Source organism: Amblyomma mixtum, chromosome 6 (genome assembly GCF_055824585.1).
Source record: "Amblyomma mixtum isolate Tamu chromosome 6, ASM5582458v1, whole genome shotgun sequence".
Lineage (NCBI taxonomy): Eukaryota > Metazoa > Arthropoda > Arachnida > Ixodida > Ixodidae > Amblyomma > Amblyomma mixtum.
Window position 1 is genome coordinate 94,853,148 of NC_143017.1, and position 269,581 is coordinate 95,122,728.

The 269,581-nt window shown below is 50.5% G+C and overlaps 4 protein-coding genes and 1 pseudogene across 5 annotated transcripts; all 5 read left to right on the plus strand.

The window, feature by feature from the left end:
• The first annotated feature begins 31,576 nt into the window (after window positions 1-31,576).
• Window positions 31,577-154,241, plus strand: Vang (Strabismus domain-containing protein Vang). The gene is made up of 6 exons (XM_089548417.1): window positions 31,577-32,124; window positions 122,732-122,806; window positions 146,447-147,510; window positions 148,053-148,133; window positions 149,239-149,437; window positions 153,459-154,241. The coding sequence occupies exons 3-6, from the start codon at window positions 146,506-146,508 to the stop codon at window positions 153,884-153,886; spliced, it is 1,713 nt and encodes a 570-aa protein (XP_089404543.1). The 5' UTR covers window positions 31,577-32,124; window positions 122,732-122,806; window positions 146,447-146,505; the 3' UTR covers window positions 153,887-154,241.
• An 8,190-nt stretch (window positions 154,242-162,431) lies between these two features.
• Window positions 162,432-164,256, plus strand: LOC149339749 (charged multivesicular body protein 7). The gene has a single exon (XM_089548418.1). It carries the CDS (start codon window positions 162,625-162,627, stop codon window positions 163,903-163,905), a length of 1,281 nt encoding a protein of 426 aa, XP_089404544.1. The 5' UTR covers window positions 162,432-162,624; the 3' UTR covers window positions 163,906-164,256.
• A 7,860-nt stretch (window positions 164,257-172,116) lies between these two features.
• Window positions 172,117-173,760, plus strand: LOC149339750 (uncharacterized; annotated as a pseudogene).
• A 51,009-nt stretch (window positions 173,761-224,769) lies between these two features.
• Window positions 224,770-243,343, plus strand: LOC149339751 (uncharacterized). Its single transcript, XM_089550989.1, has 8 exons — window positions 224,770-225,070; window positions 234,656-235,010; window positions 235,527-235,738; window positions 236,368-236,491; window positions 237,640-237,809; window positions 239,153-239,318; window positions 240,227-240,313; window positions 242,624-243,343. Exons 1-8 carry the CDS (start codon window positions 224,831-224,833, stop codon window positions 242,794-242,796), a joined length of 1,527 nt encoding a protein of 508 aa, XP_089407115.1. The 5' UTR covers window positions 224,770-224,830; the 3' UTR covers window positions 242,797-243,343.
• An 11,404-nt stretch (window positions 243,344-254,747) lies between these two features.
• On the plus strand, window positions 254,748-261,808 carry LOC149339752 (uncharacterized). Of its 2 annotated transcripts, XM_089548420.1 has the most exons (5): window positions 254,748-254,858; window positions 255,420-255,507; window positions 256,539-256,784; window positions 257,110-257,254; window positions 259,371-261,808. In XM_089548420.1, exons 2-5 carry the CDS (start codon window positions 255,496-255,498, stop codon window positions 259,400-259,402), a joined length of 435 nt encoding a protein of 144 aa, XP_089404546.1. In that variant the 5' UTR covers window positions 254,748-254,858; window positions 255,420-255,495; the 3' UTR covers window positions 259,403-261,808. The 2 variants fall into 2 exon arrangements, with proteins under 2 accessions (XP_089404546.1, XP_089404545.1); XM_089548419.1 differs by having other exon boundaries at window positions 257,110-261,808.
• The last annotated feature ends 7,773 nt before the right edge of the window (window positions 261,809-269,581 follow it).

A 269,581-nucleotide genomic window follows, 5' to 3' on the forward strand; every position in this document is an offset into this window, starting at 1 on the left:
GTCCTTAGGTCACAAAACAACATCCCGTTAAATACCATCCGTATTCCCCAGATCCTTGACTGGGGAATAAAGTTCGGAAGACGTTGTCCAATAAGGTGGGCAAATGTGGACACTGGTGGCACCACCCACTGCAGGGGGTGGTGCTGGGCTCTCTCGCACTCTCGCAGCTCGGTCGATGGAGAGGGAAAAAGCCAGCTGTCCTCGAACACTGTCGTGTCGAATTCACTATAGTGGCAGGTTCAGCGCCTCCGTGGGAAAGGAATGCCACGCCGTTCCCAGCCGATGGACAGGGGGAAAGACACGTCATCGAAGGGTGTCGTGTCGACTTCGGCACTGTGTTGAGACAGGTGCCTCCGTGGGAAAGGAGTTTCGCTGCGTTTTCCAGCAGGTAAATGAAGGGCCTTGTACTCCCCCGCCTGATGTCCGAAACGCGGGACCTCTGTCAATGTCGCAGTTGCCTTTCAAGTAAATTCAACAGCTTGACCTTTCACCACATCACTCCGTCTGGCGACCCGAGGGCAGACTCGGCCACCTGACGCCGCCGCTGTCGCCGCTGTTTCCGCCGCTGTTTCCGCCGCTGCTGCCGCCGTCGCCAGTCCCCGCCGCACCTTTGTTGCATGACTCGTGTCTTCTTAGAATTCCGTCCAGGCCCGTGTTCGCCGATCTTAACAATGTATAGAGAGTGTTTCACCTAAGACTTTGCACATTTTTTTAAAAAATAGGCCTTTTGGGTTATATTGATTGATTGGAAAACGTTTATTGTCAGCACTGAGCCCTAGTGGGCATTATACTAGGTGGCTTCGAGCCCATGGCTCTTGGCGACCTTGTGAGCCCACTCAGTGGCCCGGACTTGCGTCAACGGGTCTGAGCTGGCCAGTATAGCCTCCCACCGCTCTAGAGAAGGGATTGGTAGTAGGTCCGCCGGTGGCGGCGCCTTTTTGCAGCTCCATAAAATGTGGTCATATCCGGCTATCTCGCCGCATTGTTTGCAAGTAGCGTTGTATTGTGTTGGATACATGTGTGCTAGTCTCGACAGGCTAAAGAAGGCTCGCGTCTGGAGCCGACGCCACGTTACCTCCTGGCTTTTGTCGAGCTTTTTGTCTGGTGGCGGATAGATCCTCCTTTCCAGTTTAAACTGATTGGTGTATTCGTGAAATGATATGAATGCATCTCTCGTGAAATTTGGGGACTCAACCCGGCTCACTGCTTGGCTGACATAGCCTCGAGCTATACTGTGAGCCAACTCGTTTCCCCTGTTCCCCGAGTGTGCCGGCACCCATATTAGTTCCACCTCTCTTTGGTCCCAGTCTTTATCTCTTAGGATTCGTTCTGCCTCCTGGGAGATCATACCCCGCGCAAAATTGTTGATAGCCACCTTGGAGTCGCTAATTATGGTGACTGCTTTGGTGCTGGCCATTGCCATGGCGATAGCCGCCTCCTCCGCTGTCCCTGAGTTTTTTGTTTTGACCGAACCGGCCGTTAATGTTTCACCCGAGTCGTTCACGGCCACGACCACAAAGGAGTCGCCTCCTTCGTATTCCGCCGCGTCTACATAGGTTGTGTATTCCGAGCCTTCGAGCTTGGCTTCAAGGGCCTTTGCTCTGGCTCTCCTCCTGCCTTCGTGAAAAGCAGGGTGCATGTTTTTTGGAAGTGGTTTAATAGTGAGTAATTTTCTAACTTTGGTCTGTAATTTTGCCTGCGCGTTTCTTTCCGGAATTCTATCATGTAATCCTAGGTTGCTCAGGATCTTTCTCCCCGGGGGTGAGGTCGCAAGCCTCCTTAATTGCGCAAATATATGTGCCTCGCATAGTTCCGTGGTGGTGTTGTAGATCCCCAGTTTAAGAAGTCTTTCCGTAGGAGTGCAGTGGGGCAGCCCCAATGCTGCTTTATATGCCTGCCTTATGATCCCATCTATTTTGTTCTGTTCCGCCAGCCCTAGCTTGAGGTAGGGAACGGCGTAAACTATTCTGCTTATCACGAAAGCCTGAACCATTCGGCAGAGATCTTTCTCTTTGACTCCCCGTCTTTTGTTAGCTATTCGCCTTATGAGCCTGGTTGTCATGTTAATTGTGGACTTAAGCCTGTTTATTGTCTCTGTGTTCTTTCTATTGTCCTGTATTATAAGTCCTAGGACCCTGATTTTGTCAACTCTGGCTACCGGAGTCTCATTTACCAGTACGTGAATGTCTCCTGCGTTGGTATCGCGTTTCCTAGCCCCCCGGATCACCAGAAGTTCGGATTTGCTTGGCGAGCATTTTAGTCCTGCCCATTCCGCGTAATCCTGGACAATATCGATCGCGTGTTGGAGATTTTGTTCTATTTCCCCATCGTTTCCTGTATGCGTCTATATTGTTATGTCATCCGTATATAGCGTATGGTTTATACCTTCGACAGTCTTCAATAGCGGCGGTAGGTTCTTCAAGGCCAGGTTGAATAAGAAAGGAGAGAGTACTGAGCCCTGCGGAGTTCCCTTGTCTCCCAGCTTAATAGTTTCTGACTGGATGTCTCCTAGATTTATTTCTGCGGTTCTGCCGGTTAGAAAGTCCCTTACGTAATCGTAGGTCCGCTTTCCAGGGGAAATCTCCGCCAGATTAGTTAGTATGACCTCGTGTTTGACGTTATCGAAGGCTTTATGTAGGTCTAGGCCCAGTATAGTTTTGGCGCCCCCTTTGTTCGGCGGGTCTATGATGTCTGCTTTGAGCCGGAGCATGACGTCCTGCGTGGACAACTTGCTCCTGAAGCCTAGCATCGTTTCAGGTTATAAGAGTGCTTTTTTGGGCATCGCATTGTCAGCGGTATAGTACATACATCCGAATACAGCTAAAACATGCTAACTAGCAGGCTGGTTAACTAATATTGAATAGCTAACTTTTTAACTATTTGTCGTGTCCGGTCGCTGTGTTGAATGCAGCGAAAGACGCACACGGTACTTTTAGACTTCGTTTATTTAAAGCTGATGAGGGTGCGACCAGCGTCGACCGAGGCAGGAGCCGAACTGGCCGCCCGAAGAAAGGAGGGAGGGGAGAAGCGTCCACGGGAGGGAGTGGCTTCCCAGAACAGGAGGAGGGTGCGGGGGCGCACCGTGGGGGGGCATCGGGTGACAGCGTGCGACGAGGGGCAAGTGTCGTTAGGAGGAGGATTGAGTGGTCGTTAGGAGGAGGATTGAGTGGTCGTTAGGAGGAGGATGCGAACTGTCGTTAGGAGGGGAATGCGAGTGGTCGTTAGGAGGGGGCGCACACACACAAAAGCAATAAGGGGACACAACACTTCCTTCCCCCTTAGAAAGTTGCCTGGTATCGTGCAGGGGGTCGGCGCTCACGCGTGGAGGCGCGCTGGCTTTGTGCGCTCGGGGGAGAAACACTTGTAGGCTGGCTGTTGTTCGCTGTGTCTCCTAGGTCTGTCCTGGGCGAAGTCTCTTCTTCCGGGAATAGGTGCCAGGCTATGTGGGAGGATGGTGCACGTGTTCTCTCCGCTGGCGGACAGCTCTCAGACGGCGTCGTAAATCTACGCAGCTGGTTGAGATGTCGGCGTGCTACTGTGCCATGTATGTTGACGAGCCAAGAGCGCAGGCCTATGCGTCTGACAATTGTAGCTTCCTCCCAGCGTGGCTTTTTCAGAAACTGTCGGGCGAGGACGCGCTGCCCCTCATTAAGCGTGCCGCAGCGCGGAATTGCTTTTTCTTCCCGGAACGTCTCTGCCTTTGGCTCGGGGAGGATGGCTGTGAGCTGGGTTCGCATTTCACGCTCGAACATCATTTTCGAGGGGGTCTCGCCTGTTGTGCTCTGAACCGTCGTGTGCTGCTTGAAGAGAAAGCGCGCAAGGCGGCGCTGCAGTGAGCCTGTCTGATCTCTTTCAAGGGCGCGTTTTAGCTCGGCCACGTAGCGCTCAGCTTGTCCGTTTGTCGCTGGGTGGTAGGGGGCCGATGTAACTGATGAGATCCCGTTGTCGCGATAAAACTTGAGGATCTCCGCAGACACAAACGGTGTTCCGTTGTCCGACACTACCTTGCGCGGCAGGCCGAACGTTGCAAATAGTGATCGGAGGTTGTCAATGACTGCTGCCGAAGTCGTCTGTCCCATTTGCCTTATCTCAAGCCACTTTGTGTAGGCATCTACGACCACAAGGAAAGTGCAGCCCTCAATTGGTCCTGCAAAATCAATGTGCAGTGTGTGCCATGGTGTGTCTGGCTTTTCCCATTCTGGGACAGGAGCTTTCGGCGGGGCGCTCCGGCTGCTCTGGCAAGGCTTGCATTCTCGCACCACTGTTTCGATGTCATTGTCAATGCCAGGCCACCACATGTAGCTTCTGGCACACTTTTTCATTGCAACGATGCCCCGATGTCCGGCGTGGATGAGAGACATAGCTTGTGCGCGTAGTTCTCTCGGCATCACAACTCGGGACCCAAATATGATGCAGCCGCGATGGGTGCTCAACTCTGTAGCTCGCCTGCGGTAAGCGTCGAAGTTGTCCCCTTTGAGTTTATGCACGTTGCCTTGTTGAACAGCTGTGTAAACTAGCCGGAGAGCTGCGCACTTCTGCGTAGATGCTGCAACTGTGCCTGCTGTAAGCGGAGGTTCTGGCAGTGCTTCGAACATCAGAACGTCTCCTGGTGGAAATGGTTCGTCAACAGTTGCGTCTAGTGGCAGACGGCTTAGCGCATCGGCGTTTTGATGTTTACCGCATATCATCACGCCTAGTGGAGAAAACCAGTTTCTCCCTAGAAGGCTTGATCCTGTGCCCTTCACAACAAGCAGAGGTAGCGTATGGGTCTGGCCGTTGCAGTTAACCTGCACGTTGGCAGAGCCCAATAGTGGCAGATTCTGTCCTGACCACGTTCGCAGGTGCGTGTCGTCTTGTTGCAGGGCGGGTGCGTCAGATGGCCATGAAGTTCGGAACGTGTCCTCACTGATCAGAGTACAGGCTGCGCCGGAGTCCACCTCGAACTTAATCAGCTGGTGATGTACGCTTACTTCTGTAAAAATCTTCGGTCGCGTGCCGAGATTCATGGTGTTCAGGTCGTACAACACAGATGGTGTTGCTGATGTTGTTCCATGGAGATCAGATAGCGGCGTATTCTCTGAGGCGTTGACGCTGTGATTAGGCTGGGAAGGTGACTTTATCTTGGCAAGTCTCCGTTTCGTAATGCATGCTCTTTCGATATGCCCTCGCTTGTGGCAAAAATTACACGTGGCTGACTGGAATCGACATCCCTGGGGGTTGTGTTGGTCGTCACACCGCCAGCAGCGTTGTGCCTTTTTGACCGATTTTACAACAACAGAAGGCTTGCGCACCTGGTTGCTTGTCTGGTGTACCGGCTCGGTGTTCCGGCGAATCCCTCTCTGCTGGTGACCGGCGCTCTCCGCTCGAACGGCGATGTCGTAAGCTTTGCTGAATGTGAGGTCCTTCTCAGCGAACAGGCGCTGCTGCAGTGACTCGTCACTCAGTCCGCACACAAATCTGTCGCGTAACATCACGTCCAAGGGAAGCATGGTGGTGTTAGCAGAAGAAGCTGCGTCTCCCTCCTGCCCGGTAGCTGTTGTCGACAGCGTTCCAAAATTGCAGTCGGCAGCGAGCTTCTTGAGCGCGGCTACGTAGGCGCTCACAGTTTCTCCTCCCAGTTGATCTCGTCGTTGGAAGCGAGCCCGGCTGTAGACCTCGGATGGCCTTGGGTCGTAGTGCTTTTGCAGCGCTTTTACGATGTCGTCGTAAGACACTGCCGCTGGTGTGCTTGGCTGAATAAGGGCGCAGACAGTATCGTAGGTCTGCTCCCCGCACAGCGTCAGCAGGTTGGCCCTCTTCAAGGCTGGGTCTGTGATGTTGTTAGCTTCAAAGTAGAACTGAAGGCGTCCAACCCACGATGACCACGATGAGCCGTTGAATTCTGGTATCTGATTGGGAAACCCTCGCGTAGCCATGGCTTGTCAATAGCGTTGCGTAGCGCGGGTCGAATCCACTTTCTCGTCGCCACTGTCGTGTCCGGTCGCTGTGTTGAATGCAGCGAAAGACGCACACGGTACTTTTAGACTTCGTTTATTTAAAGCTGATGAGGGTGCGACCAGCGTCGACCGAGGCAGGAGCCGAACTGGCCGCCCGAAGAAAGGAGGGAGGGGAGAAGCGTCCACGGGAGGGAGTGGCTTCCCAGAACAGGAGGAGGGTGCGGGGGCGCACCGTGGGGGGGCATCGGGTGACAGCGTGCGACGAGGGGCAAGTGTCGTTAGGAGGAGGATTGAGTGGTCGTTAGGAGGAGGATTGAGTGGTCGTTAGGAGGAGGATGCGAACTGTCGTTAGGAGGGGAATGCGAGTGGTCGTTAGGAGGGGGCGCACACACACAAAAGCAATAAGGGGACACAACACTATTACAGTTAGGCTCCTTAATGAGAGGTGTGTAGCTTTCGAGAGCGCTGTTATACTTCGGCGCTCTGGCCAAATAAAGTTTGGCTCCTATGCCAAAATATATGCGCTTTCGAGAAGCTTGGTTTGGTTTATGGGGACTTAACGTCCCAAAGCGACTCAGTATATGAGGGATGCTGTAGAGCAGGGATCTGGAAAATTTCGACCAACTGGGGTACTTTACCGTGCACTGACATCTCAGAGCGCACGGGCCTCTAGAATTTCGCCTCAATCGAAATTCGGCGAGCTTGCAGGAAAACCAACCTCCCCTGTGCACATAACTTGCCGAAATAGCCAAAATTTGTTGGGCCACTTATGGCGGGCTACCCGACTCTAAACAATTAGTGCGCCTAACAGTAATAGTTAAAAGTTAACTATTAAATATTAGTTAATCAGCCTGCTAGTTAGCACGTTTTAGCTGTATCCTGATGTACTACATCGCTGACAATGCTATGCCCAAAAAAGCGCTGTTCGAACTCAAAAAGCCCATCTTTAATAACTGTGTAAAGTCTTAGGTGGGAACTCAAATAATGATTGGTCGCAAGAGGTTGCTCGGTAAGAGCGACCTGGGTCTCACAAGCCTCATAGATGGCAGCACCTGCCATTGCAGGGCAGTGGCGCATTGTTTAACCTCTGCACCACTGCACCAGGAGTGGTACGAGGACTGCCAGGCATCTATGATATAAAGTAGGGAATGGCCAATTCTACATATACGGACATTAACCGATTATCGCTATCCCAGCACTGTAACCGAAGTGAAAACCAAAAAACTGAAGTGCTAGCGCACCTGTTCTGACCGCCATTTGTTTTATTCCCCTTCACAATGGTGGCCAAATCGGTTTATGTGGCATAAATTAGGTGCTGCGCTGGAGACATCTATTGTTAAATTACTGCGGCACCCCTTTCTTGCATGCTTTTGCCCTCAGTTGTTGTCAAGAAAAAGGGATTAAGCTCCCAAGTAACTTCTCAGGTACAATTCTTTTCCCCCGCTGCAGACACAAAGGAAGGGGGAAAGGCAATTGTGTCAAGGTACTGCTCTCAGCGCATGCGCAGCGTAATGCGTGGAATAGGAGTATCTAGCACTGCACCCAACTTCTCCCCCTTGTTCTCCCTTCTGCGTCGCCGTGGTAAAGGGAATTTTGCTGTGCAGGAAAGCTGACTTACGGAGTTTTGCCAAGAATTATATTGACTGGCGCCTGGGATAGACAGACCGCAGTGGGTGAGCCTCTGCATGCAGGTCGCCGAAATTAGTATAGCTTATTTCAAGCAGTTCAGCACAAAAGTTGACAGCAAACTTGCGTTCAATATGACGTGGAGGCAAGTGCCGTGCCAATACAGAAGCATCTGATAGCTCCTACCCCCGTAACGGCCCCGTCCGGGCTTCCTTCTGCTACATGACGCAAAACTTAAACTTTACTGATGGAAGAGTTCTGAAGCCTTCCCATAGGCTGATGATAAACAGGTGAAGAGGTAGTCACATAACGGCTGCTGCGAAATTGGTGTGGTGCAGGTCTCCTTACAAGTTGGTTCGGTTTGGTTTACGGGGTTTAACGTCCCAAAGCGACTAAGGCTATGAGAGACGCCGCAGTGGAGGACTCCGAAAATTTTGACCACCTGGGGTTCTTTAACGTGCACTGACATCGCACAGCCTCTAGAATTTCTCCTCCAAAGAAATTCAACCGCCGTGGCCGGGATCGAACCCGTGTCTTTCGGGCCAGCAGCCGAGCACCATAACCACTGAGCCACCGCGGCGGCCCTTACAAGTTGTGTATGAGGGCTTACATCACCAATCAAGTATACCTGCGGTGTAGTATGAGCGTCGCTATACGAAGGCGTGGCTTCAAAACCGCCGTCAAGCAGCCATGGAGCATGTCCCTGGCCTGGATGCATGGCCATTCTCGAGGCCGCCCGCCGCGGTGGCTCAGTGGTTACGGCGCTCGACTGCTGACCCGAAAGACGCGGGTTCGATCCCGGCCGCGGCGGCTGAATTTCTTGAAGGCGAAATTATAGAGGCCCGTGTGCTGTGCGATGTCAGTGCACGTTGAAGAACCCCAGGTGGTCGAAATTTCCGGAGACCTTCACTACGGCGTCTCTCATAGCCTCAGTCGCTTTGGGACGTTAAACCCCAATAAACTAAAACTAAACCAAACCATTCTCGAGGCAGCCACAAGTTACAGACTACCGACGTCAGCCCAATGAAGTGTACCAACGCATTGCTCTGAAGGCAAAACTTGGGCTTTGTGTTTATGCAACGTTAAGGTTATCTGTGTGCAGCCGCTCCGTGTTTTCAAAGCACCCGGTGCAAGAAAGGAGGCGTGTGCCACGGTGCCATGGATCACCTCGGGTCAAAAAAAAAAAGAAGTCCGAAAAGTCTCGACGAACATCGGAGAACGCTGAGAGCGTATTTTGGATTGCTTGTTAGGGATCGCCTAGATATAAACAGTAGTGGTAATATCGGGAGTCAATGGCGCTGCGGTCAATCAGTAACTCGTCATGCATAGGGTGATTATTTCCTGCGATTGGTTATCGCCAGGTTTTGAGAGCTGAACTTCAGGCATATAAACGTTAGTTCAAGAGATGTTTTCGTAAGTTAGAAGGCTGAAGCATAAATGTATTTAAAAAATTGCGAGGTCACTTTGGCAACTAAAGCGTTGAGAGGCGAAAGCCGAGGACACTATGCCGTGACGACTTCCGGTGGATGTGACGTCACACCGTTCCCGTGGCTATGTCGACGTCTGCGTTATTTCGATGCAATTTTGACATTTTTTACTATACTTAATTAACTAATTATTCTACAGTCATCAAACGTGGCTTCTAGGTTCTTTTTTTCCTTTTCTATCTGAATCAACCATTCGTTTCCTCCTATCTCTTTTAGTTCCCGAGTTAGCACGAGTTAAACGCTGCTAAAAGTGTGACACCCTCTGCTAACGGACGACAGTATGGGCACGGCCGCTCAATGGAGGCGCACTTGGTGCGGCCCGCCGCGTCGCGCCTCAATGGCTGGGGAAGCGCGTATTGGGAGAAGTTGAAGTTTTCGCCGCTATTCCCCGCGGGGGCGCCACCACTCCGTGACAAGCCGCCGACGCGCAAGGAGTGCGCTGGCTGTGCTGGCGCGTGTTTTCGCTGTAACTACTCTGCATGACCGCGTGGTTCTGCTAGTTCTGCGTGCTTTTCATCGGTGCCTGTGTCAACAGCGTCCTAAGCGCATGCGAAACCATGCCACGCAACTGCTGCGTGCCGCTGTGCATCTCAAACTCAAGAAAAGATCCGAAGATCGGTTACCATGAGTTCCCGCAGTCTGCAGAAGCAATGTCCGGAGTTGATTTGCGAGAGAGAAGACCGCAGTCACACCGTGGACCTCTGCAAAGCCTTTCTAGCAAAACTAATGCGACCACTGCTGACCGATTTGGTAGAAAACATCAGTCTTACGGTGGAAAAAATCATACTTGGTCATAAACCGCTTTCGAGGAAAGTTCTTCGCTTGTAAAATAGGCTTGAATTCATTCGGTGCATCACGTGGCTTCAAAATAAAACGAAAAACATTGGCTGAGCCTGCTGGCGTCTGGTTGAACTGGCTGTCTTTTGTTGTTTCTTTTGCAACTGTTTGTGACAGCAGTATATTTACGAGGGTAATCTTAAAAGTGAGGTCTCCGAAGGGCTGCGGCCGCCGGGAAACTATATGCGTGGCTGCTCGCTATACTGCTGTGTTCATTGTTCCTCGTCTTCCAAACAAGCCATGACTCAGCGCGAAAGGGACTGTCAGTTTTGGCCCGGCAACCATTTGAAATGGAGCTCCCGTTTGTCACTACAGCCAGGAGCGAAGTTCACGCAAATGGCGTTCAACCAATCGAAAATTATCGCCAGTTGACGGAAGTGTACGGAGAGTCTTGCATGGATGTTAAAAACTTCCCCAAGTGGTGTAGGAAGTTCGCAGCTGGTCGCACTTAAATTTACGACGAAGAAAGAAGCGGGAGGCCGTCAATCTTTGATGAAACAGTCGCGAAGGTCGAAGAAATGATGCAGTAATAACGGAGGATCACACTCGACGAACTCTGCATTATGGTTCTTGGCGTTTCTAGAAGCACTATTCATAGGAGTTTAACAGCAAAGTTGAAATATCGGAAGGTGTGCGCAAGACAGGTTGCGCGAATGCTCACAGACGACCATCAACAACAATGCGTTGACTCCTCCTGCGAATTTCTTCCGCGTTCTGGAGATTAAACGGAGATATTTGCATTCTGTTGTTACGGGTGATGAAACCTAGACATTCCACTTCACGCCTGAGACCAAACAAGAATCACGTGAGTGGCGGCACTCATCTTCGCCCAAGCCGCGAAAATTCAAGCGAACACAGTCTGCCGGCAAAGTCATGGCAACTGTGTTTTGGGATCGAAAATGGGTATTGTTGGTAGACTTGTTGGCTCCTTGCACCACAGTAAACGCGGATAGATATTGTGAGACCCTTAAAAAACTCAGAGGGGCGGTTCAAAATCGCAGAAGAGGAACAACGCTCGTCCCCACGTTGCCTGTCAAACCATCGCTCTCCTAGAACAGTTTGTATAGGACGTCATCAGCCACTCACCCTACAGTCCGGACTTGGCACTAATTGACTACCACTTCTTTCCAAAGCTAAAAGAACACCACGCTGGAAGGCGCTTCACTGATGATGACGAAGTGAAAGATGCGGTCAAACGCTTCCTTAACGGCATAGCGGCGAGCTGGTATGACATGGGCATACAAAAACTGCCGCAGCGTCTGTAAAAATGCATAGACTCCAACGGCGATTATGTGGAAAAGTAGAATAATGGTGTCCCTTTTAAGGTTTGGTTTATGGATATTTAACGTCCCAAAGCGACTGAGGCTATGAGGGACGCCGTAGTGAAGGGCTCCGGAAATTTCACCTGGGGTTCTTTAACGTGCACTGACAACGCACAGCACACGGGCCTCTAGAATTTCGCCTTCATCGAAATTCAGCCGCCGCGGCCGGGATCGAACCCGCGTCTTTCGGGTCAGCAGCCGAGCGCCGTAACTGCTGAGCCACCGCGTCGGTGTGTGTCCCTTTTAAGTGATTTGTAATTTGCTTAAAATAAAAATGTCTTTCGATTTATAAAAAAACTGCAGTCCTTAATTTTGGGATGACACTCGTACGGGGTGGTACCCACTTGAAACTATTTCCAGCGAAAACGGAGCAACAGGCTGAACTATAATGCTGAATGTTACGACCTCAAACGTAAGTTTACAAAAAGTGCATGTTCAATAAGTGGCCCGAAACCTTGTCCCGAGTTCAAGATTATAATATGTAATAAGTTATTACAGTGGTTGAAACGCCTGTCACCGAATGGGTGACCGCTCGGCGAAGCGCACTTCTGCCTCGATTCTCGCTGTAAACGCACGGGCGATTCGGAAAAGCGCAGTGATGGTGACATGCCGCTATCACGCTATCAATAGCAAACTTGCACGTGGCACCACCATAATCTGTGAAACGCAGCTTGTAAATGCTAAAATTATAAAGCGCCTACCGCGCGGACGCCTAAACGAAAGCACTGCCTCGGCCGCTGCGCGCAGCTCTCCGCCCGGACTCGTCCCGGAGCGGTGGCGCCGCAGCGGTGGCGATGAGAACTAGGCGCGATACGGCTCTTTCGGGCGACGCGACGGGCCGCATCCAGTGCGCTCTCCATTGAGCGGCCGTGGTATGGGCAATTAAAAGCTTTGGCCTTAAAGGGGCTGCGAAACACTGCTTGGGGGGATACCGGCTATACTTCAGGTGGGTTCTTTGTGTCACACAGATGCTGACCTAAAAAGAATTACAGGAATCGATGAACAGGAACGGGAGTTATTCAGTGAAGAAATTTCAAAATACAAGCAAACAAAACATGCCCTCAACTCGATTTTGGCGGGGCTTCCCACTCCTATTTCACTCTCCCAATGACGGCACCTGGCGCAACCAATCAAAACAGCGAGCCAGAGCACGTCGCGGAAGTTTGTACTCCATGGTTGCCTGCTCTCTGTAACTCGTTCTTGCTGAGACTGGCAGCGTCGTTTCCATGCCAGAGCGCCCCTGGTGGTGTATTTTTATTTTACTTGCTTTGCAGGGCTTTTATCTAAGACAAACAAGTTGTTTTTGTTGATCTAATATAAAACGCAGACAGGTGCGAAATGTGTCTATTTATTCACACAATTTGCAGTATATTTACTGTTTGTCCGATCATCAAGCTCGCGCCAGGTGATGTCATATCCGCTGCTAAAAACCCACCACTGTGTGGCGACACCATCAGAGCCATGAAGTTGTTTTTGGGAGGACATTAAAATATTAAAAAACGGAATATACGCGGTATTACCGACGCTAATAGCACCATTATAACTCACTGTATGCAATCAACAGGCAAAACAGTTAACTAAGATTGTGTTTCTGGGCCCCTTTAAAATATGGCAACAGCGCTAGGTTAAGCTTTCCAGTTTTCTTGCATGCGGATGAGGAGTCCCACCCCTAACATCCGTATACGGCCTTTCCAGGAACTCCGTTTACACAGTGGCGAAGCATAATCGAACAGGAATAAATAAATTCGGAGTATATCAGTATTATACACGTAACAAAGTTCTGTATGGATTGTCGAAGAATTCTGTGCACAAGCAACCGCCTCGCGCCACCAGGAATGCAATTCTACCGCGCACTCTTGGCGAGTCAGTTCAACAAACTGCCCTCACAGCTGACCACAGAAGTTCTGAGCGCACTGAGGTTCAACAGACTATACGAGTTTCTATGGCGATGTCACGGAGCGATCCCTCCGTACCCTTAAGACTTTTTAAAGAAAAAAAAAAAGAGGCGCAGAAAACAAGATTTTCATTGCGGTCAACGTGTGCTTACATTCCAGCGCTGGCAACGAGGAGCGCTCGCCGGCAAGCCACGGAGCTTGCCGCCAAGTGGGGACACTCGGCTCAGAGACGAGCACCGGGGAGGCGGGGCGCGTGTATAATGCACAGCGTCCAGTGAGCGGCGTATAGAGTCCGTGCAATGGCACCGCCGATGCCATTAGCGTCGTTCGTGCGCATGCACACGACCGGGCACGCAAAGGCGGTCCAGTGCCATAACAGGGCACGACGCGAGCGCTTAGCAGATTAGGGCCGCCGAGAGAGGCACCGCCGCCTGCCGCGGTGCCCCTGGCCGCCGCAGTTACGTGCAGCAGAGCCACGCTGTCGCCACCACGGAGTTCTGCGCTATGCATCTTGGAGTGATATTCTAGCCCCGTTCTTTCAGTTAGGTACAGTATGGTCCTCACTAACGGGGAACACGGAGTTGGTACTCAAGTCATAGCGAGTACAGCAGGTATTTTAAACTTACGGATTCGAAGCGAAAAGCGGTCGATACTACGTGTTAGACGGAAATGTTTTAAAGTAAAAAGAATAGTCTAAAAAAATATAATGTAAAATAGGAGGTGTGATCCCGGCTGGAATTATAATAAGGCGTGTACGTATGGTACGCTGAATCGCATTCGGGGTTATCCCTCGGGGATCAAGAGAGTGACGAAATGAGTCTATGTGAAGATAGAGGTGATTAGATCGCAAAATGGGCTATAGGATCGCACTTCTGTGACAGTTGCATTCATAGGTGCTGAGCAGCAGCAATCTGCAGTGCTCTGTGATGTCTCGTTGAAACCAGGTTTAGCTGTACCACCTTCCTCTTTAACAAATTAATATGCCACGCTGCAACCAGGTTTTCATCCCGCCTGCATGCGAAAAGTTCCATTATTCCGTTTCAAGAGCTTCGCACCTGCTCGTCAACTAATGTTAGTGCCAAAACTTCCAGTCTTCTCTTATCAGAGGGTGTGTACTGCGTACGGCATGGCTACATCGGTGCCCTGAGAGTTCATGGTGGGTAAGCGTGCTGACTGCTGCACAACCTGGCATTCTTGTGTGCACACGAAACCCAACGAAGCGTGCAAGAAGTTTGCGCTTGCCTTTCATGCCGTTTTATCTTCAACTACAGAACGCTTACCGGCACTTAATCTCACTTGCCCGCCTTTTCCAAAACGTCTATCAACTTCCTCGACAGTAGATCGCACCTTACGCCTGCTGCCTCATACTGGTCGTAACTGGTCATACTTGGTCATACCTGCTATTGTGAACTCTATGAGCACGCTATTTAAAAGCTGCTACTCAACAGGAAGACCGCGATTGACTGGGAAGGCGGCTGAGGGAGCTTTGTCCCAAAATCTCTATCCCAACGAATATATTTTTGTTCATTTGTTCCTATCTCCGGATTCAGCCTAGAATCAAACCCGCAGTCTCCAATAAAAGCTGGATGAGTCGGAGTGCATTGACTCCGACGTGTTGCACTGAATTCGTGGGACGCGGTACAACCCGCGGGCTGCCTAACGATGTGGCGACCACGCTGGCGGCTATGGACCGAGCGGCTCAGGAACAATTTACCTGTGGCAGCTACGCGCAGGACGGCCGTCGCGGCGGCGGTCAAAGAAAGAACGTCGCGTTCGCTTATGCACGACCGTGGCGTGCCTTTAGCCGCGACCGCTCTGTGCTTGCCGGAAGGGTTCGACGAACGCTCTAGTGTACGCCACGCCGCAGCCAGCGCTATACGCGTGCGAGCAGCATGGGCGCAGCCATGTTTGTCCGCGCTGTCAGTGCCGATCGGGCCTGCTGATGCGAACGAAAACTGGGTGGGGTTTGTGTGTGTGCGCGTGCGGGTACGGGTGTGTTCGCGTGCGCCTGGTGTTTGCGAGTGCCGCTGGGGAGCGCATGGCACCAGGAGCACGCTATTGATGGATGTTTAATATGGACAGGACGTGCGCCGCTTTTCACAAGCGGATGTCCTGCGGTAAGATTTCTTTATAGTCCTCTCTATTTGAAACTGGGGGTATGGTCCCGGAGAGTTGCTTAGTTTAGAAGTCGAGTGAACGTTATTGTCTTCAGCGAAGCTTGGAAGAATCCCTCTAACTGAAAACGGTGGTATGGTTGGTATGGTTGGTATGGTAGAAGGGTTGGTATGGTAGAAGTTGAGTAAACGTTATTGTCCCGTTTTCGAGCGAAGCTTGGAGGGAGGAATTCGTTTTCTGTGAAGTGTCAAAGCAGTAAACACGGAGTGTTTCTGTGTTGATTAGGGAGCCCGGACATGTTTTAACTGCTGTCCTCCGCCTATTTTCTTCTGTTCGGGAGACGCGAAGTTTCACACTGCTATTCCGCGCGAATGCCTGCGCTCGCATCGGCGTAGAAATCGACAGATTAAATGTTTTAATCTGAAAAAAATACGACAGTCGATCATGAAAATAGCAGCCGCGCCTAAAACCTTGATGCACTAAGATATGAGCAAGGTTTCCAGAGAATTTCGATGGGTGCGCTCTCTCGCCGTAGGAAAGTTTATCTGCACATATTGCGCTCTGGCCACCCTGATGGCCTCATCGGCACTGATGCAAAAACTACGTTCTTTGTTTGTCTCATGAGGTGTTCTATACCAGTCAAGCTCATTTCGACCCAACCAACCTGTTGGCTGGAAGCGCGAAGTGAGATTGCTGCTTTCTCCAATCAGCACAAATCAGGGTTAGCATGCGCCTTACAGCGGAGGAAACACAATCACGACGCTTCTACTCCGTGCTGAGGTTAGCATGAATGTTTCTTCCTCAATGCACACGGCTCCAGAGCCGCGATCTGTCAGACCGCGGTGCACCCAGGGGACAGCCGGGCCGAACCGCGGATATGGGAACGATAGAAATCTCAGCGGCCGCTCCGCGTGTGTTTGCAGATAAGATCAGCTGCGCGCTAAGTGAGTTCAAATGCGCGCGCCGAGTGCCGGCCTGTCAGACAGCGGCGGCGGCGCATTCTGTATCCCTCCATTCGGCACACACTGCGTAGGCACACACAGCGCGCTCGTTCAGGAAAACCGCAGACTTATGGCTGTATGCCGACCATTGAAGAACGAGGGCTTTCTGTTTAAGGGCTGGAGCGGCGGCAGCAGCAGCAGCGCCAACAGCGGCTTCGTGATGCGTCAATCGCCGAAATAGGCGTCGCCGCCTGTTCCTGTTCGTCCTTGCATTTTTACATCTATTGTAGCGACTTTTTAACAGGCCATATATTTCCAGTCGGGAACGCATTAGTTCTTCTTCAGTTTTTCCGTGACCTGAATTCTGCGTGAAGGAACATTTATTTCTTGTGCCTTTCTGTCGATGCGTCTCTTTCAGGAATGACTTCGTCTTCGGTTCTTGTTCAGATGTGATTTCAAGTATTGTCCTGCACTGCGCGGTAGATGACACACTGGGCGAAGTGCTGATGCCGCCTCGCATTTGCGCGTAAAAAGGATGACCGAGTACGCACTGTACTGCGACGGGTGCTGAGACGGCCAGCGACGCATACAACTTTTTCTTTCCTCTCTGTCCGTCCCTCTCTACTTCTGGAGAGCGACAGACAGAGAGTTTATTTATGTTAGCGTAGCGAAACGAATGTGACTTTTATCGCCGAAGTAATAATTGTCAATCAATTAGTTTTGGCATATACAGCTTTGAAATCAAGCACATGCAAGCGTTATTCTTGGAGTGCAATATCGACGAAAGATGGGGAATAGCGTTTACACGCAATCCTTCGCATAGCTCAGCGCATTTTAAGAACTCGTGAGGACGCCTTAATGCGGTCACACACTATGAGTTCATCTGTGTACAAGGAAAGAGCTCGGGGATACATCTACGTGCGCACTTCATTGCTCGCAAAAGATCAGGGAGGCCGTGGAAAATAAGGTCTACTTAACTATTATGGGGCCGGTCCCCACGTGGTACATCATTGTTTATGCCGTGATATTGTCGGGCACAACATAATTGTCCTGTGGGTGGTCAATGACAGAGTTGCGCTTGGTGGCTACTTTGCGCCAAACTGGCTTACTTTACGACCCCGTCTGGCGATGGAAATTTTAGGTTGGCTCCCTGGCTAGTTTCTGGTACCTTTGAATTTTTCATTTGGCGCATTTACTAGCCATTTTTTGTAGTAATTACATTCACAGTAGAAAGCAACGATAAGGTCGACCCATTATTTCCGAGCATTGTTGCCGTGGCGGCCGATGCGCGCGTCCGTCCTCCCAGCCGGCAGGGATGGCGCGCATCGAGGCGCTGGAAGCCATGGTGCAGACATGTCAGTGGCCAAACGCTACGTAACTAGAGCACAATAAGCACAATACCGTCGAGAAAATACTTGAGCAGTGCTGCTCACCTTGAGCAGCCCAAGCTGAGAGTTGTCAATTCAATTCAATTTATTTTCCAGAAAGATTCTGACGGATTTATAGGCAAAAAGCTTTTCCTGACAGCTTTACAAAGGCCTACAAAACCACCAACGAGGCAGTAGGTGATGACCTGATGATGCAGAGTATTGAAGAAAAGTAAAATATGTTTTAAACACAATATATGACTAAAAACATGGATAAAGCTAAGTAGCAAAATATGCATTAACAAGAATTGCATTTTAGAAGTTGACACCAGTTCTACAGAAAACAATATTGACGAAGTATCGATTTTAACTTCAAAGGGAGTTTACACATATTGTTTTAGAATACAATTATGCGCCATACAAAAATAAAAGACATTAAGGCTAAGCAAATAATAGCATGAACAAACTATCTGTCAAATAGTTAACTGGTAATATTTCTAGGAAAAAAGGCAACACACAATACACACAATCTCGAAACCTACATTATATAATTATAGATAAAATGAGTACACTTGTGCACATCTGATATCATTTGTAAAGAAAGGTGCAGCTATGTGGACAAGAATTCTTATTTATGCCTTCAGCGTGCCGACACCGCCGTCTCAGGTGTAAAATAATTAAGCGTACGTTCCGAGAAGAATGGCGAGAGGCGAAGAAATTTCGGTGGACGCTATTCAGTAATTACTCCTTTATTACAAATCTACTCCACCTATTCCCTTAAGCGTTGGATCAATTAGCTCTGTCCATACTATCTGCCAGCCGTCTAAGTTAGCGTTGTTGGCACCCCGTACAGGTGGTGTCCCGGGTTCGAATCCCGGACCACAACGAATTTTCTTCAGCTATGAAGTTTATGTCGATGCTCTACGCCTTTTCAACCGCATGGCCACGCTTGGGAAGATTCTAATGGGTAATTACTCCCTTATTACAAATCTACTCCACCTTGGGGGATTCCCCTAAGCATTGGGCCAAGAATACTATCATTGTAGAAAAGCTGCGCACACGATCGCTGAACTTTTATTTATTTATTTACAACGTGCCTGTAGACCAAGCAAAAGGGCAAATTGTTGTGCTTTTTATTATATTTCTTGTGTAGATTCAAAATGCTGTTGTTTATTGTTAATTAATATAAATTGAATTCATAATGTCGCTTCTGTTCTATTGGCTTCAGCTTCTTCTATTGGCTTCTGTTCTATTGACTTTTAGCTTCAGTTCTGTATCCATTTAAAATCTGCCCAACGGCAACCCTGGTGGTCATCACTGAAAAGAATAATCTGAGTACGTTCTTATTTATTTGATTTCTGTTATTTGCTAAAGCATACAATTTATGGGGGATTTAAGGAGACGGCTAATCACAGCAACTTTACTGGCATTAAACCCAATCCAAGGGCACCAGCCGCGGGTACAGGACCGACAGCACGGGAAATGCAAAAAAAAAAAAAAACCGTGACTTAGTAGAGGCATACGTGCAAAGGAAGGAACAATGCATATATGCCAGCAAGAGCAAACAAGCCCGAAGTTCACACATCAGCGTCGAAAAACGTATTAGAACAACTTACCGAAAAAATACTTCGTGGAATAACAAACCGCGACCATGCAGTTTATACAGCCTAATATGTAAAGCAAAGAAAGTGAAATTAGATGCTTGCCTCGAGAGCAGGCTCTTTCAAAAAAGAGTAGCATATGAGACGACAAATTTCAGAGCCTGTTTGAACATCACTGAAATACTCATACATACACGAAACAGAAACACTGAGTCACATCGATGCTACTGCGCATGATCGAAACCAAGGAGCATGGGGGAAGTTTCAAGGTAGTTTTTTTAACGTTATAATTCGTGGTTCTGATCAATGGTAAATAATACTGTAATTTTTGTATTGCTGAAAAATAATTAGTTAGACAGCAGAAGAAAAAAATTTGGAGGGGACACCTAAGCTCCGCCTTAAGAGTACGCCTGATAGCGTAATGGGTTAGTTCCCATATGTGCAGAAGTGGTCATTCTATACTTTACACTCATAGATCCCTGGGAGCCCTGATACTACTCCTGGCAGGGGTATGGTGGCCTGGTGTTTTGTGACGTAAGCATGCTTAGATTTTTCTTTTCAGCACTATTTCCATGCAATAAAGAGCAAAAAAGGCGCAGTGGTGCAGCAGTTAAGCGCTGCGCCACTGCCCCTCTGCGATGGCAGGTGCTGCCACCCAGTGGGGCTTGTACGACCCAGGTTGCTCTTCCCGAGCGAGCAATCATTCATTTAACTGCCACCTGCCACAGTGGGCAGTTCGCTCACTATCAGGTGGGCAGGTTCTGATTATGCCGCAAGGTCACGTGACCTAGGTGGCCTCCTAGGTTGCTTCTCTGGGGATTTTTTGCCGATTTTTCGCTCACGTCAACGGCGCCTGATTTTCTGCAACGCGAGCTCCTCAGCGCTATCGCGTTAAAGTTAGTTACCGACGGTTTAGCATGGCTAAACGCGGAATATCGTGCAGTAGCACTAGTTATGGTGGACACTTAACATCCTTACGAGTTAAAGGCATTTGACCAAAAGGCCTTTACAAGAGGCCTTTGATGTAACGGTCTTTACCCGGAAGGCATTACCATGAATGCTTTTGTCCTAAATGTGTTTGCCATAAGGCCTTAACTCTAAAAGCCTTTAGTCTAACTGCCTTTACCCGGAAGGCATTTACCACGAAGGCCTTTGTCCTAAACGTGTTTTCCATAGGGTTTTTACTCTAAAGGCTTTTGCCGTGAAGGCCTTCACCCTGGTGTACCCTTCTCTCAGGTCTTCACCCAGGCGAAGACCTGCCAGGTTGCCCACAACCCTGTGGGCAGATGGGACACATCTTTCTTTCGCTGCTCTTCCACGCTGTTTATACAATGTCCCTTCCCTTATCTGCTCTACTGCGCATGAACTATTTAACGAGCGTGATAAACGGTAATGTAACATTTGAATGCATAGTTAGTAAGCGGATTTGGCACATACCAATATTCAGGAGACTGTGTAATCAAACTGCACTTCAAAAAATCTCCGCGCATGAACTTACGTATGACTGGTTTCGCTTCTGTTCTTTGCATTAGAGTAGCAGTAGCCGAGAAGGTAACAGACAGTGGAGTGTGGGTACTTTGAGTACTTTATAGTGGAGTACGATACGAGAATCTGAGAGTGCATCACAGATAGTACAAATTACCTTTTTTTCAGTCAAGAATAATGTATTAATGATAGGGGCAGAGGTCATGCTCCGCAGGGGCTAGGTTCTCAGGAAGAGGGCATACTATATGGCGTGATTTTTATTTAACGTTCACAAACATTTATTTTTACAACTGTGAGATTTACCTCGGTGCGATCTACGCAGGTGAATTGTACAGCAAGGCAGACATTACGTATTTGATAGAGCTCCATAATTCGGCCGCTAATTAAATTAATTAACTAATAGTTTTTATTAGATGGTGCAATATAATAGTGTTAAATTTACGAGCTTCAGCATTGAAAGATAACCCAGCTTTTAAATTTTGTTTATTGTCAATGCGGCTCCAATTACTGAACGTCAAAAAATATGCATTTGAAAGCTCGTTGAGTCGGCTTTACCGCGTTGCGCATTTATAAAATGGCGCCGCTGCGTGTAGTATCGTCGCTGACGTCATGTTAACTGCTTCTACGTCATAAAATACATAAATAGCGTCTGTATATGCTGTATTAGAAACGTGAGCGACATCATTTTATGAATGGCAACGCGGGAAAGCCAACTCAACGATCTTTCAAATGCGTAGTTTTTGATGTTCGATATTTCGAACCACATTGACGATAATAAACATCTAAAAACTGGGCTCACCTTATATGCTGATGGCCTTGAATTCTGCAATATAATCTTGCTTCCTAAAAGCAAAAATAAAAGCTTAAGTAGTTCATTTTAGTCAAAAAAGTATTTTAGTTGGCCTCTACCGCGTAGATAATGTCCGCCTCGGCGTACAATCCACCTACCTGCACAGATCGCACGAACTTATCTCTCGCAGTTTTTCGAATAACAATCTGCTAAGATTAAAAAGATCACCAGGTGTAAGATTGACCTTACATGACAGCGCTTTTAAACTAAATAGCATTCCAGCGACTTGCGCAATTTTCTAGAAATAAGTTTTCTGTGATCGGCCCATGATATACGGCTATCAAGAAAACAGATTTTATTCTTCACCGAACGGGGAAGCTGAATTTTTGAAGAGCCTATTATAATATCGATCCCCAATTTCATGCATTTGCGTTTTGCTTGAAATAAAATTTGTTCTCTCAGTGTTAATTTTTACACCATCATGTAGTGAACATCGGCACATTTTAGCGAGAACAGAACTAAAAGCTGAAATTAGGCTTGCAACACTTTTTAACGAGAAAAGCACGGTAGTATACTCGGCGTATATTATGCATTCTGGTTTTGCTACCCACAAAAACAAGATCATTAATTTATGTAGACACTCGAAATCATACGACTTCGTTGTGTGCTCATAAGGCAAGCAGGGCTGGCCTTTCTGTTCGAAAGCCGGGCTGACAGTTATTTAGCAGGCTGTTTTTTTTTTTCTGATCAATCTAACATTCATCTAAATATTATTTTTTCAGTTCATTTGCAGAATGTCGGGAATGTGGAAATATGTCGGTAATTAAATATTTGTCGTTTATTACCGTCTTTAAACCATAGAAATACGTTAGCGATGTGCATCGTGGCGGGAAATTCCCCTAGCGCCAGGCAAACACTACAAACGCAAACTAAAACAGGCGTTATATTGTTCATCAATGTTATAATTGTCGTAAATATTCTGCAATGTAATATTAACGAACTCAGTAAAGCGAATTAGCTAAGATTCAATAGTAGTTATACTAGTGACGATAATAAAGTAACTATAAAAGCAGTCGAGCAGTAATTCACTCGGAACAATAATGCCATTTTCAATAATCTCCACTTTTGTGCGTGTGGGCGGCTCTCGAATTAACACATTAGCTTTTTTTTTCCAAGCCTTATTATTACCGTTATGGCAAAGCATCGAGTGTTCATATTCACAGAAAGTTTTAGTTTCCCAGAGCGCAGTAGGTAACTCATTTATTTAATGTTTAATCATATGTAGATCGTTTATATTACTCAACTTAAGAAATTGACTATAGTAAATGTTCGTAATCTTTATTTTTCGAAAGCGTTCATCCCTGATCTATGCTTTGCGAATATTCGAAGGTCGGCCTCAGGGCAGGAGTGTGCGTGTTTCCCGGTAACCTGTTGCGAAAATCCGCATAAACGCTTCATACGCCGATTCGGAGCACCGCGTTGCATATGCATCACTCCAACCAACTGAGCGAGTTATTTCGCAACGACTCCTATCATTATTCGTTACCTAACTTACAGTGCGATAGCATTCGAGTCGCCACACAAATACCGGGGCTATGTCGGAGACGAAATTCTCTCATTGGCCAAGAGGGGTCACATTACCTTGTGACGTCATCACAATCTGCCCTTGTGGCGATCCCGATTGGTAGCGAGAGGTCACGTGATCTTGTGGCATCATCAAAACTTGCCCATCAGGTTGTGAGCAACCTAGTTTCTACACAGCAACCAAGATAAATTCGGAATAAAAAATGTCATCTATTCAAATGTCGGCACTGTCACATCATAGCAGATACCTGCCATTGCTGCTAGAAGTCCAAATATGGCGCTTGATGGATTGCGAAGAAGTTAGCGCATACCACACAGAGTTTGTAACGAAAGCGGCGACAGGTGTGAAATGTGATGCTATCGCTGTCAACTGGTAAAGTGGCTTAAGCATCCCCACAGTTTTTATGCCACTGATCAGCGTCTCATTCGGCACCGATGCCGGCGACTAACGCTGCTTGCTAGCCAGCTCTGACGTCATAGATGACAGTTATATTAAATTAAGCGGAGGAAGAACCGTCGCAGGGCACGGCTGCAGGCAGTAATGTGTTGCATCGCTATTTCGCTTGTGTCATCATCATTAGCCATTGCTCGCGGCTCTGCAGAAGCTGTCACGACGGAAGTTTTCACAGACGAATCGTTCGCAGAGGAAAAGGGCATCATGTACACTCACGAAGCACTTGCATCGCGTGACTGGCATGAGATCGCCCACAATGCCAAAAACACAGGGCGGTAGACGGAAAGTTCAGCTCTCTTGGAACAAACAAACAAAACAGAAATGTGTAATTGGCGTTCAGTTGGCCGTGATGGCTTCATATATTGTCGGAGCAGCACATCTTGAGGTGTATTCTACACGCGACTGGAAGGCCCGTTTCTCCTTGTGATCATGATTGAGTTCTTTTATTGCCCCTGTCAATCGCTCAGCGCTATTACGTAAGCGATGTCTGCTTGCGAATCTGGGGCAGTACTTTTTTTCTTACTTAGCTGCATGATTGGCTTTTAACTCAGTGTTTTTTTTTAATTTTGAGGTTCATTTCCATATTGGACCGGTACTTGCACCTCCTCGTCGAATATTCAAATTAGCTTTCACAGCTCTCTGCGTAATGAGCTATTAAAGTGTAATTTATCATTTCTGTAGCTCTCCTTGCAGAGTTGCTTTCGGCACCCTGTTGGTTTTTGCGCGCAAGTCGTTCAAATGCTGCAAGCAGAAGAAAAGTACTACTGGAGCGAAAGCTCTACTCTTCGCACTACAACTCCCAAGGTCAAGTTAGGTGCTCGTTTAACCTTAAGCCAGTGGAGCGGAGGTGTTGAAAGTGACGTCATACACGTGAAGATGCTTCGCTAGCGCTCAAGCTCATCCTCGACATGAGGCGCGCGCCGGACCAACTCCGGCGCCAAACCATGCGTAACCATGCTTAACAGAGCTTTCGCTCTTATCACTTGGTGTAACAAGCGCTAAACGTCTGCTTGTTTTTTTGTTTGCAGCATTCTCCAACTTTCTTAAGTATGCTTCACGCGAAGAAAAGTGGTGCTATGAGCCGTATTTGTTCACTCTTCAAAGTAAGCGATGTATATAGTCAAACTTCGATATAATAAAACGGTTTATAACGAAATAGTAGGTACGCATAACGAAGCGATGGATATTCCATTTGGAATATCCCTTAGTTTTATTAGTATCTGGAGCCTCGTTTGCTAGAAGTAAAATCTTCCGACTAATGGATACAAGTTGTAACAAACCTTACGAACTTCGCTGGCTATTTCACACTGAGCATGTCAGTTTGTAACGATACTTAGCAGTTTCACATTTATTCCATGTGAAAGATTTTAGTTAACGCTCATAATCGGCTCTGTCAGGCTGGTTATGCGGAAGTCGTTACCCTCCTCAAGCGGGGCCCGAATGGAATGCTGCTTTGGACTATTCGCCGCCGTTGGCTCAGGCGTAACGAAGTTGAGATTATTAAGCGGTTCCCTGGTAGCCTTCTGCCTGACGTGCACATTCTCCCCTGGAAACTGCTGTTATGCGGTGGAGCGTTGCGGGGAGGCAAACCAAAATGGCCACTCGCGAGTCGCGACGGGGCCTCGATGCGTGCGCCCTCTCTCTAGGTGGAATCGTTGTCTCGCGCCCTCTCTCACCGCGGCCCGTGTCGGGCTTAACTTCGCGCCGAGAAAACGTGGCTAAATATTAATGCGAAAGTATTTCTTGCCTCACGAGTGACGTTGAATAGGATGTGTCACCACGGGCTGTGGACAGAGCGTGTCCTCATGTAGTGTCGATCATCCAGCAAGAGCGTAGTTATGATTTGTAATGATTAATGGTGACTGAATGGAAAGTTTAAATGACCAAATTACTGAATGAAGTAAAAATAACGAAGCATAATTAAAATAATGATAAAATAATAAAATAATACGAAAATAAGCACAAAACAAAAATACCAGAAATAAAAGGAAAAATAGATACAATAAACATTAGAAATGATTAATTATATTGCTAACAGGGGAGGCAAGGGAACTCGAAATGCTTTCGCATTTCCGCAGGTGAGGAGATTTAAGTGCACCATTAATTTTTTTCTCGGTAAGTCTCACTGTCTCCTCTGCGATACATACCCTCCAACCTTCCGATATATACCCTCCAAGCTGGCGCATTCTTTTAGTGCGCCTACTATGAGCGACACGTCGGTGCGGTCTGTGCAGGGGGATTTTACAGCAAGGCGGACATTAATCAACTAAAATTAACTAATGGTCCTTCATTTTATGCGAAGCATATTACTAGAGGTACACTACAGCCCTTCGCCGTGGTTACACGCCGTGCACACCACGTGGTACAGTGACGTCACACCACGTGACAAATGACGTCACGACAGAGGAAGACGGGGGTTTACCTCGCGCCGTCGCTGTGGTTGCACGCCGTGCAGACCACGTGGTACAGTGACGTCACACCACGTGACATACCACGTGACACATGACGTCACGACAGAGGAAGACGGGGGTCCACCTCGCGCCGTCGCTGTGGTTGCACGCCGTGCAGACCACGTGGTACAGTGACGTCATACCACGTGACACATGACGTCACGACAGATCGCCGTCACGCGCTGGGAGAGGGAGAACGATGACACATGACGTCACGACAGAGGAAGACGGGGGTCCACCTCGCGCCGTTGCTGTGGTTGCACGCCGTGCAGACCACGTAGTACAGTGACGTCACACAACGTGACATACCACGTGACACATGACGTCATGACAGATCGCCGTCACGCGTTGGGAGAGGGAGAACGGTGCCATCGCACAGACGCCGGAATGTCCTCGAGCGGCATTCCCGCGCATTTCGAACGCGCGTTCACACTCGGTGTAGGAGAAACGCTCGCTCCACCGGGCAGGCAGACGCGGCTTCCGTGGCAATCCAGGCGCTCACCCAACGCGCGTCTCGGGGTTAGTCGGCGTTCCGCTGTAGCCATGCCATTGTCTTCCCCCACGACGAAGGCTTCTAGTGGTTGTATTAAAATGACCAAGTATTCAACCAAGGAAAGCCATGTATTACCAAGCCTAGCCATCAGTATGCTTCGCATCTGACTAGGCTTAACCTTAGCTAAGCCTCAGCCATTTTTTTCTTTTAGGGGAAGCTTATATCGCGATATTGAAGGCCGCCAACACCGAATGTGAGCCCATTTTTTCAAATTTCTTAGTAGGCAATGTGGTTCGAAATTTATCGAACGACCAAAACGCGCATTTGAAAGCCCGTTGAGTTGGCTTTCCCGCGTGTTACTCTTGCCAAAATGGTGCGGGGAATTACCACTCTAAATGCGAGCGCACTAAAACTAAAGGTCATGAATCGTAACTTAAAGCGAGGAAGGTACGGTCGGCCATCGGTTGATGCGTCAAGTGCCGTAAGTTGTGCTGTAAGGGCGCGACAATCGCATCTCGCGAACGCTTTCAGCCAAATGGTTGCTTCTCCGCAATGCCTCCGGATCAGAAATGGTGCTCCTTTGCGTTGCCGCGTACTTGCGCAACCGTAATTTCGCGTGTTCTTCCCTTTCCTTTCTCTGCGAGGAGAAGAAGTGGGCGGGAGGTCGTCGGATGGATAGGATCATCATCAGCTCCGCGCAAGTCGAGGGAAAACGACCGAGCCGGTCTGCGCGCCGGGCTTGCATGTGACGCCTGTCTGACCGCATTCGTCGGCTGGGATTTATTTTATCCCGAATGGCGCTTCGCGAATGCCTTTACTTTTTTTCTCTCTCTTAAGCTTCGCATGTCTTTGTTTCATTGCCTCGATTTAGACGTGATCCTTCCTGGCGGCATCCTCGAGACTAATCCGTCTATTCTGTCCGCTTCTCGCCGTTGCTTCATCCGCGCAGCTCACGTCCCAGGCTTATGGGATGGAGATTATGAATCGGGCGTGATCACATTACGCGCAAGAGTGCGCAGCCCGGCGACAGGGAGCAAGATTGGGTACAAAGACAGGCCGGGAGGAGCTTCGAATTGCGCAAGAATGCTGTCATTGATATGGGGTCGGCCGTAGCTCGCTCAGGCTTACTGAACGAGGAAAACTGAAGACGGTTAGGTCACATGAGATTGTAAGATACAAAAAAAGCCCCTAAGTGCGAGCCCCACTGACTGAGCAGCAACTGTCGCTGCTTTGCCGCAGACGATGTAGAAAAGTCTCGGTGTTTTCTTTTTCTTGTATCTTATTACCCCATCTCTTTCATGTATGAACACTCAAAGAACTGTGTTCCCGATTTTTTTTTCTGTGTTCATCCAAGGTGAGAATAACTCATTCATTCATTGTCCTTCAAACAGTTGAGGTATGCGTTTCGCTTTTCCCGTTGTGCGCATGCGCGTTGTTGGGAACAGGAAGTAGCTGTAGTGTGCTATTCGGCCTCATCCTCTTTACTAATAGAGCCGTTGTTCTCTCTGTTTACCGCTCGACCTTTCACACCTTGGACGTGACTCTACAGGGCATCGATAAAGACGCTTATGTGACAGACTTACTGCCAGCTGTGTGGCTCATGTGTAATCGTTTGGAGGGCCGATGAAATCAGCCGGAGATTATTCCCTATACGTTGGGCGGCCCTAAGCGTTGGGCGCTCCTGCTTCGAAGAAGTTACATGACTTCTTGTCGGCGAGCTCTTTTGTGTCTCTGACAGTGAGAAGTGAGTCGATGCGCCTGTGTGGTTCGTGTGGATGTCTTATTTTAATTGTGGCGAAAGATATCTATAGCACTAAGACAAAAAAAAAAGAGCTCAGATACTTTTCCGCATTATCAGGAATACTTAGTGCGAAGGACCGACTTGCAACTAAGCTTCCGACTAAGCATTTGTGGAATAACACTAAGGGTGGATGTAAAAATCGGTGCTTGGTGTTCTCGGTGTTTACCAATAAGTGTCGGAAAATATGTGCTAATCTTGAAAGAGTGCTGCCTTTTCGAGGGCCACGTTTGTATAAGGTTCCCTTTCTGATTAATTCTCTGTGTCACTTAGTTGGCGAGCCTCGACACCCGAGTCGGAGACACAGATTGCTAGCTAGCAATCAAATGTGACGTTAATGTCGACAGCGACCGATCGCAATGGGACAGGGTAACGATCGAAGCGAGGAAACAGGTGTGACAGAACATGATCCCTTTTTGGAACTTCTCTGATCGCAAAGAATTTGCTGAGCCTCGATCCCGCAGTGCCGTCATCATTCGCAATCGCTTGTAGGAAATAAATTTTTTCAACGGGTATCTCTACTGCCATACGGCGCTCCAAATACGTGGAATCGGCAAATGATGCCTAACATATTGTTCGGGGCCTTCGTTTTGGAAATTAGTTATCTTTCTTAGGAATGTTTACGTATAAAAATGGGGCGATATTTTTTGAGCTCGAAAATGGCAGGAATTACATTCAGCGTAGATGACTATAGCTTCAGAGTGCACGAGCGAGGGCGGATGCCTGCAATGCGAATGTTGTGCTTTGGATACTGCAATGCAGCTCATTACAGGCACGTATTCAAGGGGCGGCCTGAGGGTGTCCGCCTCCCTTCTCGCGTGAAATCAAGCTCATCCTCCCCTTCTCCCAATCCTCCTAGAAGTGTCTCGTTTAGCACGCACCGCAAATACCCCCCCCCCCCCCCACCCCCCTCTCAACCTTCGCGATCCAAAAAACTGCCTTGGGCCCCTTACGAAAAAAATATCTGGTTATGTGCCTGGCTGATCATATTATGGCATCACAACATCTTCTACCCCATCTCCCTCACTATCTGTCCTTCCTTTTGTCCATACCCCAGAGTGAAGTAGCAGGCCAGAGAGACATTGCCAGCCGAGGTCTACGCCCCTCACTGTAGTAAAGTTTTCTCTTTTTTGTCTCTCAATGCCAGTGAGTAGGTGCTTTAAGGTGACCGAGAACACGCGCTGACGACTACGGCAGACCTCTTCCTCTCTTTCTTCTTTCACCTTCCTCCCGTCTCTTACCGCAGACTAATACCGCAGCTACTGCGTCTTTCCCTGTCGGCCACAAAACAAAAGTGATGGAACTTGACTGTGCTCTTGTTTGATTCTTCCAATAATTTGCGGTTCATCACGTACGGCGACAGATTGTTGTTAATCTTTATTAACGTAGTTTTCAGCTGTCCTCTGTTCTTTAAAAATTATTTATACAATTGTAACAAAATAATCGAAATATTGTTTTGCAAGCAAGCTTTCCCGCAAGAGGAGCCGGTGACGAGTTCTACAGAGAAGCCTCCATGCGGATAATCATGTGATAGGCGCCGGCCCCAATTTCTCGTCCTGCGAGCATCGCTTCTGCCTTTTGGAGTCGCTCATTTCCGGGGCCGCAGTGTGGCTTAATACTCTTAGCCTATATACTGCTTTAGGAAACAACGGCCTATACGGCTTAAAATCCTCTCTATGGGAGGTACACCATTATTAGTTTGGAAATGGTGCACGTGAAATGGATGTACGCAAGCAGAAGCGTCTTGAGAAGATCGACCTGGTATATGCTTTAGTGCTTTGGATCTGGCTTCAATATAAGCCTAGAGCCTGCTAATAGCCTAGAGCCTATAATCCTGCTTCTCAAAACGCTCATTTTATGAGTATAAACTGTTATCACAAGCTCTCACGGTGCTCGAGGCGAAGTGTGAGTCGTGCGCCACTGAGGAGATGAAAGGCGGATCGGGGCTTTATTAATATGAGGCCCGACAGTCACTGGTCCCCGCCACAAAAACTACACTGGAGACATCGGGCTTCGCTGTGAAGCCTCGCTGGTGTCACGCAGTGCGAACTGCGTCTGGGCACTGTAGATAACGTATAAGTTTCGGAAGACACTGCATGCATATGTGCATAGAACCACCGTGTTTCGAACAGATGCCCTCCTTTACTACTCGTAGGCTTATCTCTATACTTCCTACTCAGATGGGTTTGCACGTTCGCGTTATTAGAGGCTAACCGGTACCTCACCATTACACACAAGACCTCTGTTGCAAAAACTGGAGGCGGAAGTATGTGTGTATGAACATCGCGAAAATAACCTCACTTGAAACAGCTCAAAGCGCTGTGCCTTTTTGTGCCTCCTCAATAAATTCCTTGTGGGGTGCGGAAGAGGCAATAAAGTGGGTGACAGTTTCATGCTCGCGGCGTAGAATGTATTATCGGTGCAATGCAACCCTGTAGAATTCATACAAAGAGCGCACTGTCTATTTTCGTCACTTCCTGTGAAGCTGGGTTCGTGCCGAATGAAATATTGTGGCACCCCTTCTATTCTGTGATTTCTTCAGGAAAACCGGCGGTATCAAGCCGGATCTTTCATGCCTGCGAAGATTTTCAAGCGCAGCGCAACGCAGTAGCAAGTGCAATAGTGTATTTACCCGTGTGCACAAACAACGCTAGCTGTTGTACGTTTTAGAAATCCTAGTTCCTTACGGAGAATAATCTGCGCGGATTGTATACCCCGGTACGTGATACGCAGTGCAGGGATTCGCCAGAGATTTGGGTTGTTTACGACTGCAACCAAACCTCGCGACACGCCCATTTCCAAAAGGCTTGGCGAGCACCAGCCAGCTGCGAGAACCCGCATTTGTCACGCAAACCGGGCGAAAGTTATACGGTCTCGTATCCCGGAGCGGCCACGTAAACCGGCTTTAATAATATCATTACAATAATTTTCTCCTCAAGCATAGCCCCTAATTTATCACCCTGTCAGCACCCAAGTCCTGAGAAATTGTCGGACAGGGCGGCGGACGGGCATAAATCAACCACTGACCGAACGTGCACGAGTGCCACTATATGTGTGAAGAGCGCGTCGTTTACGAAGAAATCGGAGAAAAAATAAGGGGAGCAGGGACGTCGGGTTAGAGCAAATCCTGTCATAAATCAGGCTCCCTCCATATGGCCTTTTCGCTGCTGAAAATCGCGGTTCCGATGCCGAAACAACCTCCTTTCCGGCATAGCACGTCTGACGGCTCCTGTAGGCTTTATTCTCCTCAACGCACCAAGCGCAAAAGCGAGGAGGCGTTCCTCTCTCAAAAAGAGAGCAACGCGGCGTCCAATGAGAGCAGCGGCATCGCTTGCGATGTGCGCGCCGCCTGTGGAAAAGAACGCGAAGCTCAGCGTCGCCGACTGCGAGAAAGACGTGCGAGCGGCAAGCGGAGTGCGGCGACCGGCGCGCTCGCGTTGGAGCAGTTGTGCTGCACGTTGTCGCATTTGTGGATTGTGTGCGTGTCGGTGCGATGTCCCTGGTATCTTGCCAGCGTTAGGACCGACAGTCGGGCTCAAACTCGGAGGATGCAAACAAGTGGCTGAGAAAACGGCGTAGGCTTTGCAGCGCGCCCGTCGACCGCCGGAGACGCGGCGTCAGTCCGCGAGCTTCAAAATGGTCGCTGGCGGCCGGACGGCGCTGTTGTTTGGAGCGGCGGAGCGTGCTCTGGATTTCGTCTGATCTTCGCGCCCGTCGCCTCTACTTGGAGAATTTTGTGAGAGCCTACCTTTGTACGGCTCCCTGCGCCTCTCTCCGGAGGGCGAGTGTGTGCGTGGCGCGGGCTCTTGACGCGCATCCCCTCGGATTACGGGTGCGCGAAGAATACCTCTTCGCTTGACGTTTCCACTCGTCGGCAGCTTTAACGCATCGATTCTAACCAGCGTGCCACTTACCTCCACCTCCGACGCCCGGCGTCTCGCTGGTAAGCGTGATATACCTTTTGGCACACCTGTATTGTATCCTCAGATTGTTATTTTTGTGAATTCAAAGCTCGCACGGAGCGCTCAGCTCTTAATTACTGTAATTGGTTACCATATTCTCGGTGTCTATTTTCCAGTTTGCGATGTAGATCTGCCTGCGACACTAGCATTTACTGGCGATCGTAGCCTTCCTGTTCCGCAGCTTGGCTGCGTTTAGTAATGTGGTGAACCCTCCATTGTGCATTGCGCAGAGATTTCGTTCTCTGCACGGGTTACGGAGGCGCGTCTCCACTGGGTGGGCGGCTGCTCCAGACGTTAGCAACCGTGGCACGAAACGTAATTGGCGGGTAATTTCATCGTAATAGCGCCCGTGCTGGCGCAAGCGCTGCTGGTTCGCGCGCTTCGCATCTGTCATGTGAACAGAGGCGAGGCAGGTGCAGAGGCGCTCATGCACGTGAATCGAGTCCGCGCCTTCTGACCTCTTTGACATTACCGCTTTCTTTTTCTTTTTGTGCGAAACGGAACCAGTGTCTTAAGTAGCGGCTACGAAGTGTGAGCCCCGCACAATGCTCACAGCACGGCGCTTGATCTCGCGTTTATACCGCTATTTCTCAATTTCATATGCTACGGTTCAAAAGCGATATCAAGTCAGCGCTTCGCGCTCATGTGTTCTTCACTTGTGCTGCGTAGCAGTTTGCATTTCCACTGTTTGTCCAGTTCTCGCGCGAGATTTGTTTGCTTGCCTGTATGCTTGGTTCCGCGAGGTCTTTCTGCACGACACGAAAGTACTGGACGGATACTAAAAAATTTCATTCTAGAGTTTAACGTCCCGATACATGAGCTTTGAGGGACGCCGCCGTGGAGGGCTCAGATTAATTTCGCACACCTGGGGTTATTTAACGTGGCTGATTGACTGATTGGTTATTTGGAAATGAAAGGCGCTGTGTCTCACTTCTAGGCGGACACCGGAAGGTGGGATTGAAGGAGTGAAAACAAAGGGGTGCCGTAGTGGAGAACTGCGGAATAAATTCGACCACCTGGGATTATTAAACGTGCAGTGGCATCGCGTTGCACACGGTCGCATTTTGCGCTGCGCCTCCACCAAAACGTGGCCGCTGCGACCGGGATTGAAACCTTGTCCTCCGGCACTGTATAGCGGAGAGCTCTGACCACTAAGCTACCACGGTTGGTAGGACAGAGACTAAAAGGATTACTAATTACGCGGAGCTTAATGAAATCATTATATGGGTACCAGTGTTGCCTTGCAATTGCAGGCGAATTTCGGCACAAATTGCGCGCCGAACCGGTTTCAGCGTTGTTTGAGAATGAACATAGTACTTCGGAAGCAGTTGCTAGCCGATTTTACAATGTCGTCGTCGTGTCTTTCCTTCGGAGGTTATGGATTTTGAGTGACGCCGTATGTGGAACGTTCTTCCGTCTGAGGAACGCCTTACGGGTTGAGGCGTTTTACCAACCTCGCAGTTCCCGAAACGTGATGCTATCGAGGCCCAACACCGTGCTGTAGTTAATAAGTGTGTCGTTCCTTGTGCTATGTGGCAGTTGGTGTCGCGGATGTTTGCTGTTCATGTGCGCCGTTCTTTAGGCGCCTCATTATTGCCACAACCATGTAGTATGTGGTCTGGAGGAGACGCTGCCCCGCTGAGTGGCGCGGCCATCGGCTTCGCGCAATTGACGCATTAATGTGGTACTTCAGTAGTGGTTTTAGACTTTCCTTCACGACAAACTGTCACTTGGCGAGTAGGCGTTGTTCCTCCGCCGATCGACTACAAGGTTCATCGCGGTGAACCGGGGGAGGGTGGTGCTCCCAACTCTCTCCTAAGTTATGAACTTTGCGTACCTGAGCGCAGCGGCAGATTCAGGGCCGTGTACGTTGTTTTAACGCGACAGCATTGAAGGCCCCGTTACCCAGATAACTGGGCGTTGTCGTCGTCGGTATTGTCGGCGTTGTGAGCGAAAAATGACGAGCATGAGTCTGGCAGGCGGTGCCAAGAGAGAAACTTAGGAGGCAGATGGGCCGCCTATGTCACGTGACATTGTGGCTTTGTCACAGCCTGCCCACCGTGTAGTGAGCAAACTGCCCATCGTGGCAGATGGCAGTTAAATTAATGATTGGTCGCACGGCAAGAGCAACCTGGGCCGCACAAGGCCCACCGCTGGGAGCACCTGCCATCGCAGGGCAGTGGCGCATCGCTTAACCACTGCACCACTGCGCCAGGAGGGGTATGACGATTCCCAGGGATTTATGAATGGAAAGTAAAGAATGACCTTCTGCATATGAGGAATTAACCCATTCGGCTATCGCATAATAGCCTTAAGGCCGAGCTTATGTGTCCCCTGCATTTTTTTTCTTGTGTGTGTGTGTGTGTGTGTGTGTGTGTGTGTGTGTGTGTGTGTGTGTGTGTGTGTGTGTGTGTGTGTGTGTTGGTTGGTTGGTTGGTTGGTTGGTTGGTTTATGGGGTTTAACGTCCCAAAGCGACTGAGGCTATGAGAGACGCCGTAGTGAAGGGCTCCGGAAATTTCGACCACCTGGGGTTCTTTAACGTGCACTGACATCGCGCAGTACACGGGCCTCGAATTTCTCCTCCAAAGAAATTCAACCGCCGCAGCCGGGATCGAACCCGCGTCTTTCGGGTCAGCAGCCGAGCACCATAGCCACTGAGCCACCACGGCGACGTGTGTGTGTTTCGTCTATTGTACGACCTTTCGTGTGTTCCCTGTTGAGATTTTGTGCGCGAATTGGTCTCGATGCCGGCAGTGCCTGTGTGCTTTGTCCAGGCCTTTTAAATGTTTGTATAACACAGTCAGATCTGTGAATCAGTCAGTCCCTGCATGTTTTGCACGTGGTAGGGTTGACGCAGTGTTACATGACGCCGTCCGCTTCGTAATGTGGAACTGACACAGCCGGGATGTGTAAGGACTTTGCGGAAAGAAGTTTGTGTTAACAAATCCAGAATGCCTAGTAAGGACTCAACAGCGCGAAGACACGCCTAACCGGGAGGGTCCTATAAGCAAGCTTATACTTTGTGTACAATGTCGACGGATGCCAGCAACCTTGGTCTAGGAACGCTGACAGGCTGGCTGAAGTACGGGCCGTCGACTGCGCCTTGTCAGACGCTTACGATCCCCATTTGCGGTGCAGCCAGTTCAACGCTAGTGAAATTCTCTGTCTTGGCTTCAGGTCCACTCGTGGGCGGTGCTTATCGCTTTTCAGTACGCCCCGTCTCCCGATTCCCATTGTTCCGGAGTCATTGTCTTTCTCCAGCCCCTTCAAAGGGGGCATCCGTTCGATGGCGATGCGTGTTCGCTTTTCTTCAGGAGGTAGTTTGTCGCGATTGTGTCGGTTATGAAATCGTGCCGGTTCGCGGTAGGAAGCACCGTTTCCGTGGTACTCTTCCGGTGCGAGAAATTCTGTAGCGTGAAGCAGGGAGGCGATGGTATGCTGATGGCTACTCTCAGTTCCTGTACTGGAGAACACGACGCGTTTAAATACGAAGAAACGGTGCGCAGAACATTAAGCGAAAGTGCCAGAAGTGTTTTCTGCGCTATTCGAACTCACTTGCCCGCTCTACACGTGGAAGAATTTAGCCCGTAGCTCTGGATCGCGAAGGACGGGTCCTGTGTGAAGTGGGGCTCAGTACGTTGACCGGACAGCCTGAAAGTATTTAAAAGACCGCAGTCGTGAGCATCAACTCCATATCGCGCTGTTTACATTTACATAGACATTTACCGCGTCTTTCAAAGCTTCCACACTTCAAATTCTGGGACAAAGGTGCGATTTCGGCTGACGTGGAGGTGCTAAGCGCTTTCTGAATCAGCAGAGGGGGCCTTGAAAATTGCTTGAACAATCCCTCTGAGCCGATTCATTAGAATGAGTGCAAGTTGTTAGCTTTGGTTGGTGCTCTTTGAGCCCCTTTTTAGTGCATGTTTGCGTTCGCTCGTGTTCAGTGCACGTTAAAGAACCCCGTCGTCGAAATTTCCGGAGCCCTTCACTGCGCCGTCCCGCGTAGCCATGAGTCGCTTTGGGACGTTAAACCCCCATAAACTAACTGTTTTGCGCACGTTTGCCTCGTATTTAAACGCGCGGTGTGTCTTCATATCAGACAGGGATAGGGGTATCTGTTACAGCCAGCATCGTCGCTTCGGCGGACGGGGTTGTTGCGACGTGCGTCTGTTCTTTCATCTCCCCTGTCACATCTTTGAGCTCTGCTTTGTCTGCACGTGGCAGCTCGAGCTAGTGTGCAGGCCCGTGCAATTTCCTTATGATCCATCCTACAGTCGCAACAACAATAACAACTTAATTTCAGTTTAGTTTATGGAGGTTTAACGTCCCATAGCTATTCAGGCTATGAGGGACGCAACAACAATAACTTCATTTCAGTTTAGCTTATGGGGGTTTAACGTCCCGTAGCTATCCTGGCTATGAGGGACGCCGTAGTGAAGGGCGCCGGAAATTTCGACCACCTGGGGTTCTTTAAAGTGCACTGACATCGCACAGTACCCGGGCCTCTAGAATTTTGCCTTCATCGAAATTCGACCGCCGCGGCCGGGATCGAACCCGCCTCTTTCGGGGTCTGCCACGTTAAGGATTGTACCAACTTGTTGGAGCGGGGCTTCTCGCTGATTGTTGTGAGTTGTGCTGTAGTAAACTCCAGCTGTGCTCTCTTTGGACAGCATTATAAGCCGCTCCACATGTTACACGATGAAGTATTTATTTCACCAGACTGCCTTTTTCCGCGTTTTTACCGCTTCAAAGTTTGTTTTTTTTTCTCTGAATGTTTTGGAGGAAAAAAAGGCCTCCCTTATGCGAGTAAATATAGTAATATGCTGTGCTGCTTGTCGATGGCTACTAAAGACCGCGCAAACCTGCGAACATGCGAAGGAAGGTTATATACTTACTCGATCTGCGGCGGAAATGAAAAGGGGGGGGGGGGGGGGGGGGACGGAGAGTAGAAGGTAAGGCGGTTGAATGAATCCGGAAGAGATTCCGCCATGGCCTGGTACCTTTTGTAGCGCCCTTCCCCGTCCGCACGCGCTGGTGAAAGTTCCGCCCTCATCACCTAAAGTCGAAGAGAAAGGCTGCTCCATCAATGCGACCGCTGAATGATGTGAGAAACACTGGATTAGAAAGCGTCTTAATCTACGTTGACAGGATTGTGCAGTTTTCGGTTCCCAGCTGCCTCTGTTCCCCTCCGACTGCTAACCTTATCCTTAGTCTGTGACTAGATTGTAACGCTGTCGTTCCGCCGCTATGGCGACTCCTGTCGCGCGGAAACAGGGCCGCACCTGCATGCTGTCCCGCAGCACGGTGCGGAAACAAGCCTTCTGCTTCTACGCGCCACCAAAGAATCCCAGGTGGTCGAAATGTTCCGGAGCCCTCAACGAGGGCACCTCTTTTTCTCTTCTTTCACTCCCACCTCCCCCCCTTCCCTTACGGCCCGGTTGAGGGGTCCACCATGAAGTGAGACAGTTACTGCGCTATTTCCTCTCCTCAGAACAAATTTTTATTCGACCGCGCGGTTGAGGTGTCCGCTCAAGAAAGGCAGTTAAACCAATTTGTTACTATTTTCTCGAGTATGAATTGAACCTGAAGAATTGAATTTGGCTGCTTCTTTTTTTTTATTTGGGGAACAAACTAATGTGAGCAGCAAAACACATTTATATTGATAGCGTCTCAGACAGTGTTTCCGTTTTCTTTTGTTGTACTTTTTGGCTTTTCCTAGCACATAGAACGACGAAGAGCACTCAGCACCAGCCGTTAAAGAGCCAGCTCTTCATTCGTGAAACTGGCTTGTTCGAAATCTTTCGCGTGCCTCTTGTCGGCAGCGCTCCTAGCTGTCCGCGAAATTTCTGTCATCATCGTCGTCGTGGCCGTCGTTGTCAAGTGAGTTGAGCCGAGGATGAAGGCTTTTTCCGGTTGTAACCAGGCGCAAGATTTAACGTGCTCTCCGCTATCCGTCAAAACGAGTCTTCCTCTCTCAAGGAACAAACGCCAGTTCTGAGACTTCGTTGTTGTCAGGTTCGAATGTGCGCGTTTTCCAGTACACGCACCACTGCACGTTCGTCGAAATCCGTCGTCGCCAGTCTGTGGCCGTCAACGAAATTCCAAACCCCTCCACCGACGACGATCACAACGCTCGCTACCTGATTGTCAGCGCGCGTAGTCGACGCGTCGGTCTTCTCTATAGTTTCGCCCCGGGCACGACGTCGAGCGAGGGCGAAGTGGTTTTACCTGTCCGCGCGCATGGCTTAGAAGGCGGCGTCAACATGCGGTGGTTACGTATACCGGCCTGCGCAGCAGCCGGTCGAAAACTGGCGCAGACGCGGCCACCAGAGAACTGGGTTAGCCGACGCGTTTGACTATATGCCGTTGTGCGCGCGGCCGAAAGTTCGGCTGGCCTCGGCAGTTATAGTTGCAAAGGGCAGAGCCGCCACACAAGACCGATGGGCTGCATGAGCGCTGTGGTCGGCTTCGCTGGCTGGCTGGCAGTGGTAGTGGCAACCGTTCCTAATCGGCCTACGGCTCTCTTTTTCTCTCTGCGTATCCCGGCTGGCCCACCGACGACCGCTCCTACAGCGCGTTTTCTCTCGGTTCGTTGGTTGATGTGCGCTCGGAAGGTGCCACTGCCCTCCCTCCTACGTTTCTCTCTCGCTGTGCGGCGTCGTTACGTGGCTCGCGGCTTGATCGATGGCGCCTCGGGCTCCCAGTCCACCGCCGCCTCGATCGGAGCAACGCGGGCATGTGTGTTGGCGGGGGATCGACGTCTGTGTCCCCCATTGTTCTCCTCGGTCGGCGCTTATGGGTGCGCTCCTCGTGTGAGCGGCGGTCATGTGGCCGCACCTTCTTCGTCCTGACCTCGCTCGCTGCGGCTGCCCAGTGTTTTGTGCTTGGCATTCAAAATTAAACAAAGAGTTGCCCGCCAGTTGCGTTGAGGCCCAAGCCGCGCCTGTACGCTGCATCGAAATGGGGCGAGGTTTTGCTCTACAGTTTCTCTTTACTCCGGCTTTGTTCGATAATCCGGCTCCCGAGGGCTGCTGTTTTACCCCTGCGGAAAGAAGACGCACTCGATTTTTCAGGTTGAGGTTGCTGCTAGCCCCTTCCGCTTTGTCGTTTGTGCGCGTGGCTGCAGCTGCCGTGCACCTCTGCGCAGTTGCAGTTTATTCGCTGTCAATGTTCCGCGGCGACTCCTTCCCCTTTGTCTGAAATGTTTCGTCGAAACGTTCCGGTGTTGCAGCATCGTATTTGTTTAGTTTCGTTATCTTTGGACTACAGTTCGCCGCCCAGTTTCGGGCCCAAAAGTGCTGGAGCGTGTTTTCTTTTTCTTTTTTTTTTCTATTCAGATACGGTCGAAGGAGCCGCTGGCATCCGCGTAATTGTAAGCGGCTGCTACTTCCCACGTAATATGGCTATGTAAATCGGTGTAGAAGGAACTTTACCACGTATGTGGCGTGCTTTATCGAGTTCCCCACGCAAGAACCAAGTCTCTGCGCCTAATCTCGCACAGGATGCGCGCACTCTTCACGTTACATACTGACGTATGCATCTCATACACAGTTCACGCGTGCCCAGGGTCAGTGGATTATCCGCAGCGACTTGCTCATCCTCTCGGTGGGGCGTTGTCGGCGGGGCAGAAGAAGACGTCCGCCGCTACGCATCTCAATCTGCACGTTTGGGTGTGTGCATAACGGCGGGACAGAGCGCGAAGCCGCCTTCTCCCCGTGCGCACACAATGGACCATTTTCGTGCCGCATCCTAGTCAGCGGGCATCTGGGTCACACGCCGACGGTGCTGTCGGCAGGCGACCGCGTGTAGTGGATGAGTGCCGCGCAGGCTTACTTCGTCTCTCAGTGTTCGAGCATCGTTCACGTAGAAGCGTCAGGTGCTTCTTGGATACCGGGGTCACGGACGGCGTGTATACGCCGTTGCGTTGCCTGGTGCTCCGAGCACGGCTTGCACTCCTCGGTCATGCGCGATGAAGTGCTAATCAAGTAATTTCGTAGGTCAAGGCTACCCCCCCCCCCCCTTTCCCTTCGGCATTCTGAGGAACGCTGTGGTGCAGGGCCCTGGGTTCATTTCGGCCGCCCGGAGTTCCCCGAAATTTTATTGCTTGAATGCTTTTGCTGAAGGCCTCCGCCGGGGGACCGTGACAGTATCCAGTCTGCGTTATAGTCTTGAGTGATGGCGGAAGGAAATCCTGCTTTTTACCCAGTGCGTAAAGGAAGGAAGCACTCATGCTTAATCGAACATATATGTACCAGCGAACAAGGGATCACCGGAACTCTTTCTGATGATCTGCGTCTGTTCGCTGGTACCAATATGTTCGATTCACACCATTTGGCTGGCATGGTCACCTTGTTAAAGTTCACGTGGGCTTACTTTTAAATAGGTTGTGGCAGGTTTGCATTTCTTTTCCCTCCTCTAACTTGTTGCAAGTTCCTTAATTGGGCTGGGAAGAATAAAGCTCGATACGTGGGCGCTAATTACTCTGTGCTACGGAAGAAGAGTTCACGAAACGGAGAGTTCAATATGCGCCAGGGAAGGGTACGTCACTGTGTTTGGCATCTGCACTCAATAATTTCGGTTCCTGCTCCAACGCAGCGGCCAGCCTGCCGTCGGGCGTCGTATATATCGAGCTGCTAAGCACGCAAGACCGCACCTAATTGAGTGAGACAGGTTTATCACGAGTCCAGTATAACATAACCTTAATTCGGTAGTATGTGAAGCTCAGAGGTCATACATGAATCCCGGTAGACACGTGAAATCTTCTGAAACAGAAATTGATTGTGCTCCAACGAGCGTTTGCTATGTTCGGTAACGGATCGAGGAACTTCGTGCTTTTTTTTTGTTTATTGAAGCGAATAACGGAAAGAGCGTGACGTCCCTGCAGGAAGGCTTCGCTTTGGATAAAATTCATTGATCACGAACGCTCGCATTCGTTCTCATACCGTCTTCACGTAGTTACGCAACAAGGCAACTGAAGTATAAGCCGCATTACTGTTTCGTACTATCGAGAGGTTCGTGAAATCGAGCGACGTGTCCGCGAGTGGTAGATTCGGTGGTCGAAGCGGGAATTCTAAAAACTTGTTTTACAACGTGTTAAATGAAATATTGCTGAGATTGCAACTGGCATAGCAACGTACATTGCTCTAATGAAAAACCAAAAATTGACGGGTGATTATGATAGTTCGTAGTGCGAAATTTGATGATGATGAATTTTTATGGCGCAAGGGCTTCTGCGGCCAAAGAGCGCCATGGCAGGTTTTTTTTCCTTCTATTCAAGGTGGACTCAGAGACCCATTTCCCAAGCATTTCACCCTGAATAAGCCGAGCACCAGGCCAGGGGAAGCTTGTACCCGTTGTATCACGTACCCGGCGGCACTGGGGATCGAACCCCGCACCTCCCGGATGCGACGCGGATTCTCAAACGACTAGGCCACCACTGCGGTTAGTGATGTGAAATTTGAGCGCAGCTCTTCGCATATTTTGGTTCCATTTTTTCTTTCTGGGCCTTTCTGCTATACATACGCAGACACACAGATTACGCTAGGAAGGGTATTGTGCTTTCCTAATTGCACCCCTCCGGGCTGGGAGGTGGTGTGTTACGCTGCTAGCCACCCTCTGGGATCTTCCCCGTGGCAGCCACCTTCCCGGGCGTCCATTCCTCCAATATCGCCGTGGCAGTTGGCGTTCAGCTCCGGTAATAATTGCGACGCGCGGCCATTCTGATCTGCGCGCTGATCCTCCTTAAAGGTGTGACACGATAGCTAACAGGTTAATGCTCATGTGTGCAGAATTGGTCTTTCTGTGCTTAACATTCATAGGTCCGTGGGAGTCCACATACCCTTCCTGGCGTAGTGGTACAGCGGTTAAATGGTGGGCCGCTGCCCTGGAATGACAGGCGCTGCCACCGGTGGGACTTGTGTGAGATCCAGGTTGCTCTTCCGAGCAACCCCTGGCGAGCAGTCATTAATTTCACCAACACCTGTCAGGTTGCATTGCGCGCCATCTTTTATGGGCACCATCGAGTGTCAACACACGCGCGCGCGCGCGCACGCACGCACGCACGCACACACACCACACACACACACACACACACAAACACACATACACACACACGCGCGCGCGCGCACGCACACACACACACACACACACACACACACACACACACACACACACACACACACACACACACACACACACACACACACACACACACACACACACACACAGTTCACTGCACTCTAACTATACTACGAGGTCCCGTTAGCGGACGATACCGCACGCATCCGCGTTTTGTGCAGCGCACTCGCGAGGGGCTACGTACAGCACTGCAAGCGAGGCACGGCGGATCACGTAAATCATCCGCAGCCGTGGCGCATCGAGATCGGAGAAGGCATAGCCGCCATGCAGGCCGGTGCCGATCGGGCTGTGGCTGCAGCAGCGCGTCTCTCTTTCCCCCTCGCGGACTCGTGCGTGCCCGGAGAGCGTTCCTGCGGCAGCACACACAAAGGGGTGGCCCGGACCCGGCTCGGAGAAATAAAGCAGCGCGCGCTATAAGAGGAAAAAAGGGCCCCCGCGCATAACGGTCCGGCCACCGAGGTGCGGTCTCCTCCTTCGTGGTCCAGGAAGAGGAGGATGCGTGCGTGCGCGGTGCGGGCTTCGCCGTGCAAGGTGCACAAAGGGGAAGAGGAGAGATGCATCCGAGGCGGAAAACAGGCGCGGAACCGCGCGTGCAGCTGCCCCCTCTTCCCCCCTCCACATGCTTGTCTCTCGGAAGAAGAGCCCTGCGTGGCGGCAGACCAGACGTCGTCGTGCGCGCGCTCTGTGTGCCGTTGTTGTACGGGATCCCTCCGGGGTCGAACCACGCAGTGGCCTGCTTACGGTGTGTTTATAGACGAGGCGCCCCCCCCCCCCCTCCCCCCTCCCTCCTCCCGGGCGAATGCGTCCCCCTTCCGAACGTTCCACCTTCCTTTCCACGTTGGCTGGTGCCTCTTTGTTTTCTTGGCAAGACCGCAGCGTTCCCGGTGTATCGGGAGCCTATGCACAGTCCCGTGTCTCTCTTCTGGGCATGAATTGGTGGAGGTGGGATCGAGACCTCCCGCTTGTCCGTAGCTTTCGCTCCTTTCGCGGTTCTGATTCACGTCCGTAAGCTTCCATTGTCGCCTTTCCTTCTGCCTTTTCACTTTGCTTTTGTTTAGGTTTACGGCGGCGTGGAATTCGGAGATTGGACACTTGCGGGCGAAACTTGTGTCATGGCATGATGGTGCCAGCATACCCGTACACTTGTTGGACCCGTACCTTGAAGCATGCAACACCGGTTCATCTCGGAAGAGCTAGATCCTTGAATCGAGGCAGCGAGGCCTGAACAAATTAATGGGAGGTTAGACAGCGAACGTATCTCCAGATGCATATCGAGGCTTAGCTGTACGGAGAGCCTGTGGCCTTGGCGGTCGAAACGTGCTGCTCGCAAAAATAAAAGTTACAGAAGCGCCAGGGAAGGAGGCAAAGAAAATAGGAGCAAGAAGATGGGAACGCATAGTTTTGCTTGAAAGATGCTGTTCAGAACAACACTGCGACATGCGTGTTCCTTAATACGCCACGGACACTCCCATTCCCTTTGTGCCCTTGTCGAGCTGCGCAACTCAGACAGTGCCTCCTCGACCTTCTTAATAAAGTAGACTCAAGCGGCGAAGGGCCGCGGCCCCTCGCACTGCGTGTCGTCCAAGCCTCATTGTGCGGCCGGTCGCAGACTCGGCCGTCTTGTCACGCGCCGCCAGGGGTCCGCGCGGATCACTCAGAAAGAGAGGACAGCCGCTCTTTTCACGAGCCCAGCGTGGAACCCTGCGGTATGCGCCTGCTGCCCCGTGTCTGTCTATACGCCGGCGAGGAGGAGGTGTACACAGAGCGTCACACCGGCGGCGCGGAGTCGACGACCCGTTGTGCCCAGTTGTGCGCGGCTCAGCGCGGCCGCCGTCGCGTTGACCTTTCCTCCCGTTTCCGCGAGGAGATGCGCGCTGTGTTGTTTGTCTTTTCGTTTCTTGCGAGCGCGGTCTGCGGTCGCGACTCGCGTCACGACTGGTCCTCCTTCCGTCACGCAGCGCCGCGCGCTCCCCTTTTTCTGGAGCTCGCCAAATGCGTCTGTGTCTCCGCCGCCGCAAAAGGAGTTTCGTGCCTCCGCGAGAAGCCATGTGGGCCGTCCCATTCTGAAACGGACGAAAGAAAGGAAAAAAAAGTAAACGATGGAGGAAACGAAGGTAAAGGTAGCGGCTTGCTGGCGGCCAAAGTAAGCAACCTCGTGCTCCTCGTTCCTTTTTTTTCTTTTTGCTTCCTTTCTTCCTCGTGCCTTGTGTAGTTCAGCTCGCGCGCTGGGCTCGCGTCCACTCCTTTCCTCCTCTTCCATTCTTGCGGTCCAGCTGAGCTTGTGTGTTTTTCCTACTCCGCCTGGCTCTCTCGCCGCCGACGTGAGGTGCCTCCCCCTTCGCTCAACTGTTTTGTTTGCTCGCTTTTGGACCACCTCTACCTGGTTTTGTTCTTCTTGGAAGTTTTCCTCTCTTTCTCTCTCTCGCTCCGTGCACCTCCTCCTCTCACCGGAGAAGCTGTGCATATGATGTGCGCAGGGCATGCGTTCGCACCCCGTCGGTGTACGGGGAAAGGAAGCGGCCTCTCCGACTTTTGATTGATGACCAGCCGGCGTAGCGGCGCTACCCAGGCATTTTTTTTTTCATTCCTCCTCGGCTATCGTTTTCTTTCCCTCTCGGACTACCCCGAGCGCTGTGCGGCGACTTTCCAGCGTGGCCTCCGTGGAACGTGAGGGTCGCGACCTTCGGGGCGGAGCTGCGCGAATCCGCGGGGAAACGGAGGAGAATGGGAGAACAGCTATGTATAGTGTCTAAGCAGTTGGAGAGTGTGTAGTGCGCGATTGTGCACTGACGACCACCCGTCGTCTTTCCGAGTGTAGCAGGGCCGCCGGTGCGGAAGCTGGTCGCTGTGCGATACAGCGCGATTGAGCTCGTTTTCACGGCAACTTATTCGCGCTGTCCGTTTGCGATTGGCTTCTCCTCCTTTCTCCCCCCCCCCCCCCCCCCCGGTCTGTCTATCTGTCTGATTGGTGCGTTCGGACCTCCTCGTCCCTTTGCTGGAGCGCAGTCTCTGGTGCACTGGACGTAAACGCGGTCCCGTTGCACGCTTTTCCCAGGATACCTCAGCCGGTATACATTTGGTATTTGCTGTCCGGCCGTTTCTTTTTCTTTCTTGCTTTTTTTTTCTTTTGAATTTCTGAAGGAAGTTCAGGTGCCGTTGTAGGGCTGAGCGATGCGAGCGACAGTTTTTCCGCTTTTTCCCCTGATGCTTTTTGTTGCCCCTTTTTGTGACGACTCTTCTGTGACGGAAACAGAACAAGAAACCGCAAAGCAGCGACAATTTTATGGCACAGATCTGGGTATAGTGGAGGGGATTCTACGAGCTCGGGGACGTGTTTAAGCGCTAAGTTCCCGCCCTTAATTTTATTTTTGGCGTGTCCTGCAGTTCCGGTTAGGTTATTCTGTCGGGTGCTAGACAACCGCATTAGGGAATTTTAGCGCTGCGTAGACATCCTACCGTACACGTAAACGGGACCAGTCGTGCGCTGCTGCGCATACGCACTAGCAAGCGAGCCCCCCCCCCCCCCCCCCCCCCCCCCCCCCCCCCCCCCTGCGCGTGCTCAGCCGGTTGCCGGCTGGTCTTGTACTCTGGTACCTCTCTTATCGTTAAAATTAGATATTATAGATTTATGGCAGTCGCGAACGCTTTATTTACCGGCATCGTCTGCTAAAAAGGATTTTTTTTTTTAAATTTAGTTGCGAAAGCAACACTACGCGAGTCGCCGAGCCATTTCGCGGAGCTGACGAAAGGCCATACTGCGCATGCGCGAGGAGCAGTGACGTCACAGGGCGCACAGCTGGCGCGCCACCGCCGTCGCTGCGCGGGTGACTCAGAGGTGCCGCCGCGCTCGCCAGTTGCGCATGCGCAGTAGCGGCGCACAGCTAGCGTGCCGGGGCCGCCGCCGGTGCCGCGCGCTCTCCATCGCCTCTCTATCTCTCTCCTCGTTGCTTTCGCAATCCTCCAGGTTTAACTAGAGCTAAACCACTGCCAGTTTTTTTTCAAATAGTTGAAAACCGCGGTGAAAATGCAAGAAGTGGCGAAAAATCGCCAGGCTATAGCGGTTTGCGGAAAGTCAGAAGGCCGCCACTGGTTCAGGCAGCGGTTGTCGCGCGGCGAGTTGTGTGTAGCGGCCGTGCGGCTCTACTCTGGGCTTGCTGGCAAAGAGCACGCGCGAGTAATAAACGAGGCGGCTCGATGGCTCGCATCCTTCCCTTCGTGCAGCTGCCGAGCGGGCGAAGAGAAATCCCTTCCGTGGCATCATTATCCGGCCTCTTCCTCGATCGTCGGCGCCTCTCTGCGCGCCGGCTTTCCACTCCTTGCTCTCGATTGATGGCCGCGGAGTAGAGCCGGACGTTTAGGCTTTCGCCGATGGTCCGTTTGCGTACGTTTGCAGGTTCGTCCGATTATTTTTCGCGCCGAGGCTGCGTTGCTCTCGTGGAGCCTGAGAGTACTCAACGAGTTTACATGTGCATGTTTACAGCTATTTCCCGGCAAGCAGACGCCTGCCAACCGCCGCTTAGCGACGGACATTCTCCTTTTTTTTTCCTCCTCTTCACTGCCCGTCCCCTTTCTCATCCCTTACGTGCCTTCGCCACGGTTCAGGTCCCATTTTTATTTATTTATTTATGTACATACTGCAGACCATGGTTAGGTCCAAGCAGGACGGGCACTGTACATACTGAGTAAATCAGAAAAATCACATGGCAACAAAAAAGTCACATGGCGAAAAAAAAAAGAAAAGAAAAAGAAACATGCATACAATTACAAAGCATGGCTGATGTCAAATATGTCAGTGTTGGTCCGTGTGGGGCAGAGAGTTCCAGTCCGCTATTGTGCGCGGAAAAAAAAGAAAATTTGAACAGATTTGTGCGTGCGAAATATGGTGCTAACAGGCTGGTGTGATAGTGGCGTGTGCTTCTTGCGGGCTGAAGGAAAAGATATAATGGCGGGTCAAGTCCCAACTTACGGTTGAGCAGGTACCGGGCTTTTCCTTGAGTGAGAGAGGTACCGGGCCTTTCCTTTCTTCGTAACCTCCTCTTTCTCCTATTCGCGCTTGTAGAAAGAAGAAACGAAACAGAAGCGGTCGAAACGCGAAAACTTGCAGAGCATTGGAGAAGTGCAAGAGCATTTGCGTTTGAATGTCAGAAACTTTTTTTTTCTGCAAGTCATCGCTGTCTAACATCACTACACATCACCAATACACTTTGCGGTCACTCACACAACGCGTTTACTTCGTGCCCCTTGAACCAGCCCTTTCAGGAGTTCCTTGACACCAGTGTTTTAAAACGTGGGAAGGGAATGCGCATTTTCTGCTGCAGAAACGTTCTTCTTTAAGCTGCAGACATCGACGCTGCCTGTCAAGGCATGGCTGCGTGCTAAGGAGATGTTTGTGCCGTGGACGGTGAATTGCCGCCTGTGCAATGTCCAGAGACGAGTGACCATTGTTGTATCCTGTGCAATGAGGCTATCTTCTTCCATCATATTGCAGCGAACACTTAAGAAGGACATTGGAATCGCACCCTAGTATTCGTTTTTTGCCTGTTGGGAAAAAACTGTGTTTTGCCATGTGATCTATTTATGTTGGCGGGTCCATTTAGTCTCTGGAAGAACCGTATGATGGACCGCCACACCGAATCACCGCGGTCATCGAAATCTTTGCTCCGTGAGCAGTGCGGTTTGGTGCGGGGACTATATGCTGCCCTGGAAGAGCCGCCCAGCTAGCTGGCTCCTTTATCTGGATGCATGTTGTGCCTCCCAGACATTTGAAATTTCGGAAGTTTGGGTCGGGCTGGGGTATGGTGCACTCTTATTACACAGCGTTCGTGGCGTAAGCATACTGATGTTGAATTCCAATGGCAGATCGGGATCAAGTTTTTCTGCTCGGTTTGGATCAGTCGTATTCCAATGGTAAAATGGGAGCGCGAGTTGTATGTTCCAATGGCAGATCGGGATCAGGCGTAAATCCCGGATCGCTCCGTGGAGCAGCAATACTTGATCCGCCGAAATCGGCAGATTTGACCGGAACCTCGCGTGACGTTTTCTTTTCCGCCACGTCTGCTTCCGGTCGCGACCGGCAGCAGCCGCTTCGTTCCTGTCGTCGCTACGTGGTGAGCCGGGCGAGCCGGGCACTTTCCAGTCAACAGTGGACGGCAATGATCTTGCTTCGAGCCGTGCGGCACTAATTTTGCTTCATGGAAGTGACAGTTCCGACTCGGGCACTGAAAGCTCAGAGTCCAGCAGTGAAGATTCGTCTGAAGCGGACAGCGAGTGTGAAGCTGCCGGCCTGTATATGCCTGCCGCCGGCGTCAGAAAAATGCGCTAATATTCTTTGTTCGCGTTCATAACAAGCCCTGTAGTAGAGGAATGTAACAAATGAATCATTTTGAGGATTGTTGGCCTATACCGAGTTGCTGGTAGAAGTGATAACTGCGATAAAAGCAAATTTCTTCCTGATGCCCAGTGCGGCTGGCCTGCTGTCTGCTAGCTCCGCTGCTGGAGGCGTCGCAGAAATCGATCATGTCTTTATTTTGTTATGAGACGAGGAACACAGTAAAACGGCGACGCGAGTAGCACCTTTACTACAGCGCTGGCCAGTTCCGAAGGGCCCTCAGCTGCGGCATCGATGAAAAACATTTAGGCTTAGCGACGACTACGGCAGCCAGGGAGAAACGTTGTCCGGGGGGCAGCGCAGTTCGTCGCTCGGCGTGTCCGCGGGCGGCGTCGTTGCCGAAAGCTCTACTGTCTCGCTGATAGGTTCAGCGGCTTGCGTCTCGCAGTCGCAAGGCTGGAAAATCGAGCAGCGAGCGACTTGCCTGCGCGTCGTCCGCCACTTCTTTCGTGAACGGTAGGGACAGGCTCACTGGCTCTCCGAAGACCGCGGCCGCATACTCGCGTGTTCACGGAGAGTGGACCATCCTGTACATACGCTTTGGTTTTGGCTTTACATTCCGGCCTTCGTACTACCTCCTTTTTGTTTCGCCGAGACGGCGTCTGTCAACGCAGAGATCGCGCCTCGCGCAACTCCTGTCGGACTCGAACACGAAGCTAGCAGGGCGTCCGCCCTGGCGGCGCGCCTAGTTTCCGCGGCTCGCCGCTGCGGCGCTGGCGTCGCGCTCCCGAGGGAGCACTGGCATTCCAATCGCAAAATGGGAGGTGGCGAAGCTACGCGCTCCGACACGCTCCGTACGCGATCCTACGGAGCGGTCTCGATCTGCCATTGGAATTCAGCATGCGATTTTTCGTGTCAGCACTATTTCAGTACAATAAGCAAAAATAGAAGACCTTTTGTGGCATATGCGTTGCGTACGTACCCACCTGACACGCAGAGGTCCTGGGTTCGAACCTCAGTGGCGGCGGATTTTTTTTTTTTTTTTGAATGAGGTCACGCGAGAGGGACCACTTCCTGGGTACACATTTCGCGGACAACTTCCGGTGACGGGTTTTCTTTCGCATTAGGCATATGCCCCTCATGTAAAACCCTCTCCCGAAGGCCCTTGAGGTATCTGTAATAAATAAATAAATAATGCTTTCGCATTAATAAGGATTCATAAGGAGCCGTACTTTCACGTTCTGGCTAGCGATTGCAGCAATTTAAATGCGTTATGTTTAGCCCATAGTTATTCTTCTTTTAATTAATTTATTTATTTGGGAACAACAGCTAAGAAATATCCAGCGCTGTTGACTAATGTTTTGCCTCTACCGTTACCATGACAGCGCGTGACAGCGTTACCATGACAGCATTCGTCGCGTGAAGGTGACCCGACCATGGTGGCCCCAACTGTACGGTCACGCCGGACGGCTGTCCGCTCGCACGCGTATACGTGCTCAGAGCTTGGCAGGGTTGAGTTGAGGGAATTGCCCGCAGTCTGCTAGTGGATAACGAGGTGCAGAAGTCAGGTCAGCGACGCTCACGTCTTGGTTATCTCACAACCCTCGCTGAAAAGCAAACCGGCACAACAAAGGAAATGCATGCACGAAGGAAAGGAGGAAAGGAATTTACAGACACACTCTTGCCGAGCTTTCCTGTCCGTTACATTTTCTTGGGTACACGTCCTCCCTCTCTCTCTTTCTTTGATTTAGTGTCATTTGTTATACGTACTGCAATGTACAGAGTTTATGAAAAGTTCCCAGGCCACGTGATGTGTTTCAAAAGTTCCCAGGCCACATGATGTGCTTTTCGGCAATGTAGCGGAGCATTTATGACACCACCGAAGCTCGTAATCCAGGGATGGAAGGCTTATCCTCACTCCTTAGCGCCTTGTTAGTCACATATATAGGCACCGTAAGTGCCCAATTATACCGCTCGAAAGCAGACCCTGTATGACCTGGTAACTTTTGACCAATCCTGCATGTGCCAACTCGCTTAGCTAATAACCGTGCGGCGCTGCCAGAAGGAGTTAACGCCGAATTAATAAAAAAAAAGTAACGAAGATAGCGCTTAGGAACCGACTGCACTTTCACCCCGTTTTTGCGTAGCATTGGGGCCTTGTTTGCGTTGCTCCCGAACGTAACGCCTGCGACCATATGGCGTCACGAATGGCGCAGTGAATTTGCAGGTAGTACTAGTAATATTTCTGCCATGCAACCTAAGTTCTGCGAGGAACAGCTCGGAAATGCAAACACGCTCGTGTGCGGCTCGGTGTCAGTGCATTCTAAGGAACCCCAGTTGGTCGAAATTAATCCGCAGTCCTCCACTGCGGCGTCACTCGTAGCTCACGTGCAGCTTCAAGACGTTAAATCCCACGCATTATATACAGTACCGCACCTTACCATAGCGCGCCACACTACGCAGTGCCACATCGTGCCACTGGGGGAAGCGGGTGGCAAGCAGTGTCACGGCCGCTAGATACAAAGCGCAAGCATCAAGCGGCCGTGGCAGTGTGCTCTACGAGTTTCCGACAACACGAGAGGGCCCATGTTTTCGACCCTTCTTGTTGACTGCGGAGAAGCGCTTTACTCAGGTTCTCTGGCTAGTCTGTGTAATACGGAGCCAGGCCATCGATCGATCACTGCTGTTTTGCCGTCAAGTAGTTTTCGCGTTAGGCTCGTTGCGACCCCTCCTCCTCCCCTCTCTCTTTCACCGCCTAAGGGAAAAGGCCCGGTTCTCGAAGCTGTGGCGAAGTCCTCCCCCGCCATTTTCCCGTCGCGGAAGACCGCGCACTCTCTTCCGGCGGGCGGCTGTTTTTCCGCGGATTACCGCAGACGCGGCTTTCGTCAAAGCCGAGCCGGGGGTCGTCAAGCTGTCGCTGGGACGCGCCGCCGTCTCTGGCTCGTTTGTCTCCGTCGCGAGGCGCCTGGTCTGGCAACGTCCTGGGGGAGAGAGGGGCGACGTCGGGCGTCGAGCGTTCGAGAACCTCTCGCGGCCGCGGCGGCTGTGCCGGGAGTCGGCTTTCCCTTTTCCCTCGCTTCTCGTTTTCTGTTCTCCTGGGGGGAAAAAAAAATTAAAGGATACGACAGGACCTCGCCGCAAAACCTTTTCGAAACGACTGCTTTGTTGCGGCGGCCTCCTTTAATGTTTTGTGGCGGATAACGAGAAGAAGCTCCGCGAATTGAGGAGAAAAGAAAGAGAAAAGAGCGAGTGGAGGGGGGGGGGGGAGGGGTCGTACATTTATTTGTAGAGGAGGCAGGTGCTTGCAGAGGCACCTTGCCTTTGCGGGGGAAAGGCAAAGGAAAAGCAGGACTGATGATTTCTTCCCCCTCCCCCTGCTTTCTTTTTATTTTTTTCGCTTCGAGTGGTGCCTTTCTTCGCCGCGGCACGACTGGCATAGCACACCGCTCGTGGTATTGTGCTGGCCTCTTCCTGTGTCTTGTCTACGCCCTGCTGTTCTTCTCAACGTGGTCTCTAGAGTCGAGCCGTCTCCTCCAGGAAGTCCCAGCTGTGGTCTCCTTTCCCCCCTACAACCGTGGTTTCCTGTGTAGACGCGGGATTTGGCAAATGTGAATGGCTTCTTTGTTTCAACGGGCTTGGTCAAGGCGCCACGTGCGGACTTGCTTTTGTCGCGCCGAAGTTTCGAACCCCACGACGGCGCGAAGAGATGAGCTTCGCTGGCCACTGCACGAGATCACTATAGGCTATCACCGCAGCCAATCACCCCTCGTGTTAAATTGCAACACACTCTCGCGCGGTGCATTGTGCATCGTCCTCTTCATCAACTTCCATCTGCGGCGCGAACAGATCAGATCAGCGTTAACCTCGATCAGATCTGTACCTGAGTCTAATATCGTCGCCAACGACCCAGCAGAGCAGGACCATGAGCCAACCAGGCTAACCACATGCTTTCTCACGTCTACTCGGTTTAAGGACGTTAAAATCGTGCCACTTTTTTGGTTTTAACCAATTTTAACGAATGTTTATTCCATCGCTTGGTCACTCAGTCACCTCCACTGTCTCTCCTATTTCTTTTTATTTCTCTTTTGCATTTGAAGCAGTAGCAGCTGTGACCAACAGGTATCCGGGTGATTACAGAGGAGTCGTAGTAGCAGTAGAGGCTGTGTCGTCGTAAAATGCAGCTGTCGTCAGACTCCCGCCGACGGTTTTTATCACACCCGTAGGCGTGCTGAAACTGCGAACCTCCGTGTCACAGCGTCCTCTGCGAAGCTTGGCCCATTCCTCTTGGCTCGCTTAAACGCATTGCGGTCGCACATTTGCTGCCCTTTCCAGCCAAGGTTGAGCAGGCGCCCAGCACGCCTGAAGCCAGAGAGACCGTCGTCCTCCGATCTCTAGGTGGCCGAGCGAACAAACCGCTCAGAGCCTGTCAGCAGGCAGCGCACGACGAACGGCGACTTCGCAGGGCCGACGGCCGTCGGAGAGGCTGCATTTAATCCTCCGCGGCGCTTCTTTCGATTCCAATCGGAGGAGAGCAGCCCGCCCGTTGAGTGCGCGGGAGAGCGCCCTTTCTATGGACGCGCTGCTGTCGCGCGATTTATACGTGCATGCGCATACGCGAGCTGCTTCGGTGCGTGGCAAGGCGCCGAGGCGGTCCTTTGTTGCCTCGACTCGCGCTGTTGCACGGTCTGCTGCCCCGAGTGCGGCGACGGCGGCAGGTTGACGAGCACGCATGGCTGGCTTCCAGTGCGGTGGCGACCGCGTGCCGGCCCCGCCGGGGGTCCGTGCGCGCTTGTGTCCACTTTCGCCTCTCGCGGACGGAGAGCGCCGGGCTTCCAGGAGGGGCCCAGGTAGTGGCCACAATGGCCCCGTGTGTGCGGTTAGATTGGTGCCACTTGCCCATGTTCGGTGGGCTTCTGTAGGACCCACCGACCGACCGGACTGGAGAACAAGGCTTGCGTAGGTGTATAGCATTTGGCTGTGCGCCTCACACGTCTTATAGCTTTAATTCTACGGACAATAGTTCGCTGACCGGCGTTCTTGTCTGGGTGAAGACCCAGTACCGAACAAAGGCAGCTCCTCTTATTGTCGACGCGTTTCAGGCTTTCTACTCGCTTCCAGTTGAAGTATGTGCTGCGAAGAAGTCTTCTGCCTCGCTCTCTGTACTTACCGTGGACTCACTTCCGTGGACTGAATCACAGGTCCGTGGGCAGACCTCGGGTTGTTGACGCGCTGCGCTAACTTTTGCGCCTGGAGAAACGACGGCGGAGCCCGTTTGCGTTGATTGCTTGGGAAGTCGCTGGACTCGATAAATTGGTATTTGCGGGAAACCGTCAGAAGCTTCTCCGTGGGCGGTCCTGCCGTCGTTACGATCTGCTGCTGCGCGGGGTCTTCGCAGTTCGAACCTTGCGATCGCCCTTCGTGTGCTTTTTATTGTATTGATTTGCGCACTTGAAGCTGCTTAGATGTGTGGCGCGTACTCATACCGCTGATCCAGCAGCGAACGTGTCACTGACTTCGTCGTGCCCTTTGATTGGCCCGATGGGGCTGCCATATCGCAGTACATGTCTCCGGGCTTTGGCCGAGGCTACCGTGCATCTCTGAGGCCATCGCGATTTCTTTCCCTTTAGTGTAGGTGACACATTGTTGACGAATAGCGTGAAATGTCTGGTTCGCTGCTATGTAGTTATCGGGCGACAGGCGGCATTTTCGCGCCGAGCAAGACTCGGATCCCCTGTGTATATATCTCGCGCCGCTCACTCGATTCAGAGTGCTATTCCGACGCGCCCGCTGATTGTTACCCTTGCATCCCCTTCCGCGTATCTCGTTCGTCCCCCGTCGGAAGCACGGCGTCCCTTCTTTCTTCCCCCGTCTCACTCGTTTCCGGCTTCGCACGCGCCTTCAGGAGTGACAGAATGGATAAGCATCTTGTATACTGCTTGTGGAGGCTTGTAAGCACCTCGTGTAAGCTTTCTTTCTTTCTTTCTTTCTTTCTTTCTTTCTTTCTTTCTTTCTTTCTTTCTTTCTTTCTTTCTTTCTTTCTTTCTTTCTTTCTTTCTTTCTTTCTTTCTTTCTTTCTTTCTTTCTTTCTTTCTTTCTTTCTTTCACTCTTTCTTTCTTTCTTTCTTTCTTTCTTTCTTTCGTGCTTATTTATTCATTTTTAGAGGAAGCGGTTTTGAAGGTTCCCGGGGCGGGCGTGAACTTGGCGAACATGGGGGTCGCGCGAGCGACCTGTAGGCGCCCGAACGCGGCACCCGAACGTGGCGTTTGGCGAGGCGTATACGCCCTGGCGCCGTCATCCCTGCAAGTTCGAGCGGCTTCTACGAAGCCGCGCATACTGTGGAGGATATTTTAATGCCCGCAGCTGCGTTCGTATCAGAAATATTTTTGACATCAGGCGCCCAGTTCACCACGTAGCGCATCTTACAAACAGCATGTGTATACGTCGATCGCAGGCGTGGAACCGCCGCGAATGTCCGAATCTTTGTCGCACGAACTGTGAGGAATCCGTCGTGCGAGCCTTTATTTTTCTGGCTGCAGCTGGCGCAGGAGAAATGAAGGCCAAGGACAGAGGCTCTTTTATTGTCCTGCAATGGATATAGTTATGCTGATGATGATAGTCGCGCTGGCCCGCCTAATGCATGGCCGTTTTCCCTGTCGGTAGCGCAGTAATCTTTGGTCGTGACTCCGGTTTGCCTCGATACCCGCGGGCTGCACTACACAAATGGTGCGAGTCCGAATCATAGCCTGCGTGTGATATGCCAGACGGGAGTGTCGGTATTTTTACGGAACCGTCGTGCTGATGGCGGAAAGGCACTCGTTGAGTACGGATCACAACCGTCGTCCCTGTATTTACTTGTGCGTCCGCAGCCGCTACAAAGTGTACCTGCAGCTCCGCCCGTTCCTTCCCTCGTGCCGTGGTTACAATGCGCGTTGCATACCGTGCGCGTAGTCTGTATCACTAGCCATGCTCGTGAAAAAGTCGAGCCGGGCACGAAACGAGCCTCGAACCGTCCACGCGATCGGCTTCTTGTAGTACGTCCTCGCGGGCAGCGCGCAAGCGCCTGTCCTCCGCGTACAAAACGAGCGCGCACCCCTTCTTTTTTTCTTCCGGGGTCACCGTCGGCGGAGGAGCGCGATGCGCGTCGACCGGGGCGCATCTTCCTCCGTCCCTGTAATCAACCTGCCACGCGACTCGGTGTGTGTGTGCGCGGACGCTGCCCGAGGCGTCGCCGCGTCATGCGGATATACTATATGACTACTTGCGAGCGGACAGCTTTGTTCCACCCGTCGAGGGCTGAGGAGCCGGGGCTGACCTCGCTCTGTTTGTAGTGTTCGTGCGAGCAGACACGTGACGGTTATTTACGGCCTGTGCTGGGCGCTTTTTTTTTCTTTTTTTTTTTCTGGCGGGAAGGTAGGGGGGGGTGGCTTTCTTTTATCTCAGTGCTAAATTTGAAGCCGTCACTCTATAAGGCGCCCCGGAAAAATTGGAGCAGCCACTCAAGCTCCGCCTTGAGGGTATGACGCGGTAACGTTAATGGGTAATGCCCATAGATGCGAAATTAACCATTCTGGACTTCATAGATACCTGGGAGTCTTCGTACTATTCCTGGCGCAGTGGTGCACCCAGGTGCTGCCACCGGTGAGGCCTGTGCGACACTCTTCCCGAGCAAGCTTTCGGGACCAGTCATCATTCTGACTGCCACCTGCCACGGTGGGCAGTTTGCTCACAAACCGATGGGCAGGTTGTGATGACGTCACGTGGTCACATGGCCTAGGTGGCTCGCCTGTAGGTCGCTTCTCCGGGGAATTTTTCGCTCGCTACGCCGACGACGACGACGCCGGATTTTCTGCACAACGGGGCGTGAGCCGAGCGTATCCGGTGTCCTAGCGCTCCTTGTACGCGTTATATGCAGATTTTGCTACCTTGTCATCGGGTAACTACTATGAGGTCTGTTTTTTGTTTTTGTGTTTCTTTCTTCAGGGGTGTCCGTAGTCTTGACCTGCAGTCCGCCGGTATACTCTATTGGGGGATCTTGTGTGGGAGTATATTGGCCCAGAATGTTCCCCCAGAAAAGGTGCACGGATGTTCGCTTCTCGCCTAGCGAACCTGTTTGGCCCGCTATTAAAATTCATCTTTTTCAAAGAAAGCCTCTCCCCACGGGGTCGCGTACGGGCCGCAGACCTCGCATCTGTGGTCCAAATGGAGCAGTTCTTTCGATTGCATTGTATACGGTCGTGTATAGGTATCCAGCTAAATGTAACGAAGCTCTTAAAAAAAAAAACACGGAATGGCCTAACCGCTTGAAACCAACCGCGGGTTGTTTAGCGTCGCTTGACCTAATCTGCAGTATTTTTTCGTTCTCGAGAGTAAATAATTATTAATGCCTAATTAGTTACCTTTTTATTATTGGCTTCAGAACAAAGTTTCCATACTGAAGTTGTAGATCGCTTTGAAAAACAGCTGACTGAAACGTTTGCACCAAGGTACCGGTCACGTAAAGTACAGTAAAAAGAAGCTTCCACGTGACAACGGTGCGACTTCAACGTCCCCGTCTTAGAGAACAAAATCCGTTTTTTTTTTTTCTGAAGTGCGCTCCTCGGTGATAGTTTGGTTTGGTTTATGGGGGTTTAACATCCCAAAGCGGCTCAGGCTATGAGAGACGCCGTAGTGGAAGACTCCGGAAATTTCGACCACCTGGGGTTCTGAGCTTTGCGTGCACAGTGGGGCAGAGATGTGGGCCATCAGCTGCATGGTCACGTGATAGCTTTCTTTTAGTGCCAGTAAATAAAGCTGCTTAAGTAGTACCTTAATGGAAACGATCGAGAATGCATTATCTACGACTCTTCCATTGACACTTTGTTCCTCAAGTCACTAGTTAGGTAATTAGGCTTAATCAATTAATTAACTTTCAAAAACGAAGAAGATACTGCAGACTAGGCCACAAGACTGAACAACCTTCAGTTAGTTTCACTTGGGCTAGGGCACTTCGTCTTCTTCAAAAGCTTGGTTACATTCAGCTGAGGCCTTTATGCGTCAGAGACCTGAAGAAAGGGTGACGATTTAGGATGTGGTTTTTCTTCTGAGAAAAGGAAATGGCGCAGTAACTGTCCCACATATCTCGGTGGGTGTCGAATTTCGCTCTGGAATTGGCACTCACGGTGTCAGGAAGGTCTTCAGCAAGCGTCATCGTAGCGCTGGAAGGAGTGAACCCGTCGCGAAGAAAGTATACGTACCGCCTTGATGAGTGCTACAAACAATGGCGCTGTATGCATCCATCATTACCACTGAGGTCGTCCCACGTCGTTCCGCCAGTCAGAGAGCAGAAATCTTATTCTCGCCATTTCTAGCAGGAAGACCTCCCCATCCTCCTCCCTCAGACTTCCTCCCCGTCCCTCATTGTAACCCTAATCCCCAGCTTTCAAAAATTTTGACGGCTTCGCCCCCCTCCAGCGATGCCTGCCGCCATCTGTCGCTGACCTGTGGAACCGTTCTTACTCGGCAACGGAGTCACTGTCCGACTGGAAGTCCGCCGTCCGCGATGCATGAAGAGTGCTGGGCGTAAAGGGTATAAACAAAGGAGAGAGATGCGTTGGTTGATGCTTGTTTAATGACCCAGACATGTTATCCTGCGCGCGAAAAACACCAGGGACAAGAAGAAACTTCGCAATGCGCTATATTGTTGCGCCGTTTGTGTGTGTGTTTTTTTTTTTTGCTGCTCGCAGGTTATTACGTCTGGTCATGAAGGGCGCTCACAAGGCAGTCAGGATAATAGGTTCTTCTATTCACTCAAACAACGCGTCGGCGTTGCACTTATCTAGAGTAGTTGGCTTCCAGTCACTCCCGATACGGATGCACTTTGTTCGCAGTTATGGAACCATACACGCTTAAGCCTCATTGTGACGTGGAACACGCCACCGGCTGTCGCTATGGCGCTACGCAGCATCCAGCGCGCGTGGACACTGTGGTAAAGCCCACATTTTCGATCGGCAACCAATTCCTAAGCTTATCGCTAGCGCCGGGCCCACTCTGTTGAGAGAAGTAAGCTCTCGAAGCATCCCGGGCGTTTCACGTTACTTTGAGCGGGACTGTACATCCAAGGCTCGCGAACAGTCGGCTTTCCTGCTCCTGCTGATCGCGACGGGCAACAACACGTAATCCCAAGGCACGGTCCTTAACTAGGCGCAAACAGTTGCTCCGTGATTACGGCCCCCGTTGTGGTGAGGTCGATTCCAGCTGCCCTGATATGCTGCTCCCTCCGAGCGAGCCAAAAAGAGTAGCTTGCCGTCATTTTCATTCACAATGGCCTGACAGCGCAGTTGTCTCTTCTGCACACCGCGGCGATCCGTCGCCTTCCCGCCGACTACACAATGGAAGGCCGCTGTCTGTGTCGCCGCGTCAAGAGTTGGCTGCGGCCTCCCTCGGGGCATTTAGTGCCGGCGGCCGCCGTGTACGGTATTGTGCGCCCATTCGTCCGTACGTCTACAGCAGCGACCACTCTCGACGGTGCCTGTCACACGGGCTCCTTTTTAGACGAGGAGGCGTTGTCTGCGCGGGAGAAAAGGGCTTTTGTCACGTGCCACTTGCTGGGGCTTTCAGCGACCGTCGGCGGTTCATAATGGGTGAGTAATGAGGCCGCGCTGGCCCTATGTGGCTGGTTCACCTTCAGAGATAGGGCATCAGGAGCAGTACTTCCGCAGCAGGTCGGTTCTCGCACGAGACGGCCCGTTCTAGTTTGCGCCGTGGCTGGTGTGGATATGGTGATGATAGTAGTTCATAGTACTAGTAGCAGTGATAGCAGTGGTGGTAGTGATAAAGCCAGGTGACACCACAGTGGTATAGTGGTAGTAGTGAGAGTATAGTAGCACGAGCATCACTAGTACGTTTAGCTATCGTCGTCTCTTCGTTCAGTTTAAGGGCAATTCGTTTAAAAGCTTGCAAGCGCAACAGGAGAGTGGGAAGGCAGTATAGCTATTATTTCCTGAGCAGGATGCCATGCCAGCGCCTCCGCATTGCATGGACGGCGGCTACACCGCCGACAAGGCTACCGCGGCTTCGGCGTCACAGTATAAGCCTAAAAGCATAACGCCTCTCAGACGTCGTCAGTCGACTTTGTGGAACCGTTGGCGAAACGTGCTTCTCTGTCGCCCTATCGCGTACATTCTGTGCTCTGTGTGTCTAACACAGTCATCTCTTCCGGCCGCAGTGGAAGTGGCCAGCGCGACACTTTGCAAAAGCGCCGTCGCGCTCTATGCAGTGGCGTCGTCCTCATACGCTGCAGTGACCGCGGGTGCCCAGAGTGTTCTGTAGCTGGCGAAGCGTGACGCGAAGCGCGGCTCTCTCTCCTCCGCTCTTCATCCTCTCTTTCCCCATCGAACGAGACCTGCGCCTTCCATTCCAAGGGCGCGACGACCGATGCATGCTTTCTTTGATTTGTTTATTATTTATTTTCACTGCCGACGCACTCGCAACAGCCCGTATATGCAAACACCGAGCAGGTAGACACACCGCGTCGCCACTCCTGGCCGGCCGAGGCCCCCTTTCCCCTTCTGCAACGGGCGAGCGCCTCTAGCCTTCCCTCTCCCAAGGCATCGAGCTCGCATTGTGCGAAACAAAAGGAGGCTCTTACGCGCCTCCGCGCGGTAACGTACTGCCCGAGCCTCCCCTCACTGGGAAGCGCTCCTCCGCTCTGCGTGAGAATCGCGCGTGCATATAAAAGATGTAGGCCACGCGCTGTGTGTGCGCGCAGCGATAAGGCATCGTCGTCGTCGGCGCCGCGCCGATTTTTCTTCGCGCGCATGCGCTCGATGATGCGCGGCTGGCCGCACGTAGCTGCTTGCGCGTTTCGAGATCAGATGGCTCCTCAAGTTCCGTGTGCCGTATTTTGTTCTTCTCAGTCACTGTTTCTTCTTATTTCTTTGAAGTGATGAATATGTGTGGCTGTTTGTGCTGATGCCGCTACGAGAGATAAAGCTTCCGCCGCTCCCCCCCCCCCCCCCCCCCCCCCCACTCCCCGTGCGCTCAAAAAGACGCGCCCTTGCGTTTTATCTCTGTGGTCTGCAGGTGCTAAACTGCCGTTGTATAACAGTACAAATTGTATACTTTTGTGTTTGCGGCGGATATGAGGGAAGTCGTTATGTAACGCTTACTGCTTCTCCCTTCATTGTTCGGCATCAGCACCACATACCCATTCACTTGGCTCAGACGCTGGGCACTTCAGTTTAGTCAGTTATAGTTGGCGAAGCGGTTAAGAATAACGCGCTCTTCCACAGGCGAGACCTTCGTATTGTCTCTTACTTTGTTCTTCTCTAACCGAAAAAAGAACTGGCCGGCGTATACGTAACGTCCAAGCCTTGGCGTCTCTTAATGTCTTCCATTGTTCATCCGTTCTCTGAGCGGCAGCAGCGTTGTGCCTGCCTTTCTAGGCAAATTAACCGAAGCCAGGTAGCATAGTGTGCGCGGTGCGTGCATATATATATATATTCTCGTACGCCGCTTTGTCTCTGGCAAACGCCGCTTTCTGAGAAGCTGTATCTGGCTGTGCAGTAGGTATACATGAATACTTCATAGGATACGGGGCACCGCCCAGCGCAGCGTGACAGAGTGCGCCCGCTTACGTAATACGTGCAAATCGCGCTGCGGCTGCCCGAAAATTCGCCAGACCTGCAGTAGAGACGGCTGCGCCGCCGCGTCGTATATATATGGCGCGCATTCGAGCGACCGCCGCCTCTCCCGTGTCATTGCACCCGCGCCTTATTTTAATACACGCACTCGCGGTGCTCGGCTCGTCTCGGCTGAAATAAAAGTTCATTCCTCTCTCTTTCCCCCCGCCTCGGCGATTGCTATCGCCTCCGTTCAGTGCCGATTCGTCCTCCCGTATACGGTAACTGTACGGAGTCTTCACCGATGAAACTGTGCACCATTTGTGGAACCTGTTGGTCTGGCACCAGCCAATCACCGTTCGCGTGGACAAAGCTAGTTGTCCCGCGATTGGCCGGCGCATTGATGCGGTCCGTTCGCGAACGATCAGCTGTGTGTGGTTGATATGCCCACGATTGGCTGATGCTGGACCGACGGGTTGCACAGCGCTGCACGGTTTTATTGGTAAGTGGCCCGGCAACTAGCGCTCCCGCCGTCCGCGCGTCACTGTTTGTACCGGCGCTTCCCGTTTTGCAACTTTTTTCCGGTCGGTCAGCCTCTTTTTGCTTATTCGCTTCCTCTGTGTTCCCGCTTGTTTAGTACCGCGGCCTCTGACGAGGTATACGTGTTTTCTGGCTGCGAGGACGTACAATTTTACCCTCGAGGAGAAAAACTGGAAGATATCTAAAAATACGGAGAGGTTGAACGTGCGTAGAGGTAATGAGCAGCTTTTGTTTTCTTTCTTCACGTTTTGCCTTCCCTCCGGTGTTTATTGAGATAAGGGCTTACTCCGTATAAAAACATGTTCTAGACCTGATCAGCTATGACGAGCGTCAGGTTTATTTATTGAGGGGCGCTTGAGAATGTGGCCGAGAACTGTGTATTGGAAGAAGAAACAAAAGTCCGGGAATGTATCGCTTGGTGAACTTTGAGGCGTGCAGCTACACTTTGCTCGCTATTCTCTTGTCGGCTTCTAAGACGTGAAGAGCAGTGAAGCTCCTGGTCCTCCTTCAACGATGTTTTTTTTTTTTTCTGAGTATCTAAGAACCTGTTCTTGCGTCTCAACCAGAAGTTCCCGAGGGAAAATTGCTACTGCGTAGCCGTGTAGGCATTTTGTCTCCCGCGGCCAAAACTAGTGGAAGCTTAAAACAGCTCTCCGCGCTTTCAAACATGATTGGCGCCGTATAGTAGCTTCCCTCCTATATTCCCTAACTGCAAACCTTCGGGAAGTCGGGACATTTTTTTATCTATAGCTAGCTATTCATTTTGGGCGAAATGAGTATCTGGAGCGCGCCATATAGTTTCGACTTATTCAACAACACGACACGGATAGGCGGAGTCGCGTCCTTCTGATAGATGTTTCTTTATCATCGTCATCATCGTCGTCATATGGCGAGTTGGCTGCACTGCTGGACAAAAGCTTCTTCCATTGACCTCATGTGTTATTACTCCAGTCTCGCGTTGGCCGCGGCTATATTCGGGCGAATTTCCAAAGCCTGCTGCTTCATACCTGACCGTCCGCACTCTGCCCCTCTTGTTATTCATGCACTATATATAAACAGAAAGGAGTAAACAAAGGAGTAAGCTGTCCTCTAGCATATTCTTTATATATATATATATATATATATATATATATATATATATATATATATATATATTGTATTCAGTAGGGGTTCCAATGGCCCAGTTTACTAGTTTAGGTACAGTATTACGACAAACGCGACTGTTCTTTTAACGTTTATTTTGCCAACAGTTTCGGGAATGGTATTCCCTTCGTCAGGGCCCTGACGAAGGGAATACCATTCCCGAAACTGTTGGCAAAATAAACGTTAAAAGAACAGTCGCGTTTGTCGTAATACTGTACCTATATATATATATATATATATATATATATATATATATATATATATATATATATATATATATATATATATATATATATATATATATATATATATATATAAAATGTAGTGCTCTAAAGGGCAGCTTATACTTCTTTTTTACTCCCATATAGGCGTATGCACGTTTAGAGTGCGGCCGTCCACAGTCTTTCAGTGCCGCGCATATTCGTGCGTTTATTCCGTCATTTTAGTGTCCTGTCTAGGGAACGTACTCCTTGCGCTTAATGCGTAATTCGCGTGCTTCCTCGACTTTGTCGCGTAGGGCTAAGTGTGCAAGTCCCGGCTGTTTTCCCCCTCATTCATGAATGAAGCTCGACGAAGAAGGATGCGGCGGGTTTTTTTTTTATTCGCGCTATGTTAATAGGCGCTCGCAAACAACGCCGACGTATCATGCAGGCGGCGAACTGTGCGCAGGTGCATATCTCATCGGTATGCTCGAGGCACAGGCAAGCTGCCACCGCAGCCGCAGCAACCTTTCTTCTTTTTTTTTTCTTTTTTGTTCCTGAACTCGTCGCCGACCAGGCGGTCTGTTTGAGTGTGCAGGGCTGTCTCCTGCGCATAGCGAACGAGGCGAGATCCGCAGACCGCGCACCTGGGACGAAGACGTCCCCGTGCGTTTATGCGCGACGCTGCAGTAAGTGCCGGGCCACGAGCGTTGGGTTGGACCCGCCGCGCTGCATGGTTATGGAGAAAGTGCGCCGCTTTCAGAGAGGCCGTTACGACGGATGGCCGGTGCGGCGTATACCGCGCTGTCTCAACCGCTAAAAAAAGCGCCGAGTTGATGCGTAGGCCCCGCCTGCAGTCGTTCGCCTTCTCCGCGTTAGGTTCGTCCAGACGTGATGCAAAGAACCCGCCAGCATTTTTGTTCACCTGTTCAGCGTTGACTGCTTCTGTCGGGGCACATGCCGCCGCTCGCCGTTTGGTCAAGGCGAATGAGATGCTTTGTATTCTTGGGGCCGCGTCTCGCGCGCCGCACCGTCCAACGTTTTGTTCGCTTAGACGCCCATGGTGCAGTCGTAGTGAGTATACCGTGCGTTCTTTAGCCCTGGTGTACACGGCGCAAGGGCATTTCTCAGTTTCTCCACTATAGAGCAGCTCAACCATGGCGCGGTTCGCTGCGGGCAGTGATTTATTTTTCCCCGCGTCGCTGGCCGCTCATTGAAGATGCCGTGGCGTATACAGCGCCTTCGCTGTACTGGCATCTGCGCTGAGCTTCTCTGGTAGAAATGGGCCGCGTTAAACCTCCGTGTAAAGTGGTGCTCGCGCTCTCCACTCCGTAGGAGCGATGAGAGCGCTCGTTTATCACCTGGCGCGCACCTGTTCAGAGATGGGGGTTGCTTCTCGAAGGTGATCGCTGCGTTGAAAGGGGCTCGGTTCTATCGCGGTGCCGCGCAGCTTGTGGCGATGTGCCTTCGCCGAGCGCGCGCAGAGAACGTTCCCTTGATCTTCGCTCGCACGGGGGTCACCTCTGCTTGGCGGTTGCGTAGCAGCGTGTTTTGAGACGAGCGCTGCCCCGGAAGAGCAGGTGGCGCCGGCAGCTGACCCACAGGTTCCGACCCCCCCGTGGAAGGAGCGGAAGTTTTCGTCCGCTGAAATGCCCCGTTCTACGCTGTGTGACAGAGGATGGTGCGTAGCGTGCTGCCCCGCATGAACTGACCTCAATAATTAGGCCTAAGTACTTAGGCGGGAGCATGCGCTGTCCTTCCCAGGCCACGGTCTTTATACTTCCGAGGCCCGCTATGCGTTTCGCTCGAAATCACCACCATCGAAACCCATCGGAGCTTTCAAGTGTTAGGGGCGCTACACCTCTATAGAGCGCCTGAGTTTATATGCACGGTGTGCTGGGTGGAACTTTTGAAACGGACGGCACATGTTCTTTACACCTGCGCTTTAGAGTTGGTGTAGGCCACTAAATAGACAACGACGCTTGTCACCGCGTGTCAAGCACAGCGTGCGGGATGTGCCTTCTTTTGGAGCACCCGCCTTTCTTGACTTGAAATTCTGACTTCGCTCACGCGCGCGGGTGTTAGAATGTTAGCCGCTTATAGCCGGGAGATCCCCCGCACATGTTCTGCAAGTGTTCAACTCTACATTGGGAACGTTTTTTTTTTTTTTAATATGCACAGATGTTCGCTCCATTTATAGGTAGAGCAACTTCAACATGTTCTGTGAGTCTGTGTCCTATAGCGACCGCACAGCCGTGCGGCCTCATTCTGTCCCCTTAAAACGGCGGTTGTTGACTCACCACTTAAACCGGTCATTCCCAGGCATAGCAACCACTTAATTGAAGTGGTTGCGTCAGAAATCGGCGTTTCTGCAGTGTTTCGGGATGAATCGTTATTCCCTGCGGGGACGGCTGAAAAAGTAGGTGCTCGATTCGCTGCCGTGCACGTGGACATTTAGCGACAGTTTATTGCCTATACAGCCGCGCCAAAGATGTCTGCGATTGCTCCGGCATGAACAGCAGCGGCGCTTGGCGCGATCACGCTAGAATCATGGCTTTGTGCAGGCAGGCACCTCATGCACGCCATCTTTGCAAAAAGGCCCCATTATATACGCGCTGGGACACAGAGCAGGCACGCAAGGTTATATTTCTGTCCAAAAAGGGATCCCAGGTGGTCCGATGAAGATGAGGGATTGGGCGGAGAGAGAGTAGAGAGAAAAAAATAGATTACCTAGAAAAGAAAGGGGAAAAAAAAGAAAGAAAAACTATCGGGCAGGCCGTGATTCGCCTGAGACAGGCCGCGCATAACGGGAATTAGTGCACTCTATCCACCCACCTTAGAAGCCGTTGTTGAGCGCGCCCGCCCGGCAAGGTGGCTTAATTTGCGCTGGGCGATAATACTTACGATATAAACGCATAATCGATGGGTCTGAGGCATCTGGTCTTCGTCGTGTTAAGTGCTCACGTCCAGACTACAGCTGCGCTGTTCCGAGATTTTGTTTGTTTGTTTGTTTGTTTGTTTCTGGCGACTCGGAAGTTCCCGTAATGAAAACCGACGAGGAAGCTACGTGAGGGGAAGCTTACGCTGAACCCTCGTTATACGGCACACCGTCCCCGAGAACAATGCTCTCCGCGGGCAGATGCGCTGCTCCAGCAATTATTGAATTTGCAGCGCTTTGCTTCGCTCGGCTTTCGTTACGGCGAATTAGCGCGGCGGCCGCTCTGTTATCGTTATACACGGTTGCGGCAGGGCGCCTCTAGGGAAGAGGGGGAGGGGGGGGGGGGGGGGGGGGTGGAGCGTGCAGTCGGTCGCCTCAGGGGCGTGACGGGCCCATCGCGATCTCGATCGGCTGGCGCGAAGATTTTAACGGGCTTCTGTGTACGTGCCCCGCCGCAGGGAATGCACAGGAGTGGAAATGTCGTTCGCGCCGCCGCTCGTTGATTAGCGAACATGGACGTATGAGACACGGTTGTGTGTGGCCCGTGCACTGGGCTGCGCCCGCGCGCGCGGTCGGAGCGATAATTTATTTCTACTAACCGTGACGGTGTCGGCGCGCGCGAATACTATTCGTATACCGTTCGGGATGTGTATTTGTGGCCTCGGGGCCTGTGCTCGCTTGCGTGCGATTTCTTCAGTGCAGTGACCGCGTTTTTGTGGTGGAGCAGAGCAGACCGCGGGCGCCGCTTCGGTGGATCCGCTGATTGTGAGTCGTGCGGCGGCAGGGTTAGGCGAATGAGAACAGATGTAATCGTGTGGCACCACGAGGTTGACCCTCGTGCGGCAGCGACAGAAAGGGTGAGCTTTGGGGAATAACGGCGGTCCAGCGTCTACCTTACACACTGTAAGATCTCATTTGTCCGCTATAGTCAGTATAATTCGTCTCTTTAGTGTTTAGCTATGGTCGTAGTAGTAGTAGTAGTAGTAGTAGTAGTAGTAGTAGTAGTAGTAGTAGTAGTAGTAGTAGTAGTATAGTTTCTCTCTTGTGTTCACCGAATTATCCCGGATGTAGTGAATGTAGTGAGTGAGAAGTGGACTGAAGCAAAGGTGAATAAAGGCGTTATGATATTGCGGCGATAATGTCGGGCACACTTGAGGCCTCATTGGATTTTCGCCAATATTAGCGCTGGAAAAGTTTCAAATTAATGTGATTATGCCGCTTCACGAAGATGCCACTCCGGTACAGGTGTCAGTGCAAAGGGGAAGCGCTTGGACCGCTCTTTCATTTCAGCGCGCGCGCATGGCGACAATATGGAAATGAAAAAAAAAATGAAGATGAGGAGCTGCCAAGCGTCAGACCCAAGACCGTAAGCCACTTTGGAACAATTTTCGCCTGTTTTAGCACGCCTGTTTTAGCACTGTCACGGTAACACAGGCCGGATAACCGGACCCGTAGTCGATGGGACGTGACGTCTTGAGCGCGCCGTTCTGTAGGGTCGCGTTGTTCATTTCCCAGTTTTCGTTCACGTCTTCCTATGGATTATCGACATGCCGCCAGCGGCTTCACTTCTTGCTGAGCCAGCCTTCAGTCTTGCATGGCAGGGTGATCCCCTGCCGGGGAACTACAGCGTGGCCGGTTGCGTCGCTCGCCCTAAAAAGGGCCGGTCCGCACTGTCCGCCGCGGGGCTTCTGGAGACGCTGCCGGAGAAAATCCCTCGACCTCAGGCGGAGGGCTTCGTTTGCTCTGCAAAAAGCCCCCGCAGCAGCGGCCTCCGCCACTATTATCCGCCGAGGGCTGGCTGAGGAAGCCCGCCTGGCGAATACGGCCGCGCACCTCGTACAAGCAGGAGCCGCCGAGGCAGCCGGCGGTCGGTCGGGGGTTTGCCCGACAAATTGCGGCGTCATCATCGCTCTGCCTGTCCCAGTGTGTGTGTGTGCACGTCGGAGAAGTCTCGAAGGGTCGGCAAGGGCGGTCGGCCGGCCTCCGCTAGGGCTGTGTTTTCCTCTCCTCGAATTATGTGCGTCGCGGAGCGTGCAACGGAACGAATGCACGCTGTGTAATCGCAACCCCCAAGAAGGGGACCGTTTGTTATAGAGGTGGTGCTCCTCCGAGCCGAGTGTGTGCCCGTAATAAGGGAATAAAGAGAAAAGGAGACTTGCTTTATTGCGTAATTCGCATGTTCCTGCTTCGTTGGCCGTTTTTCTGCGCGGCTGGAACAAAGGTGGCTCAGGCGAGGTGACGTGTGCCGCCCAGGGTGCGGAGCTACGGTTTAAGGTGTCTGCTGTATGCACACTCGTGTACACACCCGCTAGGAGACGAACGGTCAGGTATCTTTGTGTAACCAAACAAACGTAAGTGCTGCTGCGATGCGGGCCCTCTAGGCGTTCCGAATAGCAATCAGCGGCACTTACTTTGTAGCAGCACGTGCCCCGACTTCTCGGAATTACAGGGCGCCGCTTAGTGAACCTTCGCACCGCCAGTTGGCGCCGCATTCTGTGCTGAGCGCGTGGTGCAGAGTCTGACTGGGCGCACGGGCGATCAGGGTGGACACCTCCAAGTACCGACCCGGTGGTGTCCTGCGTGACTGCATGGTTTTGGTGACGTGAGCTGCCCTACTTCGAGGCTTTCCTGAGTTTACGCCTGACTCCAGGAGAGAATAAGCCACGGCCCGAACTACTTCGACCTCTCTAGGCAGTGAAGATGCCACGGCTAAAGAAAAGATGGCGCCTCGTTTCCTCCTATCGTGTCTCGGCCGCAGGCAGATCAAACTGCGATCCTAAGACTAGAACGTTCACGTTCACCGAGACCCTGAGTCTAGAACCTTCGCTTGTGGACATCTTTATGTTGTGGTAATTTTTGGCCCGAGAGAGTGAAGCAGCAACTAGCTCAGCGAAATGTTTTACTCGAGTGCTAAGACTTGCAGAAAATCTGGGTTCTTGTACGCAAGCTCGCCTATAACTGCGCTCAATCCTGTCGCGGTGGATCTAGTGATTGGGAGTCTGGACGGGAGAAAAGAGTACTTGGAAAGCTTTGATTGCGTTGGGAGCGTGGTGGTTCGGAAGAACCGCCCGCTTAAAGGAGGTCCGTGTGCAAGTCGTCCGAAGACATTGCACCCAATCGGCTCTCATCGCCACACGGCGTTAAGTTGAACGCGAGCTTTTTCCGGGAATGGGTGAAGAAACGTTACAGTCGGGAGTGGTTAATGCACAGCGCCAGCGCCCGGGTCGTTCTCGCCCACCGCCGAACACGGCCCGTGCGGTGCACGCTCCGACGTCACCCTCCTTGGCGAGTGATTGGCGGCTGTCCCCGCCTGGACGGTGTCAGCCGAGGCAGGGCGACGACGCTCATCCTTCGGCGTCACCCAGCGAGCACGGGGGCGTCGAGGAGCTTTCAATCAGCCTCCTTCCTTCGCTGACGCGCATCACTCGGCTGCGTTAGCACACCGCGAAGGGAGCCCCGAAATTAACTTCCCCGCCCTGCCCCTGCTGCCTTCGGAGGCCCGTACCCTGCTGAAGGCTCTGCAAGCTGGCCGTAATAGGCAATAAGCACTTTATTTTTTTGTTAGCTTTGATCACGTGTCTTCGGTTCCGTCGCCCCTCAGTCCTCTCTCACTCAAGCGCCGCTATTTCATTCCACTTTTTTTTTTTCTGCGTTTTTTCTCGTCGACGGCCTCGGCGGCGACGATGGCGGCGACGATAGCGGCCACCCTTCCGTCACCTTTGAGGATACGCTCCCTTTCCGCGCACCCCCTCCCTCCCCTCTTCTTTTTTCGTCTTGCTTTCTGATTTCGGCTGTCTGTCATCTTCCGGGTCGGAAAACCATCTTTCTGTCGTCGACTCGCTCCGTTTGCGGACGGGACTCGGAACGTCTCGAAAGGAGGAACTCGGTGGCGAGAGCGACCGTTTAAAAAAGCGTTTGAAAAATCTCTGCTCGGGTCGTTAACCTCGTCGAGTGCTAGCACTCGAGCCCCGCCCTCCTTGTGAAATTCTGACGAGCTCCGGGCGGCCCGTGAAGCGTGCGCGTGCGTCCGGGCGTGGCGCGGTGCGCACAGATTGATCTATTGCCGCGAGATTTTCTTTTACCGAAAAAGGCTCGGCACCTCGCCGAGAGGCGAAAGACACCTGAAACGTGGGTGGTAGTTCGCGAGCTTGCGTTGCGGAACCCTGCGTTTAACGCTGCGGCTCAAAAGCGAGGACTGACTGAGCTCGGTGGGCTCTGCCACGGGCCTGAGAGGCTGGGCATTAAATGCAGGCACTTCGCGCAGTGTAGCCCATGTGGAAACTTGAGTAACTATTGCTTGTAAAGTTGAAGGAGCTGTGTGTTCACGACAGAAAATAAACGGGATCGGAGCCCACTGTGGACCTAAGCCCGATGTGGCAGCATTACTCTGGCGACTGTTCCTCGGCGTAAAAGGTGTCCGAGCCTGTGGAGGTCAAAACCTGTGGGTGTATTGAACAATCGAACAGAGGTTATGTACTAGCTGAGGGTATGTGGTACCGTATGGTAGGATACGATGCACTGGCTTTAAGGTTCCGAAGGCGGGCCTTGGCTGTGGGAGAGATAACAGGGGGCTCCATATTAGCTCAGATCCTCCGAACGCACGGCACGCCGGCATTTTGTGCATTTCATTTCCGCAGAAATATGGGCGCCACGGCTGGGCTTCGACCCCGCGACCTCGTGCTGAATGGCGGGACGCTTTATTTACCACTGATCCACCGCAGCTGCGAGTATGCTCGCAGAGAGACGCCGAAAGGGATCTCTACGCTTGCCGCTTTTTCGCCGCTTACGCAGATCGCTGTGTGCATGCCAGCGCAGCTATTATGCAGCTAAACTCGCTGCTGACGTGACCGTCGTGTTCGACGGCCTCGTCTTGTTACCGTGGTTGCTTTTTTTTTTTTTTTTTTCGTTTACGTCAGCCAACGCATAAGCCGAAGAACGCCATGCGCGCATGTATCAACTTCTCGGGCGAAACGAAGCGCTTCGCCAGGACGCGGCTGCCGTAATCGGCTGCTTTGTTTCCAGTCGCCCACGACCACTTAACCTGGGCGGCGCGCGAGTCACGACTCCCCTTTCCAGCACGGCACTGCCTGCGTGCTGCTGCGGTCGAGAGAAGGGGCTTTCGCGCGCACCGACAGCAGCGGTGGCCCTTGCCGTCCGCGCCCCCCTTTTAACGCTGTTACCGCCGCCGCTGCCAGCATTCGTCGTGCGCGCGCGGCCCGAAAAATTGAATAACGCCGCCGCGTGCTCCCACAGCTCTTGGAAGAGGCACGCGGCTCTCTCCCTCTCTCTCTCTGCAAGGCTGTGAAAAACGAGCACCCTTTTGTGAGCGCTCATGTGTGCGCTGCCGGAAACCGCGCATATGAGCGCGCTTGTAACACGCGCGTATGCTACACGTGTGCTACACGGAAGCTGGACGGTCTCTCCTTTGGCGTCCTCGGCACCTCGTGACTCGACCGCCGAGCTTCTGCGAAGAAATGCGCCACGCTACCGACCGGTAGAGCAGCGGGATCCTATATTGGTCGTGGGATGAGCCGATGGTGCCCATGACTTCGGGACTAGCGCCGGTGTCGAGGCTTTATCATTACAATTCGGATGTGCGTTTGTCTCTTCTACTTTTTTTTTTCTCCCTTTTGCGCGTGCGCCTCTTAAATGAATCCTGGTTCGACGAGCGCGCGCGAAACAGCTTCGTGCGCAGCTGTGTAGCTGCTGACCGTCGCCGGTGTTTTCTGCATACGGGGAAGAGATGAATTCTCACTCGCAGCGCGCCTCTTCTTCACGCCGCCTCGTTTGGTTATCATTTTTGCGCGTTGCTTTCTGGCCATTGCCGAAGGGTCATCGTCTTTAATTGGCAATTCATTTTGTAGCCTCGTGGGATGGGTTCCCTCCGGGAAAGGGCGCTGCGTGTCGTTTCTTTTTTTTTTTTCTTCGGGAGGTTCCAAAGCCGCATTCGTGCCAGTGCTTGTGGAAGCATCAATGGACCTTTGGCCGTGCCTCCGAAGGAACAGGCAATTAGATTACGCTAATGAACTGTCTAATGTAGCAAAATAAAAGTTCTGATCGAGTGATTCCTTGTGGTCGCACCTGCTAAGTGTCGGCGGCGGTCAAATTGAATGCCGCTTACTTGCGCACGAGGGCAGGCACGGGATGTTCCTCTCGTACCATGCCCGTGCCTCTGGTGCTCGGTAAAAAACGACGGAAAGGGCGTGGTCCCTTTAAGGTGGCCCTCTTTTTGGATAGCTACAGATGACGTGAAATCCGGCCGTGCCAAGGGCGACTGCATAATGCTACAGAGGCCAAGCGGCGCATGCGCAAGACGACCTGGTGCCCTGCCGGCTTCATTACGCCCCATTATAAAAAGAGGTTCATAGCGTGAGGCCCAAGTTCAGATATCTTTTGCTTCTGCTTCAACTGCACATTCATCCGCGATCATGAACAACATCGCTGGAAATCACCTAAATAATTGCGCAAGCCTTCTTCGGATTCATGGTTTTGCGACAGAATCAGTCGAGAACTGTATTGCGACAGCGCAGGGATACTGCCATAATATACGACGGTCGTTCAAGTGGCCCGAAGAAAAATATTCCTTTCTTTTTTTTTTTTCGTGGTTTGACCCTTCTCCGCTTATCCCAATATTCAGTTATGTAATGTTTGGCGCTGTACTGCTAGCGCAGCATGCAGATTATTTTGTTTTACTTCACTTCTTGTACAGTCAGTCCCGGTATGGCGGCTACGGGAGAAGTGTTTCAAGGTGGCAGCAGATTAAAACTGCACGGGACGTGATTGGAAATGAAGAAGGTTGCTGTGCAGCACTTGGCAGAATTGATTTTCAGACGCTGAGTCTGAAATCTCCGATTGAAGGAGTGTAGCGGTTTCCTTTGAAAAACTATCTACTAATTCGTGTTACGGTGGCTGAGCGTCCCGTCACCGTATACTATGTTAATATACAAGCTACAAGTTGTCTGTCTATCTCTTCTTGTTTTTTCGGCCTGATTCTCTGGGCACTTTGTGAAAATAAGGTGTCCGTGCTATCGCACTTTCATTTGGCCTGCAGTGAGCGTTCTCAGGCTGATGATGATGTGCGAACATGTTTGTGCGCCTTAGCTGGATCTGGAGCGCACAAGTCTGTTGTCGAATATCGCTGCAACCTTAATCGGTTCGCGTCACCAGCCTGATGGCCTGATTACCTTGCAGACAGATGAAGCGCTTTATCCACTCTCGTTTATCCGTGATCGTTTGCTGCGAGTGCTATTAGGGGGCGCTTTAAGCATTGAAAAGGCTCAATCTATCGCGACGTGTGGTTCAGGGAAGTGTTCTTACTTTTTAACGTTGCAGTGGCATGGTCTTCCCGAGCTCTTGAGCAAAAATTGTTGACATGTCCGCATTTCAGTGTACACAGACGACATCTGTATTTGGTCTGCCGGCTACCAAAACAAGCCACTAACCTTGGTACAGATAGACAGACCCATATTTCGATGCAAGATCATTTTCGGTTTGTTTTGGTTTTTGGGGTTTAACGTCCCAAAGCTACCCAGGCTATGAGGGACGCCGTAGTTTAAGGGCTTCGGAAATTTCGACCACCTGGGATTTTTTGATGTGCACTGACATCGCAGAGTACATGGTCCTCTAAGATTTCGCCCCCATCGAAATTCGGCTGCCGTGGCCGGGATCGCATCTTTCGGGTCAGCAGCTGAACGCCGTAACCACTGATCCACTGCGGCGAGGCAAGGTCGTTTTCAAAGTGCGGGACTGACTACGTCAGCGGAAAGATTTACCTCAGAGACGAGCAGTGAAGGGGGGAGCGGGTGTTTGCCCTGGGTGCTCGCCTTCCCTATGTTCCGCTGGCGTTTTTGTGCGTTATGTCTTTGCGCTATAACCAAGCGCAAATGCATAACGCCATCATGGAATTCGCGCGGTGCACACGAGACAACAACCCCGTCAGCACCGCCGTGCTGTTGGCTCCCTCAATTTTAACGAAATTCTCCTGATTTGCTTTGACAAGCGCATTTCCTATTGATTACAAAAAGGGCCCCCAGAAAGCTGGGCAGAGGTATATAAGAGGCGTGTTTGGCGCGAAAAGGGGAGATCCAGAGGGGGCTGAGGAGATCGGCAAAGACAGGCCGAGCAGAGGAGATCGGAGGGTAGGTCGCTGCTGAGCGCCCGTGCAATATACACAGTGTTCCGAAGAAGTTGTCCAGTCTGTTCCGCAGCGTGTCGCCGGATCACCGAACCATCAGAAGACATCAAGATCAACACCATCGATCTGTCGATTACCAACATCGATCGATCCAAAATAAAAATTAGCTCCATTGTAACTCTTTGTACGTTGGCCATTAATTCCACATGTTCGCTCCTTTGGCGGAAACGCGTTCGCTCGTTCTCGGGCGTTTTGAAAGGGAACTTGAACGCCACCTGGAAGTCGCTTGGTTTTTATGCAATAGCACCTTATCTCCGCACCCACCGGCGGTGTGTCACACTTTGCCACCTGCCGAGGTCGGTATACACCTGAGAGCCATCTGCGACCTGCCACGGTTGGTAGGTGGCAGAGTGGAGAGAAAGAAGACCCCCTATCCTCTTCTAGGGGAGGGGAGGGAGAGACCAGACTGTGGCTGCCACGGGAAAGACACCCTGGTCACCTTCCAAAGTTGGTTCAGGGAAGAGCCAGCAGCGACCTGCCGTGGTTGGCAGGTGGCAGAGTGGAGAGAGGGAAATCCTCCTCTCAGTTGGTGTGGTGCGGTCGTGCATGGCAGCTCACAACGAGGTTCTTACAACCTCAGACAGCGCAAAGGACGCGGACAGTGTATGGGGTTTAAAATAGGGGAGATAAATGCGTTCTCCCCGCTTAACCGCGGCTGACTCAGTTCAAAGCCGCGCGGACCCCACCCCGTGGTCGCGAGCGCTACCGAGCGCACGCCGACCATGGCGGGCCTTGCTCTACGGGAACAAAGGAATGACACACTGGCTGACACAAACAAGGCATTTATTGCTATAACAACAATAACGCCAGCTAGCAACAAAATACACTGAGGAATCGGGGATGTCCGACTCACCAGCACGGTTACGAGCGAACGTTCGCCCACGGTAGGGCAGAGGGAATATCTCCGAGGCCGGACGGGACGAGCTGAGGGCATGGGCGTCCGGAGGGGGGGCAAGGGGGGGCGGTTGCACCCCCCTGGAAAATCACTCACTCGAACCGTGAGTGATGGCCGCACACCAGGGGCGGTGGTGCGCTCAGTCAAAAGGGTAAAAGCAGCCCCGCATGGTCACATCTGCGAAATGCCGCGTCCGGGCGTGCGTCGTTCCGCCGTTTTCAAACCACGCCATCGTTAGCTCTACTGAAGGGCGACCTGTTCCAGACATACAGCGGCACCGGCGAGCATGTGTTTCGAGCCGCCTTGAGATGGGTGTCTGTTTCTTTGATCTCTAGAGAGATAGCGACACGGAGGCAGACAGTGCACGGGGCATCTTGTTTTCGCCTATGTCGTTACGCCGGTCACCGATGAATTCTTAAGGAGGGAAGGACAAATCAGCCGTGTCCACCCCCGCTTTGTCGGGCTGCTCAGGGGCAAGCGGGCGATGAGTTGGCGCCGCCGCCGCTCGCTGTCTCCTCCGATCCACGTGTAGCGCAGTTCGGTAGAAGCGCCGCTTTCAGAATCTCCGGCAAAGGGGATTAGCTGCTTTTGTTCACGGCGACGCAGTCTCCCGAGGCGCCCCCACACCAGCGTTCTTTGCGTCTTCTGTGAAAACCAGCGCTTTTGGTCAACGCAGCCCGATGGCGCCTGCCTGGCTCGCCTGTCACCTCTGGCTGGGCCTCAAATCACAACAGCGCCCATGTACTGTGCGTGTCAGTGCATGGTAAAGAGACCCAGGTGGTCGACATTACCCGGAACTCTGTACTACTCCATCCCTCATAGCCTGAGTCGTTTTGGGGCTCTGAACCCCATAAAAACACAAAAACAAATTTTCCGACCGGAGTGGCGAGTGTCCCTTCCCCTCGGAAGTTGCGCGGCGTTCCTTTCACCCCCAAAGTGCGCATTCGGGGATACTGCGGCAAGTAAGCCCTCGCACGTGTGCGCGCCTCTGTGTTTGTGCTTGGGTGTTTTTAGTGGCCGGTTGTCAGCGAAGCTGAGAACAACCAAGACAGCGGACGAGAAAACGACGAGCGGCGAGCAGTGTGTGTGGGGTTGCTCGACTGTGCGGATGCGCAAGCAAGATGGAGCGAGGTGTATGAAGCTGCGAGCGTGCATTTATCTTGTAAATAAGTTTTCGTTGTATATATAGTCATCTTTTGTTTTCAACGTACGCGTTCAACAGTTTTTCCAATCAATGTGTATGATGAGTGTGCACCGAGAGCGTGTAATGAAGCACAGAAGTGAATTTATCACACGTGTAATTACGCAATTCGCCCAGAAAAATCCGAGGCGCCTACAGTTGCTGTTCAAGGAAGACTGACTGAGTGACTGTAGTTGCGTGTTTGCGAACATATTGTGCTGTGTGCTGGTCATCAATCCGGGTGAGTCGAGAACCCGTATGCAGGAAGACTGAGCACTCTTCTCCACGAAGTGATATAGCATCTTTTTGCATTTTTGATTAATTTTAGTTGTTTCTTCGTTGATAAACTCCAATGTACCTCTCCTAGCCGCGCTTTAATTTGCTGTTTGTAATTTTTCTTTCATGTGTGCATTTTGTTTAATTTTTATTTATATATAAATAAATAAATTTACTCCGCAAATAGCGCCTTTTTGCTACGAACATACCCCCCCCCCCCCCCCCCCCCCCCCGGGGCACCAACGGGCCCCCCCCCCCTGCAAAAAATTTTGCGGACGCCCTTGGCTGAGGGGAACATGTTTCCACACGAAGTCGCCGCCGGCGAAGAGCGGAGCGGCTCGCGAAACGTCCGCGAGCTATCCCGGTGCCGAGCAGAAGAGAGCCAGTCTTCCCCCCGCGCGCGAGCGGCAAAACACGCCATCCGTGGCGCTGGTGTCGCTGCGACGCGAGCGCCCTCCCCTGTTAGTTAACGTAACCAAACTGAGAAGAGCGCGTTTCGGGGGAGCTAACTACAGGCTACAGGGAACTAGTGCGTTGAGGGAAAGCGAACGCAGGGGACGAAGGCGTCCCCACAAGTGACAAGAGTGGACGCACAGTTATGCTACCGCATTGTCGCAGCAAATGGTGTTTAGGTGTCCTGCAAGTTTTTGGCTGTCAACTTCAGTAGTAACTCTGGTTGCTGTCAGAGAAAGCGAGAAGAACTCGCTGTTGACACGGGGATGTCAGCTCCGTTTGGATTTCACTTTGTGCCGTTAGAGACGTGATTGTGAGGCAGATTGGACTTATTATCGACCACATCAATTTTCAGTGCCTTTTTCGTGACCCGGAATCGTATATCCCATCGATTTTCACTCTTCCCCCGGCGTATTTCATGCCGCCATCAGTGTCTGGCCGCAGCAGCCTCTAGATCGGAACAGCGATACCGTGCTGAGCACCACAAAGCCACCCGGCCACCACGGCGGCTAATCGGAGCCAACGACCTCTCCTGTCTTATAAGCTCTTCATAACATGTGGACAACTTTAACGCGCTCCTCTGCAGGCCGGCTTTTGTACCTTAGGAATTTACCTCAGCCACTGGAGCACCGCTTTTGAGAAGCACTTTGTAATCTCGACGCGCTGTTTATAACCGGGAACGTATAAACGCCGGGTGGTCATTAAGGGCGGTCCCGCCATTAATTAGAGGAGACGAAGTTCATGTCCGGGGGGCCGTGCAGTCGTAATTAATTTTACTACCACCTGTTTTATACCTGCGTCAGGTCCCCCAACACTTGGACGCGTGGGAGCTGAACGTCGTCTCTAGTTACTTTCTCATACGTTGTGGGGCGTCTAATAGCGTTCTTGGCCCGCCTATACGTAACGCAGAACCTACCCGTGTCAAATGTGGTCATTCGGCGATCCTTACTGCGCCATAACTTCGTGGCTCTACCTCAGTCTGTCGCAGTTAGGCTATGCACGAATGCGGGTGCCTTTAGGTTCCGACACCGCATGGTTGTATGTGGTGGAAAGCGATGACCACATGCCGGCAGTGAGCGCAAAAAGTACGCGAAACCTTAGCGCGGCAAGAGGCGAAGGTCTGAGACGAAATGTCGACGCACAAGGTGCGTCTCGTCTCAGTGCCATGTCTGATGACGCGCTATGGTTTCGGGGACGGTGAACCACAAGGCCAAGTTACGGCGTCGAATGAATATAATTGTAGTAAGATTGGAGAGGAGGGAGGGGTGTGAGGATGAGGATGAGGGGCAGCTAGAAACAGCGGAAAGCGGGGTGAGGCACAGATATTTACTTTAATTTCCTTAATTTGCCGACTCCTCACTGTGGTGCACAGGGTTCCGCTGTACAGTACATAGCAGAGAGAGAGAGAGAAATCATTGTTTCGTTTTGCTTGTGATAGCAGCGTTCGCTACTTTCCCTTACGTAGTCGGCTTCTCCTGTCGTATTTCGCGTCCCAAACTCTCCCGCGTTCACCTGCTTCTCCAGTGAGGGTGTCATTCAGGTGCAGCGTGAGATGTACGGCGCAGTCGTTGCCTGTCGCATCTCCTGTTCGGGACGCTACGAAATTCACCCAACTCTTAATTTCCTGTAGCTCGAGGGGCGTTTGCTGCTGATGATCTTACGCGCTGCTAACCCTGTCGTTTTGTAACGGTGCCAGTTTTCACCGCGATGAAAATGGGAGGCCGCACTCGGCCGGCTTCCTTGCGCGAGAAGAGTGCGTCGAGGGGGCATCGTAATGAAAGAAAGGAGGGAAGAGAGAGAGCTTCCTGTCTCTTTCTCTGTCCCAAAGACGGTCTGTGTGTGCCTAATGGCATCGAAGAGCTGTAGCCATAACGGGAGCTCTAGAATTGACATTACAGTAAACGGACAGACGTTTAGCGCGTATAAAACGGCACACAACTGCTGAGAAGGGTCGGACGGTGGCGCAGCGGAATTCGTATCTATTAAGCTTGCCCGCAGGTGGGACGTATATCGCTCACATTATCCCCATTGGCGGTTCCCAAATTCTCAAAGAAATCAGCATCCGTACCGACACCGCTGGCGTCATCTAATGTGGTTGGGGACTGTCTGGAAGAGACAAAGGAAGGAAGGAAGGAAGGAAGGAAGGAAGGAAGGAAGGAAGGAAGGAAGGAAGGAAGGAAGGAAGGAAGGAAGGAAGGAAGGAAGGAAGGAAGGAAGGAAGGAAGGAAGGAAGGAAGGAAGGAAGGAATCAGCATCCGTACCGACACCGCTGGCGTCATCTAATGTGGTTGGGGACTGTCTGGAAGAGACAAAGGAAGGAAGGAAGGAAGGAAGGAAGGAAGGAAGGAAGGAAGGAAGGAAGGAAGGAAGGGAAAGCTTTATTTTACTCTAGTGCTTTTTTCTCCGGTTTTGGGGCATCTTCAGAGACGTTCTTTCCTTTTGAATGTATCCCCAGGAGTCTTCTTAGTCGACGTCGTCCACATCTAATCAATGGTCGGTTCCCCTCAGTACAGGGCTCCGCTGGCCACTGCCGCCCGTGGAGCTCGCTGTACCAGACCTTGTTGGTCTTCACAGCGGTCGCTGGACAGCAGAGTTTCCCATTGCTCCGCACTCGGGTTTTTCATTTTGGAGACCACGTATATGCTTTGGCAGGCCCATGTGATGTGATAGTAGACCTACAAGTAATTTCTTTCTCTCTGTATCACAAAGAGAGAAAGAAATTACCTGTATGTCAAACTCATTCGACACAGGAATGTGCGAGGAAGGAGCCAGGATGACAAAACGCACGTGGAAGAATGTGTCGCGATCTCGTTAAAACCAGCCGCAGTGACCCTGTCTGGGCCGTTCTAAGAGCCTATACACATAAGCCGGCCCCGGCGGCGTTATCACGCCCATGTCTATCGGCCGGGCGTTGCGCAGCGTGCTGCAGAGATTGGTTAGCGGTGTCGGAATTCCATCAAAGTGTGAAATTGATTGTGCGAAAAATAGCCGCGCATTGAACTTCCCGCTCGCTGCGGGCTATTACGACGCGTGCGTAATGCGTCTTGTCCTGTGCTTTCCTCTATTCGTCCTGCGTCGTTTTGCGCGGTTGCACTCCATTAATGCGTATACGCCTGCGAGCTTGCGTGACGCAAACCGGTCGCTGCGTTGTCTGCGCGCGCATAATAGCCGCGCGCTGCTTGTCTCTCAGAGCACGCACAGGAACACCCTTGTACTGTGTTATAATATCGCACGTGTCCGCTTAATGTCTACTATAGCATTTCTAAGTTTTTTGTTGTTGTTGTTAAGCCACCTCTAGCGTGGTAATGGTGTGCGGACGAGTTTTTGGGCTTCGCTTCATCTATTTAGTAATAGCGAACCCTCTGCAGCTGCTCTCTTTTTTTTTTTTTTTCGCCTCCGCGTCTCTCTTCCGTCTTATCCATGTTTATAACTTCGGATCGCAGTGTTTCGGGCTTCTAACCCCGCCATAGATGTTGCAGAAAAAAAAGGGGGGGGGGGGGGGGGGGATCACGTTGCTATTTTAATGATCTTCGAGTGTTTGGTCGGGTTATAACTGCGTGCACGATTAATCGGGGTCTGCTTTGAACTCATTAATCGTCTCTTAATGCCGCGGCTTTACTGCGCAGATGCAGTAGTAAGCACCGCATAGGTGATGGGTAATCGTCACAAGCTGCAGAACGAATCGCATTTAATGGACAAGAAATAAACAAACCGAGGCAACTAAACGCGTGATTGCTTTAGACGGGAACGGCAGTAAACGGAAGAGGACAATGGGTGTGTAGGTGGGGAGTGCTTTTATTTATTTATTTCTTTATTCAAACACCTTAAAGGCCCTCCGGGGAGGGTATTACATAGGGGCGACACGCGAAGCACTTTGATGAGAATTTGTTCAAAATCAAAGGTGCAGAAAAGAGAGAAAATTAAAATGCAGACACCATTTTTGAAGTACAGAAAAAAAAACAAATAAAGAACAACAACAACAATAGATCGCAATAAAACATAAAAAATGCAAACAACTGAGGTTAAGAATTAGAAAAAAAATAAATGAATACATTAACTACTACTATCTTACCACATTTTATATACTATTCGTAGTACTGTATGCTTTATGTGTAGTACTACGAGTGAGTTGATACCAGGCACGGACAGCATGAACGGCCCGAGACTACATTCCGCGTAAATGCACTTGGTCCTTGTCCGCTCTTTAAAGTGACCCGCTCGTGCAACCCTCCATCAGACCGGCGCCCTAGAGACCGCCCGCGGGTCGTCTTCCCGCGGCAGCCGCTTTTTGCGAGCTTTCCGAAGGGGCGTACGCGCATAAAAGTTGCTGCGCGGCTTCAGCAAGAGCAACAACGGGTGCTGTCACAGACCTGCCCTCCACTGGACGATGTATGAACCTGCGGTTTTAAAACTGGTTGCTCAGCCAGCCGGTACTGTAGGCCGCGGGCGTAATTGATATCGGCCGCTCTCCTTTCCACGCGGAAGGGAAGGACCGCGGAAACCGAAGTTATTGCTCGCGCGCGAGCACGACCTCGGCAGCGGGGTGGTTGTTCGTCGTTTATCGGAAACTTTTCGTCTACGCTAATGGCGCCTCGCGTACCGAGAAGCGTCCTGTCGTAAGTGCTGTGAGGCACAATCGCCGAGGTGGATTAAGCAGCCCTTTCTTCCAACTTTTGTTTTGTTTCGGTTTTCGTGCAATTGGCGCTTAACAGCTAGATGCCTTGGCGGGCCGCATGTTTGATGGCTTCATCGAATGTGCTTGACGTGAGAACGCTCCGGCAGTAGCAGCGTATATAAGAGCGCCTGTAGTTAACGCAGGTGCATATTCGAAGTGAGCGTCCGCCCTTAAAACAGTGCGGGTTACTTCGCAGCTCTCTATATGTATAGGGTGCAGCCGCTCCTATAGCGTTACAGTATACGGGAGGAGGGGAGCGACAAGTCTTGTAGAGCAGGGGCCATTTTACAGCCTCTTTCGACCACTCCCGTTTACAGCCGCTCCTCGCTTGCTTGTTTTTGTTTGTGATGTTGCTTTTGCGCGCCCTTTGGTTCTGCTGGTTGTTGTTGTTTTTTTGCCTCTCCTAGCGCATGCGTGATGCTTTGCAAAAGCGCCCTGTCCACCCTGTGCGCCTCATAAAAGTTTATTGAGCTGCTTGCGCATGCGTCGGAACCTTCCGTTAACCGCCGCGCCAATTACGGCGGACCGGCAGGAAGGCCTGGCGTGCGCGCGTTCCCATATAGTGCGCTGGCTAGTCGTACGCGTGCACGACTGAGGCATGCCTCGCCGTTGTTCGTATAAGCATGATCGCGTTGAGGTACACGCCTCCCTCGGCACCGTTTAGCGGGCGATGGTGTGATAGGAAGTCGCGCGCATGTGTGCTCCTGGGTGTAAAACAAAATCGTGGCGTATATATGCATGCATATATGACCGTCGGAATATTCGCCACCGTGCATTAACAGCAGCCGCATGCCGTATAAGCCGTTTACCGGTCGCATATACCTGAAGTCGATGTCGTTCGTATGGCGGCGATATATAGTATAGAGGAGGCGTAGCGTCTCGTGTTTATGTATGCGAAGATAAAATGCTAGTAAAAAAGAAGGTAGGTAGCACCATAAGGGAAGCTCCGGTTTGTCGTGCTCTACGGGTATCGGGTCATCTACGGTGTAGAGGTCCTGCGTTAACGACGCTCGGCAGCGCTGGCCAAATATAATAATGAGTGCCCGCGGCATATATGCGCCCGGCGTGGAAGAATAACTGGCAGGGGCCTTTCCAAAGGCGCATCCACGATAAGGGCAAATGAGAGAGAGAAAGAGAACGCCTCCTTGCATAGGATCTGTGTGGTGCCTAGAGCCGCATACGTATATTCCATTTTGTTTTGTTTTTTTGTTCCCCCCCCCCCCCCTTTCCCTCCACTGCCCGCCGCTCCGGCTGGTCACACGGTGCCCCACGTGGAAGAGAAAAGGGTCGTTTTTATTTGCGTTGCGTGGCTCTCTTCGGCGGCGGCCCCTTTTGTATTCCTTTCCCTTTTTCTCTTCTCTTGTGCCATGCGCGTCTTCTCTGCGCTAGTCATTTCTTTCTTTTTTTTTCCTCCGAGGATCCATTGTTGATGCGTGCCTGCTGCCGGTGGCCGTTTCGAGCGGCTTTCTTCTTACTGCTCCTCTTCCAGCCTTTGGGCGCTCCGTGGTATACCTATATGCAGTTCCTTACTCCCCTCTTTGTTGGCGTGGAAAAGGTAGATAAATTCGCGCATAAAGACGAGAGGACAGGCTAAGATGCGGTCCCGGTGGTGGCCGGTGGCGCGCTACCCCTTTGCCGAAGCGCGGGTCTCGAATAAAACCGCGCGGTTCGCCGAGGACGTTGCCGTATGTGGGGCGACTCGTTGAATCCACCCCACTTTTCGCCATCTCTGTCTCGCCGACCTGTTGTTTATGTGTGGCTTTGGGGCCGGTCGTGACTCGTGACAGTCGTGCAGTATCGCCGAGCGTCGGCCAATGAATGGTCCGCGGCTTTCGAATGCGCTGCTTCTCGAGACGAGAGGTCGGAAATAAAAAAAAATTAACTAAAGAAAAGTGGCTCAACGTGAACCTTCGTGAATCTCGAGACTGTTGGCGGCTACGTTCACTGTAGACATCCGCAAGTGTTCTTTCATTTTGCTTGCGTGCTTTCCCGCGGTCGCCTGGATAAATGTTGGCATTCGACTGTAGGTCGCATCGTTATAATGGTCGTAGGTCGGTTTATAATGAAATGTTTGGTATAACGAAGGAATGATGATTCCCCTTGGAAGCTCGGTCAACACGGGCTGTAACGAGCTACGGCTACAACGAAGTAATCGCCGGGCCTCTTCAACTTCGTTATAGCGAGGCTAAATTGTATAAGGGCGAAGCTCATGACTGGCTTCGGTCCGCTCTTGTCTTGCACTGCCGCGTCTTGATGGTCTCCCTTGTAATACGAGACGCAACGCACGGTGCAAAGATCAGCAATTGGTGTCAGTTCTTCCCGTGAAAAGAGCGAAAAGTTCGCCAGTTTCTCCTTTCCAGCGCCTCTGAGTAACCTTCCCACAAAAGCAAAGAAGGCTCTCCTGAAGAGTAAATCCATTTGAGAAGTAGTGGACGCTCTAAACGGAAAAGGAGTAAAAAAGAAGCAAGCTATCCTCTAGCGCAATCCCTTTTATGAAAAGGTGTACGCCAGAGGAGAGATTACTCTCTTTTGACTCCTATATGGGCGTATTCGTGTTTAGAGTGCACGTTCCGAGCACTGCGTTACTTGCGCTCGAAGGATGTGACCGCCGGTATGGAGTTGTCGGTTCTCGGTGGTGCACGAACAGCGTTTGCAAACGGTCATTCTCTCCTCGTGGCAAGGGCGACTATATGCTTTGTGTCTTTGGTAGAACCTGCCTTATTTTGTCTACAGGAGTCGCGCCAGGTAGCACTGTCGTGAGTGAGTGCGTACCTGTCAAATTACTAACGAAACTGAAAAGTGCCAACGCAGTGTTTGTTCAAAAACATGACAACTTCGGCTGCATAAACGTGGACCGCGCTCGACTGGCTACGTAGCCATAGCCGCATATACGCCTTACATGCAGTCCGGTCACATTCTTGTGGAAAGCACCCCTTCTGGTGTCACTGTTTCGAGTAGTGTTAACGCTTGCCTCTCCATCCTTCATCGCTCCCCATCTTCCTTCCCCCTCCCCCACAAAAGAGCACACGTTGGGGTCATCTGCGTGACATTCCATACCCGGATGATCACGTTTACGTCGCTGACTGCGCTCACCAATCGACAGCGCTCCAACTGCTACTTGACGTCACGGACGCCGGTGCGCCCCACATCGTGCCGACCGCGCGCTTCTCCATCCAGTCGTGACACAGTCAGTGGGGGCTGCCACCTTCAGGGTGTCGTTCGCAGAAAACTAACGCGCCTGACTGGCCTGTAGTACGAAGGCGCTGAGTTTGCCCTAACGCGCACGCCCGAAGCGACAGTCACCGTTTTCAAAAGAAATCCTCATCGGCAACGAAGTTAAAGTGGTGTTTCAGGGCTACGGGCATCTTTCGCGCACCCTCGTCGACGTCGTCGTTGTGGTCGCTGTCGCCTCATCGGAGAGAGAGAGTGGTCCCTCGGCTGCCTCTTCCTTGCCCTCCTCTCCCCGAGGAGCCGACCCGGCCGGCTCGCGCGGCACCTGCGGGGCCGAGCGAACCCTGTTAATCTGGCGTTGACCTCGTTCCGAGAGCGACCGTCGTCCCACGGCTTCTTCCCCCCCCCCCCCCCCCCCCCCTCCCTTCGACCGCGCACTGCAGCCTCACGGCCGGCCGCCCCGTCTCGCCCGCGTTCCTCCTTTGTGGTGCCCACCGGGCTGCCGAAGCGCGAAAACTTGCGCGCGTCGTCGGCCGCGGCGTCGCCGCTGTGTTTGCCTCTGATGGTCTATGTTTGGACACTGGAGATGGATGATCGACGAGATATGATCGTCCTCGAAGCTTTTCTGTATGCCCTGCGAAAAGCGGCTCGCGAGGCGCTGCGTCTGTCTGCGAGACCGATATAACGGAGCGGTCGCACGCAGTTAAGTGCTCAGCGGGGAGTCCGCAGGTATGGTAGCCGCGCTAATGGAAAAGCCAGTAGTCTTCGCACGCGCTGCCCCAAAGCGTCGACGCAGCCAGCGGAGGCGGGACTCAAGGGTACTGCAGCAATGCATTCGGTGTGTACGATCGGTTTTGTATGAACGGGCTACGGGGGAATAAATATGAACGAGGTGTTGAGCGGAGTGGAATTGCGGAACGCTTCGGAAAGGAAACCCTGCGCTAGTCGTTCGTCGCTTTGGTTTCGAATGGCAGCGGCTGCATTCGGTGCCGCCCTAGATATCTCGGTTCCGCATTGTGCGCCGTTTGCTTACGCGCTGAAGAAAGACAGCCGAAAGCGCCTGTACACGTTAGCTGCGCCACGGTGAGGTGCTAATTCTTACTTTTGAGTAACTGTCTGTTTTGAAATTAAAATCCATACTTGGCACTTTCCATACCGCATGTTAGTATACGAAGCTGCTGCAGCAGCGTATGTTGCGCCCGCATTTGTCTTAAGGTGAAAGGTGTGGCTAAAGAGCTTATAATGGTAGCTCGTCTAACCGCTGTTTGGTCTTATGTTTGCTACAGCTCTTCCGAGGCTCAGTGAAGGTGCGTTCATCGCATCCTCTCGTCGAACTTCGTCGTTTTTGGCTTTTGCGTATGAACTGGCCTGCGTGCACTCCACTGGCACGTGTCCCGCTGCAAAACTAACAGCTGGGCAAACTATTCGTTTATTTATTGCGCCAAACAGCACACTAAGTGTGGTCGCATTCGTGGTGTTTGCCTATTCAGCGCAGCAAAGTTTTGAGCAGTACTTGTTATTGGGGCAAGTTGGTTTGATTTCATGCTTGCGGGACTCAGCGTTGGTGTCGGGCGTATGAAGATATTTTTTATTTTTTTGCTTTGTCTGAGTCTGTGTTTCCTTTCTTAAAAGGGGAACTGCACCACTTCTTGAGAATTTCGCGATATTCAAGGATTCAAGTCTATATATGGTGTAGGTAAAGCGTGCCAAGCGTTTTTGCCCTAGCTTTTAAAATTGTGGTGTAATCGATGCTTGAATTTTGCGCTTCTCCTCAGTGCACCGGCAGAGTGCGGGGAAGTTCATTGTGACGTCACGAAAGGTATGATTTCAAACTACCGCTGTCGTCAGCCGTGCCCTGTCATGCCTCATTGGACGCTGCCAAAGAACATTCGGTGGGATTTGCCTTCGCTGGCGTTTTTATTATTTTTTTTTTTCCTTCAAAGCGGGCTCTTATGCGTTGAAAATGTACCGATACCTTCCGTGACGTCTTCATGAGCGTTGTGCGCTGCGGAGAAGCTTGAAGGGTGTCCGGATTTTAATCGGCGATTACTTCACTATTTCAAATGCTAGCCCAGAAACACTTCGCATGCTTTACCTGCAAGTCTCACACATTCTCGTTGATTTCTCGTTGTTTTCTAAAACTTATGCAGTTTCCCTTTAAAGGAGCGAGTTCTTGCCCTCGCTTCATCGTATCAAAGGTTTTGTTTGGTTCTTGATGATTCCCGTTTATGAGTTTCGTGGTCACGCGGCCTGATAGTGATAGGACACTTCTTGGATACTGGACTGCCTCGTTCTCAAAATAAAAGTTGTTAGTTCAGCTCTCCGTCCTGTCGTCTTTCTTGTTCTTGTGCTTCCTCTTTGTGCGCTGAGTCCTGAAAACAAGCGAAGTATTGCCCCCCTCACAGTCCCGCATTCCGTCTCCTCTGTGTGTTACGTCGTTGCCGTAACGCTGAATCCCGGGTACCGTGACGCCTCTCGCTGTCCTCTCCTGTACAATTGTTTCGAGCCTCTCAGCACCGGCTCTGGGAGAGCTGTATGGTAATTTCGGCGGGAACTAGAGTGAGCGCAAAATGTTCGTCGGCCTCTTTCACCGGTTCCCTGTAGCCTTGCTTCTTTTACCTAGGGGAGCCGTCGCCACGTTGTGACTGTTTGAAGAAAAGAAAGCGAACAGTTCCCTGCTACGCATGAACTTCTCCCTGCGTCGCGTGGAATGCTGCTTGGCGGCGCATCCGTCGCGCTGTTCGCAGCCGCGCGTGCACTCGTGGAAGTCCGCTTTCTCCGCCTGGGAAGGCCGACTAGCGAGCCCAGCTTGGGCGCACATGCGGCGGCGGCGGCTGCCACAAGAGAGCGCGTGCATCCGGCGTCAGCCGTGTGTGTATATTTACGGCCAGGCCGCGTGTGTGCCCCCGGGTGCGTGTGTGCGCGCGCGTTGCCGCGTGGGTCGCCCTCCCCAACCCCCTTTTTTCGCTTTCCTCCCTGCCAGCGTGAACTGTGGGGGCCCCACTTATGCGCCTAGGTTTGTGTTACTCGCCGGCTCCCGCTCTTACCGCCGCGCCCTTGGCGGAGATGCGAGAGACGCTGTGCATCCCTGGAAAAAGGGGTGAGTGAGAGAAGAGAGAATTGCGCCTGACAGGGCTGAGCCCGCGTAGGCGGCCATCTTATACACCCTAGCGCGGGCCCTTCCACGCCGGCCGTCCATCTTGGCTGCGTGGCTCGTTCTTGAGCACTTGTTGTTGCTTTCGTGCTGCGTAAATTTACTGGGGGGGGGGGGGGGGGGGGGGGGGGGGCTGCCCGCTAAAGTCACTGGAACTCTGAAAGTACCGCAACCAGCGGGCGGCGCGCGGGCAACATTGGGGTGTTGTTGCCAGAGGTGGTCCAGCGCGGCGAGAGCGTCGTCTGCTAGGCGAAGAAGGTCTCCCTTGCGGCCGCCTTGCTCATCGGTTTTGCGCGAAAATTAATCAATGAAAGTATTCATGATTGAGACCTTAGGTGACATGAGGGTTTCGAAAACCTTGAAAGCGTCGCATGACAGCTGCGCAGCCTCTCGTATTCTTTAGCCCACGGGTGTGAGCTAACAACGTAAGAAGCAGGCTTGTCCTATTTTGCTTCCGTGAGAGGCTCGCAAATGCATGTTTCGGGGCCCGGAAAACTTTAAAGCCGGCAGGCTGCGTACATACGAGCGAAATATAGCAAAACGTTTAGTAAATCGGTTCACTTGGAAATCTGATGCGTATAAAACGTTCCCTGTGCGCTTGCTGTTTCCTGCCTCCTGTTCTTCCCTCCGTGTGGTCAGTCGCCGGTCGAAGGCTTGTGGGAGGTAGTTGGGCGACCCCAAGGTCGACGACGGGGCCAACGCTTTAACTGTGCGGCCAGATAGCATGCGGGCGCGCTGTGGCTGTATTTAGATGGAGGCGAAATACAAAAACTCCCGTGCGCAGTGCGATGTAAGTACGCGTTAAATAACTCCAGGTGGCATAAATTCTCCCACTGCGCTCCACTTCGGCACCCTTCACAGCTATCGTGTCTCTTCGGGGCGTTAAAATCTGCAATTTATTATTGTTTATTTAATCCTCATTAGCCAATATCGATGACCAGCAGGGAAAAAAAAATCTCGTAAAGCAACGTCTTCGAAGACATTTATTGCGGTCACACTCACACAAACACACGACGCACACAGACACACGCGGTGCTCAAAGACACACGCGCACACAGATACGCACGCAGACACACGCACCGACAGAGACACGCATACACAGACACACGCGGTGCACAAAGACACGCGCGCACACACACGCACTGACAGAACACGCATACACAGACACACGCGGTGCACAAAGACACGCGCGCACACAGATACGCATGCAGACACACGCACCGACAGAGACACGCATACACAGACACACGCGGTGCACAAAGACACGCGCGCACACAGATACGCACGCAGACACACGCACTGACAGACACGCATACACAGACACATGCGGTGCACAGACACGCGCGCACACAGATCGCACGCAGACACACGCATACACAGACACACGCGCGCACACAGATACGCACGCATTGACAGACACGCATGCACAGACACACGTACGCACACAGACACGCACGCACAGACACGCGCGCGCAGCACACATGCGCGTACACAGAGACAGGCGCGCGCACAGAGACACGCACACAGACATACGCTCAGATAGAGGCACAGGCACGCACGCACACAGACACACACACACAGACGCTATACTGAACATGCTACTTCATAAAACACGCCGTCCAACCACCTCGGAAGCACTGCGCCCCGTCGGCTCCTAGAGCGAGTGGACCATCTATGGAGGCGCCTAATCACGTGATCAAAACTGGCCAATAGGCGGCGCGGCGGCGAAGAGAAAACAGCTGCGGTACTTTCAGAGTTCCAGTGACTTTACTGCCCGCGAGAGAACAGCGCCTGGCAGCCTGGGACCTCCTCCGTTCCCTCTGTAAAGTCTTCTTTGTGTAACAGAGGGGGAGAAAAAGAGAGATTTGCAGTGCTGTGCTGGCCTCTTGGTGGTGTCGGGAGTAATATGCGCTGAACTCATTTTGGACCCTCAGCACTAAACGCAGCGGTCTTCGCCCACCAGTTTTCTTGCAGCTTTCTCCGTGTCTTGTGTTCGGATTTTCGAGCTTGAAAGCGCGACGAAGGCATCTGGTTATGGAAGCCATCCGACTCACTATATATCGGCTGTCGTGCAGCGACAGTACAGTATTTAGTTCTTTTTTTTTTTCATGACGCGGATTCGATCCCGGCCGCGAAATTCTAGGGGCCCGTGTACTGCGCTATGTCAGTGCACGGTAAAGAACCCCAGGTGGTGGAAATTTCCGGAGCCTCTCACTACGGCATCCCTCATAGCCTGTGTCGCTTTGGGACCTTAAAGCCCCATAAAGCCGTGAACTTTCTTGCAGTTTTTTTTTTTTTTGTCAACCAAGTGGCAGGGCAGCGTGTCTATAAGCGGGGGATAGGTTTGTTCGGGATCTGTCTAGCGTTCGGTGCTGCCGATTGCCGATTTATGCGTGTCTGCGCGCGTACGTGCCTTACTGGAGATTCAATGCGCTCCCGATAAAGGTCGCGCCGGCGAGAATTCGCGGTTGGGGGCATACCGCGACGCTCGCGCTCCCTTTGCGGTTCCGGCCCGGCAGGCCGTGCTGTGCATACGTATGCCCTATACCTCCCCTGTCGATGGCCCGCCGATTCCGGGATGTTCGCGGCATCGCCGGAACGACTACGAGAACGGCCTTGCTTCATTGCGGCTTCATTCGGGGAAGGGCATTTAGGAGCGGCGATAGCCGTCTAGAACGATTGTCCCCCAAAGAGGTTGGCTGCACGCGCGCAACAAAAATATATGGCGGCCGATCAGAATGCAGATCGGTCGGGTCGGCCGGTTCCCCCCGAGTTTTGCCTTTGCGTCTTGTCTCTTCTCTTTTCTCCGTTTTAATCCTCGCGCAGTTTTTTTTTTTTTTTGCCCCCTCTCTCCTGTTTTTTTGTGGCCTCGACGTACAGATAACGGCGAGTGTGTCACGCAGTTGCTAATGAGATTTAGAGAGCGTCATCAGCGGGCGAGCCGAACGTGAGCGGCTGTCACGTTTCCGCGCCCGTTTTTCACTCGGCTCTTCGCAAGTATCATCAGCATTTTCAGTCTTCCGGAGTGGTTTCTCGGTTTCTGCCTCCCTCTCACTATTTTTCCTGTTTTTCCAATCCGTTATGTTTTCAACTGAGCGCTAACATCGCGCTACGGGCGCAGGCAGCATTTCCCGGCTTGTTTGTTTATTTGTTCGTTTGTTTATTTGTTTGTTTTAGGGAGGAAGCCTGCGGTTGTTCCGTCGTTGATAAAGTGGGTGTGTAATTCTGTAGCGATACTCCACGGAAAGTGCGATAACGAAAAAAAAAGAAAAACAGGCAGCTTGTTATTGTTTTTTTTTTTTTTCCCGCGGCCTTTCGGAGATCTATACTTCTTTGCGGACGGTTCCCCGTGCCGAAAGCGGCATTGTTCCGGTTCACGAGCGAGCATCAACTCTCGCTCTTTTCCTTGTTTGCTCGTGATTTAAGCAGAAAATGGAGGGCAAACAGTTCACAGTGCACAGAGACTCTGTGAGACCGCTGTATCCCCCCCCCCCCCCCCTCCCCTCCTCCGTAGCGCTCGGTTCACCGCGCTAGCAGCCCGGCGCTTTTATTTCCGTTCTTTTTTTTTTTTCAAAAAAAAAAAAGAACAATAAGAAATTCCCCGAAAGCGTTCGCCCCGCGCTGGCGTGGAACGGTGCGTGGCGCCGAATCCCTCCGAGAGCGAAATCCTCTCGCTCGGGTGATTGCGCTCGCCGCCGTAGCGGAAGATCCGCGCCGGGGCGACGCGATGGAGGAAACGAGAGTGTTGTGCGCGTTCAAGGGCTACTCCACCGCGTCGATCCCGGCGCCTGCTCTATTCATCATCGGCTTCAATCCTCGCCGCCGCCGTGGCCCCAGCCTCAGCTGTTTCGCACGACTGGGTCGCCAGAATGCTGCAGCAGCGCCGCCTCTCGCCTCTTTCAGCGTCACTGTGCTGCACTCCAGCCGATTGGACACGGCGTGTAGCACAGGTCCGCAGCCTCCTCTTCCGAGGGGGGGGGGGGTGGATTCCGTGGAGTGGCACGCTCTGTGAAGCGAGTGTGTTGTTACTTTCCCCATTGTTACCATTCTCTCTCTCTCTCTCTCTCTCTATCTCTTTTTTTTTTTTTGCGTGGCGCCGCATTCTCTGGGCTGCTTTGTAGCTCGCGACTGGTCTTGTTCGTACAGTTTCTTTCCCGTTGCTTCTTTCTTCTTGCCCCCTGTTACGATCGACCTCGCGGAGCGCAATTGTGTTCGGGATATCCGTCGCCACGAGAGTCGTTGGGAGAACGTTACTGCGGTTTTGTTATCTCATCCTTTTTCCTCCTCCGTGTTGTCGTCTTTCGTCGTTGTTGTTCGGCCTGCTTCATTTCGGTTGTTGTCCTCTCTTCGGTTATTGTTCGGCCAGACGCAAGGAAGGTGGAAAAGGTGGGGATATATGTGCAGAGAGAGAAAAAAAAGAAATGCGGAAGAGTAGGGTAGATCGAAAGGTGAAGGAATCTGATGGGAAATAGAGAAAGCGCGATAGGAAGCAGAGAAATCCGGCGTTGTTCGGGCGTCCCGTTCGGCGCACGCGGCGTCGTGTGCTCGGGGAAGAAAGGGCTTTGCGGCGTGCACCGGACCTGCGGGTCGTGTTCATTCGGTAACGACGCCTCCTCATCTGCGGTGGTTACCACCGGTGAGCCCCTCTCTTTGATCGGCGCCGCCGCGTGATAGGTGGGCCCCCGAGGCAAGTGGAATCTGCCTGCTGTTTGCAGTTCCACTCGTGAGAGTCGGTCGTAGGAAATCCAGGCGGGAACGGAACGCGTGATTAGCTGCGGAGAACAGCTGGCTTTTTTTTTTTTTTTTTTGTAGCGTGAGCTACATTGGCCACAGTCTGCCGTTTCGCGTGCTCCCTCCGTAGACCGTACTGCGCATGCACGAGTGACGTCATTGCTCGCCGCTGCCGCTGCTGTCGCCGGCGCAGAGCCACGTGACGTCACTGCTCACACTGCGTATACGAGGGGGTACCCAAAAGAAACCGGACTAATTTTTTGAATCGGCACAGCTTCTGTGGTACCGCGTTTTGCCGCTAGGAGCGCATAGAACGAGCATTTCAGAGTCAGTAAGCCGAGTGCCGTCGCTGAAGGAGGTCAGACCAGTATAGGCAGAGTTTTAGAGTGACGACCGTTTTGTGTGAGTGTCGTTTTTGCAATGGCTGATTTTCGTGAACAGCGTGCGCCGGTGAAATTCTGATTTTTTCTCGGAAAAAGTGGAACGGAAACTCTTGAAATATTCAGAAAGACGTTCAAGGACGATGCTGTGGGGACAACTCAAGTGTTCCTGAATTAAATCCTGAATCAAAGCAACAGTCGTGCCAATGGAAAACTTCAAATTCACCTCGCCTCAAGAAAGCTCGTCAGGTGAAACCAAACATCTAAACAATGCTGATTTGTTTTTTCGACCTGAGAGGAGTCGTCCATTCAGAATTTGTTCCGCAGGGTCAGACAGTTAACCAGGCTTTCTGCTTGGAAGTTTTGTAAAGATTGGGCAACAGTGTGCGGTGGAAGCGGCCTGATTTGTGGCGGACTGCTGACTGGTTTTTCCGCCATGGCAATGCCCCTGCTCACACAGCCCTGTCTCTACGACAAATTCGGACCAAAAATGGCATGACCTCTGTTCCTCAACCCTCGTACTCACCCGACCTTGCCACGTGCTACTTTCTTTGTTTCGTAGAATGAAAAGACCCGTGAATAGAAAGCGTTTCGCTGATGTTGCTGAGGTGAAGAAAAAAACGACGGATGGACTGTCAAGCATCACAAAAGATGAATTTAAACAATGTTTTGAAAAATGGAATGAAAGATTCGACAAACGTATCATTGTAGGTGGAGAGTACTTGAAGGTCTGTGCTGAAAATGTGAACAAATAAGTTCAAACAAAAATAAGTCCGGTTTCTTTTGGGTACCCCCTCGTATACTGGCACAGCAGAGCTAAGCCACTGCCAACTTTTTTTTAATTTCTTGCTGTTTCCTTTCCCTTGCGTTATGTAGCTGGTTATTTTATACCGCCCTAAATTATGCTTGATCGGATATGTTATCGCACGAGCAAAGGGGCACGTTCGCGGGACGAATTTGGGGTTGTTTTCACGAGTGGCCACCATGGCATATAATGAACTTCATCTATAGTGAGTGCGCCGTCCTTGCATTTTTTGCTACCTATTGCGTTCCCTTCCTATTCATGAGGATACCACGTTTTGTAGAGACCCAACACCGCTTGAATAGGACACAGTTTTACTTGTCCTTAAGTTGGCTATCCAGCAAAGCGTTCTGCCAAACTAATGCCGTTACAGCCAGTGTTCCAAGCGGAAAATATAAGTGCAGTGCGTGCGTTCTTCGAGGTAGGATATATCGGCGTGGTATCATTATCGTCAGGTGGGCATATCCGACGTCGAAAAACGCACGAATTGCGCTTATATATTTCCGTCTTAGAAAACTTCCTATTCCGTCATTAGTTGGGAAAAAGTGCATTGTGGAGAAGCCAGCTTGGCAATTAGAAAACGGTTCTGCCTTGAGTGTAGCTGCTGTCCTCTGGAATTACTAATTACAGCTTTATTATTGTTTTTAGTGCGCTGGCACTTGTAGTTGGCCCTCCCCGCATTCAGCCGTTGTGTGCTTGTATGTCTGTCTGAAGCCGGTGTGGCAGGCTGCGCATATATATATATATATATATATATATATATATATATATATATATATATATATATATATATATATATATATATATATATATATATATATATATATATATATATATATCGGATCCCACCGGCGGCATGTGGTTGTTTTTTCTTCTGCTTTTCTAATCAATTAGCTTTAAGCGATAACATATTCAATAATATTCTAAACTAATCAACACCGCAAAATAAATAAATAAATTAAAAAATCCCCTGTGCCCCTTGGTTTCTGTGGCTGTTGGCTTCTCTCATATTTATAACGAGCCCCTTATTCCCCTTACCTTGTTTGCTTAATTGCTTAGCGAGGGCCTCGGTTCTGGCAGCCTTGATGCCATAGGAAGCATAAGAGGGTTCTCACACAGCTTCCACCCTCTCCGTTCGATGACGTTCTACGTCACACCAGCGGTAACTCAGGACGTGCTACGTCCGCCGCTTACGTACGTGGGTGGCGCTGATGAACACTCTCAAGGTTAGGTCATTTGTAAACGTAAATACCCCCGAAAGCAGAAGAATTGACAGCCGTCGCCGTAGCTCAGAGGTAGAGCACCGGACGCGTAATTCGGAGGTCGTGGGTTCGGATCCCACCGGCGGCATGTGGTTGTTTTTTCTTCTGCTTTTCTAATCAATTAGCTTTAAGCGATAACATATTCAATAATATTCTAAACTAATCAACACCGCAAAATAAATAAATAAATTAAAAAATCCCCTGTGCCCCTTGGTTTCTGTGGCTGTTGGCTTCTCTCATATATATATATATATATATATATATATATATATATATATATATATATATATATATGCGCAGCCTGCCACACCGGCTTCAGACAGACATACAAGCACACAACGGCTGAATGCGGGGAGGGCCAACTACAAGTGCCAGCGCACTAAAAACAATAATAAAGCTGTAATGAGTTATATATATATATATATATATATATATATATATATATATATATATACATACACCGTGTCAGGTAGCAGCTAATTTAATCGTAAGAGGCTGGTCGGGAAGACCAACATGAGTCGTACCTTGACCAAAGTCCCACCGCAGCACCTGCCATAGAAGTGGAGTGGCGCATCTTAACTTGACCGCTGCACCACTGCGCCAGGAATGGTAGGAATAGTGCCAGGGATCTATGAATGGAGAGAATGACCGATGCCACTTTGACCCATTGTCGCTATCCGAACAAGTGCCATCCGTGAACACTGGGCCTGGACACCGGAACCGAAGGGCAAACCGAACTGCTAGAGCACCTGATTCGCATTTGGTCTAACTACTCAGATCGACCGCCATTTCTTTTTTTTATATATTTCCTTAGCACCTCAATATACTGCGAGGCTTGCTTTGCTGAGGAAGGCAGCGCGTTGGTATCGCACTGGCCTATAGATGCTGTCGGCTAAGACACCGTAGTCGACGGAGGCTGTGCTCCGGCCTCCTTATTAGCAGTCAGCGGGGAACTGTTTACTTGACAGCTTCTTTCCACTGGGCACGACGCAGCTCCGAACCGCCGGGCGGCTCACCTGATTGATATGCCTCCTTCCTAGCGCCGGCAGACGTGTTCTCACCACCACCTTGACCGCGTGCGACCGCTGGGCCGATTACCGTGTCCGCGGTTGCTGCCGTCGTAGCCGCATGCGCATATGCATTGGACGTCCCGATGCCGCTGCTGGGAAGCGGTGTTTCGTTGCGTGTGCGAGGATTCGCGCGGACCCGCGAACGCAGGGAGCTTGACTGGCCGAGTCGATTCGATTTGCGATTATAACGCAACGCGTTGCGACCCATCGGTTGAACCGTTGTCGCATATTGCACGAAGTTGTGAGCGTAGTTGGATGCAGTGTAGAAGTTAACTCGGTGGGTCTCCGTGTTCACCGCATTGCCAGGATACGCAGCCTATGGGGGAGCTCCTTCCAGAGGCAGTCGTGTAGTTTGGTAGGCTTCATTTGTTCACACCCGGCATTTGAAGGTTCCCTGAGCGCAGTTAGTCATTTTAAACTATAATGGTTTCACGACGCCAACTGCCCGAGAATATCGCGAGACATGCCGAGGGAACCAGGACGTGGAACGCTGTGAATCAAGGCGTGCTTGACACGTCGGCTTTCTCCTGTGGCCGGAGGAGTTTTTACTGCGTTAGCAGTACAGCCCTTTTTCGGCAAAGAAGCCGCGGTCTGTGAATGTGTCCGTGAATCCTCCGCGCCTCCAGTGCCTCCTAGTGGACCGAACAGCGGGAGGGTGCTCGGAAGGTGCCTCCTCCGGTCGGAACACCACCGGGCACCTACCGATAAAAAGGCTTCTCCCACCTACGAGCCTGCACCAATCTACATTTTACCGAAGGCCTCCACCAGAGGTACAATAAGTTCGAAGACTCAACGGGAAGGCGATCAGTGTAAAAGCGGAATCCACACCTAATATATTGCTAATGCAGATGTGTCCTCTTACGTCATCTGATCGCTTGTACATTTCTATAACGCGGTCGAGCGCTCAGCGTCCGTCAGCGCAGCGCAGGTTACCCGTACTGTCGGTGGATGAGTCTGCGAGATGTTCGCTCTACGCCGTCTCTTGCGCCCCAGTTAATGAAATTGGTCCTGGGCAATTTGGTGCGGCGAAGCTGTATAAGGAGCAGTAAGCGGGAACGCCGGCTTCCTGTACGGAGACGCCGGAGAATACCGCCGGTGCGTCCCGCGCCGGCTTATTCCTCTCGCTGCACTGAATCTGGGCGACCGCGTATGCGCATGTATAAGTTAAAACTCGATCGAGCACTTCTCCACCGTGATAGCAGCCCGGGAAGGAAGTGCGCCACTGGCAGCGGCACGGGAGCGCGAAGGGCGCATGCACCCACTCTTCCTTTCTTCGTTTTCACCTGTGGCTCTCTCTGGCGGTCGGTACGCTCCCTCGTTCATTCGTTCATTTCCGCGCGTCGTCGTCGGCGCGTATGAACAGGCGCAGGCAACCGCGGCGGCAGCCGGGTTAATCGGAGTTCGGTGGCAGCAACGCCGAGTAATGTTTTTCAGTACGAGGGCGTCGGCAGCTTCTTGTGGCGAGATCCGACGGGTCTCTTCCATCTCAACTCGGGGTGCGAGAGGCCAGACGACATTGGGGGAGAAGGAAGGGGTCTGAGGGAGAGAGTGTGCGGCGGACTTGAGCGGCGGCGACGGGGGCTTGCGCTGCAGCCGTGACCGGAATGCATAATGGACGAAGCGTGGTCGGCCGCCCCCGTGCGTGTTTTAGCCGGCCGCTCGCTGCCTACCTGCCCCCGCCGGCATTGCGCCAGATAAGCAGCGCGACGACGACGACCGCCGGGGCATGCGGTCGAGCGGCGCGCTGCTGCTGACTCTCAGCCACGGTCTCCCCAGAGTCACCGCGCGGCCATTACGGAGGCTATACCTGCCCCCGGAGAGGAGCGAGAGCACTTGTTTCTTTCCGCCGTGGCAGCTCGCGACTTGGCGCCACCGCGCACGTATTCCTGCCGACCGTTTGGAAGACCGCCTCTCTCCCTTCCTCTGTGTTGGTGATTTTCGTCGCGCCGGTGGCGAAGGTGTCGATTGGATATCGCGGCACAGGTTCCAAGAAAGGCAGAGAATGAGAGCAACTATACTTCTGTACCCTAGTGCGTACGGACCGGGAGTGACGAAATGTCGCCTATGCAATCCCGTTGAGCTAAGTGCCGCTTTCGGTACTCTATATCATTATCAGTGACCTTTTCCTCATTCCCAGTGTAATACATGCTAGCCGATCTACTGGCGATAAATATGGCGCAGTCTCGAAACGGACCTGTTTTCGCTCCTTAATTTTCTGTACGTTGCAGGCGCTTACTGTAATCAACGTAACGTAGTTGTCGAGCCGTTAGCGCGTTTGAACGTTGAAAGTGAAGATTCCTGACCCTTTTGCATACAAGGGCGACTGCGGGGGCCGCGCGTATGTCGGTTAGGCATTCCGTCCGGTTATTCTGCTCGGAAACCACTTCGGCCGTGGTATGTACGCCATGTCGGTCACGTCGCCCACGTTTGCGCGCAGACCCCGGGTGAACTCACGTAGCTGGCCCGCGCGTCGCGCAGTTGTATGACCGATGGGACCGGGCACCTCCGGGGGCGTGCGATCGGGTACATGCAAGTGAGCGGCGTGTCGACTCGGGAACTGGAAAGACTCCTCCGCCGCCGTGCGCAGTTCTCCCCCGCGTGCGGCTCTGCGGCGGCGAGTGTCGCCGCGTTGGATTCTCTTTCGCCCGTAACTGGCAAACAAAGCACCGCTGTCCGGCGGCCAGTGTGAGGCCATAAGTTGCGACGCCTGCTGCCGCCAGAGACCGCCCTCCCAGGAAGAAGAAAGAAGCGCTGCCTTACAAATGAGCTCCGGCCGGCGGGGAGTCTGCGTGGCCGCTTGTGCCTGCGCTTCGCGGCGTACAAATTTGCGTGCAGCGGCAGCAGTGGGGAGCGGCATGACTGGAGAAAAGGGAGATGCGTGCGTTGCTCGAGAGAGAAAAACCTGTATCCTCTGTGTCAGGGCTTAATAATCGGGGGCCGTTGTCGCAAAACCTGTCTGATACCTAAGCGCGCTGTATGATTGGACACTTCGCATGCGCTCCTGGCCAACCAGGATAGACCAATCGTGATTATCAACAAGGAAAGCTGTGAATGTTTAGGAATCCCCGGTTAGGCGTAGTATTGTTTCCTGGCACACGTTCTATTCTTGCTGAATTCGTGACGTCCGCTTTGCGATTGGCTGGGGTGCCCTTGTTCCAGTATCCAAGTGTACGATACGACTGCCCAACCTTTGCTCAAAGTCCCTGAATGGCCGTCCGTGCCTGCACTTTAAACAGAAGGGAGTAGTTATCTGCCCGCTATCGTAGTACTGCTCACTCTATTTTTACACCCATTTAAGGCGTTTTCGTGTTTGGAGTGTACGCGATTATGTAGCTTCAACAACGCTCATCGCGAAAAGAAGAAATTTAAAACCCTGTTTTTGCGCCTACCACCTGTTATCACTTGCCAGCAGTGACGTCAAGGAGGGTGTCACGCTTGCAGGTATAGGGTACGCTTCACATGCTATGCACAACTCTGCGAAGTCAAGCGCTCGGTCCGTTCGCTCACCTCTGACGGCGCTGGTGGCGAATGAGCGATGCTCTTGATGCGCCCTGTGGCTTCGAAGCGTTAGCGTTATCTTAAACTATCGCGGTTACTGATAGCATCTCTTTTAGTCCTGCGTGAGATAAGCGGGGTGTGCCGGAAGTGAGGAGAGTTTTGCCACCGACTCCCGCTCGTGTGGCAGGCGTGCGCGGAAGCCTTAATTTAAAATATTTAACGGGCGATTTTGCCTCGGAGAAGAAACTACGCACAGGGCTTGCTTATGAGCAGTCGCCCTAATGGGAAGGCTAGCCGTTCGGGTTGATTTATGTGGCTCCTGGGTGTTTTTTTTTTCTTCTTTTAATCGTGCGTCTAATCCCGGCGTTTTCTCATTTCTCCCTCCTTCCTCCTTTTCACCCGTTCCCTTTCCCCGCCGTCCTCACGGCGCTTTTAATACGTGGTCTGCGCGATGCGTAATCGATTTTCGGAACTTTTGATCGGCGTAGCGCAATCTCGGCGACCGAAGCGAGACTCCTTACGCGCAAGCGCAGCGACCAGATGGAGCCACTTTGCTATGTTTTGTTATGATTTCTTTTTATTCTACTTTGCTAGGCTGCACACGCGGGTGACTCGAAACGAAAGTGAGAATGGTTGTCGGTTGGAAGCGGACATTGTTGTTGTTGCCTCAGTCGCGTGGTATATCGCGGTCTTTGATCATCGACTACCGCGAGGCATATACGCACGCGCACCACTGCACGCTACTTGTACCGGGGCGTCGGGCTCGCTAGTTTTGCGTCGGAAGGAGCCGCCGCCCGCTCGCTGGTTTCCGTAATAAAGTGTGCACGAAAGAGGTGGCGCTGCAACGCGCCTGCCTGAGATCGCATCGCATCCAAGAGACAAACAGAAAAGGTAAGCGGCGTGGATTTGGCGGAGGGCGGCGCGGCGCGGGGGCAACTTTGGCGGTAATTACACGAGACGCGGAAAATTAAGAGTGTTGGAGAGGGGGGTACGAGGAAGAGAGCGGAGAAATGCGAGGGAGGAGGACGGCGAGGGGAAGGGAACATGAAGACAAATGTCAGGAGGGAAAGTACGCCGAGGCATGCGAGTGGTTCTTGGTTCAGCAACCTGTGCCTCCTCCGGCGTCGCTGCTGTTACGTAGCGGGCGCTGCCCGTTGCGGCGAATGCGGTGGTGAGCTCGTCGAAGAGAGCGGCCGCGATCCAGGAAGGAAAAGACGGGCACGTATTCAACGAGGAAGATAAGCAGCAACGAACGTTAAAAAAAAAAAACGGAAGCGTGATAAACGTGATAAAGCACTTCGGTCGTCAGCTTATTATAGTGTTTGGGCGGCGGAGTTTAGACGCGAAAAAGGGGTTCCACTCTTCTGTTTACCGTGAACCGATCGACGCCACTATGACAACAGCGCCTAAATTTTGTTGGCCTGTTGATTATATATGCCTCGCCCCAACACGCTGCGGACAAAAAGAAAGGTAGATGAGACAAATTGAGGTACTGTCAGTTTTTTTTTTTTCTTTTTTCTCCCGCCCCGCTGTGTGGAGAAGTTAGGGTGACGGATTTACCGCCCATCCCACTGTGTCCGGGCGAGCCCACAGCCGGAACCACGTGACGGAGACCTATGCAGACCACATGATCACAAGTGCAGCGTTGTTATTGGCCAGCATTCTCAGCGGACAGACTATGCATGCAGTCATGGAATGACAGGAAGCCCTGGCCGCATTCCCATGATCTGTCAGCTAGCTCAGATGAATAGCGTGCTACTTCAGGTTCGTTGGGCATGCATTGACGCCACGGAATTTTCGGATGCAGCAAATATATCAGTATTAAGAGGGCACCTGCGCCTTGGACTGCAGGAAGCCTCCTTGGCACTGCATTCCTATACAACAGCATCGCATTTTCCCGCCAAGTGAGCAAGAGCTTTGGCTTTGAGCGAGGTCGACGTGGACGATCGTATAGTACGACGTGCTTTCTTGCTCATCACTTGCTCGCCTAACTGGGGAACTCATCTCTTGCGCTAAAGCAGACGATGAGTATGTGCAGTGTACGTGCGCTTTTGGAGCATACATATTTACACCGATGGCGGTATAAAGGAGTTTCGCTGTGGTCTCTTGGCCCCCTAGGAGGGTTAAAAAGAAGTCTGGTATCCTTTTTTCAAGGCACGGAAAAAAAAATTCTGATTACATTAACATATCCGTAATGAGTTCCTCGGTAACTTCGGCAACGTTCCGAGTGACTGCGCTCGGCGGGCGCCGAACCGCCGGCGTCTCGCGAGTGTTCGACGTTGTGGCCTTCTCCCGCGCATTTGGTGCCCGGCGCGAGCTGTCCTGGAACCGGCTCCCGACGAGATGCCGAGCGCCCACACAACGTCGGGTCCGATGAGCGCTTCCTTTCGGCCAATTACGTGGTAATGGCTGAGCTTGCGCACGTAACGTGATGCGTGATTACAGACCGCCTCTCCGCCCTGTGTGCGGGCAGACCGTATGTTGTATCGTTGCCATCAGTGATTCCACTTTAGGAAATGAAAGCTGACCAGGACGTTCACGAATCGGCCGATTCGAACGAGTGTCGCTATTCGTAGCGTGCGCGAGCTCGCTGCGGCTTATGCGGGCTGCTTTCGAGGAGCAACGAACCGACGTCAGAGAAGGAAGGCGCTCTGCAACGGATCCGAGTGCGAGAAATGAAACGACTTTCTTGCTCTGTGTGCTGCCTCTCTGTGCGGGGCCTCCCCGCTTCTTGCTTCGATGGCGAGTTGGGCAGCGAAAGGGAGAGCGGCGGGCGGTTGTTTGCTTTCTGCGCTCAGACCCTCTCTCTCCCCGAGACGGTTGGCTGCCCGCCGCCGCCTGCCTTGGCATTGCAAGCTGCACCGAGGCGCAGCGGCCGAGGAGGGAGCGAAGCCCAGAACTGGTTTCTGTCCAGAACGAAGAAGCCTCCGGAGGAATTTCTTATTGTTTTTCTTTTTTTTTTTTGCTGCTGGCTAACTTAATCGCTTGTTTTCCTTTGATTTTCTATCTTTAATTTATTTTTCGCTCTCCGCTCTCCCTCCGCTCCCCCCGCCATTTTCCTATTCGTCTTCGGCGTAATATTCTGATGATGCATTATTGCGTTAGCCCCGCACGACTTTGATTCGTCCGCACAGCTGCGCGTCCTTCTGCTTCCGTCGTTTTCCTCCTCGCCGCTTTTTTCTCTTTAGCTTTTTTTTTTCTTCTGCTTCCTTCTTTCTCCTGCCGTTCTCTCTTTCTCTCTCACGCGACTTTTGTGAACCACGACGACGTCTTCTCGGAGCGTCGGCCCGTTCGTTTCCAGTCGGCCCATATTTTGCGTCACGCGGGACAGGCGTCCCCGGAGCCTGTCTCGCTTATGGCCCGGCGGAGAGTGGAGGGACGCGAAGGGAGAGGACAGAAAGAGAGATTCGAGCGTGAGAAAGGGCGAAAAAGAGAGAGAAAGAGCTTGTGGAAGCGGCGAAGGTGGAAAGAGTAGTGGTGGTTGGTGTCGGTGCTGAACAGAGAGACACTAGCCGGCGAGGGTAGAAGTAGATGGCGATGGAGGAAAGGTCGGCGTATGGCGACGAGATCGGGCCAAGAAATTCAGAGGAGATCGTGGGGAGGGGGTAGAGAGAGAGAGTTGCGAAGAGACGGCGGGTGGCGTTGTCCTGGACCTTCTTTGGAGGGGCGCTCCCCGCGGCGCGGCGACTCCTCTGGCGTAGACGACGTGCCGGAAGCGCTCCTCTGTCCGTCTGCTAATTATGAGATATGGCCCCTCGCTGCCTCCTCCTCAGCTTCTCCCTCCTGTCCAATTCCTGGGGCTGTGTTGCGCGCGCCTTCCTGAAGAATTGTGCTTCGTCGTTAACGCTTCCATTCGTCGTAGTCTAAAACGTTCGGTTTGGGCTATTAGGCGTGGTGCAAACTCAAACCCGTGTCACCCGCCAGGTGTCATTGCTGATCAGCGCTTAGAGCGAGGACGCGTTTGAACGTAGTACTCGTAATTACCGTAATTGCGCTGGTTAAGCGGGCGTTTGCAGGAGGCGATGAGGGCGAGTTTCGGTTTGCAGCTTCCGGCTGTTTGATAAGCGGGAACTTCGGGGTTTTAAGCGCGCATTTAGACCATTTACAAGTATCCCAGACCACTGGGTGGGCTTCTGGAGCCCGTTCTGCGGGGTTATTCGCGGCATACCCAGCGCTACTGATCTCTGGAGGCTGAGCTTAGAAGTACCACGGCTGCGACAAGATCTCTGCACCTAAGCCGCCTGGCAGCTAATACGGTGGCCTCGGAAGGGAGACAGAGAGAGCTTTGTATGCAAATTAAGGCGTGGAGGTGAACGATATATTCTTCAGCCTGCTGCGCTATCCGCTAAGGAAGGGGGAGGTGCTATGGGAGAGGGATTTGACGAGGGACGACGGGGACAGAAGAGAGGTGCAAACATAAGCGAAGGCACGGTTAATGTAACGACCAGGTGGTCGTTCGGCGTCACATGCAGGATCGCAGTGGAGAAACGAACGATAGTACGCGCATGCGCACAGAGTCCTTGCCATTTGCAGCGTCGTCTGTTCGGCTGCTCGACAGAGTGTACATCGCGATTCACAGTCTCAGGAATATGTGACAGGGAACATTACTCGACGCTTCTTCAGGTCGGTTTGAATGAATCTATCGCCGCGTGTAAGCGAAGCTTATCCTGACTGTGTGTAGAAAGCTTGCGTAGTTGGGATGAATGCCTTTCGGAATGTTACAAGTCATGTTGGGGTTATTCTCTGAAGGAGTCTGTCTGGAATGTCGGGGGTTTGCGTTGTGTTCTCCTCTGGCACTGCGCGTTAAAGCCAGAAACGAGGCCAGGCAGCAGCACTTCGTTTTTCAAAACGAAAGGAGTGTTCGCTCGCCACCGCTGAAGCCGTTGCAAAATTTTGAATGAACGTGCATTGTGCCTCATTTCCCACCTTCTCAACCCGTTCCACTCAGGTGTTATTCTTACCCTGACTTCCGTCATACAAAATAAAATGGTTTTGAAAGGCAATGGCGCAGTAACTGTCTCACATATCTCGGTGGACACCCGAACTGATCCAACACCCAAAAGAATCATTTGAGCTCCTGGCCACCAAGGCTTACGAGGTAATGAGGCCGCTGACGCGACTGCCCGAGCGCTTACTCACCGGGCTCCTCATCCCAGCTCTTCTGGCTCGGAGACTAACCTGCCGCTGCTGCGATTCAGGGAAATAATAACGCATTATAGCGACAACCACCGCCTTTTCCCGGCCTCTGCAAAGGGACTGAGCAAGAAGGAGGAGCGAACTTTAAAGCGCCTGCAGACAGGTACTCTAGTCTGTCCTGCAATGATAAAATATTACGATCCTAACACGGATGGGCGATGCCCGCACTGTGGGGAGACCTGTGATATTTCCATATGGTGTGGGCATGTACTAAAAATCCCCACCTCCCCCCTTCCCCTACCTCTTCTAGAGAGGCATGGGAGACTTCCCTCCTCAACTGCTCCTCGCTTGAGTCCCGAAGGGCTCTGGTGAAACGGGCGAGAGACGGGGCCTCGTCATGCGGTGTCCCGGACTAGGGACGCCGACCATGTAGCGGGGCCACTCTGTGGCTCCCAAACTCTTTCACTAAATAAAAGTTTTCACCACCACCACCACCTAACTGCGCCGTAAGAAAAGGGATAAAATAAGGATTGAAAGAAGATAGAAAGAAAGAGGCGCCGCAGAGGAGGGCTCCGGAATTGATTTCGACCACCTATAGGGATCTTTAACGTGCACTGACATCACACAGCACTCGGGCACTTTTTTGCGTTTCGCCTCCATCGAAACGCGGCCGCCGCGGTTGTGTTCGAACCCGGGTACTCCGGCTCAGTAGCCGACCTCCGTCATCACCTTCGTGACATTTAGTGCATTCCCGCACGTGAGGGCGTTCGCGTTGTTGTCCGTAACTGCCATGTCGCCCCTTTGCAACGGTAGCATACGATTTGTGCTCGCATGCCACTAGCAGATGTAAAGATGCAGATTGGCGCTTTGGCTGCGCGGCGGGTTTCGCGTACCTATGTACATACGATACGGCGATAAGCGGCCGGTCGCCTCAGCAACAAAGTTGCCAATGCGGAGCCAGATCGCATCGACGTAATAACTCGGTGTGTGCCGGTCTTACATCTTATAAAGCTATAAAGGCCCTTGATATCTATCACCTGTACTGTCTCAAGAGATGCGAGCCATATATGATTATCTGCACTGATTATCTGCACTGACTTGTCAGTTCTCAGTGGGCGTTCTGCGTCGCTGTTACATGGTTAGCTAATCAGGAGTACGTTCACCGGCAGGTCGATATCGCTTTATTTTTTTCTGTGCGGGGTGGGTAGGCCTCTCTCGCTCTCATTTTTTTTTTTTTTTTTTAGAATTCACGTCTGGATCGCCGGAGGGGTGGAAATTTCGGCGTCTTGTCAATACCGTCAATACTTGTCAATACTTTACACTCAACTTAGCCGTCATCCTTTTCGGGCCTGGACAGTTTGAGGAACACCTGCGCGAGGGCATAAATGCTTGTACAGGCTGCTCCAAACGAAAGTCCTATTGACAGAATAGAACTGACAACGCTATCAAAGCTGGGCGCAAGGTAGCCGACATAAAGAAGCTTAATATGGAGAAAATCGAGCATGATCTGAAGAACAGAGGTAGCGTATAAACGCAGTAAAGCGGAAACTAGGCATATGTACAAAGCAGATGTATGCGTTAAAAGACAAAGACAAACAGGGCAATGCCACCAGTAGGGGTAAGATAGTTAAAGTAGCCGAAGAGTTCTACACAAATCTATACAGTAGCCAATCTAATCAGAACGTTATGGATAAAGCCAGTAGGGCGCAGCAATGGTACATCCCTGCAGTAACGAAGGAGGAAGTAAAGGGGCAGTGCAGAGGGGGAAAGCAGCTGAGGACCAGGTAACAGCAGATTTGTTGAAGGACGGAGGAGAGATTGTGCTCGAAAAGCTAGCCACCCTGTATACGCAATGCCTTGTGACCTCTAGTGTGCCAGAAGCTGGGAAGAACGCTAGTATTATCTTAATTGATAAGAAAGGAGACGTCAGGGACTTGAAGAATTACAGACAGATCACCCTACTGTCCGTTGCCTACAAGGTATTTACTAAAGTGATCGCGAATAGAAACATGGCAACCTTAGACTTCAATCAGCCAAATGACCAGGCAGGCTTTGGCAAATGATACTCGACAATAGACCATATTCACGCTATCAATCAGGTCATAGAGAAATGCGCACAATATAACCAACCTCTATATATAGCCTTCATTGATTACGAGAAAGCATTTGACTCAGTTGAAACCTCAGCAGTCATGCAGGCATTGCGGAATAAGGGTGTAGAAGAGTCCTATGCGAGAATACTGGAAGATATCTATAACGACTGCACTGCTACCATAGTCCTCCATAAAGTCAGCAATAAAATTCTAATAAGGATAGGTGTCAGGCAAGAAGACATGATCTCGCCAATGGTATTCACCGCCTCTTTACAGGAGATATTCCAGGGCCCGTATAGGGAATAGTTGGGGATAAGAGTTAATGGAGAATACCTAAGTACTCTGCTATTCGCCTTGCTAATTGCCTTGCTAATTCACTGAGAATATGCACTGCAAATCATGATCAATGGGTTAGACAGGCAGAGCAGAACGGTGGGGCTAAAAATTAACATGCCGGAAACCAAACTAATATTCAACAGTCTAGCAAGAGAACAGCAGTTCGCTATTGATGGCGCGGTGCTGGAAGTAGTAAGAGAATATGTCTATTTAGTGCAGGTAGTGACAGCTGATCCGGATCATGAGAGGGAAATAAATAGAACAATAAAAATGGGGTGGAGCGCATATGCCAGGTTCTCTCAGATCATGAATGACAGTTTACCAATATCCCTCAAGAGAAATGTATACAACAGCTGCATCTTACCTGTACTCACCTTTGGGGCAGAAACGTGAAGGCTAATGAAAAGCGTTCAGCTTAAGTTAAGGACAACGCTGCGAGCTATAGAACGAAAAATGATAGGTGTAACGTTTAGAGGCCGGAAGCGAGAGTAGTTGGTGAGAGAAAAAACGCGGATTAATGACATCCTAGTCGAAATCAGGAGGAAGAAATGGGCTTGGGCAGGGCATGTAATGCGAAGACAAGGTAACCACTGGTCCTTTAGGGTAACGGAGTGAATTCCAAGAGAAGGCAAGCGTAGCAGGGGGTGAGAGGTGGGCGGAGGAGATTAAGAAGTTTGCGGGGATACGGTGGCCGCAGCTGTGAAGTACAGGGTTAATTGGAGATACATGGGAGGAACCTTTGCCCCGCAGTGGGCGTAGTCAGGCTGCTGATGATGATGGTACGCTCTCCTAGGCTAATTAGCAATGTGCTGCAATGTGGCCAGCATGTGCGCACATACGAGTGAGAGTTTCAGTGTAACAGTTAATTGTGCGCCAACATACCTGTTTCTCCGAATTTCTCTGCAGTAGGTGCTTGGTAATGGAAATTCGCTGATGTGGAACACGCTGACGAGGCTGCACCTTGTGTGTCCCGCTGTGAAGAAAGTGGTTGTCCTCGCATCAAGGCACACCTATTTTTTATTCTTTTTCGGACATCCCGCCGTAGTTTTTTGTCCGTCCGTTGCGACGCGCAGGCTACAGCTGCGTCACGTAGAGATGTCTCAGTGTAATGTGCACGCGTGAGACAACCAGCGCGTCCCGTGAGGTCGCCAAATGCAGGGAAAGGGAGTAGGGGGAAGATAGCGGACGAGAAAGGAAGGGGGGGGGGGGGGGGGGGAGGAGGTAGTTCAAAATTGCGCCCGCGCTCCTCACACCGATCACACGTTCCGACAGAGAGGGAGGGGTCGGCGCCGCAATTTGGACTTCATTAGGCGCGCCTCCCATCGCTCTTGTTCGGGGCGCTCCTCGTACTTATCTCTGGGTGCCTTTACTTATTTCTTATCTTTCTCTCTTTGCCTTCATCCTTCCTGCTTCTTTCACCCTTTTTTTGTTGTTGTTGCTAGCCTTCCACTTTGTACTGTCATTTTGCTGTCTCCGAGCTTGGCTTTCTGATGGGCGGGCTGTGTATAAGGTCGACGCGCCTGAGTTGCGCGGGCATGCTGGCGGCTAGTCGCCGTTCCTCGTGCAGCGTTTCCTCCGTTGCCGTCGTTATCGCCTTTTTATGATCGATGAACGGGGCCAGTCTTTACCAGGTGTCCGCGTCCTGCCTCGGTGTCTTAGCGCGTGCAGGCCATTCGCGCCGCGTATTATCGGCGTATAGCGACGCAATGTCGTTCACTGAATGCGATGCCCTGCCACGGCGAGCCTTGCGTTGATCTGGGCCACGTTGCGCAGGTAATCTTCTCCACGTTATTGGGCCGCCGCGTGTTTCTGCAGTGATTATACGCTGTTAACTCGTTTTAAGCCCGCTGTGCTCTAAGCGTTGCGGACCGGGCGCTTTTATTTGTCATTACTTTTTACTCACCCAACTTCACTTTTGTTAACTCGTTCTGTTAAAAGTCAGGTATGGACAGCAGTCAGGAGGGTTAGTAGGCAGGGGGAGAGGGGCAGCAACACGTGTTCAATTGTCAAAATGTATTCCATCGTTGATAAGGTGAGCGACCGGTGGCATTTTCTTTGTTTGATTTTTTTTCTTCCAAATTCTCGCTTAAGAAGAGTAGCGGCGACAAGGACGCAGGTTTCCATCTAAAATCAGTCCGCGCGTGAGGCACACGAGCGAAGTAACTGGTGCTTCTTTTGTCGCATTAATGAACCTTAAAAGCTGTTTAGTGTGCGCGTGACCTTTGCGCACATAGTGCGCGAAAGGCTTCTTCCTAAAGCATTTGAAGGGGTTTCCATATAGTGTGCCCTCTGTCATTCACGACAGGCGAAAGGTCGAGAAGTTGGCGCGGTTGCAGATTTAGACGAAAGCCAGCGGGAACGTGCGTTCCCGCTGGCTATGTGTCAAAGTCCAAACCCCGTCCGCCATTTCGCTCCTGCATCATTCATGCCTGTTCACGCCTCATCACGTTCTGATTGATTGCATGGCGGTCGTACGTATTAGGGCCGTTTCACATGCATGCGATTCTCGCCTGCGACGCTGCGAATTCTGTCGGTCTGCGACTGGGGAAGGCCGTCGGTCTAGTCGCAGACGGCCTGCGACCGAGTTCCGTTGGAATTCCGGTTGGAATTCAGTCGCAGCGTCGGTGTGTTCGCTCTGCGACTGGCCAATGGGCAGCGCCGAGACGGCGCGTGACGTGACGTCACGTGGGAGCTGTTGTCGCGGCGTAAGCAAAACTGCTTATTCTAATCAAAACATACGAAATATTGCCTTGCATCTAAAAACACGCTGGTCATAACATCGTCAACACATTCCGTGCAGCGTTCCTGTCGCGCTTAATCGTGGGTTGCCTATGCGAACATCGAGCAACCTTGCGTGTCTCTCCGACCGAATTCGCTGGGTACGCGTTGCGTGTGAAAGCACTGACCGAAAATCGCACTGCGGCGTCACCGACTTGGCCGACTATTTTCGTTCTAGTCGCAGCATATGAAACGGCCCTTATGCGGTGCATTTTCGGCTCAGCACATTTAGCGCTCCTTGGAATCCACATAATCGATGCTCAGTTTCCCTCTTCGTCAGTGCGATAGCTTTGTAGACGGCCGTGAGTGCGAAATCTGTCCGGCGTCGGTGTGAAGCCTTCACGTGCCAGCCATGGCAGTCGCAGTGTGCAGAGGGAGAGGCTCTTAAAGTCTCCTCCTTTGCTGAAGGGAGAGGCCGTACGAAGAATGACTCATCAATAATGACTAAGAATAATTCAGCAGAAATGAATAAAAGGAGTTATCACGAACAGATATGGAATAAGAATAGAATCAGAATAGATTGTTTAGTGAAAGACAGTGTAAACAGAATTGGAATAGATTGGCGAGTGGAAAGAAAGAAACTACCGGGGGCATTTAAATTTGCTTACGTGCTGTAACTGCGAAAGGACTGTGCACTACTGCTGCTTCCGTTGGCGCGTTCTTGGTTTGTGTAACTTTGTTTGCGTTCGTCACTAAACCGCACACCATACGGAGCTCCGCGAGTTAACGTCCGTATGTGCAGAATTGGTCATTCTGTACTTAAGATTCATAGATGGCGGCGAGTCCTCAAACCGCTACCAGCGCAGTGGCGCAGCGGTTAATCGATGCGCCACTGCACTGGCAGCTGGCTGTTCCTGTCTCCTTGATCCACCCATAGGGATTGTGCGACCCATGTTGCTCTTCCCGAGCAACTTCTCGCGCAGCTTGCGCGGCGCTCCTCCGAATTTACCGAGCTTACCCAAGTTAGTACCCGAGCTTCCTCCCATTGGCTGCAGCTTGCGCCGAGCTCCCCCGAACTTACCCGAGCTTACCCGAGTTAGTACCCGAGCTTCCTCCAATTGGCTACACCTTGCGCCGAGCCCCTCCGAACTTACCCGAGTTAGTACGGGAGCTTCCTCCCATTGGCTGCAGTTTGCGCCGAGCTCCTCCGCACTTACCCAAGCTTACCCGAGCTACTACTGCCGAGTAACCGAGTTACCCGAGATGAGCTCGGGTAAGTGTCCACACTTTCCGTGCACGCCACGCATGAACTAAGAAATACTTACGCATTAAAACTCTATTGCATTTCGTCCGCGTCAGCCAGTTGATCTCGTGTAAATTTTTTTCTTGTCACCCCCAGACGTTCGTATATAGTGCATCGTGGGAACGAAAGCCGAGCCATCCAACCCGCGGTAGTTCAGCGCCGTTTGCGGTCGCATAACCACTCTAGTCGAACGCCGCGGTGGCTCAGTGGCTATGGTGCTCGGCTGCTGGCCCGAAAGACGCGGGTTCGATCCCGGCCGCGGCGGCTGAATTTCTTTGGAGGAGAAATTCGAGGCCCGTGTACTGTGCGATGTCAGTGCACGTTAAAGAACCCCAGGTGGTCGAAATTTCCGGAGCCCTCCCACTACGGCGTCTCTCATAGCCTTAGTCGCTTTGGGACGTTAAACCCCATAAACCAAACCAGAAACAAACAAAAAAAGAAAACGAGGGTATGCGGTTTGCACTGCGCCACTTCTGTAGCAAAGCTTATGCCCGTCCCGAATCTCCGCGACTGTCGCTTTTACCTGACTCTATATCCGTAAGCGTCGGGTGTGCCGTTGACGATTTAAGCGAAGGTGTCGGAGACACGACCCGTACCCTGTGGTTATAGTGGCCAAAACAGTGTGGGTGGAGGAATAAAACTCGATTTGGCGCGGGAGATACCCTTTTGCAGGCTAAGAACCTTTCTTTATTTTTATTTCACGATACCGCTCGACGACACGGTGCATACAGCCGGCGTAACGCCTACCACGGTTCACCGAGTGTCCAACGTGAACGCTACCAGCGACGAAGGGAGAGAGAATGCGAGAGAGGAGGAGGGAAGAAAACTACCCAGGTGCGAGCAGCGTTCAGTAATCTGCCTGAAAAGAAGAAGAGGAAAACGCATTACCGATATGCGAGACCGTGGATGATGATGATCGGGCGCTTACGCATGCCGCCGCCTCCCTCCCTCCCGTGCTCCACCGCTCATTATCCGCGCCGCTCGGCGCGCATATATCGGCGCGCTAATGCTCGCCAGCATCCTGCCTGCCTTACCTCCCTTCTTCGCTTTCCTCTGCGGCCGGGCTTTGCTTGCTGTGCGGGGGCCAACAACGAAGAGCTCAGCACCTGTCGAAAAATTTTCGGGGGGGGGGGGGGGGGGAATGACTCGGCGGTAACGTCTTTGCCTGCTATGTAACCTACTCACTTGGTGTGGGAGAGAAGGGCAGGGGTAGAGGGAGGGGAGTTCATGCGCACGTCATTACGGGCATCGGAAGCAAGGCCACAGCCAGGGAGAAATAAAAGGCCGATATAGCTGGCATTTTTTCTTTATGTGTATGTTTGCGTTACGCTGCTGGAGCTCTCTCTCTCTCTCTGGTTTTTCTTATTTATAAAGGAGGATGCGCCTTTATATCTTTCTTTTTCTTTTTGTCGGCTGAGACAGCGGGTACTGCACGCAGAAAGAGAGAGATGGGGACGGGTGTAGTGGAGAGGGCGTCTGAGAACGTCCTCGCCTGAGGGATGTCTCTGGGCAGCGCAAGCTGTAATTTGCGGCGCCGCGTTGTTGTAGCTGTACGAGCGCACGATGAGCCCAGAGGTCGGCCTCTTTCTCCTCCTCACCTTCCTTCCTTTTTCCGAGAACGGAGTGATCGCCGTTTCTTCTTTCTCCTAACTTACTCTGCTTCGGCCAGAAGCCTTTAGCGTGGCTCGGCTTGGATGCGGGCGCACCGTCGGCAGCCAGTCTAAGACGAATGAACGGAAACAGGCCACCCTTTTCTTTTATATCCGTTGTGCGGTGCGGTGGAAAAGTTCTTGTATATATTTTATTTTCCGGCTATCGCCATTTTATCTAAGATCTCTCCGAATGAATTTCCCAGTTGCTGTGGTGGTCCAGAACTCACCTCCGAACGTTTCTTATGAGCCCCTTTATTAGCGCCGTGCGGAAACGGTACCAACGTCAGTTTCGCTGTTCAGTGTAAAAGACTGCCTGCTTTCCTAATAGCCGTTAAGACATTCTTTTGCAATAGTCCTAAAGTGTAGTTTCTTGAAGATTTGAGCATTGTTTCGGATTTCTCTTCGCTGACACGAGCTTCTCGTCATGTTTCTCTGTACGAATCGATCCGTGTCCGTTTTGCGAGACTGTAAAATGACTATTTTATTTATTTTTCATCGATCTGTGCATTGCGTGCTCTGGTTCAGGTTGAACGAGACGGCTACGCTAACTGCGCATTCACGCGTTTCAAGGGGGGCGACTGACACTGAAGATAACGTCTTTGCTTCCGTGCGGGCGGTTGGCTTCACCTGAGAGCGGCTGTCCGTAAAGAGCGATTGTATGGCGTTTCTGAGAACGGGTCTCTTCCAAAGAGGTGATTAAGGGAAGGGAATAGCAAACGGACAGTGCGGGCTGTTGTTGTCTCGTTTCTGATTTTTTTATTTCTGTCCCGCGTCTTGCGCTGCTGCCCCACGTGCACAGAGGCTGTGTTCGCCTGTTCGTCGGATAAATAGTGAGGGGTGGTGTGATGCCAGGAATGCGGGACCCCTCAAGAAAAGAGGAATGGCGGGCTCTATTCTATACCCTGCAGTTATTCGTAGCATAACGTGAGTCTTTCCCGGAGCTGTACGCACTGTATAAATAGCAGCGCCGCGAAGGTGTCATTCGGCAGCGCGGTGTTAGGTTTCTGAAGAAGTTGACCCTTTTACGCGACGCGTGCTGCTCACAGAGGTATTTCGGTGTGGTGTTCGCGTGTGCAGCCGTGTCTGGCACCGCGTACGGTGCGACTCCGCCCGAAGTCCCTCCCAGGGCGAGTCCTCCTGAGAAAGAAGACCGCGATCGTGGCGGTTTTAAGGACGCTCAGCGGGGGGATGGGCTGTCTCGCTCGAAAGTAAACCGGCGATGGCGCAAGAGTTCTGAGACCATGAAGCCCTAGGAGTGAAAGCGAGCTGGTCAGGACAGAGCGTCGAAGAGCAAGGAAACGTCCAAGACGCCCCGTGAAAACAGCTCGAAAGGCGGCGTTGGCCGAAGAGCGCTTGTAGTGTGTACTTCTAGTTCTTCATCCAGCATCCGCTTTCGGGCTTGTATTTGAAATGGTCACTTAGGACCATAAATAACGGAGGACCATATCAGCACGTGCGCCTGCCGCCTGCCATACGGCCTGCCATCACGGGCACTGTCACGCTCCAATTTCTTCGCGCTTGAAATGTGCCCGTTAGTCATGTGTGCTATAGCTCGGCGATGTTTGTTAACAATTGGCGCTTCGTATTTATCTAGGCACTTCTAGACCTAGGAAAGCATATTTTACAGGCTCGCTAGTCACGGTCCTGCAAGCATTCCACTCATACCCACCAATTGTGGACAAAAGCATTTTTGAACAGGAAACCGTTTATGAACGCAGTTTTTTCATGCGATGTATGATTTCATTGTAACGATAAACATATCCGCAGATCACCCGACGGCAGTCTTGTATTTTTTTTTATTGCTATCGTCAAAAGCGTTCCCCATTGGTTTCCTATGGCAGGGATAACTGTTCGATGCGGTCGATGGAAATATTTTAAAAGAAAGATTTTGCTACATATCTGGAGAATGGATCATTGCCTTCAATATCTCCATAACAGTACCTTACAATTTTCAAATGTGTTGTCCCAGAATGTTGGACATCTGACAGCTTGGAAAGTTGCCATTCCGATTTTCACTGCGTATTGCTGGCACCAGAAAGCACACGTAGTGACACGTCATTGTAGTGGAACTTTCTGCAGCAAAACTCTGACAACGTCTGAATGCGCCGGCGATCGCTTACGCAACGAGGCCAGGCAGCGTTTTCCCGCATACGCCGATCCTTATTAGACTGGTTCGCGGAGCCGCTGCGGCGTGGCGTCGATTTCGCAAAAGCCGCCAATATACAGGGCCTGTAACGTAAAAGCGATTGCTGAGAGAAGTGCTGTCGCGTCAGAAAAGAACAAAAAATGCAGTGGAGAAGAAAGCTGCGGAAGTATAAATTGCTATCGCGAGCGAAATTATCCGCTAAGTGCATGTAGACGGGCGAAAGTCGTTTGAAAATTGGCATCTCTCATTCTGTCCGCCCTGAACGTCTCCATAGCCGGCGTTATACTTAGCGTTTCCAAGGCGACGCGATTTTATCGAATGGCGCCGCAACTATTCATTTCGTTTTAGGTATTGTTTGCTTTGACTATACGCACGAGACCGTGTATATACCTTAGAGAGTGGGAAAAGAAGTCGGCGCAAAATATCTGATCGCAAGTTCGTTTGGAATTCCTCGGTTGAAGGCAAGATCGGAAGAAATAATAAACAATGCACAAAAGATAGAGCGCGTGGCTAAATGGGGAATAGGCCGTAAAGACTATCATAAAATGCGCGCTGTTTCAGGCGACTCATAGCGCTTCGCATTTCGTCGTAGACGCGTCCCCCGCGACTATGTGGGCAGATAGGAATCAGGTAATTGCCGCAGATGCGTGGACTTACGAAGGAGGGGCTTTCAGAGGGCGCAAGCCGCCTCCCCACCCCTAGTCCACCGGGTCACATTTTCTGCAGCGTGGCGAAACCGCCGCAGTCGTCGCTTTGTCAACGGAGAAACGCTTTATGGCTACGGGGCCGCATCTGCGCTGCCTTCGAGAGTTAGCTATAAACTTCTTGTTTTAGCGCTGCCAGCTGCGTGCTTCGCGTTTTCGAGTGTCTCGCGAGAATTTTACCTGGGATAACCGGAAACGAAATTACTATTGGGCATAAAGAATCCAACGTACGCAATTATCATCCCCAGCAATACTGGACAAAACATTTTTGGTTGAAAAGAGTTTATGAACGCAATTTTTTCATATATTGTAAGACTTCGCTATTACAATCAATATATCCGCTGATCTCTCGTCGGCAGACTTGCGTTTATTTATTTTTTTTTTGTTTTGCTAGGGCATTTGCTATCGTCAGAAGCGTTACCTATCGGTTTTATATGGCAGTCGTAACTTCTCGATGCGAGCGACGGAAGAACTTCGCAAGAAAGACTTTCCTACACATCGGAAAAGTGGACCATTACCTTCGATATTTCCACAACATGCATGCGACGCCTCACATCACTCTCTCTTTTTGGCTTATTCCCAGTGGTAACGGTGGAAGAGGGGGGCGTCGCTTAAAGCATTCATAGAGTTCAAAAAACGTTAGAGATCACTGCGGCATCCAAATTGGAGAAATGCGTAAGCATGACGTCACACTTTACGACGTCACACCCTATGTCTTGACACAAAGACTTCGACGTGACACTTCCGCACTTTTCACGTCAACTGAGACTCGTGAGCGGAAGCTGAGACCCTCAAACCGGAAGTCTATGACATATCGATACCTTATCGATACCACAATTAATTGTCTTACTTACTCAAGTTCCATCAGTTGCCATTTTTTTTTTTTTCCAAACTTCGCGGCATGCCTCGTTTTCTCAGAGTCGTCGCTGCTAAGGGAAGTACAACAGACAAAATGATACTGAGCTGTTGTTTGTAGGGCTGTGATTTCGTTCTCGCATGCTTTTATTGTGCACATAGGGCGGCTCCCACGCACCTACCCTGTCACATAATTTGGCGATTATCGGGAATTCGGGACAGCCCAGCCAGTGTCGTTATCCCTAGCCGCCTATCACGTTCTGTTCTGCAGCCACGCAGTCGTTCTTTTTCTCCCTTGTCTCACGGATGGTGTCAACGTGACATTTGTGAATGTTAAAAGCCATGCGCCACATGGTAGCAGCCAAGAGAACTACGAGCCCTTGTCCCGAATTCCCGATAATGGGTACAGCGTAGATATCGATTAGCTGAGATACAGCCGGCGACAAATCAGGCCCAGAACTTTAAAAGCTTTTAAAGCCCGTCATAAACGTGGTCAGCCATTAATTAGACGGCACGCATGCTATCATGCGCCAAGATATCATGACTGCCGCGTAAGCCACAAGCGTGAGTCAGTCGGGAATCGTTCCTACATGCGGCTTAGGCTTTCAGCATTCGGCCGGTGATTTGTTGTCGTTGGCGAAAATTGGTTGCATCTCCCACTTGGGTATAGCAACAAATTCTGAGACATTAGTTGCCTCGGGAATTCATTTCAGCCTGACCGCCATTTGTCGAAATAGACATTACTTGGAGACGCCTTCATCATCATGATTATCACGGTCATCATCATAATAATTCAGCTTGCTTCCGCTTCAACACCAATGCCTTGTTAGCTCTTTCCCTGCGCCGAAAAGTTTCGTGATCTCTCCCACCCCTGACTATTGGTCGCCCCAGGCTGAGTTCCCCTTCCACTCTTTTTGCTTTAGCACAACATCGGTTCTCTGGTCTCCTCTTTTTCGTTCCAACCTGGACCCTTTTCTGCTGCATTCAAACTGTTCTCATGTTTTATTTCTCCTTAGATATTTTCGCTGTTTTTTATACTGCAGCACTCCAGGCATTCGACGCCGCAGCATCATTTGTCCCGCCATAATTAGCTCCAACGTTACGCAAATGCTGGTGCTTGATACTCCGTACGCCTGACGACCCTTAATCACCTGGTTTTCGAAACGGAAGCAAACTGTTGGTAACGTGCGCACCAAATTAACGCTGCGGACAGCGTAGTGTGCGCTGTTTCGCTGATTACCAGCGGGGCAACGAAAGAGTCAACAGACCCACCGAGACTACACCTGCGCAATAGCAAAACTAAGCTAATGGGCTCCGAAAGCGCACTCTGGACTAAATGCTCGGGTGAGAGTGAATGCTTCTCGAGAACGCTGTGACCCGTGCTAACTTTTTTTGTCTACTCTTGTTTGCCTCACTATGTTGAGCCAGACAATCAGTGACCGCAGGAGAACGCCACCATCGTTTACCGTTGGGACTCCCTTAAAGCAGAGCACAGTCATTTGTATGAGCAGCTCGTACGTGTAGCTTAGCCAGGGCGTGGGCTTCCCTAACGAGCTCGCCAGCAGGTAGAAGGCACGCGAACGAAGGCCACGACGGCAGCACTCGTTTCGCTAACTGGTTGTTAATGCCGCGCATTGTTACGCATCCGCCGTTGTCCCGTTGCTTCTCCACACCCGTTCCAGCGCTACAAAGTGCCTGTACAGCCGCCTCTTTCTACCTTTCCCGCGCTTTCTTTTCGCGCGTTTTCGCCCGAGCCCGTAATGACATCTCGTCTGCAGCCATTCGAGCGTGCGCATGCGACTCTTGTCCGACTGACAGCGACCGCGCGCTCTGTGAGCTCCCTCGATATCGGGGGCCCGGTCATCTGTGTGGTTGCGGCAGTCGGCCCGCTATAGTCACGGTGTAATCATGATCTGGAGAGCGTCGGAATCGAGACCCAATCTCACCCGGGAAGCCGAGCGCTCTCCGTTGGTTCGCTCGGCTCCAGGCTGCGCGGATCGTGGCATCACGCGTGCCCAGAGGGGCTGTTGGATGCAGACATCGCGGCTTAAGACATTACATCGTTAAACGAGCCGGGGACCGCGTGATGACGCTAGGGCAAACATCTCCGTGCTCCTCTACGCGGCTGGGACGCGGGGCGTCGCTTATTACGCGCTTCGCGAGGAGAATGAGAAGGAAGGAGAAAGGGGAACCCGGAAGGACTCGAAGGACGTATACGTCTATAGGGATGTTGTGCTGAGAGAGACGTTGCTGAGGCCAGCCCGGACACTGAGCTCCGCTGTAGTGGTGAACAAGCGTGAACAAGTTGCGTTCGTTGGCGGCGGAAAGACGGTAGCGGGACCGACTGCGCTCTCTTAATGTAAGGGGGGGGGGGGGCTATTTGATCCAACACTTTCAAGGCTCTCGAAATAAGGACGCGTACAGTCTCAGCGAACTTAAACCGAACTCCGAGCGCGCGGTGTTTGGCGCTGTATGTGATGTCTGCAGGGAAGGTCTGTGAAAGGAGCGCTTTCAAATAGAAGCTTGTGATAGGAGAGCTGGCGCTGCAGTCGCATGTTTTTGAGCGTCTCCCGAAGGACGTTATGCGTACGCTTATTTAGGCCAATGCAGAACTCTGCGAAGGCACACTCCAGCGTTATCGTGTTTCATTCGCTGAAGAGTCGTCGAATGTCGATGGGGGCAGAGCTCGCAACATAACGAACGTTCCATGTCCGACGTTTCGCAGTATCTTCTGCACCTCTCTCTCTCTCTGCGTGTGTGTGCGTGCGTGCGTGCGTGCGTGTGTGTGTGTGTGTGTGTGTGCGTGTGCGTGCGTGTGTGTGTGTGTGTGTGTGTGTGTGTGTGTGTGTGTGTGTGTGTGTGTGTGTGTGTGTGTGTGTGTGTGTGTGTGTGTGTGTGTGTGTGTGTGTGTGTGTGTGTGTGTGTTCCTCTCGTGACAGGTGCGCGATCACTGACAAAGTGTTATGTGTCTATTACCATATTTAATTCGCTGTTCTGTGTGCTACTGAACGGCTGCTACATTTTCGACGGTTTTCAGCAATCCAGTATATATTTAGGGGAATCCTCCGAGGTGGCGTAAACTTCGGATAAGGGAGTAACTACTCATCATGGCATCCACTAAAGCGCAGCCATACGGCTACAAAGGAAATCTCTGCATCTTTTGCAGACAGACACTTCTTAGATGAAATAAAATTCGTACTCTTCCGCGTGTCGGTCCTGTCTAGGGCAATCACTCTATCAGTCGCGCTAACCGGGAGAGATAGCACACATGGCATGTCCTGGCCGAAATGATTAACTAGTTTTTTCCCTCAGCTACTACGACGTTGTTGTGAAAACTGTACAGCTATGGCTGCGCTTGGTGAGCGCTAATGAGTAATTACTGGCATACTATAGCTTCTCTTTGTACGGGGCGTGAATGGGCCTAACTGGGTGTGCAATCCGCGTTCTGTCTTTCGAGTGCGCGAGTATTTGCCACTGGCAGTACTTCGGTGTTATGTTTGGATGAACAGGTAGCGAAGATTGAGGGGGAGAGGGAATGCCTGGGCTGGCGAGAACGTCGCCAAGGACGATCCATCTTGGCTAAGTGGCAGTGTCCCCGCGTCACGAGAGGGGGAAAGAATTCCGTGCCTCCCGAATCTGCGTGCGCGGCCTGCGGCGCTGTGTGTGTGTTAGAATGGCGTCGTACGCGGGCATGGGAGAGCCGAAACCTCTCAAAAAGCCCAAGGCACTCGTGCATGAAGTCGCTGCGGGAACGTCACGTGGTCGGGTGGGTCTTCCTTTGCAGGTGTGCCTTGGCCGCAGGACGAGATGCGAAACAGGCGATGCTCTCTTGGTCCACACCATGCACGCTTTGTACAGAAGGGAAGCAATGCGCAGAGAAGGCTGGCGAAACTCGGCGATGAAGAAAAAATAGTGGAGGGAGCTCGAAAGAGAAGCGGCCCTGTTGCCAGGTTCTCTGAGCGTAACACTGGCGGCATCTGCGCGAGCGGTTATCGTTTGAAGCGGAGCCGAGGCATCGAAAAGATGGCATCTTGCTTTACGCAAAACAGCCGTGGGAGTGGCCTTTTGCGCCGGCGGCAGTCTCGGCTGGCCGGTGTTTTGAAGACGTTAAAGGAATCGCCGGTCTTCTCACAAAATTAGCCGTTCGCGCCGCGGTTGACAAAGATGCAAAGTGAAACGCCGCAGGGCTCGTGCATACGCTCAGCCTTGATCGAGAAACCTGTGTTTACGATCTATGGCCGCTGCTAATTACCACGGGCGTCCTGACATAGCGACGACCCGTCCTGTGTTTTAGCCGACCAGTGGTTGAAGACCGGGTGAATATTTGAGAGCCCCTATGCCTATTCAAGCTCGACTGTCATGTTTCCCGTCGGCAGCAGATAAAGCAGTGTATGACCGTGTTCTCGAAGGTCATTGTTCGGCGTTGTATAGGAAGCCTTAGACGTGGTCGAAACACTGTAGTCCGAGGTCCGCGCGGACTGTTTCTGCGAACGTACAGACGGACGCGTACAGTTCAGATTCGCACTTAGCACTCCCTTTGGCGATATGTAAGTTGAACCTCGTTATAGCGAAGTTGAAGGTGCCCGGCGATTACTTCGGTATAGCCGTAGCTTCGTTATAGCCCGTTTGACCGAGCTTCCAAAATGAATCATCATTCCTTCGTTATATCCTTTATTTCGTTATAAACCGTTTCGTTAAAACGAGGTTCGGCTGTAGTATACCCCTCGATGACAGCCCTCCAAGGAACGTTTTAATAACTGGCCGCACCTTATAGGACGGGCCTTTTTTTAAAGAGAGAGATAAAATCGCGGCGTTCGTATCATTATACGTCGGGCCGATTAGCTTCAATCTTCGTTTCTCTTTTTGCCTTGGGCGCGCCTGTCCCAGTCTCTCGCTCATATTGGGCGGGGCACTCTTGAACGTCTTCGTGCGCAGGCACGCAGTGTGTGCGGTCTCTGGCGAGCATTAATAGAGAAGTCTGCGTCTCGCGCTGCGCCCGTTGCATGCTTCACTGGCCTCTGCGCTCTGTTAATCGCGTTCGCAATCAGTCCGGCTTGTGACTATTTTCCCTGGGTAAACAAACGACGTGCCCGTGGGAGCGCATGCTTGCAGCTATACACACCGACAGAGTTAAATGAAGAAGGCTCGCTCGTGTTTCTTGTCGCAGCCGCGCTTATTGTGCGCGTCTGCCTCGTGTGTGTTTGTGTCTGTTGGTGCACGAGGCGCGCCTCGTGAGAGTTTATTACTAATACCGGCGCGGCCGCAGTGAAGCGTGCGTGATGGCGAGCTGACCGAGGCGTTGCGAGGACGGCGCGGGTTAGGTTGCGCGCCGCCTGATTGCCTGTGCGCATGCGCGCGCTTTAAATTTATTTAAATGAGTTTGCGCGCAGTTGCAGCTATAGCGGTGCGTGCAGTAGTGGCCCGAGCGCATTCTTCCGTGTTCCCGTCGTGATGTTTGTGCATCGGCACCTCAGAAATCGGACACCGCTGATGTGTGCACGACTGCTCGCTTTCGGGAACATATCTGCGCCCATGGCATCGGGCGCTGTGTGTTACAAGTCAGGTTTACGGACAGCGGGCGCGGAAGAGTGTTAGAATTGTCTTCGCTTGTTGATTACTTGATTCCATGCTTCGATGCCTTGTGTGGATCCGTTAATTGTTTTGATGATGGCAGCTTTTGCCCAAGGTGCGCCATGGCACAAGGTCTTTTGCTCTATTCAGGTTGGGGTCGAAGACCCTTCCCAAGCATTTCACCTCAGATAGATCAAGCACCAGGCCATACACCGTGTATCACCGGTGGGTACCTGGTGGCGCTGGGGATCGAACCTAGCACCTCCTGCATGAGAGGCGGATGCTCAAACCATTTGGCCACCGCTATGGTGCTCCCAGTGTTTCGCGCGCAGGAGTATAGTGCTGCAGTTGTTTAGCGTTTCCGCGGTGTCCGGTGCTGTGTAGCGCGTAATAAAAACTGCGTAATTGGCAGCTCTGCTGACTTGTCCGCCTGTTTCTCTTTCCAGGATCCAGCATGGAGCGGATGACGTGTGAGGAGCAGCTGACGGAGGACGAATCGCCTTCGTCTGGACTCACGTGAGGTAATGGTGGTCGCGGATGGGCAGAGTGCAGAAAATCGTGTCTGGAGACGTTGTGGCTCAAATCAGGATGCGGTACTGGGCCTTCACAGGACATATGGTGCGTAGGACGCTCAACGGATGAACGGAAGCAGTTAGCTGGTGCGAAGGCTTGGCAGGAGAGTTAGCCGAGGTCTGCATGGGATTAAAGAAAAAAATTGGGAAAACTTCTTGCTGCAGCAGACGTAGCGATGACACCGTGCTTGTGCCGGACCAGTCGTACAGGGCTGGGATATTATACACGCAGCATTCTGTGTCGTAATCATGATTCATTTTACTACTTTTTTTTTTCGTCGGCACTTGTCTATTTCCGAAAAAAAAAACAATTTCCGAAGTAAATTGAATATATTTATATTACCTGGTTAGGGATAGGTGTCGAAAAGCCAGGTATCTTAGTGTCCTGTTTATTTCGTTTGTCTCAGTCTCGCGCTAAACGTCTTCGTGTAGTCTCGCCATGGAGCCCCATAAAGCTTCACTTGTAGACAGCATCGCATGGCGGCAGTTAGATAGTTCGACACGGCGGGCGTGTCTTCGCTGTCCAGTAGCGTGAAGCAGTGCTTCTGGGACCAAGTCCCACCGCGGGACCTCCGCGGCATAGTTCCGCTCTGTTTCGCTTGCGCCCGGGAACTTTCCCAAGATGCTTTTCGATGCTCTTTCCACCGTCGTTACCGATAGAGCGCGCGTTCGCGAGACCGTTCGCGACGCGGTCTTCGTCTCGACACAGTCGGCGCAGCCCAATGTCACTGTGATGTATCTGGAACGTGCGAGCTCTCACGCGGTAGCGCATTCCGCGTATGCGTATATGTTCTCAAGTCAGGTGGCGGAGGGCGTGAGCTGCTTCAGACAAAGAGTGCCGATAGCGCGTATTGGCGCCCGCCCGGCCCTTATCGGGGACACCGACGCCGCTCTTGCTTCCGCATTCCCTGTGCGCATACCTTTAGGACAAATCGTATAGCTTTTGTCTCTCTCTTTTTCCTTGACGAATGATAAGAACATTGACGCTGACCCACGTTTCTTCTCTGCGTCGAGTTTCTGCCATAGTTATTTCCCGGCTCGTTCTGTTTTGCTCGTTTCCGTATGCAAAGCAGCTCGTTGCATCGATTCCTTTTCCGTCGCGCCGCAGCTGCTTCCAGTGGTACTGAAAGGGTAGGCTGGCCGCATGGAGAACGTTTCTTCGGGCGACTCGCTGGCTGACTTAAACAGCCGGCTTCATCAGATAGTTCGGCAAGCGCGTGAGCCAATGTTGCTGAAACCGGGCGTCGAGATTGGAATCGCAGTGACCACCAACAACTCTTAAAGAAAGCCGAATACACTTAACGGTGATGATCTGCTGTGATTGAGTGGGACCACCGCCGACCAGCCACCGCTCAGCACTGCGTCTGTACTATAGCTCCCTATATACGAGGGGGTACCCAAAAGAAACCGGACTTATTTTTGTTTGAACTTATTTGTTCACATTTTCAGCACAGACCTTCAATATCCTTCAAAGTACTCTCCACTTACAATGATACGTTTGTCGAATCTTTCATTCTATTTTTCAAAACATTGTTTAAATTCATCTTTTGTGATGCTTGACAGTCCCTCCGTCGTTTTTTTCTTCACCTCTGCAACATCAGCGAAACGTTTTCCATTCACCTGTCTTTTCATTCTACGAAACAAAGAAAGTAGCACGTGGCAAGGTCGGGTGAGTATGAAGGTTGAGGAACAGAGGTCATGCCATTTTTGGTCCGAATTTGTCGTAGAGTCAGGGCTGTGTGAGCAGGGGCATTGCCATGGTGGAAAAACCAGCTACCCGTCTGCCACAAATCAGGCCGCTTCCACCAAACACTGTTGCCCAATCTTTTCAAAACATCCAAACAGAAAGCCTGGTTAACTGTCTGACCCTGCGGAACAAATTCTGAATGGACGACTCCTCTCACGTCGAAAAAACAAATCAGCATTGTTTTGAGGTTTGGTTTCACCTGACGAGCTTTCTTGAGGCGAGGTGAATTTGAAGTTTTCCATTGGCATGACTGTTGCTTGATTCAGGATTTAATTCAGGAACACTTGAGTTGTCCCCATAGCATCGTCCTTGAACGTCTTTCTGAATATTTCAAGAGTTTCCGTTCCACTTTTCCAAGACAAAAACTAGAATTTCACCGGCGCACGCTGTTCACGAAAATCAGCCATTGCAAAAACGACACTCACACAAAACAGTCGTCACTCTAAAGCTCTGCCTAAACTAGTCTGACCTCCTTCAGCGACGGCACTCGGCTTACTGACTCTGAAATGGTCGTTCTATGTGCTCCTAGCGGCAAAACGCGGTACCACAGAAGCTGTGCCGATTCAAAAAGTTAGTCCGGTTTCTTTTGGGTACCCCCTCGTATAGAGCCATGTGCTCCGCCGAACTGCGGAAACAGTTCGTGTCGTCGACGGTGCGACAGTGTATACCATCATTATGAGTTTAGTCTTGCTCTGTGCATCGGCACTTGCAAATCCCGAGAGGCCTGTTTTCAGAGTCAAGTGTTCGTATCGCTTCGTCGGCTTTGCCCGCCCTGCTGGCTAGGGGGTCGTGGCGTTGTATGTCTGCCACGCGAGGTAGCTGGTTGGACACCCGACCACAGCGACCGCATTTCTGCGCGCCAGTATGCAAAAGCACCGCCCGTGTATCGAACATTTGACACCAGGTGACGAGTTGGCCGAAATTCGTCGGGAGTCCTCTATCGCGGCGCGTGACGTAATGGAGCTGTATAGCCTCAGGATGTTCGATGACACCAAGCATTAAGTTCCATTTTATTTTTTTAACACGCTGCTCGCGTTTGTCCCAAGCGAACTACCACATTTTAGAAACGCCTTAGTTTGACACAAAAAGAGACACTTTAGCCATGCCTTTGTTGCATGATAGCCTTCGTCGCTTATATGCGCCACATATAGAAACCAGCACAAGAGCTTCTTCGTGTTTTCTTTTTAAAAAACTTCTCGAATTGATTTTTATCTAGCCTTTATCGTTTTGCACCTTTTTTCTTCCTTTATCTTCAGCCGCCGGTGCCTACCTCCCGTTCCAAACTCTGCGATCCGCACTTCCCTCGATATCTACCGTGGTTTATGCTGGGCTAGGTTTCCTCTGGCTTACGGCTTCTGTCTGTATGCTCTGAGCTGAAGCTATCGCCTGTAGCAGGGGAAATGGCGATGAGCTTGCGAAACGAATGCTAGGCGCTATGGAAGTTGTCCGTACGGCCTCGATATTGTTAACGACGCCTCGCTAGTTAGGTATTAGAACGTTGCCTACAGAGCACAGCAATAAAGGCAACGCTAATGCGGACAATGTCACTGATAGTTCAAAATAACCATCTTCCTTACTACCGTCCACTGCAGGACAAAGGCTTCTGCCATGTCCCTCCAATTAACCCTGTCTTGTACCAGCTGCGGCCACCTAATAACTTCCTAATCACACCCGCAAGCTTCCTAATTACATCCCCCTGCTACGCTTACGCACTCTTGAAATCCATTCTGTTAACCAGAGAGACCACCGTTCATTTCTTCTCGATTTCTGCTAGAATTTCATTGACTCTCGTTTTTTCCCTGACCTAGCTACTCTGCTTTTTCGGTCTTTTAACTTTACACCGAAATTAATTTGAGTAGCTTTATGTGCTGCCCTCATTAATTCCATCCCTTTTCGCTAACGTTAAAGTTTCTGCTGTTATAAACTCTCTTCTTGGTATATACTAGGTTGCTGTTGATTACATGAGAGTATACTTGCCAGACGCACTCCACCCCATTTGTTATTAGCCTTACTATATCGCGCTCGTGGTAGGATCTGCGGTCACTACCTGATGTGATCACATGTATTCGCTTACCGTGGTTCGCTGTCTGTCGTAAACTGTTGCTCTTTCCACTCTGAGCGTACTTGTCGCTTATTATGAAGCATTTGCTGTATACGCTGCGGCACATTTGTCCGTTCGTACCCGCACGCACGTCGATCGTAAGACGCACATTTCAAGAGGGCTGCACTTTCTACAGCACCTGTGTGTAGTTTACTCTTGCTGGGCTAGTTGGTAATTCATTGTAAAGTAAAGGCGCCAAAAACCACACACACACAGCACAAGGCCAAACACAAGGGCGCGCAATTGCTGTACGCTGTGCAGACATTTTATATGCGCTAAGTGGCATCCATTGAGCTGCAACAAGATGCGCTTTTTGTGTGCTGCTTAGAAGGAACTGCGGGTGTTGTGCTTTGAATATGGCAAGTTTAACAGAATGTGTGCCAACTGGCCGCTTTAAATCTGTAGCGGTGTTTTTTGACCATAGTTCAATATCCTGTATTCGTACAAAATGTATATTGCCGCCCTACCCCTATCCTTTCTTATGACTGCCTAGGTGGCTCTGTGGTTATGGTGCTCGGCTGCTGACCCGAAGGACGCGGGTTCGATCCCGGCCGCGCCGGTCGAATTTCGATGGCTGCGAAATCCTAGAGGCCCGTGTACTGTGCGATGTCAGTGCACGTTAAAGATTCCCAGGTGGTCGAAATTTCCGGAGCCCTCCACTACGGTGTCTATCATAGCCTTAGTCGTTTTGGGACGTTAAACCCCATAAACCAAACCATATCCTTTCTTACTATCGCTTCCCCCTTTCTTTCCCTCTTGCTGTCCTCTCCCTCTCCTCCTTTTATTCCCGCTAGCCGCAGCTCAGGTGTTTCAGGTTTCGATGACAGATGCCGCGGCTAGCAATTCTTCTGTTCCATCCTTATTTATTTTTATTGTTTTTATTTTGTTTTTCTTAACAATGAATAGCCACTAACAACAACATTTTTGACCAATTTCGACTTGATTTAAAAGGCTGCGCCTCCTGTATATAAGCTGTACACGTAGAGAAATAAAGGGCTTTAGTCGGATACAACTTAAGAAGGCAGTGGCTTTTCCCCGTCTAAGGACCACCTTCCAGCCAATGGAGTCGACCGATTCTCATGGGAGCGGCGCCACTGAGAGAGGGGTCTATCCCTGACCATGGAGGGAAGGGATTATCCCCTTTCATCTACCACTCACTGCTTTGTCTCACTAGCAGGGTCATGAGAATTGGCCGACCCCACACGCTGGAAGATCAGGGAATGGAGGCAAGATGGGAGGATGTGACTCAATCTTGATGAACGTTAAATGGCCAAAGCAATGAAACGTTTAATGTGCCCGAGGCTAGTAAACCGGTCGCCGTGCCTCCGGCTGCAGTAAATGTGTACGAGAAAGTTAGCAGGAAATGCTCAAGTACCTTCGATTAGGTACGGAAGTGCGCAAGTACCTCGTCCTTGCGCAGACGGGCGTAAAACACGTACACAGTGGTGGTGAAGGGAGTTTCGCTAGCGTACGGAGGAAGTTGCTGCAGGTGGTTGCCCCGCTGTGTAACCCGTATACCTTCAGAGATCATGGAGGAACGTCGCCAACGAACTGGGAGCAACGTTTGCGCAATGACGCCTTGTTATCGTTTCAGAGGTGAACCGTTCGTCTTTACGGCGCCTCGCAAAATGACGAGCTTTAAAACTTGTCGGCCCGAAACGCCCGTCTTTTGCCGAATAACGTGTCATTATCTTCCTGTGATGCAAGAAGATGGTTTGCGCGGGCCATTTTGGCTTTGGTAGATGACCGTTCGGCAATTCCGCCGTATTGAGAGGGAAGTTTCATCTCTTTTTCGCCCTACATATACTCTCCGCGGCCAATCCACAGACCGCAGTGGTGTCTTAAAGAGCGAGTGCCCCTTGCTTAAGCGCCTTGCTGAATAGCCACGCACTTTCAATGCCTGTGCATGTTGATTTTTGTGTACTCGAGGTCTGGTACTGCATAAGAAGAGACGAGCAGCTTCCTAAACCGATAAAGGTATGCTGCTGTGGCGATGCTTCAGGCGGTTAACCGCAGTTTCAGGGGCGCCACTGAGACGGCGCGATCGGTGTGAGCAGTTCGCATCAGCTGAGTATTTATTATTCTGACATTTCAGCTCGTACAGACGCCTGATTCCTACAGTGCTCATGAGCACAGGCTGGTAGTTTTTTTTTTTTTTTAATATATGTTAACGCTGTTAGCGTGGCATTTGAAGCACACAATTTCATTTGCCATGAATGACGCCTATAGTCGTTGCTAGGTAAGGAATTCATTAGGGATGATTTATCCTGTTCAAATACTCCACGTAGTCGTAAGCGAAAGAGAAACGGTGTCATGTATAAGAACTGAAAGGCCTGCCTATTCAAGTAGGAAATCAGGGGAAAAAAAATTAAGGTGATTTGTCCCGCAGAAAACTGTAAACAAAACAACAAACAAAAATAAATACCAAGTTTTTTCGTGCGAGTCATCACCAAAGACGGCCCTCCATAAAGAGCTTCGCGATGACTATCATGGTATAAGGTCCCCTGGTATATATCAACGCCCATTTATGAAGCTTATCAAGAAAACGAAGAAAACATCATACTAGCACACAGGCATGGGGACAAATAATTGAGCTCTCGGCACTGGTTCATGTCATACGAGGTGTACAACCCTGCAATATTCGCCACGGGCGCTTGCAGCTGTAGTATAAGCTGACCTAGAGCCACAATGAACAAAACCAAAAAGACGCCTCTGTGTGCGTTTAAAATTTAAGGATTTCTTGAAGTCATTGTGTGTATTCCTTCCTGAGTATCCTTGCGCGCCTGTCTGCTCCTTCCCATGCGGCCGAACCGCGCGCTAGGCCCACTGAGCACAGCACACATTTCGCCCCGCTGGCCGACAGCCAGGGCTCTTCACACCCTTGCGCGGCCGAACTCCCTTCTTCGGGCCGGCCTCGGAAGATGGACGAGTGCGGCCGAAGATGAAACTCGGCCACCATGGTCTCGTCCGCGTGCACACTCGAAGCCCCGTTAGGATGAGCGCGCTTGCTCGCGTTGCTGGCCGCGGGCTCGGGGGGAATCGTGAGCGATGGCGCTTTGATGAGGTCCCCCGAGAGGTATAGGGGTGGGGAGAGAGAGAGACGCTAATTGCCCCCGCCGTCGGTCTGCACCGCGATCACGCTTCGCACTCCACTGGCACGAACGAGCGTTCTCTGTGCACGAACACGGCCGGTTACCAAGGTGCCGTTCTTTTCGTCGTGGTTTCTTTCTATCGACCCGCCATCGGTCGAGCACACGCGTTCCGAGTGCAGCAGTGTGTGTGTGGACCACGTCTCCCGCGGAAAGTCCGCAAAATGGGACAGTGATGCATAGCGTGGCGTCCGCTATCAAGCCCGCCTTTATAACGGTCTTGGCTCCTCCTGTCCGTGAGCATATAGGAGTGTATACTGCGGGGAAGGATGGGGTCAGCGAGCTGCGGCAGTATAGAGGGAGTGTGCCGTGTGAGCCCGCAGGGCCGTGTGCTCGAGATTATTGAGTGTAGCAAGGGAGCGGCGCCGTGCTCTTAATGTGTCGATGTCCCTGCATGAGCGTGAGCATCATAAGCCTGCGCGGCGCCCATATAGCGAAGGCTTCCTTAGTGCGTTTACTTATCCTGTATAGGGCCGCCTGGACGAGGAAGACCCACGCATATGGGTGCTCCCGGTCGTCGCTGCCTCGACGACGCCCGTAATTTCGAGGCGATCAGAGCTCGGGAACCGACATTTTCGAGGGTGGATTTGACGAAGTGGCTTCGGGGCTGTGGTGTACGACCTGCGTCGGGTGTCTTTGTATACCGCGGCGCCTGCCTCGGTCGATTCGCCGGGTTACTAATTTCTTGCGCGAATGCTGTCGCTGCCGTCATCGCCGAACCGCCATCGTTTGATGTAGCTGCCCCGATTTGATGACGTGGATGGTGAAGAAATAAATGAATAAAATGAACTAAGGAAGGTAATGCGTCAGTCCGGTATATACGTCATCGTTGCGTGCTTCGATCGATGAATGTGTGTGCCTCCCGGGGATATTTAGACGCCACCACTTTACGGTCATTTATAGAGCCGCATATTCGAGCAGCCCTCGTTTTGTGACACGAGCGTCGGAATGACTGTACAATTCTTAAGGCGATCGTATTGTATATATATTTTTTCTCGTTATTGCCCAATCTGCGTGTTCCAGCTTACTGTGTATGCCGCCGTCCCTGCGTGTCTGCTGGCCGCCGTCTCCCGACCCGTCGCATGAGCGGCGCCCAGACAATTAGACGCCTTGCCGTTATCTCGCTTCCGTGTGATGGCCACTTCAAAGGAACGGGACAAGGACCGCGTAAAACTCCGCAGGTATAACTGCGTGGGACAAAGGCGCGGCGGCGGCCGCCTATAGGGGCTGCACCGGTGGATGTTTACCTCGCTGGAGCTTTTTATCTATAACTCCCGAGTTGTCGTGTGTCCGTAATCGACGCCCGTCCTGCTGCCGAAAACCACGCGCTCCCGTTTCGGTTTGCAGGGGAGGGTTGATCGGCATTGTTTTAGTGCTGCGCGTCTCCGTGGGTCTGTAATTTGGGCAGCTGGCGAATCGGCGGTAATCGGGAGTTGTGGTTTTTCTCCTCTCAAATCCAGAGAGATCGCCTCGAGGCTCGTTAAATGCGTATAGAGGCCTGGACGCGGTGACTCTATAGCCTGTTATCGCGCAGTCGTGCTGTCGTTGTGCATGCATGCGTACGCGACCACGAAACGAAGCTTTGTTATTGCCGGTTATATGGCGCTTAAGTATGAGTTAGGGCGCGTTTCTGTGAATAATAGAGAGGCGGTGTACGTGGTACGAGTCGGGACTAACCACGTGTGGGCTGGCTGGTTTGTGCCGTGCGCCAAAGAACGAGGGTTGGCATACGCGTTCGACTTGTTGAAGTCACTGAGCTCCCAGCGAATGCTGTAGGATTTTATGTTTTCAAGCGTTGATACTCAGGCGAGCATTTGTCGCTGGATCGGAGTTGTGACTCCTGACTGGATGTGGGTAAAACGGAACTGACTGCACCAGTTCGTCGCCGCCGGCGAATGGTAATTAGTCCGTGGTGTGCCTAACTGTGGCTGATGTTCTCTTTGCAGTAGGTCTAAGGGAGTAATTGTTGCGCTTTGAGGGACTAACATTTTATGGGACCGCCGTTAGTCCCTCACGAGATTGCTCTATGCCCCTTTTGTCCTTTCTGGCCTGTGATACGCTTCGCGGAATTACCGTCCGTTTTCGGTCGCGACTTCAGTTGAAAAATTTGACTGAATTTTTTGGGATGCGATAAATATACCGGCAAATTACGAAAGGTCACGTCGCATGCCAGCGATGTGCCTTCACGGCCCACCTTTTTTTGCGCGCGCGTTCAGATTTTGCGAAGCTTGCGCACCATGGCGGCCGCGTGTTGTTTCTGGCGTCGGTGACCGCTTAGATGAAGTCACACCGTGTGTAAGCCCCCCCCTCCCTCTTCCGCCTGCTTTCCTACTTATGTGCAGCAGTCTCTCACGGCGCGCGACAGTTTAGCGCCATTGTCCCCAGGGGTCGCGAGCGCGCGTGCTCGCTTGACTTCCCATTCTCGCATTCTTCAGTCTGACACGACGACGCACGCAAGAGCGGAGAGACACCGCGTCGAGCGACGACGTGCTTGACCCCGGCGCCGAGCGGCCGCGCCTCGCTCGGCGTTTTGCCGCCGGCCGTCCCCGTCTTCGTGCGCGGAACGTCGTCGCAGTCGGGTCGCTGCCGTGCACGCTACGGTGCCGCCGGTAACGACCGGTTAGAGGCCTCCCCCTTCCCTCTCGTTCTCTCTTCCTTGTCCGGCGACCCGTCCTGCGTCCGCAACGGAAAAAACGAAAGACGAAAACAGAAAGGATCAAGCACGCTGGTTTGCTGCTCCGATTCCGGGCCCGGACACACCGAGTTGCCTACGCCTTGTCACCGCCGCGTTTTTCTTGCCTGTGCGTGTATTCCTCCCCGGCTCGTCCGCAGGTTAATCGCGTGTGTAAGCGCATCCTGGCTCCGGTGTCGTAGTAATAGCGGCGCTCTAATGGCGGCTCGCCCTCGTGCACGCGCGTTCCGTGACGCCGTCGACGTCGGTCCCGTTTTCGAATGTTTACCATCAGAACGTGTCTGCCCCGAAGCGGGAGATGGATAGCCGGTCCTGTTGCAGTACTCGGGGCGCGCGCAGACGCGACGAGCTACTTGCCCGATGAAGCGGAACGTTGACCGTGCATGGATTTTCTTCTCCTCTTTCTTCTTTATTTATCCAGTACGACGACGCTTTCGTGTGTGAGTCTCTCTTCACGACGCGCTGGTCGTCGTGCGACTACGCCGAATAACCCAAGAAGGAAACGCGAGAAGCGTGCACGCTCTACCGGATGTTGCAAAGGAAGGTTCCGCAGCGCATCCTCTTTCACGTGACCCGACGTCACCAGTGGGTTCGTCTGATCCTTCAGCGGTTCCGGGAGTGTCGGTGTTGTGCGGACCACACGTGACCGAATGCTCTTTCGGGGAATTGTGCGTTAGCATTAAAGCCCGCACTCATCGATTTCGCCGTTGTCTGTCTGAAGCCTCTGGCGGGTGGGCGGTGGCAGCCTGCCGGCAGGCTTTGCGGCCAGCGATATAAAGTGCGTTAACGCTTAAGCGCGCACATTCGGCGATCTTTGTCTGAAGCCATATTGCTTGACCTTGGAGCAACCTACGTGGACCGCCTAGGTCACGTGTCCTTGTGACGTCATCACAACCTGCCCGCTGTGGGAGATGGCAGTCAAATTAACGTATTGGTCGTGGGAGGAATTGCTCGGGAAGAGCAGTCTGCGTCGCACAAGCCCCACTATAGTGGCAGCATTTGCCATCGCAAGGCAGTGGCGCATCGCTTAACCGCTGCGCCATGAGTGGTGCGCGGACTCCCAGGGATCTATTCGTCAGTCATTTTTTAATGCTAAGGACAGCGAAGGGGAGTCTGTATATATTCGACAGTCTTTTTGTGGTGTTGTAGGGTGGCTTCGTAATGAAGTATTGCGCGTGTAGTCGAAGAATAACTATACGTTTTACCTGATCATAAAAATGGCCCGTCTTTGCTGATTTCTTTGTAATCATTTACATGCTTTTATTTTTAGCTTTCCACTCATTTCCTCTACATTTATTTGGACGTTATCCACTCTTCAACAGAGCCAGAGATTCGGTAAGGGAACTGCACTTGCATGACAATTCAGTCTCCATTTCTGATCTTGCGCGTTGAAGCAAAAAAGAGAATGGTCTAAAAATTGGAGAGGACACTTAAAGCTCCGCCTTAAGGGTATGACGCAATACCGTAGTGGGTTAGGCTTTCCATTCTGAGCAGTTTGACACCTTTGAAAGCATTTTTCAATTGTTTCACTTGTTTCAGTTAATTAATTTACCAATTAAACGCTCTAAGTTTTTTAATTAGCATCATCAAGCACTGTCTTTTCATTCTGAGCATTCTGACACCTTTGAAGCCCCTTTTCCTTTTTAAATTTTTTTCATTTCTTTAATAATCAATTAATTACAATGTTTTCATTAACTACTCATCGCATATCACACACCAATCAATCATCAATCATTAGAACCACAAATTACCATGCTAAGTTTTTTTTTTTTTTCACGCAGCCCCCCATTATTTCTGACGCGCGGTACCGACTATGACTACGCCCACGACTTACTGTATATTTACGCCGACGGCTTTTCGACCGAACGAGCTGTATACGCTGTCGCGTATTCCGTTCCTTATCATGCATGCATGCACTTGCAGCTTCCTTAATATCCATTGAGGGGCCTGAAAGGCTGAATCAGGCCCGTGATCGGGTCAGGTCGAGCTATGGTGAATTTCATTTCATTTATTAATACCCTCAGGGCCATTTGGCATTACAGAGGGGAGTGATTGAATGAATAATGCATTAGACAGAAGCAAGAAACGCAGCAAAATAAAAAAAAAATACACGTTGTCGCTTTCAAGACCTCACGCGAAGAAGGCATTTCGGAACTCAGTCACATCACGGACAAGAGCAATCCGCACCGTGGTTGGAAAGCGGAATGTGAGTCTGCAGCGTAACAACTTCCCGGAACGTGCTTTCCTTCCGGGAGCAGGCCAGCTGTGATGCAACACCGATGCGACTGTAAGAACTCGCGCTTGCTCACTATCATGCTTCGTGGCGATGTGGAGGTCCCTGCAGCTGCCATCAATTGGTTGGGCTGACGAACTATATGTCTAAAAAAATTAAAAAAAAAACTGATGTCACCGTGGCTACCCGCATTGAAGGTATGCGAAAGCATTGACACCTGCTCGACACTCTTTGACCCTTGTCCTTGTTCCTTTTTGGTGTCATTTTGACGTCTGTTGCTGTTTTGATGCCTTCGCACTATATCGGCGTCCGTGGCTATTACGACGTCTAAGTGGGTTTTTCCGCTTTAGTTAATTAACTGATTACTCCACATCAACCAAATTTGCCCCATAGCGAGATTTTTTTCATCCTCTATCTGATGCAATCAAACTTTTTTTCCTATCTCTTTATGGGACGACAGTAACGTGCGGACAAAACTGCGCAAACGTTTTGCGGACACTTTTTGGCGACGCTTGCTTAGCCATATAATGTTTTCGCATTAATGATGTAGTAATAAATGCCTCCGCGTCGAGGCGCCCTTTGTCCATGCGGAAGTCTTCACACGAGGTTGGGAATAAAAGTAAAAAGAGTTTAACGGCATATATATATATATATATATTCCGTCCTTTTCACGACACGGCCACGCTTTTGACGGACCCGCGCAGGAGCCCGCGATATATCGGGGGAACTTTTAGGCCCCTCCCCTTTATTATCACGGACAACTGCGTGGGCTGGGAAGGTGGCGTTGCGCGCAACAACGGTACTGCTGTATGAACAATTAAAAAACGAAGAAGTATAGCCTGTCGCATGCCCAGAAGCAGAGCTAAGCACGTTATTCATGTCCAACATTCTCGAACAAAAATTTTGAAAATCGAAAAACTATAAGATGCTCTTATGGAAATATTGAAGGCAATGGTCCATTCTTCTGTTATGTAGCAAAATCTTTCTTTTAAAGTGGTTCCATCGATCGCATCGAGCAGTTGTCCCATCCCTACGATAAAAGTCCAATGGGGAACGCTTTTGACAATAGCGAAAACGTTAATTAGAAGAAATTCGAATGGCATCGGGTGATCTGCGAATATGTTCATCGTTATGGAGAAATTTTACATTATATGAAAAAATTGCGTTCATCATCGGTTTCCCGCTCAAAAATGATTTTGTCTGATTGGTTGATAACTACGGGATAGAGTTGAGGCATGCAGCGTGCTTATCAACTGAAATCATCTGCGGCTTGTCGTCGTCGAAGGATTACGTCTTCCGAATTATCGCGCCAATGATAAGAATGGCGTGTGGGTTTCTAGAACGTCGGCTCCGTAATCGGGAGGGCGACGTTTTGGCGGACGTTAGCACACCGCGACTGGACGACACTGTGCCGGAGCGCTGCGTCATTGCCCTACGTGACTTGTGTGTCCATGAGCTGAAGCTAAACAAACAAAACAAGAAAGCTGCGTTTCGTGCGAAACACTATAGTGTCCCTAAAGCGTGGAAACCACGCACTCTACCTAGTTCGCGTTCATGTCCCGCGACATAAAGCAAGGTCACGGACAGCGCGACACCTGGCGGCGCCTTCACGAAGAGGTGCGTGAAAGGACGCTGTGAGGGGACGTGCTGAGGGGACTGAACTGCCGAGGCCGTGACGACGCAGGAGTTTTGAAGCGCTGACATCAGACAGGTTGCCAGAGCTTGCTCGTTGTGGTGCTTTTCTTTTGTTAATACATACATGCTTCCTTGGTATGGCACTGCAGAGTCTTTTTTTTTTTTTTGTTATTGCGATAGCAACACTACGCTAGTCGCCGAGCCATTTCGCGGAGCCGAGGAAAGGCCACGGCGCACAGCTGGCGCGCCGCCGCCGCCGCCGCCGCTGCGCGGGTGACTCAGAGGTGCCGCCGCCGCGCTCGCCAGTTGCGCATGCGCAGTAGCGGCGCATTGTTAGCGTGCCGGGGTGCCGCCGCAGCCGCGCGCTCTCCATCGCTTCTCTCTCTCTTCCCTGCGATGCGCAGTTAGCGCAGTAGCGGCGCACAGCTGGCGTGCCGGGGCGACTGGCACGCCAGCTGTGCGTAGTGACGTCACTTGCTCCTCGCGCATGCGCAGTATGGTCGTGAAAGAGCACGCGAGACGGTGGACAGTGTAGCTCACGCAGCAATATATGGCTACGCGCAGATGCTGCTTTCGCAATCCTCCAGGTTTAACCAGAGCTAAACCACAGCCAATTTTTTTTTTTTGCCCAGTTTTACGTCCGCGCTTCACGGCAGTTTGTTTTGGTCTGCGCTGGCTGACTTCAGCTGGATACCAGCAAAGTACAAGACCACGCGGATAACAACAATGGGCGCCCAAGAATTTAAAGGCGCGTATGTTTGTACGCGGGCTCGTATTGCATACATTGCCGCGCAGATATGTCATCCATGTCATCAAAGTGAGCTTGGAAGAATAGGGAGAAACAGTCGCAGCTGAGGGAGATAGCCTCGGCAGGATAGAGGAGCGAGTGACAGGTGTTCGAAACATTTCTTCAAAAATAAATAAAAAAAAAACACTGCGGATCTGGTAACTTAATTTAAGAACGAGTCAAACATTGTGAGTGTGATGACTGAAAATTTGAATGAGACTAAACGGGCAGTATTTAGGAAGTTAGTCGCCGCCCGTGTCTTAGGCAATCCTCCGCAGTGGGTGCGCGCAGTTATCTTCTTGAGGACAACAACGATACAGAGGCCTGTATAGGTCTCCAGTGAAAGGCGCCTAGGCGACAACACAAGAAGGAAGACTGACGGGTTCACACCGCCAGCTGTTTATCCGACTGACCAGGAAACGCATTTAAACACGCCATATAAACCACGTCACGTGACTAATCGCTACAACCCCAAGAACCCAAACAGCCGCACGGTGACATGCAAACCCATAGGTCAACAAAGCAGTTCACCTGTAGACTACAGGCATCTCTTTTGTAACCCACGCTTGAAAGCTCCGCTTCGCCTGGAACAGATGAAGAGAAAAAAAATAGAGCATAGTAGCAAAAGCAGCGTCATACATTCGTGGCAAAAGAAGTGTGAGAGTGCAAAAAATTGGTTTATTAGGGTTTAACGTCCCAAAGCGACTCAGACTATGAGGGACGCCGTAGTGGAGGGCTCCGGATAACTGACAACGCACAGTACACGGGCCTCTAGAATTTCGCCTCCGTGGAAATTCGGCCGCCGCGGACGGGATCGAACTCGCGTCTTTCGGGTCAGTAGCCGAGCACCATAACCACTTAGCCACCTCGACGGGTCACATATACAGGCTTTGCTGCGCGGCGGCAAATTGTACCCACCTCCTCTTTCAAATTACAGTTTGAGTTCCCGTGCTATGTCGTTCATCTGAAGCATACACCAACCCTTTTCTGGCTTGGTTTTATGTGTGGGGTTTAACGTCCCAAAGCGACTCAGGCTGTGAGGGACGCCGTAGTGAAGGGCTCCGGAAATTTCGACCACCCGGCCATTCTATAGCTTCTGTCGGTACTCTGCGGGAATGCGTTTCTCTATTCTTTCCCTTCTCTACTTTCTCAATTTCTTTTTTAGGCGTCGGCACTATTATTCACCGGCATCAGTACCGTCTCTGCGAGCGGCGGTCACCGAAGGGTTCAGCGCTGAGTTTTGCGGAATCCACCGTTAATGGCCTCATTAGCTTTCCCTCTTCTCTGCCTCCTCTGAGTGGCGGTAGTGCGTTAGGAACCCCGGAGGTCGCAACGCGGCGACTGCATTAGCCCATTCACTGTCTTCGGAAGGCGCGCACTTGCGGCGACTCTGGCTGGCGTGTGAATAATTTAGGACCTCGCGACGCCTTCGCCGCTTCGTCTCGCGCGCGAGCTGTCTCTAGATGGTTCTCGCCAGCAGCCCTTGATTTTTGAATACTATCTAAACACGCAAGGAGTAACAGGGTATGCTGCCCAAGCCCTGTGGTATATATTTCCAATGCTAAAAATGCAGAATATTTTCGGTCGGAAACGAGACAAATTCTTTCCTCAAAACATGCAAACAGAAGCGCCTGTGCAGCGTGTAAAAGCCTCCTTCCATTGCTAAGTTAATATATGCTTTGCAGTAGGAATATACTTCCGTTGCCAAGAGTAAGCATTCCGTTTATTTAGGGATCGAAATCTAATCCGGAAGTTAGGCAGTGTACAGAACCCCTTAAAGGGAGTTTGCTAGAGAAGTTTACTACCTTTTTACCCCCCCCCCCCCCCCCCCCCCCCCCCCCTCGAAAAGGCTTAGCCTATTCGTGTTTAGAGTTATAGCATGCTCCTCAATTGTCCTCAATGGAGCAAGTATTACGGATAGAGTGTAGTTGACCTCACCATACTGCTGTCGCTCGCTCGCGCTGTTTTCCTGTACTGTCTGGCCGATGATGATCGCAGTGCATTCCCCACGATGGGATTTATACAGCCATCATTATTTGTGACGTTGAGACTGTATTCCCTGCCGACGTTTCACGCGGGACATGGGGAACTTGCGTTCAGTTGGCTGCAGCCAACTTCTGTGCGCGGACTGGACCATTGCAGCTCACGGTCTGGAGCTGATGGGACATGCTCTTCATAGCAGTCGGAGATGATCGTTCCATATCGTCTTCCAGTCACTGCTCATTATGGCTAAACGCAGAGAACGTTGTCGTGCGCTACCATTCGGAGCCGGTTGACTCGGTATGTAATCTAGGACGTCTTGGCTGACTTATCGCAAACGGACTAGCTTTGGTTATATCATAAGGGAGTGCGTTGTTGGGGCCTATTCATATTAGAAGAACAGAGTAAACAACAAAGCCACACGAGAGAATACGAGCGGCATGCATGTCGTGTCGCTTGTTTTTTTTAACGCTCTTCTCACTATAATGACCAGTTACGCCTGAGGCTTGCGTACTCTCTCCGGCAGAGACGAGTTACACTTGTAAATAAATGCTTCCTTGCGGAACTTGTTGAATTTCTGGCCAGCTATAGTCGTTCGTTCATGATTTCTTCGAGGCCCAGCGGCGCGACAAACTAAGGACGATATGCTGAAGTCGGGACAGGTGGGACAGAGCAGGTGGGACAGAGCAGGTGGGACAGAGCAGGTGGGACAGATTCTGTATCATCCGCTCGTCTCTTTGTCGTCCTTATTGGTAGTTCATGTTTGGGGAAAAAAACAGCGCGCCTTTAAGACACAATACCCGCCGCGGTGGCTCAATGGTTACGGCGCTCGGTTGCTGACCCGTAAGACGCGGGTTCGATCCCGGCCGTGGCGGCCGAATTTCGATGGAGGCTAAATTCTAGAGGCCCTTGTACTGTGCGATGTCAGTGCACGTTTAAGAACCCCAGGTGGTCGCAATTTCCGGAGCCCTTCACTACGGCGTCCCTCATAGCGTGACCCGCTTTGGGGCGTGACGCCATAATAAACCAAACTAAACCAACCTTTAAGATACGGACTGAGAAAGATAGGACGACACAGCACTGACTTCAGCTAGTTCGTTTATTGCAGAGCGACGCAGTATACATAGGAAACAGTGGGCAGGAAAACATGGGGAACAGCTGCTGGGCTTGCACGCGACAGAGAGATAACAAAGGAAATGCTGCACCTGGAAACAGACTGAATGAATGAATGAGCTGTTTATTTAGAAAGGGAGGCTCAAGGCCGTTTTTTGGGGAATTAGGTTGTTAAAGAAGGGAAAAGTAAGGGTGTATCGATACATGAAAGGACGGCATGGGTGGTCTAGCCACGCTTTACATTGCTTTGTAGAGGCCACTTAGGAAAGGACTACACTGGAAGGACGGGTCAAGGGATGAAGCCGACAGGCAGTAACAGACTAACAAATGACAATATGTGAGAGAACATGAAAACAAAAATGCAAGTAAAATGGCGAAAAGGCCGCTAAAAGGTCCTTAGTTTCTTGCGTAGGTGTAGGAACGCCTTGTAGAAGGAATGCCAACATGTCGGCGACTTCGCGCATGCCGCACGCTGTAGCTGACACCGAGCAGCGTGCATTTTCCGTCAGCACTGAGTGAGCGGTCCCTCGCGTCTCCATTCCGCCAGTGTATATCGATCCAGGAGTGGGAGGGTGGCTCGCCCGGTGCGCGAAATTACCTACTTCCCCGCGCACCTATACATCTTCCGCGCACTCCCACCCCCGAGTAGCGGGGAGGATCCTCAGCGACGTCGTTGCCCAGCGTCGAGCATCTGGCGACGCGTGTGAGAACCGGGAGGTTCCCGACCGACGCGGTTTTTCGGTGACTCACTCTCGGACACGCCTCCCGTCTGGGGGGACCGACGCCGTCGCTCGAAGATGGCGGCGACTGCGTACCGTGCGTGCGGCGGACGGAACGAATCCGCGTCGCTTCGTTAGCGCCGTTGGGTATGGCCGAAAAGAGGGTAACAAAAGGTACAAAGAAAACAAACGACAGTGCAGTGCAAAAAGAAACACCACCACCGCCAGGGATTCGTTTTGGTCTTCCAATTCCAGCGTGGCCCTGCGCATTCCAGAGACAGCTTTTCCCACCCAGCGCGCACATGGCGATGTGCGTGGAGACGCGTGGTTGTACGTAGTGCGAGCATATATCTGCGCGACGGCGCTTTTGTTCTGGGGTCTCAGGCTGGAAGTGCGTTGCGAAATACAGCCTTAGGAAGAGGCCGCATGTGTCGCCTGGAGGGTGTAGCCGTCCCTGGGGTCCTTACGGTCGCGACGCATCGGTCAACGCGGCCCTACTCGGCCGCGCCACAGTCGTGGAGGCTCGTAAACAACGAGGTCTGCACGCATGTCTTTCTCACTCATACACAGTCGCGTGGATACCGATGCGCGGTGTGTGGTATGGTGTGGTGGTCACCGTCGTCTTCACGTATCTTACGCATGAGGCGTACAGAGGTGTGGTCATGGAAACGAAGGGGAAGTCGGTGGTTACGGCAAACATTGCTGTGCCTTTTCTATTTCTTTATTCGACTTATATATACATGTATATTGAGAGAGAGAGAGACACGCCCCTAGAAGGATACAACGTCTGCAGTGAAGCTCCGCCCACATTCATGACCGCCACACACAATTCCTGTGCGACAAAAAGTAGCCTGGTAATTTTTTTTTTGTGACCTAAACAAAGCATATTATAGCCGAAATTATAAGCTCGAGAATGTAGATGCCTCTGGCTTGTTTGGTGCGGCCAAACATTAAAAAGCCGATTTCGTTACTGTTCCGATTGGTCAGCGGAGTAATACAGAACCTGGAGGTTTATGGCCCAATTGTTACGGACTGTTGTTTTTTTTTTAGTTGCATCCTTCTGTAGGTAAAAATGAAGGCGGCCTCGTGACCAGGCGTCGCGGGCTTGCTCCGAGCATAAGCGCTGCTGCGACCGACCAGGGTCTGACAGCGTGAGGCGTATCAACCGATTGCGAAGGCAGTGCTGCAATAATAGAGCTGATAGGCCTGTGATTTCTTTTTATTCTTATGGGCAGGGGGGGGGGGGGGGGGGGAGGCTGATATTTATATTCTCCCTGTTCTCCTGTTCCGAATTGTCCTGCATTCCTACCCCGAGCACTCGGCCTTCCCACTAAAATGTCCCACTTCCACTCGGTACCTTTTATCTCTCACATTTGGGAGACGTGGACTGCTAGTCCCTTACCTGCCTTCAAGGACTTCCATGCGCATAGTTAGTGGCACACACTTTACGTGTATCCAGCGACCCAAGCCACCCGATGTTGGCCTAGGTTGATCAGTGATACCATTGACCAGACCCAGACAGCACAACTACATCCTCGGGACGTCCTGAGGATCAAATTTTGAGGGTGGTTTATGGCTTAGGGGGGTTTGACATCCCAAAACAACTCAGGCTATGAGGGACGCCGTAGCGAAGGGCTCCATAAATTTCTACCGCCTGGGGTTCTTTAACGCGCTTTGACATCGCGCAGTACACGGGCGTCTAGAATTTCGCCTCCATCGAAATTCAGCCGCGGCGGCCGGGATCGAACCCGCGTCTTTCGGGTCAGCAGATGAGCGCCATGACCACTGAGCCACCCACACTTGTACCTGTGTCTCGATTAAAGTGCTCATTTCTCTCTCTTACTTTCTATTTTCGAAAATCGTGTTCGAGCCTGTCTGCGCAAGAAAGATCGTCACAACGCTCGCGAACAAGGGCACCGGTTCAAATTCGTGTCCCCGACGTGCCGTTGTCCTTGCCGTGTCGCCCTGCTCCGAGAACTCAGAAGGCACCCTCGGAAGGCCTCATCTCTTTATGTTGCCGCTGACACGACGCCTTTTTCCCAACAGGCGTATAACGGCCGGGCATTCTGGCCGTGCACTCGCTGGCCACGTTAAACAGGCCGCGAAACCCTTATCCGCGGGAGAGGTAAACGAGAAACAGGGCTCAAGCGGGAAAGGGGGCGAGGTACCTAAAAGCCAGGGGTGCGGCACTGCCATATTTTGGGTGAGCGTCGCGTCCTCGCGCGGGGCTCCCAGAAAACAGGTCCGCCCGCAGCCCTGCGCTGTCTCAGGCTTGTGCAACCGACGGCCTGCATGCCGGCGTCAAGCCTTCCTCGCTGCAGCCGCCGTGCTGTGGCAACGATGATCTCGTTCCAGAGTGGCCGGCGCGGCGCAATCTCCCGTCTTCCGAGACGAGGGAGGAGCCGACGTCCATCGCTCCGTCGCGTGTTGTGCGGTCGGGGTCGACGCGCCGAAACCGCCCGGCAGCAGCGCTTCTTTGCCTTTGTTCTTTTCTTCGATGGCGTCGAAGTGCTTCCCGGTCGGTTTCGCGCTGTGTTCCGCCACGGGGGTGATTTACTCTAAATGGAGCGCTCACTTGTCTCGCTTGGAGGATGAAGAACGAGGATGTAATGCGTACCGTTTCTTGCGGCAGCGGACAACACGCACGTCCCCGATCACAGGACTGCGATAGCTTTGCGTGACGTGAGAACTGCCTGGCGCCTGCAACACCTCCTTAACACCGCCCACTGTACCACAGCAGCAACAACAGCGCGTGAATGAATGCACCGTATATTCGGTCCTCTTGTATACGTCATGGCCCGACCAAGCGGTTTGCGCGTCCTAAAGATGTTTGCAGGGTGATCGCGTCGACCAAGACAGCTGTAACCTCTTATTGCATGGCAAATCGTTGGTCGTTTGTCGGAATATATAAGGTTGGAATATTTAGCTCGCACGAAATGCGTCTTTGGCGAGCCCGTTCAGCTAGACTGACCTTCAACGCAGGCTCCTCGTCGATGCGACGGTGACATATTGCCCTGCTTGTTTCACGGCCTGTCCATGGGATTGGCGCAATCTTACCTAAAGTTCGAGCCGTGAATTAAAACACAGAAATGTCGACCGACATTCACTTACGCTTCGCCGTGAACGCATTTCTGTGTTTTATGGGGGCTTAAAGTCCTAAGGCGACCCAGGCTATGAGGGACGCCGTAGTGAAGGGCTACGGAAATTTCGACCTTCTGAGGTTCTTCAACGTGCGCTGATTTCGCACAGTTCACGGGCCTCTGTAATTTCGCCTCCATCGAAATTCGACCGCTGCGGCTGGGATCGAACCTGCATCTTTCGGGACAGCAGCCGAGTGGCGTAACTACTGAGCCACCGCATCCTATGCGAGTAAATAACGGTACGTGTGTGCAGTGTTAGGGATTTTAAATGGGGTCAGGTTGAAGTGAAGCTGCTGCTCTCACCATTGCGTAGAATGCTGCTTGCGGATTTTTACATTTCATTTCTGACAGCTTCTTTTCAGAGCGTGGCTGCATCTTTCGATCGTGAGAACATGCAAGACGTCACGCTTTCTTCGCGATTTCCCACAGTGTTATATGAGCATCATTGAGTAGCTCAAGATAGATTCGTCTTTGCCGTTAGGCTTCGCCCATTATTGCTCGCAAATGTGCTGAGGGGCTAGTTCGAGGTCATGGGCTTTTGTAAAGACGGGGTCGCGGCATACTTCGCGGGAATCGTAAAAGAAACAAAAGGGAAGATCCACCGAGCGCCAGCGCAGGTCGTAAATAGTGCGGCCACGTTGTTTAGGCTGCTAGAAGCCTGTAATATCCTTTGACCTCGCTGGGCAACCATTGAGCGGTGCGCAATAATAGGGTGTTTGAAGAAATAGATCTGCCGGAGCGCAGCAGTTTGCCGAGAACAATGCGGGGAGTGGCTCACAACAGCGTGCAGATGGCTTGTCAAGTGTCCGTTCATGTGTTTTTCTGTTTTTTTTAAGCACCAGAAGCAACTCCCCTTCTTTTGATGTCTGCAACCTGTTAGTGATCTACTCAAACTTAGCGCGTCCAGAACGCGTTGTGTAGGCGCATGTGGTGGCGCCATCTGTGGATGATAGTAGAAATTAGCCGACTAGTTGGGCTCGGGTGGGGGATCTCTCACCAGCGCCTCCTCTATTTTTCGTACCTACCTCTCGAACGTGTATTTCGGAGGTCCTACCGTGCTTTAGTATGAATGCTTTTGTGTATCGGGGCTGCCATTCTGTAAGCTAGACACGGTATTCTCGTCTATGAAGAAAGATATTTCTAGTAAAGGCCTGTGCTCAGCTCCGTGGAGTGGCGACATCGGTACCGTGCTGCGCTCGGGAGTTCAAGGCCAAGAGTTCGAATCCGCGTAGTTGCTCTGCTGCTGTTACAAATTCCGGGTAGCTGGCAACTTCCACTATCCGTGCCGAAAAACAGCTACAGTAGTGCCGCACCCAAGGCCTCAATGCTGTCCAAAGTGTTTGAGGCGAAAGAGTGCGGATACATTGTGATCTCGAATATATGACTTTGCTGCGTCTTCGGACTTTCGGGTGTCCATGAAGCGCATGATTTGTCGTGACAGGATCCCGTGCCTATACATGTTGCTTGTCGGCCGATAGAAATTATGGCGATGTATTCAGCATGACGTTCGGATTTGTAATTACCAGCTCAGAACGAGATTTCGACCCTGTAGAAGCTTTGAACGTTCATGATTAGCTGGATAACTCAGAATCCTAGGTAGTGGCGCATCTAGGAAACGCATTTTTCTAACTTGTCCATATTTCTGCAAAAAGGCACTGAAATTTCCTCAGTAAGTGTTTGATACTGTCGCATCAGACACTAAACTTACAAATTACTGAGGTAGGATTGTTAATTATATTTAACATGGGCATAGCACAGTGTAGAGCATGCTAGTCTAAGCTTAGGATGGCCATAAAAAAAAAAAAAATCTCTCCATGGCCCTGGCTCCAGCAGTGTGAATTTCTCCTTTGCCAGGCATGTATGTAACTCCTACCCTATGTAACTCCTATGTAACTCCTGTGTTGCACTTGTAAAGAATAGTGACATTTTTTGTTCAAAGCCGTATTTCAAAAATTGAATTTGTATACTGTCATCGTTTTTTTTTTTTTTTTTCAGTACTGAAAAGTCCAACCCCTGGATAAGATTAATTAACAATGCTGCTGCAGAGTGCCCAATACCAGACAAGCACCCCTGTGTATTCTGCACTGGGACTTTATCTGTGACACAATTAGACACATGCGGTCTCTATTGTGAGAGAATATGCACATGTTTTTAATAATTAACAGCTGTTGTTTACTAGATAAAATAGTTGCAAATATCCAGCATCCCAAAGTAATCACAAAACTCACTCGCTTGGCGAAGCCTAACTTTCAGTAAGAGAGCCAGGCTAACAGTGTTCTTTGCCCCATTGCAGGCACACAGCCGAGGCTGCAGGAGGGGCGAGGTTAAAAGCAGCGGCCTGGCGGCCTGGCCATGTCCCTCTGGTCGGGTGAAATCCACGGTGGAATCCAGCTACCACCCAACTACAAGATGTCGCACGACAATGAATCTGTCAAGTCAGGCCCCAGCGAGCGGTCACGGAGGTCCTCTGCTTCTCGGCACCACAACCACAGCAACAACGTTCAGAACCACCACCAGCCTCACCAACAGCGCCAGCAGCAACAGCAGAAGCACGATGAAGGCCCGCAGCAGTCGTATCGTGCCAGCCGGAGGCATTCTCATCGGTCTACACGGTCATGTCCGACCCAGGTCAAGGTTGGTGACCGCAGGGATGAAGTCATTGAAGTGCAGATCCTTCCGCAGGACGACAACTGGGGAGACAACACAACAGCCATCACGGGGAACACAAGTGAGCGCTCCATCAGCGCCGAGGACGTGTCGAGACTCGGTCATGAGCAGGAAAGCACACCCGGGGGGCTCTTTCGGTGCCACATGTGGGCGGGCACCGTGCTTACTAGCATTCTGTCCCTGGCAGCGTTCCTGTCACCCATGGTGATGGTGGCGCTACCACGGGTTGAGATGCTAGAGTGGAAAGTGCAGAAGTGCGGACCAGAGTGTGATGGACTCCTCATCAGCTTTGCCTTCAAGCTACTCATCCTCGCAGTTGCCACATGGGCCCTGTTCGTCCGACGACCTCGGGCAACCATGCCACGCATATTCATAATGAGGGCTGTGGTGCTGGCCCTGGTGTTTGTGTTCATCTTCTCCTACTGGCTTTTCTTCAGCGTGCGCATCTACGAGCGGCGTCACCAGGACTATGAGCTGACCTACCTGAGCATTGTGCAGTTTGCACTATCCCTGGTGGACTCGCTTCTTTTCATTCACTACATGGCTGTCATACTTGTGGAAATACGGCAGCTGCAGCCGCAGTACTACGTGAAGATTGTGCGATCGCCTGATGGGCAGAGCAGAAGCTACGCAGTTGGCCAGCTCAGCATACAAAGGGCAGCAGTGTGGATGCTTGAGAAGTACTATCAGGTGTGTGGGAACATTGTCAGTTATGCTTCATCATCACATGACAGATTCATTTGTGCACAGAGTCTATCTCACAGTCCAAGATTTTACTTCAAGCAGGATGTATAAGTGAAAGTTGCAGCAACGCAGTTTGCATTACTATGCAGCGATAGTGCGGGGTGTATGCAGTTATGACACTAGTATAACACAGATTTCCCACGTAACCTATGATCTGTAGACAGCGGGAATGTAACTGATATAAGCCATGTAGCCTGTCTCAACTAGCTTATGTACATGGGCTGCATATTGGGTTCTTTCAATGAAAAAGGGGGTTGGGGAGATTCCAAATAGCTATTGTTGTCAATTGCTTGCCCTGGGCAGGGAGTCACAACAAATGGCATAAATTTATAATGTGTTCACTTTGTGCAAGTTGCCGTGCTTTGATTGAGGGACAGTTTTGCTTCTTCTAAACGTCCATTACACGCTTGATAGCGGCCCTTCCTGTGCTATGTGCAGTTACATTCCTCGGTAATTTCAATTTTGTGATTCTGCTGTTGTATTTGCAGGATTTTCCAATCTACAACCCATACCTGGAGACAGTCCCCAGCCGCCATCGAAAGCAGCAACAGCAGCAGCAGGCTTTCAAGGCAAGTGCCCTTTCAATGAAGTGCCACTTGACCGAGTTCACTGAGTTTTAACATGGCTAATGGTGCTGAATGCCAAGTCTGAATGCCAGAAAAGAAAAGGTGTGCAGGAGAGGTATCTTTTTTTTTTTAATTTACTTGTACATATATTATAGTGTAAATAGATTTCTTGTATATTATACCGCTCTCCCCCTATTTCTCCCTTTCCCCTCACGTCTTTCACTGCATTTCTCCAGTCTGCCTGCTATTCCTTTATTTCCACTGCCCCATCTCAGGCACTTCCTGTAGCTATAGCAGATGCTGGGGCTAGCAAAAATCTTTTCCTTTCTTTGTTATTATTCTTAAATAAACCGCTACTCTCTCTTTCTATGAAAGGGACCTTGGCATCCTCAGCTGGGACGAAGCGCTTCTTTTTTCTTTAAATATTGGTCATTGCTCCACAGAAACAAATAATAAAAGTGCAGCACTGAGAAAAAATGAGCATAGGACTAAAACAGAACTATGAAGGTATTGAAATGCATATAAAAGTCCAGTATCAGTATGTAGAGTCTTGGCTGAAATGCTGATGGGACATGAACATAGGATGCACATGCCTATCATCTGGCGAGATATATTCCTCATAGAATATGAGTGGCATTCACTGGCATGCAGTATATACGTGAGTAAGGGCTGCACTCATGTAGGCAGCTTGTAGGCTCCTAGGTGTCACATATAGCATCAGACTGTATTGAACAATAAAGTAGTTTCCTCAGACTATAGCTTGAGAATTGAACTGTAAAATTCCGCTTTCTGTAAGGACCAAAACTCGCCAAAGTTTCAAAAAAAAAAAATGTGCGGCCCTTATTCACATATTAGTATAAGGCATATGAGGAACATAATAAGATATTTTGTAGACACCTAATGTGCCTGTTACTCTTTCAATTTTCCCTGCGTGACTTCTTCATTTAGAATCGGTCTTTTCAAACCAGTTTAGTTATTTTTGATTTATTTGAAAGCAGTTTATTTTGCTTTATTTTTAGTTTTGGATACAGATGCTCACAGGCTATCAAAGTGCTCATACAAGACACAGAAAACTGTTCGTAACAGTTTGTGGGTTGCATGCTTTCAGGTGTATGATGTTGATGGTGTTGTGGAAGAAGACCAAGCTCCACTCAACCAGACAGTTCTGCCTGGCCGGCGATCAGGTCACAACGATCGGTTTTACGAGGAGCATGAGTATGAGAGGCGTGTACGCAAGCGTAAAGCCAGGCTTGTGTCGGCCGCTGAGGAGGCCTTCACTCATATCAAGCGGATGCAAGACGAAAATGGTGTGCCATTATTTTGATTTTTTTGTGTTCCATTGATTGTGACATATCACTAACAAATTTTTCTGCCTAATTGTGTGCCTACACAGCACTGCTGAGTGAATTAGCTGATTCCAGTCTATGTTAGCGCTGTTTTGTCTCTCTTCTTTTCCCTTGTACAAAACTTAACATATCTTAGAAAAAATAACAAACATTTCTTTCACCTGCCTGAGTCATTCCCTTGTAATATGCTTGGAGATTTTAGCTAATCACAGGGAATGTTCTTGCCTTCTATGCAAGAGGTGACCAGAAATAACAGCTTGTGCCCGACTTGGAGGCCGTGAGGTACATGGCGCTTTTGGGCAGTTATGGTCCCTGAGGATGAGATGAATGTGCAGCATGCCTCGGCATAGCAGGGCTTATGCAGGGGTTAGGATCCTGCTTGTGTAATCCTGCCGGTGTACACAGGGCATGTCCATATACATTGCACATATATTTTGATTTATTTATTACATACGGCAGACCACAACAGGATAGACAGGCACATGTGTGTAAAAGTACAAAAAGATACGGAACAGAATAATGAAACCGATGTGAGAGAAAAAGTATTAACCAATGCTACTTGAACTATGACAATGCTGTAAGGTTGTTCCAATACGGTATCATATGCGGATATCATTCCTGGGTATCTGATATCACCCACATGAAACTGGAGGCACTATTTCCAGCTGGAGCTAGCTGGAAGTATAAATTTCCCAGCTGGATGCCAGACATGATTTCCAGTTCAGGACATGATTTCCAGATCCATAATCCAGCTGAAAATTCCATTTTCCAGCTGGAATTGATAGTTTCCAGTTGGAAATGCACATGATTTCCAGTTCCATAATTCACAAGAACCACTTTTTCTCTGGAAGAGGTATTGGTGTGTTAAAAAGTGCGCACGAATGTTATCTGATCGTGAATGTGGAGTGCCAGCAACTGTCTCAAAAGTATAGCTAGGGGATTTCGCCCCATGAGTGTGGTGAACAAACACTCTCTATTGGTTACGGCACATGACCTTGAACTTCTCATTTAAAAGTTCCTGAAACATTCTAGACTGTTGTATGATGATGCAAAGCACAATATCAGATCACAATCAAACAAGTTAGGCAGGAAGTAAACAGTAAAAAATTTAGTACTCTAAATGATGGCAACAGAAAGACAGCGGCAGCGGACATTTAAATGATAAAAAGAATACAGGATTACTTGCCAATTTTATTGTTGTTGCTTATGATGACTGTGTTTAATTAAGGCTGCTGGTAGAGGAATAACTTCCTGATCATGGCTGCTACTCTGGGCACTGTTGGAGGCACAGTTTTTATGCTCAAGGTTGAAGCTTTCCACTGCTATGGTCACATACCCTCAGCTGACACTTTGGTCAAATGTTTTTCGTGACTCTTTTGAAGTCTGACATTTCATATCATCCAGGAAGCATTCACATACCGTATTTTCCGGTGTATAAGACGCACCCTTGTATAAGACGCACCTGCCATATATGCAAGCTGTCACTGAAAAAGTTCGTATATAAGACGCACCCGTGTATAAGACGCACCCCAGTTTACCCAGTTAGGCTAGTGAGGCTTAATTAAACACGCTTGCGCGACTATCGCGAAATGCACCGTACCTGTGAGCAATTCTTAAGCAACGCTAAGTGATCGAAAAAGGCAACACTCACGCCATACCCGTCCACGTTTTAGCAAAAAAGAAAGAAAAAACGATACAGCTCCCCATATGTCCATAACAACATTTTATTTCTACTTGAAACCTTCGAAGTCTTCATCTTCAGATGCGCTATCAAAAGGTTCACCCATTTCTGGAAGCAACTCGGCTGAAACATGCACTACGTACACGGAGCAAAAAAAAGTTGCAAAGGGTGACTAAAAAAGAACGCCGGCTTGTCTTGACAATGGTGAGAAGCGCGATTGTCACCATCTTTTGGCGCTTCTCATTACTTTTGCTTGGGGCCTCCGAAACAGCCACGCGTTTGTGATCCCGGAAGTCGTCATCCCCGCCGTTTCATGATAAAGATCACCCAGAATGTCGCGCACAGCGGTCCCTCTATTGAAGTATTAACCATGTTACAACCACGTTATTGGTAGTGATATTTTTTAGGCGAAAAAAGCTTGAGCATGAACCGGAGTAATCGATGAACTCGCAAAAGAAAGATGAAAAATTCGCATATAAGACGCACCCTTGTATAGAATGCACCAGCAAGATTTTCGAAAAAAAGCCGCGTCTTATACACTGGAAAATATGGTACATCCTAAAGTTCACCACTAAGCATCTATATTTAGTCACTGATGCAAATATTTATGGTTTCAGCTTCATCTACAGGAAAGGGAATCCACAAAAGTTTCATTGTTTGTTTCCTGTCAGAACATCTTTAGATCAGAACATTACTGAAAATATGGGATAGTGTTGACTCGCAGTAGGTCATCGACTATCCAGGAATTCTGCTTTCGACTATCTAGACCTTTATCTGCTCGATAAAAGATGGTGAGGCTTCTTTAAGTTTTGTTGCTGCATGGGACCTTGCAGAGCAGGCAACATTTTTGTGCTGCCTTGATACAGAAGTCTAATTCTTAAAGCATGTTTAAGTTGCATTGTGTACTTTAAAATATCAGTGTCACCACGTTAGGGCACAGCTCTATAAAAGCCCATATGTAAATGCACTGTAATTTTAACGTTGGTTTGACACTCTGTTGTTTTCGCCGAGGAAAGTGCAGAACATCCAGACTACTGCCTTTGTTCAGTTCACTGGATGCAGCATATTACTGTCACATTGCATTAGGCATGCACATGCACGTATCTCCAAAAGGGGGGGGGGGGATTCATAGTAGTGCCCATTCATGTCTTCTCTGCAAGGTAGCGGGGAACAATATGGGACAAAATTTGTGCCCCTCTTCCATGTCTGTCAGGGTAGCTGCTGCACCCTTTGTGCTCTCTAGCTGTGCACGCCTTTGTTCGGGACCATCTGCTTTGACGTGGACCTGTGTTGTGGTGCATAACTCAGCATATTTCAGAGTAGATTTTCAATAGAAAAAGACAGCGCAGCCTCATGCCAACTCTCCAGTTACTACAGGCCACATGTTCCAGTGACGAGTTTAAAAAAAAAAAACTCTGTGTGTTCCCATCACTGACCAATTTAAATTACTGTGAGAGCACAGGGCAATGACGAAATGAAAAAAAGAAACTATAAGTGACCTGGTTCTTAAATTTTTAAATCAAATTATTATGTCACCCCATTTTTTTTCTGAGTAACAAAGTACCATATCACATAGAGGCATGCCATAATAAAGCCTATCATTATATTGAAAAAAAAAAAACTTTGTAAGCACAACTTTATTTGACTTATTTTCTGTAAGAAACTGTGTAGTGATGGTATTAGTGTGATATTGTTGAGGCTTTTGTCCTACAGAAAATTCGGCGGCGACAGCAGCATCATCATCGGTGCTGTAAGCGAAAAATGGGTTGGAGTGGGGTGGCCAACTGGGCCACTTTGGTAAGGCCAGTTGGCAATTCAGTTTATGGTTGGTCGTGAGAGGGTGCTCAAGAAGAGTAACCTGTGTCACATAAGCCCCATCGGTGGCAGCACCTGGCATCGCAGGGCAGTGGCGCATCTCTTAACCTCTGCACCACAGCACCAGCAGTGGTATGAAGACTCCCAGGGATCTATGAATGTAAAGTAAGGAGCGACCAATTCCACATATATGGGCATTAACACTATCGCTTCATACCCTTGCGGAGCTCAAGTGTCTCCTCCAATTCTTCTGTGATATATTTTGTTTCTCAGCACTCTTCATATCACATGATTATGCCTATCTTTCAGCAAAAAAGCGTAGCGACTCATTTTTTTTGCATGGCAAGACGGGTAGAAGCAAGACCTCCTGTCCTAGCCACTTTTTTTTGCTGATAAAGAAAGCAAATATTTCATTGCAAAAGTCCTTGAGAAAACAAGGTCCACAACTTGTGTGTTGCTGCTTTCCCAATGCTGTCTTGTGTGCAGGGCCGGCCATTCCGATGGATCCAACTGAGGCTGCGCAGGCCATCTTCCCATCCATGGCCCGTGCCCTGCAGAAGTACCTGCGCATCACGCGCCAGCAGCCGCGGCACACCATGCAGGGAATCCTGGAGCACCTGGCCCAATGCCTGCACTACGACCTCAGCCCGAAGGCGTTCCTTGAGAAGTACCTCCAGTCGACACCCGTGCTGCAAGATGACCGTGAAGCACGCCCAGTCCAAACGTGGGCACTTGTCTGCGATGTGCTGCTCTCGCGGCCACTTAAGCCCGGTGTCACCTTCCTCCTGAGGCAGGGCGAGGTATCCCTGCTGGTCAGCATCCATGCCCTGCCGCACTTCAACGTCACCGAGGAGATCGTGGACCCGAAATCTAACCGCTTTGTGCTTCGGCTCAACTCGGAGACTTCGGTGTGACGTCGGGACTGACGGGAGTACTCTGGCTGATCAGTGAACTTGCCTGCAAGCGAGTCTTGGACGGAATTTTCCATCCCAGGGGAAACTGTCACAGCAACGGTGTAGTGCGTGAACATGAGGGGTGATCGGGCTGAATGTGTTGCATGCTGGTGTGATATATATGCTAATGCTATTCAGCCTGTGATCTCTTTCTTCAAACAGGAAGTCTGCTGATCACTTTAGTATACACTTCCTGGTGAAAGTGTTCAGCTGGCCTTTCTAGTTTACTTCCAAATTCCCTACCAGACCCTGACCCTGTTGGTCACTGTAGAGATATTCAGTGTAAAACGGTTGGACCAGTGAAAATCTTTCCCAGCTCAACTGGTTTATTACTCCTCAAAATATATACGAGATGCTTCATTTTTAGTTGTCGGTGTTTGCCAAACAGTGCTGCAAAGGCCAGCAACTTGAGTAGTTTAGGGCTATGTCTTTTGAATATGGCTTCATCACACCTACAAGGCATTACATGAAGGATTCAGGTTTGACTGTATATTTTTTATGCCATAAGCTTTAAAAATCTGCTACTAGCAATGTACAAGTAAGTGAATAATAGAGACCTGTGCAAAAAGAGCTCGTAAGTCATCTGAACTGCACCTAAATCTGTGTGCTTGTGAAAGGAATTTGTGCTGCGGCAGAATTCGAAAACCTATAATGCTTGAGAACTTTTTCAAATTTTGAATGCCAGATATAATGTTGAAATAAATTTCATGCGACACATTTAAAACTATCATCTTGCTGTTGCTGTTAACAGTTTAATTGCTGCTTAGCTAAATGTGGAAAGGGTCACAAATCCATGCCCAGCATTGCCACGCACTGCCATGTGTCGTCTTTCATTAGTCTAGCATCAAGCTGCAATTTTTTCTTGAAGGGACGTTGAGGATGACTCCATCAGGGTTTTGTTTTCAGTAAATTCTTATAGCCAAGCTTTTCACAACTCTGTTGACATTTTTTTTGGCAGTATTCCCGAGAACTTTGGAATTAAATTTGGAATACTTTTTCCTTCCACTCTGATGCAAACTTGTGATGGTAGTGATGACGTGAGGCGCCATGAATTTGGTTTGTTTAACTTTCCATGTTTATTTTTATCTTCTTTGTGCGATAAAAGTGCACTAGTGGAAGCAATACAGTGACCTTAATGTTTGGATTCGTAATGCTTAATTTATTATTATTTCTTTTTCGCCACAAAACCTCGCTGGGCGTCACCTGGGTGCACCAATGGAAATAGTAACAGATGGAGATGCGTAGGTTTATTTTTCACATTTTTTTTGCTGAGAGGAGCTCAGTTTTCTTATTCTCTTTGTCAGTGTTGAATGGTAATCCATCAATCTGGGCAAACTTCAACTTATCCTTAGTGTCCCTTCGAGACCATAACATTCGGTGACATCAAAAACTATATGGCACTGCAGCATAGCAGTGATAGGTGGTTGTTACGTCTGTGCCACTGAGATTATCTGGTGAAGAAAATCTGACAGTAGTTTGACGGACACTGAATTTGAAATGCATGTCACAAAGCTTTGTGAGTGTGGTACACCGGTCCAGAATGCGAGAGATGCAAGCTAATGCTCAGAAAGGATGACTGTTGCCTCAATAATTTAGGTGTAATAATCTGACCTGTCAAGACAATTAAGTGCAACGTTAACTTTTAAATTGCTGACTCAGCATGTAATATGCAGAATTGCTTAAACTTGCACATTTTATCATTTAATGTAGGGCTTAGGGTGCAAGAGTCATCTCTTTGTGCTTTGGTATAATATAGTTGTGTGGTGTACATGTGAGTGATGTGAGTATATAATGTGTAAGCTTCGTGGAATGTATATAGTGAAAACATTACTTTTTTCTGTCTTTAAGAACAGCTATAGTGCCTACCAGGCAGGAGTAAAGCGTAATAAATGGCTACCAGCAACGCCATTTAAAGGTGCACTAAAGAGGAATCTGAACTCACCTTTTTTACCGTGCGAACTCAATCTACACATTGCGAGCATTCTTAGAGACTTCGAATTATTGTCCTATGCGGCCTATTTCCCTAATTTAAGTCGGATTAAAGTCCCGTCCTGGCTCCCGCCTTTTCTTGAACTCGCTGCTGGCGGTAGGAAGAGTCAACTAATGCGTGGAGTACCTTTCAGGCAGTCGCGTGGCGGCTTTGCTTTTGCTTATATTTTGTTTTTTAGGTCTCCGTGAATAAATAGATCCAGTGAGAGACTACATAGCTGCAAATTAGGCCCACGGAAATAAAGATACGCGTGGACTATGCTTTCGCCAATCACTACGCGTTACTCCGCCGATCGCAGAGCGGCAAGCCGCCATAGGACTGGCTGAAAGGTTGATTGACTCCTCCTACCGTCAGTGGTGAGCTCAAAAAAGGGCGGGAGCAGGGACGTTTAAGTTGATTTAAATTGGGGAAATTGGCCACGCTGGTCATTATTTCGAAGTTTCTAAGAATGCTCGGGATGTGTGGATCGAGTTCCCGCGGTAAAAAGACAAGTTCAGATTCCTCTTTGGTGCACCTTTAAGGAAATGTCTTGTGGCAGACGACATGCTGCCTTGTTGTGTTCCTTTTTTCTCTTGTGTGTTGCTTTTTATTAGAATATCAATGCCAAACTGTCCTGCATGACTGCTGTGCAACTATGCCATGTTTATTTATTTGACAATTATAGGTGGAGCAGCAAGCAGCAGGAGGGCCAGCATTCTCATTTTGTGATTACTGTTATCAGAATGCTTAGCCAACTGATATTATCTAGTATTCTGAAAGTAGAGCCATTAGAAATAATTCTGATGCGTAAATAATCTGTTTTTCTATTGAACGGCTATCTGACCACGTTGGCTATCTTGCAGTCACTTGACTTAAAATCTAATGTGAATGTCAGAAATTTTTTTCTGAAATCCCTTGAGCATTGGCAATGAATTAATGAAATTGATTCTCGCACAATGTTTCGCTAATGTTATGGCCATGCAAGTTTGTTGTAGATTAGCACATCCTTGTGTGTAACTATGGCCTGTCTCTTGATAACTGTGGACTCACTGCACCTTTCAGAAAGACGAAGTCTGAGGGTACGGTATTCTGAACTTAAGATGTGCTGTTGTCCGATGTCTTCCAGCATTGGAGATGACGGACACAAAAGCTGGTTGACCATGTTTAAGTCATTCATGTTCAGCTAAGCTAAAAGCACTAATAGGTCACACTGTTTCCTAAAATACTCATTATGTGCCACATTTTTGTTTCACTTAGCTCATGTCTTGGAAAAGTTTTTATCTCCTTTACTCCTTGATCACAACTTTTCAGGGATGTACACATCTCGTATGATGAGAGCACACTAGCTGTTTTCAGCCTGGCTGTCGTAGTGATGTTTATAGTGTATTTAGACCCTTTTAAGTGCACAAATGTGCTGTCAACAGTGCACAGTTTCTAAAATTCTTTTCCGCCACATACTGTCCTAAATACTGAGCTCTAAGGGCTGTCAGTATGTAGGCCACGAATACCTCTTTTACAAAGCATTCACATTTTCAAGTATTCAACCGAATCTAATATAGAAGAGGAAAGAAGAGACATTGTTACCAGAACATACAATGACAGCAGTGCCTCAAAAACAGTGACATCCGTAATTCAACAAGTCTGTTCAGTCATTGCTTCTGATCGGATGTTGATGTTATTTTCTTACATTGCATATATTACAGCGAAATGGAGCTAGTTTCATGACTTTTTTCATCAACTAGAGTTGTTGCCTGCTTTAAAATGCTAAATAAATTGGCTGATTTTCATTGGTTTATTACATACAGATAACCTCTGCTAGTACCATCTCATTGTTGATTTGTGAGCAGCGCACGAAGGAAACGTAAGTGTGTATGATTCTTCTGCCACAAATGCAGCATTTATGCACAACACTGACTTGGTGCTTCTCGCTGCTGTAGCTAGGTATGTTACAATCGTGTAACATTATGTGGTAGTTCTGCAGAATTGGATTCTTAGAAATTGTGTAGAAATTGTTTTTGATACTGAATCAATGGTTCGTAAGTTGTGTACTCACCCAGTATGCTTCCTTACTGAAAGATGAGGTTTGTTTTGTTTTCAAGGTGCAAATAAGTGCTTGAAAAATTGGAACAAATACTTGTCACATTGAAGTTCAAGCACTTCAACTAGCGAGCATGAAAGAAGAGTTCACCATATATTTGTCGTGCATGCAATATGCAAACACCTCTTACAGCACATTGTTCCGAGCTCCCCATCTCAACTATTACATGTTTCTGGTGTGACCACTTACATGCTGCTGCCGAAGCACACTGCCTCTTGGAAGTATGTGGGAATGCAATAAATGGACTTGATTATTCTTGGCTTTTGTGTTTGCTTGCACTACTCCTTGTTCATTTATAGGACGAGCATGAATATATGATTGGGAAAATCCTGCATCTTAGGTTTGAAGCAATTTTTTTCTAGTGCAAGTGATTTTAAATGATTTTCTGGCATTGATGGTTAGTGTGCATGCCATGTATTCAGCAGGATTGCCATAGACTTTTTTTTTTATTCATGAAATAGTGGCCATGATATTAGTTGCTAAAATACCTGATAAGTATGGCCGAAAAACTTAGGCACTAAAAATATCCAAAATAGACAAGCATTTAGGCTAGAAAAAGGAAAAGATAGGAGCCAGAAGGTAAAAAAATAAATGCCATTAGTAATGCTTTCTGTTTAGGAACTTCGTGAGACAGAATTAATAATAAAAATTTTATAAAGTCTATTTTTTGCGTACTTATATTACAAAAGGACTCTGAAGGATTGGCCATACATTAGTCATGCACTGAGGACTCTCAGCCCTGCAAGCAAGATTCAGTAATGACATTCTAGGTTCGCATACCCTAAGCCTTTGTTCTCGACAAGAGAGTCACACAGGCTACGCTCAAAGACAGGCTTCCTTGGCAATGAAGGAAAGGCTACAAAGGTGGAGCTATTTCATTCTGCCAGATAGTTCAGTCGCACAATGGTGCGCCTGGCTGCTTAAAGGTGCACTGAAGAGGAATCTGAACTCGTCTTTTTGCCGCGGGAACTCGGTCTACACGTTCCCAGTATTCTTAGAAACTTCGATTTATTGCCATGTGCAGCCGATTTCCCTAATTAAATCGGATTAATGTCTGGCCTTTCTTTTTTTTTTAATTCCCCGCAGACGATGGGAGGAGTCGACCAACGCATGAAGTGCCTTTCAGACAGTCGCGTGGCGACTTTGCTTTCGCTTTTATTTTATTTCTTTTAGGTTTCCGTGAATAAATAGGTCTAGTCAGAGACTACACAGCTGCAAATTAGGCCCACGGAAATAAAAATATGCGTGGACTCTTTGCTTTTGCTGATCACTTCGTATCACTCTGCCGGTGGCAGAGCGGCAAGCCGCCACAAGCCTGGCTGAAAGGTTGGTCTACTCCTCTCACCGTTTGCAGGGAATTAAAAAAAAAAAAAAGGCGGGAGCCCGACGTCAATTTGATTTAAATTAGGGAAATCGGCCGCACAGGTCAATAACTGGAACTTTCCAAGAACGCTTGGAACGTGTAGATTGAGTTCCAGCAGTAAAAATACGAGTTCAGATTCCTCTTCAGTGCACCTTTAAGTCACTTTCCACAGTAGCTTCATTTTTCCGCTGGTGCCATCTGCAGAAGCTTCTTGTTCTTGCTACAAGATGCACCTAGCAAATTTGTTGTAACCAATAAAAGTGTTTTTCCTTGACTTTGTAACAATGAAACTTTGCAGCCATGTTAGCAATATGCCTTAAATAATGGGTATTGATAGTACTGTCTACTATGTATGGAGAAAACTAATCACTGCAAGTGAGGACTGTGTTTTGGATCCTTAGCTTCCACAGAAAAAGTCATGGAGTATGGTGGTGTGAACTCAAAACATGACTGTTCATGGGGGCTCAGGTCTTCAGTTGACACAGCTCATCCTCGTCATGTAGTGTACGTCAGATGTGCAAAACATTCTTATGTCTCTTTTTTTTTCCTTTGAATGTTTCATTGGCTTCACTACCACAATGCTGTTCAGTGCCTGCTTGCTGTTGAATCAATTGTCTGCTCAGCACTTGTCAATGAATCAAGGAATCACTCATGTCTTACCTTTTTTTCGCATTAGCCTGTTTTCTTGTCAAGGGGAAGGGGAAGAAGTTTTTTTCCAAAATCTATGGAAAATGGCAGCACTTGGTTAAACCTCACAAAATAGCAGGAAAGTCCAAAATTCCTTAGGTGCCTTAAGTTTCGTGCACTACTCTTGAGTGGCCTGACCTGATGCAATGAATAGAAAATGACAGTGCAGCAACATCCTTTCATTCTGGAATGAATAGCACTTCATCAAGTTAGTTGCAATGACAGCGCCTGTGAGCACGGCTGTAAATTTCATTTCATTTCATTTCACCCATGGGCTTTCCCATTACAGAGGGGGAGGGGGCATTGAAGCAAAGTAAAAAATGAAGCACACTGTTCAATAGGGAATGTGATTGACACATGGGAGTAATACTGAAGCAAGCTTAACACACACACAAAACAACAGAGGATGCAGGTTACACCTGTAAATAAAAAAACATCTAAACTAAGATACATGATGGAACAGCAGATAATGATCCACTGGATTCTAATACAACGTGATTAATTTAGTTCCAAAATGTGCAGGGCCAGTGATACAAGTCATTGCATGTTTTAGGGAGGGAAGAAATTGAGAAGGTCATTGTCCTACAGCGAGGAGCAGCTACATTTCGATTGGGGTCAGTGCAATATGTGATATCAGAGACGACTTAACACAGATAGCTTTGTAACGAGGGTTGTGGTAGTAATCTTGTGGAAAAGACAAATGTGTGAGAGCTTATGTGGAGTAATAGAACTTTCATTTTGAAACTTTGGTAAAGCTTGACAGTTAAAGTGAAAAAAATAAATAAGCATTAAGACCATTCTGTGGTGAATGAAAGTGAACAATTTTGTGCCACACTAGAACTTGGCACACATTATATACATCATTCTTCTTGGTAGACATCACTATGCATGAGCATCAACTTTTTGGCTCATTCCAGAAGTAGGCAAAGAAAGTTTTTTTCTAAGATTGGTGGGCAATAATAAGCTGTCACCTTTCACACTCAACAGCAAAATAAATAAATAATTAAATAATTTACATGTAAATAAAAATGTCGGGGGGAGCTGAGGGCAGAAGCTCATATCCATACAGACTTTAAAAGAGTGACAAAGACGATGATCTAAGCTGCATCCCCCACCTTCCCATCCCCCAATTTCACCCTCCCTCATAATATTGGAGGAAGTTTCTCAGAACAGCACCCTGTCAGTTGCCGATGGGGCTATGTAGACGCACGACCAGCCACTTGCTCGAGATGTCCCACACCGGCTGCGGAGGTGGATATGTTCACCACCAGCTGTGGACTTGTGCATGGACAAGGGAACAAGGGCTTCAAGGACACGGATTTTGCAGAAAGTGGGCGACAAGGGAGGAGTATTTCTCTGAGTGGCTGAGTGACACCAATAAGAGCGCTCTTTCTCCAGGGCTTCATGAAAATAGCTTACATAATTTCCTTTAATTAGTATACAGTGAATCCAAATTATGCCCTTGTGTGTGAAACAAAAAAAGAGAGAGAAGGGCGCGCACACGCCCGCATCCGGCTCTTTCCTCGTTGGCGTTGCATAACCCTCCTCGCAGCGCCGCCCCTCCTCCTCCGCTCTCTTTCCCGTTTGCGATTGTTTACTGGATGCTTCTGTTGCACTGATCTGTGCACCTTGTTTGAATTATTCGTAGCGGCGACTTCAGCTTCCTTATAATGTTAGCACTCCCTGCTTTGCACCAGAAGGAAATAAATTTGTGTGCAGTTGGCCTACTGCTGGCCACAGTTCCAGAAGGAATGCATCCGCTCTCAAAAAGTCTGCATCTAGTTAGTTTCATTCCCCCTGCATTTGCTGAAAGTATAAATTAATTTTTTGCCTCTTCCCTCGAATGCCAAATACAACACTTATCCGGCAATCCCTGAACGTGGCAACGTTTCCGTGGTATCAGTGCCAGTTCAACTCGGGAAAACTGAAGTGGCCGCTACGAATAATTCAAACATCCAGTAAACAAACGAAAACGGGAAAATACGACGAACAAGAGCGGAGGAGGAGGGGCGGTGCTGCGAGGAGGGTTATGCAGAGCCATGGAGGAAGGAAACCATGGAGGAATGAAGGAAACCTTCTTTCCTCCATGTGCAACGCCAACGAGGAAAGAGCCTTGTCCGGCACCCACGGGACAGTTAAACGCCGCACATAAAAGCCGAAACGAAGAAAAAAAATGAACTTAGGAGACGACCCGCATTCAGACTGAAAGCATGGCGTGGATTATCTCCCATTGGTGTCAGGATTGGTCAGGACCGCTAAGAAAAGCCCACGACCGGAAGCCAAAATAAAGACTGCTTGGTGCTGCCGGCTGGCGTTAGCATGCAGAAACAAACCGAGATTAACTGCTGACGCCGCCGCCGCCTGTCGCAGTCGTCGCTTCTGCGGCTTCTCCGTGCCAGTGCCGTCAGGCGAAAAAAAAATTAAATTTTAAGCCAGCCAAAGCAACGCGAACGACGCACAACGTGCTGGACGCTACGCTTATCGTCCGTTCCTGAGTTCGCCGTCAAATCGAGGCCAGTTTGTTAAATGACTGGTGTCACCACGATCTGTCGACGTCTGCTGTCTCAGGCAAGTCTGTAAGCATGATGGAGAGCAGTGAAAGCAATGCTAACGGCTTTGTCCTGCCCGTGTGCTGGAAAGATGACGTACGCATGCGGGCTCTCTTTGCCGAATTCCGCCCGAAGGAAGCTAACCCGGAAGGCTGGCAAGATAAAATGGACTTCTGGGTGTCGCTCATTCTTCAGTGGAGCCGCGAAACAAAAACGCCAGTATTTTCGGCCAGTGACGTCGCTGTCGCTTTCGAGCGCAAAAGGACGCAGCCCGCGTGTTTGAGGACTGTGCTGTCGCACATGAAGAAATCGGGTGACCTTATAAATAGCAGGGACTATTTCACCAGCGAAGGCTGGGTGAAGTGGGGTTTTGACACACTGGTCAAGAGACCGTTAACTTGGATGTGGACCTGGGGCTCGGGCAGCGGCGAGGCCGACACAGAGATTGACGAAATGCTCGTCAACGTTGACGTCTTGCGACAGCTTCAGCAAGAGGTCATCAGCCGCTGCGAGGATGAGCGATTTGTGGAAGATGTCGTTCCGTACACTGAAGTCTGGAAGGTCTGCGAGGGAATCTGCAAAGACCAGAGGTCCTTCGCCTATGTCTTAAACGGGCTCGAGAAATCACGCTATGTGCGACTGTTTCAGAAGGACGGCAAGAAAGTGGTGCAATTCCTCCGCCATAACAGCATGCTGAGCGAGCAGGAGAAAGCGATGCTGAAGCTCGAAAAGGCTAAGCAGGATCTGAATCAGAAGGTGGATCTGCTCCAGAGCGACATCGACCGTTGCACGCGAGAGGCGCTGGAGGCCAAAAAGCAAGGCTTGCAGAACAAAGCCCTGCACATTCTTAAGAAGAGGCGCAGGGCACAGCAGGTTCTGGACAAGCAGTTCGCCATGCTCGACAACATCCACTCCCTCGAGATGAACATCCACGAGAACAAGGACATCCAGCTAATCTACGACGGCTACAAGACGGCGGCACAGGCACTCAAGGTGGCGCACGGTGGCCTGGAAGCGGACAACGTCGATGACGTCGTCGCCGAAATAAACACCACCCTTGAGGACCAGCAGGAGTTGCATAGGATCATGGGCGCGGCGATCGGCTCGGACGCCGAGGTCGACGAGTTGGAAGCCGAGCTGAAGGAAATTATGATGGAGGACAGTACAGCCAACGAAGGCCAAGACGTGAGCCGAGTCTCGGACGTGGACAAAGGGCTGGAGTTCCCCGCTGTTCCCACGGATGCTCCTCATTCTCCAGCGAAGCCTTCAACTGCTGAGCATTGGCCCCAGCCGACTGCTTGGAATGCCCAGTAAAAGTGCCTTCTACCATGTGTGCTTTTCCTGCTGCTTATGTGGCATAATAAGCCCTCTACTCATTATATAGGTTTACAAAGGATGTAGACTGGAGGGGAATAGGAGGGCTGTAGTGGCGATTACTTGATACTGAGTGTTATAAGTGTGCACAAGTTGTGCAGTTTGCTTTGCATGTCATTGATTCTTTTGGTACAGTGCTAGTTAGGCATACTGTGTGCGTTGTCTTTTGTGAACTGCACTGAAGCTGTGCTACTGGCAGCACCTATGTAGTTATTTTTTGCTGTATTAGTGTTTGTGCTTTTCGTTTGTATCAACTGTGCTAATTTGAATAAATTAATTTGTGATTCTTCATGACAGTTGTAATGGAAAGGGCTATCGTAAAGCTCCTATAGATAGCCGCGACTAGCAATGCTCATGAGAAGCATCATCAAAAGGGTTAGCTGCAGAATGGCGGTAAATGTGTTGGGTTTTGAACAATGGCGAATGTGGCTTGTATGGTGTTTATTTCTTGCCAAGTTTTTTGCTCTTCATCAGTTCTGTTAGGTTATGCCCATTGCAGAAAAAAAGGACTCTCTGTTGATCTCCAGCTAGTCGTGTCATGCACCAGCCATGGCTATTCTAGTCCGAACCCTTGTTGTTTGGTTAGCCTTCCAAGTTCCAACTTTTAGGTCAGCACTGGCAAGGTATAAGCATGATATTCCTTCAAGGGGAGTCAGTAAACTGCTTTTCTTAAGCTTAGAGTGCCTGCCAAATGCATTCTATTCTTATTCTAGTAATTGCTTTTCCGTGCTTCATACCTGCATCCACTTCTTGGTCTAGATGTACTTACTGCTTTTCAGTAACTCTCCACTTGTTATGTTCCTATACTGTTGAACTTTACCTTTCTTCACGTGTTTTGAGAAAGGTGCATAATTCTTTAAAGCTTTTATATCATATCTGCAGATTGCACTTATAATTCCCCCTGCTTTTCCTAGAACCTATTCCATAGTTCTCCTCTTTTCTGCTTTATACGTTTGCACTGATATTGTTCATCAGTGGAGTACATTGCATTTTTACTTCATTGCCATTTCATCGTCGTATAGAACCTGTTGCCCATGCCATCATCATGGCTGAATATTGATACATTGGCCTGCACTATCACCAGTTTGTATACTTTGTTTTATTTCTGTTTATTTATTTACAAAAATGCCCACAGCACCACACTCTGGAAAACCAGCATTAACCTAGACTACTATGATTTCCGCCCTATCATGTAGGCTGAAGAATTTGTTGCAAAATGTGTGCCTATTTGTTAATGCTGTATGTGCCTCAAGACATCCCTAACCTCACTATGTCCTATTGCATCCCATTTGGTGCTTAATAGCGCATTAAGCAGCTGTGCTAAGCTAGCCGCACTGGAGGACATGCTTTTGTTAATTGCGAGGTTCATTCTTCAGTAGTGGCCTGTCTGGACCCAGAGATTCTTGTGTTGGCCGGTGTAGTGCAGATTCAACTGCCATGTTGCTTATTTGCTCTGCAGTCTCTAAAGACTAAGGGACTAGGATTAAAGGGACACTGAAGCCAAATTGAAGTTGGCCTATATCGGTTTGAGGTGGCCTGTATCGTGTACTGCCTTATAATCTCTCTATACAACCACTGTCACCGAAAGTGGTGCATTTATAAGCTAGAAAAGACCAAAAAAAGAAAAGAGGTGTCACCATCACTGTCAAACTGCACAAGTAAACTGCATGCGGCATCGGCACTTATTTTTTTGCAGTGGTGCCATGGGCCAGGCTACATGGCCATTCATTTTAAAATGATGCCAACCAGCTGTTCTCAGTGTAGATGTCATGAGTTTGAATTTAGGGGCAGGAAAAAATCTTTTAATTCAATATTCTCAGCAATAAAGGCATCTTTTGTTGCTGTACGAACATAAGCATAGTCGGAAAGAGCCATGTAATCAATTTTTAGCGAGAGCAAACATTGGATGGAGTTGTCCTCAGTGTTGCCTAATAGAAAGGCCTGTGTAGAAAGTTGTGGTCAGATGCTACACCAGGGTAGCCTACTCAAGTGATGAACGGAGTGCATTTTTCTGCTCGCTACATGATCACTAATCACCTCTAGTGTGTTTGTGCCCTGACTACTATAGTCTTTTCCTTGGAGTTGTTTGCTAGGAGTTATTTGTTCTGTGGTGCCCTAATATGTCAACTGGCACACAAATTATAGCACTGATTACTTAGAAGAGGGTAATGTCATAGTTTATGGGCATTAACTTTGTATGCATTACGCTCAAAGTGGATGATGAGATGTCTCCAAAAGGGTTTTACATCTGCCTTAGTTTGAAGGGACACTGAGGAGAAATTGAAGTTGGCTTGTATCGACAGAATACCAGCTCCTGATTGCAAAAATGCCACTCATACTGACAACAAAGCTCTTGTAACGTAGAAAAGAGCAAGAACAAAAATACAGGTATCGCCGCCACAGGTCAAACTCGCAAGCACAAGCGGGATGACGTCATAGGACAAAACAGAGTTGCTAGAACCAATGGTTCTAACACGAGAATCACTGAGGCGCAGCCAATGCATGCGCAAATCTCCTTGACGTCGCCAGATGGCGCCACGTACCCGGCAGCTACATGCGCGCCTGCAGCATCGGGACCAATCAGCGCCTGCTCACCGGCGGTAGGCGGGCTCCCGGTATTCCGCAAACGGTAACAAGGTACACGGTATGCTAAAGGTGTCTATTTGCGAGAACTTCGTTGACGACGTCGAGAGCGGGATCCATCGTAACGCTGCCAAAACGCCGGTGCAAACGTTAACGAAGCGACGGTAGCGACGGCCGCAATAGCCTATAGATGCCTTCAACGTGCGGCCGGCGGTAGCTTTCTTTTCGGCTGCTGCTAGGCTGCTCTGCTGGCCGCCAGAAATCACGGAGTCTGCGTTACGTCATGTGCCTGTCATGTTTCACGTCACTTAGTCCTGTGTCGTCATAAGAGAATTCCAAGTTTGAATCAGAGCGGCGGGAAAAACTTTTTCAACTTCGAATCCAAATTTCTTAGAAATAAATGCATCTTTCGCTGCCGGCCAAGTGGCGACAAAACCATGAAATGCCGAAATATTAGATTTTGCTTTAAAAAATATATTAATAGAGCTCTTCTCACTGTCCCTTTAAATCTCGAGTTTGCTGCAGTATACATCTTTCAGATGATTCAGTTACCCAGTGCATTTACCTTTTATCAACTGGAGGCAATGTCACGGAGTTTATTCATGCAGCAAGATGACTCAGTGTGCCGATCTTTTACCAACTGGAGGCAGTTTTGTTGTTGCGGAGTTAACTTTACCTTGAAGAGAAATAATGGCAAATTTCCACAATAATTACAATTCTGACACTTATTATGTCAGGAGGATTGGACTGGAACTGCCCTGAAAAATGCATAAACGAAGGTCTGAAGATGGCTGAGGCCTTAGTATGCATGTAGAAAGGTATAAGTTTCAGCACTTGCTCTGTTGTGCAGTGCTGTTTAATTCATCTATAGAAAGCCCTTATTTTTCAAGGCCTGTGCAGTAGTAAATGCACAAGCTCTGAAATATGTTCTGCGAAAGCCATAATCTAGGGAATATGACGGTAACTGGAGCAGATATATGCTTGCATAAACTTTGCCTTGAAAACGTCATAAAAGCACCCATGTTGAAACTTGCTCAAAATGGGGTATATAAAGTTTTTATACTTAGACCAAAAGACTCCGGTCATTCCACTTGGCGGCTTGTTTATGGTTGGGTCCAAATCCACATATGTAGTGAACTCTCTCCTTCTCACTCAGTCAGGTACCCTCGGAGCTGAGCATATGTGATAGCCAGCCCTACTCCCACTTCCATTGTATACCATCCCACAACTGCTTACTCATTCCAAAGAAGTATAAACGCAAAGGATTTCAAGTTTGTCTTTGTGCTGATAATGAAGCTTAACACATTCTCTGCGGCAGCAATTTTCGGGGCCCTAATCTCGGTGTGTCGTGGCCCACCGGTGGAGCACCTTTAGGTTTTCCTGTGTGCAGAGTGTTATCATTGAGCCTCCGGCGAAGTAAACTTGTTGGAACCGCCAAGAAATAGCATTAGCAGCCTGGTATATGTGGGTTTTTTTCAACCACTTTGAAAAATCTGAGCGGTTCCACGGCTTCATAGCACTAGTTAGTATTCGTGCTGCACAGTCGGAATGCACTATGTGACCCACGGTCCAGTGAACGTGTTAAGGTCTCTCAGAAATAATGGAACAGAAGATTATATGCCAATGTTCTCTTTAGATCATTTATTGCAGCACTTTATTTTTCCTATTGTTTTGGTTTTACTGGCAGTGACGTGTAAAGGTAAGTACAAAAGTCGACGTGAGCTTATAAAAAAGGGGCTCTTTCTCTGCTTCACTGTCTCTGCAAGCATAGATGACTTGGTTCACATTTGCACCAAATGAAAAAGCAAATGTGTCACTTTTTTGGGAGTTCACATGACTTCTCATCTTTGACGTCACAGCCCACGCAAGGTGAAGACTCAAGAGTAAAAACATTGCTGTAATGCATTATCTGAAGCACACTGGATTACTTGCATCATTCTTGGCATTCCTATGGCCCTGGGCACTGTTATCATAATAAGCACGACAGGACAATTTGGTGTTCTTGTTTCAACTGCTGCCCATCACCAGGGGAGGTCACGTTTTTTTTTTTATCTTTCTTTTACGATCAATATGTGTACATGCAGTCTTAGTAACATATTTGGATGATGCAAGCAAGTAATAACTTTGAAGCGTCACCGTGAAGCATTTAGCTTGCTTGAAATCAGTTTCCTATACCTTCTATCATGTCAACTTGCCGTAGGTGCCAACACATTTGCTCGCACACAATTTTACTTGTTTTGGTGTCGCAATGGGCTCTGGATGTCTCTTGGAAACAATTGTTTAATAGGGTTATTGAAATTTCAAACCTTCGATCAGTGCAGTATTCAGAAAGTCACTTTTAGGTGTAATCAAGATCTGAAGCATTCATGTTTCTAATTTTGCTGTAGACATTTGTAATCAGGTCCGATATCGTGGCTACGAAGAGGGACGGGTGCAGAAAGGAAATGAAGGGGTGGAGAAAAGTAGGGTTTATGCTAACAGTAGCTAGCGTAAACTTAAGTTTTCTAAATCTCTGCCCCTTTGGTCCCTTAATCCCTTCTCGGTTTTGACCAGGTGAAATGATCATTTGGTCTGACGAAAGGAAATGCGCAGTACAGTTACTGACCTACTTCTCTATGCATATCTGTACCATGCCTTGAGGGAAAGGAGGAAAGAGGGAGAGAAAGAGGAGCCTTAGTGGGGAGCTCACAGTTAATTTCTAGCATGTTGAGTTATTGAACGTGCACTGTCATTGTACAGAATATGGGGCCACCGCATCCAGGATTTGATCACGCATCGTAACGCACACCGTAACTACTGAGCCACCACAGCAGGTTCAGCGATATGTCCTTCATAGTCCATGTGAAAGTGCGACACTTTCAATCGTGTTTGAGTTTTAGTGAAGACTTGAATTCCTGGGCTGCACTTCGCACTCCTTAGGGTGTAGGGGGTATGTGAAAATATTGGAAGACATTTATAACGCCTATCTATAACAATAAAGTTGGCAGTAAAATTCCAGTAAGGAGGGGTGTCGGGAAGGGACACATGATCTCACCCATGCTATTCACTTATTGTTTGCAGGAAGTTTTCCCGAGGCCTGAATAACAGTTGGGGATAAGAGTTAAAGCTAGGAATATGCATAAGTAATCTATGATTCGCTGATGACATTGCCTTGCTAAGTCACTCAGGATATGAACTGCAAAGCGTGATCAGTGAGGTAGGCAGGCAGAGCAGAATGGTGGATCTAGAAATAAACATGCAGAAAAACAAAGCCATGTTTAAGAGGCTCGCAAGGGAATATCAGTTGGTGTGGAAGTGGTAAAGGAATGCATCTACTCAGGGAAGGTAGAGACTGCTGATCTGCATCATGAGAGGGAAATAACTAGAATGAGAATGGGGTGGAGTGCATATGGCAGGTTACCAATGCCCCTCAAGAGAAGAGTATACAACAGCTGTCCCTTGCCTGTACTCTTCTATTTCGCAGAAACCTGGAGGCTAATGAAAAGGATTCAGCTTAAAGGGATACTGAACCAAACTTTTGGAGCCGCTCTTTTACATGTAAACAAGAGCTTGACTGCTAAAATTGATAAATTCGACAAGCATTTTAGCGAAAAAAGGCGGATAGCACGTTTTTTTTTTCGCGATTTATTGCCGTATCGTTGCACCTGGTGGCCGCCTATGGAAGCTGCGACTAGACGTCATAACGCCCGCGCGCCCGCTGTTCTCGCAGGAGCACGACCATCGCTACTCGCGGGTTTTTCAGTTTTGCGTCTGTGTGTCGTCTGCTCACGGCGTACGCAGATATGCAAAATGTTCATCGATGCTGTCTACATACCATACTCGTATGCACGCTTACGTACGCGAAGTGCTGCTATTTTTTTGCGGACCTTACGCCATTTCTAACATTCTCATTTTTAAAACAGGCGCAACGATGTTACACTAGTGGCGCCATCTGGTGGTTAGGAGGGGAATCATTCTCGTCAACAAACCGACGCCCCTCGTAAGCCTAAAGGGGGCAAAATCGTGACTCTAAATAAAAAATAAAAAAATAAAGCTAATTTATTACTGGTACGTTTTATTATGGGCGACAGGAGACGAAGCGGAAGACCGGTTGTCCATTTATGGCCATTGATCGCGCTGAAGGAGGTAGTGACAACGACGAATCCAGTCCGAAGCGAGACGTCATGCATCGAAGGGCGCCGCCTTATTTGTCGCTGTGGGAATGCAACTTCGTACTCGCATCGGCAGATCTTTTTTTTCCCGCGGCAGAAATCGGTCCTTGACCGATCAGGCTTTCCGCTGGATATTTCGGCGGAATCTCTGCCGCGGTGGCGGATTCCGCTCGCTCTCGCCGCCGAATGTCTATTGGTCTGCCCAAACTGCAGTGCGACATCGCGCTTCGAGTGACGCGACCAGTTGCCTCTCGGATGAGGGTGTCATGACGTCACGCTCTTCACCTCGCGCCGGCCGTGCTTGTCGCGCGCTCATAAAACGTCGAAAATAAAGCCATCCGCTGAAAAATATGCGCAGTGACGACTAATCTGCGGTGTAATCACATTCCGAGAATCTATTTTCAGCGTTCTTGTTCAATTTGAAGATTGTGGTTCAGTATCCCTTTAAAGGTATCTTCATCACCTTTGCCCTGCAGTGGGCAATGGTGATGATGATTCATAACCTTCACCTCGCATTGCCGTGATTGCGGCCGGATTCTGTGCTCCGCCCATTCGTTCGTTGCTAACTCGGTGCCAGCGTTGTTTGCTGCGAAAGCAGTTAAGAAAATTGAAGATTGGTGTTGAGGGAAGGAAATGACGCAGTAACGATCTCGCATATCCCGGTGGAAACCCGGACCGCGCCGTAGCGAAAGAGATAAAGGATGGCGTATTCAGCATGGTATGGCCGATGGGTTTGCCTCCATCAAAATTCAACCGTCGCAGCGGGTTCGATCCCGGCCGCGGCGGTTGAATTTTGATAGAGGCAAAATTCTAGAGGCCCGTGTACTGTGCGATGTCAGTGCACGTTAAAGAACCCCAGGTGGTCGAGCCCTTCACTACAGCGCCTCTCATAGCCTGAGTCGCTTTGGGACGTTAAACCCCTTAAAACCTAAACCATAAAGAATGGAATGAAAAAAGAAATTGGAGGAACGCGACAGCGTCTTGTAGCGCTGCCATGGAGTCCACGGAACACCATCGCCCGTTCGGCGCGACACCTTTCCCGGTGGACGAATCGAAAATTGTTTTTTTGAGGAAAGGAAATGGCACAATAGCCTCAACTGTCTTGGTGGACACGCGAACCACGCGATACAATTTTTTTTTACGCAGCTCCAGATTATAGGTCGCTGGTTCCCCCAATTATAGATCGTTGTTACGAACCCCTGCCGTGGGCTAGGCTCTAATTTAACTAGTAAGTTTATGCTGCACGTAACGCTAAATCGACCTCGGCCGAACGCTGCCGCCGCTGCTGTGCCGCTATCATCTCTTCGGCAGCCTTTAAATAAACGTGAACGAGGTCACCTCCTGGGCGACCTCCACATCAACCACTACATCATGGTGACCCGACGGACCATCCCCTCTTCACCAGCGGCGTTCCAGGATGGCGTACTGGCAGGACCCATGGCTTCGATCCGCCGCTTCCAGCGTTCCAGTCCCAGGGCGTTGGCGGGTGGTTCGCTCAGTTCGAGGCTGCGCTGTACATGAACGGCATCACTATCCAGCCGTTCAAATACGCGGTCCTCTGCGATATCCTCCCACCCGACCTTCTGCGCCGACTCGCCTGCTCTGCCTTGGGCTGCCGGCCATATACGATGAGCTGCGTGCGGCCGTCCTGGCGGACTCCGGCGCCTACTATGTTCCGCTGCCGCTCTACGACGCAACGGATCCGCTTCCGGCGCCGCCAGCCCCTGACCCTGCACCGGCCTCGCTCGCGCCCACGCAGTCTTCACCGGAACCCGGCCCTCTGCAGCCCCTCGCCGCCACTCCTGCCCTGCCCAGCGTCTACGACCCGGCCGTCCCTCTCCACGACACAACAGGTGGGATCAGTACGAGCTTAGACTCACGTCATGCTCCTCCTACTGTCCTACCCGCGTCTTTGACACTGCCTCCTTGCGTTTCACTGACGTTTTCGCCAGAGCCTCCTGCAGCCAAGGACGACTTTGCGGCAGCAGCCGTGCTGCGGCTTCCTGCATCACCATCGACCTCGTCACTACCGCCAACAGCTCAACAGATCTCTGCAGCAACATCGACGCCGCGGCCAGCTGATTCTCCAGCGCTCTCGGCAAAGACCACGCCTGCTAGCCACAACCCCAGCCCCTCCAAAGGACCACACCGCACTGCAAGTCCCACGAAGCAGGTTAAGAAGGTCAAACCAATGACGGCATTCACAAGTATGGCTCTTGTCACCTGCCCTGCTTTTCCTGCAACGGACCCTGAACCAGTGCCAGCGCCGGTCCTCAAACCAATCCAGGCCACTGATGTGAGCTCCTCTTGCTCTGTACCGGTGTTAGAATCATCCAAAAATCCTGGCACCGCTGGATTGGCCGTCGCCCCCCGCAAGTTCGACGGGAGTCCACCGCCCACAACCTGTCGTCGGTTGCATACACGCTGCAGCTTCATCAGCCGCCGTCTAGCAAGACTCCTCCCCCGGCCCGCGGACCTGCCCCGGGTTGCTCCAACGGGGCCGCGGCTGCCTCCGTTTGCCGCTGCATTGCTGGCGTCCTCTTCCATGTCCGGCTCTCGGCGCCAGTGGCTGGTTCGCCACTCGTGCGGCCGCCCGTCCCGTTCAAGCCACTACGTCCACGGCTGGTTGTGAGCATGTCCCAGCGGCCACATGCCGTCCATCACGCCCATTTCCTCGCCTCGACCCTCGCTGCGCCTCCGGTCGCCGCCCGCCTGGTTACCGGACTACTTGGATCGGCAACAGTTGCGCGACTCTGTCGACCCTCGACCAACGTAGCCATCTCTACTGCACCGCACCTCATGCGCTATCCGTCAGCTGCTGCACCAGTACCACCGGCACTGGGTCCACTTAGCCGGCTGACCCACATCCCTCGCCTGCCACTACGCGTCCCTCGACACCTACCGAAAGTTCGGCCGCCACGCCTCAGCCAGAATCGCCCGCCTGAGCCTCGCCTTCGGACCCCGGACGGCCTGCACGACTCTCTCGACAAGCTTCGACCAATCGTTTGTGGGGGGTGGCGGAATCCCGAAAGGGCGAAATGGCTGGCACGCGCTAGGGAGAACGCTGCCGCCACTGCTCTGCCGCTATTATCTCTTCGTCAGCCTTCAAATAAACGTGGCCGCGGTCGCCTCCTGGGCGACCTCCACATCGACCACAGACAGGTAGGCCGTGTCGGGGATGTTGGCTGTTACGACCCAACTTGAGACCCGCGATGATAACGGTGGCGGATTCAACAGCGGAAATTTCGAAAGGTCGTTTGACCCCCAAGATGACCCCACCAAAAAATATGACTAGCTGGGAAGTGGTCGATGGAGCTCTTCCCACGCTCGGCTCGGTGCCAACGACCTTCCCTTCTAGAAGCGACCGACGATACGACAAGGGAAGAAAGGATTCACCTCGTCTGAGAGGACCCGGAACGATTCCGAGGAAGCCAGCGCAGCTGCGGCCGCGGCGCCATCATGCCACACCTGTGTTCGAAAGACACGTGCTGTTCGCGGTAGTGTTGCATCGCAGTGCGAAAGAGCTGTAGACTTGCGTTTCCTCCTCGCCAGTTCCCACGGGTGGACTCTGCAACAGGTGTCTTCGTTTGCTGTGTTGTGTAGTGCCGATTTTTGTGTCGCGATGAATTGCCGCCTGGTGAAAGGGCGGAGCCTTGGGCTATTTAACCAGCGCCCTAAGGGAGAACGAACGCTCTGGGCCTTGAGTAACAGGCTCATCCAGTTGCTCGACGCTTTGAACTCTTAATTTTTGTTTCTTTGCTTTTCTGCCTTTCATTATGTAAATAAGTGTCTTAAAAAGTGCCACTAAACCTGCTTGTTTTCGTATCCCCAACCTTCGAAGCTTCAGACCGTTTCCTCATCCCGGACGAGCCCCCATGGTGATGCAACAACTGGCCACGCTACTCGACTTATGATAACTGGTGATCAGCGGTGGGATTCGAAGCCCGGGTGAGCCGTAACAACTGGTTGGCAGCGTTGGGATTCGAAGCCTGGGATCCGAAGACCCAACAACTGTGGTTCAGCGATGGGGATCTGAGGCTACAAGCGGCAACAACGGTCGGCCAGCGAGAGTGAAGCTGTCTCGGGACATGATCGCGTGTGTGGGTGAGTGCTTGGCTTTTCCTCTGACGGGGACCAGGTTCTAAAAGAGAGTTAAAATTTAGAACTGGTAGACACCTGTGCTTAAATCCTAGAGGTTTGGTATTTTTGCATAGTTGTTTTGGAAATAGCCCAGACTCAGAACTATCATGGACCTACAGAAACTGCAGAAGCCGGACCTGTTGCTGTTGTGTGAGGAATTGGGAATTGATACAAGGGGTTTGGCACGAGAACCCGTGATCATTCAGGCTATTACTGATTTGGGGGCAGATGATGAGGAGCTCAGTGAAGCGTGGAGCCTCATCGAACAAAAAAAAGAAGAGCAGCTCAGACAGCAGAAAGAGCAGGAAAAAGAGGAAAAGAGGCGTGAGCGTGAACGTGTGAATGAAGCAAAATTACTGGAGCTAAAGGCTGAGCTCTGTAAGTTAGAAATGGAGTTGAGCAAGAGGTCGGGCGGTTGTCCCCAGCTAGTGGTACCTCTTCTCAACAAGGAGGCAGATGAGATGGGTGAAACGATTCCGCATCAAAGCCTCCGCATGGAGAAAGAAGAAAGGCGAAAATTTCGCGAGGAGAACTGTAGTGAGAGACGGGCTGAGCTAGATAAACTACGCGAACAAGAGCTGCAGGAGCGTAGGCGTAATGTTCAGTTGCTGAAATGGGAAAGAGCGAGAGCTCGCTTGAGAGTTTTTCAAAGAGGAAAAAATTTGAAAACTTTCATCGCAAATTTAGAGCAGATTTGCGCAGAGGAAGATCTACACCAAGGATACTGGTCAACGATGTTGGTGGCCATCCTCCCATGTGATGTTAGCGAGGTATTAGGGCGTCTGTATGACGAGGAGTTCAACAACTATGTGACAGCGAAAAGCGCTCTTTACAGATATTTCGGCATCCGTGTAGAGGCGAATCACAAAGTTCGAAGTGATGGCAGTGGGCAGCGCTCCCATTTGAGTGTCAGCGACCAGCCTAGGAACCCCGCTTGGTCAGCTAGGGACACAGAAATTGCTCAGGAGAGTTAGGAGAGGGCAGGTTTAAGCCCAAAAAGAAATGCCAGCTCGGCAGCTGCAGGGGCAGTATCTGTCGATTTGGAAGCGGAGAAAAGGAGTTGCAGCACTGCCAGCCGTAATGAAGAGACAGGGGATAGTTTGATGGAAGGTGCAGGCATTAAGGAAGGTAGTGAGAAGGCCGGTTCTAGCCCTGGGAGAGATGCCGCTACGGCAATAGAGGCAGAGGTTCCGCGCCAGAAAGAGTGTAGGGAGTTGGAATGCCACCGCACCGAAAGACAGATTTCCGAGAAAGAGCTCCACGGAGAGTCACGGGATAGCAGCGCTGAAGCGCCAAGTCAAAGCGCAGAGCTAGCTGAAAGGGGCGATGCTACTCGGATTGTTGCGGTGACCGAGAACATTAATAGCGCTGCTCCAAACGGCCGACTTCAGGGCAGCGAAGCATGAAGCTCTGCAGAAAGTGGAAAGCAGACGGATTGTTTTGAGTTTCCGATGGGCAGTGGCCGACGCATGGCACCCCTTGACAATTCGATGGCAAGCGCAGAATGCGGCTCAGCGCTGCATCGAGAGAAAGAGCAGCAAAGCGAAAGCCAAATCACAGCGGCTAGTGACGGACTGCAGGAAAATTAGCTGTCATGCTCGGAGGAAATAGAAGCGAACAATACGACAGTTGAGCCGCCGCCTAGCACTGTGAGCAAAGCGCAAGTAGCCTCGCTAGGCAAGAAAAATCGCGAACGCGACAAGCGTTTGAGAAGTGATAGGACAGGTGTAGATGGCGATGCGAGGGCCGGCAAATTAACTCGCGACGGCACCGCAAGGGCTGTTGACGGCAAATGAAAATCAGCAGTGAAATTTTCCAGAAGGCGGTTGCGCACGATAAAAGCCAAGTTGACTGCCCTTGCGGGGCGAAAGTACCCTTCTCCGTTGAGAGTACAAAGACGGCATTGCCCTTGGACATGTGACGCATGCGACGTGCCATGGAGAATAGCGCGCGACCGCCACACAAAGGGACGCTGCAGAGAGCGCGTGAGTCGGAGGGGGACGCGACAAGCAGGGACAAAAAAATGGAGAAGGCGTCCTTTCCGCAGCAGGTCGCGCGGAGGCGGAACCAATCAAATCCGCAGTTTTTTCGAGGTATCGATTGTGGACCGGCCGTCCGACCACGACCGCGCAGGGCGCGGCTGAAGAATGTCAGTTCGGAGAATCAGTGTTTGCTTTTTGTTGTTGCATTGACTCAACTGAAAGGAAAAGGGAGATAGGAGTGAAGGCAAACGAAGTTCCAAGTTTTAGTGGTAGTGCCGAGTGGCGTTTGAAACTTCGTGATTTTCGCTCAGTTATGCAGCTTTTAAAGATGTTTGCCTTTTGTAAAGTGCAAGAAGGGCACATAGCATGAAACGCGGACGCTCTTAGCTGTTCTTTTTAAGCAGTCCGGGATGCTCTTCAAGAACAAAAATTGCTACTATGTTTTTTCGTGCGTTTTTGAGTTAATGTGTATAGTAGCAGGTTCGGTTTTCTTAGCATGCGTGGGTCCTGAGAAGTTTCAGTGTGAGCTATTCTTAACAGCTATACTACCGAAATTGAATCCCTCTTTTGGAACTGGTTTGCTCGGAGGGAAGTTCAGTGCTTGCTTGGGCATGTGGTTGAAGTTTCAGAGACGCTCCAAAGAGTTTGGCAGCCTGAGTCGTCTCTTCGTGCAGCAGCGGTGACTGCTACCCGCCGAGACTCGTCTGGCGGGGGAGGAAGCTGTTACGACCCAACTTGAGACCCGCGATGATAACGGTGGCGGATTCAACAGCGGAAATTTCGAAAGGTCGTTTGACCCCCAAGATGACCCAACCAAAAGAATGACTAGCTGGGAAGTGGTCGATGGAGCTCTTCCCACGCTCGGCTCGGTGCCAACGACCTTCCCTTCTAGAAGCGACCGACGATACGACAAGGGAAGAAAGGATTCACCTCGTCTGAGAGGACCCGGAACGATTCCGAGGAAGCCAGCGCAGCTGCGGCCGCGGCGCCATCATGCAACACCTGTGTTCGAAAGACACGTGCTGTTCGCGGTAGTGTTGCATCGCAGTGCGAAAGAGCTGTAGACTTGCGTTTCCTCCCCGCCAGTTCCCACGGGTGGACTCTGCAACAGGTGTCTTCGTTTGCTGTGTTGTGTAGTGCCGATTTTTGTGTCGCGATGAATTGCCGCCTGGTGAAAGGGCGGCGCCTTGGGCTATTTAACCAGCGCCCTAAGGGAGAACGAGCGCGCTCTGGGCCTTGGGTAACAGGCTCATCCAGTCGCTCAACGCTTTGAACTCTTAATTTTTTTTCTTTGCTTTTCTGCCTTTCATTATGTAAATAAGTGTCTTAAAAAGTGCCATTAAACCTGCTTGTTTTCGAATCCCCAACCTTCGAAGCTTCAGACCGTTTCCTCATCCCGGACGAGCCCCCATGGTGATGCAACAACTGGCCACGCTACTCGACTTATGATAACTGGCGAACAGCGGTGAGGTGCTGCTACCACGAGCCATAACATGGCTAACAATTTCACTAATTTTGTCCCGACCCGGAGCGATGCCACGTTTCATTTTTGCCGGGGCCGCCCTCAGGTCATGGAGCTGGAACGGTTGATCCAGCTCAACGTTCTCAGAGCCTGCATAAGAGTACGCCGGCCCGCGGGGGTCCTGGATGGTGCACAACTGGGTTGTGTTGCCCTGAAAGCTGTGTATTGCTCTTTGGAGGTGTTTTTGAGGTTCCGTGCGTGTTTGCGTTGGGTAAATTAGGGCGCGAAAGAGTCTCCACGTGTTCCGGCTTGACATTTGCGCGCTGCCGTACTGAATTGGGCCACCCAGTTGGAGTCGGCGAGTTGGGCCGCATGCTCAGCCGTTCGTTGAGTGAGCTCTGCGATGCGAGCGTTAAGTTTCCGGTTGTGCTTTTGCCGGCACCACTGGCGGACAAGGCAATGTCGGGCCTCCCAGAGTTGGAGCAGGTGGTTGTCCACATCCGAGACCGCCTCTGAGAGCTGAATTTGAGTTTAGAAGGAGCGAAGGCCAGAGACCAATTGTTCGGACCAAGACTGGTAGCCTTGCTCATGTATGGGTGTCGCAGTGTTATAATTTTGCTTGAACTTGGTCCAGTCTTGGAGTCCGGCTTATGTTGGTGGTCGCACGAAAGGATGGGTCCTAATCATAGTGTTCAGGAGGCAGCGGACGCTGCCGAGGGTTTGCTCGGTGTTGACCCAGTCTGCATACTGAATGTTGCGGGTGAAGGTCAAGTCCGGACATGTATCCCTAGTCACGGAGTTGCCTATACGAGTTGGGTGGTCTGGGTCAGTGTGGAGAGTGAGGCCCAGCGTTGACGCAAGCTCCGCCAACTTGCGTCCCCGCTTCCATTCACGGCAGTAACCCCACATCCGAGCGGGAGCGTTGAAATCGCCCACAATCAGGAGGGAGTCCCGACCCGCAACTCTCAGCGCGCGGCTAAAGAGGTCCGCGAATGATACATTCGGCAATTTCGGATTGCAGTATACATTGTGGGTTTGAATTGGGGAGATAAATACGTACTCCCCGCTTAAGCGCGGCTGACACAGTTCAAGCCGCGCGACCCCACCCCGTGGTCGCGTACGCTACCGAGCGCACGCTGACCACGGCGGGCCTTGCTCTGAGGGAACAAAGGAACGACACACTGGCTGACACAAACAAGGCGTTTATTGCTACAACAACAATAACGCCAGCTAGCAACAAAATACACTGAGGAATCGAGGACGTCCGACTCACCAGCACGGTTACGAGCGAATGTTCGCCCACGCTAGGGCAAGGGGAAAACACCGAGGCCGGACGGGTTGGGCTGGCGGGAGCATGATCCGACCAGGAGGCGCCCGCCGACGAAGAGCGGACCTGCGCGCCACACATCCGTGCGCTTTCCCGGTCCCGAGAAGAAGAGAACCGTCTCTCCCCCGCGCGCGCGCATCAAAACGCCATCCGTGGCGCTAGTGTCGCTGCGACGCGAGCGCCCTCCCCTGTTAATTAAAGGGATACTGAGGCGGTTTTCGAATCAGCTAACCTTCTAGGGTTTTGAAGTAGTGTCATTGCTGATCACGTCTGTGAAATTATTTTTTCGATTTTGGCTAAAACAGTGGCGCAATCACCAATTAAAAACGCGATGTTTAAATTTCCCGCGCCCCGCGCGAGCGCAGGAGAGGGGAACAGCGGAGAGGGAAACCTCGTCCATGTCGGCCAGCGTGACGTCATGTTGAGGAGCCGGGGATGCTTCGGCGCACGCGATCGCGCTTTCAGCGCGCGTTGTTTCTCGTGCTGCATGCGTTGTTCCTCGTACTGCGAGCGTTGCGACGTACAAAGCGTGTCAGCCGACCTTGAGAATCAGATTCAACAGGTACTACTCTGCGTTCGTGTCCATGAACAACTACAGCCGCGACTGTGTCGTCTTCCACTGTTTTCCGCAAGACCACAAGCTCGCAGCGCAACCGCTCGCTGCTGTGACAAAGAATTCAAGCCGACTAAAGCAAGCTTACTCTGCTCGAAACGCTTTCGTAAAAGCGGCTACAGGCAGAGCTTGTCCTAGTGTGATCTCTGGAGATTTCTGTCGAAAAGGCGCGGCTGAACCATGACACAGTTCCATCGATTTCCTCGCGCATAAGAGGCGTGTCACCATTCCGAAGAAGCGCCTCTTTTAAAAGTAGAAACATGCTCACTTAGCCCCTGAAGAAACCTTATAGAGGCTTAAGCATGTGTCGCTCTCCTCAGCTTAGGTGCGGCCAGACCACCTGAGACGTGCTCAGCAAGGCTCGGTTAGTGATTTTATACTCGGTTCGACGTCTCCAAGCAAGCAAGCAAGCAGAGCAAAGCACAATAAAGCAAAGCAAGCAAGCAAGCATCGAAGCTCTTCATATGCGGCATCTCGTTTAATCCTAGCTAAGCAATTAAAATGAAAGCGTTCGACGTTGATTTCGGATGCAAATTTATGAGTGAAATGAATGCCAACCGAGTTTTTGCAAAAAAACACCGCAACCTTACTCGGTTTCTTCATCAAGTTGTGGCAGCGGGCGAGTTGCAGCTAGCTTGGCTTTTAAACACACATATAGTTGGCAACTACTTCACTGAACCTAAACTGCAAATCTAGGAAGGGCGAACGTTTCCGAGGCAGCGATTAATATTTTCTGGCATCTGCTGAACGCGCCAGGAGTGAAGCGTATTTGTGCGCGTATTTGGCTTGGTTTCCAGCGCACCATGATTGCGTGACTATCTTGTGGTCACATGCCTCGCATGCTTGGCCACTGCGCTTCGCTAGTTTTGACACCAACTTTGTGCTCCTTCATCGTTCACTTGAAATACTTTCTTGCCCCAACCTGCAACGCCGGGTACTGAGAACAAGATTTACACAGTGCTTTGGGCCTTTTCTTTAGGATGACGCTCTTCCGGGCGAGCCAGGAGGCGTCCGGTGGTGGTAATTGACTTGAGTATTGTTCGCACCCCTTCCTTTCCGAGAATACGAGCCGATGTTGTGCTGGCACCTTTTACGCATGGTCTGTATCGCGTCTTTGACGCTGGCGTATGCTTGTGCTAGGCATAGAATTTTTTGCTTGTGTCTTTTTTGGTTTCAGGCGATACGTGGAATGAGCAAACTGTAGTATCCTTTTCTTCGGTGGTCAGTAAAAAAAAATAGTCGCCGTATTCGCTTTTACAACGACACGGAAAGCTGCGATCTGCCCTCAACGCAGCGCCGGATCCGCATCGGCAGCTTCTCCAGTCCTCAAAGTGACGTCACGACCTCTCTTGACCAATCACGGGCGGCGGCGCGCCGCGCGGCGTGCCCCGCGGCACAGGCCGCATATTTCGGCTAAAAAAGGCAATTCGCGCTTGTTTTTGCCTTAATTGGATGCGATATTCCAGTATACAGCATGAAAAACTATAGGATGCCGCTGCCAGCCCGATTTTCAGAAAAAGTGCTTCAGTCTCCCTTTAAAGTAACACAACTGAGAAGAGTGCACTGCGGGGAAGCTAACCACAGTTGAGGGTGCATTGCGGGAAAGCGAACCGCAGGGGACGAGTACGTAACGGTGGGTTCTGGTTGCGGAATGGGAGGAGGGTCAACATTACATAGGAGTATTCAAGTAGCAGGTCTAAGTCGACCTGGTTGGCTACATAATTTATATGGGCGCATAGACAAGACGAGAGGTCCTGTTAGAACGTCGTATAATTTGTTAGTGTGGCGCCTTTCCCTGGCTCTTGGAGGGCAACCACGGCTGGCAAATGCTCAAAGGTTGAAAGGAAAAGCCGGAGGTCGGTCCGCTTGGAACGGGACTGGAGCCCCCGACAGTTCCATTGAGTAATCGTAATGGGGAAGCCGATCTGGAAAGGGGGGAGCGCCTACACAGAGGGTGTCCCGCCATGCTCAGGTTTAGAGGTGAGAGATGGAAGTGAGGCTGCCCCCGAGCCAGATACCAGGGGCTGAAGCTCAGCACCTAGAAGGGGGCAGCTGTCTTCGTCATCTTCGAGGTCATTCGAGATCATTGTCTCGGCGGGACAATCTGGAGGGCCGACTCTCTGCGAGTAAGGAGGGGGTTAGTCGCGACATGTTGAACGATCATCGAGGGAATAGCCTCCATGACTCGAGCGATGAGGCAATCCATCGTTGTCTCCAACAGGGTGTAAAATTTGGCATTAAGACGCTTCGAGTTCGGCAAGGGAAGGTTCCAGGGCCGGCGCCGTCTCGCTCTCCATAGCCTCCGCGTGGGGGTACTGAGGGAAGGGGAGTTGTTTTGTAGCGAAAGCTACATGTGGCCACGAACTTGCGATTTCGCTGTGGTGGTGCTCCGAGGAAGCACAGAGACCAGCCTTGAGCCGTTGCCTAGCAACCGCCGCAGCTGGCGGACGCCGCGCGCTCGCCGCGCCATCTGGCATGACGTCACACCGCGCGCCTCGCTGCTGAGGTGCCTGGGAGGCCTTGCTGCGAAGCGAGTTCCCCGCTGAACTGCAACAAGTCATCCGCCTGGCGGCGGAAGCCACGAAGAAACAATGCAACTTCGCCTGTTAAGTCGCGGAGGCCCCGGCCCCCGCCCCTTGAGCCTGCGCGCCAGGGGCGGGGAGTAGGGGGCTTCCTACATCGGTGGATAATAAAGTTCTTCTTCGGCGCGGAGCCGCCGCCACCGTTTGGTATGACGTCACACCGCTTGCCTCGTCGTTGCGCTCACCTCCGCTCGCTTCGCTAGTTGCGTCGCATGTCTGATGACATGTCGGAGGATTGAAAAGGAGAACTCGCGTGCGCCGCAACCACAGTTGAGGCGGCAGTATGGCAGAGTATCAAACGGAAAAGGGCGGTGGATGCTGCCAACGTCTCCGTGTCGACATCGGCCACTGGTTCGGTTGCCTTTCGCTCCGTATAACCCGGTTCTGCCGAGCTGAGCCACAGCCATTTTTAATCTCTAAGGCTTCAATTTTGGCGAGTAGCATCTAGTTTTGTGCCAGGAGAGAAGCTACAAGGTTCTGGAGCTCAGCGTCAACCGCCGAGCGAAGGGGAGGGGAGAGGGAGGAAGAGGAGGCAACCCTACCCGAACCGCTCACCTGTTCGCCATTTTTAAGGCGGAAACCTTTAATGCCTCATCGTTGTCGACAGAAGGTTGTCAGCAGAGGTGCCACGCCTTTCGGTTGGTCGAAATGGTTATGACGTCAGAGTGCGCGGATTCGAAGTAATGAGGTCACCCACGGAAGCTGACGCCCCCTTTTGGAGCACACGACAACTAATAAAATAGTCGTCGTCCGCTCCGACAGGGGGCGTAAGGCGTCCGTGGGTGATCTCATTACATGTCTCATTACTGCGAACAGAGCCATGAATACAACCGAACTCATTGAAGCAGAGAGAGAGTCCTGCTAAATAAGCAGTCAAAGTCGGCAGTCAAAGTGTGTAGTTGTAATGTGTAGTCAGAATGTGTAGTCAAATAAAGCAATAGTACAGCACAAACAATCTCGCAGTCAATGCCAAACACTGCGCCCGGAAAGGCTTTCGCCTTGCAGCACTTTAGAGAGCCAAGTGCCCCTGAATTTTTTGACGGCGTTGGCCCAGGCACCGGCCGCGCCATTCTTGTCTTGGGAGCGGGCTTGCTTTTCCTGGCCGCCGTGTGGGGGCGGTGGCGGCACTTGTCTGCCCTTGACGTCATTCCCGCTAGTAGGCGTCTGTCGCTTTGAGCCGGTGACGTCGCCGAAATGTGGTGAAGCATCGCTGCCGACGCCAACGGGGTGACGTGGCTGCCTGCACGTCACGCTGGATTTCCCGCCCTTTGGGGCGGCTGACTTGTTGTGACGATACTTTGCAGTACAGTCCCGCGAGTTCGTGGCATGGCCACCACCACAAACCGCACACTTGGGTATACACTCGTGAGGGCCCAAATGAGGTGACTGCATGCAAAACTGCTGAAATTGTTAACAATGTTGTTAAAAATGCATAAGAGGTGTATTGTTTCATCTTGCTGTGATTATGCTGCATTGTATATATTTTCCTGAATTTCGTGTTGTTTGCCGTAATAAATAACTAGTTTCTTGAAACACTATAGCCATTCATTCCTGGCTTCTTTTCTCCTGTGTTGTCAACAAGCTGTGTATTTACATTGCTTTAAATGCCATGTATGGATTCTTTGGCGACTGAATTTATATTTTGTGGTAAATGACCTGGCCAGAACATTTTCATGCGGACACCGCGGCGAAATTTACTTGCTGAAATAAGATCATAACAATCAGCGCAAAGCCCACTAATTTGTGGATACGCTAAATAAAACCACAAAATTAAAGGTGATTGTGTTTCTATCGGGAAAGTATTTTGTAATAGTAGTTCTTATTACTACTGGTCCTTACATGAACGAAACGGTGGTACCGACGGCCTCGGGGTAAGGAGCGCGCTGAAGATCCGTCGGGGAGTACCGCGCAAGGTGAAGCCGACTTCCAGGCCCATCCCGCGAGCGTGACGTCACGGCGGCGCGCGGAGGCCTGTTGAGCTCTGACCTGTTCCTAGCGAAAAGCAATACAAAAACAACATTAACATTTAATTTTTGTTCGTAAATCTGCATCGGCGACACCATGGCGGATTTCGCCTAGTTTCATCGACGCCGCGCGGGCCACCGAAAAGGGTAAGGGAGCGGAACAGCTTGCGTTTCTCTATGGAACGGAAACTCGGCGTGCGGACTGCATCATACACCCGTCCGGCGGCAGGTGAGGAACTGAGCTGCCGTCAAGGGGGGAAAAAAAAAAGCGGAAACGAAAACCGACGACGTCGTTCCACACAAACAAACACAAAGAAGGGACACCCGAGAATGGCAAGCGAGCGTGCAGCAGCGGAGATGCTGGCAGCTTGCCTCGAGCTAAACGGCGATGCGAAAGAGAGAGAGAGAGAGAGGGAGGGCAAGCGAGGCGGAGAGTAGAGGGGCAAGGCAAGAAGAAGAGGTTGACCGGTAATTGAAGACAAATGCACGCGCCGCGCTCCGCTCCGTGGGAGGGAGGAACGGCGTTGCTTCCTTCGCGCAGGCAGGTGTTGTCACGACGCGGCACGCGCCGCACCGGCTGCCACCGCCCCCCCCCCCCCCCCCCCCCCCCCCTTCCCCTTCTCTGCTGCTGTAAGTACACACGTAGCTCCACTAGCTGCCAGCAGCAGCAACGGCGGTGGCGAACGATCCGGCTGACTGGGCTAACAAGCGCGTGGGTCAAGCAACAAGCAGCCATCTTTGCTTTTTCTTTCCCCTTACGCGCGTGCTGAGATTTCTACCTCCTCCCGCGAAAATCAAGTGCAAGCAAACGAAAAGCGAAGCGAGAGCCCAATGTAGACTGGATTTCGCCTGCGGGTGTGTGGTTACACGCTGAATGAAGCTGGCGTATATAGCGTAAGAAGTGGGCTTGCGTAATAGCAAGAGAGGGCTGCAAGCCAAGAACGCGTGTGTGAATGCACTGCACAGGCGAAAAGGACGTGAGGGGAATATGTTGATTGCGCTGCGTGGACGGAGGGTGAATGAAAAGGAGGGGCCTGTGGGGGGACACCCATTGTTGCCGCGGCCGCATGGTGCCGTTGACCCTGTCTCTGCTTTTTTGTCTTCTTTATGTACAGGGTCCCCTGGCTCGCATCACACGTGCACTGCCACGGATGCTGCGAGGAGTGACCGCAAACACCTGCGGACGCAGCGGGAAAAATCTGCGTGCCGATTAGGTCGCCTCGTGGGCTTCCTTCCTAGTTTAATGTGCTGTGAAACAGAGCGCATTCGGTAATTACACGCACAAGGGACAGTCATGGCAGTGCGGGAGTCCCATAGCTTGAGCAGAGGAGCTAGTGGCCAATTCCGGCAGACCGCTTCCTTCCACGAGCAGATCGCTGGTTTAAACGTCACTGGCAGCGAAGAGCGAGAGTGACGTCATTTCCGTAGTACGCGGTTCGGGCTGGGAGAGAAAGCCGAAAAAAAAAAAAACAATGACCGAATTAGGCGGCCGGTATTGCGCGTTTCAGCACTTTAAGCGCGCTTTTTCGACGAAGACTTCATTTCCCATGTGACCATAATTGATGACCATACATAGCGAACAACGCGCAATCTGCTGCGATAAAGCCATGTGCATAATCAAATGGCTGTAGTTGTTTTCTTACCTAACATTTCTACCTGAACGTAGTGGAACAGAACGCAAAAAGGGGCCCTGAAGAGTCTAATCGACGCCGCCCGTAGTGCGAGGAAGCAGTGGAGTGCCCCTTGCGTGCGCTGCTGCACGCTCCGGTCACTCGAGATGAGACCCCATTGCTTTTCCTTACCGGGAATTCGGGACAGCGTCCAACCAGTGCGCCAAGCTTAGCCGTCTATCACGTTCTGTTCTGTAGTCACTCGGTCATTCTTTTTCTTTCTTACATCACGGATGATGTCAACGCGCTATTTTTTAATGTTCAAAGCCGTGCGCCACGTGGTGGCAGCAGAGGGAACTAGAGGCCCTTGTCCTGAATTCCTAGCAGCGGCCAAGAGCCGTTTTCAAAGCAGCGATGGCTTAGCCTCCCCCCTACATGTAACCACTGCTGCCACCATCGGCGTCGCCAGTGTCTCCCTCAACCAGGTTATTTCTGCTAAAGGACAAATGATCTACCCCTCAGTCCCCAATCAGCGCTCTCTTGCACCAGTGGCGGCTACTCCTTCTCTGGAAATCTCCTAAACTCACCTGCGCATCCGACTCCCTGCAGCCTCCATTGTACTTTTTGTTTTGTTTTTTTAAATGTATTCTGTCACCCTAACAAGTCATCGGTCATCTCATCTCCGCCACATGTGTCCTGCCCAACTCCACCTTCTCTTGCTTTTCTCTAAAGGGTACCGCTGCTTTTCTCTAAAGGGTACCGCTGCTTTTCTCTAAAAGGTACCGCTAAGTCGACTTTGACCACTTATCAACGTGTTTGTTTTTCTGTCCATTTGTGCCACTATACTACACTACTATACTTTATGCCACCCTGAGACAAAACCAAAACAGAAGATACTGTGACACGCCTATGGTGGCCAAGTGTCCTCAGAGTTAGAGGGTGCTCAATATCGCGTGGCAGCCACTTCGGCTCCGTGCAACTGAATCACGTGACTCTTCTCGCGGCACGCGACTCTGGTTTGCGGGAAGAGCACCGGAAGCATGCGGTGGGCGCGCGCGTGGCCACCGCAGCCAGCCATCCGTCGCCCCCGTCTCGCGTCGGTCAGACTCCGACACAGTAAACAACGCCTTCGCGCTTCGGAGACCACAAATGCTCCGCGCAGATAAAAAGACGCCTTCGACTGGCGATGCGTGCGTGTGTGTGTATGGGTATACTTTTCCGTCTTCCTCTGCGCCGCTCCCAACTGTTGTTACAGTGAGTGTCGGCACGCGATGACAGACGCTACACCACCGCGCCGAACTTGTGCAGCACGGCACCCCGCCGTCGGGTCATTGATACAGGCTGCCTGATTCGTCTCCCCTGGCTCAACGCTCCCGTCGTATACGGGGAGGAGCTACGGCAGAAGCGGCTGCTGGTAGATTTTGCAGCTGTCCCGACGCGTGCTACTACGGTATTACTGTCATCAGTGCAGTGGTCGCCGGTGCGGGGCGTTCATACAATACTTGCTTCTGCGTGCAGCTACTGTTGCAGGAAAGAAAGAAAAACAGAACTATTTAAAAAAAGAAGTCAGGATTGCCTGCCCTGACTTGGCAACCGTTGAGCCCTGTAATAAGCATGCGCGCGCGCGCGTTTTTCTGCATTGTGGTGAGGCACCCCTCGGAAGATTGAGGCCTAGTGGCTTGAGCCGTGGGTCCTTTTACTCGGGAAACGGGACTAGACGAACCGCTTCCCAGACCTGCACAGGAGACTGCCCCAACCGCTTGCAATTCACAGGCTCTTTGTGTGTTTGTATATATTTCATTAGACCCAGAGCGAAGCTCAGACTGGCGGGATAGTCTAGACAAATACTGTCTCAATTTGTTTAAGATTTCGTTGTTCATAGACGACAGGGGACCGTAACACGTTTGCGGTCTGCGAGTGCTACACAGGGTTCCCATATCCTTCCGACTAACGAATCAAAAAGGAAACACGGAGACCGCAATTCGTGCAGCTGCTAGTTCGCGAAACTACTTTTTGATGTAAACGCTTATCGGCTATAGCCGCCAGATACCTCAAAGAAGAACGGCTGATCACATCGGGGTCGGGACAGCGAGGAAGCTTGCATGCGTACATCTAGCTTACAGGTGGGTTTCCCATAACATTACAAACTTGACCGACCGACGTGGCGCTACAGCGTACATCCTATACAAGCACACGAATACGCGCCACAAGCAGGCCCCTTAGGTTGCTATCAGCAGCATCTTCCGTCTTACGACCGCGGTGATCCGCGGGTGCGTGCCATAACGTTCCCGAAGCGCGAGAGTAGCGCGAAAACGCTATTTTTCAAAACAGTGCAGGTCAAGTAAAAAAAAGATAACAAATACACCAGCGCGACGATGCGAGTTCCTGCTCAACGCCCCACCGTAGACCCTCGATGACCCAGGTTATCTCCGGCGATCCGCCAGGGCGGCCCGGTGCGGCCGATGGCGGCTCATCGAATTCGAGTAAAGCACGCAGCCCGTCTTAAGGCCAGCATGCCTGTAGCAGACTTCCGGCCATTGCGAGCCACCGTCTGGGCATATATTACAGGACATCGCCCAGGCGGTCAGCGAGAGCCGGCGCTCCTCTGGATCGGCCAACGACCAGGCAGGTGGTATCGCTTTGCGCCTTCACTGCTGCACGGTAACAACCGCTGGAAACAACGACCTTGCTGATCTTGCCACGAGCAGCGGCGTGCCAAAAACGTTCCTTTCTCCGCAGCTGCGGTGAAAGCGACGCGGTTCGTTGCGTCTCTCTTCTGCACCGAAAGAACAGGACACTCGCGTCTGAGATATTTGTCTTCCTATTGCATGCTGAGATGCTCCCCATGCCTGCGGCGCCGGTGCGGCGCCGGTGTGGCGGTTTTTTTGGAGCTTCTTATCTTGGTACTAATTTAGGCAGTCTGCCGCAATGTCGTCGCGCGATTGAACTCGCGCACCGAAACTTTTACTCTGAAAGTCGCACCCTCACCGTAACTTCGACATGCAGGAACAGGGTCTTTGTTTACGTAACATTACTCTTCATGCTCCAGTTAACTAGCAAGGGAGCGAAGACAGACTCAAGAATGAAGTGTCCAGTTATGGTGCGTTTTACGGCAACACTCGGAAGCCAGTGAGCATGCACCCACGAAACAAGGAGCATGCTTAGTGAAAGAGAACGCAGAGGTGCTCCTTATGGAAGTGGACGCGTCTATTTGGTTCTTGTTGATTACTGCTTGTCATTTTAACCGAAGTTACACTATCCCATCATCCAGCATCAGCGGTAATAAGTGACGTCATGATCGTTGTCCTCCTTTCCTGATGTGAACGCAGATGTTAAAAAGAAGAATGTTCAAGGTCTTTTAGCTGCTGTTGCGCATGATGTCGTAAAATAGAGAAAGAAATGCTTGCGCAAGAGAAATTATGAAACTTCCTCTCTGCTGCTCGAATCAATTTGGGGCACAGGAAGGATCATTCACACTCGTGGGAAGAAGATCCTATCATCTTGTGCTGTTCTACGGAGGCCACGAGTGAATACTGACGCCAAATCAATGAATCGAACAAAGGATGTGATAACAAAAAAAACGTAGAAAGGAAAAAAGAAACTTCGAGCATCTGCTGCATAGCAGTGGCAGGCAATCAGTCGTAACCCTCGACCGGGGGGGGGGGGGGGGGGGGGGGCACCTCGCCTCTCAGCCGTCATGCGCACCACATATGCCCGTGGCGTATATATACACAAAAAGACTTCGCGAATCGTCAGTTCTTGAGCCACGCCTCCTTGACACCCATCGCCGGGCCACTCCATAGCGTCAAAACGAGTTCGGAAGCCGCGGAAACGCGTTCGAGGGAAGGTAGAGAGAGAGGGGGGGGACCAAACCGCAATTTACCTGCTCGAACCATTCATCTGCGCTTTCTGGCAGATCTTTTGTGGCGCCGCCGCCGAGGGCGCCACCGTCTGCAAAAAGGAATCAGGAAAGGAAAAGCGGAAAAAGAATAACAGACCGTGCAAAGAAGAGCCGAACAGGATAGGAAGAACTACCGCCGCCTCGTCGGCGCCACTTACAGGCTCTATACTGGCGAACAGTGCACGCGCCTAACCGCACAGTTGCTTATTCGAAGCGTGGCGAGCAGGAAATCAGTCGTAACCGCTTGCGGCCAATTTGAAATGCATGAAGAAAGTAATCACCATGCGAAGTGGCAAGCCTTAATGCATAGACATGTACTTCGCGAGAAAGCGGTGCTCTGTAGATAGGTTAAAAATAAAGAAACACTAGCAAGAGAAAAATCTGATGGCGCATCGTGAACTCGAACAGGTGGTCATGCGCGGCCGTGTGATAAAAGCGTTCGAAGTCACGTAACCGGCCCTACCTCTCCCCCCCCCCCTCTTTTTCATCCTCCTCCTCCTCTTTCTTTTCTTTGTCCTCGCACGGAACAAAACACAAGAGTGGTTGCGCACCGGCAGAAGCGCTTCCCAATCACAGGAAAAAAAAAAAAAAAGAATCGAATCAGCCCTGTCCGCGCAGGTTAGAGTTTCAGTCACAGTTCAAACGGGAGAAAAGAACCGCGAAGCCTCTCTCCACTGTGACATAAGTATAATATTAGTTCCACGAATCCCGTTATTAGCCTTCTTTCATACCTGTCCACCTCTCGCCAGCTCTCTCTCCGGATCTCCTCCCTATCTCTTCAAAGTGAGAGGATGAGGGGAAATCTCGCGCGCACCCGCTATTACGAGAGAAAAAGGCAATACGCTAAAAGAAAGAACTGTCAAGGTGCGATCGGCACCCCTGGCCTGCATGCACGCTGCATCTGCCAAGGCTGGCTGCTTCTCGGTGTAACAACAGCCGCTATTCGCATATATAAGAGGAGGTTCTTTCCTGCCCGCGCGGGCCACATATGGCGCTTCCAGCGGTTCTCACGTTAAAGAAAAAGAAAGGCAACAGGCGCGAAACGGACCGAACGAGATTTCAACGGGAGGAATGACTCCCTCGCGTATAACGAGTATTTGGCGCCGTGAAGCATCAGGAAAAAAAAAAAAAGTAAACGTGTTTCTGTGTACTTTTCTTTCTAATTCTGTTGTTCCGTTCACCACTCTGCTTTTCTCTCTATCTCTCTGTCTTCCTCCAAATCTGTATTCCTTCGCAGTTGTGCAGGGCAAGCCACTGCCCGCGCCGCACATGCGAGCCGGGATTGGGTGCGTGCCACGGCCGAATTTTCGTGCGTGAAGTCAATTTCCCGGCTAGACGCGGCGTGCGCGCGCGTGCGGCAGCGTATGGCGCCGACGACAGATGAGCAGCCGCCGTAAGAACAGCCGCTGCAGATCGACTTGCACGAAGTCCTCGGAAACAACGACAAAAAGAAAGTAAAAAGTCGAGTAGCGCGAGTGAGAAAGGAAGAAGACGCTGTGTGTACGAATGCGGCGTGCAAGGACGCATCCACTGGCGTGAAACTCATCGCCGCCCCAGAAGCGGGAGATTCGCATACACGTATAGCGGGTCTGTACTAAAAGTACACGCTATAGAGCACGGACTATGTGCGCACACGCATAGAAGTGCTGGAAGCCTTGCTGGCGTCACGAGACGTGTCAAATGCCGCCGCTGCTTGCCGTATGTTCCCCGTAGGGTGAACTCATGCGCGATGGACTGAGGAGCCGCGCGCGCGCCTTGTTCGTAGGTGAAATTCTGTGTACAGACGGGCGAGCGCAGTCTGTCGCAGCCGTGCGGTCATGCGTGCACGTTCGGGCTCCGTAAACATGAAAGGGAGGAGAGTAGCCGCAAGTGTGTTTGTGGTTTATTGTAATCGACACGGCTGGCATCGTGGCAATAAGCTGAAGTGATCCGTGTCCAAAGAGCAAAAAAATATGGCTTGACACTGGATTATTTTAGAAGACACTTAAAACAACGTTCTTTTTGCGCGTGCATCGAAATCTTCATCATCACCACGCCCACTGTAGTACAAATGTCTCACTCGCTGAGCACCAATTAACTATGTCCTGACCCAGTTGTACGTGACCATATTATTTCCATAAACCACCTTATCTCATTCGCGCACCCCCCCTGCTACGTTTGCCTTCTCTTGGAATACCCTCTGTTTCCCTAAGGAACCATTATTTACCTTCGCTTAGCAAGTCCTTCTGTAATCAGGCCAAGTATTGCTTTCGCCAAAGTCCTTGATGCTCACCGCGCCTATATATCATCGTAATTTACCCCCGACTCAATACCGCCCTCACACTTATGGAGTCTGCGTCAACCTCTGGTGCACGTTTCTAATCCTGGCATTACGAAGAAGCCGGTGTTTCACTGGGTGCTTTCAAACAGGTCACGTTAGAACTCCTACATTCGATCCACAGTCACCGCATAGACGTCTGCACAGACGGCTCAGTTAACTCCACCAGTTCTGCAGGGTCTGTGGTCGTCCCGACAAGTCCATGTTGATCACGGGGAAGACAACCTACCACACCACCTCGAAGGGTGCAGAACTAGCTGCCCTGCGGGCTGCAATTGAGTTCCTCAGCCAAGAAAAGCCACAGGAAGGGTCACTTTTTTCGGATTCCGAAGCTACCCTCCAAGGCCTGCAAGCTGCACTGCGCCGCGGTTCGCTTGAACTGGTTAGAGCAATCCGCGAACTTCACCACAACCAAATGTCACGATATGTTTTTTCAGGGGCTGCCAGAATACTGCGGCGGTACTGAAAACAACCGCGCGGACAAAGCCGCCCGATGCGCCCACAACGACGGACTTCACGTAAGGGTTAACGCAGCAGCTAGGCTTCGCATGCTGGCGAGGGAGCGCACACTTGCTGCGTGGAGGACGGGCGAGTTTTTGTACCGTCGCCTCAGTACAATTTACCCGGGACTACACCTTCGACTTCCTTCTGACTTACCGCGACGCGAAGCAACATTGATGTGCCCTCTATGGCTTGGTGCTGCTTTTACAAAGCAATACTCCTTCCACATAGGTTTGGCCGACAACCTTGCCTGTGACGCATGTAGATGTGAAGAGACCATCGAACGGCTCTGAAGGCCCTGCTTTTAACCCCGGAAAACCTACGCTGTAAGATCTACGCTGTAAGAAAACCTACGGGTAAGATCATCACACTGTGGCCACAGCAATCGACGGCCCACGAGGCATTACAAAGCACTCTTTCTTTGAGAGCGGCATGCTTGCGGGACAGATTGTGACTGTGCGCCTCACTCCTTTTCTCTTCCCCTTCTACATCACCTCGTACCTCTCTCCCATGCAGAGTAGCCAACCGGAACACCCATCGGATTAACCTCCTTGCCTTTCCTCTTTCACTCTTTTTCCCCCTCCTTTCGCATTATATGCCCTGCCCATGTCAATTTCACCTTGGTTTTAGCTATAGGACCCGCCGGTGTGGCTCAGATGCTTTCTCGTTCTGCTTTCTGATTCCAAGGTCGCGGCTTCGACACAGGCCGCGGCGGCCGTACTTCGATGGAGGCGAAATACAAAAAAAAAAGCTCTTGAGCGGTACGATGTCAGGGCATGTTAAAGAACCCCAGGTGGCCTAAATTAATCCGGAGCCATCCACTACCCCCATAGCCCTTGAGTCACTTTGGAACGTCAAAGCCCGCAGTTCATAATATGTCGAATAACGATGAATGAATGAATGAATGAATGAATGAACTAGCTAGGGTATCATTAACTCGTGTTTGTTCCCTTACCTACTGTGCCCGCTTCTTGTCTGCTAACGTGACTTTTCCTGTAACCAACCAACAAGGCTGTAACCAACATCGTCGTTTCAGCTATTGCACTGGCAAACGTTCATGTTGATGTCCATGGTAGAGACAGGGTGTGGTAGATGGTCCTTGGCGATCACAAAATGAACAAGGGAGGGGAAAACCTCAGGTTGCTTGAGCCAACGTTTCGACAAGGGGACTTGTCTTCGTCTGGGCAAAGCGTTCATCATTGGCAGGGATTAAATAGGGCCTTCGCTCCGAGGAGGAAGGCCCCGGTGGGGGGGGGGGGGGGGAGGAGAGTGGTGTGAGAGGGGATGCGTGTCAGGAAGGGGAGGGAGGTGAATCTTGATTCGTTAAGCTTCTATAGTGGAAAAACTTATATCCGGGGGGTGTGTAATGAACAAAGGCTTTGAAGGGGCTGCGACGGGGGGGGGCGCCTGACGATTGGGCGCCTGACGATCTCATCGTAGGCCACGGCCGACGGCGCATCCGGAGAACAAAGGGAGCGAACGATGGCATACGTTGCTGGGCCGCAAACGCTGCAGAGCGTTGCTCGCTTCTTCTCGTTACCGTCGATGTCGTTTGCTTGAAAGAAAAATTCGAGGCGCTCCAAATACAAGGGCCAAGACGTCGCCTCTGTTGGAACGAATTCCTCAATCGTGCCCAGCGCAGTTGCCATTTTTACCTCGTCGCCAATTATATGTTACGTCCTTTATTGCTGGTGGCAGGGTACAGACTGGCGGGGAAGCCGCCAACACGTGACACATGGTAGCTCAGGGTTGCTTGGCCCTAAAGATTGTCCCGCTATAACATTCTCAATGTCCGAAAACTTGCTTTCCAAGCTCCACACCGAAACCTTGCAGGTTGAGATGTGGCTGTAGAAAAAAATATACACGGGCAGTCCTGAGCACACTGCTCGAGCAGTTGTGCATTCGGTGTATTTTAAGTTACGTAATAAAAGCTATGAAACACTACTTCACCAGCTGCAGAGATGTGATCATGGTCCGGAATGTTCTCCAGGAAACTCCCTCCGCTATATCTTCGTGAGCCCCGTCCAGATAACGTCCTTTTTTACAAGGCACTGTTAGGGCAAAACCAGAACGCTGGATCGTCAAGCTGAGTCGATTGTTGCTTCAAAAACAATTAAACAGTTATATTAAAGACCTGTGAGACTTGACAGAATACCAACTCTTGATTAGGCGTTCGTCATTGCCTTCCTTGTAAAGTAGATCTGCTATCACAGCTCTTTTATACTTCTTGTGTCATGCCATGTTTCTACTATGAACCCATATGGCGTCTTATGAATCTAGTGGGGTTGTTTGAAAATAGTTCTCGTGGGTACAAAAGATATTTTCTTTTCAATTCGTGTACAAATCGCAGGACCCCTAAGTGTTTTTTTTTTTTTTTTTGTCAACAAAAGCCGCTCTCTCTCACTCTCCACCGTCACCGTTTCGACTAAGTGCACAGGTCGAATCAGCACAACAGGGAAAGCTTTGTTAGTATCCAGTCAAAGATTACGCCCCTATTTGCGCGATAATATTTTATTAATAGTTTCTTAAAAGTTTTCTTCTAGGAGTCCATGATATTTTGAACCCTTCAGACGGCACTCGCCATTTCTATTCAAACACGAGAATTTTCCGCCTTAAGTAGTTTATGCAGGTCACAAGGAAGCCAATTACCTTTCACAACGCAAAAGACCAAGTGCTAATATTCTACAGGCATGTGCAAAACTTCTTACTATGCGTTACACTGCTGGCAAATCGTAACATCTAAACACCAGAGTTTGCCCGAGGCATGCATTCGAGGGAATGCAGAACATATACTTCTTTCATTTTTTTTTTTCGAAAACGCACATAACGCTGGAAATCCGGAATAAAATATCACTACGGGTGAGAAAATTTGTCTACATCAGCATTTCGAAGGACGCGCTTGCTCACCGCTTCGAGAAATATCACTCGCTGCGTTCTCTAGCTTACAAAAAGATCTTCTCACTTGCAATACGGAGAGTGCTAAATTAGCCTGAAACAATGAAATCACTGTTGTCTGTAGCACAACCTCAGAAAGAGAATCACGTTCTTCGACGCTATCTGCGAGAATAATCTGCGCGTCCAAAGCAGGTGTGTGTCCTAGAAGACGACATGTGACACTCTGTGCATGAAAACTAGTGAGACACTAAAATGAGTCTTGACAGCTTCCCAGCCACGCTGTGACATATGAGGGTAAATGAGCGGATTGTAAGCGAAGACAAACATAGTATAGAGGCTGGCAAAGAGTAAGGTGGGCTGATGAGATTACAAATTTTGCGGGGACGTCCGGGTCGCATCTGGCGCAGGGCACGGTTGATTGGGCGCCAGTGGAATAGGCCTTTGTTCCGTAGTAGGCACCGCTTTGCCGCTGGTGGTGTGGCGACGGCGATGATGATGATGATGATGATGATGATGACGATAGAAAAGCCCGCGAGGAGGACATGGTGGACTAAATATACAGCCTTTGTCAAAAGTAACCAGGCTGCATGATTTGCTTCTCATTTTTATAGCAGAGCCTTTACGGCTTCCCCTGAGGTCGGAAGGTTCTTTCGAGGTGAGGACAGGGGTTCTTCTTACCATACAGAGATTTAGAGCTTCAGGGTTGGCATAATAGTTTAAATACACGACTGTGAAGCAAAACCATGCAGCCTGGTTACTTTTGACAAAGGCTGTACATCTGCAGGGAGACCTAAAGAAAATATCGGAAGGACCTCTGCAAAAACGATATACCGTTCAGGCCGAGCGGCGGGTCACGTCACGACCGCCAAACTCCAGCGATGACTCCTCCGGCTAGAAGCCTCTGAGCGGCAAGTCGAAGCGTAACGGCGGTTCCAGAGGCTATGCTTTACCGTGAGAACCGGGCGCTTCCAGCAGGAGGACGACCCGGGACCGGCGGAACAGTTATACCTTCCAATACGGAATCTACGGCGTATGGACCTGACGCGCATCATCGCCGCCAGCGAATCCGCTCGTTACGGGCAACCACCCCCCTACAGACGTCCGCTGCATGCGATGGTTCCGTTCCTCCAGTTCTTTAGCACTTCTTTGTTTGTTTGTTTTTTACTATTTTACCTGCGTGCCGTCTCTATCGACCGAACCGATTTCAGCTGCCTCTCCGGCCGGCGGCGGCGGTACGACAGTCGTTGCCGTGAGGTCCCTGACGCTCCGACTTGTCTCTTGCCCCGCGACGGCCTACGAGGCATCGTGCGTGTTCAGGGGGGGGGGGGGGGGGGGGGATCGGAGCTGAGAGAATCACCTGCCTTCCTCAAAAGACAGCACGCCCAGGCCTGTCGGGGGCACGTACTGCGTTTTTGCTGAGCGCCGGCCTCACGATGCGAGAGAAATACAGGACACAATGCACGCATAAAGAAACCAGAAAATTGACCGCGCCGCCGCAAGTGTGCAGGTGATACTTCACGCTGTCGTGCTCCGGCCGGGGTAGGCTCGACGATGTCTAGTGTAGTGAGTGAGCGAAGGGTCCTGTGTGTGCGCGACTTGGCCGTTGCCTCGCCGCAGGTTCGTTCACGGCGGAGCATGCATTGATCTGTACCCCTGTGTTACGCTCTGTCCAGGACGGCACCGTGCGAATTTCCAGTTTGCGCTCGTTCGCGGCGTGCGCGTAGAGCGGAACGCCGAAGTACAGGCGAACCGTTCGATTAGGCTTTGGAACGGAACGTTTATTTACTCCTCCCCCTCTCTTATTCTTATCGTTCCAGGCGCACACGGTTCCCACGATCGGCGGGATCAGCGGGCAGGCGGAACGGGCATTTTCCACGGAGTCATACCAGACAGCGACTAACGGCACGCATTCACGCATGGACGTTAGCCCACAATGTGATCTGCAGAGTTTTTTTTTTTTCTTCGTGCAATCCTGCCACACTTGGTAACACGGAGGTCTACTTTTGGGGTCTTTATAAAGAGTGGTCCATTGCATGTGCGGACTAATTAACTGGCAAGTCATTGGTCGATAGTGTTATGGCGAACAGCACAGCGCTTCGAAACACACTGCTCCCCACCAGTGCACCTCCTCATGGCGAGGCATATCGAAGGAAACGGAAAGGGAGCGGATGAAGGGGTGTACATGTCACCTGGTAAGTTGGTATCGAACTATCGATCATCTGGTACATGCACAGAAAAAAACGAACAAATGAAAATGAAACAAGCGCATGAAGAGCTAAGTGTCGATGGGCGGAAAACTAAACTGTCATGTGGCATGTGGCCCATGTATATATGGTTTGGTTTATTGGGGTTTAACGTGCCAAAACAACTCGGGCTATGAGGGACGCCGTCGTGGAGGGCTCCGGAAATTTCGACCACCTGGGGTTCTTTAACATGCACTGACATCGCACAGTACACGGGCCTCTAGAATTTCGTCTTCATCGAAATTCGGCCTGTGACGACGGATGTAAGGGATCGTTAGTGTACGCGGGGTCATCGGAACGCGGCTGGCTGGGGCGCTCAAAGCGAAGCGTCTCCTTTCTTGGAACGCGGCCGCTCGCGAACGCGCCGGGAAGAACGGGTGTCCCCCGCCCCGCGGTACCGATTCGCGCACGTGCTGGCACGAATGTCTATTTGTGTTTGTTTTTATTTTGTGGTGGAGAGAGTGCTCTACCTTACGGAAGCTGGAGGGCTGGCCATGCCCTGGATGAACCAATCATGTTAAGACCGCAACATGATTGGAAGCCACGGAATGTGGGCCGGGCCTTTTAGGGCTTTAAAACTGGACCCCGGAGCCGGAAGCGGGGTTCTGGGCTAAGGTGAGATGCTACGCATCTTCGGCTACGCCGAGTAGGGGCCTCCCCTAGTATTAGCCAGTTCCGCCTTTTTGTTGTGTTGTATCTTTGTGCCGTTAATTTGTCTCTAGTGCCTGAACTTGTATCTATTGTAAATACTGTACATAAAATTTGGAGTGTTCGCCTTACCCCTGCGTCTCAACTGAACACAAGACCGTCTCTGACGGGGCACCCCTGGTGCGAAGAAAGAAGCTTCAGTCTTCCCGTTGGAACAAACCGTCTCCGACGGGGCACCCCTGGTGCGAAGGAAGATAAAGAACCTGTGAAACTTTACTACGGAGTTGTGTACAAACGTAACTTAAGCGACAGACATCTCATCTCTCTGCAGGTGGGGCAAAAAAGTGATCATTATAATATTGTCACGTTGTAGTGACGGCAGTCCAGCGGTCAGGAAGACACCAGAAATACGTGCAAACGAAGCTCTTTATTTGGGCTGACTTACGCCCTCAAAAGAACTGAATCACTCGGCGGCGGCGTAAGCAACAGGCGTGCTCGGCGGTCGTCGAACTACGAATGTCCGCCGCTCGCGGCATCGCTCAATTTAAAGGCGGCAAGGAAACTTCCAGATAACAGGACAAGATCATCTACAGTAATCTAGAAAAACCTAGATGCAGCCCTTCATGGCTGCGATCAATCGAGATTAGTCTGGTCGCTTCTCGCGCCACGAACAAAAGTGATAACAACCCTTTCCTGCAGCCTTGAGCGTGAACGAACAAACACTACAATGATACGTGGCATTACCCCCCTTCCAAAGAAGCATCGCCTCGATGCTCTAAAATGAAAATAAACACGGAGAATGAAACTTCGAGTCCTTCAGCGTTCATAATATGGCTTCAGGCGTACGACATGTACGACTTCCGGGCGTGGGCGGCGTCGCTGAGATGCTGTCGTGCCGTCGGGGATGACTTCATAGTCGAGGTCACCGATGCGACGGAGAACCCTGTACGGGCCAAAGTAGCGTCGCAGCAACTTTTCGCTCAATCCGCGGCGGCGAACTGGCGTCCATATCCAAACCCGATCACCTGGCTTGTAATGCGTGTCTCGTCGGCGCAGATTGTAGCGTCGGGCGTCGGTGTGCTGCTGGTCTTGAATGCGAAGCCGTGCAAGTCTTCGGGCTTCCTCGGCGCGATGAAGGTAGGCGGCGACGTCGAGGTTGTCTTCGTCGGAAACGTGCGGGAGCATTGCGTCGAGTGTTGTTGTGGGCTTCCTGCCGTATACCAGCTGGAATGGAGTAAACCTGGTTGTCTCCTGGGTGGCAGTATTATAGGCGAAGATCACGTAGGGCAGAATAGAGTCCCACGTCTTGTGTTCGGCGTCGATGAACATGGAGAGCATGTCTGCGATGGTCTTGTTCAGACGCTCTGTGAGTCCGTTGGTTTGCGGATGATAGGCAGTTGTCCTCCGATGACTTGTCTGGCTGTACTTTAAAATGGCTTGCGTCAGTTCCGCTGTAAATGCTGTTCCTCTGTCTGTGATGAGTACTTCGGGTGCGCCGTGTCGGAGGAGAATTTGTTCGACAAAAAATTTTGCAACTTCTGTTGCGGTACCACTAGGCAACGCTTTTGCTTCGGCGTAGCGGGTCATGTAGTCGGTGGCCACGATGATCCACTTGTTACCTGACGATGAAGTAGGAAAGGGGCCGAGTAGGTCCATCCCGATTTGCTGAAAGGGCTTAGTTGGCGGTGGTATGGGGTTCAGGAGTCCGGCTGGTCTAGTCGGAGGCGTTTTGCGTCGTTGACACTCACGGCACGTTTTCACGTAATGCGAAACGTCGGTAGCTAGCCGCGGCCAATAGTACTTCTCCTGGATGCGGTGCAACGTGCGAGCAATCCCGAGATGCCCTGCAGTCGGCTCATCATGACATGCCTGCATAATTTCTTGCCTGAGATTTTTGGGCACGACAAGAAGATGCACTGTCCTGTTGGGCGCGAAGTTCTTCTTTAGAAGGACATTATTGTGAAGGACGAAGGACGACAGTTGGCGCTTGAACCCTCGGGGAGGCGATGCGGTCTTGCCTTGCAGATAATCAACCAGGCTTTGCAACTCAGGATCCGAGCGCTGCTGCTGCGCGAAACTGCTCGCGCTTACCGGTCCTAAGAAAGCGTCGTCGTCTTCCTCTTCCGGTGCTGCGTCGACGGGGGCTCGCGACAAGCAGTCTGCGTCGGAATGCTTGCGGCCAGATTTGTAGACTACAGTTATGTCGAATTCTTGAAGGCGTAGGCTCCAACGAGCAAGGCGGCCGGAGGGATCTTTCAAATTGGCTAGCCAGCACAGAGCATGGTGATCGCTCACAACCTTGAATGGTCGTCCGTACAGGTAGGGGCGAAATTTCGACGTGGCCCAAATAATGGCGAGACATTCTTTCTCGGTGGTCGAGTAGTTGGCCTCGGCTTTCGACAGTGAACGGCTAGCGTACGCGATAACCTTCTCCTGTCTGCCATTTTTCTGAACAAGGACCGCTCCTAAGCCCACACTGCTTGCATCGGTATGAACTTCGGTTTCGGCGTTTTCATCAAAGTGCCCGAGCACAGGAGGGGACTGTAAGCGGCGCTTCAGCTCGTTGAAAGCTTCCTCTTGTGGCCTTTCCCATTTAAAAGGCACGTCAGCCTTGGTAAGTTGAGTCAAAGGTTCAGCGATGCGCGAAAAGTTCTTGACGAATCGTCGGTAATAAGCGCACAATCCAAGGAATCTGCGTATAGCCTTCTTGTCATTAGGCTGCGGAAACTCTGCAATCGCAGCCGTCTTCTTGGGGTCTGGGCGAACTCCATCCTTGCTTACGACGTGACCAAGGAACAGCAGCTCCTCGTAAGCGAAGTGGCACTTCTCTCGTTTCAGTGTCAGGCCTGAAGACTTGATCGTTTCCAGCACTATCCGAAGCCTTCTGAGGTGGTCTTCAAAGCTTGAGGAGAAGACAACAACGTCATCTAAGTAGACTAGGCAAATCTGCCATTTCAAGCCTGTGAGCACCGTATCCATTACTCGCTGGAACGTCGCTGGGGCAGAGCAGAGGCCGAATGGCATCACCTTGAACTCGAAGAGTCCGTCTGGCGTGATGAACGCGGTCTTCTCGCGATCTCTTTCGTCGACTTCAATTTGCCAGTAGCCGCTCTTCAGGTCCATCGATGAGAAGTACTTAGCGTTGCACAGCCGGTCCAGTGTATCGTCGATGCGGGGGAGGGGGTAGACATCCTTCTTCGTAATGTTGTTCAGGCGGCGGTAATCGACGCAAAAGCGAAGGGTGCCGTCTTTCTTTTTCACTAGGACGACCGGTGCTGCCCAGGGGCTCCTCGATGGCTGTATGACGTCGTCACGAAGCATTTCCTCAACTTGCTTGCGGATAGCTTGGCGTTCTAACGGCGATACGCGGTAGGGGCTCTGTCGCAGTGGTCGTGCGTGTTCGTCTGTGACAATGCGGTGCTTGGCAAGCCGGGTTCGTCGCACATTCGATTCTGATGAGAAGCAATCGGTGTACCTTTGGAGAAGACTGCGTATTTGGTCTTGTCTGCTCCGGGGTAATGCTGGGTTGATGTCGAACGTGGGTTGATGGCCTTGTTCAGATAGTTCTGCAGGTTGGTCGGGTAGGGCAAATACGTCTCTGATGTCTGCCAGCTCGTCGAGGAAAGCGATCGTCGTACCTTTGTTTAGATGCCGGTATTCTTCGGTGAAGTTCGTTAGCAACACCTGGGCTCGGCCATTTCGGATTTCGGCGACTCCCCTCGCGACGCCCAATCCTCGATCCAGGAGTAACTGGGTGTTCCCCTCGATAACACCTTCGGCATTTTCGATGTCTCCAGTACCTATGCCGACGAGAACACTTGATCGGGGCGGCACGCTCAATGCTTCATCGAGGACGTTTAAGGCAACGTGATGAGTCGCGCTCGTCGCAACAGGTATGGCTTTTTCCGTGGAAAGCTTGATCGACTTAGATCGAAGGTCGATGATCGCCCGATGTTCGTTCAGGAAGTCCATTCCCAAAATCACGTCTCTCGAGCATTGCTGTAGGATCAGGAAGGTTGTCGCATAGGTTCTCCCATTTACAGTAACTCTCGCGGTGCAGCGTCCTGACGGCGTAATCAGGTTGCCACCTGCGGTGCGGATCAGCGGGCCATCCCAGGTTGTTGTCACCTTCCTGAGTCGGACAGCGAGTGGGCCACTCATGACAGAGTAGTCAGCTCCCGTGTCCACCAAGGCAGTAACCGCGTGACCGTCGACCGTAACTTCAAGGTCACTTGTTCGCGTTCTGGTATTGTACGTTGTCTTCGGTGTCCGATCTCGGCTTCGTCGAGTAGTGAGGCTGCGGTGGGCGTACTGCGACGTTACTTCACTGGGCAGCGGTAAAAGCTTCAAGTCTGGCCGCGTCGTCGTCGGTGTCGTCGTCGTCGGTGTCGTCGTCGTCGGCGTTGTCGTCGTCGGTGTTGTCGTCGTCGGTGTTGTCGTCGTCGGTGTTGTCGTCGTCGGTGTTGTCGTCGTCGGTGTTGTCGTCGTCGGTGTTGTCGTCGTCGGTGTTGTCGTCGTCGGTGTTGTCGTCGACGGTGTTGTCGTCGCCGGTGTTGTCGTCGTCGGTGTTGTCGTCTTAGTTGAGGCATGGTCTTGAGTACTCGTCGATGGAGGATCTTTGTCATTGCGCTTAGAAGCAACCTCACCTCCAGAGGCTGCTTTATTTAGTTTAACCTTCGTGGGCTGGGGGAGCGTCCACGCACGGCGTAACCTCGGCTAGGAGAAACAAAGCGCGGGGACGATGGCGACGGGGAACGTGATAGGCGGCTCGGCGATGAGTATTCTTCCCGACGTAAAAAGTCCTCGATTTCGGCTGGTCGCTGGCCGGGTCGGGGTCGTGGAGCGTCGTAAGAGAACCCTCGGATGCCCAGTCTTCTGTATGGGCAGTGCCGGAGGACGTGACCGGCTTCGCCACAGTGGAAGCATAGTGGGCGGCGCTGGTCGGGAGTTCTCCACTCGTCGCATTTCCTCGGCTGCGCGCGTCGCTCGTAGGACGGGCGGGTTGGGGCGAGTGGGCGGCGGTCCAACGCAACTGGCTGAGGGCGATAGGGGCTTGGGTCCCGTCGTCGAGGTGCAGGACGGCGCACAGCTGCGGCGTAAGTCATGGCTAGGGGCTGCAGAGGCTGCGTGGGTGTCGGCGTCACACCCAAGGCCTGTTGAACCTCGTCCCGGATGACGTCAGTGAGCGATGAAAGTTGCGGCTGCGTTCCCGTTGGCAGCAACCGTCGGAGCTCCTCTCGCACAACTTCACGTATAACCTCCCGCAGGTTATCATTGTTAGCGGTGTCCATGGAGGTTGCTGACAAAAAGCGCTGCTGGCGGTCATACTGGCGGGCTCGGGCGTCGAGAGTTTTCTGCATTGTGGATGCCTCTTCTACGAATTCAGCGACGGTTTTCGGTGGGTTGCGAACGAGGCCGGCAAATAGTTGCTCTTTAACTCCTCGCATAAGCAACTTCACCTTCTCTTCTTCCTTCATGTTCATGTCGGCACGCCGGAAGAGACGCTTCATCTCCTCAGTATACACTGCAACGGTCTCGTTTGGGTGTTGTATGCGAGACTGTAGCAGCTGCTGGGCTCTCTCCTTTCGCACGACGTTTGTGAAGGTCTTCAGAAGCTGTTCCTTGAAGGTTTCCCAGTTGGCAAGGCTGGCTTCCTCATTCTCGAACCAGACTCTTGCTGGTCCCTCCAGGGCGAAGAAGACGTACCTAAATTTCATGGCGTCGTCCCAGTTGTTGAAGACAGCCACACGGTCGAACTGCTCCAGCCATTCCTGGGGGTCGGCGCCAGGCGAAGCGTCGAAGGTTGGTGGCACCCGGGGCTGCTGCAGAATGATTGGAGTGGTCGTCTGGGGCAAGGTCATGATGGACGTTGGTACTTGCTTTCGCTTCCGGGTAGGGTCCGGCAGGGTCCCGAACTCAGGTGCGTCCCCTTGCAGGCGTCGGCTTGCGCGGTGGACTGGACTCAGGTCCTGCGGTAGATGACTCAAAGGGCTGGCGTCTCGACTTGTAGGGGGTGTCCGGAACATGGGAGGCTACCCAGCACCTCCACCAGATGTCACGTTGTAGTGACGGCAGTCCAGCGGTCAGGAAGACACCAGAAATACGTGCAAACGAAGCTCTTTATTTGGGCTGACTTACGCCCTCAAAAGAACTGAATCACTCGGCGGCGGCGTAAGCAACAGGCGTGCTCGGCGGTCGTCGAACTACGAATGTCCGCCGCTCGCGGCATCGCTCAATTTAAAGGCGGCAAGGAAACTTCCAGATAACAGGACAAGATCATCTACAGTAATCTAGAAAAACCTAGATGCAGCCCTTCATGGCTGCGATCAATCGAGATTAGTCTGGTCGCTTCTCGCGCCACGAACAAAAGTGATAACAACCCTTTCCTGCAGCCTTGAGCGTGAACGAACAAACACTACAATGATACGTGGCAATATGTGTACAGGGCCGCATTCAATGGGATGGTCAACTGATGAAGGCTGTTAAAATTGCTGTTTTGGGATTCATTTGCGCCCTGGCGCATGACTGCCGCCCAATCGTTAAGCTTGGTTACACCCGAGCAACCTTGTGAACACGGCTGCTGCACCATACAGCCTTTGACAAAAGTTTATAGTCCAAGGGGTTTGCTTCTAATTCGTGCAGTAAATAAATTGGTAAATTGGTTTTTGAGGAAAGGAAATGGCGCAGTATCTCTCTCACATATCTCGGTAGACACCTGAACCGCGCCCTAAGGGAAGGGAGGAAGGTGGTAGTGAAAGAAGAAAGGAAGAGGTGCCGTAGTGGAGGTCTGCGGAATAATTTCGACCACCTGGGCATCTTTAGCATGCACTGACATCGCACAGCACACTGTTGCCTTTTGCGTTCCGCCTCCGTCGAAACGTGGCCGCCGCGGTCGGGTTCGAACTCGGGTACACTGGCTCGGTAGACGAGCGCCTTAACCATTGAGCCACCGCGGCAGGTCGTGCAGTGGGGCTCTTGTCCATTCGGGGAACTTTCTCGGAGAATTTGGGCCGTAAAATTAGGCAGAAAAGGAATTTTTACGGTGTTTCAGGAAATTTTAAGGATAAAAATTGTATTTTTTTTTAATTGAGAGAGTTTTCAAGCAGACGAGTTTCCGAGAAAAGGTCCGAAAGGATGAATTTTCGGTCTTATTTGGGAAATTTTCAGTTACGGAATTAAACTTCGCTGGAGCCTCTTGTAGCGCCCGCAGAATGGATGGACGGATGGATGGAAAACTTTATTATGCCAGCGAGTTTGGACCGTCCAAGGACTCAGGGCCACCGCACAGCCCTCACATTACGCGCAGGTGTCCAGGCCACGTAGGGCCATGGCACTGGCACCCCTGTTCACACAGCGAAGTTGCGTGTCCGGGTCCTGCGACGCAAGGAGGGCCTCCCATTCCTGCCATGTACCGATGGCGGGCTGTCCCTGCGGGGGAGGATCGGCAGGGCGCAGAAATCCCGTGTTTCTCTCAGCCTCCAAATATTTCAACGCTGGCGATTCATAGCGAGTCGCACTGCGCGGTCCAGAATGGAACCGCTTGAACTCTTTACTTTTGACAACGAGTGTACACGGCGTATGTGCCAGCTTCTTGGGCTGAATCAACGTGTCCGGCAGGCATGGGTGATGGGTGGTGCGGGCCTCTTGTTCCCTCATTATGCCACAGATGTCTGGGCGGCCGCAGTTCATAAAGCTGTTCTTGCCTGGTCGCATACGTGAAGTATGCTAGTCAAGGAGACAAATCGACCGCCTGGAAACTCCAGGCGGGCTGTCCCTGTCAACTTGTTTCTGTCAACTTCTTCTTACTACAAGATTAGTACGTGAGAAGGTTTGTGACGCATGGTTTCTTCCTTCAGCAGTCAGTCGCTGACTAGTGTACGGGATCAAACGTTGACCTTTTTGCTTTCCTTTGAAATAATCATTCTGCCCAACGAGCCTTGTGAACGCCTTTTTCATTATAACGTGAATGGCTGGTTTTGTGGTGCATACACAACTTGGAGGCAAAGATGTGCCCGAGGTCCACTGGATTGACTAGAGACAGTCCGTGGGTTCTCAAATCAGTAATGTGTTCTGCCTTCCGTTCAAGTCCATTTTTTTCGCACCCTCCAGGCCAGATCATGTACAACATTTTTGGACAAAAATTTTGAAAATTGGAAAATTGGAAAATCGTAAGATACTTTTAAGGAAATGTTGAAGGTTGTGGGCAATTCCTCTGCGCGGGGACGCACAGGCAGTCACTCGAGGCAGGACTTTGTACAGACGGTTTTATTCTCACATCAGGGGGGCCGGTCGTCGTCGTGGCAGCTGGGTCAGGTGGTCCTTTCGGCAGGGCTGGTCCGAGAGCAAGAGACCGCGAGCCTCTCCGGTCTCGCCTTATAAAGGCTTTCTCCTCGCCTCTCTCCCCCCGCCCCACCACTCGGGAAGAAGGGTTCCAGACTACCCGCGGTGAGCGGCGCGGGATTTGACTTGCCCGCGAGCAGACCCTACATCTCCCCCCCCCCTCAAACGTCCGTCCCGGGGTCCGCCAGTAGGCGTTCGACGACCTCCGGGTCCGGGTCCATAGAGTCGTCGCAGGGGGGAGGGGTGCTCTCCGGGGGGCCGCTCACCGCTGGCTGGACGGGCTCCTCACGAGCCGCCTGGGGGAGCGAGGCGCCTGGCTCCGCTGGGGGCCCTGCCGGCAGCGCCCTCCAAAGCTCCTCGGCCGCCGGGGACAGCAGGTCTGGGCGGCTGGACTGGAGGATGCGGAGGGCCGCCTCCTCCGGGCGCCCCTCCAAAGCTCCTCGGCCGCCGGGGACATCAGGTCTGGGCGGCTGGACTGGAGGATTGCTAAGGGCCGCCTCCTCCGGGCTGCCCCTCTGCAGTGGCGCAGCGGGGGAAGGCGTTGCAGCCGCCAAGCGCCTTTCCGCCGCGAAGGGGCTGCGCCCGGTCCCGCCACCTGGACCGCGCGCAGTACGAGATGGCCGCTCCGTTGGCGACCGTGGTCCAGGTGGCCACGTGCCGCAGGACCCTGGGCCGCTTGGGTTGCGGCTGCTCGGCGGCCGAAGCGCCGGCTGGGTGCTGAGGGGGGCCCTGCGCCTGGTCGTCACTGGCCCTCTTGCGTTGGCCTGCACCACTGGGAGGTGCTCTCCAGTGGTTAGGCATGTGGTTTGGCGGGCGGTGGGGGCCACCGCGGCCGTGGAACCTGCGCCACTGGCGCGGCTCCTGCCGCCAGCCGGGTGGCGCGCCTTGATGGCGGCCACCGTTCGACGGTGGTCTGCCTTGCCTTCTGGAGCTTCCTAGAAGACATACTGAGAGGGCGAGAGCACTGCGAGTGATAACTGATCGAGAGACACGGGTGCTACCTGGTCCTCAGGTTGTAGCGTCGGTTGCAAACCGCACCGCTACCTGCTCGTCCTCCCGGGGGTGAGATCGCCGCATCGCGCTGATTTTCCACCGCTTCGCAGCCATCGCCCTTGCGAAGGTGGAAAGCCTTCAAATCAGCGACATGCACCGGACCGGCGGTTTCGCCGTTTGTCAACAACCGCAACTGGTAGGTGAGCGGCGTAGTCCGTGCCGTAACTTCGTACGGCCCAGCCCACTTGTGCGCTAGCGACGCGGCGAAACCGCGCGCTGCGTTACTAAGTGGGTGCGTTCTCTTGAGTACTAGGTCGCCCGTGTTGAAAACGACGTGACGGCGACCTTTGTTGTACTGATCCGCCTGCTCCATGCGCGCCACATCGAGGTTTTCGCGGGCTGCTCGCTGCGCTGCCTCCAGGCGCTCCCGGAGCCTTGCCGCGTACTGCGAAAGCGGAGGGGGCGCAGGCCCCGCCGCGTCGAGTAGGGCATTCTCTAGCGGAAAAGCGATCTCTCTCCCAAAGTTCAAGTAAGCGGGTGTAATACCCACTGACCTGTTCACGGTTGTCCTTGTAGCGAACGCCAGTTCGGACAGCCGCGCGTCCCAATCTCTGTGCTGCTCGGTCGTCGCGACCAGCATGCTCTTCAGATTTCGATTCACCCGCTCGGTTATGTTGCTCTGAGCGTGGTAGGGACTCGTTCTCCTGTGGCGGATTTGAAGCGCCCGACAGGAGTCCACAAAGACTTTGCTTGTGAAATACGAAGCATTGTCTGTAATCAGGTCGGAAGGGAAACCGAAACGAGTGAAAGTCTCCAACAGTTTTTCCCAAATTCGTTCCGACACAAGCTTCCTAAGGGGGAAAACCTCAACCCACTTGGAATAGTGGTCCGTTATTACCAGGATGAATTGGTTTCCGCGCGCGGACCGAGGGAGGGGTCCCATGATATCGCACGCGACCACTTGCCACGGGTAGTTGCTAACTACCGCCTTCATCATGCCAGCGGGCTTGCCCGCCCGAGGCTTGGCTACCTGGCATACCGGGCAGGTACGGGCGTATCCCAGCACATCCTTTCTCATGCCTGGCCAGGTCGCGACACGGCATAACTTGTCGTAAGTCTTACTGCCGCTGCCATGGCCTGCCAGCGCTGAGTCATGGAAGTACTGCAGGAACCGTTTCCGCAACCTTCTCGGGACCACGACTCGGAAAGGGGATGCTATCGCCGCTTCCTCGTCAAGTTGGGGGATGTAGCGGAGCAGCAAGCCATCATCGCCCAGCAGATACGCGTCGTACTTGCCCTCAGCGTTCCCGGTGCAAGCTGCGCTGCTCGCAAGCTCCTTCAGCACCCGCTGGCAAAGACCGTCTGCTTTCTGGGCCTCGATCAGCTCTTCTCTACTGACCGCTACTCCCCAAGACAGATTTCTTTCTGCCTCGCTCCTAGGCAGGCGAGCGGTCGCCGCCACGAGCTGCTGTGTTTCCCTTCTCTCACAGCACAGTGCGGGACCTTTGTCCGCCTCCTCCCTCTCCAAACAGGGCGCGACACTCCCGTCCGCCCTCTCTTCCTCTCCAACAGCGGTGACGCCGCTTTTTACAAAGCTGGGCTGCGCCTCTGAAGCGCTTCCGCCAGCATTCCATGGTGCGCGCGATAAAGCATCGGCCACCTTGTTCAAGCTGCCCCGGCGGTACTCGATGGCGTACGCGTAACGTTGCAACGTCAGCGCCCATCTCGCGAGTCTGCCTGCGGGGTTCTTTAGCCTCTTTAACCAAGACAATGCCTGATGATCTGTCTGCACGGTGAAGACCGCTCCGTCTAGGTACATGTCGAACTTCGACAATGCGAACATGATCGCCAGGCATTCTTTTTCGGTCACGGAGTAATTCCGCTCCGCCGATGTGAGCGTGCGACTAGCGAACGCGACAGGGCGCAGTTTGCCCTCGTGTTCCTGCAACAAAACAGCTCCAACACCGTAGTCACTAGCGTCTGTCTGCAAGACAAACTGCTTGTTCAGGTCGGGGAGGCGCAGACTAGCGGTATTCGCTATCGCGCGAGCCAAGGCAACAAATGCGTCACTCTGTTCCTTGCCCCAGACCCACTTCGAGCCTTTACGCAACAGCAGGTTCAGCGGTCTTGCAAGCTCCGAACAGCGCGGGATGAATTGCCTGTAGAACGCAACCATCCCCAAAAACCTCTGCAAGCTTTTCACATCCATGGGGCAGGGGTAGTTCAGAATTGCCTGCAGTTTGTCATCATTCGGTCTCAGTGTGCCATCATCCACGACAAAGCCCAAGAGGTTCACTCTCTTCGATGCCAACTGCACTTTCTTTGGATTTATGGTTAGACCGGCACGTCTCATTCTATCGAGAACGGAATTCAGGTGAATGAGGTGCTCCTCGAACGACTGTGAGAATATCACAACGTCGTCGAGGTACGCCATGGCGTAGTTGAACCTTGCATCGCCCAGCACGATGTCCATCAGTCGCATGAACGTGCTCGGGGCGTTAGACAAACCAAACGGGAGTCGAGTAAATTCGAAGAGCCCGCGGTGGCAGGTGAATGCGGTTTTCTCAATGTCACCTTCGGCCACCTCAATCTGCAGGTACCCTCTGCTTGCATCTAGGACTGTGAAGAACCTCGCGTTCCCTAACGCGTACATCACAGCCTCGATCGACTGAAAAGGGTACGCAACCGTAGGCGTCAGTGAGTTGAGCTTACGATAATCAACACACAGCCTGACCGATCCATCTTTCTTCGGCGCTAGAACCACTGGGGACGCCCAGGGACTTTGTGAGGGTCTCACCGCACCGGTATCAATCATCTCGTCAAGGGCACAGTCGAGAAGCTGCCTCTTATGCGCACTTAACGGCCTCGGGTTACACCTGAAAGGGCGCGTATCACCCGTCTGAATCTCGTGCTGAAGCAGGTCGGTTCTGCCCGGTTTCTCCGTGAAGCAATCCGAAAACGGGAGTAAAGTTTCCGCGAGCCTTCGGCGCTGACTACTGGGTCCTGAGAAAGACGCAATAATCGCTTCTAACGGGCCACCGTCTCTCAGCGTCTCGAGGGAGCTCACCTGCCTTTCTGTCGCACAGGTGTGGACAACCACCTTTTGTGCAGGACAGCCGGGCAAGGATGCGCTTTCGAAGGGAATGAGGGGGGCGAGCTGGCTGTAACGATAGCCATTCTCCCCCATGTCGAGCACAATGCCTTCGCTCGAGAGAAAATCCCTTCCCAGAATTACTGGTATTGACAAGCCAGGCAGATAGACGAAGCGATGTCTCCGCTTTCTGCCGTCAAAACGCATCGTAAGACGCACTGCTCCCTTTGCCCTTGCCGCCCCAGCTGCTAAGCTTAACGGGGTTTCGGCCGGTCTGACACGGATGTTACCTATCCGGCAGGCCTCGTACACCTCGTCACCGACCAGTGACAGCGTTGAGCCCGTGTCTACGAGTGCAGAGTAGCATCGACCCGCTAACTGCACTACCATAAAAGGGCTTGAGCGCGGAACGACTCCCTGAGTTCTACAGGCGAGCGGGACAAAGGCCTCCCCGTCGCCGGCGCGGGAGTTCTTTTCCTGACTAGCGCCTTGACAACCATGAAATTCTCCCGCTGACGGTGAAAGGTCGGTGCCACCAGACATCACCGCCAGCGCCTGGCGTTTCCCTGCATACGCCTAGCTTGGCATTCGCGTGCCACGTGGCCGGGCTGGTTGCAATTCCAGCAAAGCCGGTCATTCACCCGCCGCGTAGACGGAGGACCCCTCGTTCCACGAAGCGGTTGGGGACGACTCTCCCCTTTCTCCGCGCATTCCTGACGCTCGCTCCGCGCGTGGCCTGTGAGACCGGCAAGACGCCGCTGCTCGAATGCGTACGGGTCAAGCGCACGAGGGACAACAGGGGGTTCCGCCTGATTTTCCACGGCCATTACCTCGGCGCGCCGAGCCCTCAACTCGCATTCTCGGCCTCCATCCCATGCGCATCCCGGTTCTAGCGATTCGGCCGGCCTGGGGGGCGGCCGGTAGCGCAGTTCGGCGAGTAAATCCGCCTGCACGGTCTTGGCCTCCTGCGCTAAGGCCTCGAGGTTTGTAAAACTGCGGCCCCGCAGATACGGCTTGAAGCGTGGATGGCACTGCCTGATCACACGCGCAACCTGATCTCGGTCGGTTGCCGTCGGGTCTGCCCTCTTGTACAGCTCTTGCATTGCGCGTACGTACTCGAGGAGGCTTTCCTCTGGGTGTTGGGTGCGCAACGCGAGCTCATCCAGCATCCGGCGCTCATAATCAGGCGGCAAGAACTCGGCGCGGAAACGGTCTTTGAAGTCCGCCAGCGACTGGAAAGTCGGCTGGCAGCGCCTCCATCGCGCCGCGCTCTCGACGAGTGCTACAGGCAGGACCTGCCCTAGCACTACGTCATCTGGGGCGCCCAGAGCCGTCTGGTAGTCCTCGAGTTGTTGCAAAAACTCGTGGACTGATTTCGCGTCCGTGTACCCGGAAAAGGAGGGGACCTCCATATTTATCCGCGGGCGCGATGCTGTCGCCGATGCTGCGGCCTGGTTGGCGCCAGCCACCGAACCGAGCTGACGGGCTAATGCGGCAAACATCTCAGTCACCTGCCCCATTACGGCCGCCGCGTCGGCCGTCTCACTACCGGCTGCCCCGCCATCCAAAGCCGTGGCTAAAACATCCTTTCTGGGAGGCATAGTTCGCGCTAACTGTCCGGCCGCACCGGCTAACTGCTCATGGCAACAAGAATATTCACATACACAACAATCTATCTACAAACACGCGGAAATACACAACACAAAACGCCCGAAAACTACATAAATAACACAAAACCCCTAACAAATTTACAACACTACACAAGTCGCTACCCCGCGAACATTCCGCCTGACCCGCTCCTTAACCCTATCGGTCCGGCGTGGCCCTGAACAAAGAGGGCCTGCCACGAGTCTGGCTGCACGTCCCAAAATCGGCAGAGAAATCGTCCACAAGGTGTTAATTAAAGCCCCACGTTGGGCGCCATTATTTGTGGGCAATTCCTCTGCGCGGGGACGCACAGGCAGTCACTCGAGGCAGGACTTTGTACAGACGGTTTTATTCTCACATCAGGGGGGCCGGTCGTCGTCGTGGCAGCTGGGTCAGGTGGTCCTTTCGGCAGGGCTGGTCCGAGAGCAAGAGACCGCGAGCCTCTCCGGTCTCGCCTTATAAAGGCTTTCTCCTCGCCTCTCTCCCCCCGCCCCACCACTCGGGAAGAAGGGTTCCAGACTACCCGCGGTGAGCGGCGCGGGATTTGACTTGCCCGCGAGCAGACCCTACAAGGTGATGGTTCATTCTTCTGATATGTAGCAAAACCTTTCTTTTAGAATGTTTCCATCGATCGCATCGAAGAGTTAGGACTGCCATAGAAAACCTAAGGGGAACGCTTTTGGCGGTAGCAAAAGCATTTATAGGAAAAAAAAATCAAGACTGCCATCGAATGATCTGTGGATATATTGATTGTTATAGTGAAATCTTACATTTTATGAAAAACTACCTGCATAAATGGTTCCCCGCTCAAAAATGATTTTTTCCAGAATAATTGGGTATGAGCCATTCAGGACACCATTCACTATAGCGAATGGTGTAAACGAATGCTACACGCTTTGCTAGAGCGGTAAACATCTGTCCGATAGCCTGTTCCTGTACAGTGGTCGTATACCGTTGATTTGTTATCAGTAAAGCAATATCCGGTGGCTGCGATAACGAAACGAATTGCAGTTGAGCTGAAATGGTTTTGATATCAGTGCCCGGCCGCTGTCTCCACTTATGTTTGTGGACGACCAAAATATGTGTCGCGAGATTTTTTATTCCGCCTCTTTTCTAAGCATTGCTTGACAACAATAAAAAGCCATTTTATCATAGCCAGGATTAGTGCACGTGGAACAAAAGGTCAGGTACAGCTGTGAATAGCAGACGAGAATGCTTCTCAAACATGCATCTGGAAGGGAGTCGTACATTAATTGTTACGCGCTCCTGAGCTTGTTGTGACTGTAGGAAGGATGAAAGGGAAAGTGCACGGGCCTGCCCACTGGTTCGGGCTGAGCCACACTCGCTGCTACTTGCAGACAGAAGAGAGTTGAAAGACGTGAGAGAGAAAAGAAAGATTGAAAGAACAGACGCGCGTCGCAACAACTACGTCCGCCGAAGTGGCGACGCCGGCTGTAACAGATACCCCAAGCCCAGCTATGCATACGCTGGCACCTTTTATATGCATTGCTTTCCAGACATAAAATAAAAGTCCTCTTCCAGAAAGTTTCGGTTGTTTCTTTTATTGCAGGAACGCCTGAACGAGTAATGGTTTCCTGCCCCTTTCCTCTTTATTACGTACTTGAGAATATTTCAAATAAAACCCCACACTGCACTGCAGCATTATGCTCCAGAGCAAAGCCGATCAGTGGCACATGACCGCAGCTTTATGCGAGAGTTTACCTTTGAACCTAAGGCTGTACCAGTAAGCCATTAACTTGAGGAATGAGAGAGTGCTGAATAAGAGGCAAGCAGCACCTGCTCGTGTAATCTATTGCGCGTGAGGACACTGCCAAAGGCTCTTTCCCACATGTACGACACGCGTGAGAAAAATTAAGGAGCTTCGATACTCCCGTTAAACTTCGTTTCGTCCCCGCTTAACTATACGTTTCTTGTTTCTTGTAACTTGCTCTGTAACAGGCTTTGGAGCAGAAAACACCATACGTGACGTCGTCGTGTTTTCTTCGAATAAAGCTGAATATAGAAAGGGAGGGGGTCTCTAATTATTGGTGATCTGATATGCATATTTTGACGAAGGTACACTGGCTATTTTACACTCGACCGAACAGATTCGAAGCCGCACTCCCAACTTTACACGGAGCTCCTGATGCCGAGAAGCTTCAGTGAATGGAGAAAACATTATTCCCGCAGTCTGATCGGAGGACAGGCTCCCTAAACGGTGGTATTACAAGCGGTGATAACTTTTTGCATTTTTTAAAAAATCTAAATTGCATTCCCTTATCAAAATGGTCTATAGACAGTCTATAAACTTCTTATTGACTCTACTGACTTCCTATAGATATTACTCTTTGTCTATTCATAGTCTATAGACTGTATACAGACAAAAGTCTACTAAAAGTGTATGGCCATAAATCTATAGATTATCCATAGACTGTCTATGGTATTTGTATCGCCTATAGAGTTTTCTCTATAGACTTTTGTCTATAGACAGTATATAGACTTTATAAGCAGAAGTCTACAGACACTCTATAGACTGTCTAAAACTTTTTTGTAAGGGTTAACAGCAAGTAACATTACTTTTTTCTTATATTCCTGAACAGACTGTGCCCTAATGGAGCGGTCGTAGAGTTAGATTTCATTTTTAAATACGAATATTTTTTGCCCGAAGCCAGCAGCCCGGTTCGTTCGAGTTGAAACAAACCTCGCAGCGCCAACCGGACTCTGCTCTTACCTGTACCGAAGTGTCACGCGCACTTCAAATAAACTCATATAAAAAAAAAACTGATACAAATCGCGCATGTTGTCACTAATGGCGTATTCCAATCGGCGATCCGGAGCAAGTTTTCTTGCTGCACCAAGCATGTTTCAGTGGGCGATTTGGATTCAGATCACGAGTTCTGACTGGACGGCGCTGAGCTGTTCTAGATCGCCACTTGGAATGCGTCATAAGGTTGATCTTATTAGCCTCATTGCCATTGCGCCATTTGCGTAGGCGGTGCGGCGACGTGGGTAATTAATACCCTAGATTGTCCTCAACGATGCAAAGCAAACAGCTTAGCCAAGTGACACTCAAGATAATAGTTACAGAGCTCGCTGCCTGTCCAGCACATCATGCACTTTGAGAAAGCGAAGTCACTCCGAACCAGCTCGGCCTCTACCAAGCAAGCCAAACTAAGCTCACTCGACACGCACATGTTGTAAGTGAAGAGCGAATAAAAAAAAAAAAACGAGGACTCTTTAGCTCGGCAGCTTGGAGCATACCGCATGCAGACGTAACTAACTTTTAGTCGACACCTGTCATCTGGCGCTCTTTAGCCCTCAACTCATAACCAAGAAAACGCCCCACTCTGCTTCAAGCGGTTATCTTCTCACGTCGCTCTCCTCTTGCTGTGAATCCACGCGTTTGGAATCAATGAACATTCATAAATGGGGTAGCATTATAAAGGATGCCAGTGGCGCGTCAATTAGCCGAAAAAAAAATGATGGCAGCCGGTTTTTCTCCGATATGTAGCGTTATGTGCGCATAAATTCGCACTGGTTCAGCAACGCAAAACGCGTATTACCCGTGGGATCGGACCAAATAAGACTAAAAGTCGCCTTTAGTCTTAATTTCGTCATAGGTCGATTCTGTAGATCTGTCGAGTAGAAAGCACCAGCAATTTAACTGCCCTGACCCGAAAGTTTTTCTTGACGTAAGTTAGTTCCAAAGACAAATGTCAGTATTTCGTCGTTTCGTGAATGAATGAATGAATTGCCACGTATTGCCAGAATCGCCACGAGACAGCGAAGTGTTAGATAAGGTATGAAATTAATGAGCTGAAGTCATGTGTAACAGCCGTTAAAAAAGTTAGTGTCAGGTTTAAATGGATATGCCAGAGAACAGTGCTTCCTTTTCGCGGGAATATATACAGCAATTTAAACATTCTCCAGAATAAACGGCATTGGCGTGCAATTTGTCACTTAAAGAAAAAAAAAATGTTGGCCTGCTAGCCAGTGAGAACGTTATTCAGGCATTCAGCGAAAATTGTGATCTTGAAACTGTACCTTGAGCAGGTCACGTGAGCAATGTGGGCGTGACCCAAGCGGACCTTGAAGTAAGCGCTCTCACGGACACGCATGGGTTTGGGGGGGCTTTGAGGTGGGGGAGGGAGGCGTGTGCAGCTCAAGCTCTCGCTGTTCCAGCCTTGCCTATCAGGAGGGGATACTAAATGTCTGCGAGCTTCCTTACGTTCACCCGGTAATACTTCCCTAATGCGGCACTGCTGTTGACTACTGGAGCGAATAAACCGACGAGGGGACAACAAGGCGCGCATGACTGCGTCGTCGCATGCAAATTGGGCAGCGCGGACTTCAGCGAGTGTCCTCTCGTCGCGGTGCATCCCTCTCGTAGGCTGCTCGAGTCGGGGCGGACGTAATCGTCCGCATCCGCCGCTCTGCATGGTGACGTGATAGGAATCTGCCGACAACAGGTGTGGTGGTGGTGGGGAGGAGGAGGAGGAGAAAGCGCGCGAAGCGGCGGCATTTCGCAACCAGTGCGCCCCTCGCCATCATCGGCGGACACGGTGAGTGTGCGTGGCCGTGTACGGGGGCGACAGATGCCCCCCCCCCCCCCCTCCCCTCGAACTTCCCCCCTTTTTTAGTCCCGCTACTCGGCTGCTCGGCCGGAACGAGTTTTCGTGTGCCAACGGGCAAGGCTGGACGATCGCGTGCCCTTACTCCACTCCTCCGACTGCTCCCGAGTTTCTGGCAGGGGCAAGCGCGTTCTGAGAATGCGCCGTTCTCGGAGTCGGTGTTACGCACACGAACGAACGTACGCACACGCGCACCTACGCACAGGAGAGATCGCACGAATCGCATACAACAGCTGCTTACTTACGGCAGCGACGCCTTCCTCCAGCATCAGAATTCTGGAGTCAGTGCTTCTGGCAAGAAAAGAGGTCACGATTGTTGATTGTTGACGAAAATCAACTCCGGTGCTTCTGAAGAGAGAGACAAAAAAAATGATAATGAGGTATTCGCTCTTCCTCTCGTTTTTTTTTTATTTTCGCACTTATTGCGCCTTCAGATGAAGGACCGATCTCCAGGAGAATAAAAATTTTGGAATCTGACATTTTAATTCACAAAGGTGAGTCTGCGGGTTGGGACTGTAGTCATTTAAAAGATACGGAGTGCACCATCTTAGAGTGCAGAGTCAAAGATATACTAAAAGGCGCCAAAAGCGTCCCACCTCCTTGGTGCGGTTTTTTTACTTCTAATCTTTATCCATAAACAATCATCTGGCCAACCATAGCCGGACATTGCTACGCCATCGTACGCTCTGCTCTGCAATACCCACGAGTCTGTCCCTAAGACTGTACGTTTTCCTAACGTTGTAAGGCTCTGACATCATGCGGAACCTATTATCTCGCCCTATTTTACGAAATAATTGCAAGCAGGGCTCACTTCAGGCACGCAAACAAGCACCTCTCCCCCCCCCCCCCCCCCCCCGAAAGTTACCTTAGGCCCCTACCGAAAAATATCATGGCTACGTGTCGGGCTCGTTGAAAACGCATCGTTTAAGTCAATCTTAAAAATTCATCCTGCTTGGCATATGGTGAGAAGACACCAAGAGAGAGAGAGAAAAATGGACGGAAAGGCAGGGAGGTTAACCAGGCGATGCCTGGTTGGCTACCCTACACTTGGGGAGGGAAACAAAGGGGAAAAAAGGAAAAAGAGCGGCAATAAAATGGGTTTTCTCAGTCTAATCTAATCTGCCTTGAGACATAGCGACCATGAGCAATTTGTAGCGGAGAAGACACCAAAGCATGTTCTGTTCCTTTACAGATTAAGCCTCGTACTTTTTAGCGGACACACCCTGCACAGTATAACGCTGGGAATACCGTCTTGAAAACAGACAAAAAGGGAGGTTAACATTAACTTGGGCATGACACCAGCATATTTTATTCCACTGCATGGGGAAAGTAGATCTGTTCTTTTCAGGCACCTCATATGCATCGATATGAATGAGATTAGTTGGATTCAAAACAAAAAAACTCAAAGACTGGTGATTCTTGAAAACTTTGTCCAAAGTTAGGCCTTCAGTGTTGTACTTACAAAATTCTCCAAAGCTGTCGACCTTCAAAGCTTTGATGACTGTAGCTACGCAGCAAAAACTGGTATTAAATTTCTGAAACCATCATATGTTAGGATAAAAATAGAGATGCCTGTGGTAAAGGCTACGATGGTCATCCTCCAAATGTGATTTAATTGCTCTACCCCCCCCCCCCCTCCACTTTTTTTTACTTTAAGAGGTAGTTCAGCACCTCGTATGTTTCTTCCGGTGCTTAGCAGCCGGTTCAAAGCCAAGCGCGAATTTCGCAGAAAGTTCGCCACTCGAATTAAACTCGAAGTTCGCCACTCGTTCGCATCCGTCTCATAGCAGGATGCCGGCATCGTTTATCTGTGTGTAGTTATTTTAAGCATGAAATGCTTTTAGCCCCCGTTGTCGGCAGTGTGGTGACGTCACGCCGAGACCGAGAGCCATCATCCGGGCACTGAAATCCACTCATCCGGGCACTGAAATCCACTCATCCGGGCACTGAAATCGAGTCATCCGGGCACTGAAATCGAGTCATCCGGGCACTGAATTCCAGTCATCCGGGCTCTGAAACGAGAACATCCGGGCACCGTACGAGACTTAACGAGATTTAACGAGACTCTCTAAGCCCTCCTACGCGACCGGCATGCAAGCAACGGTTGGTCTCCAAACGAGTCACAAAAAATAACTGCTGCCAGTGCCTTCTCAATGTTTATCAAGATATCAGTCGCGCTGTGCGTTTGATAATGCACGGAATTATAATTTCCGATTTCTAATAACTCCTGCAAAAAGCACATAAATGCCACGTACACTTCGTTGTCGTACGTGATCTCTTAGGGGCTTCGCGCATCGAAGCAAAGCTGCGCAGGTGCACAGGGGCCCGGGGGAGAAGCGCTGCGTTCAAAGGGCAAGGCATCGCGCCGAACGGGTGGTGGCGTTCCTCCCTTGCTTTACGGTGCGGTTCGGGTGTCCACCGAGATGGCAGAGAATTACTGCGCCATTTCCTTTCCTCAAAAAACCAAATGGCAAGGCATCGCGCTGAACGGGTGGTGGCGTTCCTCCCTTCCTGTACGGTGCGGTTCGGGTGTCCACCGAGATGACATTAGGCCCGTAAACATTTCATGCTTACTCTACTCTCGGTTACGGGAGAGGCAGAGATTTTTTCCCATTCTCGTTTGAAAACATGTAAAGCTAGCATTCTTTTGCGATCTACGCTCTTACATCACGCATCCTGTTTATGCGCTTCAAACGAACATTATCTTTACCTTCACACGCCTGTTTAGCAAGCAGTGCCTGTGAGAATGGCGAAAGCATGGGAAATGACTTACCTGTTGCTATTTATTTTTTTTTGTCGTATTTGCCGCGAAGCTACACGACGCCTAATCGCATAGTATGTACGCGATTTAATCGTCTCTCTTGCTTGGAAGTGCTACTATATCTGCGTTCTCCGGCCTAGATTAAGGATGTAAAGTACCGACGCTTTCTGTGAAATCTCGCCACAAGTTTATGAACACGTTATCAGACCAAGTGCACCTGCAACAGTACAACAGTGCAGCGGAACCTGAATGCCTTTACCCTTCCGTGAGTTACTTCACCTTACAACTTTGCCGAAAAAGATGATTCACTGAAGTTTACATCACTCGGACCTTTAATATATACCGGGTGTTTCAACGAACACTTTAAAAAATTCTCCTAAGTAGAATTTTCTTGGTAAAGATATGGCTTTTGCAGCATAGTATTACCAACGTTGGCGGACACCAGAAAACCGGTGAATCGTATTAAGGCGGAAGCCTTTAATGCGTCATCGTTGTAAGCAGGAGTTGTCGACAGAAAATGTCACGCTTTTCAATTGGTCGAAATGCTCGTGACGTCACAGTGCGCGAATTTCAAATGGGGCCAATTGTACTTTGGCTAGTAACCATGCAACCAATCAGAGGGATCGTACAGTGATGCTCCAACTAAGTTGGACTGAGTTTAGTTAATTGCTTAATTAATCAATTAGCCTAATTAAGATAGAGGAGAACGAAGAGGTCAGAAGAAAGAGGAAAAGAAAAGAAAGACGCGCGCCGCAGCGACAACAGCGTCCGCGGCAGAAGATGCTGCTGAAAAAAACAGATAAGTACGAAACCGCGTTCGCTCCACCACCACGCACTTCCCCACTCAGTTCGACGTTGCTCGTTTCATATACGTTGTGTCGAACATCCTAGACAGTTCCAACAATTGACAGGTGAATGACAGAACACGATGGATAGAAATACAATAACATAAATATGAAATAGCCTAATTAACCTTTCTAGTTAGACCGCATAAATCAATAAAACCGATTACGAAATTGGTCGAGTTGGGGAATCGAACCAGGGTCTCCGGAGTGCGATACGAGCACGCTAGCCACTCCGTAATGCCAGCTGAATGGTTTGGAATGAACAAAGGCGCGTCTAGCTAATACGGCGTCTTCGTTCACTCCCATCTTCCCCCTTTCCCTTACGGCGAGGTGCAGGTGTCCACCCAGATATGCGAGATAGATACATTTCCTTTCCTCAAAAAATAAATTTACCGTCCAGCTAGGCGTACAGCCGAATTGGCGATGGCGTTCTGTGGACTCCCTGGCAGCGTTGCAAGACGCTGTCGCGTTCCACTCTTACAGGCGAAGCTTAACATGTTAACCGGACATCAGTAACACACGCAGACAGCCAATGGACGCGTCATTCGCTGGCAGCACTTGAATCATCATTTACAACCACATTCGTGACAGAATGCTGTACTAAGGCTTTCGCCTTGCACCACTTTAGTCGCCAAAGTGACTCCTAATTTTTTAGGTAGTAAACTGGTTCACTAATGTTTAATAATTAATTTTTTAATTATTACAGTTAGGAGCCTAGTTGCAATTAGATATTTGTGGCCGGTCGTTAGTAATAGCCATATTAGTTTTTAGAATTTCGAAAATGCGATTATCCTCGGCGCTGTGGCTCGACAAAATTTGACTGGTCGACTAGTTACGTACACTGGAGGGATGCTTTGCCTGCATGCATTCGATAGCGCATGTATTTTTCGCACGATGCAGCCAAACCCGAATTTTCAACCGGAACTGGAACCGAACTCATATTTTTTCGCCATCTTGGTACTGAACCCGAGCCGGAACGATTCAAAGAAACAGTTCTGTACCAGTGCGGGACTCGGTCAGCCCCACTTTTTGCAACCCGGCAAAATTTTATTTCTTTTTTTTAGACGAAATGAGATCTACTCGCTCTATATATATATATATATATATATATATATATATATATATATATATATATATATATATATATATATATACATACACGCATATATATATAACGTCTTGTATCCTTTACGTGTCAGAGTCCAGGCTAAAATAGCGGATTATTATAGCCTCCGCATATACATTCATGGCTCAAGGACGGGCAGGAGAAAATTTTTAAAATATTGTAGACATCCCCGAATGACAACTAAAACAACTATGACCTTCGATAATAAGGTAATATGGATAAAAAATAATACCCAGGATTTTTTAAACTGTTTGCTCAGAAGAAAAAGATTTTTTTTTTTCAAAAAGAAAAGAGCTCGCTATGCATCACTCGTTGCAAAAATTCACCCCCAAATCCAGCTTAGAACGTAGCGATAGCGCTAGTTTCTCTTGACTGCACTCAGGAGTGGTGGTGGTGTTCCGCATCGCTTACACAGCCGCTTGCAAATGGCAATAAACACCAGTGACCCCTGCGTAAGCGTACGTGACCGCGCACACTCCAGTTACGGATGCGATGGTCAAGGAATGCATTCTCGGTGGTTTCTTTCTTTCTTTCTTTCTTTCTTTCTTTCTTTCTTTCTTTCTTTCTTTCTTTCTTTCTTTCTTTCTTTCTTTCTTTCTTTCTTTCTTTCTTTCTTTCTTTCTTTCTTTCTTTCTTTCTTTCCTTCTTTCTTTCTTCCTTTCTTTCTTTCTTTCTTTACTTCTTTCTTCCTTTCTTTCCTTCTCTCTTTTTTCTCTTCCTTTCTCTCTTTCTTTCTTTGCTAACTGCGAAACGTGCGCGGTATTCATCCCCCCTAAGTAGATGACGTTCAAAACGCTCTATACAGGGCGTTCCCTTTCCTCTCCTTGGTTATGTCTTGTTAACGATATGCCACAGCGACGCTCTGTACGTTAAATGAAATGCTTGTGGCGACACCAGTCTAACACAAAGCGCACAACATATATCGATCTCGTTTTTTTTCCTTCCCGTTTTCTTTATTTATCTTTTTTAGAGATACTATCAGCCAAAAAAAGGGCCACGATAGGAGTGGTTTCATGCAACCTATTATGGGAAAGGGATGAAAACAAAACGCTGGAAAACAGTCCAAACAAAAAGCAGTGCAAAATACATCAGTAGGAGTGCTTTCATAACAACCTAATTAGAAACAAGAATCGATCCTTTCTTCCGCGCAGTCGTTTTTCTCGGTGCTAGTTATTAACACGAAGCATCATCCCAAGAGCAAAATGGTTCAACTTTCTGCCTACAGCTCGTGCATTTAACCCTCCTCGCTTTTCTTTTCTCTTGCCACAGCAAACCGTGCCTAATCGTTACAGATCCGCTTAAACCGCGCATACTGGGCCAACTGTCTTCGCCCGACTCGCTGAGGCCCCCACCACGTGTTCAGCGCTCCCGTTGGCGCGGCCGGGTGTCATCCATTCTGCTGCCGGGTGCCTTCTGCCGGAGTAAGGCAGTGCGAGGAGGAGGTAATTCTTTCGCCTCCTCATTCTCGGCCTCCCTTCTCGCCCCCCGTGAGTGGTCTCGGAGGAAGCTTCTTCCCTCGCGGAAGACTCGGCCCCCGCCAGCCAATCACCTGCCCCTGGGCCATGCATCAGCATCACCATCACTTAACTGCCCTCCCCTCATCCGAGCGGACGGAGTAGCAGCATCCTCGGCGCCGGCAGCAGCCGGCTGCACGACAACTCCTCGCCGACGTCCCCTGCCTGCCTGGCTGCCCCTCGGCCCGCTTTCGTACACACACCTCCTACGTGCGCTCACACTCTGAGATTTCCTTTCGTCACCCTCGCTCGTGGACACTTTCGGCCGGTGCTCAGCCGAAAGGAGTGTCTGTCCTCGTCGCCATCAGCTAGAGCATCTTCCGAAAATAGGGCCCACCTCGTCATTTTCTGATTGCTATTTGTGCATTCGAAGGACGTCGAGTTGAGCCAGGCCCATCCGTTTCGCTGTCTTCGGGTTCCCCCGAGCCGTTCAGCACGCTTCGTCGCTCCACGTGTTACCTCAGTAGACGTTAACCCCTTCGAGACTCTGACTCCCCTGACTCTCGGCCTTGCGCTGAGAAGTCTTCCAGCAACCGCGTTTCGTCCTTGCCCTTTCTGATAGCAGTTCATGGACTCCCTACAGCAGAGTACTAGAACTCCCTGTGTCGATGTGAGTGTGAGTGACCCAGAACGAAGTGCCCATGTGTGAATCGCGATCAATTCTTCCTTCTCAACCAAACCTAGGACTTCGCCGTTTGTGGCTCTGGCCCCAAAAGGCTCTTCAAAGACGCCCCGTATACTAGAATCAAGTTATTTTTTTTAATGCCTCAAGTTTAGTTGAGTTGTGGAGTTTCAGTACACAGGCACTTGGGGACGCAGACTTCGGCACTTGAGGGACACGGCCCGTTCCCAGTGGTTCTCGACGGCGGACACCACAGGCAGAGACATGACACGACCCACCAGCACGGGACCATGAACCATGGAAGAGGCCTTCCAAGCTTCGCTCCGTGGGCCTTTGTGCGACGCGATACTGAACTGTCGTAGGGGCCACCGGCACCATGGAGACGTGCGTCCTCATGCCACCGGAGTTCAGCCTTGTGCTCAGCACCACGGAGGACTCGTCCAAGCACGACAGCGACCTGGACGAGGACGACACCACGTCGAAGACTCACCCGTACGACATGAAAGTGCGTCTGTGGGCCAACCAGGCCATCCCTGTCGGAAAAGTATTCTCGCCGGCGGAGGGGTCTGTGCGTCTGGACCGATTAGAAGTCTACAGCCTGCTGGACGACAATGATGTAAGCAACTTGACTCTCTTAAGCCGTTGGAAATGAACTGCAGCTTTTTTTACATGTAATATCATAATTTCTCCTTTCACACTTCCTTCTTACCACAGGATATTTGAACTTAGGCAGCCATTTTAATGTCTTTCGTGGAGCTCTATGCATTATACACTTTACCAGCGATGCCAGAAAGTGCTTAGATTTTTACTCAAAGTGTGCTTTTAACGTTTGGATTCACCAGATGTAAGCGACTTTCGCCTAGAGCAAAATTTCAGTCCAGTAGCTTGATGACTCGCAACAGCGTTCGCTTTCAGAGAGACTATATAAACCGTACTGCCGAGTCTACGGCGGTCCTTTTCGGCTTGCCGTCGGCCGCTGCCGGCGCTTATCTCGGAACCAGCGGCAAACGTGAAAATCTGTCGAGGGCAGCGCAGAAGGCGCGAGGCTGGAAGAGCTTTACAAAACAGCGGATGAGAGTATACTGTAACCGTGGCACATTCGGGCACATGGAGATTGATTGTAAAACATTTTATTCGCCGGGAAGAGCTTGGCAAGAGGTCGCGTTAAGTGGTCGAGAGTACATAGCCCTCGACGACTTTGTCAGCCCACTCCACCGCCAAAACTTGCGTTCTGGGGTCAGAGCTAGCCAGCACGGTCTCCCACCGCTCGAGAGAAGGAGCTGTAACTAGATCACCCGGAGGTGGCTCTATTTTGCAGTCCCACAGGATGTGATCGTATAGGTAGCACGTTGGCCACAGTGTTTGCAGTTTGGGTTGTAAAGATCTGGATAAATGTGCGCGAGGAGTGATGGGGTGCGTATCGATCTCGTCTGTAGACGACGCCACGTAACCTCTTGTTCTTTAGTAAGTCTTTTGTCTGGAGGGGGGAAAATTCTCCTCTCTAATTTAAAATGATTGGTGAGATCATGATATGTGTCCGCTGTCGCGTTCTATTATTTAAATTTCGCGGGCTTACATTTTCGCCGAATAAAAAGGGCTGCGCTAAGGCTACTTCATCCTGGGTCGGACGATTTAGTGGCGCTCGACAACTTTTCACTTCACGCCTGAACATTTAAAGCCATATTTAAGAAGTTTATTAATTAGTCGACATAAATTAATTAAGTGAATAAAACAAAAAGAAATACTAGCCGGTACTTTACTTAACTCCCAATAAGAGTCACTAGATTTCAGTTCGAAAGAACGCTTTGCTTTTTTTTAGATCTTGATCCATTTTAGCTGAAAAAACGTGTATATTTCCTGTCAACTATTACCGCTATTGCCCGGGCGAAAACAAGTGATTTTTTTTAAAGCTTATGTTCAAAGGACGGAGTCTTTCCCCTCTTTCTTCAGGTTCGGGCTTCAGGAAGCATCTTCTTCGCTCTCTTCTACCGTGAGCTGCTGCACGAGTGACTGTGACAATGCTGTATCTAACTCCATGTCCATTTTATAAAGGGAAAGTCGTTGAGCATAGTCAGGAACAGTAATTAGGGAGATACAATGTTAAAAGCAACCGAAAACCTCGGTTTATTCTTTCAGTAAAGTTTCGCACCAAAGCGAAAAGGTTCTTTTTCTCTTCCTTCCTTTCTTCCTTTGCTCTGCACCAGGGGTGCCCCGTCGGAGAAAGCTTTTGATGACTTGAAGGCCGAAAGTCAATAGGAGACGATACTCGGCAACAACTGAGAATTTGCAGGGGATATAAATTGAAGCTTTATGTACAATAGTTTGCATATATACACACAAGTTGAGCAGTGAGCACAACAACATGGAACTGGCTAACATTTAGGGGAGGCCCCTACTCGGCATAGCCGAAGATGCGTTACATCTATCTCCGTAGCCCAGAACCCCTTTTTCGGGCTCCGGGACCCAGTTTTAAAGACACATGGGCCCGGCCCGCATTCTTCAGTATCCAATCGTGTCCAACTTTTGATACGATTGGTTATTAGCCGTGTGGCCCGCCCCCCAATTTCCGTAAGGCACATAACCATCTCACAAATATACATAGTGTAAAAAAGACATCATTTTCACTTAGAACATCGTACATTCCGAGAATGGACACAAAAACGGATTGGCTCCCTGGGTTAGGTGCCACGCCCCACACTTCCACTGTATCAGACAAACTCTCTCCCCTATGAAAGAAAAGCAAAATACTTAAAAATAACATATCAAAACACTTCAACTGTATTAGACCAACTTTCTCCCCTAAGGAAGAAAAAGCAAAACACATAAAAGCAACATAGCAAGACACTTCCACGGGCACTGGTCTCCCCAGAACCCGTGGCCTTGACGGTTCTCGGAATTAGGGCAATTATCGGACCCAAGCCCCAGCTGCGACAGTTGCGAACAACACCCGGGAGCGCAGAACCACTTTCCGATACGAGTCGGATCACAATGGACTGCCGACCCCGCAGCCGTCCTCCGGGGTCCGGGCGGCGTCATAACTCAAGTGGCCGCCACTGTCCCCAATTAAGCAGGTGGCTGTGTTCGTTCTGTCCGGTGGCGTCTTCTGCATGCGCCCGTTTCTTGAGACCGAGTTGTCGAGCCTCGGGGCCATACCGGACGCCAGCCAGCTGCACTGTCGCCCACAACCCCCATTCATCCGGACGCGCCCGGCCTCGCTTCGTCTAGCAGTGTTCTCTTTTCAAAAGAAAAGCTGTCGAACAACCGACGAAGCGTTAGTGTCTAAATTGGGCCGCAAGTGGTGTTTGTCAAGACGCTGTGAGCCGTCGGCGTACGATGCAGGGGTGGTGCTGACATTTTTATGGCTCCTTCTACACTGGCGAGATGCGGTCCCGGAGAGAAACACGCGTCCTTTCCCGAAAGGGGACAATGGGAGGCTTGGGAGAGCCGGCCGCTCCCTCTCTGGCTGCTGCCCGCCTTGAACGCTAACTGCCGCCTCCCGCTTTGCGCCCTCCTCGCCGCCCCACCGCCGGGGGCTCTCCGGAGTCTGCAGCGGTGACACAGGAGACAGAAAGATGGGCGCTCCTAATGGGCGCGCGCATCCACAGATCTCCTTGGGGCCCGCTCAACGGCGAAGCTCACCTCCCTTTAAGAAAGGAGGGGGGGGGGGGGGGAATAAACACATATGGTGCATGCTAGCCCTCTACACTTTGTAATAGCAGAAAACGCCGTGGGGGAATAAAAGAGAACAGTCAGTCCTAGCTATGTCCCGAAAACGTCGTTATTCGTTGCAAATAAAGGCCTTCAAGTTGGTTTTCCACACAACTTCGACTAGTTGCACGAAATGTACCAAGTTCCCATAGTCAGATATTCACGACATACCGATTTTTTAAATTTCATTGTTGCAAACAGATTTTCTACATTGGCTCTTGTATGTGCGCACAATACGTGGCAGAACGAAGACGTTAATTTTTTCTTTGGTTTCTATGTGATTCCGGCATTATGTAAGCCTGAATGCCCATGGCGATTCACTAAGCTTTTTCCGCGTTACAAATAATATGTTTTTGAGACGAGCAACTTGGTACGCTGAGATGTGTACATTGTTTGCTAAAGATAGAAGACGAAATATGACGAAACGAGACCTGTACTTTGTTGCTTAAAGCGCTTGCTCTTATCCTTTTATAGTGTGATGTTTACGTAGTAGAAAGTACAGCACGAAAACAACAGAATAAAAGTCCCCACTGGAGTCGCCACAAGCTCCCGGCTCAGTCGCGGTGCGTTTATGAATCGTCGCGCTTGACGACACCTGACCCGTATTCAAATGCGTGGTGTGAAAGATGGATTTGTTCATTCAAATTAAGGTCCCTTTTCTAAAACAAAAAAAACAAAAAAAACGACAGCTTCCCGTCGCGAAAAAACAAAACAGGAAAATAACTGAGAGGGGATTAACTGTACTCGAGTGCACACACAAATCACGTGTGCATTAGTTATAGTCTGCGATAACCAGCAGCACAGAGCAAGGGAAGATCATCGGTACGCACCAGTTCTTAACTCTTGTTTCTAGTGATAATGTAAGTGATAAGTGAGGATGAGGTTTTAAACACTGATTATTGAAAAAGTGAAAAACCTACACCCTAGCTCAGAAACAGAAGACATATGTTCGTGTTCAGCGTGTTCAAAATATTGATGGCGCAAACAATGACTCCTGTAAATGTGCAATAACTCATATATAGTCCTTTTAAATGCATCAGTTAACATTTTTTATCTTTTGCATCTATCTATGCATGCAATAATCGGTGCGATATGGCAGCTCCGTTCTACCTTATCTATAAGGGCCGAAAAACAACAGTTCCCAGCCCCAATCGCAATGCTTGAAAAACAGCCATTCGCGTTCTATAACACGACAAATTCGATATTAGCTAATCTGGACCTGCACTTATTCCATGGTTTGGTTTCTGGTTTATGGCGACACCATGAGGGACGCCGTAGTGGAAGGCTCCGGATAATTTCGGCCACCTGGACTTCTTTAACCTGCACTGACATCGCACAACACACGGTCATCCAACATTTCGCCTCCATAGAAATGGGACTGCCGGGGCCTGGATCTAATTCCATCTATTCCTGTGTGTTGGCATAAAAGTATAATTTAAAAATAATGAGTTTGAAGGCTCAGATTGCATTTGCCTGCCGTGAGTACAGGAGGGAAATGAAAGGCTAAATAGTGCTAGCTATGCTTCCTTTATGATCGCTTATCATTCGCGTAAGGTGTCCGAGGTAGTAATTAGTCTCCATACAAAAGATGGCGCGTTTAAAAGCAGGCAGAGTGTTGTAGCCTTTCAAGCAGTGAGAAATTATTTTAGACATTTTCTACAGCAACTTACCTTATGCGATATGAAACGACCTCTATTTAAAATTAGCTCTATTTAATTTTGCTGCGTTTTCAAGCTATAGAGCCTTTCATGTCTCATTAGCTGGAGTTTTGTGCAGGGATGACACATTTGAGAACAAAAAGTGCGGTGCGTATGACGGTCATCCTTCTATGTAGATAGTATGTAGTTTTTTCAAACGCTTGGGTGCCGGCGAGGAGATTTAATTACAAAGTTGTAAGGCGCTGTAGAAAACTCCGCCGTTTCTGTCAAGGTCTGTTTACTCAGACTGCGCCAGAAACATATTACGGGCAATGCGCTCAAGAATCAAATCAAATGCGGCTTGTTTTAGAGCGCAGCTCTTTGGCGTCCGTTCCTGGGTTTCGCGTCGGCGTCGGCGTCGGCCTCGTAACCAGCTCCGCCCCCAATGCCACGCTTTTCAATTGGTCGAAATGCTCGTGACGTCACAGTGCGCGAATTTCAAATGGGGCCAATTGTACTTTGGCTAGTAACCATGCAACCAATCAAAGGGATCGTATAGTGATGCTGCAACTAAGTTGGACTGAGTTTAGTTAATTGCTTAATTAATCAATCAGCCTAATTAATATAGAGGAGAATGAAGAGGTCAGAAGAAAAGAAAAGAAAAGAAAGAAAGAAAGACGCGCGCCGCAGCGTCCGCGGAAGGAGACGCTGCTGAAAAAAAAAAACAGATAAGTACGAAGCCGCGTTCTCTCCACCACCACGCACTTCCCCACTCAGTAAGACGTTCCTCGTTTCATATACGTTGTGTCGAACATCCTAGACAGTTCCAACAATTGACAGGTTAATGACAGAACACGATGGATAGAAATACAATAATATAAATATGAAATAGCCTAATTAACCTTTCTAGTTAGACCGCATAAATCAATAAAACCGAGAACGAAATTGGTCGAGTTGGGGAATCGAACCAGGGTCTCCGGAGTGCGATACGAGCACGCTAGCCACTCCGTAATGCCAGCTGAAGGGTTTGGAATGAACAAAGGCGCGTCTAGCTAATACGGCGTCTTCGTTCACTCCCATCTTCCCCCTTTCCCTTACGGCGAGGTGCAGGTGTCCACCCAGATATGCGAGAGAGATACATTTCCTTTCCTCAAAAAATAAATTTACCGTCCAGCAAGGCGTACAGCCGAATTGGCGATGGCGTTCTGTGGACTCCCTGGCAGCGTTGCAAGACGCTGTCGCGTTCCACTCTTACAGGCGAAGCTTAACATGTTAACCACACATCAGTAACACACGCAGACAGCCAATGGACGCGTCATTCGCTGGCAGCACTTGATTCAGCATTCACAACCACATTCTTAACGTACGCTCCCTTGCCGCACATGCCAAGGACGTACACCACGATCACATTCTGCGCCATTCCTCTGTACTTTGCTTTGCTGAAACCTGGATGGATCCCGAAGAGCCTCTCGAAATCATAGATTTCCTATACTGCTGTGCTGCTCGCAGAGACCACAACAGAGCGGCGGGAGTCGCTATCTACTTGCGTACAGGTCTCTCTGCAATACCAGTCGAAATGTTTGGCACGTCACATGAAGTTGGCGAACTGTGCGCCGCAAAGTTGCCCAACGGCTTGCTGGTAGTAGCTGCCTACTTCGCCCCTACCGCACTCACGAAAGACGTCGTGCACTTCCTGCAACTCGCATTAACCGTCCATCGATCCACACCGATGTTAGTAGTGGGGGACTTTAATGTTGACATAAAGACACACAGCAATTTCCTAACACTTATGCGGGAGAACATCCCGTTCCTCTCGCTCGTAACGCGTCCCACGGCTGTGACAACCTCGCGAGGCACTTGTATAGATCTCGTCTTTGAGAATCAAGCATTGGTGTACCAAGTCGAACATATATCAGTCTATTTCTCCGACCACAAAGCTTCCTTCATGACTGTCAAGAACTGTTAGTGGAGTCTTTGTTAAAGGAATACGTGTGAAAAATAAAAAAAAAATTCTGTGATAGCGCATACATGTGTTGCTCGATTTCTTTGCCTCAATCTATCGAAAAGGTGAAACAGCTTATTTGCTGCGCTCAAATTTCGCATTAGGAAGTAACGTAATCGTCGGTAATTTTTTTGTATAGCCAACAGCGCCTACTTTGAATGTCATGCATTTAGCGAAGCATATTCACTGACCGGTGTCGTCGCTTCAAGGTTCACAAGCAAGCATTCTCTATCAGAGCGCGCTAACGGGCCGAATTACCGCGCACATTTAGGGTAAATAAATTGGTGAATTGGTTTTTGAGGAAAGGAAATAGAGCGGTATCTTGCTCACATATCTCGGCGGACACCTAAAGCGCGCCGTAAGGGAAGGGAGAAAGGTGGGAGTGAAAGAGAGAAAGAGGTGTCGTAGTGGAGGTCTCCGGAATAATTTCGACCAACATCGCGCAGCACACGGGCGCCTTTTGCGTTCCGCCGTGGTCGCGCGCCTGTGTGCTGTGCGATTTAAGTGCCCGTTAAAGATCCCCAGGTGGTCGAAACTATTCCGGAGACCTCCACTACGGCCCCTCTTTCTCTCTTTCTTCTTTCACTCTCACCTCCCACCCTTCCCTTACGACGCGGTTCAGGTGTCCTCCGAGATATGTGAGACAGATACTACGCCATTTTCTTTCCTCAAAACCAATATTTGCTTGCGTAGATGCAAGACATTGCGCTCCAAATATTGAGCGACCGTCCCTCACAAACTTGTGCTGCATGGTTTCATACCAAGCAATATTTTTCTTTTCATGGCTGCACATTATATAAATAATTCCAGACGCCATCATATTGCCGGCGCAGGGGCGAAAGCCATCTGTCGTCAGTCTCTGATCCCATGGCGTGAGTAGGGGTCTCCAGCTGTTCGTATTGACGGCAATCAGGCTGCCGGAATTTAGTCAACAAAATCTTCGTTTACAGCGAATCCTTTTCATGGGGTGCATCCGAGCGCGTCATCGTGACAACTTTATTGTAAAACTCTCAAGAAGTACAAAAAACAACAACAAAGATGAAATGTGAGAGGAAGCCTGCACCAAACCAGATGCTATCGCAGGCAAAACCAATTTAAAATAAATTAATGAATGAATAAATAAATAACCTGCTCGTTTTATCGACTGTAGAACAAAGTTTTCTCCGAGGTTGCATCAAATGTTCTCGCAAATGACGCATTGCTCACTATAGCACGCATAAACGATTCGGTGTTAAGAAACAAGCGAAGATTTCATTCAAAGTTGAATTCTGCACCTATTCCAGTGATTCGTGTGGTATCCGGCTATGTCCTTTGTATTTCAAGCAATCGGTCGGCTGCAATCGTACGGGCGATGTAAGTTTCGTTATGCTCCTACAGCCAGACTTTCTGGGTGTGTTCCATTGTTGATGTCCCAAAGGCGGATGTAGTCAATCGAGGGTTCAAGGAGAAGTGGACAGGCGAGGAAGTCAATGCGCTTGCATTGCGAAGATTGCGCGGTGTAGGGGAAAAAGTTGTATGGACAACATATGCTCTAGCGCTATAAGCGTACACACATGTCTGTAAGTCATACCGACATCATACTTTTAAATGGAAGGCGCAAACGAGTACAGGCTCTGATGTACAGTGCATGAACTCGGCTGTGTGGATATGCCAGAGTAGTGATGTCACAACACGGATATAAGAAGCGATTCGAGGCGTCAGACACCAGGGAGCGCTGCGCGTTAGCGCTCTTTGTGCCAAGCTTTCGCTCAACGATTTGCGCAGCGATACAGTGTAAACATTGTGCAGTTTCTGTTTCTAAGGACAGCCGTATAGGAAGGCTAAGTATTAGATAATATTTATCTCCTTACTGATGACGCGGGGAAGCGATCCAACCCAATCTTATACACGAGGGTGAGGGTTTCATTGTTCCTGGGATGTTCAGCATCCCGTTGCAATTTGCTTTCGCCTCTGCTGTGTTTTTTCCACGACCGCGAACTGTAAAATTGTAGGGGACACTCAATACCCGACTTAAGGCTATGACGAGATGGCTTTAAAGGGTCCCTGGAGCGGCCTGGATCCCTCTGCGTATCATCTCGCAGACACGGATGCTGCTGCTCTTTCTTTCACCATCACATATTCCGCTTAACCAACCCATAAGTGTACAATGTGATAGCATTCACCGCACGCACTCCTTATCCGTGTCGTCTGGTACTCCGGCGTACCGGAGTACTCCGGCTCTGTGCAGCCTATATGAAGAGCCGTTGCTGTTTTAAAACGTAGCGATGAACTCGAGCTTGTTTTTTGATGGTGGCGTTTTCATGTCTATCGTTTCTCGATGATGTAAAGGAGTAATCGAGAGGCAAGAAGGAAATTTTTTTTCTTACGTTTAGAATTACAATTATAAGAATCACAAATATAATTATAGCGCTGTAGAACTACAATAAAAACTACATTTTCTAGAATTGCTCCTTTGTGTTCACTGAGCGAATTCACAGCTTTCTTATAGTGTATATATTTTTATATGAAAACAAAAACAAAAACGTCTGAAAGCGCCGACGAAGCACTCGGAACGGAGCAAACGAATGGTTTCGCGCGCGCCGATGCTTCCTAGACTAGTTCGCGGCGCGGCGTCGATTTCGTGAAAATCCCCATAAAATACCTATCCTCAAGCCAGTCGCCCACTTTTCTCCATAAGCAGGAGGCCGTCAAATGCGCTGCACAGGGGGAGGGGAAGAGAAGCACCAACACTGTAGTCCACTTCAGATGCGACAGAGGGATATCCACAACCGCTGCAGGAAAGAATCACGCAGGTGGCCCAAAAACGTCGGGGGCGCAGGAATGACCACGGATGTCTGGTGGGTATCCCACACAGGTCCGCCACTCCCTGGGCTGCTACGACGAGATCCGCGAGGTGGAGCATCGGCAGGTGCGCCACTGCAACTGGGTCCGCTTCGTGCGGCTCGCCAGGCGCATCTCGCCCCGGGTCAACCTGGTGGCGAGCCGCGTGCCGGCATCCTCATCCCGGCTGCGGCCCCCGCCGCAGGCGCCCGTGCTCTACCGCGTGCTGCGGCCGGTGCAGCCCAACACCGAGCTGGTGGCCTTCTTCAACGACAAGGCCGAGGGAGAGGAGCGACTGGAGGAGGAGTCTTCCCTCGTCGGGATGACTACCTCGACGCCCAAGATGGCCGTAGGACTGGAGCGCCGCCTGTTCCAAAGAACTCTCCAAGGTTGGATGCGCAGTGCCCCCAGCTCTCTGTCGCTTACGTAGGCTGTACAACCGAGATTTGCAAGCATGACTTCATTCGCGGGAAAATGGTATGCACGTCATTGTCATCTGCGCTGTGTGTGGGTGTGTGTGAGAGAGAGAGATCAGGGCGAGAACGAGCCCTTTTTTTTGTGACACTACAGGTTAGTTTCTCAGGCCCCTGCACCAGTAGGCTTCCGTGTAGAATGAGGCCTGATCACTAGACCACATTGTAATTCGCAATGATATTGTGGTTTTCGGTGAGGCGGAATTAGCTCGCAGTCGGTTGATTAGACTTCTGTGACCACTAATCACGGCAAGAGAACACAAATCACTCCGTCGGCGCTCCGCGCATCTCCCACAATGCGTAACGAACCTTTTAACTGCCTCAGTCATCGATCATTTTCCTTTTTTATCGACTGTATGTTCTCCATGTGTATCGGCGTTGTCCAGGAGCCAGCGGCCATAAGCTCTTTCCTCACCCCGACTTTGCCCGCAGACTTCCCGCTGGACCTGTCCCAGAGCCTGCTGTCGCCGTCAACGTCGACTTCGGCGTCATCCGCGTCTCCAAGTTCGTGTCGCGCGTCGTCGTCGACGTCGTCGTCGTCTTCGGGCCTGCTTCGGACACCCGCTTCCATCACCTCCACGTCATTGTCGGCCAGCTCATCCTCTTCGGCGTCCACGTCGGAGGCCAACAACGAGAACATACAGGTATGAAGCTTCTATTCGCCGCTCAGAGACCTCTTGGCACTGAGCATGCATCAACATACAGGATAGTACATATCGTTCTACGCAGTTTGGTTCGTGCTGTATCTGCAAGTGTCAGAACTTGCCTCGCCTTGCTGAATAACGCTTTCTGAATCATGCGAAAGCCTTTTTAAAAATGTGTCCAATCTTTCCTTCTCCTTTTAGATTCAGCCGATCAGAGTTTTAGGCAGACTAAAGAAAATGCCAGAAGGTAGAGCCAAAACGCCAAACGAAAGGTCGTTATCCCTACTCAAGTCGTCCACAATCACTATGCGGGACATGTCAACGCTATCGAAGGTTACAGACCTCAGTAGATGCGTTGCGTGACACAGACACATCTTTACTAATATTAGTTGAAATTTGCTGGTATTCAACATGACACGTTTTTCATGCACACGTATAATAAGAGAACCCTCTCCTGCTAATGCTGTTGTTTTCTTACTTTCTCTGTTGTACAAACGACACCCAGCGCTCGAAACCACATCATCATCCAAGGCAGTCCTAAAAGGGATGGGGACACTTTTTCTGTTCCTTGACAATGATTTAAAGCGACAGGGCTGAAGTCGCACTTGGCGTTTTGCTATACTGCGCAGCCGAGCCAGGCGAGGAAAAGCAAGGAAAAGAAGCGGCGGCAGAAGTGCATGCTCAGTTGCGAGTACTGCACCAAGACCTTCGACCGGCCTTCCCTGCTGAGGCGGCACATGCGAACGCACACAGGTACGTGAAAGCGATCACCCTTATGCCGCGCTGAACAGCCTACTGAAGCAAAGCTGCGCTTCAGCACTGCGAAACGTAGTAGCCTATCAGCGAGAAACCGCCGGCGAAAATGTCATTTTTCTGTTTGTGCATGTGCATGCAATGGCAACCCAATGTTGGGCGCCAACGAATGGAACAGGCACCGCAGTCAGTTGAATTATCTCCGTTTTTTAGTACCCGCCCTGGAAATTTATCAGAACGAGGAGTTTTGAGAAATTTTTTACAAAAAAAGAAACAGTACTCTTAGGCTGAACTATGCAGAGGCGCTAGTACGCGACCCTGTCATGGCGACTGTGTTATCGTTTTCTCGGAATTAACGAACAGCAGTGCCCTTTGTTCGGCGCATATCTAGACGCCTTTAACATACCATGTGCCAAGTACCGTGTTACCGTTGCCGGAGTACCGGGAGCCCAAGCGCCGTGAATGTGCATGCGCAGATCGCCCTGAAGGTCGCCAGGTACCTAGTAGCTGCGCGTGAGCCTACCGCATCGGAGACCAATCAGCGCGTGCGCACTGCCAGTGGGCGGCCTCCCGGCGCTGTGGTCATGGTAACGATAACAAGGCAAACGGTATGCTAAAGGCGTTTATTAGCTTCCATCCTCGTCGCGTGCGAACGTTGTGCCTGACAGACGTCTTCGAGATCAACGGCCGGCCTGGCATTTACGAATGCAAACATTCTTCTAGGAGTGAAACCCGCCAAGGTAACTGGAGTCGGGATCACAGGTTCGCGTTTTCGACTTCCAGCCGTAACTTCCTCATTTGGAGAAGGCGAAGTGAGGAAATGCCCGTGTACTGACACTTCGGCGCACCTTATCGAACACCATTGTGGTCGGACTTCTTCCGAGGCCGTACACCACAGAATGTCACACAGCCCGCATGTAGTTTTGACACGTAAATACATACAGCATTTTTCGCACAGTAGGGTAAGAACTAAACGGGTATACGTGCTTCGATGACATATACGGAGCCCAGGTGTAGCAGAGTAACGCAATGCGAGTGGCAGCTTTCATGACTCGCTCTGCCGTGGAGTTGAGAGCGAGTTGTTTATAGCGGGAGCGTTGTATGCGCCCAAAAAGAGGAGTCTTGATTGCTGCCGTCATTGCACGCAGGCGAGAAGCCGCACGCGTGCGACGTGTGCGGCAAGGCGTTCAGCACGTCCAGCTCGCTCAACACGCACCGGCGCATCCACTCAGGCGAGAAGCCGCACCAGTGCCCCGTGTGCGGAAAGCGCTTCACGGCCTCCTCGAACCTGTATTACCACCGCATGACCCACTCCAAGGCAAGTATACCCGCACCCGTGAGCATTCGTGATCGTTGACCAGTTATTCTAATTGTGATATTTGTATGTTCTCTCTTTTCCAAAAGTAACCGAGCAACAGGTTTTTGCTTCTAAACCATATAGTGGAGCTTTACGGCACCTCTAAAGATCGAAAGGTGTCAAAAAGGGAGGGCAAGGGTTCACCTTACTTAACACACACCCAGAGCCTAAAAGGGCTGCCATATAAGTGCTTTGCTACGCAGCTAAGAAACAAACCACCGTTGCTCGGTTTCTTGAAACGCGAAGAAGAAAATTGAAACGCGAACTGCCAAATGATATCATGTTAAGCAGAGAAAGCTCAGTACTAGCGCAAATTAACATCGAAGGCGCGATGACTGCTTTAGAAGTGTCAATAAACTATCCCTGTTATTTCACAGAATTCATTCAGCTTGCCTAATTACATAAGTGATACGTGCAATGTGGTGAAAACCCGTAGCTGTGCAACAAAGTGTGAGGAAGTCACGGAGAGAAATATTGCTTCAAAAATTCCTTTAGAATACTTCAATCAAAATTGAATCTCTCCAAAGTAGTGTGTACAAGTGCATAACTACTCCAACTTTTCTTACAAAGCTGCATGTTACAGCAGGGAGTGGCCTATGCAACACTGTGCTCTCAGCGGTTATGGTGCTCGGCTGCTGACCCAAAAGACGCGGGTTCGATCCCGGCCGCGGCGGCTAGAATTTCTTTGGAGGAGAAATTCTAGAGGCCCATGTACTGTGCGATGTCAGTGCACGTTAAAGAACCCCAGGTGGTCGAAATTTCCGGAGCCCTCCACTACGGCGTCTCTCATAGCCTCAGTCACTTTGGGACGTTAAACCCCATAAACCCAAACCCTTATAGCAATGAAACGCACCACGATACGTGGTGCCAAACACGTGATGACAGTGTAAGGATTCCTACTCATTTCGATGGGAAGTTTAAGGTTTACATTTCAGCAACGTTGTGCTGGCAAAGCTCAGTGACGTCAGCTCGGACCGCATAGTGTGTGCTACAGATGTTAGGGCTTCAGCACAGCGGAGTCGTTACAGCGGAACCGTATAGCAGACCTACCGGATATCTACTTCGCATGTGTGTTGGCAGGGGGCGTCTGGTCGCTGCGCATGCGCAATGAACAATTGTCGGATACAAGTTTGTACTAGTATGCGTATTCTCTTTGTTAAATCTGCTTAATGTGCAGAATAGCACACCTATGTGGCGCATGCATGTGTAAGTGCTCCACAGAGAGGCGCATTCTTGATCACAATAACCGAACCTCTTTGCCTGACCGTGCGCTGTGGTCTGTCTATGCACGATGGCTTGCGCAGGAGAAGCCGCACAAGTGTCCCGTGTGCGCCAAGTCGTTTCCGACGCCCGGCGACCTGAAGACGCACGCGTATGTGCACAGCGGCTCGTGGCCCTTCCGATGCCACCTCTGCGACCGCGGCTTCAGCAAACACACCAACCTCAGGAACCACCTGCTGCTGCACACCGGTACGGAAATTAGAACGCATACACACGAGCTGGGGATCAGCGCCGCTCTGTCCCATACTCACGGGACCCGTAACGGGCTGAGTGCTTAGAAGGACAGGAAGAGAGTATTTATTGAGAAGACGTTTAAAGTTCGGATTTTTTAAAGAGGAGGATCCGGCCTGCCACCCTTATTTTCATAGATAGAACCGCGTCATAAACGATTGAGAGTAAATTTGCCCCTTGAAGTGCTCGAAGAAAATGAACAAGAAAATGGCTACAGAATCAGGCAAAAGAAGTGTGGTTTCGACCGACTTTCACATTGCAATTTTTTTCCTGCAATTTAAAGTACGCTACATTAATAAATGCTTATGTACTTATGTATTAAGGGAGTGATTTCTCATTGGCATCCACGCAAGCGCAGCCATACGCGTCTACAAAGGAAAGCTGTACAGCTTCTACCGCACAGCTATCCGCCGCATATGGCTGCGCTTGGGCGGATGCCATTAAGTATACTCCCTTATTAGAAACCTGCTCCACCTTGGAGGACTACCCTAAAAATATGACCAACACTGTTCCCACTTCGATTTATTGTTCAATATTCTCTCGCCCTACCATATGCTAGCCGTCTCGGTTAGCTTTGTTGGTAGAGCAACTACTTCGGTGAAGCGGTGGTCCTGAGTTCGAACCTCGGACCAGGACGATTTTTTTTTAACTAAGAAGTGTCTGAGAAAGCTGCACAGCTTTCCTTCGAAGCCGTATGACCGCGCTTGGGCGGATGACAATGAGTAATCACTCCCTTATTACAGACCTACTGCACCTTGGGGGATTCCCCTAAACATTTTACCATACCTATGTATGGTTTCAACTTGCGCCATTGTAAGGTATACTAAACGAGTCTCATAAAAGCTCTTGCCATCTTTCTGACGCAGGTGATCGTCCGCACACGTGCGACGTCTGCCACAAGACTTTCGCCCTGGCCTGCAACCTGCGCGCGCACATGAAGACGCACCAGGAAGGTGCGCGTGGCACGACTGTATTTTACTGAGCTCCGTTGGTATATGCACTCTGTCGGGACGGTGTTAAGCTGCGATTGCGGTTGCACACTTCGTTTCGCTAGCTCAAGTGATGAGAATAAAATTCGGACTCTGTCTCACTGCGGGGCAACTATCGCCCCACATGAGAGCACTCTCCTCAACCCTATCAAACGCATACCAGGGCCATTTCCAAAGAAAAGCCATGAGGTGACTGAAGTAGCATGTCTAGCCAGTTGCTCCGTCTGTATACCTCGCAATCAAGCAACAAATGCATCTCCTACCGCTGCCTTAGAAGGCCAGTGTCTTATCAAAGTTGAGAAGATTAGCTGCTGAGCGCCTCCCAGTTCTTGATCCCCCCGCGCTGAATTAACACAACACAGACAACGCTATCAATGAACCATTCCATCTTCTTGGATAATGTGTCAGTGTTTGGCGCTATAGTGCTGACCACCTCCCCTAACAGCCCAAAACATGCACATAGGCGACGGGGCACGTTGAATCTTGAGCAGCTAATCCATAATCAAGTGAGGAGGAATAAAGTGGCATTGGTTTGCCAGATGTATTGGGGAGCCAACTTGAATTTATTCTTGATGGACACGGGGCGACGGCCAAAAGCAGAACGATGCGACAACGAGCAATGTGTTGTTTCTTTCTGTCCATCCAGTAGTGTTAGTTGATAGTTTATTTCAAGCTGGCTCCTCAAACCGTCAACCAACGATATATAAGCCGCAAATGACTCAGCGTCAAGTGTAGCCCAGAAATTTGCGTAAGAGTCCGTGATTTATAAGTGAGGGTGGAGGAGGAGGAGGAGGATATAGAAGAGGAAAGGCAGGGAGGTTAACCGAAATAATAATCGGTTTGCTACCCTACACGGGGGGAAGGGGGTGAGGGGATAAAAAAAGAAAGATAAAGGAGAGTAACAGAAAATTGAAGTCACTATAAAACGTCACTGTTCGTTAAAGTCACAGCCTATCGTACAGGCCAGAAGTTCTCAAGAAGCGGAGCAGTGCCTTGCAGGCCTTCTCCGCCGACGACCGCCGCGGCCAGGGGCCGAGAATCTTCATTTCCGTGAAAGGGCGTGTATCTAGGCGCTCCAGCGCACGGCTGAGAGACTGCCTTTCGGTGGTGTAGGCAGGGCAGTCACAAAGAATGTGGGTTATGGTCTCGTCTTGCCCGCAGATGGAACATGCAGGACTATCAGCCATACCGATTAAGAATGAGTAGTGATTGGTGAACGCTACACCAAGCCAGAGATAAGTGAGGGTGAGTCTGAGATATATGGGCGAAAGCATGTGTCCCTGAACTCCACGCCAGATTTGGGCTTCACTCCTATAGGCTCGATGCACGCACTCTTGGCAGAGTAGCATGCTATAGGCTAACAACTAGATAAACCTATCCTGTCTTTATTAAAGTCTCTCTCTCTCCTCCCTTTCTTGGCGGAGCCTTTTACCTAACCACTGCGCTCAATAGTCAAGAGGCGAACTCAAACAAAGGTTGTCGTTGCGCGTGGTTCCAGTGGAGAAGGATAGTTAATCGACGTCGTCAGGGTGTAGCTTGAAGGGATAGGAAGTTAAAGGGGAAGGAATGGTGGACGAAGAAGAAGATGGCCTCGACAGACTACAGGTGCTTTCTTATGCATGGAGTCGGGGCAGTGCATGTGTTCCCTGTCACAATGCATCACCCCACTTGATCTACAGGGCCCGGGTTTTTTACACATCTCTGTGAACAAGAGCAGAGCTATTATGATTGCACGGATTTTAAAGTACAACTATTGTAAAAAGCAAACAGTTCAAGGGGTTTGTTTATAAGCGTTGTAGTGCGGCTTTAGTTACAGCCGTCAAAGTTTTTTTGGACTCAGTGGTGCGTACGGCGGTTCTCATGGAAGAGATTTGAAACGCTGACGATGCATAACGAACCACACAGCCTGGCCCAGGGCTCTTTACTTGTGACGTGGATTGTCATAGCACTTCCGTAATCAGGACAGGGAGATCCCGGGTTCGAGCCCGGGATGGAGGCGAAACGCAAAAAAAAAAAAAAGGCGCCCGTGTGCTGTGCGATGTCAGGGCACATAAAGATCCCCAGGTAAAGATCCACTGTGGCACCGCTTTCTCCCTTTCTTCTCTCACTCCCTCCCTTATCCCTTCCCTCAGGGTGCGGTTCAGGTGTCCACCGATAAATGTGAAACAGTTACTGCGCCATTTCTTTTTCTCAAAAACCACATTTTCAATTTTCAACATTCGCACATTCGCAGCGCGTGTTGTAATCAGCGCATGTGGACGTGTCTGTGTGCAGGCTGCCCCCACGTGAAGTGCCAGCAGTGCTGCGCTGAATTTCCGGTGTCAAGTCGCCTGGTGGTGAATGGACTGTGCCAGCAGTGTACGCACCAGCCGACGCTGCCGCCACCACCGCCGCTGACACTGGCGCATCAGCAGGACTTCTCGATTCGTCGGCTAGTCAGCCCCTAGACCCCACTAAGTCCGAACTACCGCACTGTCTACTTATACCACCAGCTCTGGGAAGCCGTGTTAGAAATTAGTCACGACAGATGGAGCTCTTGATACGCGCTGAATTCATCAAGAAGTATAACGGGGGAAGGGATGAAAGACCATTGCCTGTTTTGTTGCGTATCTTGTCATTTGTTACCTTCGCAGGCTTTTACATAGAACCAACAGACTATAAGGCGGGTGATCGGAGCAGCGGAACGGCACATGTCTCTTTGATGAACTGTTGCAGCTTTAAATGCGCCATTTTCAAAAAGAAAAAAAAAGCAACTTTCAAAGAAGACACGAGCCGAGCTGATAACTGGGCGTGTTAAAATGTGAACGTCGATCCTGATAGTCAACGCTCCTTGGGGCCTCTTTTTTCCGTTAAAGTTTGTATTTTTCGCGTGGAAGTTTCAAGTTGGACTGTACGAAAAGCTCCGTCCTTTGGAGAGGCTGTAGTGACTATATGAATATTTATAGATGACCTACTGCACAAGCTCTCTCTAAAATTTTGTGTTGTTTTACTGCACACGATGTCATACAAGGAAAGCAAAAACACGGCTGACTGTCTACTTGCCTCCGCGCTTCAAAGATCGACCGCTAAGGGTTACGAAAAATACTGCATATGAATGTGATAGTTTTACACTGAAATTGACGCGGTACAATCGCGCTACCTTAATACCAGATCTGGCTTCGGATAACTCCGTGTTCAGCACCAAACGATAGTCTCGATCCTGTTCTCTGAAATATACGTTTACATTACGTGCTGCAGAAAAGGTCGATGGTAGGATGGAGAGCCCTGTGATCTGCAAGAGAGGGGATTAAGGGATAAAAGTGAATGCCCATTTTGAGATATTAGGCCTAAACTCAGCCGGTAACCTGATAGCCTTAAGCGAATCATGCCAGCCGGGATACAACTGGGTGACCGGAAACTGATAATGTAAAGCTTATCAAGAAATACCCGTGTGAACGGGGCTCGAATGAACTTAATGCGCCACGTCAAGATTTGACAAGGTGTCTCACCTTCCATGGTGGGGAGAAGCGCAAAAGCTCATGCGAGATGCGTGCGAGCAGGACGCTAGAGCAGCATGCGAGAGTCTGAAACTTTTCTGCAGTTCCTCTTTCATTTGATCGGTACGACGACAGATGACGCACATCGAAACTAACCATGGTGAATGGCTACCGCAGTCCTTTCCACGTTATCAATCTGCATTTGCTGAAACACCTCTTTTGGTTAGGCTACTCACGGCACTACGTAAGCGTAGCTGCTGGCAGGACCACGCCACCAGTGGAAGAGTCTCATTGTTGTGACGCGGCAGTTCTGAATTGAAGCAAGTCTCAAGCTTTCTCTGCTCACATCATGACGTTGCCGAAGCGCGTTGCTCGCATGACGTGTGACAGGCCTGTGTATAAGATGCCTAGTGCACATACACTATTTTTGCACCGACGATCATGGAAGTACAGTACGTTTCAGTACACTAGACATACTGCACCACGTTGCATTTATTGCACCAAAAAGAAATGTAATGTATTTTGATGTTTACTTGCGCACACCGTTATGGCTTGCACGCACATCGCTTTTCAGCATGTTGTAAGAATGAGGCGGTGCCTATTACAAACTGCTTGCATTTGTGATCCGTCCTTAACAGCTTCAGTACAGTTGTTAAATATTATTATGAGTACCAAGAGAATTTAACTCAGTATATACCTTTATTTGCTGACATGCAAAGCGCATAGGTGAAATCGCCAGCTTTAGGCATTATCGGCGTAGCTAGGGAATTCATTGCGTTTTTATGTCAAAGACTGATCATATTCTGCTGCCTTTATGGTCTGCATCTGGGTATTTCACCGACACATGCGCAGAATTCGAGACAACCCATTAGTTCATATACATTCCACCAGGTACCGCTAATAACCGCAATGCTTCAGATCATTAAAAAATGCAGTTTATTTCTTAGAGATAGCACTAAAAACGAGCAGTGCTGTGAAGCCGCTCGAAAGCAGCCTTCGAAAATATACGAACTATAATAGGATACAGCATTAAAAAAAGTAGCGGTTGGTAACAATGTGTCATAGTCTGCGGCGTCCTGTATTACTCTGCTGACCAATCACAATAGTAGACGAAATCAGCTTTTTAATGTTTGACTGTATCAAACAACTCAGAAGCATCAGAATTCTTCACCTTATGATTTCGCCTTATGATTAGCTTCTTGTTTAGGTAAGAAGAAAAGTAACTACGGGCTACGTTTTCATCGCGGAGGAACAGCATTTTCATGCATGTGCCTCGTTGCCTCTGCCATATATCTCTGCCATATATCTCCGAAGTATTGAAGTCCGCCGTTTTTTGCAGGAGCGATGGCCTCAAGTTTATGCAGGGTATATTGATTGAAAGACTCATAACGCAGCTAACTAAACCAAAGAAATTTACTTGGCGAGCGATGGGCCACCACCAGTGCCTAAAATTTTCGCGCACAAGGCCAAAGGAATGATTCAAGTTTGACCTCATTTCTACTTTACTTGTAGTTCGTCTTCTTATGACTGCCCTAGTTACAGGCGCGTCGGCAGTTTGTTGCTGAATTTTGCGTCACGTTTACGTCGTAGTGTAGAAGACCCCTTCCGTGGAGCTGCAGACTGTGTACAAAATATTATAGTAGGCTCAGATGCACGCCTCTGGTCATTGTGAAGCATTTATGCCACGTGATTGTGAATAAAAAAGTACAAAACCACTTCCCTGTTGTTGATTTAGATGGAAAGCTAAACACACCTATCGCATGCATACACGTATGCACATCCCAGACCATTTGTCATGTGTGGCTTAGCAGTTGTACTTCGCTAATATGAAAACGGAAAATGGCGAAATTACAGCGGAAAATAGCTGTCAGCGGACGAGAGCATTACGTTACCTTTCGGTGGCGTGCATAGACACAAAACCATTGTATATTCCTAATTCGAGAATTGGCTCACACTGCCCTAAGAGATTACAGCAGATTTATTGCAGATTGGAAATAAACACATCTTCATTTAAACAGCACACTTGCATTTCCAAAAACCGGTTCCATTGTTTATAGTTTTAATAAACGGCTGATTCGCAAGCAAGTTCGTCTTGGCACGGTAGTCCCGAATTTCGCAATAAGGGTCATGCCGGTTAGAAATATAACAGGGCTGCTTAAAATAAATAATAATAAAATAAATTTAGCGATTAGTTCTGTCTTTTGTGTGCAATATTAAGTACAACTTTCGTCTCAACTTTATCCTACGTGAAGCAAGGTGTTCCCATTGCGTAATTTTTCATTGCTTCACAGCTATCTTCTCGTCCGTACATGCCCAAGGCGAATCTGGCTGCGTTGTTGTGAATTTTCCCCCAGTTTGTTAATTAATGACAGCTGTGAAGGAGAGCAGGCTATCCGGGCGAGCGAGTTAGAGCGCGAGCCGTTTGATCAACCACTGCCTATCGCGAGTCTCTAACCCAGCACTGCTGTGCGTCCAAGTACTGCATTCTGTTAACTCACGTCTCTCGGTGGCAGGCTGTCTGGGTGAGCGAGCTGTTTTTATCAATCAGTCGCTATCACGGGACAGCTCTGCGCGTATTCGCTAGGTATTCATGTGACGTCGCGGGCGTCATTTTGTGGTACAGGGCGTCGCTTCAGCACTGAACAGTGGAGCAGGCGGCGGTAAGCCGAATAGATATGCATGCTTGCAGCCTTTCGCCATGCTGCATGCACCACAAAATGGCCGCCACTGTGACGTAGGTGCATACTCCCTTATGAGGAGTTTTGCGCGCATAATAAGGCTCACAGCATTTCGCAAACGGCCATGTGTGGCGACAAAATTCTGCGCTGTGTAGCATCTTACAAGCTAAGCCCTACGATCCGTTGTCTTCTTTTTTATAGGAGACACGGCTCGGCTCGAGAAACCGGCTACTATAGCTTTCACTCTGCAGAATAGCAAGGGCGTCCGCAGAATTTTTTGCAGGGGGGGGCCCCATTGGTTGTTGGCGCCGGAGGGGGGGGGGGGGGGGGGGGGGGGCATGTTCGTGGCAAAAAGGCACTATTTGCGGTATGAATTTATTTATTTATATATAAATAAAAAATAAGTGAAATACACACATGAAATAAAAATTACAAACAGCAAATTAAAGTGTGGCTAGGAGAGATACATTGCAGTTTATCAACGAAGAAACAATTAAAATTAATAAAAAATCCAAAAATATACTGTCACTTCGTGGAGAAGAGTGCTCAGTATTGCTGCATACGGGTTCTCGACTCACCCGGATTGATGACCAGCACACAGCACAATATGGTCACAAACACGCAACTACAGTCACTCAGTCAGTCTTCCTTGAACAGCAACTGTAGACTCCACGGATTTTTCTGGGCGAATTGCGTGATTACACGGGTGATAAATTCATTTCTGTGCTTCATTACACGCTCTCGGTGCACACTCGTCACACACATTGATTGGAAAAACGGTTGAACGCGCACGTTGAAAACAAAAGATGTCTATACATACAACGAAAACTTATTTACAAGATAAATGCACGCTCGCAGCTTCATACACCTCGCTCCATCTTGCTCGCGCATCCGCACAGTCGAGCAACCGCACGCACACTGCTCGCCGCTCGTAGTTTTCTCGTCCACTGTCTTGGTTGTTCTCAGCTTCGTTGACAAACGGCCACTAAAAACACCGAAGCACAAATACAGAGGCGCGCACACGTGCAAGGGCTTACTTCCGTGCGACTTCCAAGGGGAAGGGACACTCGCCACTCCGGTAGGAAAATTTGTTTTGTGTGTTTTTATGGGGTTCAGAGCCCCAAAACGACTCAGGTTATGAGGAACGGAGTAGTACAGAGCTCCGGATAATGTCGACCACCTGGGTCTCTTTACCGGGCACTGACCTCGCACAGTACACGGGCGCTGTTGTCATTTGAGGCCCAGCCAGAGGTGACAGGCGAGCCAGGCAGGCGCCATCGGGCTGCGTTGACCAAAGGCGCTGGTTTTCGGAGAAGACGCAAGGGACGCTGGTGTGGGGGCGCCTCTGGAGACTGCGTCGCCGTGAACAAAAGATGCTAATCTCCTTTGCCGAAGATTCTGATAGCGGCGCTTCTACCGCACTGCGCTCTCCCGTGGATCGGAGGCACAGCGAGCGGCGGCGGCGCCAACTGATCGCCCGCTTGCCCATGAGCAGCCCGACAAAGCGGGGGTGGACACGGCTGATTTGTCTTTCCCTCCTGAAGAATTCATCGGTGGCCGGCATAACGAAGGCGAAAACAAGATGCACTGTGCACTGTCTGCCTCCGTGTCGCTATCTGTCTAGAGATCAAAGAAACAGGCACCCATTTCAAGACGGCTTGAAACACATGCTCGCCGGTGCCGCTGTATGTCTGCAACAGGTCGGCCTTCAACAGAGCTAACGATGGCGTGGTTTGAAAACGGCATAAAGACGCGTGCCCGGACGCGGCATTTCGCAGATGTGACCCAAAGCGTGGAAGCGGAGCTGCTTTTACCCTTTTGGCTGAGCCCACCACGGCCCCTGGCGTGCGGCCATCACTCACGGTTCGAGGGAGTGATTTTCCAGGGGGGTGCAGCCGCCCCCCCTTGCCCCCCCCCCCCCCCTCCGGACGCCCATGCAGAATAGTGAGAATGACCACCATTCTGTAGAAGACGTGAATTGCTTTAGACGGAATGCAGAACGTGCGTGCAAATTAGTGCTGCGATATCGACTTTACCGATGGAGAGTGCATGGCTGAGAAACAGCTCGCACGCGCTAACCCGCTAGCCAAAACAACCTGCCCCCATGTATTCACATGTATTCACACCAATGCAAATATGACAAATTAAAGTCACCTCTAGCGATCTGGAGTTCTGGGAAACCTCAGAACTAATTTCGCAAAGGGTTTGCAACGTGCTCAGATCCGAAATGTTCCAAAGTTTATGAAGAATTTTGTAGCGTATCTGTACACATATTGATTCAACGGTGTTATAGTTAATTTCTAATAACGATTATCTTAAGGAAGAATATGCCTGCAGGAAGACGCCCTCGCCAAGACAGGATATGTCTTTCCCATAAGCAGTTAATTCTTTAGGGAACGCCTCACTGTCACGAATTGATGCATCCAGCCAGATTCGGCGCTGAATACTATGGTTGCCTTTATGAACTCCGATACACCGGCAAACTCAACAATTTTATTTACAATACTTCTGCTATCGATCATCACGGCAACTAAGTACCGTCGGAGACTTTTCCTTATCTTAGGGCGTCATCGTTTCACGACCGTGACAATTTCTTCTTTTTCTTTGTCTCGTGTGAATGTCTTTCGTTAACCATAAGTTTATCATAAGTTTATCATAATTTAGCCTTGTCTTCTTACAGTCGTCTTCCCCTTGAACTGCGTATTCCCACAAACGCTTCCGTCCTATGTATCTGGCGAATAATCTTGATCCGTGTTGCAAGAGGATCCCCTTAACTTTTTCGTGCTACTCAAGACTTCTTGCTTTTCCTTATACGAGGCAAAATTTTGTAGTATAATAGGTCGTACAGTCCTGTCAGTGTAACGATCAACCAGCTCACTCAGTTTTACTATTTTTTACTTTTTATGGCTAGGGTTCAAGGCTGTCGCCGTTCGTCCCCTCCGCAGTTTTTTTTTTTTTTTTGTTCCTTCATGCGGGTTTGTAGGCATGTGGCAAAACAGAAGGCGCTGCGGAAAGCGTTGTGCAGACGACGCGACGCCAAGGCTACGCCCAACCTTCTCCCGTCAGTCAGAACGATGCACCAATGGAGTGCCTTTAGCGAAAGTAACCCCCCATGACGTCAAGGGGGTTCAGAGTAGTGGGGCGGGGACGTTTTTGTTGAAGGAAAGAACGAGCGGGCTTTGATTTGAATTTTTGCAGCTTTTCGGGGCGCGAATGGCTCTAGTAATTTGCAGAGGTTATCTTCGATGCCTCATCTATGCAGTGGGCTTGTTTTTCAAAAATGTCCAGACCCTGGTCAGTGGCCCTTTAACACGGCGTATGTCTTCTCGGAAGCAAGAGCAAGTAGAGCAGCGTCGTTTCTCGACGTCTCAGACCACTCGGACATCGCCGCAGAGTCTCGCGCTGCATGCTCTATAATTGGCAGCTTCCCGTGCGTGTTGCAAATCGTCGTATTCGTAACGTTCATTTATGCGTTCGTACTGCACTTCAAAACGATCGGCGCCAGTAGCATTGGTGCCGTGGCCGTGCGGCCGTGCATGACACTAAACTAAAAGCTGAAAAAGTGGCGAGGAATTCCGAGTACGTTGTCCATTTCCCGGCTGATGACGGCGGCCGCTCCAGCGGCGATAGCAGCTGGACATACCAAGCTCGCAACCCAGCTCAGAAAGCAGAGGCGGCGGCAGCCAAGCGACCTGGCCGATATCCGAGGCAGGCAGGCAAAGTAAATGGACCGCGGAAGGGAATTCGACATTTTATTAATGCAAAAGCACTAACGTAACGTCATCAGCTCTTGACGTCATAAACTAGAAATGGTACAGAGAAAGGCAGTTCGTTTCATATTCAATTCATACCGCAGATTAGATTCACCTTCGCCTCTAATGAGTGCTAACAACATTTTGACCTTAGAAAGCAGAAGAAAGATTTCCAGGCTGCGGTTTCTGTATCGGCTCTGCAATCACCAACTTGGTATCAACGCGCGATTGTTCATTCATCCACGTGAGGGTCGTCAAACTCGGCACTCCCATCTTTACAACCTGGAACCAATCTTTGCGCGTACTAACAGATTTAAGAACTCATTTTTTCCATGCACTGTCTCCCAATGGATGCACTCCCAATAGAAGTTTCTTCCGCGCATGATGTAAATGTTTTCGAAGAACGTGTACGAAAAGTTCTGGGTTGATGTTTCTCTTCGCTTTTGCTGATTCATTTCTTTTTCCTTCTTTTTCTGTGTTTGCACTGCATGCTGCGCGTTTTATACTATTTGATTGCTTATGATTGCTTGTGTTGCTTTTTTGTGATTGCTTGCTAATGGTGGCGCTGAATTGCGTTTACTTATGACTTGTATTGCCCTCCTGCTTGGTCTTCAATGACTGCAGTATGTTTTAAATAAATAAATAAATACAAAAGTGGCGTGGTGAAGTATACAGGGTGTTTCACTTAACTCAATTTTTAAAGATAGGCTTTCTGAGTTAGAAGAACGCTTTTTCGACATGGCACAGCATTGTCAACGATGTAGTACATCAGAATGCAGCTAAGGTGCGCTGACTAGTCGGCTGGTTAGCTAATATTGAATAGTGAACTTTTTAACTATTACTGTTAGGCTCCTTAATTACTGAGAGGCGTGTAGCCCACCATAAGTAATATCCGTACCAATTTTTAGAATTTCGAAGAGGCGGTTACCCTCGGTGCTGTGGCCCATCAAATTTTGGCTTCATCGTGCCAAAATACATGTGCTTTCGAGAAGCGTATACAGGCAAAGCAACTCCTCCAGTGCACGTAACTCGTCGAAGCAGCCAAAATTTGTTGGGTCACAGCGCTAAGGGTAACCACGTTCTAGAAATTCGAAGAACTGATATGGATATTATTTACGGCGTTCTGGACGCTTCTCAGTAATTAGGGAGCCTAACAGTAATAATTAAAAGTTTAGTATTAAATAATAATTAACCAACCTGCTGGCTAGCACTTCTTAGCTTATTCTGATGTACTACACCGCTGACAATGCTGTGCCGAAAAAAGCGCTCTTCTAGTTCAAAAAGCCTATTTTTAAAAATTATGTAAAATCAAAGGTAAACACCCGTATAACGTCAATGATTAAACAATATTGAGTCAGAGTCATTAGTCATCGGTCATTAACATCAGCCATTAATTAACAACCCTGATTAACGGACATAGTTAACGACACTAAATAATGATTAGAATTAATTTCAGTAACTAACGTTGTTAATTGACGAGATCAATTAATTGCTCATTACTGGGGCTAATTAGTGAGACCATATGACTTGAGTGAGACCATGAGACCATGTGTCTCGACGACTTTGTCAGCCCACTCCACATCCAAAGCTTGCCTTCTGGGGTCAGAGCTGGCTAGCACGGTCTCCCACCGCTCTAGAGAAGGAGCGGTAACTAGATCCGGATAAATGCGCGCGAGGAGTGATGTGCGTATCGATCTCGTCTGTAGACGACGCCACGTAACCTCTTGTTCTTTAGTCAGGCTTTTTTTCGGAGGGGAGAAAGTTCTCTCTAGTTTAAAATTATTGGTGAGATCATGATATTTGATCATGGAGTCCTTCGTGAAATTCAGCGGCTCTTGAGTTAAACGGTTAAACGCGGGAAATACATGATACATGCAGCCTGTCACGTTATCGAGAGTGGGTAATATGTGGATACCTACTCTCGAGGAGGAGGAGGTAAAATTTATTAAAGAAGAGGTCTTACGCGCTGGTTGGGGTGATGCTCCCCTTCCCTCGGTGGGCTCCTCTTCTAGGCCGGACGCCAGGTGGCCGACCGACGATGTCGTTCGGCGACCTCTTCGGCCCGCTCTGTAACACGGAGTTGAACCTCCGGGTCCGAGCTGAGCAGCGCGGCCTCTTACTGCGAGTGGGTAGTAGCTGCAGACTGTGCGATAGCTTGTCTTGATTACATGAGTATAGGATGAGCTGCCGCCAACTGACTTGTGTTTTACGTAGAGATCTATGTGGTTCTGGGAAGATTTGTCTTTCTTTCTTGAAGTGGGTGGTAATTTATTTGTAGGTTGCCACTCGCTCCTTGGCCGACCTGAGCTCGGGGTAGCGCACCTGCCGGTTAACCACGAATCCTCGGGCAAATTGGTGCGCCGCCTCGTTCCCAGGATGGTCCGAATGGGCGGTGACCCAGATCAATGTGATCTGCCGGGTATTGGAGATTTTTTTGTAAGATTTTGATGGCTGCGGAGTGGGCCCTTCCTTTTGCAAAATTTCGAATTGCGGTTTTAGAGTCACTGATGATGCATTTGGCAGTGGTAATGGCTAAAGCTATGGCAGCTTCTTCGGCCTCCTCCGGAAATATTGCTTTATCGATTGTCGCCGATGCAAGGGGAGAAATGATCGACAACTACCAGGGAAAAAGCGTCTCTCTGCGCATGTTCTGCCACGTCCACGTGCGCCGTGCCTTTCTGAACTGAAAATTTTTCGTGAAGTTTTTGTGCCCTAACCCTTCTTCTGTCCGTATCGTAGTGTGGATGCACGTTTTTGGGCAAAGGAGGGACTATTAAGTGTTCGTGCACGTGTCTTGGAATTGGCAAGGTGTGTGCACGGATTCTTTCATATTGTATTCCTGCTTTGTTTAGGATAAAACGTCCCGTTTCAGTGGCTGATAATCTTTCGTATTACGCGGTGAGGTGTGCTTCCATCATTTCCGCTAAGGTGTTATGAATTCCTGACTGTAGTAGTTTTTCATTTGGGGTATGACGAGGGAGGTTGAGCGCAATTTTGTAGGACTGTCTAATTAGAAAATCCAGGTCGTCTCTTTCTCTGACTGTTGGTGTAGAGTAGATGACTCTGCTAAGAACGAAGGCATTAGTTTCCTGGTCCCGGCTTCTTTAACTCCTCCTCGCCTATTCGCGATGCGTCTGATGAGGAGGGAGATTTGGTTGACGGCGTTTCTCAGTTTCTTAATTAGTGTGTCGTTTTTTTTTTGGTTTAACTGTATCAGCATTTCCAAGTTTCTTAGTGGTTTCACTTCTGGGATGGCTGCGCCTTCCGCGTAGATTTTGATCTCAGGCGCTTTATTCTTTCTTTGACGCTTTGGGTGTAGGATGAGGACTTAGATTTGGGAGGTGAGGGGGGGGGGGGGGAAACATGCAAGCCCTGCGGCTTGTGCCTCCTCTACTAATACATCCGCCGCTTGTTGTAGCGTATAGTGCCGATACGCCCCTTGATGGTCCAAAGGGGGATATCGTCCGCGTACAAAGAGTGTTCTAGGTCTGGGATTTCTGCGATTTCGTGTGCCATTTTGATGAAGGTTATATTGAATAATAAGGGAGAGAGGACCGATCCTTGCGGCGTTCCTCTGTCTCCTAAACTGAAGGTGTCGGATTTGATGGTGCCAATTTGAATATTAGCTGTTTTATCGGAGAGAAAGTCCTTGATGTAGTTAAACGCTCCTTCGCCTACATTCAACGATGAAAGAGATTCTAGGATTGCTTTGTGTTTGACGTTATCAAACGGTTTGGTTAAATCTAGAGCTAGGATTGCCCTGATGCTCCTTTCTTGCTTCTCGGAAACCTAGACGACGCTTACATCACAGCCCTCACGGACTTTGCGAACGAGTGTTGGAGGGAGGGAAAACTCCCAGCGTCTTGGAAACATGCCATCGTTAAATTTATCCCAAAACCGGACAAAAAGCTCGCGCTCGAAAACCTCAGACCTATTTCGCTTACTTCTTGCATAGGAAAACTGATAGAACACGTCATACTAGACAGACTCCAGTCCCACATGCACGAAGATATTTTCTATCCACACACTACGGTCGGCTATAGACCACATTTATCAACACAGGATACGATGCTCAGACTAGCAAACGAAGACCTACTATCAGCGTCAAATGAAATGCGAACAAAGCACCTGAAACGCGAGCACAAAAAATCAAGGATATTACAGGCTGGAGGTGAAATACAGGCGTGGCCTCTTAACCTTTCATAAGAGCGGCCTTTTCGGCTTCGATGGGAAAATCAACTGCTCATGCATTTTGCCTCCCTAGTATAATATCTGCGAGTTTTGTTGTTCGCGTTTCAATTGGCTTGTTCGTGTTTCAATTGACGCTGACAGTACCTACTCTCGAGAACGTGACAGGATGCAATTCTTGTATTTCCCGCGTTTAACCGTTTAACTCAAAAGCCGCTGAGTGGCGCCTCGAGCGTGCCAACCGCCGCGCCAACAAGTGGTGGCAGTGTGCACTCAAAGCAACCAAAACAAAGAAGAAACAAACCGAAACACGCTGGAGGAGGGGAAAAGCTTGTCAGCTTTCCCGTCTCGGCCTCGCCTTTGTGCCGATCGCTGAGGACATGTGACACGAGAAGCATCGATATGCTTTGACATTGTGAGTTCTGTCGAGCCGTTTAATTCGATGCAACTGCTGAGTTCTTGTACATTATGGGTGCGCGAAATTCCCAGATGAAAGAATTTCGCTGCTGTGATCTGTCAGTGGCCGCTCTGTGATGCATGCGCTGCACGGAGGAAGGCGTCTTCCCTGCGCGAGCGTTAGTAAGGATTCTGATAAAATAGGCTTTACCGAATGGACATACGTATACATTCATATAACGCATGTGCAATTAGCGTTGCACCTAGATATTTATTTTCACGGTCTAGATTACGAGCGGCAGTTCATTCGATCACGGTAATGTGAATGCTTTGAACAACGTGGTTGACGATGGGGTAGCTGTGGCAATCGTGATGCTGCCGTTTTGAGCGCTCATCTGAAGGGGGTGATATTGCTTGTTAGTAGATTATTAGCAGATATCTAGATATAGATTAGTAGATATGTACATTATTTTACTTGAGAACTTAAGCTCAGTTCGTCCCGTTTGAACACTCGAGATGTTCTTGTGTTGGAACGATATGAGTTGTACTAAAAAAAAAAATGTTTGTGTTTGTCTTTCAGCCGTAGAATGGCCTGATCGCATAGATTGATCTCGAAAAAAACAGCCTTGGCCGCATTGGTGCTCCTGACAAAAGTCATGCCAACCAAGGTGCGAAAGTTTCCTTTGGGTATTTTGAAGAAATGTGGCTGCTTTGGTAATGAATGCTAAAATACTGCAAACGAGTTTTATTCTTGCACATATTTTCGTCAGTGACCATATTGTGGTATAAAGTAGGGGGTAGTGATCTTGCAGAACAGGGGCCATGTTAGTCTCCTGTCCCAAAACCTGCAGAAACCAATGCTCTTTATTGTAATTTACTTTGCTAGTAGACATAATTGTAAAGAGGATTACTAGTTTGATTTTTTTTCTTGGTTGGTTTGTTACCATATTTCATCTCATCAGCCGGTGAATGCAGCATAGCCTTGTGTCTGGGAAGTATGTTTGTAAGTAAAACAAGTGTGGTGTTACATGAAGCCAAGGAAAAGTTTATTTGCTTAAAGAAAGCTGTTCTGCTTGTGCTTCGGAGGGATACAGTCCTGAACTAAAGCAGGGTGGGGTGTTTTGAAGGCTTTTAGTGCACTGCTTTCATGGGCACTGTCCGTGGTGTTAGTAGGAGATGCAAATCGGCTGCCATTCTTCCTCAAATAGAACTGAACAATAATTTTATTCACGCTTCGTCTTGAGGAGTCTCGTAATTCTCTATATGTTGCAAACATCTGTACGGAGAGATTACTTACAATTCAAATTGTCATTTTGCCCAATTCCTAGTACAACTACTGTTGCACTGCAATCATATATTCAAGTCTACAGACTGCGCGACCTACCTTTCCATGTAAATGAGACAAAATTTCTTTGGGCAGTTGACAGCTGTTAATTTGTTGAATTTTGGAATATTTAGAAGCTTCAGTAGTACTTGAGTGCAACCACCACTTATGCCATCCCTGAAGCTGTAGACCTCTGTGAGGTTTGTCCTCACCTTTCAGGATCTTTTGATCTTTAGAGAAGCCCTAAGGAACCGGTATACAATTGACGAGCAAACCATGTAGCCTGGTTACTTCTGGCTAAGATTTTGCATATGTTATTTGTATTTTGTGGAAAACTGATCAATATTTCAAAGTTTAAATTTCCCTTCTATGCAGGGTGCTCATCTTTGGGATGCAAAGGAAGAAAAACGTGAATGTGATGATGTGAAGTGTGAGCAGGGTCTCATTTCTAGAAACCCTGGAAACTGCAGTGGTGTTTCACAGCAACTCTTGTGCTCCATCTGCAAAAAGACCTTTAGCCGAAAATATCACTTGGCAAGGCACCTGCAAAATGCTGTGTGCTCGGGGGAACAAGGACTTTCTTTGCCATGCCCTACGTGTGGTAAAGTTTTTTCTTCGAAGGTAAGTGCACATTTAGCACCATCGACCACAACTCCTTGCATTGTGGTCTATCAACCAATAATATGCTGATTGAAACTGTCCTGATGCTATTATTATGAAATGGAAGGTGCCACATGGTGTTTGAGCACTCTTTGTACCCAGCTGCTACACTTCGAGGAGTCATTAAACCGGCAGATAACTGATGTTTCACTACATTGCAAGCAGTAGAGATCCATAGCTCCTCCTGAGCATTTTATAATCGATTTACATCTTAATTTTTGTTACCTGATACGCTCAGCTGTGCTTTTTTATTCTGGCTGTTAACAGTTCTAACATGTGATTTCAGGCAAAACTGGACCACCACATCAAAACGCACAGCATAGCATCTGACAGTAATCGGAAGTCTTCGCTAAAGCGCTTCAAGTGCAACCATTGTGGCCGACTCCTGTGGTCGCGATCCCAATTGGAGATTCATAAGCGAACACACACGGGTGAGCGTCCTTTCAAGTGCGACGAATGTTCCAAGGCATTCGTCTCCTTAGGTGCCCTGAACAAGCACAAGCTCTGCCACTCGGAAGAGAAGCCTTTCACCTGCCCGCATTGCCCTGCTAGGTTTTCCCTGAAAGGAACGCTCAATAGGCACATTCCCACCCATACTGGTGTTCGCACCCACAAGTGCCCTCACTGCTCTAAGGACTTCATCCAGGCAGTGGCACTCCGGGCACACCTTGTTACTCATACGGGTGTCGATGGCTTTCCTTGCCACATATGTGGCCACGTTTTCTCACGCAAAGCTCGCATGAAGGAACATGTGCTCTGTGTTCATGAGGGCCAGCGGCACTTTGAGTGTGCCACATGTGGCAAGAAGTTTTCTCGCAAAGACGATCTCCTCACACATCAAGAGCTGCGACATGGCTTAGTCAGGAAGCTCCTGGGTGGTCTTAACCCGGCATGGAGCAGCTTGGCGCTCCTAACGGCAGGTTCAGACAATTCATCTTCTCCTAGGGCTTTTGCTCAAGATGTATGCTTAGAAGGCTCTGTGATAGCTCATTGTCCTGCATCAGAAATGTCACCTGGCCGAGATGATGCGCCAGCCGACATGAACATTGGGGAGCGGGAATGCAAAATGATCACCGATCGAAAGCATGTCAGATGTAATGCATTCCACCAAACTCAAAACACTGAGAGTCACCCACTTGCGAAAGAGTCATGCATCACGCAATTAAGAAAGAAAAAGCTGTGCACTGAAAAGTCATTTGTAGGCGTGCACACTACAGAGAACCACACCTTCAAACAGAAACAGCCACTTGACTCTGATGTGTCCTGTCACTCACTGCATGGCGACAGCATTTGTCTCAAAACTGAAAATCAGCGAGTTGAGCCAGGGGAGGATTGTGATGATCTCAAAAGTCGCGTGCAGGAGCTCCTCTGCTTTCTCATTGAAAAACCAATACTCAAGCAGTTGGGTTGGCCCAATGCAAATCTTTGTGACCTCTTGGAAGCCGTCATTCGCCATTGTGGCTGTAGTCCATCACAGTCTCGTTATGATTCACTTGCAGACAGGCTGAGGGAAAATTGCAAGGTACTCTTTACACAGGTCCTTGAAGATGATGTTGCTGGGAAACTCCTCGATAGTGATGAGACTGTCGATGCAGTACTGGATAAAGTTCTTCAGTTGGCAAGGTTGGGCTAACCTTCATTTCTTAGTCGGAGTCCAAGTATACATAATGCTGTGCAAGAAATGTGGCAGTGACTTGTAATATGGGAAGCCATATCAGCTACGACTTGTAGCCTGTACTGGAATGTACAGAAACCTTGATGAATACGAAGCTTATTCCACTCTAATTGAGCTTAAGTAATATCTCCTGTGATTGTTTATGTTTTCTGTGTTTTTGTCCTCTTTGACAATAATTTTGAGAAGCAGTGAAAGGTTTCTGATCACAGGATCTTAGGGAAATGTTCTGTATAAATGATCTTTTTTACGTTAATCTTCATGGAACATATTACAGTGACTAGTTCTTCCTCAGGCAGATGTAAAACAGAGGCTCTGCTTTACTTGTGCTGGCAGTTCGAATATTTGTTCAGGCTACATTGTAGCTCAGCAATATGTTTGCTGCAGTACTGGTGAGCACTTAATTCTTTGTGGATTGATGTCCTGTGTGTAACAGTCCCAGTGTAAAGTCAGTGTCAATAGCATTCCTTCTACATTCCTTTTGTGCTGGTAGTTCATGAAAGCAGATATGCTTTGGATTCCTGTCACCTGTGTCAACTAGGCATAGGTATTTTGTTTAAATATTACGCTAAAGTTGCGAAGTGCATTTAATTTTTGCAGCGCAACCAGTGTACTTATTTTAGTGCTGAAACCCCCAATACGGGCATTGCTTACTTATTTCCATACTTGAATCGAGCACACCACTATAAAGCTTTAGCTAGATCTCTAGTTCACACCTTGTTCACACAAAGCAGTGTGTTATTACCATACCCATTCCAAGTGCATTGCAAGCATTTTACTCGATCATGTGTACACATCAACGATTTGCTGCTGACACAGGCTATTTACAAGACTGTGTTGTGCTCATTCCTTATTATTCTCTTTTTGTTTTGCAGTCTCTGTATCCCAAGTGCCATGTCAGGAGTAGCCGAGTCATAAACTTATTAAAAAAAGTTACTTTCCACGACGCTAGTCTGCAGTGTACCATGCAGATAGCTATCTTAAACTGAGTACTTTCAGTAAAACGTGAATGCAACAAGCATTTCATACTTAGCATTTTTGTTTGTTTGTTTGTCCTTGAAGTGAACAGCCAGTACTGGAATAGTCTCTGCAGACGCAGCGTGTAAAATTGTTTTGAGGTGTAAATTGTCTGCCAGAGCCTGTTTTCTTAACTTAGTAACTTGTTGATGTCACTGTGTTAATGATGACACATTGGCAGGTAGAGCGTTGTTTTAGCTTGGTACATTTTTGGTGAGCACAAACGCAAGCACATTTGTGGGAAATAACCTGGTCCACTCTTGGTCCAGCTGCTTGTGGTCATCGCCTCGTGTCGGCTTTGTCTTGCATGGAAGTGATGGGAAATGTATAAAGCTGATCTCTGCCGGGTTAAATTCTTTCTTGTCATCATAATTTGAACTTGTGCCAATGCCTTTTCTTATGAATGATGAAAGCCTTTGTGCTACAACTCCCGACTTATTGTGAATCAACCTGTCATTGCCATTTACATTGTAGTAGATAAAGAGTGTGCATTGTCCATTTCAACATGAAACTTAGGTGAGGTGTGCTCTGCGATATGGGAAGTTGGTAACACTTATTTACCAGGTGCGTTGCTCACATTTAACTCAGCGTGGAAAACCATTATGTTAGATGAAAATTCATGGTAGTCATTGTAGAATCGAAGTTACAACTGCAGGAAAACTTGTTTAATCTTTCCTGTCATTCCTACCAGTTTGTGGAAATAACACGGTCCTGCTGCAAAACTGGGTGTGTTTGCATCACTGTTTAAAATGCGATAGCGTTTATTGGGGTTTTCATTCGCATTTATGCAACTACATTTTCAGGAGGTGCTTGAGCACCCATGGTGGTCAAAACCTTGACGAAAATAGCATAACTAATGCCACGTGTCACTCAGTGTTCTAGCCAAAACATTTGCATTGTCTAAAATGATGTGTGCTGGTTGATAATGGGATACTGTTGGGGTGGCGAGGTTTGTGTGGGTGACCGATTGAAAGCTGCTGGCCCCTGAAATGAATGGGGTGGAAGCCGAAGGACAAGCTTTAAGAAAGGAGATATGCGGCAACTTCCTAGCAGTTAGGCCTGTCAACTGGCACCATCTGGGCCGCTATCACTGTCCTCTTGCAGATAGATGAGGGAGAGTAGACTGAAGTGAAATGAGTAAGTGGAAAGAATGGACCTGTGTCGCAGCTCCTCATGCACTGAAACAACCAAAACGGCTGCATGAAATACAGCCTTCCACCTACCCATTATGGCTCCTCTTCCTATTGCTTCTTTTACTCCCACCTTCCTCCCTTCCCTTATGGCGTGTGCTCCATGGAGCATGGAGGGAAAAAGTTTTTTCCTCCATTCCACTGAGATAGGAGACAATGACTGCGCCATTTCCTTTCCTCAAAAACCATTTTTTTTTTCATTCCGTGAGGAGAGGGATGAGGAGGGCAGACTCTCTCCCGTTTTCTTTTCCCTCCACCCTTTTACCTCAATTTATATAGTTCCGGTTTCCGCCGAGAATCGCTGCGCCTTTCTATAATATTTACATACTCCCCTTCCGGGATGTGCGATGGTTTAAGGCAGTTGATTATGATCGGACGCAGTGCGGTCCCCCAGAAACACGCGTTTGCGGCCGCTCTTCACATGACAGTCAGTGTATCCAGGATCAGTTAGGGAGAATTAGCATACCGGAGATGTATACCTTTTTTGCGTACAAAAGCTGCGCAGGCGCAGTACTGGCAAGCGTGTGGGCGGGTAGGACCACTGCACGTGCGCAACAAGCGTGCGTTCCGGTATGCTAATTCTCCTTAACAGAGACTGTTAGCTTCGCGCGTACTGCTACTGCCTACCCCTTATCGCGCGCCGCCATTGCGCATGCGTAGATCGCCTTGAGGCCACCAGGTGCTGGCGAGCTGCGCACGCCTGCATGCCGCGTCAGGACCAGTCGGCGCGTCTACTCCGGAAGTAACGGTACGCACTATGCTAAAACATTTTGATAAGATGGGCGTCTAAATGAAACCCACATAAGCGGCATCTGCTCCTAGATAAATGCTATCGCATTTGGACCCCATTAGGTAGAGTAATTGTGTCCAGCGTTGAGTGCCATCTTTTCTGTACATTTGTTGTCTTGATGTATGCGCCATCCGAGTGATCTTGTACGTGCCGATATCGATATACATATGGTTTGTCCTGGTAACGTTGAATGTATACGTAAACCCTGTGACGTCACTCTATCGATGCTGTAAGTGGGCTGAGAATCGAGCAGGTCTTCTGTGATATTGATGATCAAATTGTACTTCTTGAAATAAACCATTTTTTTCTCCCAGCATTGCAGAGAGATTTTTCTCGTTTGGAGTAGTTGTTATCGCTGCATGGTGTTACGACCGCGCTGTATACAACAAAAGGGTTTCGCTGATTTGTTTGATACGAAAGGACGGCGCCAGTTAGCTACCATTTCAAGGAAAAGCGCACGAAAATAAAAATCTGCACCGCGCAATACGACCACGCCTTGCACGCGTTGCGCAGTTTCTTCCCAAGGCTCCTCCAGTTGCGTTAACGTCATGAGCCAAGTATTCTTCGAGATAACGCGGACTTGTCATACGTACGGTGGCATTTCTTCCAAACGAGCAGCGGCCTTGCCCTTCTCACGAGCTGCGTAATTGATCTGACTTTGTTCAGGTGTACCTCGTGGCAGCCACACCTGGTGAACTGTTTAAACTCGGTTGTTAAAAGAGCATTGACACCTAATTTTGGCGGCATGTTTTTTTCTGTACAATGATGCGGAAGACACTATGCATGAATCACCACGCAATATTCGCTTGCGACCGCTAGATAATTTATTTTTTCTGTCATGTTGTTTCGGTTTCAACATCCGAACGATGACTGTGACAGGTCACGTGAGGCATGAAAAACTGTAATATAATCGTTGCTTTTAATTCGTTACCATTGCGGCTCTTGAAGCTAGCTGGCTTTAGCATTGTAGTAAATTAAAACGACGAAGCTGCGATTAGATCGCAGTTTTCTTCTCTCACAAGGCGTAATGAGCACACGTTGACGTCACAGCCATCGTTCGGCTGTTGAAACCGAAACCACGAGAAAGAAATTCGATTATAAATTATTTAGCGGTCGTAGCAGAATACCATTTAGTAATCCATGTATAATAATGCCTTGCGCAGCATTACAAGGAGGAAAGCTCGCACCCAAAAGTTAGGTGTCTATACTTCTTTATTCCGACTGTCGTCCAACGGGTTCTCGATCGTTGGACGCGTACGGTCTGTCGAAAGCATTTCCACCAAGAAAACGCTGGGCAGAAGTCCTCGCCACAAATTCCACGGCGCCCACAGATTCCACCGTGGCGGCGCCGCCGCTCGTCTACCGAGCCGGTGTACCCGGGTTCGAACCCTACCGCGGCGGCCGCGTTTCGATGGAGGTGAAACGCGAGGCGCCCGTATGCTGAGCGATGTCAGTGCACGTTAAAGATCCTCAGGTGGTCGAAATAATTCTGGAGACCTCCACTACGGCACCTCCCTCTTTTCTTTTTTCAGACCTTGTCTCTTCCCTTACGCCGCGGTTCAGGTGTCCGCCGAGATATGTGACAGATACTGCGCCATTTCCTTTCCTCAGTAACCAATTTTACCGCCGCCAACACAAAGGTACCGAATAATGGCACTTGAGTATCCATTGTCTGAAGTGCAAATGGAAAAGCAAGAAAAGCAAGGAAGGTTGCCGTCCCGATTTTCACAGCTGTAAGGTACTTTTTAAAAGTAGATGTCAAATAACGAGAGAGATTGTGGAGGCTCTTGAGATAGCACGAGCGGGCGATGATTGCGTAAGCGCTCCGTCAATTTTGTTGTCGGATAAAGAGATGTTCTATCTTACATCGGGCATGCCGGTTATCTGAAAGAACGTGCCAGCTATCATTCGTTGGTAATGTTCTTGTAAGCATGCGCAAGTGATTACTATGAGTATAAAGTTGTTTTTCGCATGAAATAAAATCAGTTGAAAGTAAGCGCTTTGTATGTCTTTCCTTTTCTGTCGTCCTTGTCTTTCTGAGCGCTTTCACTGTCAAGACAAAGGTACCGCCCCACCTTCCTTATTACCCGGACATGGTACATTGGTTTTCATGGTTTAGGCTGCTGGAGTAGATAATGTATACTGCCCTACTGAACTTGGTGGTGTACATGAGTGGCGAAGGATACGAGCCAACCGAAGGGCGACCTTTCCTTTTTTAACGCGGAGCCTTCGTTCTGCAGAAAATCTGTTGGTAAATTTTTGGTTTTTTTTTTGGGAAAGGAAGGAAGAGGCGCCGTAGTGGAGGGCTCCGGAATAATTTCGACCACCTGGGGATCTTTAACGTGCACCAACATCGCACAGCACGCGGGCGCCTTTTGCGTTTCGCCTCCATCGAAAAGCGGCCGCCGCTGCCGGGTTCCCGGTTGTCCTTTTACTAGCATGGGGTGTGGTACGCATGTAATTTAGCGATCTCATCGTAGCATATATATTTCGATGCGTAACGAGTTCCGGAACGACAAGGACAGTCGCCAAATATGTTCGGGTCGCACACAGAAAGATTCGCTACACTTGGTGAATTAAGAGGGATATAGTTTTAATATTTACAAGGTATTAAACGCAAGACCAGAGACTACTGTTAATGAAGGCCTCCTGCCCGCGTGCCAACCACGTCCTCTGACTACACAACAGTGCTACCCAGCGCGTTCAGATATCGCACTGCTTTTCAGGATTCATGGCACTGCCCGATGGACAGCGGAATTCCTTGGGAAATTCGCGTTGGTTGCGGAGCGCCGTGTTCCAAGAAACACCGGATTCGGTAGACGCTTCGCCCTTTGAGCTCTTCCTCTCACACGACTGCAGCATCAGGTAAACGAAGAACATTTGCGAGGCGCTGACGTTTTGCCTTGGGCCCAGGTGGAAGCTCATGGCTCTGGCGCGAGATTTCCTGCGGAAATGATTGTAGGTGAAGCGCAACGCTGTGGCGTCCCGCATTTCTTTCGCCATATGCTTTGGAGTGTGGCCTTTGCCGAGGCAGAGCTGCGCCTCACCCATCATCGCTATGGTGTCGCGGTCAAGCCACCGCTCGGTCGGGTCTGTCGAATTGGTCTCCGCCAGGAGCATGTCCAGCAGGCACTGGCTGATGCGAAAGCCCGCGCGGGAGAGTTCAAAGTCGTAAATGTCGTTATCGGACAGGAAAGTCAGGTTGAAGAGAAGCATGGGGACATAGATGCTTCGGGGCCCGCGCTCGTACCAGCAGTTCGTGCTGAAGATGGAACGGGTCCAGCGTTCGCCGGAGCCACGCGTCAACGACGACACGAAGCTGTACTCGTGCACTGCGACGTACGACATGAGGGGCTTCTCGCTGGAAATGGGAGGAATCCTCTGCGCGTACTCACTGACCAGCGTGCTGTTGAAGATCCAGGCAGGGGCCAGGGTCTTGAAGCGCGTCCTGGAGACGATGTTCCTAACAGCCACTCTCGCGACGTCGTTGAGGTACGGCGTGGCGTTGACGCCGCTGAGGAACTCTCGTACGATGTCTTTTACGAGGTCCGTGAACCGCGGTAAGGGCACCTGCGCGGTTAACTTCTCGAGGGAAGCCCTGTGAAAGAGTGGGGACACTGCCTTCTCCGCGACGCGCACGCATATCTTCCAGCGCAGATCAACTTGCCTCCCTTTGCCGTACAGCAGTGTCGCGAAAGCCTCGGCGAGACCGGACTGTGGGATGAACGTAGCCACCTGAACCATTAGCCGAACACCGAGGAAGTTCATCACCGTGTGAAGCTCGGTCTCCTTCACGAGCGCGACGAGCTTGGCGATGAAACCGGGCGACTGAACGAGAACTTTGCAGCCGGGTCCAGTGTAAGCGCTTCCAGAAACTCCGTCGAACAGTTCCGCCATGAACGTCTGCAGCGCTGACGCAGTGTCGAGCGCTTCGATGCTGGCTTCCTGGTCGCTGAACTGCAAGGAAATCTTTTCGAGATCACTTGCAAATTTGACGACGCTTAGCGTGTGCACTGGTGGAATGAAGTCCTTCCGCAGCGCCTTGAAGGTGGCAAATACAATGGACGTGTAAAGACGGATGGCGTCGTTGATGTCCACACCGTCGATCGCGGTGAAGGTCTCCGGAAGCCCTACAGAAATGACGTCCTTTGTCGGCATGACCGGGTGGGAAACTACGCCGACGTTAATCAGAGCAGCTGCGCCGGTCTTCCTCAGAAGCCTCGCCGCTATCTTCCACAAGGAAACGCTGCTTCGGACAGGCGGCGTCAGTGGAAATCCATCGAGAGAAACGTCGGACATAAACTCCAGCAGGCCGTCCCAGCCGGAGTCCTCAATCAGCTTGTCGTCAGCGCATTTGTAGTAAAGATCTTGCATCGTTCCGACCCCGGCGTAGGAACCAAGCGGTTGGCCCTGAAGCAGCGCATGAATCTGGCTCTCCAAAATGTTGACGTAGTCGTCGTCCGCAGAAACGCGAAGCGCGCCTTCTGTAGCGGGGAACTGATTCCTCCAGCGACTGCAGACGAACATGTAGAAGTTATCGCACGGGTCAAAGTTCCAGTTTAGCAGCTTGTCCAAATAGACAGAGTCCCGTAGGCAGCTCGGTGAGCTGCAGGTTAGAGGCAATTTGTTCACCGCGGCGACCGCGGCAAGCGGCTTCGCCTTCGGTGCGAAAAACATCAGCGCCACCACGAACGCAGCCATGACCAGGGCTAGTGAGAGGGGATACAGGCAGAGTTCTTGTCGGAAGACCACGGGCAAGCCGCCACTTTGCACAACGCGGGGTGTGGTGGCTTGCCGCGCGAGGTTCGTCACGTCTGCAGCGCTTTGTTTGGACGGTGCTCGAGAAGCGTTGGCCTGCTCGTGATTCGTGTAACCGGGACCCTCGCAAAAAGGATTCCCTGCCTTCTTGGCTGTCTTGGCGCTAGCCTTGTCCGCCGGTGTTAATCTACTGGTGGAGCTCGGTCGACCGTCAATGCTGTCGTTGCTGACAGACGGCACAGGCTCGGAATCTGAGTGCCAGGACGGCACGAACCCGGTGGCTTGTTGGCCAGTATCCGTAGCTTCAACAATGAGCGGTCCTTCTCCGTCCGCCCTCAAGCCTGGTTCCTGACGCGCATACAGCCTTCGAGAATGGACGCGCTCTGCTACGTCACGTGCTCTGCTGCGGAGGTATTCGTGCTGCTCGTCTGCGCCTTTTTCGGATGATTGTTCGGACAGCTCGGCCATATTTGCGGCAGACAACTCGGACCGTAGAAGTTTGGACTTGTTAGCGACTTGCGTTCCCCCGGCTGACACCTTCGACATTCCGCGTGATGGCTCGGAGTGCGCCTTAGTAGAAGTGCTTCGACGAGACTTCGTTTTGCGTTCGATCTGTGTGTTCCTGCTGTCGTCGCTGGACGACTCCGTGCTGCTTGAGGCACTTGAGCTTCCGCCAGAGGTGCTTTTGGGCACCAACGAACTGGGATAAGTCGCCTGGGAGTAGGCAGCTTTGGCACTACGCGAACCATCAGTACGATCCACGGGCACTGCTGACCTTTTAGACGTACCGCGGGACGCAGACTGTGCCTTCGAAGAAACGCTACGAGCGGACTTTGTTCGCTGTTTCGAGTCTGCATTCTTGCCGTGGTCGCTGGACGACTCCTCGCCGCTTGAGCTTCCGTCATCCTTGATCGTTCCAAGCATCAGCGAACTGGGATAAGTCGCCCCGGAGCGCGCGGCCTTGACGTCGCGCGAACGGCCTGTTCGATTCGCCGTCGCCGCTGAAATCGACTGGCCACGGGATGCAGCTTGGTCTTCAGAAGACACACTTCGAACGGACTGCGATCCGTGTTCTGCGGCTGCACACACACTGTTGTCGCTCGACGACTCCGCGGTGCTTTTGCCAGCTGCGACTGTTGAGGATCTGGCAGAAGCAGCTTTGGAGCGGGTCAATTTGCCACTGCCCGTTGCTGCCGTGGGGCGTACTAAACGGCGCACCGACTTTGCGTCGTCTCCCGATTCCAGATCGCTGCTGTCTTGCCTAGACGAGCCCCTGTCGGACTGGTTCACTGTCGTACCAGATGACTCGTCGCGACCGCCGCCTTCGGATTTGTCGGCGCCTGTTTCCAACGATTCGTCGCTAGCGTTTGGGCGGGGTTTACCCTTCGAAGTTTCGACGGCGTCTGGCGAGGCTCTCCGCAGCGACTCGGCTTTATCCACGCGGGACGGAGGTCTCAGGTGTCGAGATACTGGCTTTGATGATCTTGCCTTGGAATGCGCCACTTTGGAAGCATTGTCCGTGGTGTGAACCGCCTTGGGATTCTTCACACCTTCCGCCTTCGAGCGTTCCACCTCCGAATTCCCCGCTCTTCGTTGTTGAAACACAAGGCGCTCCGCGTCTGGAGGTTCCACTCTGAGTTGAGCCAAATCTTCAGTACTGGGAGGCCTGGTCTTAGCGGGCGCGGCCTTTGGAGGTTTTGCCGCAACGGGCATAGCCTTGGCGGATTCGGCTTCGGTAGCTTTGGGTTGCTCATTCGATGAATTGGACACCGGCTTTTTGTCGGAGGGGACTTTGAGCTCGGAGTCCTTGGCGGCGCGCTTTGCGAGCTCGTCCTCGTAAAACGTCACCTCCGGGGACTTTCCCCGCTTGAATCTGCCGGCGAGGCGCGGTTGCATCGGCGCTGCCACGAGGGCGCCCGCACCCGGCGGAGAGGTCTTCGGGCGAACCTTATCGTGGCGCTGATCCATGGCGCTGGCGTGCATTTCAGAACCTTGCCGTACCTCGCTGTCCAAGCCCGATGCCCAAAAATGGAAAAGAACGCGGAGCGCGAGCTGCTATGCGAGCGTTCGCAACAGGGTGACCTCATACACGCGGGAATGTGGGAAAAAAACGAAGAGGCGTTATACTCATTGTTCGCGTACTACGTACTGTACGTCCCAGTATTTTACAACTCATGCTCACAATTTATTACACGATCGTATGCAGCTCGTTCGGTCGAAAAGCCGTCGGCGTAGTAGTAGTCGGCACCACGTGCCGGAAGAATCAGGGGCTGCGTAAAAAAAATTGTATCATGGTAATTTGCGGTTATAGTGATTGATGACTGATTGGTGTACGGTAGGCGATGACGAGTTAACGAAATCACTAATTTATTAAAGCAATGAAAAAATTAGACAAAGGGTGGTTGAAAGGTGTCTAAATTCCCAGAATGAGAAGCCAATGCTTGATGCTAATTAAGAAAATTTAGTAATTGATCAATTGATTGAAACAATTGATTGAAACTACTCAGAATGGAAAGCCTAACCCACTATGCTATCGGGTCATACCCTTTAGGCGGAGCTGTAACTGTCCTCTTAAATTTTTTCCTTTTAATTTCCTGCTCGTAATGCCCATTTTCTCATTCTATCAGTGACCTCGCAAAAATGAATTTGCTATTCAGCCGTGTATTAATTTTCACTACACTATCATAGGATATTTTTGACCATTCGGACATCATGGTGAGTCTTGGCCAATCCCTCACAGTGGTGATGTGCTATTTCCCATTTCAAGACAGAGAAATAGGAATGAACAGTTACACTTTGTGCCATTTCATGCAACGTATCATTGCCACCAGGCAGGGAGTTTCTTTCCTGTGTGCACAAAGGGCAAGCAAAAAAAAATGCAGGGATTACAATTAGGACTGCAAAACTGCAGTAGCATTCTATTTCCATACTGTCAGCTTTTGATAGTTCTTAATGACAAAGATATGTAAATCTGGAAGGCACAATGCTCCAGAACATTAAAGTCAGGAGGAAAGCTATACGAATATGCCTTTTTTTCTTTCCTGAACTGCCTTCTGATGCAGGTTTATCTGAGGAAAGCCGACTTAGCTTGTGACCTTCCAAATCAAAGAACTGGGAGTCATGACACTATCAACAAAATGCTGCTGCAGTCAGATACAACCCAAAAATGAAGGGGCAAATGCTGTTAAAAGGAGGCCCTCGAGCAAATGGTGTCGACAGATTCTCATGGCATCATGGTTGAGTGCTTCCCGAGTGCGTGCACTGCCTGGCAAAAGGCCTCTCCCCTATCTCTCCAATTAACCTTCTCCTGTGCCAGCTGTGCTCACCCTAT

Coding starts and splice junctions, on each gene's coding strand:
- Vang (XM_089548417.1), top strand. CDS start 146,506: ATGTCCCTCTGGTCGGGTGAAATCCACGGTGGAATCCAGCTACCACCC. Junction 147,511..148,052: donor TGCTTGAGAAGTACTATCAG/GTGTGTGGGAAC, acceptor TTGTATTTGCAG/GATTTTCCAATCTACAACCC. Junction 149,438..153,458: donor GCGGATGCAAGACGAAAATG/GTGTGCCATTAT, acceptor TCTTGTGTGCAG/GGCCGGCCATTCCGATGGAT.
- LOC149339749 (XM_089548418.1), top strand. CDS start 162,625: ATGATGGAGAGCAGTGAAAGCAATGCTAACGGCTTTGTCCTGCCCGTG.
- LOC149339751 (XM_089550989.1), top strand. CDS start 224,831: ATGGAGACGTGCGTCCTCATGCCACCGGAGTTCAGCCTTGTGCTCAGC. Junction 225,071..234,655: donor GCCTGCTGGACGACAATGAT/GTAAGCAACTTG, acceptor TATCCCACACAG/GTCCGCCACTCCCTGGGCTG. Junction 235,011..235,526: donor GTTCCAAAGAACTCTCCAAG/GTTGGATGCGCA, acceptor CTTTGCCCGCAG/ACTTCCCGCTGGACCTGTCC.
- LOC149339752 (XM_089548419.1), top strand. Junction 256,785..257,109: donor GTAAAGTTTTTTCTTCGAAG/GTAAGTGCACAT, acceptor ATGTGATTTCAG/GCAAAACTGGACCACCACAT.